General features: G+C 45.5%; 6 protein-coding genes across 15 annotated transcripts; 2 read left to right on the top strand and 4 right to left on the bottom strand.

Annotated features, from left to right (window-relative positions):
• The first annotated feature begins 19,437 nt into the window (after positions 1 to 19,437).
• CLDN14 (claudin 14) lies at positions 19,438 to 20,348 on the top strand. Its single transcript, XM_004264549.3, has one exon. The coding sequence runs from the start codon at positions 19,552 to 19,554 to the stop codon at positions 20,260 to 20,262; it is 711 nt and encodes a 236-aa protein (XP_004264597.1). The 5' UTR covers positions 19,438 to 19,551; the 3' UTR covers positions 20,263 to 20,348.
• Positions 20,349 to 63,237: 42,889 nt separating this feature from the next.
• On the bottom strand, positions 63,238 to 88,597 carry CHAF1B (chromatin assembly factor 1 subunit B). Of its 2 annotated transcripts, none has more exons than XM_049710617.1 (14): positions 88,470 to 88,597; positions 87,605 to 87,799; positions 87,046 to 87,181; positions 85,235 to 85,352; positions 84,525 to 84,628; positions 80,970 to 81,066; positions 79,194 to 79,278; positions 77,673 to 77,766; positions 73,292 to 73,361; positions 73,105 to 73,196; positions 69,270 to 69,417; positions 67,826 to 68,257; positions 65,873 to 65,967; positions 63,238 to 65,303 (listed from the first exon to the last, which is right to left on the bottom strand). In XM_049710617.1, exons 2-14 carry the CDS (start codon positions 87,728 to 87,730, stop codon positions 65,212 to 65,214), a joined length of 1,689 nt encoding a protein of 562 aa, XP_049566574.1. In that variant the 5' UTR covers positions 87,731 to 87,799; positions 88,470 to 88,597; the 3' UTR covers positions 63,238 to 65,211. The 2 variants fall into 2 exon arrangements, with proteins under 2 accessions (XP_049566574.1, XP_049566575.1); XM_049710618.1 differs by having other exon boundaries at positions 87,046 to 87,178.
• A 9,640-nt stretch (positions 88,598 to 98,237) lies between these two features.
• Positions 98,238 to 140,040, bottom strand: MORC3 (MORC family CW-type zinc finger 3). Of its 3 annotated transcripts, XM_049710609.1 has the most exons (18): positions 139,960 to 140,040; positions 131,238 to 131,310; positions 129,387 to 129,519; positions 128,008 to 128,221; positions 127,319 to 127,467; positions 125,509 to 125,656; positions 123,169 to 123,297; positions 122,635 to 122,757; positions 119,102 to 119,199; positions 112,662 to 112,766; positions 111,916 to 112,038; positions 111,735 to 111,809; positions 110,760 to 110,805; positions 108,398 to 108,564; positions 104,213 to 105,101; positions 102,500 to 102,654; positions 101,009 to 101,060; positions 98,238 to 99,731 (listed from the first exon to the last, which is right to left on the bottom strand). In XM_049710609.1, exons 1-18 carry the CDS (start codon positions 139,996 to 139,998, stop codon positions 99,705 to 99,707), a joined length of 2,745 nt encoding a protein of 914 aa, XP_049566566.1. In that variant the 5' UTR covers positions 139,999 to 140,040; the 3' UTR covers positions 98,238 to 99,704. The 3 variants fall into 3 exon arrangements, with proteins under 3 accessions (XP_049566566.1, XP_049566564.1, XP_049566565.1); XM_049710607.1 differs by lacking the exon at positions 101,009 to 101,060 and having other exon boundaries at positions 139,960 to 140,034; XM_049710608.1 differs by lacking the exons at positions 101,009 to 101,060; positions 139,960 to 140,040 and adding an exon at positions 137,042 to 137,257.
• Positions 140,041 to 154,652: 14,612 nt separating this feature from the next.
• Positions 154,653 to 265,031, bottom strand: DOP1B (DOP1 leucine zipper like protein B). 7 transcript variants are annotated; one of them, XM_033418258.2, is made up of 37 exons: positions 264,891 to 265,031; positions 258,625 to 258,782; positions 231,814 to 231,995; positions 231,263 to 231,433; positions 225,385 to 225,574; positions 223,534 to 223,632; positions 223,061 to 223,184; positions 221,019 to 221,128; positions 220,281 to 220,395; positions 217,497 to 217,617; positions 214,472 to 214,591; positions 212,083 to 212,185; positions 211,160 to 211,351; positions 207,989 to 208,673; positions 205,475 to 205,746; positions 199,971 to 200,123; positions 198,853 to 198,953; positions 197,964 to 198,154; positions 193,358 to 194,957; positions 192,758 to 192,869; positions 191,955 to 192,143; positions 188,919 to 189,041; positions 186,530 to 186,664; positions 182,311 to 182,366; positions 179,799 to 179,903; positions 179,640 to 179,706; positions 176,706 to 176,850; positions 171,379 to 171,464; positions 171,035 to 171,144; positions 170,765 to 170,911; positions 169,677 to 169,738; positions 169,044 to 169,172; positions 158,782 to 158,918; positions 157,705 to 157,760; positions 157,319 to 157,480; positions 155,654 to 155,783; positions 154,653 to 155,151 (listed from the first exon to the last, which is right to left on the bottom strand). In XM_033418258.2, exons 2-37 carry the CDS (start codon positions 258,760 to 258,762, stop codon positions 154,900 to 154,902), a joined length of 6,870 nt encoding a protein of 2,289 aa, XP_033274149.2. In that variant the 5' UTR covers positions 258,763 to 258,782; positions 264,891 to 265,031; the 3' UTR covers positions 154,653 to 154,899. The 7 variants fall into 7 exon arrangements, 6 of the variants coding, with proteins under 6 accessions (XP_033274149.2, XP_004264594.2, XP_049566553.1 ...); XM_004264546.4 differs by having other exon boundaries at positions 171,379 to 171,461; XM_049710596.1 differs by lacking the exon at positions 264,891 to 265,031 and adding an exon at positions 264,174 to 264,334.
• LOC117199280 (uncharacterized) lies at positions 262,255 to 267,087 on the top strand. The gene is made up of 3 exons (XM_049709866.1): positions 262,255 to 262,283; positions 264,428 to 265,850; positions 265,977 to 267,087. The coding sequence occupies exons 1-2, from the start codon at positions 262,255 to 262,257 to the stop codon at positions 265,128 to 265,130; spliced, it is 732 nt and encodes a 243-aa protein (XP_049565823.1). The 3' UTR covers positions 265,131 to 265,850; positions 265,977 to 267,087.
• Positions 267,088 to 270,106: 3,019 nt separating this feature from the next.
• LOC101289932 (carbonyl reductase [NADPH] 3) lies at positions 270,107 to 277,505 on the bottom strand. Its single transcript, XM_004264545.3, has 3 exons — positions 277,054 to 277,505; positions 275,107 to 275,214; positions 270,107 to 270,593 (listed from the first exon to the last, which is right to left on the bottom strand). Exons 1-3 carry the CDS (start codon positions 277,340 to 277,342, stop codon positions 270,157 to 270,159), a joined length of 834 nt encoding a protein of 277 aa, XP_004264593.1. The 5' UTR covers positions 277,343 to 277,505; the 3' UTR covers positions 270,107 to 270,156.
• Positions 277,506 to 281,459: the final 3,954 nt, after the last annotated feature.

The raw sequence follows: 281,459 nt of genomic DNA, 5'->3' as shown, positions 1-281,459 counted from the left end.
AAAATTATTATTAAGAAAAAAAATTTTAAGTAAAAAACAAAAAACGGACAGACAGAACCCTAGGACAAATGGTGAAAGCAAAGCTATACAGACAAAATCTCACACAGAAGCATATACACATACACACTCACAAAAAGAGGAAAAGGGGAAAAAATAATATATGTTGCTCTCAAAGTCCACCTCCTCAATTTGGGATAATTCGTTTTCTATTCAGGTATTCCACAGATGCAGGGTACATGAAGTTGATTGTGGAGCTTTAATCCGCTGCTCCTGAGGCTGCTGGGAGAGATTCCCCTTTCTCTTCTTTGTTCGCACAGCTCCCGGGGCTCAGCTTTGGATGCGGCCCTGCCTCTGCGTGTAGGTCGCTGGAGGGCGTCTGTTCTTCGCTCAGACAGGACGGGGTTAAAGGAGCAGCTGCTTCGGGGGCTCTGGCGCACTCAGGCCGGGGGCAGGGAGGGGCACGGAGTGCGGGCCTAGCCTGCGGCGGCAGAGGCCGGAGTGATGTTGCACCAGCCTGAGGCGCGCCGTGCGTTCTCCCGGGGAAGTTGTCCCTGGATCCCGGGAATCTGGCAGTGGCGGGCTGCACAGGCTCCCCGGAAGGGGGTGTGGATAGTGACCTGTGCTTGCACACAGGCTTCTTGGTGGCGGCGGCAGCAGCCTTAGCGTCTCATGCCCGTCTCTGGGGTCCGCGCTTTTAGCCGCGGCTCGCGCCCGTCTCTGGAGCTCCTTTAAGCAGCGCTCTTAATCCGCTCTCCTCGCGCACCAGGAAACAAAGAGGTAAGAAAAAGTCTCTTGCCTCTTCGGCAGGTCCAGACTTTTCCCGGACTCCCTCCCGGCTAGCCGTGGCGCACTAGCCCCCTTCAGGCTCTGTTCACGCTGCCAACCCCAGTCCTCTCCCTGCGCTCCGACCGAAGCCCAAGGCTCAGCTCCCAGCCCCGCCCGTCCCGGCGGGTGAGCAGACAAGCCTCTCGGGCTGGTGAGTGCCAGTCGGGACCGATCCTCCGTGCGGGAATCTTCCCGCTTTGCCCTCCGCACCCCTGTTGCTGTGCTCTCCTCCGCGGCTCCGTAGCTCCCCCCCCTCCGACACCCGCAGTCTCCGCACGTGAAGGGGCTCCTAGTGTGTGGGAACCTTTCCTCCTTCACGGCTCCCTCCCACTGGTGCAGTTCCCATCCCTATTCTTTTGTCTCTGTTTATTCTTTTTTCTTTTGCCCTACCCAGGTACGTGGGGACTTTCTTGCCTTTTGGGAGGTCTGAGGTCTTCTGCCAGCGACCAGTAGGTGTTCTGTAGTTGTTCCACGTGTAGATGTATTTCTGATGTATCTGTGGGAGGAAGGTGATAACCGCGTCTTACTCTTCCGCCATCTTCCTCAACTCCTGGAAAATTTCTTTTCGAATATTTTTGATCCATGGTGGATTGAATCTGCGGATACAGAACCCACAGATAGCGAGGGTCGACTCTGTAGTGTTATGGGCGCAGATGCTGAGGTCACTCTGCCTGCGTTCAAATCCGACCCCCACCACTTAGTATGACCTTGAGCAGGTTACTCAACCCCTCAGAGCCTCCATGTCCCCGTCCATAAAATTGGTGGGCAGGTGTTAATAGTAGTACCTAAAGCAAAGCGCTGTTTTTAGGATAAAATTAGTAAACATACGTGATGTGCTTAAAACGAAAACTAGCCCACAATGAGTTCAGTACAATTGTTATCATTGCTATTTTTAATACCAGGAATTCTCTGAAAGTCGGACCTCTGCAAAGTTAACGTGAAGGCACACAGAAAGGATTCCATGGAAGTCTTGTGTGTCTGACAGGTTATGCTGTCGATAAATTGAACAAGGTCAAGTTTTACAGTGGCCTCCATCCCATCAAGATAGCTGAATCTGCTCACTCAGACTCAAGTTGCTGGTGTGTGTCTCAAATCAAAGGGGACCCAAAATACTAACCGAAAATTATAACATTCCTTTTACTAACTCATTATTCTACAAACTTCAACCGACTTCCTAATGTGTGTCAGACCCTAGCCTGGCTCTACGAGGAATGAAAAAAATGAATCAAGCTTCAAAGGCCAGTTGAGATAGAATAAGGAGGATCTATTCATGGATCATCTATCCATCCATCATCCATCTGTCCATCCATCTATCCATCATCCATCCATCCGTCCATCCATTTAATTTGAAATATCTACTGGCTTCCATTGTATCCATAAGGACAGAGGTTGCCCTAACTCAGTGAAATGACTGGGGGTGTTAGGAAAATGCTCGCCACCCTCCTTCCCCAAATCCTTCTTTACACCCTGATTGGTGCTTGAAATTTCACTGTTAAATCTTTATCCCTTAGACTCAAAAATACCTCCTGGGAGGGACAAAATGGTAAACCATTATTAGTCATTTATACCTTAGAGTTAAAAAAGATCTAAGGGCGGACTTTGATGGCAGGTGGGAGGAGCAAGGATGAGGGTCCTGGGTGGGAGGGGAGGGCTGGAGCGCCAAGCCTAGCCTCCCTGCCTCCACTAGTGCGGTGACTCCATGTGCCTGAAGAGGCAGGGGCAGTGTCTGTCTTCTCACCAAGCACCCTGTTGCTCACAAGTGCTGGAGTTCAAGCAATATTCAATGAATGAATATTTCCCTGGCGATGCAGTGGTTAAGACTCCACGCTCCCAATGCAGGGGGCGGGGGTTCGATCCCTGGTCAGGGAACTAGATCCCACATGCTGCAACTAAGAGCCCACATGCCGCAACTAAAGATCCTGCATGCCGCAACCGAAAGATCCCACGTGCTGCAACTAAGACCTGGGGCAGCCAAATAAATTAATTAAATATCTTTTTAAAAAATAAAAAATTCTAAAAAATGAATCGATACCTTTATACTTCAGTTGAGTCACTGAGAAGCCGTGTGACTTTGCCCTCTGGCCCAGGAAGGGCTCTTTTGTCCATGAGGAGGCCACAGGCCAGGGCCACCGGCCTGGGAGCTTTCACACTTCAGCCCAGAATAGGAATGAATTGTTCCAGAGAAAATCAAGCTTTAACAAAAGGGTACAACACATAACATCATGTCCACTTCATTGTTAAATGCAGTATTCCTAAAAATATCATGATATTTTACCAGAATTGGGGGTTTACATTTACTCTCTCTACAAGACTGACCAAGAATACACAATCAATATCAAGAAATCAAAGGCAGGGCTTCCCTGGTGGCGCAGTGGTTGAGAGTCCGCCTGCCGATGCAGGGGACACGGGTTCATGCCCCGGTCCGGGAAGATCCCACATGCCGCGGAGCGGCTGGGCCCGTGAGCCATGGCCGCTGAGCCTGCGTGTCCGGAGCCTGTGCTCCGCAACGGGAGAGGCCACAGCAGTGAGAGGCCTGTGTACTGCAAAAAAAAAAAAAAAAAGAAATCAAAGGCAGTTGTGAATTAAATGTATGACTTGTAGCCAAACCATCCCAAAAGCAAAATTATAAAAATAATTTCAAAAACTCCCAGCGTAAAATTATAGGTAATGTGGGTGCATTTTAATATATAAGATGTCGTGGGAAACCTCTAAATAGAAGAGGATCAGGGCCTATGAAGGACCCTGAACTAAAGATGATCTTGTTTAAGACAGTTATTTCCAGAGAAGAGACTAGATAAATAAAACTATGTGGATCTGGGTTGTCAACCCTCAGTGATATTTAACAGACACTTCTGAACCCCTGCTCCAAACGCCCAGCCACAAAATGCTCCCATCTCTGTCATCCCAAGCCCGTTGCCAGGGACACAGGGACAGGCTCGGGTCCACACGCAGGGCCATTCGCCCACACCTGAGTTCCTTCACTGTGTCTTTTTCTAAGCACCAACCAGAGCCACACAGATTGAGGAGCCGCGGAAGGAGCCCAGGAGCCGAGCTGCTGCCCTTAGAGCACCCGTGATGGAGTTGACGAGGAAGGGACAGATGTGTGGGACAAGTTAGTTGTGGTTCTCAGCCACTCTGGATCCCAGCCCGGTCCGCAGCACACTGGAAGTAGCTGGAGGCATCCCAGCACGGCCCAGTTCCCTCGGCCAGCCTTGTGCGCAGTCCTAGCTTTCAGAATAACACTCCCAGCCCCACTGGGTTCTCAAGTCATATCTGAACGTCCCCCCAAAGCCACCTTCTTCATGATGTCTCTCATCTCAAAGTAATAGCAACCCATGCCTTTTGCTACCCACCCAGCTCACACTCCCCACGACAGACATCACCCAACCACCCATATCTGCAATTGTAGCCAAAAAACAAAACAAAAAAGAGTTGCACATTGATCAAAACTCACTGGCACGCGCCCAGAGCCCCCAGCAGCCTGCAGGGTGAGAAATTCTGTGTTGCTCAATAGCACAAAAGTCCAAAGCGGCGTGGAGACAACGGCCGGGTGACGGGCTCAGAGCAGGCTGGGTGGGAACAGGAGGGGCTCCGTGTGGGTCACCAGCAGGGATTGGGCGGCCTGCTGGGGGCTCATGAACAAGGAAGTGGAGAAACGAGGATGCAGAGAGTGGGCCAGCGGGCCGGGCTGGACCGCAGATGGCCTTCAACCCCCGGCTGGGCAGTCCAGGCTTCGTCCTGCCGGTGCAGGAGAGTCACCAGAGAGTGTTTCAGGGAGGAGATGACGATGCTCACATGTACCAGGCATTTTTCCAAAGTGCAGAGATGACATTTCTGGTTGGTCCTGAATGTCTGCCTGGCCCAGCAGTCTCATCCTGTGCATGGGGCAGCTGGATGGTTAACTCATCCAACCAAATGACACGTGTGCCCACGCAGGCCCTTCCCAAAGGACCCAGTAATTGTCTGGTCACTAGCCTCTCAAGTGCCCTGGCCTTGATGCTTCCAGTCGGTGGAAGAGGGAAGACTGGAGGGTGGCAGCATCCCTGGGGAGTCTGTGGGTCACGCTGCCCAGCGCCCAGCCAGTTCCCAGAGCAGCCAGGGACCTGGTGAGGCAGCCGGGTCGCCAGGACCTCTGCATGTGGGTGTGAGACGAGGCGACAAGTCGGGAGGGTTTGGGGTTGGTGGCAGTCATTTGTCTGGGGGTCTGCGTGTGGGCGGGGTTTCTCCAGGTGGGTGGCATCACCCCCTGCAGAAGGGCACCTGGGCCTTGGGGGCCCTGGGGAACCCAGCACCAGGTATGGGGACAGCCAGCCTCCTAATGAGCCAGGAGGGACAGAGTCCAGTTCCTGAGCGTTTGGGCAGAACTCTTTCATCGCTGGCGGGACCTTGGGCTGGGAGGACTGGATCTGTGGGTGTCGGGAGACGGTCAGCTTGGGGCGCTTGCTGTCACTGCCCCTCTGTGCACTGTGAGGGTCCAGAGCCTCCAGACACGGGAGCCGTATCCTCCCCCCAGCCCTCCCCCTCCCCCCAACGCACACAGACACTGGAGAAGGGGAGGGAAAGTGCTAGCTCTCTCTTAATGAGGGTAAAAAATGGTACAGAAGAGGGGAAATCCCATGCAATCTGATCCGTGAGTCGATCCTTCAACTACCTTGAATCCCACACCCCCAGTGGCTGCCGCGGGCTTCCCAGAATGCACGGGAGGGCTTTTGACTGAATGTTCCCACCGAGAGATTTCATTCCTGCCGCTTTCAAGGCCAAAAATCTCTTTGATTTTTTTTTTGATGTGGACCATTTTTTTTAAAGTCTTTATTGAATTTGTTACAATACTGCTTCTGTTTTATGTTTTCTGGTTTTTTGGCCGCGAGGCATGTGGGACCTCAGCTCCCCGACCAGGGATCAAACCCGCACTCCCTGCATTGGAAGGTGAAGTCTCAACCACTGGACCGTCAGGGAAGTCCCAAGGCAAAAATCTCTTAATCACTAAGTTTAAAGTCTTGGGAAACCAGATCACAACCCTGTCATCGAGTTCTCCCAGCATCTCAGCTGCTGGTCTCCTGCTGGCTTGGCTTCAGTGGAGTCGGAACAGATTTATCTCTAATAATGATAAAACTTCAATAGCACACACCTTGCCTTACTGGGTGTCCTTCCTTATGGGCTTACGGGTTTATACATATATTATCTTAGCATCTTCTGAACAGCTCTGGGAAGCAGCTGTTACGATGTAGATGGTCAAGTGAGTCACATACGGCTGAGCTGTTTGCCCAAAACTCAGTCTGAGCGGAAGCCAGCCTCCATTCTTATCTGCTTTGCAAGTCTCTAAAGCTTACTGCGCTTGACTTATCCATCTATATAATAGGACACATGCTTCTTAAGCATCTGCAGAGAAATCTGTAAAAAGGAAGAGACAGTGTCTTCTTCAGTGCCGTGAAAATATTACTATATTTCCTGCTTTCCAGTTAGTCTTTTTTTAAAGGTCAACAAAATCGAATATATCAAATTTTTTGGTTTTCAAAAAACATGTTCTTGCTTATATCAGAGGATATCTCGCATGACGCAGAACAAGAAGTCTGAAAGCCTACTTACAAGGCTTCTCCTGACGTCTTTTATAAAATTTCGGACAGTCAATCTTGCCAGTTCAAGATTGGCACTTTTAAGTTCCAAGTGTCCAAGTTCTTGGCACTTTTAAACTCCAGCATTCCTCCCTCCAGCTGATGTTTCTGATCCTTACTCCGGGCAAGTCCTTACACTGTCTGCAGGACAAGCGGCCGCCAGAGTCATAGGCCTTTTGCTGGGAGGCCAACAGCAGCCAGCCGTGCACAGGAATTTTCCACGGGGGGCTATTTGCTGGGAGGGCGCCCCGAGCCTGCCCTAAGAGACCCTTCCCCCGTGGGGTGAAGGCAAGAAGGGAGCAGATGGGACTCCCATACCTCATCCTCTTCTCTCCCTGGGGCTGGGGTCCCCTGCCAGGGTGCAGGGAGGCTATGAGCAGAGTCCCTGGGGTGAAGACCCAAGCCACCCAGAGGCAGCGGTTCACCCCGGACTTGGATGTACACACACACACACACACACACACACACACACACACACACACACACACACACACCCCTACAGCTTCCCCGGAGCAAGAGAGAAATGGAAGCTGAGATTGAGAACCCCGGGTCTGTTTCTGTTGGCTGCCTCTCTTGGGCACAGGAGACCAGCAATAGCTTTGTTTTCCAAAGGCTGCTCCTTGCCAGATATTTACAGAGGCATCTGGGCTACACTTAAATGAAGAAAAAACAAACATATGAAACCATATTTTTCTTTCTGCAGAACACTGCAGAAGTGTCTCTTATTCCTTTCAACGTTCAAATTAGATGTACTCTTTGGTTTAAGGGAGGAAAGTCTCAGCGTCCAGGCTGCATGGGCCTGCCACCTGTGCGGCCGCGTGGGACCTGGGCTGGGGAGGGCTCCTGCCTGGTTCGATGCTCTGCAGTCACCATCTTGAAATTCTTAATAATTTTTGAACAAGGGGCCCCATGTTTCCATCTTGCACTGTTTCATCTTCAAGGCTCTCATGAGGGCTTCTGCAAGCTGAACTCTCAGACCTGACCCAATTCATTCTAAACTTCTTAAACGTTTTCAAAACACATGCAACAAAGTAGCACTGGCCTCCCTCCAGGACTGACCCCTACCGTGTTCTTGCCACTGCAAGCATCACTCTTTGGAACCAGCGAGAGTTTTGTTTTCAAGGGCCAGCCAGGAAAATATAAATGTCCCATGGGGTAACTTCTTGGCCGATATTAACACATGAGGTGGGCCGAATGCCCAAGACAGACTGAAAGAGGACCCAGCTGGTAAGAACAGGTTTGGGTGGAGGGTGAAGTGCTGGGGGACAGGAGCCAGATGGCAGAGGGGTGAACAGGGAATCTGCCTCTTTCTAGATGCTTGGCTGTCGAAGAAGAAGTATGGGGGTAGATGGAGGTGCGGGGTCAAGGATGGGTGTGGGACTCGAGCACAGGTACGACTTGTGGATGGAGAGGAGGTTCTGACGCAGAGGTGGTGTGAGGGCAAAGGCTTGTGAGTAGATGAGCCTGACTGTCCCCATCTTGGGAGACCCCAGAGAAGGCCCAAAGTCAGCCGGCAGAGACAGCAAGCAGAGCAGACGTTGGTACTGTGACTCGTGGCTAAACAATTTCAAACTGGTTTTTTTTGCGGGGTGGGTGGATTTTGGTAAATTTAACTTTGTATTTCTTTTTTTTTTTTTTTGGTCCATTCACAATGTTGTGTTAGTTTCAGGCGTGCAGCGAAGAGATTCAGTTATACATATATATGTATGTATTCTTTTTCAAATTCTTTTCCTATTTAGATGATTACAGAGTATTGAGAAGAGTTCCCTGTGCAGCAGAAACTCTTTTAAAGCTCCTGATAGGACCTTTACAAGTCACGTCAATTAAAGACAGCGGTTCTCAGACCTGGCTGTACCTCCAAGTCACCCGGGGGTGTGAGCGGGGCTCCGGAGTCCCCATGTGCAGCCCCACCCCAATCAGTGAATCGTGCTCTCTGGGGTGGCTGGGGCATCGGGGTCTTTTTAAAGCTCTCCAAGGGATGCTGACGCATTAGGAGAGGGGACAGCTGCTGAACTCAGGTTCCTTGGCTGGAATACGCAGAGCTGGGGGACCAGGAGGGTGAAACCAGAGCAGAGCTGCCTCCCACCTGGCTGAGGTCCAGACACCCCTCACACACGCCAGGAAGCTCCCTTCCTGCAGAGACCTGCCCCACGATTCACTTGTCGAGTTATCTGGGGTCACGCATACCAGCACGCAGTGTGTACGCTTCCCGGCTAGGTTCTGGTATAATTCCTCTCCCCTGTGTCTCAGAGTCTATCCTCAAAAGTGCAAAGCTACCATCTTGCATTTCTCTCCCGCTCTACAGAGAAGAACAGGGTGTTGGGGGACAAGGAAAGAGGGTGGCTTATGAAAAAAACAATGCTGAAGACTGAATTCTGGGAACAATACGTGTATCACACGGCAGTCCTGGGGGTGAAAGACATAAAGGGCAGAACTGAGAGCTCGGCCGAGATTGACTTGACCGTGATGGACAGGGTACTTAGCAGACATTCAACTTGTGTGCCGCTCCTCTTTCTGGCCCTGCTTCTCTTTCTCTCACCTTCACGGGCGGAAAATAAGTCAGTGATCAGAGAGATGTAACCTCTCAAACAATAGTGAAACCATCAGATCACAAACTGCTCTAAGGAATTCATGGTGGTCCCATACCCACGGTGGTCCTTTTCTTCCACCCTCCCTGGTGGTCCCATCCTTTCCCACAGTCTTACTCTACTGCTCACCGTTGCCCACCAAGGTCACAGTGACACGTGTCCCAGTCTCCGGCCACCATCTCCTGTCCTTGCAGCTCATTCCTTCCCGTCCTCCCTTCCCTCCTCCCCAGCATCACCCACCATTACACTCACTTCTCTGTGTACACACCAATCTCCCTTCCACTCTCCCTTCACCATTTCTTCTAGAAAAATCCCCACTGAGTTGAGTCCAGCCCTTTGCCCACTCTGGGGCCATGTGGTCCCGCTGACTGTGCTGGAGAAGGCTGTCCAGCAGCTTGTAGTCACTGAAGCCTCATGACCACTGGCTTCACACGGGCATCTCCTGCTGACCTTGTCTTATAAGGTCCACTGAGCTCCCGTTCTCCGAGGCGACCACAGCATCCCTTGTCTCTCCGCTCAAACCTTCAACACCTTATCCCCCATCTTCCTTCTCAACACATCAGACTGCTTCCTCTTTCCCTGAGAAAATTGGGACAATCTGAGAACATCGCCGACTGCTCCCTGCCACGTCCCCCAGGCTCCCCGCGTTGGCCTCCTTCCTGCTCCGGTCTGAACTGGCCTCTCCAGGTGTGTGCACAGGCCCCTCCTATGCTCTGTTCAAGGACATCTCCTCAACATCGTCAGTGTTTCCCTTCCTACCAGATCATTTCCAAAGGCAGGCAAACGTGCTTCGGGTTCTCTCATCTTCAAATCAGCAACAGAACAAAACAAAGGTCCTCTCTTGACCAGACATCCCGTAGGTAGAGCTGCTTAACTATTTTGGTTTTGTTCTTTTGTTGTTGAGGTTGCTGTTCTTTACTGGGCTGTTGTTCGTTTTGCCTTGGATCCTTTGGCAATCTAGTGAAGCCTATGTTTATCTTCTCCAAACAATGCTTTTATTTATTTATTTTAGTATTTATTTATTTATTTGGCTGCATCGGGTCTTAGTTGCGGCACGCGGGATCTTCGTTGTGGCGTGCAGGCTTCTCTCTAGTTGTGGCTCGCAGGCTCTAGAGTTCCCCGGGCTCAGTAGTTGTGGCGCACGGGCTCTAGAGCGCCCAGGGTCAGTAGTTGTGGCGCACGGGCTAAGTGGCCCCACGGCATGTGGGATCTTAGTTCCCTGACCAGGGATCGAACCCGCGTCCCCTGCATTGGAAGGTGGATTCTTTACCACTGGACCACCAGGCAAGTCCCTGAACAGTACTTTTAAATGTATAAAATAATACGCAGGGTTATAAAGGAAGCCAATTATATTGAAATACAGTTACCGAAGTATTTTTAAATCATTTTGTTCATAGTAACTTATGTGCATCTCTATCAATGCATTACATTACCAGACCTAGCAGGGCTCTTATAACTACCATAGTTTTGAAATAGCAACAATGGTAAATGATCTTTCCAGGTATCTGCAACACCTGTAAAGCAATGCAAACTCTGAGTGATTCCTATCAGTGATCAGCTCACAGGCACCGTTAAGATCGCTGTAGGTGGCTGCCTTTATTCATAACACAAGGACAGGCTTTTCAGGGAGAAGTTGATGAAATAAATCATGCAACTTTTTTTTCTATCCAAGTTGACAGGTACCCTGAATTCTATGGGCCCTGGACCCCAGATTAAGAACCCCCACCCTACAAACTGCTGCATCATCTCCTGGTTCCCCTTGATGGTCCAAGTCTTTGAAGGAATTCTCTGGGCTCATTATGTCCTGTGCCCCTATCCCGACCCTCTGTTGAAGCCACTCCCATCATGCGGCTGAAACTGTGCTGGTCAAGGTCTCCAATGCCCTTCATGTTGCTAAACATCATTTCCATGCTCAGATGACGTGATTTATCTGATGATTTGACACTCCCTCCAACTTGGATCTCTGTCATCGCTCACCGATCTCCCTCTGGGCTGTCTCCTCCCTCCCGGCCACTCCCTGGGCCCATGGCTGGTTCCTCCTCAGCACCCCCACCTCTGATGTTGGACGGTTCCTGCAATCAGTCGTCAGGCACCTGTTCCTCTACAGAGGAGTCTACACTCACTCCCTAGGGGCTCTTACCCAGTCTCACAGCTTTCAATCCTGTCTCTTTCCCTTTTTTGTTGTTTTGTTTTGCGGGATCTTAGTTCCCCAACCAGGGATTGAACCCGGGCCACGGCAGTGAAAGCACCAAGTCCTAACCACTGGACTGCCAGGGAATTCCCTCGATCCTATCTCTATGTTGTTGAGTCCCAAGTGGACTTCTCCACTTCTGTGCCCTCCCCAAACTCTGCACTTATACATTCAACCACAGTATACCCCTCCCCACCCCAGGTGGGGATAGCCATCTCAACCCAGCATGTCTAAAACAAGACTCCTCTTGTCTGCCCTCACCCTCCAAACCCAGATCCTCCCACTTCCCACTGTCTTCACCCTCAATAAATGGCAACTCCATTCTTCCAGTTGCCCAAGACCTTGGAGCCATGATGGACCCCTGCCTCTCACACCCCACAGCTAAGCCATCAGCAAACCCTACCTGTCTCACTTCCAAATGTATCTAGAAACCAACCTCTTCTCAGCATCTACCTTTGTCACTGCCAGCATCTCTTACCTGGGTGATCACAGGACTCTCCTATTAGGATCCCTGGTTCAGCCCAGGTGTGACCTTGGACAAATTACTTAACCTCTCTAAGCCTCAGTTCCTCCGTCTGTAAACAAGGACAACGACATGCACATCGTAGATTTGTTGAAGGATTAAATAAGTTAGTGCCAGTGGAAGCACTTAGCACAGGTCTGGCATATCACAAACACTCAGAACATTTAGCTGTGATTGTTTTTATTCTTATCATTAATAACTCACAGCTTCTGTGCACCTGGGCTTGAAAGGCTAAATTTACAGAGAATGAGCATTAAACATCATTTTTTAGCTGTATTTTATTTAGCATTTGTAAATCTCAGTCTTATGTTTTCATTTGACACCATATTTTTAGTCACTGCTATATAATCCCAGTTCAGTGCTCAAATAAATCATTTTCACAGGCTTACGAAATCCATCAAATAGTTATCTTATTCATGGGGGTTTCCAGCCCAGCTGAGACAATGTCCTGTTACTTCATTTCTGTTTTGATGTAAGTCCTAAAGGGAGGTCCCACTGAGCTCTACTGGATTTCCAAGGGAAAGCCTGGGCAACCATCTGCATTGCCTTATCCAAACCTGCCGGCACCCCAAATTTGGGTTTTTATGGTCTGTGAAACCAAAACATGTTGATTTAAGAAAACCAGACATCCAGCCTGAAAAGGTCTGCCATGTCTCTGGATGCAGCCCAGCCAATTACATACAAAGTGGAGAACTGAGCCCCTCAAACCCTTTGGGGGATCCGTGGATTCATACACTTTTCCAGTCTGGAGAAGCTGAGTCATCTGATCGCCGTATGGGTTACTTACTGTAGTTGGCACTCGCTCTTGAGTTTTTACAGCTACAGAAGGCCTTCCAAATTCCTCTTTCCCTGTGTTCTCTCCCTCTCCCTGGATTCTATCCTCCACACCTTCAGACATGCAGCTGACCAATGCCTTGCTGTTTTCTGTGGCAGATGTGAAGCCATCAGACCATGCCTGCTCTGGAAGGGAACCCACTTCTCATGTTCAGACATGAGTGTTTTCTTCTGTACTCCCCTAGGCCACCCTTCAGTGATCCCCTGCATTGGTTTACTAGGGCTGCCATAGCAAAGCACCGCAAACTAGGTGGCTCAGAACAATAGAAATGTATTCTCTCACAGGTCTAGGGGCCAGAGGTCCAAAATCAAGGGGTCATCAGGATTGGTTCCTTCTGCGGACCGTGAGGAACCATCTGTTCCAGGCTTCTCTCCTCGCTTCTGGTGGCTGCTGGCCCTCCTTGGCACTCCTCGATCTCCGCCTCCATCTTCATATGGTGTCTTCCCTATGTCTTTGCCTTCACATAGCCGTCTTCTCATAAACACACCAGTCTTATCGGTTTAGCAATATACCCTACTCCAGTATGCCCTCATCTTAACTAAAATTACTTCTGCAGTGACCCTATTTCCAAATAATAAGGTCACTTGCTGAGGCATTAGGGGTTATGATCTCAACATACATTTTTGGAGAGACACGATTCAACCCGTTGCATCCCTTATATAAAGACTTCCTAGAGAACACTTTAACTATTAGTCATCTAATCATCATTTAACACTTTTGAAAAAAACCTTACAACCTATGGGGTGTTTTTTGCTTTTCTAATATTCTTCTTGCACAGATTTTTAGTCACCTGTCCCCTGAAAAATGAAAACAACATAGCAAAGCAAATCTACGCAACTATCTTGTCAGAAAAAACACGTATGCAAAGGCACCAGGGTTTTTTATTCAATGAAATTCAATCATTTCATTTTAACATGTTGATCTACTGCATTTTTAATGGATTCGAATGAAATTCTGGTGAGTTGAAATTAGAGAGATAATGCCTCCTGGGAAATGGTTTAGAATTTTTATGGTCGTGGTAACTTAAGCTTGTAGTTTTCACTGTTCAATCTCGTTGAGTTGAAAATGGCCTCTGCAAGCAGTTAACCACATACCACGATTTTCATACAGTATTAACACAAGCTTTTCCCCAAACCAGCTCTTGTGATGAAAAATAGATTTTTCTTTACTCATCCAAAATAGAGGGGAAGTTTTAACCTATAAATTGTCATTTCTATATGATTTGTACAAGATATCTCACATTGGTTTTCCTGAATAATATTAGCAAGCCCTAACTATCATGGCAGTAATAAGTTAATTATATAGTCATTCTGTCTCTGCCTCATGGAAAGACTGCGGTTCTTCCACACCGTGTGTAGATGGCATAGAAGTCCTCATAAATTTAAAATACAGATGCCTGCCAGTCTGAAAAACAACCCAAGGAAAGTTACAGAAAGCTTGGAATAATAAGGAAGGAAACTTCATTTTTAGAGCCAAAAGACTCACAGTCCAGCCCATCCTAAATGAATATGAAATGGTTTTTCCAAGGTATGACTTGATCACTTTGTCATAATTCTTATATATTTGTATAAGAAGATGTACTAAAATAGCACCTCTGGAGTCTACCTAAGCTTCTAGGAAAGAAATCCACTCACTTTGTACACTATGAAGAAAACAAGCACTGAACGTGTCATTTAGGAATTACTGACTGGAGTTATTTTATACTGATAGAGCAGAAAGGTCCTTTTTCCTTTTCTCCTGTTGGGTAGTGTTGCTAATGTAGCTCATTTAGATGAATCCAAATCTCCCTTGAGTTCATCCTTAGTTCCCAAGGTCTAGCATTTACGAAATATCTGAACTACTGATATAATGAGGAGACAAGGAGGACATGACAGGTTTTGGTGAAATTTTTTATTTTATATTGGAGTAGAGTTGATTAATAATATTGTGTTAGTTTCAGGGGTACAGCAAACTGATTCCGTTATACATATACATGTATCTATTCTTTTTCAAATTCTTTTCCCATTTAGATTATTACAGAGGGTTGAGCAGAGTTCCCAGTGCTATACAGTAGACCCTCGTTGGTCATCTTTTTTAAATATAGCAGTGTATACATGTCAATCCCAAACTCCTAATCTATCCCTCTCAGCATTACAACTTTTTGAACCAGACATTTTCTTCAATTGTTGAACATCAAAGTTGAGGCAACTCTGCATTCTTTCAAAGTCCAATGACCATCTTCCTTAAAAGGCAGCTCTTGGGCTTCGCTGGTGGCGCAGTGGTTGGGAGTCCGCCTGCCGATGCAGGGGACACGGGTTCATGCCCCGGTCCGGGAGGATCCCACATGCCGCGGAGCGGCTGGGCCCGTGAGCCGTGGCCGCTGAGCCTGCGCGTCCGGAACCTGTGCTCCGCAACGGGAGGGGCCACAACAGTGAGAGGCCCGCGTACCGCAAAAAAAAAAAAAAAAAAAGGCAGCTCTTCATTTCTCCGATAAAGCTCTAGGAAACAAAGTCCCAGCTGTCTCCACAGTGGATCCAACACGTGTCAGGAGGCCGTGGGGCAGCCATACATGGGATGGCCCATTCCCAACCGGCTCTAAATCCACTCCAACTGCAGGCTGGTCAGAAGCTGAAATGAGGTTCGAGAGGCCAAATCATCCAACTGTTCCGCCCAGGTGGTTGTGGGTATAGAACCTTCCACACACCTGGCTGGGGCCCTGTCTCTCAAGGTACAACCTGCTCCCGCCCCGGGGCTGACATTCCCTTCAGCAGTGTGTGTGGAAAAGACAAAGGACACACGTGTCCATAGCAGAGCTCTTCATCGTAGGGGCCGAGGGACACGAGGCAGTAGAGAAGCAGGAGCAGGGGCCGGGCAAACAACCCATCTGTCCCCCATCCCAGTGAGGCTCTCCCCACCGGCCACTGCTGTTGAAATGATGCCTAATTCAGAGGCAAAGCTCCAAAGTTGACACAGCTGGGGTCCAGGCAGGCTGGAAGAAAATCCACCATGTGCTCTGGGTTCCTGTCTCGTTTTCTTTGTTTTGTTTTGTTTGTTTTGAATTCCTTCCTTTAAAAAAATGTAGCTCATGGACAACAGAGGAAGGAGACAACATAAAAGTTTATATGGAAAAAAAAAAACCCTCGCCTTTCAGATCTGGTCCTCATAAAACCAGATCCAGTGTGAGGGGGCCACAGCGGCCCTGGTGCTTTTCACAGCTGCCTTCACAGATTTTCACATTAGTTTACAGCCCTGGGGTTCGCTGAGACGCTACCGGGGGCACATCCGAGCATCTTGCTGGCCGTCCTACTTGTGCTCATTCAACCCTCCTCAAAATCAAAATTATCTTTTTTTTTTAATCAACCCTATCTCATCATTGCTCCATTAAACTTGCAACAGACTTCCATCCTCTAAGGCCACTTGCCAAAGTGATTTGACTTTAAGCTGTCCTTTGGCAAAGTCGGGGGTGGACGTCTCCAGTCAAATAAGCTTAGGAGACGCCACATGCGAGACTTTTCTGGGAGGTTCCCAATTATGTTTGCATATTACCAGCGATGAGAACTCCTACAGTTACCCGATTTTCTCCCACCTAGCTGGAATTTCTGTCTTCCACGAGACTTCCTGCCAGCATGGCGTCCTGAGAAGCAGTCACTGGGAAGGACTGCCCTAAATCCTGCTCACAGATGTGACGGCCACATACTGCCCACCCAGGAGCGTGCTTCGGGGGCTCTGTGAACCCAAACGCAAGGCCCAATGTCCATTCCTGCAATGCATCATCTTGTTACATGCAGCCCCACCCACCCAGCCTGTCGAGGTCTTTTTTTGGACCCTGATTCTTAGAACCATATTTGTCTTGGACGCACATCTCTCTAGCAGATGTTTCCACGAGCACACGCACGTCTGCAGGAAAATGGCAGCCCGCGGACGACGCCAACTGCAGGCCAGCTGGACCCTCCAAGCGCTGCCCCTGCTGGAGGCCATGCTTGGGCAAGTTCCTTCCGAGGCATCAGCGATGAGTTTTATGTGGTTTCCAAGGAGATTCGTTCGCTTGAGGTTGTTTTTCCATCGAATGGCCCCAAAGTGCAAAGTGGTTGCTGGGAAGTTGAATTATGACCTAACACCAGTAGCAGCTGCTGGTAACTAGGGGGACAGGGGTGGGGGGCTGGGGTCTGGGAGTTGGGGGCTCATTAACACTCACTTCTTAAATTAGCAAATCCTTCAAGCACAAGTTTAAATATAGCAACCTAATGGTTTCTAAAATTAGCAGTCGTTGCTCTCCATAAATATTTAGACAACCAATAAACTTCTGGTCCACTTCCCTAGACTAATGGGGTCAGCAGGCTTAGCTTTTATGCCACATTCTTTAGGCTCAGTGGGCTTAATGATTGACCTTGACAAGCAAGAGCTGTGAGGGGGCCTCAGAAGGCCCTGGCCAGGGACAGACAGCGGGCCGCCAGGCTGGAGGTGGCCTTCAGGCGTTACTGAAAGGATCTCAGAGGCCACCTGGAGAAATCCTCAGCTCCAGGCTCCCTGGAGGAACCGACCGTCCTGGTTTGCCTGGGACTGTCCCAATTTCAGCACTGAAAGTCCCTCACTCAGGCCACCTGAACCACTGTAAAAGGACATCTTCGGGGGGGAGAGTCAACTTCCCCAGGATACACCGAGGACACCACCCCTAGGCCCTCACGCTAACTTCAGTCCTACTGTGTTCGGAAAGGAAGGATTAAACCGGGGAAAATACTAGCCAGGCCAGAAAAAAAGAAACTTCACCCCTGCACCCAGTTTCCCCACGTGGAAAACAGGGGAGGTAACAGCTGCTGCTTCACTGGGTAGCTGTGGGGAATAAACTGGGAGGCACGTGTGAGCGCTCAGCCTAGGGCCGAACATCATTCAGGCCCAGTAAACTGGCGCTTTCGGTGTCAGCTCTGCTCGGGTGCCCAGTGCATCCAGGAGGTGGGCGGCGGCAGCTCTGGTGCCGCACATCAGAGCAGCCCGCTCTGTGGGCCCTGCCGCCTGCCCGGCGGTGACCACAGGACAGTTGCCCCTCCCTGGGCAGCAGGGACTGTGGGGTCTCCCCGCGCTACCCCGCCCCGCAAGCCCAGCACCTGCACTGACTGCTTGCTGAATGGAGGGAAGAAGGCTTCCTAAGGAAAGACAGCTTCGCGAGACGCACGTGGCCGATCCGCTGGAGGTGTGAGCGAAGAACACAGGTTCCTGAGCAAACGGTCATTCTTAGCGTCAGCAACACCCCCGAGCTCGTCCCCACCCCAGACCCCTGATGTCCTGTCCAGCACCACGCTGTCTCACCGGTATCTCATCTGTCTGTTAAGCCGGACAGATCTAAAGATGGTCTCCAGTGCCTCCAGTGGAAGCATCACCCGTTACTCACCAAATCCCTCAAAGTGATTTAGTGGGAGATTTCTTTACAGCGGACCCAGGATTAAAGCCAAGAGGGCCTGGGGCACCCCAAAAACCGCTCGCAGGAGAATCTGCATTGGGCGACGCCCTCCCGGCCCACTGTGGCTACCTGCAGCCCTTCCTGTGCTTAACTGCAGAGAAGGAAGGAAGAAGCGGGTTTTGCCTTGCGAACGCTCACCAGTTTAGGTCGCTGAAGTGACTTGGCACCAGCAAAGAAGCTTCCCTTTTCCTCCCTTCAGAATCAGAAGACACTCTGGGGCCATGAAGTCCAGCTCCCTTGTTTTTTTTTTTTTGGCAGTACACTGGCCTCTCACTGCTGCGGCCTCTCCCATTGCGGAGCACAGGCTCCGGACGCGCAGGCTCAGCGGCCATGGCTCACGGGCCCAGCCGCTCCGCGGCATGTGGGATCTTCCCGGACCGGGGCATGAACCCATGTCCCCTGCATCGGCAGGCGGACTCTCAACCACTGCGCCACCAGGGAAGCCCCCAGCTCCCTTGTTTTGAAGACAGAGAGGCCCCGAGTCACGCAGAGGGTGGGATTCTCTTCTTCTGCCCCTTACTCTGCTCCCAGCAGCAGAGAGGAGCTAGTGGTGTCCACTCAGGCAGTTCTGGTCTCCCCCCTTTTTCCCTTCCTTCCTCTCCCCCTTCCATCCTCCTTTCCTCCCTCCCCCACTCCCCGACTCTCTCCTTTCTCCCTCCCAATATTTCCTGAGTATCCCCGATACACCTGGCACTACACACCACATACGTGCTGGGTCCTTTTCCCCAAGAAGTGTTTGAGATTTTGCCATGGTTACAATGTTCAGTAGCAGCCTGTCTTGTAATAAGCCCACCCCTCTTCAGAGTGGTGTGAGAGGAGGTACCTGGCCCGCAGGGGAGGGTCACTGGTTCGTGGTCCTGGCTGCAGCACCTAAGGAGTTGATGACCTTGGTCATTCCTCTCCCCTGGCGTCAGTGGATAATCTCTAAGGTCACATCTGGGATTCTGGAAGGCAGCGTCTGACCCGCCTATGGTGCCAAACCCCTCCTATGAGCACATAGGGAAGTCTCCCACTTTCAGAAAATGTTTCATCCTGACAGGCAGTCTAAGCTATCTTCTAAGTCATAAGCAGCACACGCCTTAACACTTGCCAGTCCATTTGTTGATTTAACAACCTTAGTGATTACTGATCAAACAGAATGAAGTGAGACTCAAATGCAGCAGAGTCTGAGGGTAGACACAAGACAAAACTTCCCACGTGGGGTTGGTAAGTACTGGGAGAAGTGGGGTCTCTGGAGTGTCCTTCCCTGGGGTCCTGGGAAAGCACAGCCCAGCCAGATGTCGGCTGTCACCCCTTCTAGCTCTGGCCTTCCAGGGGAAGCGTCTTAGGCGAGCCGCTCGTTCGTTCACCCAATCAGGTCTCAGAAACTATTTTTAAAAACATGTTAATCGTGGTACCAACTGCCTATGGAAATCGCCGTTTCGGTGGCAGAAATAAATGCATCGAGATAATCGTTAACCCGTTTCCTCTCCCCCCGCCCCGCCTCCCGGCTTCATTAGGACTCCTGCGGGCGCCTGAGCGAGCGGCAACCGCCAGCAAGGTCATGGCCAGCGCAGCCGTGCAGCTCATGGGCTTCCTGCTCAGCTTCCTGGGCATGGTGGGCACACTCATCACCACCATCCTGCCGCACTGGCGCCGGACGGCGCACGTGGGCACCAACATCCTGACGGCCGTGTCCTACCTGAAGGGGCTGTGGATGGAGTGCGTGTGGCACAGCACGGGCATCTACCAGTGCCAGATCTACCGCTCGCTGCTGGCGCTGCCCCGCGACCTGCAGGCGTCCCGCGCGCTCATGGTCATCTCCTGCCTGCTGTCGGGCGTGGCCTGCGCCTGCGCCGTGGTCGGCATGAAGTGCACGCGCTGCGCCAAGGGCACCCCCGCCAAGACCACGTTCGCCGTGCTGGGCGGCGTGTTCTTCATCCTGGCCGGCCTGCTCTGCATGGTGGCTGTCTCCTGGACCACCAACGACGTGGTGCAGAACTTCTACAACCCGCTGCTGCCCAGCGGCATGAAGTTCGAGATCGGGCAGGCCCTGTACCTCGGCTTCATCTCCTCGTCCCTGTCGCTCATCGGCGGCACGCTGCTCTGCCTGGCCTGCCAGGACGAGGCGCCCTCCAGGCCCTACCAGGCTCAGCCCCGGGCCGGCACGGCCACCGCGCCCTCCTACCGGCCCCCCGACGCCTACAAGGACAATCGGGCCCCCTCGGCCACCTCGGCCTCGCACAACGGGTACAGGCTGAACGACTATGTGTGAGTCCCCACGGCCTGTCCCTCCCCAGGCCCCCAAGAGGCGCCGGGACCCAGGCTGCCGACCGCTTCAAGGTCCGGGCACCGAGTTTACTTCTGGGCTGCTTTGGTGTCCAAAGGAATAATGTGAACCTGAGGAAATGGGCTTAGGATGCAGGGAAGGCGGGGAAAGAAGTTGAGGAGAAAAGCTCTACATACCAAAGACTAAAAAAAAAAAAATCCTTCCTGTTTTTGTATTTATTATATGTATTTCTGTGGTGATTTAATGACGGCTGAATAAAAAGCGACTTGGGAGTTTGGTCAGTGGGGTTTGTTTGCAAGCCAGGAATAAACCTTTTGGATGAGGTTGTCTCTGAAACTGACCATATCCGTGTCTGTTTCCAGACCCTTCTTCTTGTCTGCTAAGATGCTGGTAACCATAGTCAGCACACCTCCGGGCTCCGCCCACACAGGACAGGAAAATCAGAGGAGGGCTGGGCCGACGTTCATCCAGAAGATGCTGGAGCAATGTCACCAAAAACTGTCGCCCTATCCTGGCTGCATCTCAGAGGCGAGGCAGGGAGTACAGGGCTTCCTTGAAAAGAGGATAATTGCCACATGCTGCAGAAGAAGGACAATGTCATTTTCTACCGGTGAGCAGTCGGCCCCCACTAGCAAGGCAGCAAAAGTCAGAAGGAAAAAAAAGGCAAAGTGAAACACGCCTGTTCGCTTGGCTCTCCAGGCATTGACAAGAGGCCCCGTTAGGAAGGCTGCTCACCCCAAGCACAGAATGTCACTGGCTTCTTTTCTGGGAATAGAAGTATGACGGCAGCTGACATCAGAGCAGGTACAAGGGCTGCTCACTGCTCCTTTAGCTGGAAAGAACTGCTGCGAGGGCCAGGTGAGGCCTGACCTCTTTAAGGACACGGATGTTGCTTTCGGGGCTGTGATCTAAATCACACACACACACACACACACACACACACACACACACACACACACACACACGCTGCTCCCCCGTTAGCCCAGGGACTCTGCTCCTGCCTCTGCCCCAGCCTCAGGCTGTGAACACGGAAGGAAATAACCCTGCCGTGTGGAAGGGCTGAGTCTGAGGTCTGTTACCTGAAGCCCCACCATTCTCAAGGGGTCTTAGAATAGGGCCACCAAGGGCTCCATCTGTCACTGTCTGCAGGGAAGCGAGCCACAGAGGGTTAGCCACACGTGGCTGGGCTTACTGGCGTGGCGTGGCCCGGTGAGACTCTGGCCCCGGGATCAGGGAGATGGAAGGGGAGGCTCCCGGGCAAGGATTAGGAGGTCAGACGGGCCTCAGCCCTGCAACTCTGGATCCAGCAAGGCTGGAAGTTGCTTGATCTCCCCTGACTTCATGTCCTCCTGACTGGGTCCTCCGGGACACCGAGATGGTGACAAGAAGCCCAGCTGCCACGTGCTTGCCACGTAGGCAGAGGCTCTCACCAGTAATGTGCGTACACCCCACGATCCTCTTCTGATTCCTTTAAGCCTCACCAGTTACACCTAATAAACTGCACCATTGATGAGATCTAGCAACAGGAGAATCTTCTAGCAACATTGAAAAGTCAGGGTTTAAGGAACAATCCTACACATACATATTTCTTTTCTATTTTGTTCTGACCTCTAGACCCCAAGCAACAGGGGCCGCTTCTGTTTGGAAGGAGGGGGTACCACACGTTTTAGCCTCTGTCTAGCCCCGCAGAAGCTAAGAGGGCTGGGATATGCCATCCTATTTAGGTCAGGGATTTAGATCAGAAAGGTCATCATTTATTTATGATGAGACAAGCAATTTTAACCTACTCTTTAAATTATAAAAACAAATCTGAACCTATAAAGAAGAGAAACAAAATCTTCTTAAAACGAAATGATATTCTGTCAGTCCTTACTTGATGGTCACAATCTAGATGTGTTTAGTGAAGTTATCCTAGTTAATAGACCGATTACAAATTTAAAGATAAAATAGCTTTTTAAAATTCGAAGTAGAGTTGATTTACAATACTTTATTAGTTTCAGGTGTCTAGCAAAGTGATTCAGTTATATTTTTTTCAGATTATTTTCCATTATGGGTTATTATAAGATATTGAACATAGTTCCCTGTGCTATACAGTAAATCCTTGTTGCTTATCTGTTTTTTGTATTGTAGTTTGTATCTGTTAACCCCAAACTCCTAATTTGTCTCCCCCTTCCCTTTGATAACCATAAGTTTGTTTTCTGTGTCTGTGAGTCTGTTTTGTATATAGATTTGTTTGTATTATTTTTTTAGATTCCACATATAAGTGACATTGTATAATATTTGTCTTTGTCTGACTTACTTCACTTAGTATGATAATCTCCGTGTTGCTGCAAATGGCAATATTTCTTTCTAAAATAGCTCTTATCGAACTCTTTCTCTGAATTCTGTCACTACTAAAGTAAAGTATGTTCCTGTCTCCTACTCAGGTGAAAGACTAATAATAATAGTGATTACAATTTATTAAGCACTTACTATGTTCCAGGAATACCTTTTACTTACTATTTGGTCCAAAGAGATACATCAGAACCCAATGAGATAAATACTCATTTTAACCCCATTTTACAAAGGAGGAAATCAAAGTGCATAGAGATTAAATTATTTGCCCAGGGTCACAGAGCCAGTGAGCAAAAGACCCAGGATTTGAACCCAGACAGGTAAGCAGGGAGGAAATACATTCACCCAAGTAGAAGCATGACCTATAAGCTAATTAATTTCATGTCCAGACTATTTCCAAATAATTAAGTGAATTGTTTCATGACCATATTTAGTTCTTTCTAGAACCATCACTCCACAAAGCTTCTGTTAACTGGGTTCTGGCTGGATTAGAGGAAATGTGATATCAGACCCATAGGTCCAAGTTTGAATCCCCATAGAAAGCAGGAAGTGACACACAGGAAGTGACACACGGATGGCTCTGACCTACAGCTGGCCCACCAACTGTAGGAAGTAGATTCCAAATAAGACCTTCATTCCCTCCTTCAAGATACAGGGTGTAAGAACGCTGTTCCCAGTTTCCTCTGGCTCTTTTGCTCTCATTCACCCCTAAGACAAGAGCTCAGGTCCTGTGATCCCCTTCTTCATCACATTACAATCACCAGGGCCATCAGGTAGATGCCTGCCTCTGCCCATCTCTTTGGGACTAGGCAGTCATAACCAAGGCTGCTTTGAACAAAGTATGGTCTCCTTTCGAGGACAACATGTAACCCCAAATTTCAAAATAAAAAGGAAACATGAGTAAGATTCTGATGTTTTCCAGGAAACTGTTGTCATGAATGTAATTTACAATATGACCCTCAGGGGATAAAGAATGCTGTATGTCTTTGCTTCCCTAAATCAAATTTGGCTCTGATCCAGAGGTCTAAAGCCAGCCACATTTCCTTGTTCCCTCCCAGCATTTAGGAGGGCTCAGGGCCCCAGCGCGAATGGAGGCCCTGGACTTGGGGAAGGGGTGAGGCCCAGCCTTTAGGCCTTGGGGTCGCTCTGGTTACCTGCTGACTGCCAGGTGCTGGTTCCTTCACAGCCTGGGGCCCCTGATGCTGCTCCCAGGCCACAGCCCATCCACCCTCACAGTCACCCATGTCACGCCCCAGCCCCTCCCAGGCCGTGTGTGCGAATGGGCACTGGAATCTTCTACCCTGAGGAACCCTTAGTCCCAGGCTCAGTCTCTGGGAAGCCACTTCCTGAAACGGATCTACGCCTCTCCTATACTCAAAGCACCAGAACGTCCCCCTTCTTGGACAAGACACCCTAATTGCTTTCCTGGGTTAAGTCTTTTGCTCTGAAATCCCCCAGAGAATCCTACTTTCGTAGCAGTCACTGTTGCCCTAAGTGGAAATAATTTGAAAACTACGGCACATTCACCATTTGTATAATAGTCCATTACTTGATAGTTATAAACCAAAGATGGGGCCAGGATCTGCACCCTCAATGCCCGGCCCCAAAGCCCCACAGCATTGCCACATGCCTCCCTGCGTCTCCCTGCCGTGGACCCTCTGTGCTCGTTTGCTTCCAGGTAGAGGGAACAGCGTAGATGGTGACAGTCGGGCATGAGACGGAGATCTGGACTAAGAGGCAGCCGTGGAGGTGGGAAGAGGTTGGGACATGCCTGAAGGTAGAGTTGATCAAATTGACCGATGGCTTGGTTGTGGGGTGTGAAAAGAAAGAGGCTTAAATATTGATGCCAAGATTTGGGACTGGATCAACTGGAAGAATGGGTTCACCGTCTTCTGAAAGAAGGAGATTCTGGAAAGAAAGTGTCCTGGTAAGGTAGATTTGTTTGTTTTCCATGTGTTTCGTCTGAGCCGCCTCAAGTGGAGATGGCGATCGGGGCCCTTAGATGTGTGAAGCTGGAGTTGAGGGACAGATTAATGTGGGAGCCTCAGCCCAGGACACAGTTGGCCATGCAGCTCGAAAGGGTCTCGGGGGACATGAACACAGATAAGCCAAGGGCTGCTGAGGGTTTCACATTCGAGGCTGGGAGGACGGGGGCGTCCAGCAAGGCAACCAGAAGAGGAACACCCCGTGAGCAAGGAGGACCAAACTGGGAGGTTCTGGAAGCCGAGGAGAAGGGAGCGGTGTTCAGTCACCTCTTTCTACCTTCACAGTAACTTAGGCAGTGTAAGCAGCTGCATTGAACAGATGAGGAAATGGGGCTTCGGAAAGAAAGGCACTGGCTGAGGACTGCTCCGTGGAAGGAGTAGACTGCTGGGCAGGGAAACTTACACACATTAGAAAATTCTATTTCCAGTCTGTAAGGCCGCAATAACCCTTACAGAAAAACATGCATGTTCCCGCTCTTTCTGCATAAATATTAAGACAACCCTAGTTACAGATTTCTCCTTGGATAATAGAACAGGGTCTTCTCGCGGAGGTTAATCCTATGCACCCCTAGAGAGGTGTGGTGATTATGGACTCACCTCAGATTAATACTTTTCATATAAAGGGAAAAAGGTAAATATGGAAGATTTCAAGAGGAAACCATTATATTGAAATGTGTTATCGAAATATTTCAAAACGATGGCATAGTAATATTTGTACTCCTTTACTAATGCACAAAATGACATTATCCAGCAGGGGAAGTCTAATAAATACTACAATTTCAAAGCAATAATAAGCATAAAGGATATTTTAAGAAATTTGCAACAATTGTAATTTGATGTGAAAATATCTGTAATTTTCAAAGTTACAAGGGTTGAAATACCAAAAAAAAAGTAAAGCGATTTGCTCAGGTGACTTGAAGACACTTAAAGCCCCCTGAGGATGAGAAGACATTCATGCGACCAGAAGTTCAATTTTCCTTCTGCATGTAAGCGAGAGTTCATTAAAATAATCCCTAATTGCTCCCCGGGGACCCAGAGGGTGTTAAGTGTGCACATCTGGGGTGGGGACTGCAGGACAGCAGAGTGAAACTGAGCCCCATTCCTGAAGACAGCAGAAGCCTGGGTCCTCCATTAATTCTCAGAACACCCCTTCCTCTATGTGGCCAACGAACACAGTGATAAACCTGGAACTTCTGTCATTTGCGCAGGGAGCGCCATCTCAGTGCCCTGAGGGGATGAATTGCGCCTCTCCTGTCAAAACCCAGAATGCAACCGAGTAAATTTGAAAGATCTAATCGGTTTTATTAGGCGATTCATGAGTTAGGCAGCATCCCAGCTAGCAACTAGAAGCACGCTCAGAGGGATTGTACATAATGGAAGGCTTTTATAGGAAGAAGGATGGAGTGAGGGAGCTATTAGCAAGAGAAAAGAAAGGATTCTTTTTAAGTCAGTATATCTTTGGGGGGGGGCGATGACAAGGGTTTGTGGGTTTTTTATTTTTATTGGAGTATAGTTGCTTTACAATGTTGTGTTAGTTTCTACCGTACAGCAAAGTGAATCAGCTATACATATACATATATCCCCTCTGTTTTTGGATTTCCTTCCCATTTAGGTCACCACAGAGCATTGGATGACAAGGGTTTGATCACACAGATTGCCTCTTCGTCCTCTGGGGAGGGTTGGAGGGGAATGAAGAGGACCCACGTGATGGTGCTGACCAGCTTTGGTGTCATGGGCTTTTTTAGCACAAGTGATGCTATCTGGGGCCTGTGGCTTTCCTTTTAACACCCCAAAGGCACTGTTCCCATCAGTGATAAACCGATCGGGGAGCTCCTCCCGGTGGCCGGAGAAACACCAGGCACCTGATACCCAAGTCGTGGGTTTCAGGCCAGGGACCACTGGCTGCGGTCTGCTTGGTCCTCTCACAGGAGGGATGGAGAGGCAGCTTGCTAAACCAAAGTAGGCCGACAGCAAAGGCAAACCCATCCCTCGTTTCTTATTCAGGAAACGTCCATTTCAGACAAATGAGATTCGAGCTGTCAATGCTCTGAAGCTGAACAGTCAGTGTGGGGAGAGGGGGCAGCAAGATGAGGATGTCCCGGTGGCAGGGGCTGGAGTGGGGGACAAGTGAGGGAAACAGGTTTAACTAAGACTTCGAGGATTAAAAGGAAAAGCCACCTCGCTTCTGCTATAGTACCCTCACTCCCACCCAAGAGACACAGGAGTGTGTGTGTGTGTGTGTGTGTGTGTGTGTGTGTGTGTGTGTGTGGTGTGTCTGAGTCTGTGAGAGAGAGAGAGAGAGAGAGAGATTGAAATCTGAGGTCCTGTAATATTTGAAGCCTTTTCTTGAATCAAAAAGCACAAAGCCATTTTCTGGGCAAGTACCCAAAGAAAAACACAGAAATTTCATTCTAGTAAATTATTTTAAAGTACCACCAACTGGCTTTCACAGGTGTGTGTGGCGGGGGAAAGGCATTAGCAAACAGCCCATTTCCTGCCTGAGAAAGGCCAGTGGAGGTCACCCCGTCAATCAGGGAGGACCCAGCCCCTGGGGGCGGATCACCTGGGATGATGATTGCACCTCTTGCTGTGCCAGCTTTGCCCCAGGAAAGCTCAGCACAACATACTCCTTAATTCTTTTCTCCTGAGGGACTTTCTATTCAAAAGCTCGCCACCCTCCCATCCCTGCTGAGTGAATGATTGACAGGCTCGTGCTTTCCATCCCACCAGGGCTCCTGCAGCTTGGGGGAGGTCTGAGGTTGTTTTAGTCAGCCCAGGCATTTTTCCAAAATAAAGCATTTGCATAGGTTTCCTATCCAGCATAATAAACAGCAAGAAGCCAGGAAGTCACTGGAGAGTTTTGGTCTAGTGGCTTCACCAGGTGTCTGGAGAAGCTGGCACCTGCCTTGGGGAAGAGCTCATTGTGACCTTGCTGAACATGGGCAGCGGGGTCCCGGGACAGTGAAGAGGTTGTGGGAAGGGAGAGACCCAGTGAGGCACTTGGGAGTCCTTGAGCCCCGCCCTCTGCCCAGACAACCCTCTCAGCAGGAGGGATGGTCTCTTTTCCATCCATAGCTCCATAGATTTTTCTGCTATGAAATCCATCATTCACCTTTGTGGGCATTATGAATTGCTCTCTAATACCCAAGCGTAAGAATAATACCTGCCTTTGCTTTTTTAAAAAATCAAATCTGGTTCTGTTTCAACCACCATGAGATACCGCTACCTGTGAACACCTAAAAGTTAAAGGATTGACGATATCAAGTGTGACGGTGGTGGTGGACACAGCTGAGAATACAGGTGGAGAGTCTACAGTTAAGAAGAAGGGCCCCAGGGGTTTGAGCGCAGGGCCCGACGGTCCGGAAAGCTGGAACTGAGGGTGGGGAACACGTCGGATTCAGAGCTCAGCAGGAAGTGGGACCGGTGCTTGCCAGATGCCGTCGGGAAGATAGGTACTGGTTTTGGCTTAGGACTTGTTTTCTCACCTTCTTTAAAAGAAGAATGTGGCCATTAGCCTTTGGTTCTGGAATGGGGTTGGGAAAGGCCTGCTCCAACTGTCAGCATGATTTTCAGGCTATATATATATATATATATATATATATATATATATATGTATATATATATATATATGCTTTTTTTTTTGGTCAGTTGAACACATTTTAATACGTTTAAGTGGCATTTTAACCTCTTTTATTTTTAATTTATTTTTTTATACAGCAGGTTCTTATTAGGCATCCATTTTAAACACCTCAGTGTATACATGTCAATCCCAATCTCCCAATTCATCCCACCACCACCACCCCCTGCTGCTGCAGGTTCCATATTTTCTACATGGAAAATATGTCAAAGAGCAGCAGCAGTGACTTAACATCTGAGAACATCCCAGTGGGAGGGAAAGAGAAATCACGTTTATTCCTCAGGAATACTGAAGCGCCCTGGAGTAAGCTGACACTCTTTTGGAACAATGTTATCAGTAATGCTTTAAACTCCAGCACACTGTTTATGTATTTGAAACCAAGTCTGTTTCTTGTTTTGTATTTTCTCTCTGGAAATTGCAAGGAGGTGGTCTTAAAAGAAACAAATTAAACAAAAATAGGCCAAAAAAAAAAAAAAAAGAAAAAATGATGGACCTGACCTAGGGCAGACCCTAGGGATATTCAACATGAAGGCCGACAAAGAGCAGAAGACGAGGAAGAGGAGAGTGGAGGTGAAAATGCAAGGGGGTTACTTGTTTATTGACTCCCCCCAGCCCTACCACACACATACAGAAGGTTCTCCTCAAGCAACTGAACAAACTGTCTGGGGAGAGAATGATTACCTGGGAAGAGGCAGGTCGTGTAGGTGTCAGCTTCTACTTCAGGCATTTGAGAAGTCCTTGGGATAAAACCAGCTTCCTACGCCGTCCGTCTGGGTAAAGGGAAGCTTTCCTCTCGATAAACCCTGCTTATGTAAGTAGCACTTCCTGCCAGTTTCTGTATTGCCTTACACTTCAGAGAAGCACCAGACATTTGAGGAAAGCCTGCAGCATGAAAGAGAGAGAAAAGATAAGGAGAAAAAACTGACACCCGAGGAAACTGATAGTTCAGGGAAGAGAAGAGAAGGTTTTAAAATCTGTATTCTCTATTCTCAGAGAACTCAGGATCTTATTTCATCCATCACAACAGAATGCCCTGAGAAAGATGAGAAAATGGAAAAGGCTCTCAAGTTAAAATTCTTCTAATATTACATTTTTACATTTAAATAGAGGGATTGGAACATATCATAGAGAAAATGTTCCAGAGTGCAGCAAAGATTAAAATACAAATAAAAGGGCACCATGAACTAGAAAACATCGTATAAAATGTATGAAAGACACAAAACATCATTGTAGGAGGTCAAACATCTGACAAATAGGAGTTCCTGAAAACAGTAAAGAAAATGGATGAGTGGGAAACAATGATGAAAAAAATTTCCTGGAACTGAGGGAGACATGCATTTCCAAATTTGAAAGGGCTTAACAAGTGTCCCACAGAATGAATAAATGAAAATGTACACTATTAAATGAGATACATCCCCATGAAATTTCAGAACATCAAAGTAAAAGAAGCAAAGACCTTAAAAAAAAATTCCCAGAGAGAAAACACAATCCAGATCATATAGAAAGGATAACTGGCTCCTTCTCATCCAAAGCAGCCCTATATCCTTGTTAGTCTCTGTCTCAGCACACTGCAAACTCCTCTCATAGGCCTCCTCAGAATGTGTGACCGTTTTCTTAATTTGCACATGCATTTTTTCTTGACTCCTCTGTTAGATTCCAGGTCCTTCAGGACAGAGATTTTTGCCCATCTCATTCACTGTCATGTGTGTGAGACCTGGCACAGCCCTAGGCTGAAAATATGTCTGTGTTTTAATTGGAGGGGAGCAGGGAAGGCAGGAGGCATGAGTCTCTCCCTGGAAAGTCAGCAAACCAGCATTGATTCATACTACCATGTAAATGACTGCTACCTCAGCAACTTCAAGTACCTGAGTGTGGAGGGAACAGGGCACCAAGAGTTACTTGGGTCCTACACCACTTGGTAGCCTACCCAACTGAAGAACATTCTTGGGAGAGGCCTCAGCCCAGAAGCTGTCTTTGGAGCTTGAGTTAAATTCAGTCTCTTGTCTGCCCTTCCATGTTGGCCAGGCTACATTGGCATAGCAATCCTCCTCTTTTATGTGCTTTTTCCATTCCAGCCATCTACTTTTTCCACTCCTGAAATACGACACTGCAAAGCCAAAGCGGTGCATGAGAGCTCAGGTCTTACAGGATTAAGAAACTCTACCAGCAAACACCTTAGAGTCCATGGGCTCTATGAGAGCATTTCAAGTAGGTGAGACTGGATAACTGAGAAAGTGTGAAATGATGGATGGGAATCTTACAGGAAGCCACAGAAAATTGTAACCAACACATTTTGAAGAGAAGAGAATCCTTCTAATTAAAATGTAATAATGACCCAGCAATTTCACTCCTAGGTATATACCCCAAAATAACTGAAAATAGATACTCAAAAAAAAAAAAAGAAAACAGATAAACAAATCTTTGTACATGAATGTTCATAGCAGCATTACTCACAGTGGCCAAAATGTGGAAACAATCCAAATGTCCATTAACAGATGAATAGATAAACAAAATATGGTATGTTTGTACAGTGGAGTATTACTCAGACACAAAAAGGAATAAGGTAGGAATACATGCTTCAATGTGGTTGAACCTCAAAGAAAACATGCTAAGTAAAAGAAGCCAGACACAAAAGGTCACATATTGTATGATTGCATTTAAATGAAATTGCATGATGTCTTCAAGATTCATCCACATTGGGCATGTATCAGCACTTCATTCCTTTTTATGGCCAAATAATATTCCATTGTATAGATAGACCACATGTGCTGTGTGTGTCCCCTGCTGGACCAGCCCACTCAGATTGGAGGTTCCCAGGGATTGTGGGGGAGAAGAACAGGGAGTCACTGCTTAGAATGTTCTACCATCGCAGATCAGCATCAAGGCTTAAAGAAAAGGCTCTCAACTAAAACAGCATCAAGCTTTTTCACAGCTCTGGACTTCTTTATCTGCTGTTCCTTCTACCTGGAACGCTCTCTCCCTAAATCTTCAAATGGCTTATTCCTTTCCTTCATTCATGCTCCTTCTCAAATGTCAGCTCCTCAAAGATGCCCTCCTTTCCTCACTAGGAAGATCTGGAAGCTGCAGACAAGTGGCAACTGTTGGATAAAATAAGTGCTAATAGAAGAAAAATCTTACAAACCAGCCTACGAGGCATCACTCCAACTCAACTTCTCAGACCAATGCAGAAGAGCAAACTGAAATCCAAGGGTAACCCCACATGCACAGAGCAAGAGAAGACATCGACCCAGCTTCCAGTAGAGTCAACAAGTTCAGAGAGAAACCACAGGGCCAGAGTTTCCAGAATGCAGCTGTGCATAACCTTGGTCCTCCTTCCAAATCCTCAAGCAGCTGAAGATCTAAACAGAGAATAGAAATTATTAGCATCTCACATTCCAAAATAAATGCTAAAGGGAAAGTTCAAATAGCGCTCAGGAACACAGGAAAGAGAAATTCCACCAATATTATTTCTGAACAATCAAGATAATAAGCATCTCCAAAAATTTAGTCATGCCTCTTTGCAATCTATCCCTCTCTCCACCCTCATCCCCAAGTAACTACTCCATGGTTCCCTTTATAGAAAATTCTAGGCCGATCTTAATGTTCTCACCACACACACAAAAAAATACAATTATGTGATATGACCGAGGTGTTAGCTAGAGCGATGGTGGTAATCATATTGCAATATATAAATGTATCAAATCAAATCAACATGTATACCTTAAACTTATACAGTGTTGTATGTTATACATATACACTGTATATGTAGTTATATGGTATACATATACATTGTATATTGTTATACATATACAATGTTATATGAAAATACAAACAGGGATAATTATACTTTGTCACTCCTTATCATCAAGCCTTCATGTCCTTTTCTTGCTTTATTGCAATGTGTGTAACCTCCAGAACAATGTTGAATAGAATTGTTGAAAGTGAGAATCTTTGCTTTATTCCCAATCTCAGAGAAATCAGCTTTCACCATTTGATATGATGTTAGCTTCAGTCAAGTATATTTTAGAGAAGACTATATGAATGATATAATTCATGAATTCTTGACCATTTGATAACATATTTCTGTTGCCTTGTCATAACAATGATAACTTGACTGGGTATGGAAAATTGGGTCATACACAACCCCTCAAACAAAACACTCATTAGACAGTGCTCCAGTTTCTTCTTTCATTTAAAATTGCTAAGGAGAAATCTGAAGTTAGACTAATTTTCTTTTAGTATATAACTTTATTTTCCCCATATTTCCTTTAACCTTGCCCTTTCAATAATTTCACTCAGACTTTACAGTTCTTTATTATTTTTGTCCCAAATAATGAAGGACACTATTGATGTTCAAATGTATGTTTTCCTTCATTTCAGGAAATTCTGGGTTTTATTATACCTTTTAGTTTTTTATCTACTCATTTTGTTCTACTATATTTTTTAGGTCTACAAAATTAACTGTATATTGGATATTTGGGTTGTCAGTCCTCCGTATTGAGCATTGCTTTTTTTCAGATGGAAAGGGCTGTCATCTTGATCACACACAGTGTGTGTGTGTACATAGACTGATCTTGTATACTTTATATATGTGCAGTTTGGTGTACTTCAATTATACCTCAATAAAATTGCAAAAAAATTTACTTGAAAATGTAATCTGAGAGTTAAAATAAAAATAAATAACTCAGAAGTGGGGAAGTCATAGGATGAAATATCAGCTTTGAGTCTTGAATCTATTAAACATAAATTACATCTAAATAAGACAGACATTCTAATTACAAGAATTCTAATTCCTGGAAAAGAGGAAATTAATTATTTTTAATTGACAATGGTATAAAGTAGGACAATAACTCCAGAGCAAGCAAATAAAATTGGGGAAGAAGAGAATAGCTGGTCCAAAAGCGCTAATCTTCTCATCTTTCATATGAGAAAATAAAGAGGGATGATTGTGTTACTGAAATTGATATATTGTGAAAAATAGGCTTAAGTCTACTTTATAACTTTAAAGTTATTTAAAGTTCTAAAGGTAAATACTGGAACCCAAACAGACTATATGCCTTCTAAATTCAAAGGAGAAAAAAATGTTAACATAGCAAATGTTTAGAAACAGAAAAAGTAGAAAGGAAATATTAAAAATACACTCACATATGTTTTCAGTTAAATGTAATCATTTATAATATAAACAGATAACCTTACTAAAAGGTGAGAATTCTCATATTGGATTTGAAAAAATCCAGACTTCCCTGGTAGCACAGTCGTTAAGAATCTGCCTACCAATGCAGGGGACACGGGTTTGAGCCCTGGTCCTGGAAGATTCCACATGCCGCGGAGCAACTAAGCCTGTGTGGCAAAACTACTGAGCCTGTGCTCTAGAACCTGCGAGCCACAACTACTGAGCCCGCAAGCCACCACTACTGAGCCCACGTGCCACAACTACTGGAGCCCACATGCCACAACTCCTGAAGCCCACATGCCTAGAGCTCGTGCTCTGCAACAAGAGAAGCCACCGCAATGAGAAGCCCGCGCACCACCACAAAGAGTAGCCCCCGCTCGCCTCAACTAGAGAAAGCCCGCGCGCAGCAACAAAGACCCAATGCAGCCAAAAATAAATAAATAAATATTTTTAAAATCTAAGTATATGCCCATGTATTAAAACAAAATGACTTAGAGAAGCTGAAAATAAAATTACAAACAAAATGATAGGTAAATCGTGAGTAAAATGATGACAAAAAGAAAGCAAGGGAAGGTGTATAATATTAAAACCAAAGAAATTTGAATTCAAGGAAAACTCACTAAGTTATACATAAGGGTCACTTCATCATGATGAATTTTATAATCCACAATGAAAAGATCTTTCTCATGAACAGGAAAAAACTGGCAGAAACACATTAATGGCAAGATATTTTAACTCACTATCATCAAGTAAGACCAAACAAAATAAAACAAAAAAAAGCAAAAAGCCCCCAAAAAACCAAACAACAAAAACCAGATATAAATGGTCTGAATAATAGGATGAACAAGGTTGATCTTATACATGTATGTCTAATTCTTCATCCTGAAACAAAAGAGAAAATATAGCACACTGTCTTTTCAAAAACAATAGCAAACTTATACAATTTTACAATATATTAGCTCACAAAGAAAACCTCAATAATTTCCAAGAAGTGAAATAGGAACCACATTCTAAAGCTATAATAAAACTAAAAATAATAAAGTTGAAGTAAAAAAAATATTAATACCCAAGCTATCGGAAATGTTAAAAAAAAAAGTCTGTTTTTCCTTGTTTCAAAAAGGAAATCAAACTAGAACTGCAGACTATCTAGGAAATTACAATAATGAGGATATTATATATCAAACCCCAGGGGATAGGGTCAAAGTTGAAGGCAAAGTAATAATCATGTCCTTAAACACTTCATGCAAAAATGAATCGAGCATTTGGGTGGGGGAGGGACGAGAAAAATTAATACAAAACTTAATGAAAACATAAGGGGAAAGAAACAGAAGAGTTGATAATGAATTCAAGATTTAGGGTTTTTGAAAAGCAAAGTAAAAAGACCACAAACTAGCTTGATCACTTTTTAGAAAAAAGACAGGGATGGGAGAGCACAAATGCATAAAATCGGGATCAAGTATGGGAAGCAATTATAAAACAATACTTTTAGCAACTCTTGCCAGTTGATGGTCTTCTGGGAAAGTACATCTTACTGAAATTGGACTGAAGAAAAGATGGGAAGGCTAACTCAGTAATTTGGGTAAAAATTGTAAAAGCGGTCAGTGAACTGTTCCCCCACAAAAGCCTCATGCTCAGATGGTTTGATGAAAATTCTTTCAAACTTTGAAATAACAGGCAGTTTTGAGGCTATTTAAACTCTTCAAAGGCATGAATGGATGGTGGTACCTTCCACTAAAGTAAATTGTGTGTGTGGAGGATAAAGAGAGGTAGAGTTTCTGTTGAAACTCACCAGCGTGTTTGAATTTGGAAATGCTTTCTCAGCTATAGGTTCTGATCTCAGAAGACCCATGTGAGCCAGAGACAGAGCTGGGGAGATGTGAGCATACAAGCCGTAGGTGACGCCTTAGGTAGGTGATCTACTAGCTCACCATTGAGAAATGCACAGAGGAAAAAGGGAAAGGAAACATCAACACAGAAGGGTGGGTGGAAGAAAAATAGCCCAAGAAAGAAATGAAGGAGGAGTAGCCAGAGAAATTTAGGTACATGTCAGTGAAAGACAGACCCAGGGAAAGTGACCAACCGTCAAATGCTGATGTGGGCCATTCAGTAGAGAGGTCAGGGCGATGGTGAGAACGCAGCCAGTGAACCAAAAATAGGAAGTATTCATTTCACAAATAGTTACTGAACATCTACTAGAGACTAGGCACAGAGGAAAAAGAAAAGGATGTAAATGTTATGCCCCTTAACATTAATAAACAGGAACAATTCAAATTATTCATTACTTTAAAAAAACTATTCAAGGCCATGGAGAAAGAGAGAAAGCCTCCAGACTCTCTCAGGTGCTAATTATTCACCTACCATTTCTCAGGTCTAAAGCTACCCTTCTGTGGTCGGCTAGATAGAGGGCAGCCAAAAATAAAATAAATAAATTTATTTTAAAAAAAAAGAACAAATAAATAGATAGATGATAGGTAGGTAGATAGATAGGGATAGATTGAAAACTTTCATATAACAAGCAATAACCATTGTATGAAGATCAGGCAGGATCTAGTTAAGAATACGCAAACTACACCAGTTATTATAAGAGAGTAGTTAATATAAGGAATTAGTTTAACAGGTATTAGAGAATGGAAAAAGTGAAAAGGGAACTGTGGTAAGCAAAAGAAAGTCCCCCCAAAGACCTCCACTTCGTAATACCCAGAACCTGTAAAGGTGGAGGGTTACAAGGCAAGGGGGAACTGGGGTTGCAGGTGGAGTTAAGGTTGTTAATCAGCTGACCCAAAGTAGGGAGAGTAGCCTGGATATCCAGGTGGGCCCAATGAATTCACCAGGGTCTTTATAAGTGGGCGGGGAGGGGGAAGGGGAGGGCGCAGAAGAGACGCCACCAGAGAGGTGAAAGCGTGAGACAGACTTAGCTCAGTGTTGCTGCTGGCTTTGAAGATGGACAAGGGGCCGTGAGCCCAGGAAGGCAGGCAGCCCCTGGAAGCTGGAAAAGGCAAGGAAATGGATTCTCCTCCCCTAGAGCCTCCGGGAGGAGCCAGCTCTGCCTACACCTCGGTTTCAGCCCAGGGAGAGCAGCATTGGACTCCTAACCTCCAGAGCTGTAAGATAATAACTTTGTTTTAAGCCACTATGTTTGTGATGATTTGTTATATAGCAGCCACAGGAAATCAATATGGGGACACTGAATGCATACGGAGAAAGTAATTTCAGGAAGCAGCTGTCTCCTGTAGGGCTGGGAAGCACGGGAAGAGCTGAGAGGTTTGGAAGCTCAGAGGACAGGTCTGCATAGCTGGGGCCCAGAACTTTGGGGTCTGAGCTGTTACTCTGGGACCTCTAAGGGGAGGGGCCTGGACCAGGGAGTACAGACTGGCACCAACCACCCTGTGAGGGTGAGGGCCCTGCTAGGTGATGCCAACAGGACATGAAGCAAAGGATGGTGCAAGTCCGCCCCCCTCTAGCCTGGCAGTCTCCTCTGCGCTGCTGGTCACAGAACCCAGTGCACAGTCAGCTTTCAAAGGAGAAACGTAAGAGGGGGCATCCTTGCCTCGTTCCTAATCATAGACGAAAAGCTTTCCATTTTTCTCCATTGAGTAAATGTTCCTTGTGGGTTTGTTGTATATGGCCTTTATTATGTTAATGTACATTCCTTCTATACCCAATCTGTTGAGGGTTTTTATAGGAAATGGTGTTGTATTTTATCAAATGCTTTTTCTGCATCTACTGAGATGATCGTGAGATTTTTATCTTTCATTTTATTAATGTGATGCATTACGCCTGTTGATTTGCATATGTTGCATCTCAGGGATGAATTCCATTGGGTCATGGTGTATAATCCTTTCTATGATGTTCTTGAGTTCGGTTTGCTAATATTTTGTTGATAATTTTGGCCTCTATATTCATCAGGGATATTGGTCTATAGTTGTTTTTCCTTGTGATGTCCTTATCTGGCTTTGGTGTCAGGGTAATGCCGGCCTCGTGGAATGAGTTTGGAGGTATTCCCTCCTCCTCACTTTTATGGAAGAGTTTGAGAAGAATCGGCGTTAATTCTCGTTTGACGTTTGGTAGAATGTGCCCGTGAAGCCGTCTGGTCCTGAGGTTCTCTGTGTTGGGAGATTTTTGATTTCTGGTTTAAGCTCTCTGCTCTTTTGGTCTCAGCACTCTTATTTGATACAGTGTTAGAAGTCCTAGCTAGATCAATTAGGCAAGACAAAGAAAACAAAATGACATCCAAATCGGGAAGGAAGAAGTAAAACTGTTATTTGCAGATGGTATGATTCTGTATATAGAAATCCCAAGACTCAGTGAAAAAAACTGTTGGAACAATGTAGAGAACAAACGTATGGACACCAAGGGGGGAAAGTGCGGGAGCGGGGGTGGTGTGATGAATTGGAAGACTGGGATTGACATGTATACACTAATATGTATAAAATAGATAACTAATAAGAACCTGCTGTATAAAAAAATTAATTAAATTAAAATTTAAAAAACTGTTGGAACTAATCGATGATCTCAGTAAAGTTGCAGGATACAAAATCAACATGTGGAAATCAGTTTGAGGTGGATTTTTCCATTACTGGCAACAGAAACACACCCTAACTGTTACATAAAACTGCAATTATTAAAACAGTAACTGTCTCCACAGTAGACAAATTCATGGATAGATTTATAGGACAAAAGAGAATAGAGAAAGAGATTCATCGACATATGGAAATGTATTAAATGATAAAGTGACTTCAGGGACTTCCCTGGCAGTCCAGTGGTTAAGACTCCGTGCTTCCAATACGGGGGGTGCAGGTTCGATCCCAGGTCAGGGAGTTAAGATCCCACATACCCCAAGGCACGGCCAAAAAAGAAAAAGTGACTTCAGATTAATTGGGGAAAAGTAAATTACTCAGGAAAAGGTGTTGAAGTGGCTGGCCAGCTATTTGGAAAATGAAGCTTGACTTTCAACCTCACTTCTGTCACCGAAATAAAATAAGTCTCAAAGAGCTCAAGGATTCACTCTTAAAGAAACTATAAACCCTAGAAGGAAAGGAGTGAATATTTTTATAGTCTTGGGGTGACAAACGCCTTTCTAAGCAGAAAGGAAAACCAAGAAATTTAACTATATACAATGTAGAATTTAAAGTTACCGGAAACAACACTTAAAAAATCAAAACAAACTAGAAAAAGCTGTGATACATATGTAAAGGAGCTCTGATAAATTGATAAGAAAAAACTGAAAAGAAGAATGGGGAAAAGATAGGCATACAAATGGCCAATTAAAAGAAAAAAAAGAAATGAATGGAGATTCCAAATGAAAACAAGATATTTTTCAACTACCAGCTTACCAAAGATTTCACTTTATGTTAAACTGACACATACACTGTTGGTGGGAGTGTAAATCAGTATAATCATTGAGTAGACATTTGACAATACAGATTACACCTTGACACATGCATATCTTTTGACTCAGTGGCTTCTAGGCCTTATCCAAAAGGAATACTTTCACATGGTAGCAAAAATAGTTGCACAAGATATACCTTGTAGCATTGTCTTCATTAGCAAAAAAGAAAAGAAGGGGGCTTCCCTGGTGGCGCAGTGGTTGAGAGTCCGCCTACCGATGCAGGGGACAAGGGTTCGTGCCCCGGTCCGGGAAGATCCCACATGCCGCGGAGCGGCCGGGCGCGTGAGCCATGGCCGCTGAGCCTGCGCATCCGGAGCCTGTGTTCCACAATGGGAGAGGCCACAGCAGTGAGAGGCCCGCGTATTGCAAAAAAGAAAGAAAAGAAAAGGAAAAAAGTGAAAAAACGACTCGGGGGTGCATGATTGGGGGAATGATTAAGGAAATAGGCTAAGTCCACTAGGCACGTAATAAAACCTCTTCCCAGGGTTGCAAATGGCCTCTACTTTGCCAAAACCACTGGTCATCTTACCTCTCGGCAGCTGTGTGACTCGCGGACCACCCCCTCCTCCTGGAAGCCTCTTCCTCAGGCCCGAGGACACGTGGTCACATGGTCCTCCTCCCACTCACCGCTTTCCCTCCTGCAGTGTCTCTGCGCTTCTTCCCTCCCAGACCTAGATCTCTGTCCTTGACCTTTTTTCTCTTCCTTGACTGGTGAGATCATTCAGTCCATGATTTTAAAATTTCATTCATATGCTGCTCTTTCTTAAACCTGTATCTCTCCAGAGCACCGGGTATGACTATTCCACACGTCCTCCATTTCTCTACTCACAAGTCCCCTAGCATCTCCAGCAACATGGCTGAAAGAGAAACCAATGTTTCCTCCCAAACCCCAAGGTCCCCCTATCTCAGCCCCTGGTATCGTTGGCCTCTCAGTCCGAGAACCTAGTGTCATTCTTGTTTCCATCTTTGCACAACAATTAAGCAGTAAGACACTGGGAAAATGCTACTAGCTGTGGACCTGTTATCCATTCTACCGTTTTTTCTTACTAACAGAACTCCAGTTTTCTTTGGGGGTAGCAATGTACTCAGATAAACACATTTATATTTCCTAGCCTCCCTTACATCTAGATTTGGGCCAATTAAATATAAGCGGAGTTGCTAAGGCCTCCAGGAAGTCATTTTAGCAGCTTTTTGTCAATGCCTGGAACACAGATGTGACACTGGAGCTATGCAGCCGCTTTATGACCACAAGGCAGCATACATGAAGTACTTGACTTTTATGTTTAAATCCTTGTGGCCTACACTCCAGGTCTGGCTTCTCTCGCCACCTAAATTGGAAATTAGGGAATTCCCTGGCAGTCCAGTGGTTAGGACGCCGCCCTCCCACTACAGGGGGCCTAGGTTCAATCCCTGGTCAGAAAACAAACAAACAAGCAAACAAAAAATTGGAAATTAGCTGCAAACAGACTTATCAGTGTCCCCAAGCCTCAGCAAACCGTAGGATCTTCTCCTGTTCCCTTAATCTTCCTGAATGTTTTTCTGCTGCAGAGTGGTTTTTTTTTAAGGAACAAAAGAAAATTCATAAATCTGAGAGCTGTCTGACCATCTAACAGTTGACACCATCTCTGATCCCCAGGTTGGAAAACAGGGATCCAATAACAGACATATACAGGAGAAATCGCCACGGTAACTGGTTATGTAGCTCATAAACATGCACAGCCAGGCACCTGGGGAGACGGCTGTCGCTGGGTTTCAGAATGTCATTGCAAATGGGGCCCACTTGGAAAAACACTTTTTCCACTGAGCATTAGCACCACCGAGAGGGGGCTCAATCCCTTGGACTTGTTACAAAGGAACAAAAAAACCGACCTTTCAACTAGGCATTTTATTGACTTTTAAAACATACAGGTCACTGCCTTTTGGTTTTTTGCATTTCCACAGTAATTTCCTCTCTCTACCCCACTTCTTAATCTCTAAAGGTACATTTTTTTCCTAAATGGACTAAATAAATAAGTGTGAAAGGGTTGAATTCATAGCAGGATGTGGGGGACATGTTGGCCGCGGGGCAGGAAATGTACTTACCAGAGAATCGATAAAGCAATCTCTCTTTTGAGGGTATGCTTTTGAATTTGGGAAACAGCCTGAGTTTGTCTGGCAAGAGGAATAACACTCAGCAGCCCCAGCCCTCTGCAGGATGCTTCGATGCAGACGCAAGTCTCAGCAGGACAGCCTAGAAGGTGCTAGTGATATGCTGAGAGCCTGGGGAGAGGTAGAGCCCCCGTTACGACTGCTGATTACTGGGACTCGTTGCGCCCTTCCACCACCTGGCTAATTCTTGGAAACTTCTCTCTCCTGAACTCGGACTTCCGTTGGATCGGGACCCTTCCAGGAGGGGCTATCTAGGGATAAGCCAGTGCAAATTAAAACCCCAGATGCCATCAATTGACTTATTCAGCAGTCGTCCTCCTTGTGTTTAAGGCACAAAGAAAATAACCCTCTTTGCTCCCAGCGGGCAGGGCATGTAGGCAGGTGCTGTCTCTAGTCTGGGTGTCATGTAAAGGAAAGGGAAGCCCCGCAGGTAGCAGAATCGTGTCCCCCCTGAGGCGGGCTCGCACCCCACCGAGCTTCCGGCTGGATGCTGGTAACAGTAGCTCCTGGCTCAGTTGAGATGCCGGGGCTCGGGTTTCCTCCTCTGTAACTGAGGGCGCCGACTGAGCAATTCTGCAGTCCCTGCCAACTCTCTTCGTTCTATGGCTGCAAACACTTCTTATTTCATCCTGGGGGTCAAGGAGAAGAGTAAGAGTGGTGGGGTGCAGGGAGCACCAAGGGCCCATTAAGGTGCTCTGCGTCTCTCTCTGTGGGTGGGAGATTGTCCAGCACAGAATCACCGGGTCCAGACAGACAGATCCGCAGGCTGACCTTTGGAATAACCAAACCTGCAGCTGGGCCTCAGGCTGCCTTCGTCCCTAAGTCGGTGAGGTCTGGAGGGAAACCTCAGACGTCTCCTCATTTTTTTGAATGCAGGTAACCTTCCTCTTAGGATGCCTTGAATGGGAACTGACCTAAGCAAACTACTGCTCCCGCTGGAGTAGTTTGTTCAGAGCCAATAGGGGCCACATGACCCAAGCACCAGGAACGGGAACCTGGGTAGGTTGGCAGTGAGGGAATGGGTGATGCAAGGTGAGAGGTAGATGGATAGGTTGGGGAGAGGGGATGGTTATACGGCAGGTAGATGGTGCGCAGATGGATGGACGGATTGGTGGGAATGGTGGCTGGGTCATGGTAGGCGGGTAGGCGGGCGGATGAGTGAGTGGCTACAATACAGAGGCCATTTTCGGGACTTCCCCGGTGGTCCAGTGGTTAAGAATCCGTCTTCCAATGCAGGGGACGCGGGTTCAATCCCTGGTCCAGGAACTAAGATCCCACATGCCATGGGACAACTAAGTCCGAGCGCCGCAACTACTGAGCACGCAAGCTCCAAGTAGAGAGAAGCCCGTGGGTCACAAGGAAGAGCCTGCGTGGTGCAACTAAGACTCTATGCAGGGGCTTCCCTGGTGGCGCAGTGGTTGAGAGTCCCCCTGCCGATGCAGGGGACGCGGGTTCGTGCCCCGGTACAGGAAGATCCCACATGTCGCGGAGCGCCTGGGCCCATGGGCCATGGCCGCTGAGCCTGCGCGCCCGGAGCCTGTGCTCCTCAACGGGAGAGGCCACAACAGTGAGAGGCCCGCGTACCGCAAAAAAAAAAAAAAAAAAAAGAGACCATTTTCGTAATAGCTTTTAGATAGAAATGATCAGTGTTTACAATGATTCCAGAAAATCTTCTGGCTAAAGAGCAGGTTGAGAGACAAGTGTTCCTCGTTGGTTTAATGCTTTCCAGCTTGTGAGTTCACTTTTCACAGAACCTGGCTCTTTCAGCCAAGTTTTTATTATTTCTCAGCTGTCTTTTATAGAGTCACACCACAATGCCTTTCTTATCTTAATGGATCATTCATTCATTCAACAGCTATTTATTCATTGTCTAGCTTTTGTCGGGCACCATACAACACGTTGTTTCTATTTTTTTTCCAAATAAAAGGGAAATGCTGACATTCTAGAGTAAGCAGACAAAAAGCATACAAGAAATGAATTTATAATCATACACTGTGATCAATGCTGTGAAGAAAATGAGCGTGAAGTCGTGAGAGAATGATAGGTAGGTCTCAGCCAGAAAGAGGTCCGCAGGGGCCTCCCCAGGAGAAGAGGTTGAAGCCAAGACCTGAGGGCCAGCAAAGAGCCAGGTGGGAAGAGAGCAGGGAAGGGGCCTCCAGGCACAGGACAGGGTGTGAGCAAAGGCCCCGCGCAGGGAAAGAGCTGGGTGTTCAGGGGCAGAGGCGAAGTGTGATGACCAGGCTGACCTCACATCCTGGTACGCTGGGACCATCCCAGGTCACACCTGTTATCCCAGTGTATCTGCCCAAAGTGCCCTGGTTTGGGCAATCTATTTCACGGTCACCCTGATGATAAGGAAGAAGGAAACGATAAGAAACAAGTCAGAGAGGAGTGTGGGAGCCAAGCGCACAGGCTGTGCAAGGAATTCTGTCTATTCTATGCACACTGAGAAGCCACTGGATGCCGCTTCTGTAACCTTCCCCACATACACTTAACAAAGGCAGCTGGGAAGTTTGAGACCAGGAATTTCCATCCGTTCATAAATCAAAATATATTTATTGAGCATATCAGACACTGTGCTATGCACTGGAGATTTAAAAATGAAAAAGAGGGACTTCCCTGGTGGTCTAGTGGTTAAGACTTCAAGCTCCCAATGCAGAGGGCACAGGTTCAATCCCTGGTCAGGGAACTAGATCCCGCATGCCGCAACTAAATATCCCGCATGCTGCAACTAAGACCCGGCGCAGCCAAATAAATAAATATATTTTTTTAATTTTAAAAAAATAAAAATGAAAAAGAGAAGGGAGTTTCTTGGTGAGCTAGTGGAGAGGATTCCAGGCTTTCACTGCCATGGCATAGGTTCAATCCCTGGTTGGGGAACTGAGATCCCACAAGCCGCATGGCACGGCCAAATAAAAAATTAAATAAATAAATGAGAGGATATACAAACGGCCGATAAGCACGTGAAAAGGTGCTCAGCGTCATTAGGCCTTAGTGAAATGTAAATCAAGATAACAATGAGGGCTTCCCTGGTGGCGCAGTGGTTGAGAGTCCGCCTGCCGATGCAGGGGACACGGGTTCGTGCCCCGGTCCGGGAGGATCCCACATGCCGCGGAGCAGCTGAGCCCGTGAGCCATGGCCGCTGAGCCTGCGCGTCTGGAGCCTGTGCTCCGCAACGGGAGAGGCCACAACAGTGAGAGGCCCGCGTACCGCAAAAAAAAAGATAACAATGAAAATTACCACATGTATTCGTTTCTTAGGGCTGCCATAACAAAGTACCACAAACTGGGTAGGTTAGACAACAGAAATGTATTGTCTCCTGGTTCTGGAGGCTGGAATTCCAACATCATGGTGTGGGCAGGGTTGGTCTTGTCTGAGGGCTGTGAGGGAGCATGTGCTCCAGGCCTCTCTCCTGGGCTTCTCTATGGTCATCTTCTCCCTGTGTCTTCACCTTGTCTCCCCTCTGTGCATGTCCATCCCTGTGTCCAGATTGGATAAAGTCCCACATTAATGGCCTCATTTTAACTTGATTATCTCCATAAAGATCCTATTTCTAAATAAAATTACATTCTGAGGTACTGGGGGTTAGGACTTCAGCGTATCTTTTTGGGGGGACATAATTCAATCCATTATGTCATATGACCCAACAATTCCACTACTAGGTATATACCCACAAAGAATTAATAACAGACTGAAATATAGATACTTGTACACAGTGTTCATAGCAACATTATTCACAATAGCCAAAAAGTGGAAACAATTCAAGTGTTCATAAACAAATGGGTGGATAAACCCAATGTGGTATATCCATACAGTGGAATATTATTTGGTCATAAGAAGGATTTAAGTTCTAATACATGCTGCAACATGGATGAACCCAAAAAATATTATGCTAAGTGAAATAAGCCAGTCACAAAAAGAACAGATAGTGTACAGTTCCACTTACATGAAATATATAGAATAGGCAAATTCATATAGACAGAGTAGAATAGAGGTTACCAGGGGCTGTGTGGTGAGTGGATAGGGAGTTGGTGTTTAATGGGTATGGAGTTTTTGTTTGGAGTGATGAAAAAGATCTGGAGATAGATGGTGGTGCTGGTAACAACATAATGAATGTAATTAATGTCACTGTGTTGTACACTTTAAAATGGCTAAAATGGGGCTTCCCTGGTGGCACAGTGGTTAAGAATCTGCTTGCCAGTGCAGGGGACACGGGTTCAAGCCCTGGTCTGGGAAGATCCCACATGCTGCGGAGCAGCTAAGCCCATGCGCCACAACTGCTGAGCCTGCGCTCTAGAGCCCATGAGCCATAACTACTGAAGCCCGCGTGCCTAGAGCCTGTGCTCCGCAACAAGAGAAGCCACCGCAATGAGAAGCCCACGCACCGCAACGAAGAGTAGCCCCTGCTTGCCACAACTAGAGAAAGCCTGCACGAAGAAACAAAGACCCAGTGCAGTGAAAAATAAATAAATAAATAAATAAAACTGAGCCAAAAAAAAAGGATAAAATGGCTAATTTTATATTTTGTGTATGTTACCACAACTTTAAAAAAGAAGATCTAGTTCCTGCTTTCCATGAGCTCACAGATGGGTGGTGGGGTGGGAGTGGTAAACAGATGGAGCTGGAGGGAGAACTGCTTTCCCTCCTGAAATGCCCCTTGGGAGTGGGCTTGGTGACAGCATCCACCCTAGACAAGGGCTGGAAGGGGTGGCTTCCAGGCACCCTGAGACTCCGCTGGTGGTGACAGGTAAGAATCCCAGGCCAGGCAAGGGCTAGAGCCAGCTCCAAGAGAGACCAAGATGATTTCCTATCAATGGTTTTCAAATCTAAAAGCAAAACACTGTTGGGGACTTTCCTGGTGGCACAGTGGTTAAGAATCCGCCTGCCAATGCAGGGGACATGTGTTCAAGCCCAGGTCCGGGAAGATCCCACATGCCGCAGAACAACTAAGCCCGTGCGCCACAACTACTGAGCCCACGTGCCACAACTACTGAAGCCTGCGCACCTAGAGCCCGTGCTCTGCAGCAAAAGAAGCCACTGCAATGGGAAGCCCGCACACCGCCATGAAGAGTAGCCTCCGCTCGCTGCAACTAGAGAAAGCCCGCATGCAGCAACAAAGACACAAAGCAGCCAAAAATATTTAAATAAATAAACTTATTTTTTAAAAATAAAATAAAAGCAAAACACTGTTGATGAAAAAAAATAATTGATCTAAGAAAGAAATGGAAAATTTTATTTGAACCAACCTGAGGATTATAACCTGGGAGACAGCCTTTCAGAAAGCTCTGAGGACTATTCTGCCTGTCATAGGTTAAAGCACAGTTACATAAGTTTTTAAGACAAAGGGTTATACATCAAACAGCATATTATCAACAGTTTACACAATCCAGATCTACACATACAAAGTAAGTAGTGGGTCATGGGTCATTGTGGCCCCTTAAAGATTAAGAAGGAAGGTTATTTCTTAAGGAATTGTGACCCTTTATGAGATTAAGAAGGAGTGTTATCTCCGAAGGAGGTCTGGTTAATGCAGCATAACATCAATACATGCTAAAGGGGAGGGAGGAGGCCCAAATGGGCAGAGTAAATTTTTATGTTTAAATTTTCTTGTCTTGACATAAAATATGATTTTTATTTCATCAGTTTTCTCCTTTAGATCATTAATCTTTCAGTAGAAAGCACTAGGTGATCAAATATTTGGTCCCTCGATATGCTAGAATGATTGCTTACCTGCCCTAGGTCCATCTTGTCCCTTGATGTTGGTTCTTAATAACCTGGTTCTTTCTTTCCTTTTAGGGGGTTGTACTAATAAAATGTCTGGCAAGGGCTAACAGTCAATTCCAAGTTGTCCAATAGGACTTCTGCCAATTTTACCTTGCCTGTGCACTGTGCATGTTCATTAATTATATAGAGAACTATAGATGTGATCAAAATTGTCAACAGGAGTAACAAAGTAATTAGTAAAGTTTTCTTTTTTATTGAAGTATAGTTCATTTACAGTATTGTGTTTCAGGTGTACAGCAGAGTGATTCAGTTATATATATATATTTTTTCAGATTATTTTCCATTATAGTTTATTATAAGATATTGAATATATTTCCCTGTGTTATACAGTAAATCCTTGATGCTTATCTGTTTTATGTATAGTAGTTGGTATCTGTTAATCCCACACTCCTAATTTATCCCTCCCCTGCTCCCTCTCCCCTTTGGTAACCGTAAGTTTGTCTTCTATGTTTGTGAGTCTGTTTCTGTTTCGTATATAGATTCATTTGTATTGTTTTTTAGGTTCTACATTTAAGTAATATAATATTTGTCTTTCTCTGTCTGACTTACTCAATTAGTATGCTATTCTCTAGGTCCATCCATGTTGCTGCAAATGGCAGTATTTCATTCTTTTTTATGGTTGAGTAATATTCCATTGTATATAGATACCACATCTTCTTAAGCCAATCATCTGTTGATGGGCACTTGGGTTATGTCCTGGCTATTGTAAATAGTGCTGCTATGAACATTGGGGTGTATGTGTCTTCTTGAATTAGAATTTTCACTTTTTCCAGATATATACCCAGGAGTGGAACTGCTGCATCATATGATAGCTCTATTATTAGTTTTTAAGGAACCTCCATACTGTTCTCCTTAGTGGCTGCACCAGTTTAAATACATCCTCACCAATAGCATACAAGCGTTCCCTTTTCTTCACATCCTCTTTTGTTTGTAGACATTTTTATGATAGCCATTCTGACCAGTGTGAAGTAGTACCTCATTGTGGTTTCAATTTGCATTTCTCTAATAATTAGCAATGCTGAGCACATTTTCATGTGCCTGTTGGCCATCTGTATGTCTTCTTTGGAAAAACGCCTATTTAGGTCTTCTGCCCATTTTTTGATTGGGTTGTTTGGGGTTTTTTAGATATTGAGTTGTATGAGCTGTTTGTGTATTTTGGATACTAACCCCTTGTTGGTTGCATCAAAACTAGAATTTAACCCTGGTGGTCCAGTGGTTAAGAATCCACGTTCCAGTGCAGGGGATGCAGTTTCAATCCCTGGTCCGGGAACTAAGACCACACACGATGCAGGGCAACTAAGCCTGCACTGCACAAATACTGAGCATGCGACCCCCACTAGAGAGCCCACGTGCTGCAGACTACAGAGCCCACACGTTCTGCAGCCCACGCGCCACAACTAGAGAGAAGCCTGTGCACTGCAACGAACATCCAGTGTGCCGCAACTAAGACCCGTCACAGCCAAATAAATAAATAAATAGAATTTAAGATTTTGGATATTAATCCCTTGTCAGTCACATCAAAACTAGAATTTAATATCCACTGAAACATACTCTTTTTTCTCTCTAAAATTACCCTAATTTCTACCAAATGTAGCCAAATTAAGACTAATTTGTTTGCCAAGTAAGTCTGGTTAATGACCACATAGACCCTTTTAAATTGTCTGTGCTGGAACTTTTCATAAGGAATCTCAGATTGAATCTTTCCAAGGCCAGGAAAGCCACGCCAAGGACTTGTCACAGAGTCCACCTGCGATATCCAAGGATATGGATGAATTCCTCTCTTTTCAAGGTTCCCATAATACCTTGAGATTCTTGTATCTTAGGAGGTGGCCTTTCTTATTTACCTGATAAGACTGCTGGGAACCTAAGAGTTTCCAATTTCAGGAGGGATCAGGTAAAGAGAAAAGATAAATGTTCCAGTTTCACTTACAAAGATATAATTTATCAAATTGCCGTTAAGTCATAATTAGCTTGAGGGGAAAGATTTCCTTATATCTGGAAAACACAGATTAAAAACCAGTCATATTTCAGACAAATAACCAAAGAATTATAACCATATTAATCAGTTCACTCAGTCTTATGTGACTAATTTTTTTTCCATTGAAGTATAGTTGATTTACTGTATTGTGTTAGTTTCAGATGCACAGCAAAGTGATTCAGTTATATATATTTTTTCAGATTATTTTCCCTTATAGGTTATTACAAGATATTGAATATAATTCCCTGTGCTATACTATGGGACTAATTCTTTATCTTAATCCTCTACTAACAGTTTCATGAAGCCATCAGTATTTCCAGTAGAATTCTTTAGTTTCTTACCCAGTTCAGCAGTATGATCTGAAAATTATCAGAAACTCGTACTTGTCAAAAAGTCCTTTCTATGAATCTTTTTGAAGATGAAGCCTTTTTTTTTGCAAAAGCATCAGGTGAAACAGTAATTATCTACCTGATTATAACGCAATTGACAAAGAAACCTGGTTATTGCTCTGACAAATATTTAAGATCATTGCTAGCATTATGACTGATAACGTTTTACAAGGACATTTTCAACTTTTAGGAATTTCATATAATTTCTAGAACGTTCATATTAATGGCACTTACCCATACAATATATCCTAAGGTTTATCACCACTCCTTTGACAATGCTCCCCGTGTAATTTAACATACCAAATAAGCCCAATTAGTTTAATATTCTTCTCTCTCAGATGCTTCAGGGGCCCTCTCTGAACATTTAGGACGATTAATGAATATGTTTGGTGCCACTAAGACATTTTCTGTTTGGAAGAACAAACAAGTAAATGTTTTCTAGAAACCATAAATAGTATTTATAAGTTTTTAGTTTCTCTGTAAAAGGAAGCCTATGTTCAGTAACTAATGTTCCAGTATCTTATTTGAAAATGATCTGAATATTCAATGAATTCCCGTTATTTAATTTAGAAAAACTCTAAAGTTTCGAGTTACCAAAATCTGGAGAGACTATTTTGGATAGACATTCCCCAAATATAATTATTTCTAAAGAGTTTACCTATAGGCTCTTATCTCATTTACCTCTATTTTATTTACCTAAAATTTTCATCATACCAAGTTATTTTTCTTGCTGACAAATTTTGAAACAGGAATAATAAGATCTTATTTGATTTCTAGTAAACCTAGTTACAGTAAAAGTAATATACTTAATGTTGATGACTCTAAAGACACATCTATATTAATTAAACCAACAAACTTGTTTTCTTTCATTAAAATTAATCCTAGATCATGTGATTCTGAAATTCATTTGGGTTAATTTCTTTTATATTCTGAGTATTTATATAAGCGCTTAACTTCCTTTAAGCCAATTAAACAGAGCTCTTTTACAAATTAATTTTGGCAATACTATACATCTACAACACACATGCATAGATACATACAAACATACAGACAGACACAGAGACCCCATAGTTCCCAGTCCAAAATTTCAGCCATGATTCAGGTACAGTAATACAAAACCCATCAGTTACAAGAGGCTGGATTCAAACTGGGTTTCTGGCAGATGGAACAAATCAAGGTCACCTGCTTAGATGGCTAAATCCTTTTTACTAATATTAATAGAGAAGACACTTAAGATCTGTATTTGTCCTTGACAAGTTCCAAATAACCTATCCCACTTTTGTTTTTTCTTTCCCTAAGAGTTTACCTTCCTGAAATTTGCATTTAAAAAGATGGCCTAGATGAGAGTACATTTGCATCTCAAAGGCATAGGAGGAAAAATTCAAGTTCTTAAGGCCAGAATTTTTTTTCAATACTTAAAATCCTCTTAAGATAAATAGGGGAGGGACTTTCCTGGTGGTCCGGAGGTTAAGAATCTGCCATCCAATGCAGGGAACAAGGGTTCGACCCCTGGTTGGGGAACTAAGATCCCACATGCCGTGGGGCAACTAAACCCATGTGCTCTAGAGCCCAAGTGCCACAACTAGAGAGCCCGCAAGCTGCAACTAAAAGACCCCACACGCCACAACAAAGATCCTGTGCGCTGCAACTAAGACCCAATGCAGCCAAATAAATAAATATATATATTTTTAAAAAGATAAATAGGGGAGGGCTTGGGAGTGGTAAAAGAATAGGAGGGCCTTTGGTCCTGGAGCCACACCTCTGGTCCTGTAAAGATTAGATTTGTAAAACAAGGATAGCTGTTCTCAATTCCTCAAAGAGTAGGGTGGCCACCTCAATGATATCAAAAGACTGGCATATCTATTCACCTATGTTGAAATGTTTTACTTTCTCTCGTTTACTTTAAGCGAGAAGGAAAAATAAAAAAAATTCCTATCAGGCTCTGGATGTCAGCTTTAGTCACTTTGCTCAAACCAGTGTCCTCCTTGGGAATGTAAGCAGATAGGGTGGGGGTCCCTGGAGAAAGAGAACCAGGCATGGGTTTCTTTACAGGAAAGCCTAAGCTATTTTGTGATCTAAGCCTGGCCACAATGCTTGTCCTTGAACAGGTCTCAGTAACTAATGATCTTAAGGAAACAAAAGGAATGCAGAAACAAATGACGGCTATCAGGCTGTGAATGAAAAAATGTTGCTGCCACATCAGTAAACAAAGCATGTTGCAGCCATCAAGCCATCACATTACAGCCACCCCCCCACCATGGCGAGCCCTGAGGGGACTCAGCATAGAACCAGGATGCCTGCCATCAAGCCATCAGTCACTGCAGCCACCCCCAAAGGCGTACCCTGAGGAGACTCAGAATGGGGAAGAACAGAATACTGGCCCTGGGTAGCTGAGGTGCAGATCAAAGGAATGATTTCAGTGAGCCCAGACTCTCGCCTCTTTCCAAACATAGAAAAGCACTAAATTCCTTAACTTGAGATGTCTGGTCTTCTTTAATTAACAGTAACCTTTTGATGTTCCCACTACCTGGTCTTTGCTGCAGAAACTACTATAGATCCTGGCTCCTCCCTGACCTCTTTGGACCAGTTCCTCAGAGCTATCTGAGAGGCTGCATCCCAGGCTTGAAGTCCTCAGGACATCCGTGGAATAAAACATACTTCTCAACTTTTAGGTCGTCCATTTTTTTTTTTTCAGTTGACAGGCAAGAGAAATAACAATTCCAAAAACAACATGTCAGTTGTAGAGACTCCCAGTTCTGTTTCAATGGTAAAGATAAGCCTGAAACTCAACCACCAGATCAACTGGAAGCTAAGGGAGGAGGACGTTGACTTTTTCTGACCCTCATGACTTCAATCGAATAAAGCTTGGACACTGTCACGGCCCAAGCCCCTTCATGAATATGCATGTACCCTTAACTTAAAACTTCCCCAATTTTGCTGTTCGGACAGATACTGCTTCGGGAAAGAGCCCTGGTCTTCTCCTTACATGCTGCAAGTAATATCAAATCCTTCCTTCTCACATCCTCGGCTTGATTGTGTATTTTGGCCCAGCACCCACCAAGAGGCAAACCCAGTTTTCGGGTAACAGTAACCCATTTACAAAAGTTTTTGAGGACCGTCCCTGGGGTTAAGAAACTGTGGCCCTCGGTTCCATCTTTGATCTGAAGAGGCTCACCTACATCTTCAGGTGGTCCCATTTCTAAAGGTAACTAGTTAAATAGTCTCTTCAGAGTGGAAAGGCAATTCAGACAGGCTTACTAGAATGTGCACTTGAATAAAGGAGGATAGAGGGGAGAAGTAATTAAAGTTTAAGTACCTTTTGTAACATTAACCTTGCATCAGCTTTCTACAGGTCTTTCAATGAGGCTGTTTTGGAATTTTGGAAACTTTTGGGGCTGTAACTGAGCAGGGCCATGTGGGGCTCCTGTGCACAAAGCCTTTCTGTGTCCCCCGTTTCTTTGATTATAGGAAACAGCCTTCATTCAGCCTCCATGACCTTCCCTGAGTTCCAACAGGCAGCTTCAAGCAGTTGTTAATTAGGGAAGGGAGGGGATGCCGGACAAGAGAGAAACAAATAGTCAAGAGAAACAATAGTGCAGCCTTGGGGCAGGGTCCTGGTTCCCCATCAAGGGATACCCACAACAATATCTTTGAGCTGTTTTGCAGATAACCGCCCCCACCAGGTGGAAGAAGTTAATGGTTAACGATGGTACGCTGCCCGCAAGCACTAGACCCCAGACCAGCTGGAACCAGAAGGTTGGTGGTGGGGCTCCCACTGACCTCACCACCAACCAATCAGAAGAATGTCCACAAGCTGATCACGCCCTCTTTGAACCATTAGTATAAAATTTCTCACCACCCTCTCCAAGTTGGGACACAGTTTTGAGGGCATCAGCCCGCTGTGGCCCCCTTTGCCTGGCAAAGCAATAAAGCTATTCTTTTCTACCTCACCAAACCTCTGTCTCCGAGACTGAATTCAGTGCCAGGGTACAGAGGCTAGATTTGGCTCCAGGGCTTCTGCATACCAATTAACATAGGTACAATGTTTCAAGATGAGAGGCTTCTAATATTTTAACAATTTTAGAATTCTTTCCAATTCAAAGAATCCTAGAAGCTCGCCCTATAAATAGTCTCTCCTGCTAATCTAATTTTAGAAATTTACCACTCTAGTTTCCAGTTGACTCTGCAGGCGCGGATCCAGGAGATGGACATCCCCATCTTGGCCATTTCAGGGCAGAATTTTCTTTCATTCCCAACTAATTACTTGCGACATACATAAACCCAGCTGGTATCCCCATAGGTGGCGGTCTGTCCACAAACTGTTTGGACTTTGAGGCACAATTTCCCATTATCAATTTCGTAGCCTAATTCAGATATGAGATATGATCTGAACAACTTTCTGAGGACAGCGTGGTGGATGTGGGCTGCTTCTGAGTCCAGCTCCCTAAGTAGTTACTTTCGGGTCAGTTTGACTCTCTCTTTTTTTGGCTAAGCCAAATGACTTGCAGGATCTTAGTTCCCCAGCCAGGGATTGAACCCGCACCCTTGACAGTGAAAGCACGTAGTCCTAACCACTGGACTGCCAGGGAATTCCCCAGTGTGACTCTCTTATGTGACTTGGTTTCTTCCTCCAATGGTCTAAAGCTTCTGTGGTCTTTATGTTAGATGTCCCTGGAAGAGCAGTATTTACCTAATGGTTGTAGTGGTGTTTGTCTGTAGGACCCCTATACATCACGAGGATTGGTCCTCAGACACTTCCACTAGGTTCTCAACCACCTGAGAACACCTTGTGCCCAGAAGGAGCAGATGTCTCTTATTCTTCAGAGCTGAATTAATTCAGTTTCTCATTTTATTAGCAAAAGTTTTGTTCAGACCATATGTCAACTTTTTTTTTTTTTCAATTTAAGCCAAATTTAACAAAAACCCAGCCACCTATGTTTCCCTGGGCCTCCTACCCAAATCCCCCTAGGTCCCAGTCAAGGAAATACACTGCTACCCCTCAAGACTCCAAGTCTTAAGTAAACGGAGCTGGAATAAAATTTGGGGGATCATCACTTAAAATGCAGATATCAGGAGAACTCACTAGAACACCTGAGGAGTACCGAGAAGCCAGTGGGGCCCATGCTGGTACCAAGTGCCAACTCGGGGTAGACTCCAGGTGTCCTCTGGTGGGTGTCTCTAATATCCTGCCTATGCCATGCAGATGTCAATGAAAAAAATTAATCAGTATTCAATCTAAGAAAGAAATGGAAAATTTTATTTATGTCAATGAAAAAAATTAATCAGTATTCAATCTAAGAAAGAAATGGAAAATTTTATTCATGTCAACCTGAGGTCTATAATCTGGGAGACAGTCTTTCAGAAAGTACCAAGGACTGTTCCACCCATTAGAGGTCAAAGCACAGTTGTATTAAGTTTTTGAGACAAAGGTTTCTACAACAAACGATGTATTATTGACAGTTTACACAATCCACATCTACCCGTACAAAGCAAGTAGTGGGTCATCATGACCCCATAGGAGATTAAGAAGGAAGGTTATCTCCTAAGGAGATCTGGTTCATGCAGCATAATACACACTAAAGACGGAGAGGCCCAAATGGGCAGAGAACATTTTTATGTTTAAATTTTCTTGTCTTGCCATAAAATATGAATTTTGTTTCACCAACACTGATGCTCAGTGAGCACCTACTACACAGAAAGCCCTGCACTGTCTCATGTCCTCCTTATGGAACCGAGGAGATAAGAGCTGTCTGCAACCCCATCTTTCCTGAGGGAAACCGAGGTGCAGTGAGGCCACGTAACTCGTCCATGGCCACCGTTGTTCCGTGGTGGGGCTGGGACTCGGGGCCAGTTCTCTGGGCCCAGGGCCGCCCCTTTCTGCCAAGGAGAGCCCAGCAGATCCATCCTAGCAGGTGGGAAGGGGTCTCTGGCCAGGCCAGGCAGGGGGTCGCGAGCTCCATCTCTCCCTTGTGATCCCACCGAGTGTGTTCACAGTCACAGAGCACTCTGGGCTCTGCAGAGCTCACCCCAGGACCTCCAGCACATTCTGCCAGCGCTAAGGTCTGAAGTGGGCACGGCCAGGGACAGAAAGGAGACCCCGCGTAGAATGACCAGGCCCAACTCCTCCAGCATCGCAGAGCTGAGCCCTGAATGGTTCGTGCCCAGGGAAACCGACTTCCCTCCCAAAGGCGCCTGGGGCGCATCTCCACTGAGGCCCTACTTTGAATTCTCTCGTTTAGTTAAGTGCAGTATGACACCTCCACGTTGCATTGGAAAAGAGAGCTCCGGTTGCACAATTCCCCACGCTGCTGAGCAGACAGGCACAAGAAACCAACCAGAAAATGAAGGTAAAGGCCACACAGTGCCCAAGACCACGAGAGCGCAGAGCTGGTGTCCGCCCGCCCCGCTGAGCTCGCCGCCAGCCTCCCCCCGACGCCCAGGCCTCTGGATGGCCAGATCCTGTTTCTTCCATCTGCTTCATCAGCCAGGAAACAGGAGCCCCCGATTAAGCCGAAGCTCTGGACTTAGAAGTAAAAATAGCCAGTGACTCACGGCTGGCGCTGAGATCAGACAGACCCGGTTTTGTCACTCGGGCCAGGCTGCTCCACGAAGCTGTCATTTCTTCCACGGCTGCCGCAGTTTCCACCACCCAGGGCAGGGCAGTGGTTTGGCAACCCGCATGATGGAGGTCCTGCTCTTTCTGAAATGCGTTTAGCCTGGAAAAGAGAGCCCCGAACAAGAAGGTGGTGTTCCGTGAAATACTGGAAAGAGGGTGCGGGCTACTCTGTGTGGACATGACCAGAGCCAAGTTTGAGTCCATAGATGGGAGATCTGTCTACCTAGGCTGAGCGGAAATGGAACAGGCATCCTCACAAGGTTGAGGGCTGAGCTCCCCGTCCCTGGAAGGGTCCAAGCTGAGGCTGAGGGAGATGAAGCAGCAATGCACCGTATCCCCAGCTGGGAGGAGGGGGAATTACATGAGCAGAACTGTCAGTGGTGGTCAGGGGCCTGGCCCCGGGGCTCTGGAAGCCAGTTTGGCATCTCATACAGCCCAGTGTGGGCACCTACCATCCCGGGCTTCGGTCCCTCCTTTTCCTGTAAGAAGGGAAATTGGACAGACACGAGGGATCTCACCAGGCTGGCTGCTTCCGGCTCTGAAACTCAAATCTCTAAGGCCCTCCCGAGAGTGCAGTCTTAGAATTTCACGTCATCAGTAAATAACTACAGTGATGAGAGCCCAAGTCACTGCCGTTGTCATCTTGATCTCCAAATTGCTCCTCAAGTGTGGCCCCCTGACCGCACACCAACCTTCTGGCGCAGGCCCATCACCCCTGCCTGGACCATTGCCATAGCCCCCTGACTGGGATTCCCTGCAGAACCCATTTTCTGCACGGTGTGCAGAGGGCCCTTTCTAAAACACAGGGGAGAGCAGGTCCCTGCAAGGGGTTCTCCTTTGCACTTTAAGTATATTCAGGCTCCTCTCCACAGCCCCTGCCCTGTGTCTAACCTCATCACACACCATCTACTGGCTAGTTTGCAAAGCTCCAGCCACACGGGTGTCTGTCTGTCCGTCCATTCCTGAAATAGGCCATGTCTTCCCACCTAGGGGTCTTTCTGGCTGTTTCCTCTGCCCACGCCTCCTCCTATTTCAAATCTTGGCTTAAATATCATCCCTCATGTCAGACTATATGAACACACTTTGAAAAACAGGTCCTCTCTCCCCGACCCCTACCCCTGCCCCTGCCCTTCCCCACTGTAAAGCCCTGTAGTACGTGCTGCCGTAGAGGAGGGGTCACGCTCAGTGGTAAAGGTGTCAGAGATCTGGAAAGGAGAAGTAACGGCTGATGTGTTTTTTGGTTTGTTTGTTTTTAATTTATTTTATTTATTGATTTTTGGCTGCATTGGGTCTTTGTTGCTGCGTGAGGGCTTTCTCTAGTTGTGGCGAGCGGGGACTACTCTTTGTTGCCGTGTGTGGGCTTCTCATTGCGGTGGCTCCTCTTATTGCAGAGCATGGACTCTAGGCACGTGGGCTTCAGTAGTTGTGGCTCGTGGGCTCAGTAGGTGTGGCTCACGGGCTCTAGAGCACAGTCTCAGTAGTTGTGGCGCACAGGCTTAGTTGTTCCGTGGCACGTGGGATCTTCCTGGACCAGGGCTCAAACCCATGTCCTCTGCATTGGCAGGCAGATTCTTAACCACTGTGCCACCAGGGAAGCTCGGCTGATGTGTTTTGAGGCTCAATGGGGGGCACCCTGCACCGTGCGGTCCACCCACGGTTTCTCATTAAATACGTATTTTAAGTCCATGAGGCAGGGGCTCTCTGTGATCTCATGTTACAGGTGAGAAAGAGACAGGCAAGGCTCAGCAAGGCTAAGCAACAAACCCTTGGCCACACAGCAAGTGGTAGAGCCAGGGTTCAAGCCCAGGCAGGCTGGCTGGCTGGCCCCAGAGCCTGTGACCTTCAAGCCCTGCAGTTGCCGAGAACCTGTGTTCTGCTGGGTTCAGCTACGCACACATACTATTGGTTCAGCTACCACAGGTTAACTCACTGGTGCTTCTGGTTGTACCTTCTCATACGAACCACTTCCATGCTTTTTCCAAAGTTCCTGTATTGTTCTTTTAGAATTTCTCAGAGTATCGTGTATTCTCATTTTGTAGATTAGGATATTTGCGTGACGAGAGGGCATTCTATACTAAACGTCTTAGAGACCAAATTAACCATCAATTAGGGATCTGGACCCACTGCTGTTCAGAGTCCAGTCTGCTGGTCAGCTCACCAGGCCATGGGCATTCTCAGTTCCCAGGGTTGGCTCGAATTGGTGGTTGTGATGCTTAATTTTTTAATGTGAATTAATTTATTTTTTATTGAAGTGTAGTTGATTTCCAATGTTGTGTTAGCTTCAGGTGTACAGCAAAGTGATTCAGTTATACATATACATACTCTTTTCCATTATAGGTTGTTACAAGATATTAAATACAGTTCCCTGTGCTATACAGTAGGTCCTTGTTGTTTATGTTATAGTTAATTTTAAGTGTCCATTTAGAGAGTGTTTTCTGGGTGAGGTTAACATTTAAATCTGTGGACTTTGAGTAAACAGATGGGATGAGGCCCACCCGGTTTAGGGAGAGCAATCAGTGGAAGGCCTGAATGGAACAGAAAGTCCAGCCTCATCAAACAAGAGGGAGCTCTCCTGGGTTTCCACGTGGCAGCCTTTGGACTGGAACTGCGGCACTGGCTTTCCTGGATCTCCAGGCTGCAGGCCCACACTGCAGATTTTGGACTTGCCGGCCTCCATATCGTGTGAGCCAATTTCTTGTAATAAATCTCTCTCCCTCTCCCTGTCATTTGTGTATTATATATGTATATAAATACACATATATGTGTATATTTACACACATATATATGTGTGTGTACATTTATATACATATATAAATATATGTGTATATTTATATATACGCACACATACTATTGGTTCTGTTTCTCTGGAGAACCCTAATATAGTGGTTAAATATCTCCCCAGAAATCACTAAATTTCTCCCCTGAGAAAATGGAACTCTCAGCTTAAGAGGAAGATACATGTCTCACTCAGTCCTTTCAACGACCTTATGAGGCACTGAAATGCTGGATTCCTATTTCACAGATGGGAAGATTGAGGCCCAGGGAGGTGACATAAAACGTGCCAGGTCACACAGCAGCTTAGCAGTTGAGACAGAATTAAAACCCCACGCTTTCTAGCTCCAAAGTCCATACCCTTCCCACTGTCCTGGTCACGTATCCCACACCCCCTTCACACCATCCCACACACTCCAGCAGCCACATTTGTGGGGAGAACTCCACAATCACTTGGCCTCCTGGCCTAAGTTCCCCGGCCTCCATCAAGGACAACTCCCTCGCCAGTCTTCCACGCACGAGCGTGTGGAATGAGCGCTAAAATAGTTATGTGCTGGCTTGAAATCTAAAGCTAGAAGGGCCTTGACTGGCCTAAGCAGAAGTCCCCCTCCTGCTCTGCTCCTGAGGATAAGGTCCAGAGACAAACACTCCTCCGACCCCAGCATGGTGCCTGCTTTCCCTGAGTCTCGCGGGCCAGGCCCCTCTCAGCTCTCAGGGAATGTGACAAATCAGACTTCACCTTGGTTTTCGCACTTAACATCTTTCCACAGCAGTGCACGTGGTCCAGCTAACAGCTGCATTACATGCCACCATATAGCTATACTGTAACTTTTTTTTTTTTTGGCGGTACGCGGGCCTCTCACTGTTGTGGCCTCTCCCGCTTCGGAGCACAGGCTCTGGATGCGCAGGCTCAGTGGCCACGGCTCACGGGCCCAGCCGCTCCGCGGCATGTGGGATCCTCCCGGACCGGGGCACGAACCCGCGTCCCCCGCATCGGCAGGCGGACTCTCAACCACTGCGCCACCAGGGAAGACCAGCTATACTGTAATTTAATTAATCTCCTTTTGGTAGACACTTGGATGATTTTCAGCCCTGTTTTCCATTTCAAAATAGTGCAACAAACCTTTGTGCATATATCTTTGTGTAGTTGTGAGGCACGGCGGATGTTACATTTGTTGCTAACGTAGAGGAATGTCATTAAGACTGTATTTTTTTGGTTCAAAAATTTAAAAACCTTTTTGAGGTTACTGTCTTCCAACGCATTATACCTTTGACTACACTGAATATAAATACCTTCTAAATCTAGCTTATATGTGTGTGAAACACTCCCGGAGTGTTCTGCCAGCATATGACTTGGATTTATAGAACTCTTTGGAACAAAATAGCGTTTAATTATCTAGAAAGTAATAAACATGAAAGATGTATCGTAATATATAATACACTACTTCCATAACAACGGGATTAAAAATCCTTTTTTTAAAAATGCATGAAATTAGTTAATAAATGTGACAGTGGAGCGAAGGCCTTGCAATATCGCCCTCTAGTGGCTCGTTGGAGTACTCGTTCCATCAGGAATCGAAATTCATCACTTCCGCAACCACATTCAGGAGGCGGGAGGCCACTGTGCGGCGCTGGCTTTGGGGGAGGCTCCAGTAACACAGTGTCTCCTCATTCCTGTAACTGCTGGGTTAGCAGCAGTGACACTGGACCTGGGGGGCAAAGTTTTCTTCAATATCCACCCTCTTCCTGAGTAGCTGAATATGGAGGTTCTTTAGGAAACCAATGAGCTCAAAGAACTTTAACTGCCCGTCACTGGTGTATCTTCAGATTTCACAACTCCTACGAGTTCTCAGTGCTGACTGCCCGTTGAATCTCTCGGGTTTTTACAATGCACATGCCCGGCTGGGTGTCTCCCTCACCTTTAGAAGCTGATTCCGGGGTCACGAGCCTAGACTTGAGTTGGTTTTATTTTGTCTGTAAAGCCCTGCTGGCGATGTGGAGCAGGGCCAGGCTGGGAAGCACGGGTGCTTCCAGCTCCGTGTACTTGGTGGGCAGCAGGACATGGGGACAGAAGAGGGAAGGAGGGCCTGGAGGGCCAACACCCAGCACTGCACTCCTCCCAAGCAGGCGCTTCTCAGACCTGCCAAGGGCGCCGACCAAAGGCAGAGAGACCTGGAGTTATTACAAAGACTTGCTATTACACTTGAAATGCCTTTCCAGGTAACCTTCTATGACGGAAGGCGACACAAGTCATTTGGGGTGTTAAGAAAAGAGGCTGGAGTGTGGACCCCGGACAATCATCACTAAGCATTTGTTATTAAAACAGCTTTTTTTTTTTTTTTTTTTGGCCGCGCCATGCAGCACGTGCGGGATCTTAGTTTCCCAACCTGGGATCGAACCCGTGGCCCCTGCTAAGGAAGCGCGGACTCTTAACCACTGGACCGCCAGAGAAGTCACGCAAACAGCTTCTTAACTGAGGCCATACTTGTTACAGTGTCTCTCAGAGCCTAAACCAGAGGGAAAGTATAGGACTTGTGTAAGGGATCCAGGCCAGTGAGTTCTTTTCTCTGCATGCTGACAGTTTGTGCTGACGAGGGCAGGACTCGGGCACAAACTGAAGAAAACAGCCACCGCCTCTCGCGATTTAGCTGTTAAAACCACAGTAGATCTTGCTTAAAAGCAGGAAGTGGGGGCTTCCCTGGTGGCGCAGTGGTTTAGAGTCCGCCTGCCGATGCAGGGGATGCAGGTTCGTGCCCCGGTCCGGGAGGATCCCTCATGCCACGGAGCGGCTGGGCCCGTGAGCCATGGCTGCTGAGCCTGTGCGTCCGGAGCCTGTGCTCCGCAACGGGAGAGGCCACAACAGTGAGAGGCGCGCGTACCGCAAAAAAAAAAAAAAAAAAAAAAAAGAAAGCAGGAAGTGGAAGGAAACAGCTGGGTGATGTATGGCTCGGCCTTTGATCTGGGATGCGAGCTGCACCAGATTCACAACTCAGAACGACTTCACTCCTGCTGGAATATGACAGGGCGCCTTCCCGACCTCAATGATAATCACAGCAACGGTCAACCTCAGCCTGGTCTGGACCACCCAACCAGCACCCCCGGAGACGCGCACAGGCAGGTGTCGGGCCGACTCCCAGCGGTGCGCGTGAGGGGACAGGGAGGCCGAGTAGCTGCTGGGGCTCCATACCAGCAGGGGCTGCAGGCTGTCCTCGCCCCCATCACCCAGGGAACCCCCAGACCCCCAACCCAACCCCAAGAATGCATCAGAGACGAGTAGAGGACTCCTTGCCTCTGGGAAATCCTAGGACACCTGACCTGCTTCCTTCCTTCCTCGTCCTCTCTCTTGTTGTTTCCGCCTTCCCGAGAGGTCCTCCCACTTTAAGTTGTCAGCCACTCTCCACCCAGCTCTCCTAACACCCCTCACCTTTCTTTTTTCCATAGTCATCTTCTAATATATATTTACTAGCTTTATTGTTCGTCTCCCCCAGTCAGAATGTGAGCTGCAGGAGGGCAGAGCTTCGTCTGTTTTGTGCCCTGATGTATCCGCCGGTACCTAGAAGGTATCAGATAAGCATTTCTTGAATGAACAGATGAACAAACAAATGAACACGTGGACGTGTGGATTACTTCCGCAGTCCTCTCCCGCTACCATCTGCTGAATGATGCTCCCGTTCGTGTCTGGCCGCCAGGGTCTGAAGCCAGTGTCCAAGGCCACTTTGGCCAAGCCTGACATAGACATGGACCCCTCAGGGGAGGTGGGGCTGAGTGGCAGCAGAGGCTCCGAGCCAAGGCAGCCCTACCGCCAGGCAGATCCAGTGGGGACAGTGCCCTCCAGTGGCCACAGGAGTTCGTGTGAGCACAGGTGCCTCTTGCCTCCCTAAGCAAGGATCTGGTTTACCCTCCAGCCCTTTAATTCTGTTTCTCATTTCCGCCCCCCTGCCTTTTCTCTGACCCCTCTCCCCTGCCAAAGGAGGCAGTTTTCAGAGCTGTGAAGAAACTTCCTCAGATGAAGCAATTTGTCCCTCAGAGACAGAGAGAGAGAGACACACACACACACACACACACACACACAACCGGGTGAGAGGGAGCTGAGACCGAAATACAGCAAAATAGAAATACAGCAAAATAGCCTGAAAGGGAAGATGCAGGAGTACTGGGAGATCCCACCCCGTCTCCTCAAGGACTCACGACCTACTTAAAGGGACACCGGCAATATTTTGGTAAGAAGGGTCAACACCGGCAATATTTTGGTAAGAAGGGTCAACAGCACTGTTAAAATGCAGAAGTGAGTGCTCTCGGCAAGGACGACAGACGGGGCTGCAGGGGACAAAAACGGGCCCAAGGACTGGCTGCGACTCACCCTCCTGCTGGTCCTTCTGCCTCTCTCCACCGGGGGGCCCTTGCCCTGGTGGACAGCCTGCTTGGGGACGCCCCTCTGCCCACGGCTGCAGCCTGGCCCGTGACGAGCCTTCACGTCTGCCGCCGGCGGCCCTGCCAGCTCTCCTCTCGCCAGTGCGCAGGCCAGGGCAGGGCGGCCCTCCCTAGCTGCCGGACCCCAACAAGTTCTCCCCGAGCCCTCCCGCGTCTCCTCACCTGGCAGCAGGATTCAGACACGAGCCCCACCCAACTACAGATGCAGGATGGCCCTGAGCGGGCATACTGCCCATCCGGCGGGGCGGGCGAGGCTCCTGTCGCAGAAGGCTTCCCTCCCCCAGTCACTACCCAGATGGAAGCAGGTGGCCTTAGACGAGGACCGGGAGGTGACACCGCCTGGGCTTTTATTGCCGAGTCTGTAATTTACAGTCGAGGAGACAGCTGACAAACAGGCAATGGTGCCTATCAACGTGCACTTCCGCTGAAGGGGCGCCGGCCCCCTCCCACCCATTCCCGTCGCCCCTCCACTGGGGGTGGCCAGGGAGCCAGCCTGTTCACAGGGACAAGGGACCCATGACGACTCCTGTTTGCACGGGGATCAACCCCTACAAAACACACCGTGCTCCAGCCGCAGGCAATGTAAAAAGACCTTTTTCCTCTGAAGAGCTGACAGCATCTCACATATTATCCTTTCAGTTTGGCAGCCCGGGTAGAGAGGCTTTGCTGTCAATTGGTGATGAACCAGAGAAGTAGCCTGAAAAAGCTTCTGGTGCAAGTGCATTTATCACCAGCAGACGCCATCGCTGGGGAAAGCTTTCCTCTCATGATTTCCCAATCCTGGCTGTGCCTCAAATCACCAGAGGAGCCTTAAAGAATCCCGATGTTCAGACTGGGCCCCAGACCAAGGAGGGCAGGACCTGGGTGTTGATGTCCGGCAGGTCTTTGGGGGACTTCAAGGTTGAGAACCACTGGTCAAAACAGCTGCTACTTGACATTTTTAAATGTCTTCATGTTGAACGTGACCCACACCTGCACTATTACAACTCTGCGTGGATTCACCTCCCAGCTCTCCACGTGGTAAGTCATCCCACTTGCCACTTTCCCGTGTAGAGAGAGGCAGACTCTTTTTCTGGTTAACTGGGTTGTGGATTAGCAACAAGCTGACGCTCCTTTCCAGCTCTCTTCTTTGCTGCTGACCTGAGCTGACAAGAGTGTGTTCTTCCATCGTCAGCGGCTCCCTGCCAGAGCCTGGACCTGCGGGTCCCAAACTTGCCCTCTGATTTGGTTCAGACAGGGAAGGGGTCCTGGGTGTAGCCTCACCTGCGGGACTCACCGTGTTCATCGTGCCAGAGGAACAGCATCGAGGGCCATGAAATCATCTGTAAACTCCTCAACGTGAAGCAGCCGCACCAGCTTCTAGGGCTCCACCCATCACCACCTGTTGGTCACATCACCAGAGTCTCCTGCGCTAAGAGGAGACTCCAAACGCGGGAGGCCTCCTGCAGCGACAGCACGTCACACGTCTCAGCCCATGAGTCCGGTCTGCTCCCAAGAGGGAAAGGACCATGCCAGCATCCCAGGGACCGAGAGCAGAGGCACAGACTGCTAAGGAAAGGTACTTTTTTTGCTTTGAAAAATCAGTCTAAGAAGTTAACCTATTTGGATACCAAACTGTATCTAAAGTAAAATCTCAACTCTCCCCCACTCCCCAAAATAAAATAACATTAATAAAAACAGAAATTTTAAGGAAATATGCCGAAACAGTAACAAGGGTTCCCTCTGGTGGTGAGATGGGTGATTTCCACCTCCAACGCGTTTTTTCTACTTCACTCTTTACTAACTTTCTAGAATGTGCATTACCACCTTTAAAATCAGAAAGCAAACATAACAAACTTCCAAAAGTTAATCAACTATTTAGAAGCTAAAGTGATCTAATAATCAAACACTCTAAAATTCAACAGAATAAACCTTCTCGAACCACCTTCCCTAATTCTAGCTGTGGAAGGAGTCCACCCATAAAGTGTCTGTACTTTCACACAAGTATTCCAAGGGGGGGATTTACTGATTTTCACACTAGGTAACATTGAACTGTTCCAGTCTCAGAAACTCATCAAAAAGAGAATTTAGTCTATTAAAATGTTCACATATCTGAGGTAAAAATGTGTGCTAAATACAACAGCCAACATATTTCTGGAGAAAATCGGTCAACGTGTATCTTCTGTTACAGAAATCCATTTTCTAGTGTCCGTCAGGCTCCGTCTGATTCCACTGGTCTCAGGTGTGTTTGGTCTCGCCCCTCTCTGGGCACACGGGGGTCCCCAGACCTAGCAGCCTTCAGGCACATGACAGGTCTCATCAGGGGTCCAGACCTTGGGGACCTTCTCTGTGCTCACTGAGTCTCGGCCGCTTAAGCTCCGGGGGACTGACCTGAAGGTCTCCAGGCATCTCTAAGATGTAAGCACAGGGTGGACAAGTGAGTGAAGACGTCTTTAAGTTAAGAGCTGACGTTTACAAACTGAATTTCATGCGCAGACAAGGAACCGAACTGCCTGGCCAGGTCCTCTATGGATCTAAGGAGAAGGTCTACCCCAGTGGTTCTCAACCCAGGGCGACTGTGCCTCTCGAGGGACAGTGGGCAGTGTCTGATGACATTTTAGAGCGTCACAAGTCGGGGCAGGGGATGGGTGCCAGCACCCAGGGGCACTGCTAATCATCCTGCACCCACAGCGCAGCCCCAGAGCGAGGAATGACCTGCCCAGATGCCAACACTGCCGAGGCTGAGAACCAGCCCGGCTCTACCCATCTCCCAAATCCACCGTCTGCCCAGCAGGGAGCGCCTTGGCGGGAGGGTGGGCTCCCGGATGAGAATACACACGCAATCAGTGGGTTTAAACGACAGGTCTGGTGAGATGCATCCTTGCTTTCTCAGAACTGACTTCAAGTTCGGTGGTGCTCATTTCCAAAAGAGATGGTATTCTATCTTTAATTATACTAAACCAGTAAGAGTATCACTTACCTGATTGAATTTCTTCTGTGGAAGGGCTGGAAATTATGCTGGTTGGTATAGAATTCAGTGGAGTATCTGTCTTTAAGGGTATTAAGTTTATTCTCCTTGATTAAAAAAAGAAGTAAAAGGCCATTAGTATCATCGGAATGGTTTGCATACAATACCAAATGTCAAAGGAAACATGTAAAACTTTCAGCTCATATCATGCAAGGCATTGAATATAATGTCAATATGCCCCCTTACTTAGTAACTAAGGATCATGTATTAAGTTAAACCATCACATAAATAAGAGTCAGCTTAAACCTTAACCAGTCATCTAAGTTTCAAAACCCGTATTTTCTGAACTACCAATGACATGCTAAACACTCTGCTAGATGTTTCCTACATAAGCCTATCAGACAAGGCTTCCAGTATGGAAAGCTCCAAAATATAGATGGTTCTTTTTTAAAATCCACAGTCTTAATTCTCAACAACTATTTTTTTTTTAAATTATAACTGCAAGAAGCTCGCAAGAAATTAAGAGGGGAAAAACTTTAATACCGAAAATGTTTCAAAGAACACTTTCCCACTCCCTTCCCCCACTTAAAAATAAATTTTAAAAACATTGCTAGGGACTTCCATGGTAGCACAGTGGTTAAGAATCCGCCTGCCAATGCAGTCGACACAGGTTCAATCCCTGGTCCAGGAAGATCCCACATGCCGCGGAGCAACTAAGCCCGTGCTCCACAACTACTGAGCCTGCAATCTAGAGCCCACGAGCCACAGCTACTGAGCCCTAGTGCCTAGAGCCTGTGCTCCGCAACAAGAGAAGCCACCGCAATGAGAAGCCCGCGCACCGCAACGAAGAGCTGCCCCCGCTCGCTGCAACTAGAGAAAGGCCGCATGCAGCAACAAAGACCCAATGCAGCCAAAAATAAATAAATAAATTTTCAAAAAAACATTGCTAGTCTGTAGGAAGAGATACAGAAAGAGCCCAGCATTACACCTAAACCACATTATGGATCCGCCAATGAAGTCGCGTGAACGTGGCAGAGCGTGTGGGAGGCGTGCAGTGCTCCCCTCATCCCCCCCCGCCCCCCACCCCGGCCCCTTCCCCAGGCCGCCTCCCAGTGTTGGGCGGTGGGCCGGGGAGAAGGCTGTGTGCAGGATCACAGGTGTCCAGGGAAGGAAGCCTGGAGGCCAGCTGCTGCCTGACGACAGGGGCCATGCTGGGCAGTTCTGTCCGCTCTGCAGTGCCAGCCGTGAGCTCGGGCACATTCACCAGCCAGACGGGCATGAACAGGGGAGAAAACAACAGCAGCGCCACCTGGAGGCTATTCAGACCCGAGGTGCCGCTCACCATGAGCCAGTCTGCTGGACACGCCAAAACCCCGTGGAGGAGGTGCTCCTTTGACTTCCTACCTATTGTAAGTGCCTGTTACCGTATGGGCAGGAGAACACGGGTAAAGAACGGGGACACGCTTCCTGCCCTGGGGGGCCTGTACTCTAACTAGGGAAACAGAAGCATAAATCAAACACCTGCTATCGAATGCGACGTGTTGTGACACAGAAAAGGGCTGAAGGGACATCCAAATGGGTCTTCTGGGAGGACTCTAGTGTCACCCAGCAGAGCAGGTGTCCAGGGCGTCCCCAGAGGGTGGAGGCACAGAGGCCTCCAAAGGCAGAGCGTGCCCTGGGGACCTGACGTTCAGAGCACGCGGGGCGAAGGAGAGTGGGGGTCACCGTGCTGGATGGCAGGCTGCCACAGAGCCGGTGACGGGCCGGGCGAAGAGCCGGGACCTCACCCGACGGGGAGGGAATGGAGCCAACAGAGGTCTGTAAGCAAGGAAGCGGCACTCTCAGGTGTGACGTTAGGAAACATCTCTCTGGCAGCTGTGTGGGATTTCACCTATGCGAGGGGCTTTCGGCTTATCCTGTCTTTTGACAAGGCAAGGCAGCTTCTGTTCCCAGCACAGCGCTCACCGGGGTGTTGACTTGCTCCAGGCCTGCAGCGTGTTCAGAGTGACCCTCCGGGATGCGTGGGCTTTCACATTCTGACTGCCGGGCTGCAGGGTCTTCTCCTCTGAGGGCCCTGCCAGGAAGCCTCTGGCACCGGGAGCGGTCACAGGGGTGTCCTTGGCCGCCGTGGGGGCCGGAGACTGTTTCGCCTGAGGGGGCGTTGCAGAGGGGCTGCTGGGGTCCCGGACTCTGCTGCTGGGGGTTCCCTCTCCCAGCCTGGGTCCTGGCGAAGACCCTGGGTGTGTCTGACTCTTGGTTTTCTTCGCTGTGTCGGGAGTTCTCACACACACAACTGGCTTCTCTTTCAAGCGAATTCCGAGCTCATCCTTCTCGAACGTCACGAAGGAACAGTAACCATCCGTGGAAGAGATGGCCAGGAAGGCCCCGTCGCTGGACCTGCGTTCCCGAAACAGAATAGAAAGCGAAAAACTTTACCGAAGTCTACAGGCCACTCTTAGCACCTCATCACTGGTGAGGAAATGGAAGTTCAAGCAAACTCACAAGCTTTGTCTGAAGGCAAAGCCGTCAAGGGAAAAACACGGCTGAGAAAGGATCTGTGCAGGCTCCTCCCTCACGCCCTTTCCCTCCCAACCCACCCCTGCTTCGTCATCAAATTCACCGGAATAAAGGTGAGATGACCTATTTTTTTTTTCTTTTTTTTTTCCCTCCAAGATAAAAAGAAGATGAGGGCTTCCCTGGTGGCACAGTGGTTGACAGTCCGCCTGCCGATGCAGGGGACACGGGTTCGTGCCCCGGTCCGGGAGGATCCCACATGCCGCGGAGCGGCTGGGCCCGTGAGCCATGGCCGCTGAGCCTGCGTGTCCGGAGCCTGTGCTCCGCGGCGGGAGAGGCCACAACAGTGAAAGGCCCGCGTACCGCAAAAAAAATTTTTTAATAAATAAATAAATAAAAAGAAGATGAAAAGAAGATAAAGAGTGATAAAGAGCAAGAACTAGATGGTAGGTGGCCAGGCCCAGCCTGGGCCCGAGCACACAGTGGAGACAGAACTGGGAGCCCAGGGGTGCTGAGAACCCCAGGCAGAAAGGCGAGGGCAAAGTGACCCCTCAGGACGGGCACAGTTCTGGGGCCCCTCCTTGTCTGCGCAGCAGGGGCCCGTGTGTGTGGGCTTCCTCCCGGAGGGCGAGTCCCCACAACACCAGGGACCCCGGGCCTCCCCTTGGTTTATGAGAAATAGATGAACCACATCACAGTCTGCACGGCATCAACACCCACCGCAGTCACAACAGGAAGCAGTACTTTAGCAGGTTAGAAACAGCTTTCCTTTTTACGTTGATTCCTTTAAAAAAACTGGTAAATAAGGGCCAAAAAAGCCAACTGTAGGATGAAATGCTCCCTGACCTGAGGGGCAACTCCAGGGGAATGTACGCTGTCTCCCCCATCCACTCACCAGGAAATATCACTCAGGGTGTGGTAATGTATGTTAGACACGTAACCAAACGGGAACAGCTGCTGGGTGTCGTACAAAAGCACAGAGTCTTCAGAAGCCACAGCAAACACCAAGCGGTAGGGCAGGCTCACCAGCTCCACACCTGGCTCTGGTGATGGGCGAAATCAGGAACAGGAAGTCAAACAAGCAAAAGCAAAGTTCCCAAAGAAAACAAATTTTCCCCAAAAGCCCTCTCCCCAGGGACGTAAGTGATGTAACTTTACTAAATGCTTTACGGAAGAATTCAGTTTTTGTATTATTTTATATAGGAATATAAGAATTAAGGAGACCCATGCAAGAACCAATGAGGACACTGTGTTATGATTCAACACTCATGGGCACCTGCGGTTCAAAAAGAAGAGAAGAGGGCTTCCCTGGTGGCGCAGTGGTTGAGAGTCCACCTGCCGGTGCAGGGGACACGGGTTCATGCCCCGGTCCGGGAAGATCCCACATGCTGCAGAGCGGCTGGGCCCGTGAGCCATGGCCGCTGAGCCTGCGCATCCGGAGCCTGTGCTCCGCAACGGGAGAGGCCACAGCAGTAAGAGGCCCACGTAGTGCAAAAAAATAAAATTAAATTAAATTAAAAAAAAAAGAAGAGAAGAAAAAGTTGTGTGAATGAGGCAAGTCACCCTGAGGGGTCACCGCCTGCTAAGGAAACATCAGGGTCACGTAGAAGCATCTCATGAAGTGATGTTTTAATGCTGTCAAGTTAATCGTAGTCATTCACATAAAGGATCAGAAACTTAAAAACAGCTTCTGCGTCCGGCCGTGGAGTAAGAGACCTGACTGACCCTTCACCTGAAACAATTAAAATACCAGGCAAAATACTGAAACGGGTTTTTTTTTAAGACACTGTCCATTAGGCCATGAAGAACAGCAATCCCTCAGAGACAGGAAGCGAGAGAGGTGAGCCCTACGACCACCTCCGTTTACTGCCTGGAGTTTCCAGGCCCAGCAGAGGTGGAGGGAACGCAGGCGGTGCCTGGCAGATGCCCTGAGCTGGGAGGCCAGGAGGCCCAGGCGACTGGAGCGTGCGGGTGGAGGGGCAGAGCCAGAGCCCCAGGGGCCTCGAGCCTTCAGCTGAGTGCTGACCAGTGCCGCACGCGGGAAAACTAGCCAGGGCCGGAGCGAGGGCCACGGGAAAGAGAGAGCCGTCCCTAAGGAAACCGTAAGCAAAATGAAAAGACTATCTACATGGCAGAAAATATTTGTAAATGATGTGACCAACAAGGGCTTAATTTCCAAAATATATAAACAGCTCATAACAACTCAACAACAACAATAAACAACCAACCCTATCCAAAAGTGGGCAGAAGACCTAACAGACATTTCTCCGGAGAAGACATACAAATGGCCAACAGGCACATGAAAAGATGCTCAACATCGCTAATTATTAGAGAAATGCAAATCAACACTACAATGAGGTACCACCTCACACCAGTCAGAATGGCCATCATCAAAATATCTACAAACAATAAATGCTGGAGAGGGTGTGGAGAAAAGAGAACCCTCCTACACTGTTGGTGGGAATGTAAGTTGGTAGAGCCACTACGGAAAACAGTATGGAGGTTCCTCAAAAAACTAAAAATAGAACTACCATATGATCCAGCAATCCCACTCCTGGGCATATATCTGGACAAAACTATAATTCAAAAAGATGCATGCACCCCTATGTTCATAGCAGCACTATTCACAATAGCCAAGACATGGAAACAATCTACATGTCCACTGACAGATGAATGGATAAAGAAGATGTGCCCCCCCCCACACACACAATGGAATACTACTCAACCATAAAAAAGAACAAAATAATGCCATTTGCAGCAACATGGATGCAACTAGAGATTATCACACTAAGTGAAGTCAGAAAGAGAAAGACAAATACCATATGATATCACTTATATGTGGAATCTAAAATACGACACAAATGAACCTATCAGTGAAACAGATACAGAATCACGGACATAGAGAACAGACTGGTGGTTCCCAATGGGGAGGGGGTCGGGGAGGGATGGAGTGGGAGACTGGAGTTAGCAGATGTAAGCCTTTTTATATAGAATGGATAAACAACAAGGTCCTACGTATAGCACAGAGAACTATGTTCAATATCCTATGATAAACCATACAGAAAAGAATATTAAAAAAGAATGTATATATGTATAACTGAATCACTTTGCTGTACAGCAGTAATTAACATGACACTGTAAATCAACTATACTTCAATAAAATTAGTTAATTAATTTTTTTAAATAAAAGAGCCACCCCTGAAGCTCACACAAGGCTAGAAACAGCACATGTTCCCACCAGCCAGAGTGGAAAACCGCCCACTTCATGGGCATCAATTAGAGCATCCAGGCGGCTCTGCCTCCGTAGTGAAGAGATTAGCCCTAGACTAAATGCCCCTGTGATCCCACCTGACAAAGCCTAACAGCAAGACCCCTAAGACGCAAAGTGTTTCCAACAAACCTCACTGCATCCCAGAATAAAGCTCAAGGATATTTATAAGGATGAAAATATATCCGGCATCCACTAAGGTAAAATCCACAATGTCTAATAAAAAATTATCAGATGGACTTCCCTGGTGGCACAGTGCTTAGGAATCCGCCTGCCAATGCAGGGGACACGGGTTCGATCCCTGTTCCGGGAAGATTCCACATGCCGTGGAGCAACTAAGCCCGTGCGCCACAGCTACTGAGCCTGCACTCTAGAGCCCACGAGCCACAACTACTGAAGCCCATGCGCCTAGACCCCGTGCCCCGCAAAAAGAGAAGCCACCGCAATGAGAAGCCCGCGAACAGCAACGAAGAGTAGCCCCCACTCGATGCAACTAGAGAAAGCCCGCGCGCAGCAACGAAGACCCAATGCAGCCAAAAATAAATAAATTAATTAATTTTTAAAAAATTATCAGGCATTCCAAGAAGCAGAAAAATATGACCCATAACGAGGAAGAAAAAATCCATCAAAACCAATCCTTTGTACACAAAGCCATTAAAAGAGTTATTGTAACAAGTGTATTCCACGTGTTCAAGAGGCAAGAGGGAAGGTGTAAAGCAGAGGTACGTGAGGAAGACCCAAGCTGAACTCTAGAAGTTCTAGACTACACCGTCACAGAGAGAAAATACACTGGCTGGCACCAGGGGCAGGTGACACGGAAGAGCAGTTAACTCAAAACAAGCTGTAGAAACTATCCACAGAGAGGAAAGAAACACGTAACAGAGCATCAGTAAGCCATGGGTAACTTCAAACCGTCTAATACGTGTGTAGCTGGAGCCCCTGAAGAAGAGGAGAGAGGGGGGATGACAGAAAAAGTATCTGAAGAAATAACTGGCCAAGTTCTCCAAATTTGATGAAAACTATAAACTCGTAAATCTAAGAAGTTCAATGAACCCCAAGCACAAGAAACATAAAGAAAACGGCAGCAGGCACACCGTAATCAGATTGCTGAAAGCCAACTGATAAAGAGAAAAATCTTAAAAGCAGCCGGAGGTGGAAAAACAGTGAAACAAAAATCCAATTCATATAATTTTTCCATAATTTTCACTGCATAGGAAATCAATAATAAATGACATTCAACCTCCTTCAGTAGAGAAACAAAGCTAGTATTTTTAGCCCTTTAAAGTTGCTTGCAGCAAAGAAAGTGTACTCTAGACAACGCAAAATCTGACACGTATTTTGATAACATCAGTCTTTGCTCTCAAGACTGACCAAACTGAACCAACCCACATACTCACCTCTCCCCACCCACCCTGGTGACCTGCCTCAGAGAACGTGACACACCCCTGTGGCTCTAAGGTACCTGCTTCCACCACTGGCCTCAGCTCAAAGTAGACGGGGCAGCAGCGGACAGCGAGCGTCGCCTTCCCAGGACACGGAAGATGGGCGATAGGCCTGCAAGATGAATCGCGGTTTTGCAAAAAAGCACCGTCACTCAACAAAAGCAAAAAGAAAGGGTAAACATTTCAAATATTTCTTCAATTGCATACCTTTTAAGATTTTTCCTGGAGAAAACATAAGTTGTATTTGTTACGTTTTCACCCGATTCCACACATCCAGCTGGGGAAGCAGTAGAGGAAGGCAAGGCCATGTGTTATTAAACTGTTCATCAGCAAAGACACATAAGCATCAGTTCTGGTTTGTAAAAGATTCTCCCCGGAACATTATTACCTGGACAATGTTTCTGTGACTGAGGACAAATGCAAACACCCTGTCCCTGCCTGGGCTCAGCCCTTTACTCCAGTTCTACCCACCTGTCACCTCCCCAAGGGGCTCAGCTGCCCCAGAGCCCCTTCCAGGCCTGGGTGGGAAGAACATAAAGCAGGGAGCCCTGACCACAGCAGACCTTTGCCTGCGAATCCAGCCAATTCCTGCTACTGAAGTGCTATGATCAGACCCCCGGCTCTCTGTCCCCTGGATTGACCTCAGTTGCCACCCAAAACCTGAGACTCAGGCCTTTTCCCATCAGCCTGATGGAGCCCAAAGGCTGCCAGGAGAGCAGCCCTCTGCTGACATCTCCAGCCCCTGCAGAAGCTGCCTTTGCCCTGGGGAGCAGCCCACATCTGAGAGCCCTTCTACACTCACCTCAGGCTGTACTCAAAACCAGGTCAGATCCTGTTGGAGAATGACCGTCACACACAGTTGGTCTTGGGAACATCTCCCTGTTTTACGTTAACATTTCCTGACACACACACACACACACACACACACACACACATATGTAATCTTCCATGTGACCATTTCATACCTGCTGGGGGGGGGGGGCAGCAGACACAGCCAGTAGTCTTTCTACTCTCTTCCCATCTCACCCCATCCTTCCATCCCCAAGTAATCCATTTTTACAAACCATCAGGTCATTCTGTATTTCCCCCATGCTCACATAATTGTTCCAACCAGTTATAACTCAATCGCTTGTATATTCATATGGTGGGTTTTTTAAATCTATTTTACAAAATGGGGTATTATTTATACTTTTGCTCATTTTGCTTTTCTCAGTCAATTACTCATGACAGTTAACCTGCGTGACACTAATGCATCCTTTCTTCAGTAGCTACCTACTATGCACTGGTCTGAAAATACCGTAATTTATTCACCCGTTCTCTGTTAACGAGTATTGTTTTGTTTTTGTTTTTTTACAACTAAGAGCCATGCTTGGACTTCCCTGGTGGCGCAGTGGTTAGGAATCTGCCTGCCAATGCAGTGGACACGGGTTTGAGCCCTGGTCCAGGAAGATCCCACATGCTGCGGAGCAACTAAGCCCATGCACCACAACTACGGAGCCTGCACTCTAGAGCCCGCAAGCCACGGCTGCTGAGCCCACGCGCCACAACTACTGAAGCCTGCGCACCTAGAGCCCGTGCTCCGCAACAGGAGAGGCCACTGCAATGAGAGGCCCGCGCACCACAGCGAAGAGTAGCCCCTGCTCGCCACAGCTACAGAAAGCCTGTGCGCAGCAACGAAGACCCAACACAGCCAAAAATAAATAAATAAAATAAAAAAGAGAAAAGTGTCATTAAAAAAAAAAAAGCTATGCTTGCAATAAACATCCTTGGAGATACACTCTTATGTACTGTTTTCATTTCTTAAGGAAGTGAATGTCAGACAAGGGGCGGATTGGCTGAAGAGTACATGCATTAAATGGTTACCAGACTGCCTTCCCAAAAGGCCCTAACAATCCACACTCTCTCCAGCAACAGCCATACACATGCCCATCAGCGACAGATATTTTCACGTTTTTCCAGCCTGAAATGAATAAAGGGATACCTACTGATGTCACATTAACTTGCGTTGCCTTGACTGTCGGGTTTCCGAACACCTCCCCGTGTGTGCCAGTTTTGCACCAGATTTGCTCTTCTATGAGCCGCCTTGTTGTACCTTTCTCTCGTTTTTCTCTTTTGGGTTTTTCTCCTTTTGTCTTTTTGTTCTTCTTGCCAATTTGGAAGAGCCATTGTATATGATGTCTGTCAGCGCTCTCTTTTCTGTACCATAACCATTATTTTCCAGTCCCATCATACGACTACTGATTTTGCTTACTGCGTCTTTTGCCATACAAAAGTTCTACATTCAAATACAGCAAAGTAGGTCTATCATTTAAGAGCTGCTGGGTTTCCACCCTTAGTTTGGTCTTCCCCAGTCCTAGAATGTCCTCCTAGATTTTCTTGCAAGAGTTTTACATTTTTACCATTTTTAAGTATTGAATTCACCTGCAGTTTATTTTACTTATTTATTTTTAAAATATATTTATTTTATTTATTTATTTTTGGCTGCACTGGGTCTTTGTTCCTGCGCGTGGGCTTTCTCTAGTTGTGGTGAGCGGGGGCTACTCTTCACTGTGGTGCGCGGGCTTCTTATTGCAGTGGCTTCTCTTGTTGTGGAGCACGGGCTCTAGGTGTGTGGGCTTCAGTAGCTGTGGCACGCGGGCTCAGTAGTTGTGGCTCGCAGGCTCTAGAGTGCAGGCTCAGTAGTTGTGGTGCACAGGCTTAGTTGGTCCACGGCATGTGGGATCTTCCCGGACCAGGGCTCAAACCCGTGTCCCCTGCATTGGCAGGTGGATTCTTAACCACTGTGCCACCAAGGAAGCCCACCTTATCCATCTGATAAGCTAAGAGTCCAATTTAATTTTTTTCCAGACAGCTGGACACTCCAGAACCATTCACTCAATAATCCATTCTTCCCACTGAAATACCACTCAGGTCACCTATTAAATTCCCTTTTATCCCAGAATCTATTTCTGGATTCTCTGTTCTGATCCACTAAGCTGTATGTTTATTCCTATACCAATACCATACTGATTTGATAACAATAGCACTACAGAATCTCTGACATTTAGACAGGAAAATGCCTGCTCAAGTATTATTCTTATCTTTCATACTTTTTTACTATTCCTTGCATTTACTCTCCTAAACAAATCCGAGATGTCATCCAATTAAAAAACCAAAAAACCGAAACAAACCAACAACAAAAAAAACCTTAAATGGGATCCTAATTGGAAATCAATTATCATGTTAATTTTTAGAACACGAAATCTCTCTATTTGTTCAGAACTTGTTTTATAACCATCAATAAGACCTTCTAGTCTTCTTCATAAAGGCTCTATGCCTTATTAAATTTTTTCCTATGCATTTCCATGTCTTCTGCGTTTTGCACTGTTACGAATGGAACAATTATCCTTTTCACATTTCTAAGTACTTATTCTACTGTAGCAGATACAGATTTTATGTATTTTATAATATCTATCCACCTTATCAAATTCTTTTTTTTATTCTGAGAGTATTTTTTAAATCTCTTGGATTTTCTAGAAACACAAACCTATCACAAAGTTTTATTTCTTCCAATCTCTGTAATTTCATTTCCTGCATTTATTAACACCACCAAGAATAATAATGGTGGCAGCAGATAACCCATCTGGTACCCGAGTTTAAATGAAAATATTTTTGGAGCTGCCATTTAGGAAAGGACCTGCTACTGAGCTTAGTAAACAACTTTCAATATACTTAAGCAACTACTTATTCTTGGTCCTGGGACCCCCCCCCCCCCGCAAGCCAATGTCATTCCCACGTGTTCCCCAATGTCCTTTTACAGCCTAACCCACACATGTGTGTATGATTCACACACTCTTGGGGTCTCCTCTGCCCAGCCTGGCTGGGACACTTAGTGGCAAACCTGACCTGTGCCCTCCCGTTTGGCCCAGCCCCGGGTCATGTCATCGTATCATACACAGGATGGTATCTGAGCCATGGAGAGCAGGGGACGGTCTCCTCTGAGACCATGTTGGCAACAGCACTGCCCTGGATAATCCTGCTGGACTCAACCTCTCACCCTCCTGCTGAAAATGACCCTGACGTGTCCTTGCTGATTCTGCTGACCTGTCAGACTTGACCACTACACTCCCACAACTTATTCCAACCAGACTTGTCTGTGCCTAGACCCTGTCACAACAGGCTGCTTCATTAAGAATAAAAATGATAAAGGCACTTTATCATTAGTTTTAGAACGATGACCTCCACATACATGTCTAGGGAAGAGGCACTCATTAAAATTTTTTTTAAGTTGAATTTGCCTAAGGGAGTATGTTTATCACTCTAGTCTAGTGGCTCCCAAACTTGTCTGTACATTAAAATCACTAGAAATCTTTTTAAAATTCCAAAACCCAGACCACACACTCCAAACCAATTAAAACACAATCTCTGGGAGTGGGACCCAGGTACCAGCACTTTTTGAAGCTCCCTGGAGGTTTCAATGTGCGGACAAGTTGGGGACCACTGCTTTCATCAGAATTCCCTGAGCTGCAAAGAGCATCACAAAATCAGGAGCACAGACACCACCACCGCTGCTCTCATGCCCTTAAATCAAAAGCTTTGTTAAACACACCTGGTGTGAGGAGCAAAGATCCATCAGGAGTGAAACTAAGTCTACGAAAGAATGATTTCATGCTGTCGTCATGGAACATCCGGTAACTTCTCGCCTGCGGCACACAGAGTCTAAACGTTATTCCAAACCTTCGCATTCACAATAAAGGCTTACCAATTCCTATTTTTTTCTCTACACGTTGTCATTTCTTACTGACATAATAATAAATGAAACTGAAATAAATTACATATCAAATAATCACGCAACTCTGCAAGGGCAATCACTCGTGAACTGATCTCCCATTTTTGTTAAGGAAAGCTGTGTGTGTGTGTGTGTGTGTGTGTGTGTGTGTCTACGTGTCTGTGTGGTTCTATACTTATTATACAAATAACCCTCTGTAAGAGCACACACCACACTGTCAACAGTGGTCTGTCTGGGGAATGAGACCGGGAAAAGGCAGGAAGGTGACTAGGAGCCCTTTGCTTGTTATCTGTGTGTTTATATTTAGAATCTCCAACCGAATGAACCCTTTTTAAAAAGAAAATAGTAATCCTATCATCTTTTCAGACAACATTTCTTGAACACCTGTGTGGAACAGTTTTTGCTACCATGCGCTGACACTTTATGAACACTAAGCATTTAATCCTCAACCAGGCGTGACCCTCCTAACTACCCATGTGACCTCTCAGCGCCGGCCAGCTCACAAAGCCCACTCTGCCTCACGTGCTGTCCCAGGACTGGATTTGCACCTCATCTCTGCTTTGGTTTTTGTTGTTGTTGTTTGTTTTTAACTTTATTGAAGCAGAGTTGATTTACAATGCTGTGCTAACTCCTACTGTACGGCAAAGTGACTCAGTTATACATGTGTATATTCTTCTCCATATTCTTTTCCCGTCTGGCTTATCACAAGACATTGAATACAGTTCCCTGTGCTACACAGTAGGACCTTGTTGTTTATCCGCTTTGTTATAGTAACCAACTTGCTCCCTTTCACCTACTAGGATTAGAGTGCTATCTTCATTTACCAGTTCTTTCAAAAATCAAAATCCTTTCCATTCCTGAGTACCAGCCCGATGGCCAGAGAGTCCCCCTCCACCTGCCAAGAAGGTGTATCGTCGGTGCTGGATCCACCTGCCTTCCTGTTGCCTAGTGCTGTGGTCTTCCTAGTCAGTGGTTCCTGAACCTCACTGCACCTCAGACCGTGAGGGCCCTGCCTGCTTCAAGCCAAGTGAATCACAGCTCTTGGGGTCGGGCCCAGGCACCCATATTTTTACATGCTTCCCAGGTGACTCCATAGTTCAGCCAGGGTTGGAAACACTGTCCTCCACCATCACCTCTCCCCTGGCCCCCAGACGTCCACACCTCCGTACAGGCCAGCCCAGACCACCACACTGAGACTTGGTGGTCTAAGAGGAAGTCATATTGCAGTTCAGGTGTCGGCTCCTGGAAACCAGGGGTTTAGCTACGAGCGATGGAGGAGCTCACAACTTCCTAAGTCCCAACTACAGTACGGCTAAGATGGAATGTCAAAACATTTTGTACCTCTCCTTCAGCCCCTACTCCAGACAGCATCTTTGAGACATTAAAAGCCACACGTTTCTTCAGTGTGCTGTACACCCTCAGGATCCTAAATAAAGAAGAAAAGTCTGATTTATCTCTTCTAGTAAACGAATTATGTTTCACAGAGAAACAATCTATTACCAGAACTGAAGATTGCTTCAACAACTTTTGGCCTGCAAAACCACTGACCAATGACTTTCACACTTAACTGAATGACAGAGGCAAATATTAACAACCAGAAGGATATCACTAACTAAGTGGGGAAATATGTCATAATTTCATTCTCTATTGAATGTTTCAACTTGTCAATGGACATAAACTTGTAAGCCTGGCCTTATTTTTCAGGTCTTGGGCATCTGGCTTAGTGGCCATCTGTATGACTGCAGTGAAGTTTATTTTGTGTGGAACGGTCTCGCCCTCAGGGATTTGCAGGAGTAAGGAAAGCGGCAGCAAGTAAATTGGTTGTTGGTAGTTCATATTATTCCCTGAGCTAATCAAATTGTTTCACTCCTGACTGCCTGAATAAAACACATATACCAGGGGACTTCCCTGGCAGTCCAGTGGTTAGGACTCTGTGCTTCCCACTGCAGGGGGCACAGGTGCAATCCCTGGTCAGGGAACTAAGATCCCACAAGCCACTCGGCATGGCCACACAAAAAAAGAACAAAAAAACCCACGTATACCAGAAAATAAATGACATTTGGAATGTTACAGGAGATTCTATGAAAAATAAACACTTCCTTAGTGCTTTCATTCCAGCACCATTTGAAATTCAGTTTGTTATAGTTAAAAGTAGTTGGATAAATATTATAAAGGAATATTATGACTGGTGAGTGATATGCTTGGCATCCCTGGTTTTTTTTTTTTTTTTTTAATTTTTTGTTCCAGGAACACAATTAAATTATTGTGTTTAGGGCTTCCCTGGTGGTGCAGTGGTTAAGAATCCACCTGCCAATGCAGAGGACACGGGTTCGAGCCCTGGTCCGGGAAGATCCCACATGCCGTGGAGCAACTAAGCCCATGTGCCACAACTACTGAGCCCGCACTCTAGAGCCTGTGAACCACAACTACTGAGCCCACGTGCCACAACTACTGAAGCCCGCGTGCCCAGAGCCCGTGCTCCGCGACATGAGAAGTCACCGCAATGAGAAGCCCGTGCACCGCAACGAAGAGTAGCCCCCACTAGCCGCAGCTAGAGAAAGCCCAAGCGCAATAACGGAGACCCAACGCAGCCAAAAATAAAATTAATTAATTAAAAAAATATATATTGTGTTTAAATGTACCAGTAAACACAGCAACAAGACCTCCTTTCAGAGAAGACAAAATATCTTATTTTCATATTAATTTAAATAGAGTTGTTAAAATCACTATAGCAGTAAACTCTAATAAAAAAAATGAAATAACTATCCAACCCTACCACTAGTTATCTCTTCTTCCTTAAGTCGTATTTATAAAAGACTTTTTCTTTAAAAGTTGCCCAAGAAGTTTAAATTTAATTCAAAGCTATTTCTGCATTCACTCACCCACTCAATAAAGATTTATTAAGTACTAACTTCGTGTAAGGCTCTTGTCCTAATTAGTTGCCAATTTCTTATTATGCTGTAAGAATAGCAGTAAAACAAAACGCTTTATACGAAACCAAGAATGAAAGAATCAAAGCCAGACTGTGGCTTACATTGGTTAAGCTGTAACAAAAATACCTCTGAAGAAAATTTCAAGCAAACAGAGGTGAAAACAACTTGCCAAATACTAACTTACCTGTCACAGCTCAGGGTAGCAACATACTGACCCAAAGGATCCCAGGTTACTCCTTGTACATAACTTTTATGTTCATTAAAAATTGAGATCTTTTGTCCTACGAATAAAGCACACAACACACACATTACCAAAACCCACTAATGCACAAATGGTAAAAACTACAATTTAAGTATTGTTCCTTTATGCCGTTCCATAATTCAGCAGTTGGTAACTTAGACTCTACCAAACTCCACGTCAGGCTCTGGGGACCAAAGATGACTTCACATGGCCCCTCCTCCCAGGGAGCTCACAGCTCATGGTGGGGACAGACCCACCACCAGCATGCGCACTGTGACACGACGCAGAGAAGAGGGCAGCTAACAAAGCCGGGGTGAGGTCGAGAAGGAGTGAGCTCAGAGTTTGGTTCTCCAGGTCAGGCAGGATACATGGGGCCGATGAGGAGAGAAGAAGGTATTCTGAGCAAATCCACGGGGTGAAAGTCAGTTTAGGCCACTGGAGCAGTGACAAGTAGCCGAGACTGCTGGTGTGTGCAAGACCCTCGTGTGCAAGGAAACGGTTCTGGGGGTTCATGGTGTGGCTCAGAGCAACGCTGAGCTGGGAAGTGACCTGCATTATAAAGATGAAACTGAGGGTCGAAGAGAGCACAGAAAAGTGTCACTAGTTAGGAGGTGACAGCAGACCAGGTGAGAGATGAGGGCCTGAACCAGAGCATTGTGACTAGGGATGGGAAAAGGGCTTTGGGGGAAACATTTAGAAGATAAAACCAGCAGCACACAGAGATTACCCGGATAAAAAGAGGAGGGAGTTAGGAAGCCTTGGCCAGTCTTAAAAAAACAAAACCCAGGGAATTCCCTGGCGGTCCAGTGGTTAAGACTCTGCACTTCCACTGCAAGGGGCGGGTTCAATCCCTGGTTGGGGAACTAAAATCCTACATGCCGCATGATGAGGCCAAAAAAAACAAAAAAGCAAAACCCCAAACCTTCTTCTCCGGGGAGCGGTCTACACCCCGTCACTCGCTCTCCCGACCACTCACTCAACCCTCTGCCGTGGGCTCCCTCCCGCTCCTTGCCTGCCCCACCCTAGCCCTGAAGTCGCCAGTGACCTGCCGGTGACTTTACACACTGCACAAATGTCAGGCTAACTTTCCTTCCCCTTCCCCTTCTTGAAGGCCTTTAGGGGAGTCTGCTGAGATTAAGGTGGCCAGGGGTGAAGAAGAAGGCTAAGGAGACCTACGGAGGTTTGGGGGAGCTGCCGGGGAGAACAGGAGTCGGATCGAACCTCACAAGCAAAAGGGGTTGGGACCCCAGGACCCCATCGGAGGCTGGTGAGGACGAATTTATAGCGGCCCAATATGCAGGGTGGCCGGTTTGTGACCAGCTGTGCTCAGCCCGGGACCAGGAAACTGTCGGTATTGTAGCACCAATCCTGGGCTGGGGTTTTCTTGGTACCGTCGGGTGAAAGGAAAGGGTCTATGTACATAAATGATCCCCTTGGGGAGCAAAGTGGAGAGAGAAAATAAGAGGTCAGACGGGCCGGCAGAGCAGGAATCGAGAGGGCTCAGGGGACCTGAGGGCTCTAGCAGGAAGCAGGGGTGCTGAGGGGCCTGAAGGAGGCGTCTTGTCAGGAGAGCAGGACGCCTGGCTACGACGTCACTGTCCCAGCACTTAAGTGACAGGCCTTCAAAGAAGCCCAGCTGCAGAAGAGTGGACTGGCCGACAGGACAAGCGTGGATCAAGCGGGCGTTCTTTCTAAAGGGCCACCTTGAAGATTACGACACAGACTTTGGAGGAACTAAGGTGATGGGCAGAAGGAATCACAGCCATGTGAACTTCCATAAATAAAAACGTACCGACTCTAAACAATTTTGCCCACGTTACACGTTAAGAAAAAAAACGATGGAGGCCTAGGACGTGGTCTTGATTTCCACGCTCCTCAAAACCGCTCCTCCCCCCCACCCCGCTACCTGCTGTGCTGTCCTGGGAGAGTTTGCCACATGCCAGCCAATGACATCTTTTTAAAACATAAGTAGGGGACTTCCCTGGTGGCCCAGTGGGTAAGACTCCGCACTCCCAAGGCAGGGGGCCCGGGTTCGATCCCTGGTCGGGGAACTAGATCCCGCATGCGTGCCGCAACTAAGACCCGGCACAGCCAAAATAAATACGTAAATAAATAAATAAATATTTTTTAAAAAATAAGCGAAATCACATTAGTCTACTGCTTAAAACCCATCAGCAGCACGTGGTCACACTTTGGTTACAAACTGAGACCCAACCCTGTGGCCAGGACCCACCACCCTCCAGCCTCAGGTCCCCCCTCCCTCCTGCTCCAGCCGTCCAGTGATTTCCTGCTCCTGGGACACAAGCAGCAGCTCCGGCCGCCGGGCCTCTGCACATGCCATTCCCATGAAATAATGCACACGGCTTGCTCCCCGGATTCATTCCAGTCTCTGTTCAAACTCCACAAGCTCAGAGAAGCCTTCCCAGATCACCCTATCACTCCCGGACCCCTTCAGAGCGCTATCACTTCCTGGCATCATACGTTTGTGTATTCGTCTGACACCCCACTAGGACGTAGCCATTGTATTCACGCATCCTCCAGCACCTGCAACAGTGCCCAGCCTGCTGGCAGTGTTCAAGATCGTTACAACTGGCTTCAGGGGGTGCTGATGGAGTGTCAACGGACACTGAAATTACCCAACACACGGCCAGATTTGGGAAAAAGAAGACAGTGACACTGGTCCTCCCCATTGCCGAGTGTCTGGGATTGATAAGAAAGAGCATGACGGAAATGAGGCAAGAGAGAGGACGCTTCAGCTGGACCGCACAGAACGAAGAACAGAGGCCTCTACAGCGTGGATGAAAACTGGGCTGATGCAGTGCTGACACCACAGGGGATGCCAATGCCGCTGCCTGACTCCTGATCTGGGCACTTGGGTTGCAGGAGAATCAGCAGATAAAGAAGAAGAGAAGAGGTTTGGGAGAAGACATCAAGCTTGAGTATAGGACTGCAGGGGGTAAAAGTGGTCAGGCGTCAGCCACCACTGGCTTTTGGCATTTCACTGCTATTTTCATCCAACGGTAACTTCTTACATGTTTATTGTCCCCTCAACCAGTGAACAGGTTCTTTCAAAGCAGTGAGGTGTCCTTGGCTTGCCTTGATGTCCCGAAATGGAAACCTGATCCCACCGACCCCAACATCGAGCATGCAATGCCTCACTGATTATGACTTGCTAACTTCCCGAGACCCTAAGTTCCAGGACGGCAGGGATCAGCCGTGTGCCGCCCCGCCGGCCCCGTCATGTCTGCACCCCCAGGCGTGTGCGATCTACCTTGCTTTGGCACCAGCAACTCATGACACCACTGCTAAGCCTCATACATTCTGACTGGGCCCTTAAAAATGCAGTGGATCCATGGCATATGGGGCTAATCCCTAACCTGTCCTGTCAAACACCTATTCCAGTTCACTAAAAAAACTCTTCTGAAGCCTTTAAAGGTTCGGCTTTTTAGACACTTAGAATAGTCCTTCCCCCGATAATAACAAAAGCATATCAGCTACCTTTACTGACATCCCATATGATGGCCGTGTTATCCACAGAGGCAGAAGCCATTAAATTCCCATCGGTTGCCCAGCAAATATCATACACATCTTCTAAGTGGCCCCTAGAATCCAAAGAGGAGAAAAAGCAATTCTTGTCTCAAGGAGAGAAAAAATTGTCAAAAATTTAAAAGCACACTCAGGGACCATACATTACAGTGGGACTTTAGGAATTTCCACTAGAGCTATATTAGCTATAGCTATAAACTACTACCTTCAAGGATATTTGTATCTTTAACATTGATTCAAGTTTACTAAGGAAAATTTTATAAGACAAACTAAGAAAATCCATTTAAATCATATTTTTATCTTTTAAACTATGCCCGTATTACTGTCTTGCATAAGTAAAAGTTTTAAGTGAGATATAAAAGTCAAAATGCGGGCTTCCCTGGTGGCGCAGTGGTTGGGAGTCCGCCTGCCGATGCAGGGGACGTGGGTTCGTGCCCTGGTCCGGGAAGATCCCACATGCCGCGGAGCGGCTGGGCCTATGAGCCATGGCCGCTGAGCCTGCGTGTCCGGAGCCTGTGCTCCGCAACGGGAGAGGCCGCAACAGTGAGAGGCCCGCGTACCGCAAAAAAATAAAAAATAAAAAAAAGAAAGTCAGAATGCACATCAGCTTAATGCATCCAGGTCGTAAGGATAAATCCCTCCCAGGCCCCTCCCGAGGTTACCTCAGGGTTTTTACGACAGTCCAGTTCTCCTTGTTCAGCTGAGCCTCATCATCATCCTGAAAAGCGATCTGTTCTGGTTCCTTGTTATCATTCACCTTCCACAGAAGAATGACAGCATCTGTGGAGCGAGTCAGTTAAAGATAAGCCAAGCTTTACAAAGCATGGCTCCTTCACTTCTGGATTTTTAGGGTATTAACTAATATCTATGTTGTTCAATAGACACTATGGCCACAAGGATTTACTTCTAAGAATTGGGGGCAGGAAAAGCAAATTTGCCTTCCGAACAAAAACTCCAAAATCAAACTCATACCAGATCAGAGCTATACAAGGTCTCCTTAAACAGAAGTGTCCCCAGGCCAGCAAAACACTACTGCAAAGCGACTGACTACATTAACAAATCCACAGGCATAACCTGTAAGTGGCTGAATAAGGAAACAACAGAGGCACCAACGCAAGGGTTGGCAAATCATTCCTAGCTGTGTAACCTACGGCCAGTCACTTCCCATCTTGATGCCTCGGTCTCCTCACCCGTAAAATGAGAAGGATAACAGTGCCTAGCTCATCAGCTATCGTGAGCATCAAATGAGGCAAATGCATAAAGCACTTACCCCACGATGCCCGGCACATGGTAAGCCCATGCATGTGTCAGCTGTTAACACCATGGACGTGTCAGGTACCTTAGCGTGATGTCACCAATTGTCTGAGTCCTCTAGCTCCCCACGTTCTGACGCCACGCTCACCACATAACCTTCTGACCAAGACGTGGCTTCCCTTCGAGGAATGCCCGAAGGAGGAGAGTGAAGGAGCCGGTGGTGTGGACACACACGTTCTCTCTCTAAATTAACTGGAATCCGGGGAGCTTGGCTGAGATGAGACTGGCCCTGACGGACCGGCACTCTCCACGTGCTGACTGACTGACGACAGGTTTCCGGGCCCTCGAGGCCAAAGGACCTGGGCTGCCCTGTGCGGCCTCACAGAGGACGGCCCGCCAGCCTCCCCACTGCCCCCTGTGCTGCTGCCACTCCCCACCTCCCCCCTCGACGGAAACACTGGACATCAGGGCACTGAATTCAACCAGGCTTCTTTCCCTCCTTCTTCAAACAACATCTGAGATTTCTTCTTTCTTTTTATTCTGGCTTCTAGACTATCTTAGTTTTAGAGCATGATAAAAAGATTTACTACTTCTGTATCATTTTATGCCATTTAAGCGCAAGCAGAAAGGGAATTTCCTGGCGGTCCAGTGGTTAAGACTCCGCGCTTCCACTGCAGGGAGCACGGGTTCAATCCCTGGTTGGGGAGCTAAGATCCTGCATGCCGCGTGGCACAGGCAAAAAATAAATAAATTTAAAAAAAATAAGCACAAGGAGGAAATATGAATCAATCTACTCCCACCAAAGAAACATAATTTAGAGGGTTGTTTAGACTATACTCCCTAAGCCAATTAATTCATTAATTACAGAGAGACATGGAACTGACTGTGATCACTTACAGATGCTAAACTGACAGCCAAACAAGGCCAGGCCAGTTGCCTTGGGACTTAGAATGGTAAGCACCTACCTACTTGTCTCCAATCAGCCCAGTGAGAGCAAGTGGGAAAGCGGCCGTTTTCAAACAGGTCTTCTCGGTTTAAGCTTTGCATCCTCCACCCCTTCACACTCCCCACAACATTATTTTACTAAACTATCTAAATGACAGATTGAGAGGGTCAAGCGACCTCTAAAATAACAAAGTATGTCTAGCTCAAATCTCACTCTTCAATATGAGACACATGGGTATCTGGTTTCTGAAGAATCTTGAAGTACAATACTCACCATCCCCTCCTGATGCTAAAACTTCCCCACTTGGAGAAAAACGCACGACATTGACAGCTTTGGTATGACGAACAAGATTGGACAAAAATTCAACAATGGCCTTTCCATCTGGTCCTTTTTCTACCTTCCAGATCTGCTGATACGAACACATTCATTCAGAGAAACGTATAGTGAGCACGCACCATACTGTACCGACGAAAACATCACTACGCTGATTTTCAGAAAGAAAATTTAGTCTTTCTTTTGAAATGTAAGAGGAAGGAACTCCTATCTGAAACATAAACCTACAGTCCCATTGCCTCCCACCTCTTTCTTGTGCAAACTGTTTCCCAGGAGGAAACTGGCTCAGGGTTCTACAGCAATGGGCATCCGGTGACATCACCCCAGGAAGAAAGGTGCTCTCCTTTGCTTTCGTTGTTGACTCAAGGCCCTGAGAATTTAGCCCTCTGGGCTACATAACTAAGTAGTGTGTGTCTGTTGACACTCATTATAAATAGAAGAGTGGAGAATGCTGCTTCAATAGTGCTTCCCTGGGCCTTTCTGCCTCGGCCCCATTTACCCTGACAGCGGTGTCCACCCCCGCGGAGGCCAGCCTGTGTATCCTCCCGGCGGCTCCGTGCTGGAAGTCCAGGCTGTACACTGGCTCCTTGTTATGCCAGGCGATCTCACAAGTGATGACTTTCATCCTCCTGAGTCTTCAAGGGGCAGAATACCGTTCCTCGGGGACCGTTCTTTCTCCAAAGACAGAGGAAAGCTGAAAATCGTCGGTAATGAGGTGAATATTATAGCAGGATCGATGTACTGAGCGCTTAGTAGGAGCCAGGAACTCTGCTAACCGTTAAAAACGCACGCTGCGTTGGGAGAGGATGTTACTGTTGACGTCCGACGTTAACACCTAGCAAGTTTCACCTAAAATGGTTCGCTGAGTCGTGGCTGTTCAGTTTATTCTCCTGCTACCTCCGGAAAAGCAAAATGGGACACCCGGGCAGAGGAAATCACCGGGTCGGGCCTGGCTGGGCGCCCGCGCCCGCTTAGTGGAGGCTGCCGGGCGAGCCCGGAGAGCTGGGGGCGGGCCGCCTGGGGGAGTGGGCCGCGTGGGAGGGGGTTACCCGGGGAAAGGGGCCGGGACCGCGGGGGAGGGGGCTCTCTGGGGGGAGGAGGCTGCCCAGGGGAGGGGCCTGTCCGGGGACCGGACCGAGGTCGGAGGCGAGAAGGCAGCTCCCTTCCCGCTGGGCCCGGGAAGCCGGGACCGGACCTGCCTGGGAGGAGGCCGCTCGGGGCCGGGGCGGGGATCGGCCGCGCGGACGCGCGCTTTTCAGGAGCTATCCCGGGTCCTCGCGGCCGGCCCTCAGCGATAGCCTCTCGCCCCCCAGGTCCAGCCGGGAAACCTCGGGGACGCGGAAGCCAGCGCGGGGAAGCCTTACCTATAGGGACGTGGTCAGTCCCCGCGGCCGCCAGCTCCCGCCGCCGCGCGCGCGCCGCTTCCCGCGCGCTGCAGGCCCCGCCTCCGCATGGGCGGGACTCCCGAGACTCTCCGCCTCCGCGTGGGCGGGACTCCCTGGAGGCCCCGCCCCGCCGCAGAGGCTGGTCCAGCGCCGCGAGTCCTGCGAATCTGGGCTGGATCCCGCGGGTTTATTAATTCCCTGCGGACAGATGCACAGGTGGAAGAAATGGGGAGTCCATCGAGTCATTCGTTCAATCACTTATTCCCTTGTTAATTCATTCTTTTAGGAAACATTTACTGAGCATCTGCTATATGCGGAACCCTGTGCCAGCCCTGGATACACAGTGGAGAGCCAAGCTGACTCAGACTTACCCTCAAGAGAATTTACAGTCCGGTAAAAGGAAAAGAAGAGCCGTCCTGTAGGACAGGTGGGGAGGCTGTAACTCTTGAGACCCGCCCAAGACTACCAAGTCTTTCACTGGTGCAGCGAATATTTGACAGCTGTAACCTGTATCAGGCCCCCGTTTTGGTCACTGGTGTTTCAAACACAAATAAACCACAGAAATGGTCTTCGGGCTTCCTGTCATGTACACAAATAATTATAATTAAAGTGAAAAGGAGTGTGAAAGGAACAATGTGCTCTTACAGTTCTGAGTAGGAGGTTATTTTGAATTTGAAGGCTCAAAGGAAGTTTGAAGAGAAGGAGGCATTTAAAGTGGGCTTCAAGTGATAGAGTTTCGGATGAGCAGCTCTGGGAAATGAGAATTGAAGGTAAAGAAACTCACCGTTGACAACAGAGGCACAAAGGAGGAGCAACGGGACCTGGCAATGAATGGGAAAGGATGGATGGGTCAATGACCCAGAAGCCTTTGGACATGAATAAGCAGGTCATATGCACATAAGTTTCAAAGGCAGTTTCAATTCTCCTTCTAAATTAACTGGAATCCTGGTTGCATACATTACTCTGGGAGCTTCCCTGAGATGAGATTGGCCCGGATAAATGGACAATCTCCTTGTGCTAACAGCAGGTTTCTGGGCCTTCAAGGCCAAGGGGCTTTGTAAAATGAGTGCTACCCTGTGCAACCTTGCAGAAGACAGCTTGCCAGCCTCCCCTAGGTGACTCTCCCACTCTTCACATTTCCCCTCCTCTCTCTCTCTGGATATCTTGGCCCTGAATTCAACCAGATCTCTTTCTCCTTTTGCAAACAAAAACTGAGATTTTGGTTTTTTTATGTATTTTTAATATATATATTGGCTCTAGATCATTTTGGAGAATTCAAAACTATGTGATTGTTCAGTACCTGGATTGCTTACAGTATACCTCAACTAGCAGATGTGGTTACAGACACTTTTTAAGAACAGAATTTAACATTTTAAAGTGAGGTTGTAAATCAGAAGGCAGAAATAGATGCAGCAGGCCTTTTGAAATGGGATAATTTTCCAAATGTGACATTTTATCTGTGAGTTTCCCAGAAGGCCAGGAAAAAAATTCCTTGTGATGCATAGCCTTAATTGATCAAAGGAACATACAGGTTCATCTGAGGAGCCAATTCTTCCTGGCTTTTTAAAACAATTTTCTTTTGGCATTTTTAGGGAAAAGAACTGACATGGATTCTTATATAAATGCTGGTTGATGCTTGTAGCCGGTTTCATGAAAGGTATAGAAATTGTATACAGATGGATGTCTCATGTTGACAAAAATGACAGGAGGCTCCTTAAGCCTGTTTCCTACAGAAAGCTAGGATAATGTAATCCAGATATGTAGTTTTTAGATGTTCTCTCTTGAGTCATGGCTAGGATTTCGAGAACTTGGACTGGGAATGACTAATATGTACTGTAGATAATCCGATTGTTTGAAAAGCGCACATAAGAGAAAAAAAAACAAAAAGGAAAATCCCACTCCTATGTATGTACCGAAAAGAAATAAAAGTAAAAGCAAGGATGCAATTAGATATTTATACAGCAGTGTTCATAGCAGCATTAATAGCAAAAAGTGGAACCAACCTAAATGTCCATGGACGGATGAATGGATAAATGAAATATGGTACATACATACAATGGAATATCATTCAGCCTTAAAAAGGAATGAAACTGATACATGCAACAAGATGAATGAACCTTAAAAATGTTATGCAAAGTGAAATAAGCCAGACACAAAAGAACAAATATGGGGACTTCCCTGGTGGCGCAGTGGTTAAGAATCCGCCTGCCAATGCAGGGGACATGGGTTCGAGCCCTGGTCTGGAAAGATCCCACATGCCGCGGAGGAACTAGTCCCGTGCGCCACAACTACTAACCCTGCGCTCTAGAGCCTGCGAGCAACAACTACTGAAGCCCGCGTGCCTAGAGCCTATGCTCCACAACAAAAGAAGCCACCACAGTGAGTAGTCCCCGCTCGCTGCAACTAGAGAAAGCCCACGCGCAGCAACAAAGAACCAACACAGCCAAAAATACATAGATTAAAAATAAAAAGAACAAATATGTTATGATTCCACTTCTATGAGGTACCTAGAATAAGGAAATTCATAGAGACAGAACGTAGAGGCCACCGGGAGGCAGGTGGGAATGAGGAGTTATTGTTTAGTGGATACAGAGCTTATTTGAGATGATGAAAAAGTTCTGGAAATGGATAGTGGTGATAGTTGCCCAACAATGTGAATGTACTTAATGCCACTGAATCATACACTTAAAAATGGTAAAATGATAAATTTTATGTAATGTATATATTTCCACAATAAAAAAATTAATGAGTTAATATTTACAACACACACACACACAAATATTACCGGAGGGATAAGTTAATGAGGATACAGATAAGACAAGATTGACCGTGAGTTGGAAATTGTTGAAGCAGAGTGATGGGTACACATGAGCTCATTGTAATAGTTCCTCTATTTTTTAAAAAAAAATTTATTGGAGTATAGTTGGTTTACAATGTTATGTTAGTTTCAGGTGTACAGCAAAGTAAATCAGTTATAGATATATCCACTTTTTTAGATTTTTCTCCCATATAGGCCATTACAGAATATTGAATAGAGTTCCCTGTGCTATACAGTAGGTCCTTATTAGTTGTTGTTTTTTAATTAATTTATTTATTATTTTTGGCGGTGTTGGGTCTTCGTTTCTGAGCGAGGGCTTTCTCTAGTTGTGGCAAGCGGGGGCCACTCTTCATCGCGGTGCACAGGCCTCTCATTATTGCGGCCTCTCTTGTTGCGGAGCACAGGCTCCAGATGCGCAGGCTCAGTAGTTGTGGCTCATGGGCCTAGTTGCTCCATGGCATGTGGGATCTTCCCAGACCAGGGCTTGAACCCATGTCCCCTGCATTGGCAGGCAGATTCTCAACCACTGTGCCACCAGGGAAGCCCAGTTATCTATTTTATATATAGTAGTGTGTATATGTCACTCCCAATCTCCCAATTTATCCCTCCCGCCCACCACTTTACCCCCGGTAACCATGTTTGTTTTCTGCATTTGTATCTCTATTTCTGTTTTGTACAGAAGTTCATTTGTACCCTTTTGTAGATTCCACATATAAGCAATATCATATATGTCTCTCTCTGACTTACTTCACTCAGTATGACAATCTCTAGGTCCATCCATGTTGCTGCAAATGGCATTAATTCGTTCTTTTTTATGGCTGAGTAATATTCCACAGTATATATGTACCACATCTTCTTTATCCATTCCTCTGTCGATGGACATTTAGGTTGCTTCCATGTCCTGGCTATTGTTAATAGTGCTGCAATGAACAGTTTCTCTACTTTTGTATGCAATTGAAAATTCTCGTTATAGAGGGAATTCCCTGGCTGTCCAGTGGTTAGGACTCCAAGCTTCCACTGCTGGGGGTCCAGGTTCAACCCCCGGTCGGTAAACTAAGATCCCGCAAGCCACCTGGCATGGCCAAAAAATTTTTTAAAAAAAGAAATTTTTAAAAAAATCCCCGGGGGCTTCCCTGGTGGCGCAGTGGTTGAGAGTCCGCCTGCCAATGCAGGGGACAAGGGTTCATGCCCCGGTCTGGGAACGTCCCGCGTGCCACGGAGCGGCTGGGCCCGTGAGCCATGGCCACTGGGTCTGCGCGTCTGGAGCCTGTGCTCTGCAACGGGAGAGGCCGCAGCAGTGAGAGGCTCGCGTACCTCAAAAAAAAAAAAAAAAAATTCCCTTTACAGAGCTTAAAATATCTGATACTGAAAAAAATCAATTTAAGGACACAGTAAATTAGTGGGAAATGAGAAACTACTGGTTAAAGTGATGATGGTGAATATGGTGTATAATACTATTATCATATACTTTATATAACATAATTATATGTAAGTATTATAATGTGTAATGATTTTTATTATTGTCCTAGACCCCTGTAATTCTCTGCCCAGGAAAAGAGGTAACAGGTATAGTTAGTTATGTCAGACTGCGTCACTTCTCTGGCTGTCAGCTGGTTAGAAACTCACACTGTAAAGTCACACAGCAAGTTGGGAAGAGCGCTTTCCAGCATCTAGAAAGCGTCATGCAGACAGCATGAACACCACAGTTTGAGATACTCCACCAAGGGAATCGCAAAGACATGGGACAACTGCCTATCCAGAAAAAAAAAAATGAAAAGCCCACATCAAATTACTTCCAGTCAGCCCTGCTTCAGATCACGGTACAAACTTTCAAAACACAGGCCACACGGTTCAAAACACAGGCCAGTTTTCAACAGCATTTAACATGAATGAGGAAGACTGATGACTCATGTACTTTGTGAATATAAAGCACCGTTACACTTTGCTATGAAGATACAGCTGAATTCTGGGTAATATTTACATAATTGAAGATACTCATAACCTAAATATTAGCCAGGCTGGGGTAAAAAGTTCTTTGGAGTCTATTCTATATATCATTACCATAATGAGTCCTGACTGCTTTGCAAGAAATTAATACTGAACCTTGAGGTTAAACTTGTTTTACATGTTTGAAATAGGTAATTGTATTTACTCAGCCCATTCTCATTAGAATGCCTGTGTAGGAAATTTACTTGTGATTCACACTCCAGTTTTGTAATGGTTAATTCATTCTCTATGACCACACTCACCTAAAAACTTCACCTGCATTTGAATGGCTTGAATTTACCAAGACTTGTCTTCAAGGGTCTTGACTTTCTCCCTAGAGGCCAGTATATGTAAATTAACTTCATGACCACAAAATTAATGCTAAAAAAGCAATGCATATATATTTTCCTCTATGCCAAGTGGATGGATATTAATGGCATTCTTTTTGTGAGCTGTGACCAATGTCCCAAGGACAAATACAGGGACTTCCCTGGTGGCGCACTGGTTAGGAATCCGCCTGCCAATGCAGGGGACACGGGTTTGAGCCCTGGTCTGGGAAGATCCCACATGCCGCGGAGCAACTAAGCCCGTGCGCCACAACTACTGAGCCTGTGTTCTAGAGCCCGCAAGCCTCAACTACTGAGCCCGTGAGCCACAACTACTGAAGCCTGCACGCCTAGAGACCATGCTCTGCAACTGGAGAAGCCACCGCAATGAGAAACCCATGCACGGCAACCAAGAGTAGCCCCTGCTCACCACGACTAGAGAAAGACCGCGTGCAGCAACGAAGACCCAATGCAGCCAAAAATAAATAAAGAAAAATAAAAATGCAGATGAAGTGCATAACCTAGAAATATCTAAAAATTTAAGAAAAAGTTGGGGGGAGGGTTAAATTAGGTGATTGGCATCAATATATACACACTGCTATATATAAAATGGATAACCAACAAGGACCTACTGTATAGCACAGGGAGCTATAGTTGTATTTTGTAATAACCTATAAGTGAAAAGAATCTGAAAAAAATATATATATATAAAAAACTGAATCACTGTGCTGTACACCTGAAACATGACATTGTAAATCATTTATACTTCAAAATAAATATATAATAAAATGCACGATTTCATGTAATAAACAAACATAAGAAAAATTTAGGTATATCATGAATGCACAGAATATATGTAGATACTAGTCTATCCTTACATAGGTATAAGGGGGGTGATATTTAATATAAAATTAATGTAAGTTTCCTGTTCTATAACTTTGCTTTCAAAGAATTACATTACCACACAGTATGCTTCTCTCGTAACTGGAGAAACTGCATATCATCACAGGTAAGAGGTTTTTTAAAATATGTAACGTTTCCAATACTGTATTAAGAATATAACTGTAGGGACTTCCCTGGTGGTCCAGTGGTAAAGAATCCGCCTTGCAATGCAGGGGACATGGGTTCGATCCCTGGTCAGGGAACTAAGATCCCACATGCCACGGGGCAACTAAGCCTGCATGCCACAACTACTGAGCTCACGCGCCTCAACTACAGCCTGCATGCTGCAAACTACAGAGCCCATGCGCCACAACTACAGAAGAGAAAACCCACACACCACAGCTAGAGAGAAGCCCGCATGCTGCAACGAAAGATCCCACAGGCCTCAATGAAGATCCCACATGCTGCAACTAAGACCCAACGCAGCCAAAAATAAATTAAATAATAATCTATGAAAAAAAAAACTATTGAAAAAAGAATATAACTGTAATACTGTATGCCATAAAAATTTTATAACGAGCTTCCCTGGTGGCACAGTGTTTAAGAATCCGCCTGCCAACGCAGGGGACACGAGTTTGAGCCCTGGTCTGGGAAGATCCCACATGTCATGGAGCAACTAAGCCCACATGCACAACTACTGAGCCTGTGCACTAGAGCCCGCGAGCCACAACTTCTGAAGACCGCACGCCTAGAGCTGGTGCTCCGCAACAAGAGAAGCCACTTCAGAGAAGCCTGCACACCGCAACGAAGAGTAGCCCCTGCTCGCCGCAACTAGAGAAAGCCTGCGTGCAGCAACGAAGAACCAACACAGCCAAAAAAAAAAATTTATAACGGGCTTCCCTGGTGGCACAGTGGTTAATAATCCGCCTGCCAATGCAGGGAGCATGCGTTTGAGTCCTGGTCCGGGAAGAACCCACATGCCGCAGAGCAACTAAGCCCGTGCGCCACAACTACTGAGCCTGCACTCTAGAGTCTGTGAGCCACAACTACTGAGCCCGTGTGCCACAGCTACTGAAACCCACGTGCCTAGAGCCTGTGCTCCGCAACAAGAGAAGCCACCGCAATGAGAAGCCTGCACAGCACAACCAAGATTAACTCCTTCTCGCCACAACCAGGGAAAGCCCACACGCAGCAAAGAAGACCCAATGCAGCCAAAAATAAATAAATTTTTAAAAATTTTATAACGATTAGTATATAGGCTAGGCAACCGTGAAGCAATTGTATTGATTACACCAGGCTACCAAAAAGCAATCATATTCCTTGCTGCTTCTTACCAGTGCATGAATCATTATACCTGTAAATAAATGAATTTTTCACATCACCTTTTCATTTTCAATGGGTACACGTAACATCTAGTGTTGTCTATCATTTAAGATAATACAGATGTACATACTGAGATGGTCCATCTTGTAAACAGATGACGAATTTGGCAGTACAGTACTGTATTTTCCTTATGATTCTCTAACAATTTTTCTCTAGCTTACTTCATTCTAGGAATACAGTAAATGATACCTGTAACACAGACAAAACATGTTAATTGACTGTTCATTGTTGTAAGGCTTCCAGTCAACAGTTATTAGCAACTTTGGGGGAGTCAAAAGTTATACGTGGATTTTGACTAAATGGGGGTCAGAGCCCACAAGCCCCAAGTTGTTCAAGGGGCAGCCTCATATAAAAAGACATGAATCCAGTGGGTCTCTCACTCCATTCCAATGAGTCTATGTGACACTGTGCAAAGTAAGACTGAACCAACTTCTGAAAGCTAAGAGTTGTCTGGGTAGTGTTTGTGGCCACATTAATAAGCATTTAGCTTCTTTAAAGCAATAAACCAAAGAACCCAACAGAAAAGAATAGGCAGAGAATATGACAGGGTACTCAGAAAAAGGAATTAAAATGGCCAATAAAACATATGAAAACATGTTCAACCTGAGACAAAGAAATGCAGGCTGCCACTTTCCCACCTATCAGCAAGTTTGATGGAGATAGGAAAAAACACACTCTCACATCTATTTTTCATAGGAGTATAAATACTCGCAACCATTTTTGGATGGCGACATTTATTAAGATTAACACGGCATACACTTTGACCTACCACTATTCACTACAAGGTATTTACATTCTGGATATACTTTAAAAAGTATGTGTGCTGTGTATTTTCACAGCAGCAGCTTTTGTAGTAATATCAAAAGACGAGAAATAAATGAGGGCTGGGAGCATATTCATGTCATAAAATGCTACTAAAGCTGTTCAAAAAGTAATATGGAAATGTTACCAATTATATGGTGTGATACCTGTGTAGATTTGATACAAATATATAATCAAATACAAAGATATAAAATTTAATATAAACTGAATGCATATATATGTATGAATGTGTGTATGTAGGCAGCTAATACTTTCTGGAAGGACATAAGAAAACATTTTTCATTTTATATCATTCTGTTGTATTTACATTTCTAACTTGGGCATCAACTCTGCTTCCCTCTCCCTGTCCTTGCTTACCCCAGTGAGAAAGTGGTCATGCAGATCCTGAGTTTGTTTCAGGAACCACTTGAGTTCAACACTTACAAACATTCATCACTGGAGGGTATAGATCAACAGCTCTCAGCTCTGAAGGTGCACTGGGAGGCCTTAAAGAAAAGAAGCCTGACAGTTTGGTCCAACCCCCAAAACTCTTAATTAGTACAGGGTGCATCCTCACACTGGGATTCCTAAGAACCGCCCAAGTGATTCTAAAATGCAGTCAGTGAGTGGTAAGAACCATCAGTACATGTCACTTTAATTATCCCTCCATGACAAATAACGACCTAATGGGCTGTATGACAGCAGGAATCAAGTGTCTGAGACCATGGGCAGAGTCACCAGCACCTCCTGCCCACATTAGGAATTTGAGGCCCAAATAAAGGCCACATCCATATGCCATGCCTCTCCTGCTGTGTGAAAATTAGCTTTCACTGATTTTGTGGTCTTAGCTGAGGTCCTGTTTGTAGGGACTGTGGACTATTCTGGTTTACGTCCTCACACTGCTTTTAAGTTTTAAATAATTAGTTTAAGCCACACTATCCTCCCCCACACTAGCCTTTGAACAAATTTAACTTGACAAAAAAAGACAGGTATCGCTACCTCAACAGATGACATGAAAGCCCATGTACATTCTTCTGTTAAATTTGCTAGCCACAAAGTCGTATCTTGGCAATGTTTGTTAAAGAGTGAATATTAGCTAAGTAATTCCAAAGAATCGATTTAGCAAGCAAGTTTCTCTAAATCTATGATTAACTTTGCCATTAAGCCAGTTAACAGCCATATAAAATATGTATTTTTGCAAGAATATAGCTGACCAAAAGGCAGGGAAAAAGCAAATTCCAGAAATAAGTGCTACATAAATACTCACAGACTTAGACATGCTATACACAGCTGCTACCATTTAGGCAAGGTTTCTTTAGATGACTTACACAGTCTCTTTTTGAGTGGAAAATGCACGCACACACTCTCAAGGTGAGCCCAGTCTTAGAGCCTTAATGGAAGTAAATATAACTTCTAAATTTTTAGAAATTATATCTTCTAAATGTAACTTCTAATAAATACAGTAAAATGAGCTCAACTTGAGGGTCTTAACAGACACAATCTTACTTTTCAAAATATAACCTGAATACAGAACTCCTTAAAAGTAGTATCTGAAGTGTGAGCCATCATATATATTTTTATTTTATTACAAGATATTTTAAAATTTGAGCAGATACAACTGTGACAGAAAACCAGCTTCATACCAAAAATACACTTTCAATTACTTTATCAAGCAAATAAAAATTTATTTGCTTTTTCTAGAAGTTAATGTACAGTAAAAATTTAATATTGTACATGACAAACATGTAATTAAGCATACAAAAGGAACATGTATTCAATGTTCAGAAACAAAAGTAAAAATAAATAGCAATGATAAAACTTTGAAAAAAATAATGCACATTTTAGTTGTGGAAAATATGATTCTTAATTATATATACAGTTATACTTAATAGAAAGCCATCTCTTTATAATTGCACAAAACACGGGACCAGTAAAGCATAATTTTTATGGCATGTAATACTATAATCCTAGGTTGTTTGTTGCTTAACTCCAGGATATAAAACACTTAGGTTTGTAATATAATAAAAGGTATGCAGTACTGTTGGAGAAAGATTGTCTTCCTCAACTCATATTAACCTGTAGTACTCCTACAAAAGGCTGTACAGGAAATTTCACAAAAAGAAATAGTAAACAATCACTGTGCCCACTCCATGCGGACTAAGCAGCCAAAAATGGGCTTCCAAGTAAATGTGGTGGGGCATTTAATATTTTTATATTTTTATACTAAAAATCATTATTTTTTTCTGTAAAAACACTTTGTGTTTAATAACCATGATCGGCAATCTCAGCACACACAAAAAAATCCTGGCAAAATGGATGGAGTTTCTGCTTACTTTATTTTCATGAATAAAATATTTCAGGAGATAAGAATTTATAGAAAAGAAACATTAATGCTCAATTACTTACAACTTATCGGGAGTGTTATTCCATTTTTAAAAACCCTGTTTTAAACTTCTCTGTAAGAAAATCAAAGGTAACATTTCCATTTGTATTATGGCACAGCCCTCAAGTCAGAGAAAAATACACTTTGGGGAACCAGAAAAGACTGCACAAAGGTTAGGGGAATCCTGAAAACCTCTTGGTGAAAAACACTTGAGTCCTCTAGGGTAATAAAAAAATATGTGTGACTTAATTATAAATATTTACATTTCAAAGCAGAATCATGAGTTAGCTATGTAGCTGCTCAATACCAATGATTCACAGGCATTTCAAAAGGTGTGATAGTGTGTCCACAATATTTGTGTCCACACTTGAATGCATAGAATACAGAAAAGATTATGGTTCTTCAGTCTGTTCCGTATCATATCTATAACAAAGTTGCTTAAATTTTGAAAGCTATACAACCAGAAAGACGGAGCAAATATTTTTTAGTATCTCACATAAAATACACTTTAAGTACTACTGATTTCACTCATTTGCTCGACAACTTGTCCTAAGATCTCATCAACTACATCGACATCATAATTCACTTGCTGAAGATCGAGATCAGGTACAATCATGGCCAGGAGCTGTCCTACGTTAACTCGAAGAGATCGAAGTTTGAGGCTGCAAATACAAACATTACACCTATTAGACGAACATTATAACAATACAGTTTAATATTCAGGTAGGCCTTATAATTTAAGGGAAACATTAAAATGGAATCTCTGTAGAATGATATACAAACTAAATGAAAAGCAAAACTTCCTCAAGAGAACTAGATTTAACAATTCATTTAACTTAATAATTCATAATTTAATAACTAAGTATAATATTTATCTGTTGGTATGTAGAGTATTTCAAAACACTAGCAGCTCTGTTTGGTTCCAACTATTACAATTTTAATTCGAGACTGGGGAAAAGATGAACTGGTAAAATACATAAATTACAAGATGTTATTTACAATTGAAAATCTTGTTATCACCTGGAAAACAATAATGATACACTAGTGAGAACACTGGTCTAAGAATAAGAATGTGTCACTTTGAAGTTCAGCTTCCTTTTGAGCAAAGTGAATTGAATTGTTCCCTAAAACATGTTCTATGAGATATCCATAGTAGTATAAAAGGAAAAAGAAATGGTCCTGTGGTCAAATAAGCTTATACAACTTTGGGTTAAATAATGGTAAAAAGACTTTTTAAAATGCAGGATTTCTGGGACTTCCCTGGTGGTGCAGTGGACAGGACTCTGCACTCCCAATGCAGGGCACCTGGGTTCAAACCCTGGTCAGGGAACTAGATCCCACATGCATGCCGCAACTGGGAGTTCGCATGCCACTACTAAGGAGCCGGTGAGCTGCAACTGAGGAGCCCTGCAGCAGCAACTAAGGAGCCCACCTGCTGCAACAAAGACCCGGTGCAACCAAATAAATAAATATTTTTAAAAAAAAAGCCTTTAAAAAAATAAAATGCAGGATTTCTCTGAACCTATCACATGCTAAAGTTCACTAACTATCCGTTTTACTATGCATTTATTATAAACACTGAGAAACCCTGGATTAAATGATCATTATCATTCCTTCCGTTTTCTATACTGTATCTATCTGAATATCCACATTCTAGACTTCAAACTTCTACAACTACACAGCAAGCAGCCTTTGCAGCAAAGATTGAGACGCCTAGGTCAAGAGAATATTACAGTTGTTTTTGTTCTGCCCCCTCCCAAAATATAAGAAGTCTACATTTAGTTTAGATACTGATCTTTCTAGGGTGGAAATCTCTGAAGGAGCGAGCTGCTCATCCTTGGGTTGACAACGCATAAAAATGTGATTTTAAATATGTTTTTTGTGAGCTTATGTTAAGATTCCATTGGACCTTTGATAAAATTTTACATCATGCCCATACCAGCTGTTTTTTGTCCAAGCTTTCCCACTCATCTTCAATCAGAGGCCCATTTCTATACAAAAAATAGAAAAAGACCAGTATGACCCTACAACCATCTTTGACCTATCCTATCCTTTAAGTCTTTTGACTGTCCTGGCTAATTCCTCCTCTCTACAGGACACATCACAAATCCCTATTTTAGTACACAGAACAGGACTGAGAGAAACATTGTGAGCTCCATATGCAATTTTAAATATTCAAATAGCCACATTAAAAAGTAAGATGAAATAAATTTTAGTTACATATAAAATATTATTTCATCATATAACCAAAATATTGAGGCATTTTATTTATTTATTTTTTCATACCAGGGCATCAAAATCCAGCATGTATTTTATACTTAAAGCACATCTCAATTCAGACTAGCTAGATTTCAAGTGTCAGTGGCCAAATGTGCCTATACTGTCTTGGAAAGCACAGGTCTAAAAGATCATCAGTTACTCAAAGTTTAGTGTGCAAGTGAGTCATCTGGGAGATTGTTTAAAAGTTTCCAATTTAATCAACTGCACTGTGGTCCAAGGATCTGCATTTTTACAAGCACCACAGAGGCTTGTGGTTCCCATTTTCAGAAACACCAGCTGGGGTTTTTTTTTCTGACCCCTTGCCCCCCCATGCTTATATGTACTGATCTATTCATTCTATTTCCATGAATAGATTTAACGAAATCCTTTAAAACCTTAAGCTAAAAAATTAAGTCATAATATAATTAATGTCAAGTAAGGATGGTAAATTATTTCTCAACAATAGTACATTTTAGGTATCAAGTTTTATCATACTAGCAAGAAGAGTTGCACTATTTTTAATGACTATTTTTGTGGGTTTTTTTCTCTCTTGAATGGTTATCAACAGACCACCAATACTGTCAGAACCCCAAGCCCATTTAATATCTTCCTGAGAGAGGGTAATCATTCATTTACTGTTTTCTTATTTTCACAGAACTTCTTCCTAATTAATCACCTGTAATTAGGAATCACCTGTAATGGCAATTTTTAGTAATTTTGTGATTTCCTAAAAGTTAAAATTGGGGAAGGCATGTAGTAAAATGAGGTAGCAAACCATAAAGAAATGGTGCCAAGTACAGAAATTAAAGAAATCAAGGTCAAAAAGTAAGTTTCATGAAATAGACCCTTGTCTTCTAGTCATTGCCTAATTCAGCCCATCCTTCAATATCTGGCTCAATTTTCACTTTTTCCCAAAAAACATTCCAAACCACTCTGACCAATCAGAGCTTAATTCCTTTGAAATTCCTATTTCATTTAAGTTCACAAAATTGTTAGTTCCTTGAAGGGAAGAATGATGACATGCACTTCTTTTGTATCTCTGTCCATCAGAACGTTGGGATCACAGCAGCCAATAACTTCTTTTGCAAGAACAATGTTTGATGTGCACTAGCAAATAAGTATCATGCTAACCAGAACTGCAGCCCTAGCCAAATGCCTCATTTCATATTACCTTTCCCCATCAGTATAATTTACAGACTCCTCGATGTTACTTGACGTTGACACATCTCCAATTTGCCGACTTGTAGATTTTAATTGTTCGATTTCAGTTTTCAGTTCTTCACACTGCAAACGGATTTGTGATTTTTCCATTTCCAATAATTCAACCTGACAAAAAATTAATTAATTTTATAACTGTACAATTTAAAAATACTAATGTCAAAGTGCAAATTTAAGCTAAGAAATGTACAAAATCCTGCTTGATGAAAATTATTACCATAAAAAAATTAGGGCACCTCCCCGCTCCAAAAAGAAAACCAAAAAAACACACACAAAACACAATAGCTTTCTATAAATAAAGCTTCATTTGCTTAGTTTCAGCTCTGTATCTTTTTACATTAGAAGAATACAAAATGTTAATTAAAGCATGACTAAAAACAAATGGGGGCTTCCCTGGTGGCGCAGTGGTTGAGAGTCCGCCTGCCGATGCAGGGGATGCGGGTTCGTGCCCCGGTCCGGGAGGATCCCACGTGCCGCGGAGCGGCTGGGCCCGTGAGCCAGGGCCGCTGAGCCTGCGCGTCCAGAGCCTGTGCTCCGCAATGGGAGAGGCCACGACAGTGAGAAGCCCGCGTACCACCAAAAAAAACCCCAAAAACAAAAAAACAAATGAGACCTAAAAACTGAAAAACCAAGATAAAAATGCCCAAATGATGCTGAGGTCATAGTGACTTTCACTTCTTGCACACTCACCAGCAGTAAGTTACAACAGAAAGCTTGTATTTTTCATGTATTTTGTCATCTAGCTCCTGAGCCAACACATCAAGCGGAATGTCTGAATAAGCATTTATGTCGGCAGTATTTCCAGAAGAAGGGGCAATTCGGTACCATACTGTCGTTTCCAAATTCCTTTTAGCAGAGAAACTCTCCTTTCAAACACCATGTAAATATAATACGTAAAATATTTTTCAAAGGAGCTACCCAAATTTGAACTAGGGGCTCCTCCTTCCTCAGTCAAAGAACCCCCAAATAAAGACTACATTTCCAAGGCATCCACTGGCCAGGTGACTAAGTTCTGACAGATGGCATATAAGCAGCTTTCAGAAACTGCACTCCTTCTCTTTCCTGTTGCCTGGAATGTAGATATACGTTGGCTGGACCTGAAGAGCCATCTCCGACCACAAGCGCAGTGGTCCGAGTGCTTTGCTTTGAGAAGCAAAGCAACGATGTAGAAGGAGCCTGTGTCTCTGATGACTGTGCAGCTGCTACTGTTATGTGGGGTTTTATGTCACCTTCAAAGGAACCTAATCATAAGTAATACAGGGTACCTCTATAAAATAAGGTATTGTCATCTACCCTGTGTGGTTATTTGCAGGCTTATTAATAACGGACTAGAACTCCTGGCATGTTAGTAACTGAGCGTCCCAGTGGGAATGAACAGGACGATCCCTCACTGCACAGCAGTGTCCTTGCGCACTACAGGACATTTACCAGACCCGGTTCCCACCCATTCGATTCCAACAATGCCCATCCCTTCAAGACATTTAAGAACCGAAACTGCCCTACACATTTCCATATGCCCCCAGAAGGACCACTCCCAGTTGAGAACCAGTGGAGTCGGTAAATGGAAATATGATTAAATGATTTATGCCCACCTAGCAACTGGCAGTTAAGCTTTAGATGCCCCTGGACTCCCACGACTCTCACTGTGCTGAATGATGCAACTCACCTCACTTTTATACTGGTCCCTCTCGATACTGCATTTGTCCAGCTGTCTAAATACATCGTCAAGCTGCACAACCATCTCGTCCACTTCACTTTTACTCTCGCTATTGGAACACTGATTGCATTCAGCCTTTACATGTTGCAAAGCACTACACTGTTTTTTCAGCCTTTCTATTTCTTCCAAAGCTTGCCGATACTGAGACACCATATGGTCTGGACTTTCAGATTTACCATTAATACTTTCAAGTAAACATACAGCATCAGTTTCAGTAGACTGATGGCAAGTTTCCTTCTTCACGTATTTGTCATTCATTTCCAGTATCCTCTGCTGTAACACTTTGATTTGGTCAGTAAATACGTGGCACTGTCTTTTATAATTTTCTTTTTCTTGGGTGACAAGAAGCAGCTCATTTCTTAGTTCATTTAATTGGCAACCAGCATCACCAGCAGATTTATCAAAGATTTCCTGGGTTTCACGTATCTTTCCTTCAGTTTCCACACAGGATGGCAGTATGGCTGTGTCATTTCTTACATCTATCTCATCTTCAATAGTTTCTTCCTTTTTAACGACTAAACTTGGTACTTCAGTCTGGGTGGCTGCAGTGGTTCCCTGATTGCACCTGGATGATGAGGTGCCTGTTGAACTAGTCTGGCCACACGGTTCATTATCACCCACAGGCTCCACCTGAACACCGCTCTGCTCCATGTGACTCTGTTGCAATTTCACTTCAATATCATCGTCTACTGCAGGCTTGGGAGTACTGTTTTCTTCTAAGATGATGACATCTTCATCATCATCATCATCTTTATAAGAATTTTCAAATGCTGGATTACTCAATCTCCGATTCTTTGCATTCAAAATTGAGGAACGAGTAGAGAGTCTCCGTTTCAGGCTGGAAAAAATTTCATATATGAAATATAAGATTATAAAATGTAGATATGGAAAAAATAGACGACCTTAAAGTAATCTATCTTGAAATTCTAAGAAATGGCCATGTTCATTTAAAAAAAAATGATATATTACACAGTACTGCCCAATGATTTAATGAAGTAGAGATTATTTTCTCCTTTTACAGAGAAGGAAACAACTATTGAGACCTCTTTTTAAAAGTAGCACATCCTGGGCTTCCCTGGTGGCGCAGTGGTTGAGAGTCCGCCTGCGGATGCAGGGGACACGGGTTTGTGCCCCGGTCCGGGAAGATCCCACATGCTGGGGAGCCGCTGGGCCCGTGAGCCATGGCCGCTGAGCCTGCGCGTCCGGAGCCTGCGCTCCACAACGGGAGAGGCCACAGCAGTGAGAGGCCCGCGTACCGCAAAAGAAAAAAAAAAAAAGCAGCACATCCTTATACTGCCAAATATCTCTTCATTTGATGCCTTCTGGCATTTCAATGTAACATGTCCAAACAGAATGCCACCACCCACCCCAGGGCTGCTCTCTGAATTCCAGAGCTCAGTGAATGACACTGCCATTCCCGTTTGCCCATCAGAATTTTTATAAATGTTCAGTGATCAAAGGTGAACCACAAAGTAAACCAGCATGCCCTATCCTTTCATGGAAAACAATTTCCCCTGCATTAAAAATTGCCTCATTTTCTTCATCTGCTTAGTTTTCTGTGAATTTATCACCAATTGATTACTTTTTGCCCCACTTAGAGGGATATCTGTACTGATTCGCTATTTGGGCCTTATGTGTTAAGACCTCATTTCTCAAGAAGGATTTTCCCCTTTCTTAGGCTTACTCTCTCATATGGAGAGGACATAATCTCCAATAAAATCTTGAGAAAGGGTACATATGACATAAAGAAATGTGAAATTTTGCATGGTGAAAATATCTTTATTCACCTCTCAAGTTCACTGCTGGCTTGAAAAATATAGACTTCCAGGTTGGGAATTACTTTCTCAAAACTTTAAAAGCATCAATCCATTGTTATCTACCATTCATTGTTCCTGCCATTCTGATTCCTGATCTTTTGAATATAGTCTGTGTTTTTCCTCTCTGAGATATTTCTTACCTTTTCCAGCCACTATGCTGTGTATTTAGTGGCAATTAAGTCTTTCTTATATTATTTCTCTCCCTTTGTTCTCTGATTTCCCACTCTGAAATGTCCTTACTCAGATGTTGGCCCCTCCAGTACGTCGTCTCTTCTTTTTTCTACCTTCCAACCATTTATCTTTTCGTTCTAGGAGATTTATCTGTTAAACATCTACCCACCTCTCAATAAATTTCACATGGTTTCTTCTACTCCCTTTGTTTCAGTTTTGTACATCTGGGGATCCTTGGCTATATTTCTATTTCAGACTAGAAGCAGTGAGGTCTGGGAAAGTGAAGGATGCTCAGGCTGTCATCATCTTCTACAGCTTTTCTCTTGGGAGCCCAGTGAGGCAAGGAAGGGAGGGGGATTTCTTCCACTCAGCATTCAAACTTTCCCTTACTTCTGCTTCCAAAACAGTGGCTCACCCACATCTTCAGCAGTAGAAACTGCTCCAGAAAGTAAACTCCCTGCCTTCTGACAGAGGAGGAGAAGCAGCACTGTTGGACTTCGCAGGCTGGGAAGAGGTCCAGGGAACTACTCTTCCTTAAACTTTCATACAAGCTTCCTGTTCTCACCCCTATTTTCCACCTTCAGAAGTTCCCAATGCTTCCAAGTTCTGAGACTGTCTAGGGATCAACGGAGTTAAGCATTTAATTGGAAACTGTCCTATTATTTTTCTTACCAGGCCAATTCCTATTTGTCTCTCTCAAGACTTAGTTTAGGTACACCTTTCCACAGACTTTGGCTCTATGAATTTAAGAATAAATACAGGCTTTAAAAATTAATGAAGGGGACTTCCCTGGTGGTCCAGTGGTAAAGAATCCTCCTTACAATACAGGGGACGCAGGTTCGATCCCTGGTCAGGGAACTAAGATACCACATGCCGAGGGGCAACTAAACCCGTACACCAAAACTACTGAGCCCCCGTGCCTCAACTAGAGAGCCTGCGTGTTGCAAACTATAGAGCCCATGTGCTCTGGAGCACACACCACAACAAAGAGAGAAAACTCACAGGCCGCAACTAGAGAGAAGCCCAGGCACTGCAGCAAAGAGCCCATGTGCCGCAACTAAGACCCGACACAGCCAAAAATAAAATAAATATATATTTTTTAAATTTAATGAAAAGTTTTACTCTATTCTCTTCTTCCATTTTGATGGCAGTCATATCCGAAATTAAATTCCATTATCACGTCTGTAACATTACAAATTTTACTTTTTCTTACTTTGTAACCATCTTTATGAAGAAAAGCCAATATTATGGAGACTAGTTAAAAAAAATTCACACATGTTCTCAGTTAAGGAGCAATTCAGCCACAAACTAAGACCTCAAAATGTAGGCTATAAACAGCAAACTATTTCAAAACATGCCCTCCCTGATGTATATATGCATTAAGACAATTTCTAATCTTTTCTGAATTTTCAAAAATCCTTTTAAGAATTTAATGAAGGCTACAAAACCTCTCGGAACGTCTGGCCTCACTATTTCAGAGAATCTTGTTTCAATGTTTCTCTTTCGATAACAAATATCAGATGGAGTCAGTCTAATGTACTAGTTCACTGGCGTCACACGCCTTTTCCCCTGTGTCCATTCTATCCCCTTCGAATGGGCCACCGTGTAGAGCACTTACTGCTTTCAGAATTTCAGGGACCAACCTAAGTACCAGCTCATCATACAGCCTTCCCGACCACTCCAGTCAAAAGAGCTGACTGTCCAATTCATGTATCACTCACACCTTTCTTCCTCTTCCTTCTCCATCCACTCATCCGAAGTGCACAGCATGTCATGGGCTATGCTAAGAACGTATGGGTCACATTTGACATTACAGCGTTGTACTGTTAATTGCTTCAGGTTTTTCTTTACTCAGATACTGATAATCTTAAAAGCAGGAATTTTCATACTATACAGAATTTCAAAGAGGTGACAATTTGATCAATCTCCACAATAAAAACAATTAATGTTCTTTTAATTGATTTAAACAGGTAACGTAAATGGAGTGGGGGTAAGTTCAGACAATGAAAGCAAAGTAACTTGTCCTTAAGACTTTTCACATGCATGTCAACTACACTTTCTTAGAAGCGTATTACTGCATTGAAGTGTCAAGTAAAGCTGTTTAATATTTATTCCCCAAATGGAAAAACACATTTTAGCCACTGACCTGTTATTCTCAGGTTCAGACTGGGGTGAACCTCGATGATTATTTATAAGTCTCGTTGCATAAGTATTTGCCGCTTCTGAAAGATGTGCTCTTGGAACATTTTCCTTAACGGGAGGAAAGCTTTGACTTGACACAGGAGTTGTTGGAAACAAGAGTTCAGCAGGAATCTGTTGAAGGAAAAAAAACTGATCTTAAAGAAATTTTTAAAGTGTGTCATGTTCCAAACACAAGATATTCTTTCCCCTTTCCGCCATCCCAGGACGCACTGAGAACTATCCTAACCACATAAACTCCTTGTGCTACACCAGACCAGAGAGTGACCAACAATAGGCCAAAGAGCCAAACCCAGCCTGCAGGTGAGCTAGGAACGGTTTTACATGTTTAAATACATGAACAAAACAACAAAACAAAGAAAGAATATGCCACAGAGACTGTATATGGTCCACAAAGCCTAAAATATTTACTATCTGGCCTTTTACTGAAAGATTTGCTGACCTCGGACTATACAGAACGTATAGACATATAATAAAAACTTATTTTTCTAAGAGAAAGAAATTGAGGATAAAGTCACAAAGACACTGCCTTTAAAAACCAAAGTAAGCCCACTATTCTTTTTCTCCCAGTTCTGTTCTCGCCCTCAAACCCTCAGCCTTTACACAAGAAAACAATTCAATGTAATGATAAGCACACATACACAACTGCAACAGACCACAACTTCTGATACAAGAAGTACAACTACCTATTTATACACTCAGAAAAAGCTCAACACCATTAAGCATTAAAAATGTAGGGGGTATGGAAGGACTTCCCTGTGGCTCAGTGGTTAAGACTCCACGCTCCTGATGCAGGGCACCTGGGTTCAGGGAACCAGATCCCACATGCATGCTGCAACTAAGACTTTGCCACAACTAAGGAGCCGGCAAGGCGCAACTAAGGAGCACGCCTGCTGCAACTAAGACCTGGCCCAACCAAATAAATAAAATAAAATATATATATTAAAAAAAAGATAGGGGTATGGATTAAGAGATAAAAACTACTATGTATAAAATAGATATGGGCTTCCCTGGTGGCGCAGTGGTTAAGAATCCGCCTGCCAATGCAGGGGACATGGGTTCAAGCCCTGGCCAGGGAAGATCCCACATGCCGCGGAGCAACTAAGCCCGTGCACTACAACTACTGAGCCTGAGCGCTATAGCCCTCGAGCCACAACTACTGAGCCCATGTGCTGCAACTACTGAAGCCCGCGCACCTAGAGGCCATGCTCCGCAACAGAAGAAGCCACTGCAATGAGAAGGCGACACACCACAACGAAGAGTAGCCCCCGCTCACTGCAACTAGAGAAAGCCCGCGCACAGCAACGAAAACCCAACACAGCCATAAATAAATAAATAAATGCATAAATAAATAAATAAATAAATGCAACAAGGCCATATTGTACAGCAAGGAAATTATAGCCATTATTTTGTAATAACTTTTATTGGAGTATTATCTGTAAGAATCTGAATCACTATGTTGTACACCTGAAACTAATATAATATTGTAAATCAACCGTACACTATGGTTGAAGGGTCAACACTACAGCTTTGGTCCACGTTAGTACTACCATGTGGCTGCCTGGGTCTTCCTATGAACTTTTCCTTGACTGTCTACCTAACAATAAGATTCTTTTTTTTTTTTTTTTTTTTTTTTAATGTGGTACGCGGGCCTCTCACTGTTGTGGCATCTTCCGCTGCGGAGCACAGGTTCCAGACGCGCAGGCTCAGCGGCCACGGCCCACGGGCCCAGCCGCTCCGCAGCATGTGGGATCCTCCCAGACCGGGGCACGAACCCATGTCCCCTGCATCAGCAGGCGGAGTCTCAACCACTGCGCCACCAGGAAAGCCCAACAATGAGATTCTTAAAAGAATATCTGTCTTTCCTCAGAAAATGCCCAACTGTATAATAAAATTGAGAAGTTTGAGTGAAGCTGTGGGTTAGAAGTCAGTATTGGGAAAGAGGGTAAGAAGGGGTACAGGAAGAGAAGAGAAATGTGAACTGAATGAACGAGACTGCTTCCATTTGTTATGTAACTCCTAAGCTTAAAATTGAGTATTAGGGCTTCCCTGGTGGCGCAGTGGTTGGGAGTCCGCCTGCCGATGCCGGGGGTGTGGGTTCGTGCCCTGGTCCGGGAGGGTCCTGCGTGCCGCAGAGCGGCTGGGCCCGTGGGCCGTGGCCGCTGGGCCTGCGCGTCTGGAGCCTGTGCTCCGCGGCAGGGGAGGCCGCGGTGGTGAGAGGCCCGCATACCGAAAAAAGAAAAAAATTGAGTATTAAATTAATCACAACACAATACAAGACACAGCTATAAAATGGAAGGCCTAATTACCCGAGGGATTGCTTCCGGTTGTCTGATCCTGAATTTTTCCTTGTCTCTTAAAAAAAAAAAAAAAAGAGGAGAGAGAAAAGAAAAATGTATTTAAATTTACTTCATTATGATTTTTCAATTCTGTTTTCGAATGCCATACTTGCCATTTTACTACTAAGTCAATAAGATAGGTACACTGAACTTTGCTTCAATTTCGTTATAATCAGTGGTAAGGCCTCAGGCAGGGAAGTACTTTCCACCTCTTATCTCAGCAACACCCTAATGTCTTCCACTCCTGCTACTGGATTTATCTTTAAGAACAGTGTACTATAAATCAAAACCACCCAGAAGATCTTCATCAACTCAGCCTTCCGTGTGCAGTACATAAGCCTAACGTTCCCCGTGGTTCACTATCGTTCCCCAGCTTCTCTCTCCCACCTCTATTTTCCATTATCCCCCATTCACATATTTACTGTAGTTAAGCTGAACAAACCACTGCTTCCTACCCAACAAATCCTACCTTTCCTTCAAGGCCTATTACAAAAATGTCCTTCATGGATTTTCCTGATACATTTCCCCATCCCCAGCCAGAAGTAATTTCTCCTTATGGGGTTCCTCACAGGACTGGATCATGCCTTTTACGGGAGTCGTCAACTTCAAATTGATAATACACACATCTCACTTTCCCCGTTAGACCATGAGCTCATAAAGGGCAGTATTCACTTTTGATTCACTGGTGTATAGTCCAAAAGAACAAAACTATACTGTATATTCAAAGTATCCTGTAGATAGGACAGCAATAAACAGCAGGTACTCACAGTATAAACTTTAAAAGCACTTGATGTTATGCACTCCACATCATATCTTTGTTTTTGGAGTCATAATCTTTTTTGGCTATACTGCTTTATCTTGGAGAAATATCAACTAATGCTACAGACACACCACTGTTGATGATCTGGGTATTATTTTCCCACCATACATTAATATAACACTCACTTCTTTTTGTAGGTTTTTTCATAAGTGGGATGCACCAAATCTTCATCTTCAGGCTCTTCTGGAACATCACAATTTCTAGTCAGAAAAATCACATGGGAATAACACGTCACCAGCGCCTATTCATACACCTTGAACAGTACTTTCTGCCTTTCCAAAAAGGCTACTACCAACTATATGGTACCTGAACTGTGGGTCAGGGTTATTGGAGCAATACCATTTTTCTGGAAGTTGATCTATCCCATCTGGTAATTTTCGCCACTTTAGACAGGAATCACATTGAACCCATGTCTGATCAGGACGTTTCCTGTAACAAAATAGCAACTAAATATTAGCATGGAAATATGGATCTAAGTACTTCACTAGACTTTCCACATCATTTCTACCACAAAATGCCCCTATTATTTAATTCTGTCCCTGAAAATTCCGGAACGTTTGACAGTGAGTTAAGATTTTAAAAACAACAATTTTGGCTACCACTGAAGGTTAAAAGTGACAGACCAATTTAAACAAAGTGACTTAGTCTTGTTTAATAGCATACTATTACATTTTTTCTATAATAAAAACTAAAAAACTTAGAAAATACTACAAATGCCTTGCCCTGAAATTTATGTTAAGTTAGCATCTGCAGTGTCAAATCTAATATACTTATTAGCACAATAAACCATTCAAAGTACAGAAAATAGGCAAGTTCTATTACTGTAATTCAAGCAATTTTTATAACTGTATTACATTTTACCCTCTATTATAGCACCTCTCTGAATAACTTAAATGTATATATTCTTTTAGTTTATAAAAGGCTTTCGAGTTGTGGGATTTATTTCTTACTATGGATTAGATTAAAAAGTTTATGAACACTGTAGAATCACCATGCCCTCCAATATCACATCTTGATATTATAGTCACTTATTATTTTTTAAATGTACTTACTGTATATCTTCAACCAGCAAAGTCAGAGGATATTCTGCATTTTTCTTCACTTTCATTTCATTCCAGTAATCATTGAGCTTATCTCCTAGTGCTGTTATTGTAAGCCTTAAAAAAAAGTAAATTATAAAATCAATTCAAGAAAAAAAAGATAAAGATTAAATCTTTGACAAACAGAGAAAGAATAAACAACCTGGTACTGATCATGTGAACACGGAGGGAGGGGCCTCCAAAAGGCACAGTTAAGAAAACTTAAAGTAATGGCAATTTTCTCTAAGGATGTAGATGAGTTCATAGAACAGAGCCAGGACCATCTAGGAATAAGATGGACAATACTAACACTTTAGGTCCTCTGTTGAGGAAGTGTGTTGCAGACCAGCTACTGGGAAAACCACAGGCTTTCTGAACTTCACCCCAACCAACAAACTTACAAGCTTCAATGCAAACCAGAATGCAGCTGTTTGCTTTATAAAAGTATGCAACCATTACCAGCAAGTATAATTCAAAATAGCTTCTGTCCCACAATTAAGACTTTCACTTTTCCCACAATAAGGTGTCAGTAAAAAAGCAAATCAACAGGACTTACTGAGATAAACATGACTGTGGTCACAACTGAATAATCATTTGTTAAGGAGTTAAGTACCTACTGTGCCAGGAACTGTCTGCACACACAAGATACAGTCAGTGTAACATCTTAAATTTAAAACAGTCAATGTGATCCCTATCAAATTACCCATGATGTTTTTCACAGAACTAGAACAAATAATCCTAAAATTTATATGGAACCACAAAAGACCCAGAATTGCCAAAGCAATCCTGAAAAAAAAAAAGAAAAAAGCTGGAGGCATAACCCTTCTGGACTTCAGAAACTACTACAAGGCTAGAGCAATCAAAACAGTGTGCTACTGGCACAAAAACAGACATATAGATCAATGGAACAGAACAGAAAGCCCAGAAATAAACTCACACACCTATAGTCAATTAATCTTTGACAAAGGAGGCAAGAATATACAATGGAGAAAAGACAGTCTCTTCAGCAAGTGGTGTTGGGAAAGCTGGACAGTTGCGTGTAAATCAATCAAGTTAGAACATTCCCTCACACCACACACAAAAATAAACTCAAAATGGCTTAAAGACTTAAATATAAGACATGACACCATGAGACACCTAGAAGAGAACACAAGCAAAACACTGACATAAATCGTAGCAATGTTTTCTTAGGTCAGTCTCTCAAGGCAAGGGAAAAAAAAAAAGCAAAAATAAACAAATGGGATCTAATCAAACTCACAAGCTTTTGCACAGCAAAGAAAACAAAAAGACAACCTATGGAATGTGAGAAAATATTTGCAAAGGATACAACTGCCAAGGGTTTAATTTCCAAAATATACAAACAGCTCATACAACTCCATAACAAAAAAACAACCCAATCAAAACTTGGGCAGAAGATCTAAATATACATTTTCCCAAAGAAGACATACAGATGGCCAACAGGTACATGAAAAGATACTCATCATCACTAATTATCAGAGAAATGCAAATCAAAATAACAATGAGGCATGACCTCACGCCGGTCAGAATGGCCATCATCAAAAAGTCTACAAATAATAAATGCTGGAGAGGGTGTGGAGAAGAGCAAACCCTCCTACACTGCTTCTGGGAATGTAAATTGGTGGAAGCACCATGAAAAACAGTATGGAGGTTCCTTAAAAAACTAAAAATAAGAGTTACCATATGATCCAGCAACACCACTCCGGCGCTTACATCTGGAGAAACCTATAATTCATAAAGATAGGGCTTCCCTGGTGGCGCAGTGGTTAAGAATCCACCTGCCAATGCTGGGGACACGGGTTTGAGCCCTGGTCCGGGAAGATCCCACACGCCATGGAGCAACTAAGCCCATGCACCACAACTACTGAGCCCACATGCCACAACTATTGAAGCCTGCGCGCCTAGAGCCCACGCTCGGCAACAAGAGAAGCCACCACAATGAGAAGCCCGCACACCGCAAAGAGTAGCCTCCGCTCGCCGCAACTAGAGAAAGCCCGCGCAGCAGCAACGAAGACCCAACGCAGCCAAAGATAAATAAATAAAATAAATTAAAAAACAAAAAGATACATGCACCTGGGGCTTCCCTGGCAGCCCAGTGGTTAAGACTCCGTGTTCCCAATGTAGGGTGCATGGGTTCAACCCCTGGTCAGGGAACAAAGATCCCACATGCCACATGGCACGGCAAGGGGTGAGGGGGGGGAAAACGACACATGCACCCCACATGTGCAGCAGTATTTACAACAGCCAAGACATGGAAGCAACCTAAATGTTCATCAACAGAGTAATGGATAAAGAAGATGTGGTGTATACATCAATATATACAATGGAATATTACTCAGCCATAAAAGAATGAAATAGTCCCATCAGCAGCAACATGGATGGATTTAGAGATTATGATACTAAGTGAAGTAAGTCAGACAAAGACAAATATTATATATCAACTTATATGTGGAACCTAAAAAATAGTACAAACTTATTACAAAACAGAAACAGACTCAGACTTTGAAAACAAACTTAAGGTTACCAAAGGGGAAGGGGGGTGGGGAGGCATAAATTGAGAGTACGGGATTAACAGATGCATACTACTATATATAAAATGAACAACAAGGATTTACTGTATAGCACAGGGAACTATTTCAATATCTTATAATAAACTAAGATGGAAAAGAATAAAAAAAGAATTATAGACGTACATATATACATATAACCAAATCACTTTGCTGTACACTTGAAACTAACATAATATTGTAAATCAAGTATACTTCAATGGAGTAAATAAAGCTTTTAAAAATTAAGACTCGGGCTTCCCTGGTAACGCAGTGGTTAAGAATCCACCTGCCAATGCAGGGAACACGGGTTCGAGCCCTGGGCAGGGAAGATCTCACATGCTGCGGAGCAACTAAGCCCGTGCGCCACAACTACTGAAGCCCGCGAGCCTAGAGCCCGTGCTCCGCAACAAGAGAAGCCACCACAATGAAAAGCCTGCGCACCGCAAAGAAGAGTAGCCTCCGCTCGCCGCATCTAGAAAACGCCCACACGCAGCAACAAAGACCCAACGCAGCCAAAAAATAAATTAATTAAAAAATAAATAAAAATCAAGATTTGAAATTCTGTACTGACAGGTTAATATTAGACATATCTATCCATTCATTATCTCTATTTTTCCCCACCAGGAAGCCCCACTATAACAACACATAAACATCCGAATAAGAATGTATCATCTCCCCTCCCAAACATGGTTCACCTTTCATATCACTTTTTCAGTTCTTCCTCATCTCCTTTTCTTATCACCTCTATTCCTCAATCCATGAGACTGCACCCATTTCTGTTGAAAATACACCTATAGGAGTGGAACTGCGGGGTCACAGGGGTGGGCACTGATGTCCACCTTTACTCAATACAGTCTAATAACTTTCAAAAATGATCAACAATTCTCACACCCAACAGCACATACAGGAGTTCCAACTGCCCTACATCTTACCAACATTTGCTATATCTTATTCATTTTAGATAATTTTTCCATTTTGATCTAATGTATCAATACTTTTGCATCTTGTTTTAAAAAAACCACCTAAATTACAGGTTATGAAACTATTCTTGTTTTCATTTTGTTTTTGCCTTTCTCATTTAGGCTTAAAATCCATCTGCAATTGATTTTTTTGCTTCATATAAGAGGGAGAAGTTAACGTTCATTTTGTTCATACAAAATGCTGAACCATCATTTTTAGAAAGATGATCATTTTCCTACTACACCTTCGTCATAAATCAGCTGACCATATGTATAAAAAGCAGGGATTTGTTTCTGGCTTCTCTATTCTATTTCACTAGACTATTTTTTCATTAATACCACACTTCCACTACAGCTTTTTAAGTACTGATATTTAGTAGTATGAGTCCTCTTGATTTGTTGTTCTTTGTCTTAACTATCTTTGGTCTTCTGACTTTCCACATAAAGTTTAAATTAAGCCTATTAACATACACACACACCTGCTGGGATTTTTTTTTAACCTGGAATTGTATTTAATTACTTTGGAGAAAAAAACAACATTTTATAATATTCAGCCTACCAACTCCTGAACCTGGTATACCTATTTATTCAGATTTGAAATTTCACTCCACAATGTTTTATAGTTTTTAGTGTGTTGAGGTCTTTGCATATTTTATTTACTCCAAAGCACTTGCTTTTTTGATGTTATTATGTATAAAAATTTTTGAATCGCATGGCTGGTTTTCTTTTTCTGGCTGGTAAACAAACTTCTGAATACTTCTTATCGAGCAACCTTAGACTCTGTATTACACTGCAGATTATTTGGGACTTTCTATATACTTGATATTGTCACCTACAGAAAATTATTTATTCCTTTCCAACGCTTATTCTTTCATTTCTTTCTTTTTTGCCTTATTTGTTCTGGTTATTTCCTCAAGAACAATGGTGAATAGCTGATAACCTTATCTTACTCCCACTCTTAAGCGGAAAGCTGTCAATAATTCACCATTAGGAACTGCTGTTTTTTGCTAAATAGTCGGTATTGCTAATATGCCCTTTCTATTAATGGTTTTGTAAGAGTTCCCTTTTTTCCTACATCACAAATTGATACTGTAGTTTCTCAAGCGCTTTTTCTGTACCTATGAAAATAACCATGAGATTTTTCTTTAACATGATGAATTACATTGAATTTTGAATAGTAAAAACCACCCATGCCATCTTGGAATACAATCCACTTGGTTTTAATGTATTATTCTTTTTACAAGTTACTAAATGGTATTTGCTGTTTAATTAAGATTTTTATATCTTAAATCACGAGAGACTGACATAAATTTCCTTTCTTGTAATGCATTCGTGAGTTCACTACTAGTTATGTGGTCTTTTAAAACCTTTAATGATTGTGTAAGCTGGCGCTGCCACTTCCTTAAATGTTTGAAAGTATGTGGGAAATTTTTAATTTGATTCAGTTTGAAAGGAAGGTGTCCATATCATCTAAAATGGTCTAAAATTGTTCATGCTGCCCCTCTGTGTTTTTCTGTCTGTAGATCTGTAGTAATGTCCTCCTTTTCATTTCTGATATTGATGATTATTGTTTTCTCTTTTTCCTTAGTCTTGCCAGATGCTTATAGACTTTGTTAATCTTACCAAAAAACAAACTTTGGGCTTTTGATTGTGTCAATTATCAACTTATTGTCTTCCCGTTCCAAACAGGGTTTTTTTGGGTTCAGTTTTGTGATAATGGAGCTTGATCCTGTAAACATTCATCCTTTGCCAGCCTGAGGAATGTTACACCGGGTTAACGGGGCAATGAACCTACCAGGTGAGAGCAGCAAGACACATGGCCTTCAGGTCTGGTGCTTCATTGTTATTTGGCTGGAGCCCATGGCCTCCCAAAGGAGCTCCAGCTGTGCTTTCAGGCCACACTCTTCCCTCCAGCAGCAGGAACCAGTTCCAGCATATACTCACACCCTTGGGCACAGACAGGTCTCCTCTACAGAACAGCTCCAGCCCAAGCCCACCCACATCCCCTGGCAACAGCAGGCCATGTCTACAGACCCAGACTGGCCAGGCCTTCTGGCAAGCTTCTTGCCATGGCAGGTGGCCTGTTGCTGTGTTTGTTATGACCTCTACAAAGAGATCTGAATCTCTGACATCAGGGACCCAGGATCCTCTCTTAGTTCCTTTATTGTCTACTCTTTTTCAACCTAGAGGTAACTGCTGCTCTTTTGTATCAGCTAGTTCTGGACATCTACTGTCCTCTTTCACCTCTCTGAGTGATCACCTTCTACTATTCTGGTTAACAACTCCCTATATTTTCCCCGTTCAAATAACAGGGGTAGCTTCTGTCTCAGGACTATACTCTGAATATTTATTGATTTTCTCTATTGTGTGTTTCCTAATTTGCTGATTTTGCTCTTTAACATTTCCCTCCTTCCACTTTGTTTTTATATGAAGTTTGCATTCTTCTTCATAATATACGCTCATTAGGACAACTGTTTGTGCTTCCTAAATTTACAAGTAAAATTGATGGTCATATTTATTTTATGGCTTCTGATCACTCTTAAAAGATACGAGCATTTCTGTCTCAAGTACATAGGACTAAGTTATCTTAAAGTTCCCATCCAAGATCAGAGTTTCTGGATTTTATATTACACAAAAAATGTTACCAAGAAAGCAGGAACTTCCTCTATTTAGTACAAATCTCAAAAATTCTTCATCAGTAAAGACAGAGGAGAATATATTTCTATTTGTGACGGAGTAGAATACTATCCCCAGGGATGAGAAAATGATTACACGTGTTTTCTATGCAAGCTTCCCACAAAACAGAAAGAAATCCAGCTTAGAAAAAGTTATGAAAGTATTTCCAAAATGAATAGTAAGAAGTCAGTCATTTAAATAGGTAACATACCTGTATTCGTTAGTATAATCGAAATCTTGTTTATTATGAGTCGGCTTTAGGAAATAACAGTCTATAATCCCCACTACTCCAACACCCATGTTGTTTGCCTGAAAAATAAAACTGGCATTTTAAACATGAAACATGATGCTTCAAACAATTATCCCTTCACCAAGATTTAAGATCTGCATGAAACATTTTCCTATATTTTATCTGATGCTCATGACATTTAGATTGAAAAACAGTGTCTGGCAGGTAATTTACCTTTCTGGGAGCTAACTCCTAAATATGTAACAGCAGCTTTCCTCCAAAACCACTTCCACTGTTAGCAAGTATTCATGTCGACAAGTATTATCATTCCCGATTTTATACTAGGGAAAAAAGATCCCCTCTACTGGGATGCCATTTCTTAGCTACTAAAAACCACAAGTAACTCCTTCCAGTATCCATAGTGCCTAGCAAAGGCTTTGGCACATAATATTCCGTAAGTTCGTTAGATAAAAATTAAAGACATTTATCCAAAGTTACACATTCAGTTGTTTATTGTGATGAAGTAAAAACTTCAATTCAACTGACCTAGGTTATTTTTTAAACCGGCTAGCTAAAACACTGAACTCAAAGTATCTGAGTCATTTTCTGATTATCTACATGTGATTAACACATGTATTTTGTTCACGACTATAGCTGAGTCTAAGTATAAAGAGAAAAAGTGGAATACTGACTTCTGAGAATTTTCATAGATGCAACTATAGACAAAACCATGAAAACCTAATCATAATGCTACTTCACTAAAAACCATCAGTGGTTCCTCATTTCATACAACTTGTAAACCACAGAACCCTTCAATCTTAGTTCTTTTTTACCTCCTTTCTGGCCTCATCTTCCTCTCTCCCATTCCCCACTTACCACCCGGTCCAGGCATAACAACTCCCCTAATGATGCCATCCTCTCAGAAGCCTCTTTCTTTTCCTTCGCAGACATTCCTTTCTCTCTCTAGAAAGCTCTTGCCAGACTTCCCCAAACAGTAAATCAACTCAGTCTCATCTCAATCACCACTTTCTACAAGAAGCCCTTTCTGCTGCTCCAAGGATGTACCACATTCCCCTCATCAGAAAGAGCTCTGGGGGCATGTGCTGTACCTTTTCATCTTTTTATGCTGAGCATCTAGCGTGGAAAATCATACCAAGTATTTAATAAATGTTTACTGAATCCAAATACTACGACCAGTCCATCTTCTGGTAAAGAAAAACATTAAAAGTTGGCTGTAGGGCTTCTCTAGTGGCACAGTGGTTAGGAATCCACCTGCCAATGCAGGGGACATGGGTTCGATCCCTGGTCTGGGAAGATCCCACATGCTGTGGAGCAACTAAGCCCGTGTGCCACAACTACGGAGCCTGCGCGCCTAGAGCCCGTGTTCTGCAACAAGAGAAGCCACCACAATGGGAAGCTCGTGTGCATCAACGAAGACCCAATGCAACCAAAAATAAAATACATTTATTTAAAAAAAAAAAAAAGTTGGCTGTAAAAGCATATTTTTTACAAGGTTAAACTTAACCAGAAATTATATATAATGCAAATTTAACTGGGTTGGAAAAATGGATTATGTACCTTAAGTCAAAACACTTGAGAAATAAGGCCTATTACCAAAAATACATTTCCAATTACCAGTGAAATTCAGAACTTTATAATTATAGAGTATTTCTGGCAAAAATTCCTATTCCACGGCTTCCCTGGTGGCGCAGTGGTTGAGAGTCCGCCTGCCGATGCAGGGGACACGGGTTCGTGCCCCGGTCCGGGAAGATCCCACATGCCGCGGAGCAGGTGGGCCCGTGAGCCATGGCCGCTGAGCCTGCGCATCCAGAGCTTGTGCTCCGCAACGGGAGAGGCCACAACAGTGAGAGGCCCGCGTACCGCAAAAAAAAAAAAAAAAAAAAAAAATTACTATTCCAATTATAAATAAAAATTAGCATTTTAAATAAAAGTTATTGATACCTTGTATCATGGTTGTCATATTTCTGGATTTATATTTCTAATTGAAATCAGTGGTTACAAAGAAGAGCCCAACAAAGTTCATTTACTTTTTTTTTTTTTTTTTTTGCGGTACGCGGACCTCTCACCGCTGTGGCCTCTCCTGTTGCGGAGCACAGGCTCCGGACGCACAGGCCCAGCGGCCATGGCTCACAGGCCCAACCGCTCTGCGGCATGTGGGACCCTCCCGGACCGGGGCGCGAACCTGTGTCCCCTGCATCGGCAGGCGGACTCTCAACCACTGCGCCACCAAGGAAGCCCTCATTTACTTTTTCAAAAATTGAAATATAGTTGATTTACAATACTATATTAGTTTCAGGTGTATGACACAGTGATTCAATATTTTATATACTCCATTTAAAATTATAAGATATTCACTATATTCCCTGTGCTGTACAATATATCCTTGTGGCTTATTTATTTTATACATAGTAGTTTGTACCTCTTAATCCCCTACCCCTATCTCCCCCTGCCACCCTGCCCCCACTGGAAACCACTAGTTTGTTCTCCGTGTCTGTGAGTCTGTTTCTGTTTTGTTACATTCACTCACTTGTTTTATTTTTTTGATTCCACATATAAGCGGTAACATACAGTACTTGTCTTTTCCTGACATATTATACTTCATTAAGCATACTATGCTCCAGGTCCATCCATGTTGTTGCAAACAATTTAGAATGAAATAAAATGAATAGAAAATGAACATCATAGAATTGGAAAACAAAATATGCCTGGACTTAAAACCTTAACAAAGCTGAATTTCAGAATTTATCACAAATTCTTAACACCCACCCACACACAACAAAAAAATTTTCTGTGAAAACAGGTAAAGGATAAACAGATCGACATAGTGGGCAATGTTCACCATCCTAAATTGAATTCTACAACAATGGAAGTGGCTTAGGAGGAAAACTCTGATATATTCAGGAACTAACTCCAGAAAAGTAAATCACCTATCAGATACTATTTTTTAGGCTATTGAGTCAACAACTAATTAAAACCAATCAATTTTATTCTAGTATGAAAAAAATCAAGGATCCTTTTCCAAGTGTAGAGAAAATATCTGCACCTGTGCCTGAGGTCTAAGGCGGGTTACTTATTAGCCCCAATTCCCTCATCTGTAAAAGAGATAAAATGTTCTGTCCTCAAATTAATATAAAAGCGTTCTAAGGTCAAGTGCCATACCAGTTATTAAAAACATTGACATTTAAAAGTCATTAGGCAAAAAGTACATTGTTACACATTTGACCCGATAACGTTATCCTAACTTTTTTTTTGCAGTACGCGGGCCTCTCACTGTTGTGGCCTCTCCCGTTGCAGAGCACAGGCTCTGGACGCGCAGGCTCAGCGGCCATGTCTCACGGGCCCAGCGGCTCCACAGCATGTGGGATCCTCCTGGACCGGGGCACAAACCTGTGTTCCCTGCATCGGCAGGCGGACTCTCAACCACTGCGCCACCAGGGATGCCCTGTTATCCTAACTTTTATAAAAGATACAGACATTTTCAGATATAAACTTACCCTTAACTGACATCCAACTTTTTCATAAGCTTTGATGAGTCTATTTCTGTGATACATCATTATCCCATAATGATCTTTATTTCTGCAGTTGAATCCAAAAGTAATTCTCACAGTTTTATTAGTCTTAAATGTTAAGGAAAATTCTGAACACACCACCTCATTCCCTTCAAACCACCCTTCCTCTTTTTTTTTTTTTTTGCAGTACGCGAGCCTCTCACTGTTGCGGCCTCTCCCGTTGCGGAGCACAGGCTCCGGATGCGCAGACTCAGCGGCCATGGCTCACGGGCCTAGCCGCTCCGCGGCATGTGGGATATTCCCGGACCGGGGCACGAAGCCGCGTCCCCTGCATCGGCAGGCGGACTCTCAACCACTGCGCCACCAGGGAAGCCCTCATTATTGAATCCAAAGGTGCAAAAAAGGGCAAAAGTTGGAGAGGATTGACTCTATCAAGATAAAAGGAGAAAGGGGGAAGGGAAGTACACTTGACTGATACGTATCTATATACAGCATCATAACAAGCAAAATAAAGGATACTAAAAATTTGGGTCGATAAATATCACGTTCAATGTAGGCAAGACTCTTCGAAACTAGCTGTGTCTTCACTTTCTGCCCACGCAAGATGATCTGCATTCGTGGCTTTAGATATAATATACTGCAGTAAGCCTGCAAAGACACACAATTATCTGTCCTTTCCACATAATTATCTATGGATTTGTTCAACATTACTTATGCATGTATTTAAAAAGGAAGCTACCGCCTTGCTTTGATAAAAGACATATTAACTCTTCAATAAAATACTATAGACTATAAAGGTGTATTAGTTAATATCTAAATACTTTTTATTAAAAACAAGCTCAATATACTGTAGCCAGTAAAAATGACTTACAGAAAACAATCTACTGACCTACATAGATGTTGATATGTTAAGTGAAAAAAAGTTAAGAAACAGCATGTATAGTATGGTCTCATTTTAATTTTAAAAATATGTTTATGTGTACAAAAAGGACTATTTTCTGACTCTCCTGTCAAAACTATATATTGCTGTTATAATTTTTAAAGCATCAATAAATTTTATTTCGGCAAAAATAAGCAAAATCTAATATAAACAAAAGGGACTATTATAAGCTTGAAAAGGAAAAAAATCATAAATAATGCACCAACATTTCAGCACAGTAGACAAACAGCACTTCTTCCATATGGAGCTGTAAAAATCAGCAGTCATCTAAATGTGTTTTCCAGTCTTTTTTTTTTCTTTCTTTTTTTTTTTTGGCCGCACTGAGGCTTGCGGGATCTTAGTTCCCTGACCAGGGACTGAACGTGGGCCATGAAAGTGGAAGTGCCTAGTCCTAAGCACTGGACCGCCAGGGAATTCCCTAAACGTGTTTTCAATTCTTAATACATGGAAGTTTAGATACCTTAGAATTGTGACCAAACTTTGCATCCTAAAACATGTTAAAATATGATCTCCTGTGCCTGTCTCCAAGCTATCAGAAATCTCTGAGGGAAATGAACTGAACAACTTAAGGAGGATATATGAAAAGTTCAACACAAAACTAAAACTTGAACATTTCTCTTGTTTTTTTTCCTGACTCCTGATTTCAAAATTAGTGATGTTTTGCTCATTTATAAAATTCATTAATGATATTTTAAAACATTTTTTTCATGGTACACTAACATTATACCATCTGCTCTGGCGACCTCTGTATATTCTTGAGTTAAGATTTTCTTAACAACTAGGACATACTTCACTAACACACTGGAGTATATCAAGGAATAGTAATAGCTGCCATTGCAATTGCCAGAATCTCAGAAAAAATTACATAGTATACTTGTAAACGTCAAATGAATCCTTAGCTTGGGGTTATGAAATAATTTTAGCACAAAAAAAGGGAGAAGGGGAATTCCCTGGTGGTCCAGTGGTTAGGACCACTCTCCCTGGTCGGGGAAGTAAGATCCCACATGCCACAGTGCAGCCAAGAAAAACAAAAAGAAGGAAAAAAAAGGGAATAGTATTATATGTCTTATCATAGTGACTAAGAAACTTAATATTCTTTGTTTTAATTAATTTATTTATTTTGGCTGCGTTGGGTCTTTGTTGCTGCGTGGGCTTTCTTCGGTTGCAGCAAGCGGGGGCTACTCTTTGTCGTGGTGGCTTCTCTTGTTGCGGAGCATGGGCTCTAGGCGTGCGGGCTCAGTAATTGTGGCTCGTGGGATCTAGAGCGTAGGCTCAGTAGTTGTGGCGCATAGGCTTAGTTGCTCCACGGTATGTGGGATCTTCCCGGACCAGGGCTCGAACCCGTGTCCCCTGCATTGGCGGGCGGATTCTTAACCACTGCACCACCAGGGAAGCCCGAAACTTAATATTCTTATTATATCAACACTGTTATATTGAGATATGAATTCCTTCAATCTTAAAAACATTCTCATCTCTAAGGTCAAATCTCAAAGGTATTTATCACAAAATTATACTAACGTGCATTATGTATAGGCTATACATAATTTATTGCTTTAGGGTATCTGTGTGTGTGCGTGTTCTAGAGAATATTTTAAATTTTAAAAGACACACTCTGAATCTGGCGTTTTGATTGAATCAATCAATATGGCCATCACAGGACAAACTGATTCTAGTATTCCCAATTCAAATAATTAACCACACAGTGAAAGAACTTTTACAAGCACTGTTAGATCTGATGACTTCGCAATTAAAAAACTTTTCTAGGCAAATAAAACAAGCAGTGCACACAAGACAAATTTAATAAGTTGGTTCATGTCTGAGATACTTAGCGATTTCTGGCAGCATTTATAATACAAGTGGTTAACAATTTCCATTATTTGATGATTTTCTCACTCCCACAAAGAGAGCTAAATACATACCCTCAGAGAATAGTCACTCTCAGGGGCAATTTGGTCCATCCTTTCTTGCTTCTTGTACCCTTTCTTCCCTGCTGTCTCATCTAAATCTTCTGGAATTCTAATGTCATATTTATCCTTATCAAAATCAAACTCTGTTGCACTTTTGTAGCTGCAAAAATAATTTTTTATAAGAGCTAAATTTTAACTTCACCATAAGATAAGCAAGCAAAAAACTTTCAGTTAGCAAAACAAAACACGAACATGTGGTGGCAGTTAAGGTCAGAGGAGTTGGAGGGAGGGAGAGAGGGAGAAAAGAAACCCAGAAGGTACAGGAAAGAACTGTATTCATTCACACACTGCCATTGGGAATGTCAAATGATAGAGCCACATTCTGATAGTTTCTTAAAAAACTAAACATGCAACTACCATATGATCCAGCAATTACACTCCTGGGCATTTAGCCCACAAAATGATGACCATATTCCCACAAAAGTCTCTATGCACACATTTTATAGCAGGGGTCTCCAACCCCTGGGCCTGTTAGGAACCCGGCCGCACAGCAGGAGATGTAAAGCTTCACCTGCTGCTCCCCATCACTGCATTACTGCCTGAACCCCACCCCCCCAACCCTGTGGAAAAACTGTCTTCCATGAAACCGGACCCTGATGACAAAAAGGTTGGGAACCCCTGTTTTATAGCTCTATTTGTAATAAATGAAACTTGTAAACAACCAGATTGGTAAACACACTGTGGTCCATCCATACAATGCAATTACCACTCAGCAAGTAAGAGGAAGCAAACGGACACACAAGAACCTGGATGAATCTTCAGAAAATTATGCTGAATGAAAAAAGCTAATCCCAAAAGGTTTCACACGGTATGATTCCAGTTACAGAATATTCTTGAAATGACAAAGTTACAGAAATGGAGAACATGTTAGAGGTTGCCAGGGATTAAGGAAGAAGTGGGTGTGGATATAAAAGGGATCCTTGAGTTGATGAAATTGTCCTGTACCTTGACTGTATCAATGTCAGTATCAACAGTACTATTGTACTGTAGTGTTCCAAGAAGTTATCATTGGGGGAAACTGGGTAAAGAGTACATGAGATTTCTTACAACTACATATGAATCTACAATGAGCTCAAAATTAAAAGTTAAAGAAAAAATGGTGGGGGGGATGGGAGGGGCAGGGAAGAAAGTAAGAAAAAGAAAATAAAAGAAAAACGGAATACAGGTGGTCAGAAAAGCACAAGAATTAAAGGATTTTAGGATTATCACTATGTGTGCTTTATTCCTATGGTTCAACAGATCTTAGGTCTCTCAATATCACACATTTACCCTAAATTTTAGAACTTTATTTGCAAAGGATTTTATCCTCACAAAGATTTAGCAACACAGAAGTCTCATTTGTATTATTTTTCTCAACAGATGCTGAATTGTGCTTAGCTTTATGTAATTAACCAAACAGACAAAGATTTCTCTAACTTACTCAAGTTGGGACTTGTTGGCTGGGCTTTATCTTTTCGTTTCATTTCTCTTTTTTTTTTGAGGAGAGGGATGGTATAACCAAGAGCGAAAATAGAGTGCTATGGAGACAGAATGGCAGGGCTAGGAAATTTATTTTTAGTAATATGAAATTATCTCAAATTGAAGCCAAAGTAGCCTCAATAAAATACCCTTGGAAAAGGTAAATCATTAACTATGCCATAAAATGAGGACCTTCCAATATATTTGCACTCTTGTGTGACAAAGCATGAACGTAATGAAATTATTCCCACACATGCGCTTTACTTCCCAAATGGTTAACAACTAGCTGAGGTCTACCGTTTACCTTCTGAGATTCCAAATGATGATCCTTGTCCCCTTCTTACCGATGACAGCATCAAGCTCTGCCAGTAATTTCTGTTCCGTAGAAAACAGAGAATGTTCCAGAATTGCAGCAAGACTCGCTTTCGATTCTGTTAAATTAATTATCTGTCGTATATCCTAAGTTAAAGACTTAGACCAATGGCGTATTTTTCACAATTACAATATGGAAACCAACTCAAACTAACTGAAAAACCATTTCCTAAATTATTTTCTAAGTTTTAAAATGATAGTGTGATTTCAAATGAACACCAAGAAGGATGAAGTATGAAGAAGTTTATTATTATTCCTACTTTAATTATTTCCAATATTTGAATGTTTATACAGAAGACATTTTCCTAAGGATACCTTGCTTTTTCATTTTTTGGTGAAAATATCAAGCCAGATCATAAGCTTATCAGACCACAAAAAGACTGAAATAAAGAAGCTTAACATAAAATGCAATCGCCTTATGCTAAGGATTTCCATGGCACAATTCCAATAGAGAAAACAAAGGGACAAACATTTAGCCCAGATGTAGAGTAGAGGCAGTGGATAGGAACAAGAGCTAGAATGGAAGGTATGATTAAAAAACAAGAATCTGGAGGAGGGCAGAAGGATGGAATGGTTCAGATTATTTCTTCATAGTTTCAATTTCAAAACCAAAAGGATATGGTCTTTGTTGAATGCCACTATTGGGACAACAACATGTTCTGCTTTTATGACTTCCAAGTAGGTCTGAGACAAGAAGCCCACGCTCATGCTTTCTCCATTTTTGGTAAAAACCATTGCATCTTTACCCAAACGCATAGAACCTGACTTGAAGCCATTCCCATACAATCCAACTGGGACGTGACCATTCATGGTGACTTTGTCACTGAAGCCAAAGCTAAAAAGAAAAAAAAATTTAATAAGTATGTATAATCTTCATTTATGTTAATTCAAAAACTGTAATACCAAGTAAAGTGCCTAAGTTTGAATGTTAGCCTCATCCTTTCTTGCTGTACAATCTTGGGCAAATTACTTTTAATCTATATCGATGTGTTTCCCTATCTCTGAAAAGAAGGAAACCAAATCCACATTATAGGGATGTAAAGATTACACATACTAAAACAGGAGCTCATTGCCTGGCACATCCCAGCTAAATGGCTGAATTATAATTTAGGCTCCAGGGACCTTGAGATTTCACCCCATGAAATCTCTTCCTCTAAGTGTGAAGGGTTCTCTTGTTCTCAGCAAGCCTGCCGTACTGTGATTATCGATCGGGTGAACCTGACTTTATTATCAGTGTAAGGAGTATTTGAGAGACAGCAGAAAGGCCTCTGCGGCAAATCCTCCCTCTACCTCATACCTGTACTATGTATCTTAGCTTCTATTTCAGGCACAGTTGGCTTCATCCTGACATCCTATTCTGTGACCCTAGAGCCCAAGCCCTTACAACTACGCTACTTCCTCATCCTGTGTCACTTTAAAATTACCAGTCCCCATTCCCCAAAGTGGTAAGTTTTATAGGAAATAGTAGCTAAAACTATTTCCACTAAAGCACAAACAACTGATGTCAATGTGCTACAACTCTAAAGGAATGGTGGAATTTTAGATAAGTCAGAAATGGGGAGCGGGTGATGAGAATGGCAGGGACTGCCATTAATAATCTAACAGTAGGGCTTCCCTGGTGGCGCAGTGGTTGCGAGTCCGCCTGCCGATGCAGGGGACATGGGTTCATGCCCGGTCTGGGAAGATCCCACATGCCGTGGAGCGGCTGGGCCCGTGAGCCATGGCCGCTGAGCCTGCGCGTCCAGAGCCTGTGCTCCACAACGGGAGAGGCCACAACAGTGAGAGGCCTGCGTACCGCAAAAGATAAATAAATAAATAAAAATAAAAGTAATAATAATCTAATAGTAGTAGAAAATGACAGAAGACTTAGGAGAATAGAGCACACTGTGGGTATAGCATTTCATGTTTAAAAAACAAAAACTACAGGGTCTAAGTATGACACATGAAACACCTGAACTAGGTAAAAGCAATGATTTTAAGGAGTGTGACACTTTACATACCTCAGCATTTTATGTAATTTGTCTGAAGTCATACCATTCCCATTATCAGTGAATGTCAGGCATATATGGTCATTTATCACTGTTTTGTCAATCCATATCTGTTTAGCATTCACATCAGGATCGTAAGCATTATCTGAGAAACGAAAGTTTTGCGAAATTTTGATTCTGCATTTTGAAGAAGAGCAATTAGTTCAGAACAACACTTTGACAAGCAACAGAATAATATATTTTAAGGAAAATTTAAAAGCTGAAATGTTTTAGAACTCCTAAGATTTGACAACATGAAACTAAACTGTACCATGCTATATATCGTTCATTGACTATTACAGAATTAACTCTATCTAAAGCCCTCCATTTGTTATATAGAGAGCAGAGACTGGTACCCACTACACTGAAAAAGTGTAAAGCCAGAAGAATCGCTGCACTGAAGAGATGATCAAGACAGGAAGGTCTTCTTCTGCCCAAAGAACTAGCCTAGCTATCAAAAGGGAAACTGAGAGCTGAGTGTCAACAGCAATGCAAGTTAACATGGAAGGTCCACAACAGTTACTGAATAAATGAGAAAGCAGTATGCTAACCTATACACACAGATGAAGGTTCACTTCTACCCAGTTCTTCAAATTGTAGCCCTTTTCAATCTGACAGAAGTTTCTGGTGGCTGGTACATTTTTCTAATCTCTGTACACCTCACCGTTTAACACCCTTGCCTAGCATACTTGTTTCTCTCAGAACAGGTAAGTATGAGGAATATATCAAAGAAAAACGAAAAAATTTTCAACAGTAGCAGTAATAAAATCAACTTGTGAACTATCTAAGATCTATCAGAATATCCCTGACTAAAAATACTTTTGAGGTATATTTTCAAGTCTTCATTATAATATAAATAATGGTTCTCAAACTATCCTTCTGTAAGTCCTCAATTAAAATCAAATAATCTTTTTCATCAACCACCTTAGCTTCATAAAAAAACTTAAAAATCCGATACACCACAAAGAGCACCATGACTTTCAGTTGCCCAAACCCAAAGCTAGAGAAGCACTATGATGAACAACCCCAGGCTAAGTAGCTCCTCCCGTTGCCATGAAAAAGAATGACCGTGAATAGCTGCAACGTTATCTCATTTGCACTTCAAAGTCTACATCTGAACAGCACATGTTAGCTGAAAGACTCTGGAAAACCTAACTTCACCAAAGAAAAGAAGGGTTCTCAAATTTTCTTTCTTTTCTTTTCCTTGCACATCCAACATAGGACCCTTTCTTGATAATGAATCTAAAGAATTCCCAAGAATTCATGTGCACTAATTTTACCAAGAAAAAAATCATGACCCATAATGCAAATCTGAACACAACCTTGCCTCTTTCCTCATGTTCATTAAAACACTTTTACATATAATCTTATACCTTGATCATTCTATCTACTGGAAAAACCAAGAATTTATTATCACAAATCTAACATAATATAATCCTCCTAGTTACTAACACCAGAAAAATTAATCCACTGTTATAAATATTTTCAGACTATTAAAAAAAAACATAATTCTCACTTTTTGGCAATAGACGTATTTCTTTTATAATGGACTAAAAATATTTTCAACATAAATGCTTTAGGACTTTGCAAATTAAAATACTTTGATAGTAATATAGGGAAATACTCTGAGTAGGGAAGGCTGAGCACTGATTAACTTGACATCAGTTTGAATAGTTGTTATGCTAGGTAACCTTTACCAATGTTATCGCTGAGATACACTTTGGTTTTTTTTAAAAGCACATCTGCATACTATTTTTCAATAAAAAGCTTTTTAGAACTTCAACTGCAAGCAACAGATTATATACGAAACACGAATTTACTTACCTATTAATTCAGCAACCGCACTAAATGGCCAAGTGTGACTAGTAGAATTTGTATGTAAAAACTTCGGGCAAAGCTGAAATAAACCAATGATTCACGTAAATTAATTAAGGTCTTACTTTTGAGAACAGACGCCAAAATAATTTTCAGTCCCAGTATTAAGAGAGACCAAGCAAGAATGACTTAGCTGCTTGTGTCAGGATATACCTGGAAGACATAACCCGGAAAATGAGATTCCTGGAAGATATGGCTGTAAATCAACTAAACAGTTTCTCATCAAGCTGTGCTGCAAAACCCTTGCCTCCTGTGTCCACCAATCCAGAGCCATATCATTAAGTGCCCAATCCCAAAGCTATCCACCCTACAAGACCTACCTCAAAATTACCATGAGATAAAACTAAGACTTTGTCAAAGGGGTGTTTTCTCCTTCAGTGCATTACGCTTAAGAAACTTAGCTTTGTTTATTAATCAACAGGCTTTTCTCATGGTCTCTCCAAGTTCATTATATCAACAGTTGAACTTGCAGCCCTGGAACAGTATACATCTATAAAGCCTTCAAACAATGTCAAATAACAGTTCAAATGCAACAAACCTTCTTGACCTCCAGAGATTTTATGTCTGATTCATGGTAATACAGTATGGAAGAGTATGTTAATCAACCTCATGCTATAGGGAACTCTCTAAATTCCTGAGTAGTGCAGATATCAAATGCCTAAAAATGTACAAATGGTTTAAAAAGGCTGAGGCTTGGAAATTTCAATATGCAGAGTATTTCCATAAAATGAGGACTTTTTTGTGTTCATTTTGAACAGATTATCTCATATTTAAGGGGGAAAAAAGAGGCACTTAAAGTGTTTCATGTGAAGAGCCCTAGAAATATGATTAGATTATAAATCCAACCAGCTGCATTTACAGTGTTCAGCTGCTGCCACAAGGTGTCAGAAAGAGGTCTACTTTTCCTCTGTCCACCCTCGATTTTAGACAATCCCTAAGCATTTGTTTACTATCAGGTTAAAGTACACATGTGAAAAATAGTATTCTGTAGAAGAGTGGTCTTCGAACTGGAGCATATGTAATTCAGACCTTCTATGGCATATTTTCTATAGCATACATCCACGTAATAATGGTGTATAAGGAATTCCCCAACTTTCTAAAACAAGGGTTTTTATAAAGAAAATCAATTTCCAGGCCTTCATCTTCTACAAGAAACCTTTTGTCAAATTAGTATACCTGAGTCCTGTCCCAGGCCCTCCCCTTGCACAATCATCAGTCCTCCATTTATAAAAGAATACATAGTGTACTCCTCACCCATTCTAAATCTTACTATGGGGCATGGCTTTGGGGTGTAAAGCCTCTGGCTACCAAAGCAGAAAACGATTAAATCAACACCAGAAACCCTTAAAATAGTTTCTGTCTTTGCTCTCAATTTTATGAATTTGTTAGGTTTGAAGTCTGGAGTTAGAAATTGGGTATTTTGGTCCATGTTGTAATACTTTGATTTTAGATGTACGGCAGACTGTGGGCAGACTGTCAACTTACATTTAATAACTTCATCCTATATACCAACTCCAAACTGACATGGCACACATTGTTCTTGAGTAAGAGTCCCGGGGGAACAAAGCAAAGAAGGCATCAGTAAGAAAAGATGAATGCTAAACAGTGGCTTTTTGGGTATTTAAACAAAAGCATTATTTTCAACTACTCTTAATTCTCATCTCTCGAACATGTCATCAGCTGGAAAGAAAAACACCCTTCAACAGCCAACACACACACACACACACACACACACACACGACATGGACTGTGGAGTATCTTTAACTAGATGTGTGATCCTGGGTAAGCAACTTAACCCTCTGTGCCTCAAGTTTTATCATCTGTGAAAATGAGGATGATAATAATATCAGGTTACCAAGACATTAAGAGAATTAAAAAACTTAATATTTATAAATGCTTAGAAGAACACCTGGGACATAATAAGCATTATAAGTGTATGTTTTTTAAAAAAGGTAAGTATACCCTTAAAGGCACAAATGAGCTCATATATAAATAAAGAAAATCCTCAAGGGCCTCAAGTAAAGAAGGAATTAAAAACTAAAATAAAATTTGAAAATGTGGATTAGAGTGGGGTGCTTAAATGGAATACAAAGGTTTCAATTTTAATGGTGACTCAGGGATAGGAGACATGGCAGAAGAGAAGCACGCACTTGAAGTTACTGCCCCCTCTTACTTCCTCAGTAAAAAAGGGGGTGGGGGGAATATGCCCAATGGGAAGCTTTCTGTTTTGCTCTGGACTCTAGGTTAAAATCAAACAAAAAAAGTGTAACATGAAATTCTGTAAAGAGGCATGCCTTCACTTCGGTTAAGCATTTCAATTTATATAACCTGCAGAACCACTGTGGAGACACAGCCTCAACCAGACTGCGTAGGATTCTCCCAGAGACATTATTTGGGGAATATTTGAGTACACAATCTAAAATAACATTTAAGGAAACAATCCACCAGGAGAAAATATTAGCAGACAAGACACAGTAGTATTAGGCATCGCCCCCCAACACTAGGTAAAAGAAATAACAGCCTATAAAACAGGAATCTCTTGAAATAACTAGACATTTAAAAAGTAATCCTCGGGCTTCCCTGGTGGCGCAGTGGTTGAGAGTCCACCTGCCGATGCAGGGGACACGGGTTTGTGCCTCGGTCCGGGAAGATCCCACATGCCGAAGAGCGGCTGGGCCCATGAGCCATGGCCGCCGGGCCTGTGCTCCACAACGGGAGAGGCCACAACAGTGAGAGGCCCACGTACCGCAAAAAAAAAAAGTAATCCTCCCCTCCAAAAAACACACAAAAATGAGATACAACGAAGACCACACATATTTTAAAGAATCAATAGAGGGACTTTCCTGGTGGCGCAGTGGTTAAGAATCCGCCTGCCAATGCAGGGGACACAGGTTCAAGCCCTGGTCCAGGAAGATCCCACATGCCGCGGAGCAACTAAGCCCGTGCGCCACAACTACTGAGCCCGCATGCCACAACTACTGAAGCCCACATGCCTAGAGCCCATACTCTGCAACAAGAGACGTCACCACAATGAGAAGCCCATGCACAGCAACGAAGAGTGGCCCCTGCTCACCACAACTAGAGAAAGCCCGCACGCAGCAACAAAGACCCAACGCAGCCAAAAATAAATAAATAAAAAATATATATTAAAAAAAAGAATCAATAGAACTTTTAGAGTCAACAAATAGTCACAAATTTAAAAAATCATTTAAATATAAGATGGAAGCCTGAACACATGGACAGTGTTTACCTCTGCTCCCTCCTGAAGCCGCTCTATAATGAAGGAAAAAAAGGGGCAGAAACCCAGAAGAACAAAAAGAATCAAAGAAGTGATTACTAATAGCAGACAAAATAGTCAGTAGTTTGGAAACTGGAAAGCACAGACTAGTGACAACTGATTTAATAGCCTGGAAAAAGCTAAATCCGAAGCCTGTAGGAGATGAGAAAACCAACCAGAAGCAGGTCAGGAACCTTGGCAACCCCAGAAAGTCTTAGAAATTAGACTTTGTACCTTTGAAGTAAAAGATACTAGAAGTTGTATGAAAACAAGATAGGTTGAAAGTCTTTAAAAGAAGAAAGATTCCCCAGATCCTTCTTTTAACCTGAGCAGCCCTTCAACTACCCTCAGCAAACCACGTAAGGCTGGAGGTCTGTTCTCTGGAGAAACTGACAGCGGCAGGCTCACAGACAATCAAAAGCAGGTGGGTTAAAAGCAGGTCAGCAAATAGACCAGAAATAAACCCTCTCATATATGGTCAAATGATTTTCCACAAGGGTATAAAGACCATTTAATGAGGAAAGGACAGTTTTTTCAACAAATAGTGCTGGGAAAACTGGATATCCATAAAAAGAGTGAAGTTGTGGCCTTACCCTATACCATAAACAAAAACTAACTCAAAATGGATCAAAGAGCTGAAACCATAAAACTCTTAGAAGAAAACACAGAGGAAACCTTTTACGACATTGGACTCGGCAATGACTTCTGAAATCACCAAAATTTAAAACTTCTGTACATCAAAGCAGCAGTCCCCAACCTTTTTGGCACCAGGGACTGGTTTCCTGGAAGACAATTTTTCCACAGACTGGGAAGCGGGGGGTGGGGATGGAGAAATGGTTCAGGCGGTAATGCAAGCGATGGGGAGCCGCAGATGAAGCAGATGAAGCTTTACTCGCTCGCCAGCCTCTCACCTCCAGCTGTGTGGCCTGGCTCCTAGCAGGCCATGGACCACTGCATCCAAGGACACAATATACAGAGTGAAAAGGCAACCTACAGGATGGGGGGGAAAATCTGCAAATCAAGTATCTGATGAAGGGTTAATATGTAGAATTTACAAAGAACTCCTACAACTCAACAACAAGAAGACTACAAACAGATTAAACAATGGGCAAAGGACTCAGATATTTCTCCAAAGATGCTCAACATCTCTAATCATTAGGGAAATGAAAATCAAAACTACAACGAGATACCGCCTCACACTCAAAGGGTTGGGTATTGTTAAAAATCAAAACAAAAAATACAACAACAAAAGCAGAAAGTAAGTGTTGGGGAGGCCATGGAGGAACTGGAACTCATGCGCACCCTTCGAGGGAATATAAGATGGTGCAGCCACTGTAGAAAATACAGAGGGGGCTCAAGAAATTAAATAGACATTTGCCATAGGATCCAGCAATTCTAATTCTGGGTATATACTGAAAAGGACTGAAAGCAGGGTCCTTTTTTTTCCTCCTTAATTGAAGTATAGTTGATTTACAATGCTGTGATAGTTTCAGGTGTACACCCAAGTGATTCCATTATACATACATACATATATACACACACAAAGATATGTGTGTGCATGTGTGTGTATACATACATAGATATATATATAGGTATGTACACACATACTTTTTCCAGACTCTTTTCCAGTATAGGTTATTACAAGATATTGAATATAGTTCCCTGTGCTATACAGTAGGTCCTTACTGTTTTTTATTTTGTATAAAATTTATCTATTTTGTATACAGTAGTGAAAGCAGGGTCTTCAAGAGACATCTGCACACCCATGTTCACAGTAGCATTATTCATAATAACCAAAAGTGGAAGCAACACAAATGTCCATCGATGAATGAACAAAATGTAGTATATTCATAGAGTGAAATATTATTCAGCTTTAAAAAGGAAAGAAAATTTGATACATGCTACAACATGCATGAACCTTGAGGACATTATGCTAAGAGGAACAAGCCAATCACAAAAAGACAAATAATGTATGATTCCACTTACATAATGTACCTAGAGTAGTCAAATTCACAGAAGGTAAAACGGCCAGGAGCTGGTGGAAGGGGGAACGGAGGGTTATTCTTTAATGGGTACAGAGTTTTAGTTTTGCAAGATGAAGAGTTCTGGAGATGGTTGTACAACAATGTGAATGTACTTAACGTACTGAGCTGCACACTTAGAAATAGTTAAGATGGTAAATTTTATGTTATGTGTATTTTACCATAATAGTAAACAAATGAAAACCAAATTTGCAAACTGAACAATGGGATACTCCTATCTCCTTTTCCCTGCTTCAGAAGAGCTAGCAGCCAGGATTATATAAGCCATGCAGGAGACTAGATGTAGAATTCCTCTCTGGAAAAAGGAATGATTTCTAAAATTTCTATCTGGTTCTTTTACAATTGTGCCAGGCCATTCTGGATAGCTTTTTTTTATCCCTCACTTGAAAAAAAATTATTTTACAAGTTTTAAAAGTTATTTTAAACATACTTACTTTATGGTCTAACACTTCCATTCTTTATGGTCAACAGATACTGACAGAGAGTGCTCCAACAACACTGCTGGCTCCTTCTACCTGATCACCCAACACTGAAGCCCACCAAAGGACTAGCTCTACTCGGGTATGAACATCCATTTTTTTAGTGTCTCACTTGGAGATATAAGTAGAAGGCTGACCATCTCCAGACATTTGAGAATGTGTAAAATTAGAATAAAAAACATACAGTAAAAAGAATGTAAAGAAACTAGAGGCAATGCAGTGAGCAAAAGAAAACTTCAAAAATACTATGATTAATATACCCAGAGATAAAAACAAATATTTTGTTGAGAAAGATTTTTAAAAGATATTCAGAGAATAAGACAGTGTTTATAATAATTAAATATATGGTAAGAGAAAGGTAGGAGATGAAACGGAGGAAATCTCCCAGAAAGAAAAAGCAATGGGAAGGAAAACAGGAGACAAAAGAAAACAGAAAAATAAAGGGAAAACTGTCACCAAATAAATGAGAAAAATTTCCATATATTAAGGACTTGAGTTTCCAGCCTAAGTACCAGTACATAGGACTCTATTAAACAATAAAGCATGCCTTTAAAATTCTAAAAAGAAATAATTTCTAATCTAGAATTACAAACCCAGCCAAATTATATGTAAAGAGCAAGGGTAGCAAAAACATATTTCCAAGAAAAGACATAAATTTTCTTCCCATGTACTCTGTTCTCAAGAAGCTACACCTGTTTTTGGAAAAATGGATAGGCTTCACTGCTAACAGTAAAAAAAAAAAAAAAAGCCGCAAATATTTACTGAGTATTTATGGCGTGAACAGGACTTTTGTAAGACTTTTACAGGCACTGGCTCATTTAAACTAACTTTCCAGTGGGTAAGATTATTATTCCCACTCTTCAGGTCACATATACAGTTATCAGTCAGGATTTGAACCCAGGCATGTGAGCTCCAGAACCAATGCTCTCAGTCACAAAATGGTATTAGCATTTGAGAGCTATACCAAAGGAATAAGCAAGCCTTTATTCCAACAAAACTTCATTTAGGGAAAATGAAATGTCTATTTCACATAATTTTCATGTTACGAAATATTATTCTTTTATCTTTTTCCCCCCAACCATTTAAGGATCGTGTGCCATACAAAAACAGGTGGCAGGCTGGATTTGGCCCATAAACTGCAGTTTGCCAACTCCTATCCTAAAGCAAAAGACAAGTGTAAATACACTCCAGAAGCTGCAGATGGGAGATTTCTGTCAATGAGGTTCCAAACGGCCCATTATTACCCACAAAAGAAAGATTTAGCACATGGACAGCTGCTACACCCAGAGAGCCAGCTAACAACAATGCCAGTCTCTCAAGACTGTTTGACCCTTATCTTTGCTCCCGGTCTTCTCAATCTTGAAGAGACAGAGATAGCAACTTGGGAGGAGCTGGGGAATGGGGAAAAGAATCAAAGTGCAGAAATAGCAAGAAAAAAAAAAAAAAACCCAGTTCACTCCTTTTTTCTCACCACAGTTTTCTGGGCCAGAATTTGGCCCAATATGAGGGGAAAGAGCAGGGCTTTAAAATGAATAAGAGCTTTAAAAGTAGTTAAAGTCTGACTTAAGTGTACCTGAGGCTAATTGGAAAGCATCAGAATCTGTCCAGATTCACCCAGGTGAATTAGCAAATAATGTTTAAAGCCAGTGGTAAGAAAGAGTAAAGTTCCTCTCTGTCTTCCATCTACTAAATACTATCTCATTCAATAAACCAGTTAGGTAACCAAAGAGCCTTTATTCCTAATATGTAAAGAACACTCACAAATCAATAAAAATACCCCTCAAAGAAAAAGAAAATAGAAAAATGGGCAAAGGAGATGAAGTTGTTTTGTTTTTTTTTTAAATCCCAAACCAAAAAGGGTGAAATGTGACAAACTTTCAACTTCACAGTCAAGTAAACGTAAAGTAAACAGATACCATTTCACACTCATCAGGAAAAACGTTAAAGTCTAATGATACAGATGTTGGCAGGAATCTGGCTAAATGAATGCAAGTCAATGGGCAAAATACCATTTTTAACGCAATGGTATTACCATTCGAATAATGAGATTGCTGCAGCAATTCTTTGGCCAGCACCAACACCCTTCAGAGAAGAGGTACATTTTTGTATAACAACGCCAACTTTTTAAGGAGAATCATGTAGGGAGGCCACGCCCACACCTTAGGCTGTGAAATTTTAATTCATATTGTGTGACCGCTCCCTCCGAAAAAGACTCACAGATACAAAAAACATGCTCAAGGATCCCCAAGAACCCGAGACGCTCCGGAACAGACACGACCCGGAGACTAGAGGGGAAACGGGAGAGCTCGGTGGTGACCTAGTAGCGATTTGGGCCCGAGGGCTTAACTGGAGGGAAGCGGCAGGAATTTAAATGAATCAGGAAGACTAGTTCCAGCTCGCAGCACCCCGTCCCAGCGCCAGGAGGTCAAGGCCGCTGGGCATTTCTGGCAGCAGACCACCTCTCCCTCCCCCTCCGGGACACTCCGCAGGCCCGCAGGCCGGGATGGGTCAGAGGCCCCGCGGTCCGAGGGGCGGGCCGACTGGCCGCCGAGGCCTCGCCCTCGGACGACAGCTGCGGAGCAGCCAAGAGGGAGGCAGGAGGAGGGGCCGCGGCCCCGACCCGCCCCGAAGCCGCGGAGGCAAAACAGAAACGCAGCCCGGCGCGCGCCGCCCGGCCCTGCCCTGCCCTGCCCGCCGCCGAGCAGCTCCGCCGTCGGTAGCGAGATGGCCGCCGCCGCCTTCCCCGGCCCGCCGCGGCCCCAGCCGCCGCGCCGGGCCGACGAGTCGCCACCGCCCACTGCCGGCCCCCCCTCGCTTGCCCGCCTGCCCGCCCTCCTGGGACACGGCCCGCTCCACCCCTCGCGGCTGCTCACCGCGCTGAGGCGGATCCCGCTGGGTGGCTGCGCCGCCATCTTGAGCAAGTTACAAAGCCAGGACCGGCCTCGGCCGCAATCCGACTGGCAGGCGGCGGGCGACAAATGTAGAGCCCGCGAGGTCCCTCCCACTTCCTGGGCGGAGCGCGCGGGTGACCCCGCCCACTCACTTCCGCCTCCTGGCGCTGTGCAATTGGGAGTGTAGGGAAGGTAAACCGCACTGGGGGTTAAGGGAGCAGGGACAGCGGGAGAGATAGGAGGCAAGCTCCGGGGCCCTGCAGAGTAGGGCGCATGCGTGAGGCACCCGTAGGCTCGAATGGGTGACTGCGGTAACTGAACCTAGAGGCTTTGTCAAACAGTAATCAGCATGGAAGCCGCAAAGAGCTTTATTTGGGATCTTGGGAATTGCAACTGGGGATAGGTGCCAGCAAAATAGGAAGAGTGGGAAAGAGAAAGAGTCAGAGGCTTATAAAGGCAAAAACCACAAGGTTGTTAAAGTTGTCTTGCAGGAATTATGATTGACTTTGATGTAAAAAGGAAATATTTGTCCTTAAGGGATAGACTGTCACTAGTTATTTAGGGTAAGGGCTGGATAAGTATCTTGAATTTCTGGAACATCGTGCTGGATACCTTTGTTAGACGATAGATAGGTGGTCAAAAGGTCAGATTCTATCTGGGCTGAGACATGCATAAGTCACTTCCTCAGTGGCCTCTGGCTCCATTTTAGAGAGATCTCTTAGCAACACCTACTCCTTTTTGATTTTCCTTTTGCAGCTGGAGGGCCCCAAGTTTGAAGCCGGGTGCCATGGGTGTTGGTGACCCAAAAATGTGCACTTGAGGTGCTTGACCAGGCTGGACATGAATTACACTGAAGAACGCCATCACATGCCCACCAGTGTCAACGTGATTTGAAACCTTATTAATGAAATGAAGACTGTACTTTTGGGATGTACCTTGAAAATTATCATCCTGATAAAAAGAGTCCTTTCTCATATTGCAACTTATTGAGTCCTTTTGCTCGTGCACATTTATTCAGTATCGACTTTGAGCTGGGCCTTGGGCTAAGTTAGTAGTATATAGAAATGAATAAGTTGGGACTTCCCTCGTGGTCCAGTGGTTAAGACTGCAGGGGGCATGGATTACATCCCTGGTCAGGGAACTAAGATTCCGCATGCCATGAGGCGTGGCAAAAAAAAGAAAGAAAGGAAGGAAGGAAGGGAGAAAGAAAGAAATGAATAAGTCAAGGGCTGTCAGATACTGTGGTTAAAGAAAGAGTTAAAAGTTTTTTAAAAATATTCACTGCGTTTTTATAATTGTAAAAGAAATACATTTTCTTTGTAAAACTTCAAATAATACAGAAATATAAAACATAAAATTTACCCCAATACCTTTACCAGAACATATAAACAATTTGGCGTACATTACTTCAGATTTACTATATGCTAAATATTGGGTTGGCCAAAGAGTTCCTTTGGTTTTTTCTGTAAGATGGCTCTAGTAGCACTTAGTTGTCCTTAACTTCATTTGAAACAATTTTGTTAGATTGCATAGTGATAGCTGTCATATCAGCGTGCACTTAAAAAAAAAACATTGGGCTTCCCTGGTGGCACAGTGGTTGGGAGTCTGCCTGCCAATGCAGGGGACGCGGGTTCGTGCCCCGGTGCGGGAAGATCCTACATGCCGCGGAGCGGCTGGGCCCGTGAGCCATGGCTGCTGGGCCTGCGCGTCCAGAGCCTGTGCTCCGCGACGGGAGAGGCCGCGGCAGCGAGAGGGCCGTGTACCACCAAAAAAAAAAAAAAAAAAAAAAAAAAAATCAAAATTGGTGAATTTTTGTGTAGCCATTTTAATATTGAAGATGAAAAAAAAGCAACATTTTTGGCATATTATGCTTTATTATTTCAAAAAAGGTAAAAACGCAACTGAAATACCAAAAAAGATTTGTGTAGTGTATGGAGAAGGTGCTGTGACCGATTGAACATGTCAAAAGTTGTTTGCGAAGTTTCATGCTGGAGATTTCTCACTGGACCGTGCTGCTTGGTCGGGTAGACCAGTTGAAATTGATAGCGATCAAATCGAGACATTCACTGAGAACAATCAGCGTTATACCACACGGGAGATAGCCAACATACTCAAAATACCCAAATCAAGCGCTGAAAATCATTTGCACTAGCTTGGTTATGTTAATCACTTTGATGTTTGGGTTCCACATAAGTTAAGCAAAAAAAACCTTGACCGTATTTCCGTATTTCTGCATGCAATTCTCTACTGAAATGTAACAAAGATGTTCTGTTTTTACGACAAATTGTGACGGGTGATGAAAAGTGGTTATTGTACAATAGTGTGGAACAGAAGAGATCGTGGGGCAAGTGAAATGAACCACCACCAACCACACCAAAGGCCGGTCTCCATCCAAAGAAGATGATATTGTGTATACGGTGGGATTGGAAGGGAGTCCTCTATTATGAGCTCATTCCAGAAAACCAAACGATTAATTCCAACACGTACTATTACCAGTTAGACCAACTGAAAGCAGCACTTAACGAAAAGTCTGGAATTAGTTAACAGAAAATGCATAGTGGACTTCCCTGGTGGTACAGTGGTTAAGAATCTGCCTGCCAATGCCAGGGACATGGGTTCAAGCCCCGGTCCGGGAAGATCCCACATGCCACAGAGCAACTAAGCCCGTGTGCCACAACTACTGAGCCCACGTGCCACAACTACTGAAGCCCACGTTCCTAGGGCCCATGCTCCGCAACAAGAGAAGCCACTACAATGAGAAGCCCGTGCACCGCAACGAAGAGTGGCCCCCACTCACCGCAACTAGAGAAAGCCTGCGCACAGCAGTGAAGACCCAACACAGCCAAAAAAAAAAAAAAAATCCATTATCAAAAAAAAAGAAAACGCATAGTCTTCCATCAGGATAACGCAAGGCCACATGTTTCTTTGATGACCAGGCAAAAACTCTTACCGCTTGGCTGGGAAGTTCTGATTCATCCGCCATATTCACCAGACATTGCGCCTTTGGATTTCCATTTATTTCGGTCTTTACAAAATTCTCTTAATGGAAAAAATTTCCACTCCCTGAAAGACTGTAAAAGGCATCTGGAACAGTTCTTTGCTCAAAAAGATAAAAATCTTTGGGAAGATGGAATTACGAAGTTGCCTGAAAAATGGCAGGAGGTAGTGGAACAAAACAGTGAATACACTGTTCAATAAAGTTCTTGGTGAAAGTGAAAAATATGTCTTTTATTTTAAAAACCAAAGGAACTTTTTGGCCAACCCAATACTATTTACAATATGGAAGTCTAGTTCCTCTGCAACTTGCATTTTTGTTTTATCTAATTATTTCAATTTAAGGTTTTTAGGTTCTCAAATATTTTTGAATAAATGAATGAGGAAATGTTAAAAAAAAAAAAAAAAGCCTGTGTTCTGTTGCCACCCTTGCTACTGACCGCTGGGTTCTCAACTGGAAAAAAAAAAAAAAAAAAAGCACAACCTAAAGGTTGAGAATTATGTTTTATTCGGTGGACATACCGAGGACTTAAGCCAAGGAGACAGCCTCTCATTAGCTCTGAGGGACTGTTCTGAAGATGTAAGGGGGGAGCCAGGATATATAGGGGTTTTTGCAAAAAACCCAGGTAGTCGGAGCATCAAAAGATTACTGTTAATTAAAGAAAACCAGACATCTCCAGTTAGTGAATTTAGTGCTTTTTTAGCTATGGGGAGAGGCAAGAGTCTGGGCTTATTGAAATCACCACTTCGATGTACACTTAACTCTCTAGTGCCAGTATCCTATTATTCTCCATCCTGAATCCCCTCAGTGTGTACAGTGGGTGATGGCTTGATGGCCACAACATCCTTTCTTTACTGATATGGCAGATGACATTCTTTGTCCACAGGGTAAACGACATGTGGAACACCTAAGTAAGAGTGCTAGTTGATACCATTTGCAATCCTCTGGACTGGGTAATTTCTCAGTTTCCTCCAGCTTTCAGATTGTATTATTATGTGAGAAGCTCTTTCATCAACTGTTTGTTGAGAGAGAACCTACTTTGTGTCTATCAAAGTGAGGGCTCCAAGAATGCAGTGAGGAGCACAATAGAGGGTTCCACTCTTGTGGAATCTACAGTCTCTTGGCTGTTTATTCAATAAGTTGTAGCCCATCAGTGAGTTGTGAAATCAATTTGGTGAGTCTCAACTAGCACTTGGCAAAAAAAAAAAAAATTTTAATTTAATAGTATAGTGTAGTGTCTGTCTGGGCCTAAATCCAACGTATTCACTTGTTAACTATGTGATGTTCAGCAAGGTTGATTTTGAAATGAGATTAGCCTGGAATATCCGGGTGGGCCCTAGATGCGATCACAAATGTCTTTGTAAGACCGAGGCAGAGGGAGATTTGGTCACAGGAGGCTACTTGGCCACTGAAGCATCTCTCCAGAGACTTGAAGATGCTATGTGGATGGTTTTGAAAGTGGAGAAAGGCCATGAGCAAAGGATGCAGGGAATGCAGCTCCAGGAGCTGGAAAAGGCAAGGAAACTCCCTTCTAGGGCCCCCAGAATTTACAGGAAGCACGAGCCCCTGCAGACACCTTGGTTTCAGTTCATTTTGGACATCTGGCCTCCAAACTCGAAGAGAATACATTTCTGCTGGGTTTTTTTTTTTTTTTTTTTTTTTTTTTTTTGGCTGCTTTGGGTCTTCATTGCTGCGCACGCGCTTTCTCTAGTTGCAGTGAGCGGGGACTACTCTTCATTGTGGTGCGCGGGTTTCTCATTGCAGTGGCTTCTCTTGTGGAGCATGGGCTCTAGGTACGTGGGCTTCGATAGTTGTGGCACGCGGGCTCAGTAGTTGTGGCTCACGGGCTCTAGAGTGCAGGCTCAGTAGTTGTGATGCATGGGCTTAGTTGTTCCGCAGCATGTGGGATCTTCCTGGACCAGGGCTCGAACCCGTGTCCCCTGCATTGGCAGGCGGATTCTTAACCACTACGCCACCAGGGAAGCCCCCTTCTGCAGTTTTTAAGACACTAAATTGTGGTAATTTGTTAGAACAGCAACAGGAATAGACAGTAGTCTATTCATGTACAAGCAAACACTTACCTGTACATACAAATTCTTGCCTCCCCACTCCTAATCTTTTTTTAACACAATTGAGCATACTGTGGAGTTCTACATTCTCAAGGCTTACTCATATAGAAGAAATGTGAGGCAAACATGTACAGGCTAAACTTAAACTGGGTTGGTATAAAAGGGGCTTTTTCAGGAAAGTAAATGCTCTGTTGCTTGTGTTAGAGAAACTCAAGCTGACTTGGAAATCTTTATCTTTAAAAATGTCAAAGCTGAGTTTGATGTGACTTTTTTATGGTAAAAACTACCTTCTTTGGGGAGTGCTGTTTACTAAATGTTTGTCTCCCCCCAAAATTCATATGTTGACATCCTAACCACCAATATCATGGTATTTGGAGGTGGGGCCTTTGGGAGGGTGATTAGGTCAAGAGGGTGGATCCCTCATGAATTCGATTATAGTCCTTATAAAAGAGACCTTACAGAGATCCCTCAATCCTTCTGTTAGGACACAGCAGGTAGAACCAGGAAGGTGCTTTTTTTTTTTTTTTTTTGGCCGCACTGTGCAGCTTGTGGGATCTTTTTTCCCTGACCAGGGATTGAACCCAGGCCCTCAGCAGACAGAGGGCGGAGTCCTAACCACTGGACCGCCAGGGAATTCCCAAGGTGCTTTGACTTTATACTTCCCTATTATAGAACTGTGAGAAATAAAAGTTTGTTGTTTAAGCCACCCAATCTATGGTATTTTTATTTTAGCACCCCAAACTAAGACAAGAAAAGAGAAATTTTAAAATTCCATACAAGAGTTAGAATATCTGAAGAAAATAAAATCTCTAACCGATTGATCTAAATCAAAAACAACGTGAAAGGGTTTCCCTGGTGGCGCAGTGGTTAAGAATCTGCCTGCCAATGCAGGGGACACGGGTTCGAGCCCTGGTCCAGGAAGATCCCACATGCTGCGGAGCAACTAAGCCACAACTACTGAGCCTGCGCTCTAGAGCCCGCGAGCCACAACTACTGAAGCCTGCCCGCCTAGAGCCCGGGATCCGCAACAAGAGAAGCCACCGCGATGAGAAGCCCGCGCACCACAAGGAAGAGTAGTCCCCGCTCAGCCCAACTAGAGAAAGCTCGCGCGCAGCAACAAAGACCCAGTGCAGCCAAAACTAAATAAATAAAAATAAATTAAAAAAAAAAATTACGTGAAAACTGGTTGCTTTCACAAACCTACACAGTTACACATCTCGACTTTGACATGGACTATATCTCAGAGAGCCTTCCGTAGTTGTACATGAAAATCTTCATCACATTGTTTTACAGCTTCATAACATTTCATTACATTGATGTATTGCGATTCATGTAGTCAGTCTCTTACTGGTGGACACTGAGGTTGTCTCCAAACTTTTTGCTATTATCAATATTTACAATGAATAACTTGTACATAAGTCATTTTGCACATATGCATATATATCTGATACACTCCTGGAAGTAGAATTGTGAGGTCAAAAATACATCCATTTTTACTTTTGATAGAAATTGCCCCATTTTCTCCACAGAGCTTGTACCAATGTATACTCTGTAGCAATGGAAGTGGGAAGGCTGTTTTCCCCCTTTCACTGATATTCCTGAAATGGTCAGTGACTAATATCTCAGAGCAATTTTTTTTTCTCATATTGTAAGTTTGGGTGTCTTTTTACATTTGTAAAAGCCAATTGTGTGTGTGTGTGTGTGTGTGTGTGTGTGTATTGTGTGTGTCAGTGTGTGTATGTGTGTACTCCCTGTTTATATCTTTTGCCCAATTTTCTATTGTTTCTTTTGATAGTTCTTTCAGTACTGAAGAAATTAGCCCTTTGTAATATGTCTGAAATATTTTTCTGTTTGCCATTTGTCTTTTACTTTGCTTATGATGATTTTTGTTGTGCAGAATTTTTTTTTTTTTTTTTTTTTTGTGGTATGCGGGTCTCTCACTGTTGTGGCCTCTCCCGTTGCGGAGCACAGGCTCTGGATGCACAGGCTCAGTGGCCATGGCTCACGGGCCCAGCCGCTCCGCGGCATGTGGGATCCTCCCGGACCGGGGCACGAACCCGCGTCCCCAGCATCGGCAGGCGGACTCGCAACCACTGTGTCACCAGGGAAGCACCTGTTGTGCAGAATTTTTAAAAGAAAATTTATATAGTCAAAATTATAGAACTTTCTCTTAGACTTGTGGAATTTATGTTCATCTAAGAAATTTCATCTCCATTGTTGGCTTATATAAATATATTTTCCTCAATTTTTCCAGCATTTTCATGGTTTCTTCATGGTTTCAATCTTTGATTTGTTTGGAATTTATTTTGGTGAAAGATGGGAGATATGAATCCAACTTATTTTCCCCCTGTTGGGTACCCAGTTATCCCAACACCATTTATTGAATAAGACATCTTTCTTTCCCCCTATGGGTTTGAAGTACCACCTTTATTATATGCTGAACTTTTCTATGTGTTTGGCTCCATTGATAGACTTTCATTTTGTTCTATTGACCTCTTGTCCATTCCTGCACTGGTACCAATTATTTTAGCTTTATAATATAAAGATCTGAGGTTAGTTCTCTTCATTACTCTTTAACTTAGAATTTACGCTGTAAGTTAAAATTTACAACTTTATGATGTTGAATTTTCCTCTTCAAGACCTAGTAAACCTTCCCTTTAGCTCCAAGTCTTCTTTTCTGCTTTGGTAGTGTTGTCTTCAAGGAGGTCTTATACATTTTTTTTTCCTATTTTATTATTGTTGTTGTTATTGGCAGTGAGATTTCATCTATCTCATAACTGGTCATAAATAGATAGATAGGTAGATATTGATGTCAAAAAAACTATACTGGGCTTCCCTGGTGGCGCAGTGGTTGAGAGTCCGCCTGCCGATGCAGGGGACGCGGGGTCGTGCCCCGGTTCGGGAAGATCCCACATACCGCGGAGCGGCTGGGCCTGTGAGCCATGGCCGCTGAGCCTGCGCGTCCGGAGCCTGTGCTCCGCAGCGGGAGAGGCCACAACAGTGAGAGACCCGCGTACCGCAAAAAAAAACAAAAACAAAAAAATATATACTGATGTGTACATATTAACTTCTGATTGAATTTTCTTGCCTTTAGGCCAATCATAATCTTCATTTGGCCACGAGCTCCACCCCCTGCCCCCAATCATATTAAACAACTTGTCTTTTTTTAAAAAATAAATTTATTTATTTATTTATTTTGGGCTGCATTGGGTCTTCGTTGCTGCACGTGGTGGGCTTTCTTTAGTTGCGGTGAGCGGGGGCTACTTTTCATTGCGGTGTGCAGGCTTCTCATTGCAGTGGCTTTTCTTGTTGTGGAGCACGGGCTTAGGTGCGCAGGCTTCAGTAGTTGTGGTGTACGGGGCTCAGTAGCTGTGGCTTGCAGGCTCTAGAGCGCAGGCTCAGTAGTTGTGGTGCACGGGCTTAGTTGCTTCGCAGGATGTGGAATCTTCCCGGACCAGGGCTCGAACCCGTATCCCCTGCATTGGCAGGTGGATGCTTAACCACTGCGCCACCAGGCAAGTCCCCAAACAGCTTGTGTTTTTCCTGAGGGAATTTAGATTGATAGGCTGGCTTAGATTCAGAAACAAACAAAATAATTGGAAGGAAAACATGGGACAATATACAATCAAGTGCTTATTAGTTACTGTAGTATCTTTAGTACAACACAGAGCTCTCTGAGCAGTATGGTTAGTGCACAGAGTCAAGTGTGCCCTCTCCATACGGTACGGAAGTGTTTGGTTATCAAAGGGTCCAGTAAGAATTAAGGACAAGCCAGGTGAAGACAGAATGGGTGGTTCTCATAGATGCTTCAGATGGGTTGGGCTATGTAATCAGGCAGTGCTGGGAACAGCAGGACAGAGTGGGGAAAGCACGCCAAGCAGAACACCTCACGTGTCCCAAGTGGTCATCAGGGAAACCACATGAGTCTCAGGGAGGGGATTCTTAGAGTGACGGAGAGGCCAAGATTGGGGGAAAACCCACTGTTCCCTGAGCCCACACTGCCTAGTCCTACAAATCCATTCATTCAAACTTTGTTTTACTCCCCTTTCTTCTTCCTTCCAGCACCACCTTGGGCAGATAAATCAACATTTATGTTTTTCATTTAGCTATTTGCTGGCTGCTCATCGATGTCAGACTCCGAAGGAACTGAAGATACAGGCTCTGTCTTTTCCACAAAAGGGCGCTTACCTTGGACCAGTGATGGGCTACTACGTTATTCAGTGCTTTCATAGGGCCACACTGGGAAAGTGCCTCGCTGTGAGGTGTAGAAAGAAGCAAGGCCAGGGAGTTTGGATCTCAAAGACGGGCTCCCATATATTTGTTAAATAAACCAACAAATGACTTGAGTAGGACTTCGCCACGTGAAAGAGGAGAAAATAGTATCAAGTGGATGAAACAACATATGTAAGAAATTCAGGAGAGGGACTTCCCTGGTGGCGCAGTAATTAAGAATCTGCCTGCCAATGCAGGGAACACGGGTTTGGGCTCTGGTCCAGGAAGATCCCACATGCCGCGGAGCAACTAAGCCCGTGCGCCACAACTAAGCCCATGTGCCACAACTACCGAGCCTTCCCTCTAGAGCCCGTGAGCCACAACTCCTGAGCCCGTGTGCCACAGCTACTGGAGCCCGCGTGCCTAGAGGTCGTGCTCTGCAACGAGAAGCCACTGCAATGAGAAGCCCCCGCACTGCCACAAAGAGTAGCCCCTGCTCGCCGCAACTAGAGAAAGCCTGCACGCAGCAACGAAGACCCAAAGCAGCCAAAAATAAATAAATAAATAAATAGATTTATATTTAAAAAAAAAGAAAAAGAAATGCAGGAGATGAGAAACCCCGAGTGGTTGGAGGAGACAGGAGAGGTAGCTGAGGCCTTCAGGAGGATAGAAAATCCCATCAGGCCCCAAGAGTCATAATTACAATTTTAATTTAGGGTAAAATGTTAAGCAACTTCTTTTTCTTTTTTTTTTTCTTTTTTGGTACGTGGGCCTCTCACTGTTGTGGGCTCTCCTGTTGCGGAGCACAGGCTCCGGACGCGCAGTCTCAGCGGCCATGGCTCACGGGCCCAGCCGCTCCGCGGCATGTGGGATCTTCCCAGACCGGGGCACGAATCTGCGTCCCCTGCATCAGCAGGCAGACTCTCAACCACTGCGCCACCAGGGAAGCCCAAGCAACTTCTTTTTCTAAAGCTGAAACATTGAAGGGCGAGTTTCTCCTTAGTATTCTACCTCCCATCTGCTTCTGGTTGACTCTGGGGGGAAAACTCAGGATGGCACAGACACTTGTTCACCAGATAAGGGGGAGCCCTGGCTGTCTCCCCTACTCTCACTTTAAATTCACAGTATTTTTGGGGTTTAAAACTTTATTGTGGTATTATATACAAAACATGAAATTTATCATTTTAACCCTTGAGTGTACAATTCAGTGACACTAATTACATTCCCATTGTTGTGCAACCGTCACCACCATCCACCTCCAGAACTTTCTCCTCATCCCAAACTGAAATTCTGTACCCATTAAACACTAACTCCTCAGTTCTTTCTCCCCCAGCCCCTGGCCACCACCATTCTATTTCCTGTTTCTATGAATTTGATTATTCAGGCACCTCATGTAAGTGGAATCATATTTGTCCTTTTGTGACTGATTTATTTCGCTTAGCATCATGTCCTCAAGGTTTATCCATGTTGTAGCACGTGTCCGAATTTCATTCCTTTTTAAGGCTCAGTAATGTTCCACCATATGTCTACACCACATACGTTTATCCATTCATCCATTGATGTACATTCAGGTTATTTCCACCTCTTGGCTATTGTGGATAATGCTGCCACATACATGAGTGTGCAAATATCTCTTTGTGACCCTGCTTTCCGTTTTTAGCAGAATTGCTGGATCATAGGGTAATTATATTTTAAACTCTTTGAGGAACAGCCATACTCTTCCTAGATCCAATTTTTTTTTTTTTTTTTTGCGGTACGCGGGCCTCTCACTGTTGTGGCCTCTCCCATTGCGGAGCACAGGCTCCGGACGCGCAGGCTCAGCGGCCATGGCTCACGGGCCCAGCCGCTCCGCGGCATCTGGGATCTTCCTGGACCGGGGCACGAACCCATGTCCCCTGCATCGGCAGGCGGACTCTCAACCACTGCGCCACCAGGGAAGCCCCCTAGATCCAATTTTAAAGTCCATTTCTGCCTTGGCTTAAAGGTAGGCTTATTGATTTAGATGCAGGACCACTTGGAAAGAGCTACCTGTATAGGATGAGAAGTAAGCAGACAAGCCTCTCCGCCTTGCGGGTTTCCTCATTTCCATCCAAGCCATCATCTCTGTGAACTCGTGGCTCTGCAAACTAGTGTTTCTCCAAGAGTGGTCCAGAAAGCACTAGCATCAAAGATAACTTATTACACAGGCAGATTCCCGAATGTCACCCCACTTACTGAGTCAGACTTTCTGGGGCGGAGGCTAAGCCTTCTGCAAGTTAGCAAGCTCTCTGGATGATTCTGTGCACACACCAGAGAGAGGACCCCTGTTAAGCAAAGTTGCTTTTCTGGATTCTAACCACAACTGAGATTTCTAACTGCCGGGTCCTCATAACCATCCTGAAAAAAGGTTGAAGGGGGTCTCTTCACTCAACTTCAGAGACAGCACAAAGTCCGATTGCAGATGATGGAATTCAGCTTATGGAATGATGACTATACAACTTAACAAAACATGTAAGCATGGTAAGATACTACGTAGTGATTCTCACAATGTCCAGTTGCCCCTTAGTGTAGAATGGGTGGACTCTTCTTTGATGGTGTTACTTTTCCATGTTCATGGGTTTGTGTGTCCTACTAAACTGCAAATGATACCTGGCAGAAGGCATTGTCTTACCTCAATTTAATTGCAAAGGCCAGATTCTGTCTGGTCTCCCAGGTTGTTGTTCAAAGCTTTTAATTACAGTCTTCATCAACCATCTCAATGAATCCAGCTACTTCTACTTCTAATTTAACTGGGCATAACACAAATGCTGGAAAATAAGGCTTGTTCTGCTTTAAAACACCTCACCACCCCTTGAGAGGCAGGAGCCACCTGCTCTGTGCCGAGGCTCTGGGAGGAGCTGTTTCAGCAGGAAGCCCGCTGGGCGGGGTGTCCTCAGAAGCTGTCTCCCACCCGGCACCACGTGGCAGCAGCCCTTGCAGGGTTTTCCTGTTTAAACTTCTCAGCCCTGGCTTGAGAACATAGTGCTCTAGAGCAAGACAGACCTAGGCTTCGGTTCCTGGCTCTGCAGACTTTGGAGAACTGAGGAACAGTCCCTACCTCTCACGGGGGTTAGGAAATCACCCATGTGACGCGCTCAGCACAACGCCTGGCCCCTGGGAAGCACTCCAGGGGTGACGACCATTCATACCCGCTCCTAAGGGCTACGTCCCCACCACACCCTCCTGTAGCTCCGTGCGTTCCAAAGTCTGCTTTGTTAGAGCACGGGACCCACCACACTGCTTGCCCCCAGAGAAGTGGCACTTTGGTCCTTGGGTTGGACACATGGCTTAACTTCTTCTGAGAGGAAATGAGTCACAGCGGTCGTCTTGCAAGTAGGAAGGCAAAAAAGAACTGTTGATTTTGCTTTTCCTCACACTTAAAAAAAAAAATCTCCATTTTCTCTTTTAAAACTAAGACAACATTGTCAATCAACTATACTCCAATATAAAACAAAAAGTTAAAAGAGAAAAAAGACATAAAAGACCCCCCAAAAAAAGTCAAGTGAAAAAAAACAACTATAGAAACCACAGCGGGAGCACAGAGAGGGTTAGTTGCTATAACCCTGAGGGGTAGTTATAGTCGATATTTCTATTGTATAGATGAGAAAACTGAGGAACAAAGTATATGTCCAGCCTAGCATGTGGGTAAAGCTGAATAACAAACGCAAATTGAATTCAGAGCCTATGCCCTCACCCACTGTGGTGTGTACACGGACAAAAGACTTAGATATACATCACATTTATAAGACTTCTTTCCTAGTGTTCTATGATAAACAGAGATGTACTATTAAATCTCTTTTAAGATTTCTATTAATAAATAAGGATTAAATTTTATATGGTATTGACCGAGACCATTAAGCTGTTCTAGATACTGGAGAGGAAAAAAAGAAAAAACAAAATTTGTAAATCTAGGTACAGATACAAGAACGACCTTTCATGGCATAATAGCTACTGATGATATAAATAAGCTATTAGTTCTGTTGTCAATTTTGATACGTGATCATATGTACCCACCTTGATGTTAACTATTAATCAGCATATGGTTATCTCCTCACAACCTGAATTATAGGGAAATCATCATATAAGTTACACTGAATTCACAATTCTACACTTCAATATTTAATATTTTAGTGACCAAACTTGCAAATGATTTTAAAGATACCCCCCCAACACACACAAAAACAACATAGTTTCCATGTAATTATTTATTTTTTTTATTATTTTTTTTTGGCTGTGCCACACGGCATGCGGGATCTTAGTTCCCCAACCAGGGATCAAACCCGCGCTCCCTGCAATGGAAGCAAGGAGTCTTAACCGCTGGACCGCCAGGGAAGTCCCTCCATGTAATTTTTAACACGTATTTGTATGAATACCCATATATGGTGGTGCTTTTTGATTCTTACTTTTAGCCCTTATTCAGGGAACCAAGTGGTTCTGTGCTCCCCATATCCTATCTTGGGGCTAGTGACACAAATTGGTCTGCAGTGTTCACAAACTAATACGTAGTAGAATGTTAGGAGAAACTTAACCAATAATGTTGGTCAAGTTCCCAAACACCCTTGTCTATAGAAAGGATGGATCTGAGAGCACACATTAGGAAGGACAGTTTGCATCGTCTGGCCCGGAAAATGAGGTCATGGAACGACGCCCTGGTGGCTGAAAAGGGGACATGAGCTAGGCAGGTCTGGCAGGCAAGCCCCGCGCACTGGCGCAGAGTGAGGGTGCTCACCTCAGAGGATGGGCACCAAGAGGGAGTCTAAATAAGGAAGTTGGCATGAGACAAAGAGCCTCGAAAAGAGTGGGATGACACGCTGCCAGCCTGGAGGAGTCTGTGCCTAGGAAGGGATTATTTTCATCAACAGCAATGTCTGCAGAGAGGTAAAGAGATCCCAGAAATGACAGAGTAATAAGGAAGAGTCCAAAGAGTGAGTTTCCCTGACAATAGTTTCAGGCATTAGAGGCTCCATGACCACGCTGACTGCTTTATGTTAAATGGAAAGTGCTGGCCAGGCACACCGTGGTGCCATAACTAAGGTTACAGCTGTCAGACCTTTGAAAACTATGTATTTCTTACCCAGCAGAAGAGTGTGAACATGTGATTTTAACGGGCATGAGTTAAATACAATGAGATATCTGCAAGCTCACACCTCTGAATAGTCGATGGTAACGGGCAATTAGTATTTTCAGAAAATAATATATTTTCATTTTAAAATGTGGTACCAAAATAAATGTTTAAAGGGACATATGTGAGAAAGGTTAAAATAATAGTCAACAAGATTTTTAGAGAGGTGTACTGACACAGACCCATACATCTGCAACAAAGAAAACAACTCTCCAATCTCTTCATCCTTTACTTTATATCACAAATGTTGTGCCACCACTAGATGATATATTAATTTTATTTCTTTACATAAATTGAGGAAGAAACATAAAATCAGATCCAAAAATATTACATGGCGTTCAGGGAGGTGTATTTTGGTGCCCACCAGAAAAATGATCTGAAATTTACTTTCAAAACTGAGACACACTTGTTTAAAAGCACTATCCTGGCTCCTTTTTTGTTTTGAATATATCCTGTTTTTTCTCGAAGTCTCAGTAAATGGATTAAACAAGTTCTGGCTTACAAGGTTAACATTCCAGATGTTCCAAAAAATCATATTCAACACATTCTTCCAGTTGCTTCAAGACCCTTGAGCTATCTGCGACGGGCGACTCCACAAGTAGAGGCCCCCGGGTGTCAGTAGGCAGTTTACTTTGGGTTTTAAAGGCACAATTCAGAGTCTTGAAGAATGGCATCAATTGCCTAATGGTGGAAAGAGAATGCTGGCGCAGAAGAGGGAACTCGCTCTTCATGGCGATCTCATCGGAGCTGCTGATATCCTGCAAAAAACCCACAACGACGTGGCTTTGCTAAGGGTTAGAGATGCACGCGAGGCACGTGCAGGCGGTGAAAGCTAAGAGATGGGTCCTTTATGAAATTCACTGTCAGCGCTGATGGTAGCAGCATCAACTCAAATCCTAGGTCTTCAGCTGCCATCTTCCACCAGGATTTCACCCTGAGCCCACCCTGCTGGGGCCACTGTCACCTCTCCGGCAGGCTCTTCCTCTGAGTCACAGAAGAACTCTGTGGGCAAGACTACTTCTACAGGACTGTGTCACCCAGGAGGCTTTACCCCTTAGCAACTGGGATGAGAAAGTGACATATACATGCTAAAACAAAGATGAAATTTATAACCATCTCCAAGTCTGAACATTCAGTTAGGAGGCATTCTGAAAACTGTTCAAAATCATTAAAATCAAATAGCACATGAAGTACTTCACTCACTGCCTAGCCTTTCTCCCCTCTGCCACAAATATAACTGTTAAAAAGGAAAACATTTACCCCATATTTTAATTTTAGAAGTTCGAGAATCCTGACAGTGTGGGGTTTGCATTCTTGGTGATTCTCCTCTAGATCCGACGGGAAGGCAGGGCCCTCTGTGTCTACTTCTGGAACAAATGCCCACCTGTAACTGGAGGAAAGACATCGGAGGTCAGGCATGCTGGCTTGGAGCCCACCTAAAGAGTTAGAAACAGTTTTACTGAGATGTAAGTCACATTCACCGGTTTAACGTGTACAAATCAATAGCTTTTGGTATATTCACAGAACTGTACGTCCACCACCATAATCAATTTTAGGATATTTTCATAACCCCAAACAGAATCCCTGTTCCCATTAGCCCTCACCCCTCAATCCACTACACCCCTTTGATCTAGGCAACCACTCATCTATTTTCTGTCTGTACAGATTTTTTTATACTGGACATTTCATATAAATGGAATCACATAATACATGGTCGTTTGTGCCTGGTTTCTTTCACTTAATATCGTCAAGGTTCATCCGTGCTGTGGCATGTGTCGGTACTTCATTTCTTTGTATTGTAGAATATTTAATTGTACGGATACACCACATGTTATTTATCCACTTGTCAACTGATGGACATTTCTCTACCTTTTGCCTATTATGATTAATGCTGCTGTGCATACTCATGTCATTGGAACTCACTTAAAAAAAAAAAACAACTTTCTTTTTTAGAGCAGTTTTAGGTTCACCCAAAATTGAGCAGAGAGTACAGAGGTTTCCCACTTGCCCTGGGGCCTGCTCTGCCGTGCACAGCCTCCCTGACTACCAACACACCCACCAGAGGGGTACATTTGTTACAATCGATGCACTGACACTGACTCAACATCATCACCCAAAGTCCAGAGTTCACCTTAGGGTTCGCTCTTGGTGCTGTAACTTCTATAGGCTCGGACAAGTGTGCAATGACATGTATCATACGAAGCAGTTTCACTGCCCTAAAAATCCTCTGTGCTCTGCCTCGCCCTCCCCTCCCGCCTGGCACACACTCAGCTGTTTACTGTCACCACAGTCTTGCTTTTTATAGATCATCATATAGTCGGAATCAGACAGCATGTAGCCATTTCAGATTGGCTTCCTTCACTTAGTGTTTCTAAGCACAAACATTTCTACATGATTTCACTCTGTAGGGGAAATAGGACAGAGAGAAGTGGCATCTGGGGCCAGGCATGAAATTAGACAAATGAGCAGCTGTGTTAAGCCCACAGGAAATGTGAGCCCACAAGGGCAGAGCCAATCGGAGACGGCAAGTTCCATTTATTTAATTAAAAACAAAGAGACAAAAAAATTATACAAACCCAGTGAGGATCACCAGTGGGTGACTCTGTTTTATAAGAACCCAATAGCAAAAGCCACCTAAACACACACACACACACACACACACACACACACACACACACACACACACACACACACACACACACACACACACACACACACCCGTACATACACACTACTGTGAGCCAAATTCCCCAAAACACAGATGTTGCAAGTAATGTGAAACTTGGTATTCTGAGCAGGCTCCTCGGCCACTAGCAACCCATGCTGTGGTGTCTTATATACTGTACAGGAAAGAACAAGTGAAAGTGCTCAAGAGGAAAGAAAGTCATCTGCTTCAAAGAAGACACGTGGTCTTCTCTGACTTACATCTGAAATAGCGGCATCTTGTCAGGTGGAAAAGAAAGTGCTGTGTCCAAGAATTTGCAAGCTGATAAGTATAGGATAAGTTCACTCTGGGGTATCTCCCCCATCGAGGGCTCATTTCCATCAGAGACTGAAACTTTTATTCTGTTGATTTTGTTGCTGTTTCTGTAAATTTGCAAAGAAACTCTTGTTATAAATTCATTCACATCTGCCGTGGTCCTTTTGCCTATGCAATGTCCATAAGAAGGTTTTCCTTTTAAGAAATGGTCAGAATAGCTGGTCCCTTCACAACTACTTCAGGGAAACAGTATTTAGTGTTAGATAGCCCTGCGTCTTAAGGTGATGTCCATTAACCTTCATATATGTGTGCAGACTGCTGTACTACTCACCTCAATGATTCATCATCCTCTTTCAGATCTTCTTCAAGCTGTATGAATGTCTGAATCTTTAAAAAAAATGTGAATTCAAGTTACTATTTGAGAGAGAGTAAACCTAGCTTAATGTTTAAAATTTATATGTCCATAAAAAATAGCAAATAAAGCAAAAGAAACAATCAAAAAAATGAAAAGACAACCTATGAAATGGAAAAAAATATCTGCAAACCAAATATCTGATAGGGTAATATCCAAAATATATAAAGAACTCATACAACTCAGTAACAAAAAAAAGCAAATAATCCAGGCAGCATTATTTGCAGTAGCCAAGACATGGAAACAACCTAAATGTCCATCAACAGATAAATAGATGAAGAAATTGTTTTATATATACACAATGGAATATTATTCAGCCACGAAAAGGAGGAATCCTACCATTTCCAGCAACATGGAAGGACCTTGGGGGCATTATACTAAGTGAAATAAGAAGAGAAAGGCAAATACTGTATGATCTCCCTTATAAGTGGAATCTAAAAAAATAATACAAGGAACTTCCCTGGTGGTCCAGTGGTTAAGACTCCGTGCTTCCAATGCAGGGGCCATGGGTTCAATCCCTTGTCATGGACGTTAACTAAACTTACTGTGATAATCATTTCATGATATACTTCAGTCAAATCAAGTTGTACACCTTAAACTCACACACTGCTATAGGACACATATCTCAATAAAACTGGAGGAAAAAAAACAGTTTAAAAAATAGCAAATAGGGAGTTCCCTGGTGGTCCAGTGGTTAGGACTCAGCACTTTCACTGCCATGTCCTGGTCATGGAACTAAGATCCCGAAAGCCACATGGCATGGCCAAAAAAAAAGCAAATAATATCATACTGTACAGATTAATTGGAATAACTGACGTTGAGAGAGCAACTAGGATTATAGGATAAAATATCTCTATTTAAGCAAGAGCTGACTATGCACTACCAACTTGATTGAAAATTTTGCAGATAAAATTAGATATATATGAAATATTATTCCTGAAAAAGCATTTCTAAAAGCTCCAATTTTGCTTTCAAGAGTAAAATATTTGCACTTACCAATTCAGAGACCATTATTGGCCACAGTGAAGTCAAATGTTGAGCAGATATTCTTAGCAGCAAAACTCTGAAAAAAAGAAACATCTGAGCAGCAGCTATGGATGTCTGTCCAACTCTGAGATTGTCTGTCAGGCGTTCTAAGGAAAGAAGATTTTAGAGATGTCACACAAATAGGCAGTTTGGAGTTTCTCACTAGACAAAGAGGAATAATAAAATTGCAATTGCGTTGACATTTGACGAGAACCTCATACAGGAGATGGGTGTTGGGAGAATGGTTCTGTGCCCCGTGTTTGCCCCCAGCGCTGTTCTTTGCGAGGCACAGCAGTTTGTGGCTTTTGCTAAAGAAGTGAATCAAGTTCCTCTTATTCCCCTGCTGCAGCTGAGTAGAAAGGCAACAACTTCTGGCTCAAGCCAGAAATCCAGTGTGTGATCAATAAACATGTAATTATTCTTCTAAGAATATGAAACATGAGACACAGACACTGAAGAGTCTTTGGTGAGTGAGGGAACTATGAGATCATATAGATTGGTTGGCAGATGACACTATATTTTGGGGGTGAGGAGTGGCAAGTGAAGTGCGTGAATAAAATAGAATTATTCAGTAAAGTTTAGATTTGAGGACCATGACAAAAACTTTTAATTCCTGCAGGAAAAAGAAAAAAAGGTAAACTCTCTAGTCCCTAACAGTCTTCCCCACTTCTCCACTGAAATAACTGTTTGCAGAATGTGATTTTTTCCCATAATTTGAGGTTTCTTAGGACGATGACAAATTGCCACAGGAAATAGCTGAACTATGGTCATGCCGCTTAAGATTCGCTGTAGTAAATTAGTAATAAACTTCTCTTTACTTGAGGTAGCTTAAATGAGTTTTGTTTTGTTTTTGCGATACGTGGATGTCTCACTGCTGTGGCCTCTCCTGTTGCGGAGCACAGGCTCTGGACGCGCAGGCTCAGCAGCCATGGCTCACGGGCTCAGCCGCTCTGAGGCATGTGGGATCTTCCCGGACCGGGGCACAAACTCGTGTCCCCTGCATTGGCAGGCGGACTCTCAACCACTGCACCACCAGGGAAGCCCTTAAGTGGGTTTTTACTTCTTGCCTTTAAAAATACTCTGACCAAATGAAGGATCGTGCATAGATCAGACACTTGACAAACAGGTTGGCATTTTTAAAGAGTGGTTTGTGCTTTTGGTTCTGGACAAGATGGAGTAAGTATAATACATCCTATTTATCTAACTGCAAACAAATAAACAAACAAAAACCTTGAACAAAAATACATAAACCAACTATCAGAAAAGAGGTGAAGGAAACATGGCAGGACTGGGTAGGAACCTTGGGACTTAAGGAATGACCTGGAAGTGGGTTCCATGTGGTTTTTAAATTTTTTATTTTATTGCAGCTTAGGCAATTGAAAAGAATGTAACCTGGAATGCCAAAAGTCTCAACTTGAATGAGAAAAGATACCCAAAAGACACCAATGCAGAGATAATACAGAGGTTGGAATTATTGGAAAAGGATTTTAAAGCCGCTATCTAAAAATACTCTAATAACCAATTATGGACGCTTGAAACAAATAAGAAATAGAAAGCGTCAGCAAAAAAATACAAGATACAAAGAAAAGTCAAATAGAAATTTTAGAACTAAAAAATAGAATCACCAAGATAGAAAAACTTACTGTTGAGCTCAGTAGCAGAATGGAGATGACAGAGGAAGAGGGGAATTCAGGACACAATCAATAGAAATTATGTGAGCTGAACAAAGGAGAGAGAAAATATCAGAAAAAAAAAATGAACAGTCTCATAGACCAGTGGGACAACAAAAGAGCTAACATTTGTGCACTGGAATCACAGAAAAAGAGAAAAAAGAGTATAGGTTGGAAAAATATTTTAAAAATAATGACTGAAAACTTTCCAAATGTGGTGAAAGACATATATCTACAAATAAAACAAGCTGAGTGAACTCTAAAAGGGATAAAACCAAAGAAATCATGTTCAGTCACATAATCAAACTTCTGAAAACTAAAGACAAAGAAAAAAATCTTGATAGCAATCAGAGGGAAATTATACATTACCTAAAAGGGAGAATAATTCGAATAATAGCAGATTTCTCCTTAGAAACCATAGAGTCAGAAAGAAGTTGCCATTTTCAAGTGCTGAAAGAAAAGAACTTCAACCCAGAATTTTTCTATTTCCAATGAAAACATCCTTCCAGAATAAAGGTGAAAGAAAAAAAACAACAACCAAACCAAACCAAGATGAATGAAGGTGAAAAAAAAAAGGCTCAATGAAGGAGAACAGTGCCAACAGATTTGCACTAAAAGAATGGCTAAATGATGTTCTTCAGACAGAAAGGAAATGATAATGGTAGGAAACATGGAACAACAGGAATGACTAAAGAGCAATAGAAAGGGTAAATAAATGAGTATAAATAATATCCTTTCCTCTTGAGTATTTATGTTGGACAGTGAAAGCAAAAAGTGTATCTCTATCTCCTTTGGTTCTAGTATGTAAATATAGTATTTCAGACAACTATATCATATGGGAGAAGAGAAAAGCAAATGGTGGTAAAATATTGATATTAGTAGACCACAGTAAGTATGTATATTCTATGTTCACTGTAATCCCTAGAGCAACCACTGCAAAAAGCTATATAAAGAGATATACCCCCAAACCACTTTAAATAAATCAAAATGGAATGCCAAAAAAATGTTCAAGTAACCTCAGGAAAATAGGAAAAGGGAAACAAAATGAATGAAAAGGAACAAACAGAAAATAAATAAAATGGCATAATATATCCTGACATGACATGTCAATTAAAAGAGATTGGCTGAATGGATAAAAGGAATGACCCAGTTGTATGCTATCTTACACAAAACTCACTTCAAATATAACAATATGGCTTCCCTGGTGGCGCAGTGGTTACGAATCCACCTGCCAATGCAGGGGACACGGGTTCGAGCCCTGGTCCATGAAGATCCCACATGCTGCGGAGCAACTAAGCCCGTGTGCCACAACTACTGAGCCTGCGCTCTAGAGCCCACGAACCACAACTACTGAGCCCGCGTGCCACAACTACTGAAGTCCGCACACCTAGAGCCCGTGCTCTGCAACAAGAGAAGCCACCACAATGAGAAGCCCGCGCACCACAACAAAGAGTAGTCCCCGCTCGCCGCAACTAGAGAAAGCTCGCGCAGCAACAAAGACCCAACACAACCAAAAATAAATGAAATAAATAAATTTTAAAAAAAGATAAAACTACTTAAAAATATATAACAATATAAGTAGGTTAAAGGTAAAAGGATGGAAAAAGATACAATATGCAAACATTTTAAGAAAGCTGGAGTGGCGCTATTAATATAGGACAGAATAGACTTCAGAGCAAAGGAAAGTACCAGGGTCAAAGAGGGACATTACACAGTGGTAAGGTCAGTTCAACAAGAAGATATAACATTCCTAAATGTCTGTGCACCAAACAACAGAGGTGTAAAATACTTGAAGAAAGAACTGCCGGAACTCAAAGAAGAATAAGTACTGACAACTGTAGCTGAACTTCAACATCCCTATCCCATGACTGATAGAACTCCTAGGAAAACAGTCAGTAAGGATATAGAAGAACTGAGCAATACCTCAGCCAACAGGATCTAATAAACACTTGTAGGACACTCCACTCAACACCAGCAGAATACATCTCATTACGTGCTCGTGGAACATTCACCAAGACTGCTTTACGACCCATGATATAACCGAACTTCAACAAATTTAAATCCTAAAAAGAATGTTCTCTGACCATAATGGAATCAAACTGGAAACTAATAACAGAAAGATAACCAGAAACACTTGGAAATTAACAAACTTCTAAATTAGATATGGGGTGAAGAAGTATCAAAGGAAATAAAAAATATAAAGAAATGAATGAAAATTACAATATACCCGATTTTGTGGGATGGAGTTAAAGTATTGCTGAGAGGGAAATTTATAGCACTAAATGCTTACATTATAAAAGAAGAAAACACTCAAATCTATAATCCAAGCCTCTAACTCACGAGACCAGAAAAAGAACAAAATAAAACCAAAGCAAGGACAAAGAAGGGCATAATAAAAAGCAGAAATAAATGAAACTGGAAACAAAACAAACAAAAATAATGTAGAAAAATCAAATTAAAATGTGGTTATTCGAAAAGAACAAGAAAAGTGATAAACCTCTAGAAAGACTGACCAAAAAAGAGAGAAAGCAAATTACCAATATCAGGAATGAAAGAAGGGGTATCTCTAAAGACATCAAAAGGATAACGAGGGACTTCCCTGGTGGCTGAGTGGTTAAGACTCCACATTCCCAATGCAGGGGGCCCGGGTTTGATCCCTGGACAGGGAACTAGATACCACATACATGATGCAACTAAGAGCTCACAAGACACAACTAAGAAGCCCATGTGCCGCAACTAAGGAGTCGGCGAGCTGCAACTAAAAGGAGACCACCTGCCGCAACTAAGACCCAGTGCAACCAAATAAATAAATAAATATTAAAAAATAAAAATGTTAAAAAAAAGGATAATGACATTTGAATTACTGTTTAAATGGGAATGCAAAATGGTACGTCCACTCTGGAAAACAGTTCGGCCGTTTCTTATAAAGTTAAACACACGTTTACCATAGAATCCAGTAAACAAACCCTTGTGCATTTATCCCAGCTTGCAGGATCTTAGTTCCCTGACCAGGGACTGAACCTGGGCCCTCTGCAGTGAAAGCACAGAGTCCTAACCACTGGATCGCCAGAGGCTTTCTTTCTTTCTTTTTTTTTTTAATTTATTTATTTCATTTATCTTATTTTTGGCTGCACTGGGTCTTTGTTGCGGTGTGTGGGCTTCTCATTGTGGTGGCTTCTCTTGTTGTGGAGCACAGGCTCTAGGCACGCGGGCTTAGTAGTTGTGGCTCACGGGCTCTAGAGCGCAGGCTCAGTAGTTGTGGCACACGGGCTTAGTTGCTCCATGGCATGTGGGATCTTCCTGGACCAGGGCTCGAACCCGTGTCCCCTGCATTGGCGGGCGGATTCTTAACCACTGCGCTACCAGGGAAGCCCCTAGGCTTTATTCCTAATAACCAAAAACTAGAACAACCCAGATGTCCGTCAGGTAAATGGATAAATGAACTGAGGTACACCCATAAAATGGAGTGTTAGTACTCATTAAAAAAGATCAAACTCTTTATACACCCATGAACATACCCCACTCGCCTTTGGATGGATCTCAAAAGCACTGTACTAAACGAAAAAAGCTAATCTCAAAAGGTGACATTTACATAATACGTATGATGTATGATTCCATTTATATAACATTAAAGTGATGGAGAACAGATCAGCGGTTTCCAGGGGTTAGCGCTGGGTGGAGGGTGTGACTATACAAAGCAGTGAGTGACGTGAGGGTGTCGCTTTGTAGCGAGGGAAGAGTTCTAAATCCTGGCTGTGGTGTTGGCTACAAGAATTTGTATGTGGGAACTAGACGCACAGACACACACACAAAGAATGCATTGTAGAAACTGGTGAAATCTGAAAAAATCTCAAGTTGAGTTATGGTAATATTCCCACATCGATTTCCTGGTTTTGATGAGGGACTATGCTTATGTGAGATGTTATCATGGGGGAAGCTGGACGAACAGTACACAGGAACACCAGGTACTATTTGTGTAACTTCTTGTGAGTCTTAATCTACTTCGAGATAAAAAGTATTAAAAAAAAAGTGGTTTGTACACACGGGGCATATTTCATATTGACGCTCCAAATAAAAGCTAAATTCGTGAGATGATTCTTCAGCCAAGATGATCTATTTTAGAATCTCTAATATTCCTTTCTTAGCTGAGTGATAAACCTTACAAGCTGAAGGAGTCCTGGGTGAGCAGAGCCAGAGAAAGCCCTGAGCCAGAATGTCTGCACCACTGTCAAGGTCGCAGAACCTCGTTTAGGCTGGCCACATAACCTTGCTGAGCCCATTCCCCATCTGTGAAACTCACCTGCCTCAAAGGGTACCTGCTAAAGAACACAGCCTACTGTTGGGAGCCAGAGGGCTCAGACTTCAGTCCAGGGTGTGCCAGTTAGTGGCAATGCAACTTTACGCAGGTGTTAATCTCTCTGAGCACCAGTATCCTGATGTGAAAATGGAGCTAATAAAGGACAATGAAGAAAACTTAAAAGATGGGAAGGACTTCAATGGACCTGGAATGAGCCACACTCATCAGCTTAGAGGGAACAGTGTTCCCTCTAGACCTTTCTGATCCCCTCATCAGGGGCCTTTGTAGCCTGTCCTCCTTTCATCCTAAACAAGCAGCATTTTATCGTCCCTCCTGTTTAAAAAATAATTGCTTTGAGCCGATTTACTTCTTTTGAGATCAATGCAAAATTTATGTCACTACGAGCCAAGATGTGAGAAGCTGCTCAGTTCTGCACCGAGTGCATCGATCGACCTCTTCCAGTGCTACCTGATGGTGATCAGTTGGGGGTGAGGACCCCAGAGGAGAGATGCCAGACCTTCCCCATTCCTGCCTCTTTTGATTTGGTCTCAACTATTCACCAGGGTGTGCAACTCAGGAGCTTCTGGATGCCTCTGCTCCCTTGACTGGGGCGTCATTGCTCCATGGGGCCAGTCAATGTCCCGAGACTGTCAGAGAACGTTCTGAATCCCATCACCCCAGGACCTTAGGGAAGCTGGGGACGATGACAATACAGAGGCAAGGGCTTTGCAAACTGTCAGTTAGTAAAAAACGGAAGGGGGTAAACATGTTTACTTCTTCCTCTTATTTTTTTAAAACAAGGACTCAAACAGGTATTTTTATTTTATTTTATTTTTTATTTTTTGGCTGCATTGTGTGGAATGAGGGATCTTAGCTCCCCAGCCAAGGACAGAACCCGTGCCACCTGCAGTGTAAGTGCGAAGCCCTAACCACTGGACCGCCAGGGAAATCCACTCTACTTTTTCAAACATGTGGTATTTTTTTTTTTTTTTGACGGTACACGGGCCTCTCACTGTTGTGGCCTCTCCCGTTGTGGAGCACAAGCTCCGGACGTGCAGGCTCGGCGGCCATGGCTCACGGGCCCAGCCGCTCTGCGGCATGTGGGATCCTCCTGGACCGGGGCACGAACCCGTGTCCCCTGCATCGGCAGGCGGACTCTCAACCACTGCGCCACCAGGGAAGCCCCATGTAGTATTTTTTTAAAAAAAAAAAACAGCACTTGAGCTATCCAAAGTGGAGGGTATTTATTTGGAGAAATTCCTCTTTCCCCAAGGGCCCCCAGACTATCTCCTATTTAAAGTCAGCATTATGCTGACTTTCATATATGTTGTATGTATATAATATTATGTTGCCTCTACTTCTCTCTCCCTCTCTGAGCCATTTCTCAGAATTGGATGTTTACACCCTGCCATAGTCAGATTCTCCATACCACTGATTGAAAAAGGCCATTGTCTGTTCTCTTCTTGTTCTACACATCTAATACTGTCTCTTTAGCTCTCTGGGCCTCACCCCAGGTTTTAGGAGAGTGTGTGATGGGACATGGGGGAGAGAAGGCGCAGGTGTTTCTCCCAAAGTGAGAAGGCATGGGGCTTCCCCGGTGGCACAGTGGTTGAGAATCTGCCTGCCGATGCAGGGGACGTGGGTTCGTGCCCCGGTCCGGGAAGATCCCACATGCCGCGGAGCGGCTGGGCCCGTGAGCCATGGCCGCTGAGCCTGCACGTCCGGAGCCTGTGCTCCGCAACGGGAGAGGCCACAACAGTGAGAGGCCCGCATACCGCAAAAAAAAAAAAAAAAAAGTGAGAAGGCATGGCAAGGCTTGTACAATGCACTGCCTACCATGCTCGCCTGCTGAGAAAGTGAACTTCACGCTGCGCTTCTGGACCACTGTCTGATGGCCAGGGGCATAAAGCACCACCACAGATGCCGCCTGTGAACTAGAGGAAATGTGGTTCCCGTTGTTCTTTCTCCCCTTTAAATCCTGTAAGTATGCAACGAAGTTCAGCTTTGACTCTGCACTGAGCAAAGTCTCTGGAGGGCTGCCACCACCTTTAACGGCATTCCTGGCCACCCTCTGATCCAAGCAGCCTCCTGCTAGTGATTCAAGTAAGGATTTGTCAATATCTGAATATTCACTTTCATACATTTTAAGTATTCAAGACGTTAGGTCATGAACATCTCCTTACCTGCTTTACAGGCTGAAATTATGTCAGTAGAAGTATAATGGTATTTTCACTGTTGCAAATATAAAATACTGTCATAATTAATACCCGTGAAAGCTGTTAATGTTTTGTCCTAAAATAATTAAGACCTTTCAAGTGGTTAATCAAGTAGGGACGCGGGCTGAGAATTAATAAAAATATTTAGGAAAAACACATGCTTTGTGAGCCGACAGATATTTATAAGAGCATTTTTTAAGAGGGTACAGTAAGAGATTTATATCATAATTCTATGTGGAAACAACCTGAATGTTCAACTGGTGAACTGGAACAAACCACAGAATGGAATACTATAGATAAATAGCAATAAAAAGAAATAAGCTACTGATAAATACAACAGAATGAATGACTCTCAAATACAAGAGGCCAGTCTCAAAGGCTACATACTGTCCAATCACATTCACATTTATAGGACATTCCAGAAAAGATGAAACTATATGAACAGAAAGAAGATTCAGTGGTTGATAGGGTCAGGGGGTAAGGGCAGGAGATGCCTTCTGAGGGGCACGAGTGAACTTTCTGGGGTGATGGAAATGTTCTGAATCTTGACTGCCGTGGTGGTTACGTGACTACATGTGTTTATCAAAATTCATAGAACTGTATAGCCAGAACTGTATGTAAATTATACTTTAATAAGTCTGAGCACCCCAAAAGGATTTACACCGTAATTCTAATATTTGTAAAATTGTTTGTTATACTAGCCTTCATGATATTTAATACAATTCTTGAGAGCTTGTTTATTTTATTGTATTCCATTTAGGCTACGTGTCTTAAGGAAAACACATTCCTGTTTGAGAGTTCTTTTGTATCTTGGAGGAGGATGAATTAAAACAGAATGCTCACTTCGCCAACTCAACATTTTATGAGGAGGGGGAAAAACCTTTAAAACCATGTATAATATCCACAATCATTCACTTTTGAAGCAGACGAAGAATACCGCGAGTATGAAGAAGAGAAAAGACTGCTACAGAAAAATCAGGTACTTCTCCAAAATCTTGCTCTGTCACTGGCCTCACTTAGTATCTGCACTGCAGGAGGGATCCAGCAGGAGACAGTGCTGAAGAAGCACAGCCAGACTTTAAAAAACAACCTAATAAAAACTAATAGCATTATAGGACTTCCTGGTGGCGCAGTGGTTACGAATCCACCTGCCAATGCAGGGGACACAGGTTCAAGCCCTGGTCTGGGAGGATCCCACATGCCATGGAGCAACTAAGCCCGTGTGCGACAACTACTGAGCCTGCACTCTAGACCCCGCGAGCCACAACTATTGAAGCCCCCATGCCTAGAGCCCGTGCTCTGCAACAAGAGAAGCCACCGCAATGAGAAGCCCGTGCACCACAACGAAGAGTAGCCCCTGCTCGCCGCAACTAGTGAAAAGCTTGTGCACAGCAACAAAGACCCAACACAGCCCAAAATAAATAAATATCTTAAAAAATTTAAAAAACTAATAGCATTATAATAATTGATTTTTGTCTTGCCTTTTCAAAAAAAATAAATTTATTTATTTCTATGTTATTTTCAGCTGTGTTGGGTCTTCGTTGCTGTGCACGGGCTTTCTCTAGTTGTGGCGAGCGGGGGCTACTCTTCATTGCGGTGTGCGGCCTTCTCATTGCGGTGGCTTCTCTTGTTGTGGAGCACGGGCTCTAGGCACGCGGGCTTCAGTAGCTGTGGCACGTGGGCTCAGTAGTTGTGGCTCACAGGCTCCAGAACGCAGGCTCAATAGTTGTAGCGCACGGGCTTAGTTGCTCCGCGGCATGTGGGATCTTCCTGGACCAGGGCTCGAACCTGTGGCCCCTACATTGGCAGGTGGATTCTTAACCACTGCACCAGCAGGAACGTCCCATAATAACTGATTTTTAAAATAAAGTTTCAGATTTACCGATATATTTCCAAAGTTCTTCTACAATCACCTCTGCTGAGTACTCATTTAACGTCTGACCATTCCACCAACACCTGCCCTGGGCCCCTCTGGTTTCCAGCCATGTCGGCCACTCTGGGCCTGTCTCTTTTGGCGGGGGTGGGCTGGGGGAGGGCAGGACTTCTTACCTTGGATCAGAGGAAGGTAAAGGTGGTACTGATCAAGTTCTCCACTTAAGACAGCAAAAGCCTGGCGCTTTAGCAGCATGGCTTTCTGCTCAAAACTTGAGAACAGTTTTAAAGAACTGCTCTGCATGGCTGGAATAAATAGAGCAAATAAGTTCCATTTAGTGAGAACACTACAATGAGAGGTAAGTGATGAGAACTTCCTACTATTCCTATCTTCCCTGGTGAAAGATCATGATCTTGATTAAGGGCATGCAGTTGTTACTCAAGTATTTACATTTATAAAAGTTCTTATTTCTTTCATGATACTGAGTGATGGGGTATTTGAAGAGGATATGAGGTACAGGAAAGCACTCCTAACCAATTGTGGTCAACTTATCATTACTTTCAAAAGTATTTTCTCCGCTATAAAACTGCAAAAAAGGTAGTTGAAGGCGTTCGTGTCAATAGACTGGAAATGGGAAGGCTCATTGACGTAGTCCCGACATATTCTGCACATCACATTACACTCTGTGGCCGAAATGGCACTAAAAAAGGTTTGAGCTGGGCTCTGAAATACGTGGTAAAAGCTGGTTATGACCAAAAGGAATCGGTCCTTTAAAGTGTGACTTATGTGCACATAACAGAAGAACTTACTCATTAAATCTTTAAACATTGTTTTCTCATGAGTCAGAAGATGGTCAATAATGGATTTCCAACTGGATATTAAAAAAAGCAAAATTAATTAAATATGCAAAGGGTGACAGTCTGATTAAAAGCATCAAGAAAAGAACATGTCCCTTTAAGATCTATTAAAAACTGCTTTCTGAAAAGTTAGTGAAAGGGATGAATAGTTTTTATATAAGGAAACGTTAAGTGAAAGCTTTTCATTTATAACCTTAACATAGGGAATGAATAACATGGGGAATAATGAATAATTCCCAGCTCACAATAAAAGAAAACACAAATTGTCAAGGTACCTTGGCTTTCACAAGGGTTGCCCTTAAATGTGTTCACACAGATGATGTCCATACACTTGTGTTAATGGAAAGAATGGGGGTTGTGAAGACAAACACCACTTGTTCTCAACGGGTTCCCCACAGTGCAACAGGATTACAGCCATGGCCGCTGGTGGTGGCTGGGCAAACCCTCAGCCCACATAAAGAAGCTGACCAGTCTCCACCGTCTCCCCCTGCCATTAATGAAGACCTGTTCAGTCAAGCCAGGGGCAGAGTTACGGGTGGTTCTGTTGACCTCCAAGAAAAAGGCACAGCTAGTTCATCCTGTGCCTGGGATTCCATGGATCTCCGCTGCCCGCGCAGAGCCTGGCCAGCCTCAAGGTCTCAGTGAGGAATCGGGGAGTGTGAGCCAAGAAGTGGGATAAGGACACCTTAGTGTCACCATGGAGTCCCGTCATCTTAATGCTGGTCAAGCATTTTGTGATTACAAGATAAAGCAGTACTAGACCAAGTACCACTGGAACCCCATGCAATGCTCTTTAGGAAAAATGTGCTCTCTTACTTGAAATTCTTCTCCTGATTAAAAAAAGCCACCTTTGTAGTTTTGAGAAGACTTAATTCTGTTCCCAGAAATACACAGTTAACCCGTGAGTGGTGTCCTATGATTTGGGTTGATGCTAGCTGTGCTTCCATTTCAGGAATGAGAATTAATTACAGAAACCCAAACACTTTTCCACTTGAAGATTCAGGGCACGTTTTTTTTTTTATCAGGACAGCATTTCTTACTGCACACAAGAAGTGTCCATCTGGAAGAAGGCCGGGTCCAAGAATAATTCCAGGACTTCTTTTTTCCAGGCTCGTTTCGTGTAGGCATAACCGCTTAGAGAGCTCAGCAGCTGGGCGCCAGCCCGGAAGCTGGGGGCATTGTAGGCACTGAAAGGGGTGGGAAGGGGAAAGGGCCAAGGTCAGAGATGGTGCAAGGAACCCCGCTGGACACATTTCCCATAAGCTACCTTTCCACACGTGGGTGGGGTACAATGGAGAAGGTGGCGTTACCTGTGATTGCGTAAGTAAGGAAAAACATAGTAAAGCAAACGTGAGATCAACGGCACCGCTCTCTCCTTCTCATCACTTCGATAAACCATGTCCAGGAGGGATGCCAGAACCTAGAAGAACAGGACCACCAGAAAACAGAAATCTCCTAAAGCAGGCGGCAATACAAAATTCAGTCCTCGGGGTATACACAGCCTAACAAGAAAACTCCACGGGGCAGCTTGAGGCCAATTCTGGCTTATGAACTCACCCGGGACGGTGCAGCCCGTGCACCCTGGCCCCTGAGAACGAACGCCCTCACAAAGCCTCACTTCTGTGGGGGGATGACAAGCCAGATGCATATGTACCTCTGCCAGGAGGGAGAGGGCTTGCACGCTGTACACCGAAGGGGCAGACGCAGGCACCATTGCTGACGCGGGGGCAGCAGCATCTGCTGAAAGAGGCATGTGTGTTTTAATCAGGACAATAGGTCACCATTTATGCCCCCAAAGCATCAGATGAACTTGAGTCATGAGCTCCCGCCTTTCACACTGACTCTGTACGTACGTACATGTTACATATTCTTCTCTGCTAACGTGTTCAACTTCAGCAACTAAGAATCTGGGTATTTTGATCAAATAAATCAGCACCAACTCATGTCTTCCTCCCTGCTTCTATTCTCATCACCATGTTTGGAGCTTCAACATCCCCCTGGATGACCCCTCTAACATCCTGGCCTCCGAGCCCCTTAGTCTTTTCTTTTCCAGCAAGCTTTTATTTTGTTCCAGCTCAGCCAGCCACTGTCACCATCATACCCTTGACCTCATGAATTTCCAAAGTCTCCATTTGCAGCACCCTACAGTGACCACATCTTACCTTTCCTGCTCACTTACTCCTGGAATGCTGCTCTGACAATTTCCTGAAACCTTGCACAAGCCTCCAACCCCCTGAGTTCACGTCCTTCACTACCTGTCAATCCCCCCAGGTCTTCACTTCTCTATCTCCCCACCCACACCCGTGGTCTATCGTCCACCTTGCAAACATCCTTCACTTTTTTGCTTCTCTCTCCCTCTGAAGCACTCACCTAGAAAAATGCAAAGCTGGCTAAACCCAATGATTGCCTATGCAGTTCTATGCAGCTAAATGCTCTGGAGAAAACCAGACTACTCTGAAACAGATCTCACTTTACTTCATGACTGTGCAACTCAAAAATGACCTGATGCTACTAGATAACCCTCCCCCACGTCCCTCAGCGCTGTGCTGGCTTTCCCAGTCTCCAACATAGTTCTTTCACCTCCTCCCTCCATAACCATCGATACCTGTCCCTCCTCAGCTGGTAACCTCATCTCATGTTTCATTTAGAAAATTAATGTAAACAAACAGAAACGCCCTCAGTTTGGCCCCTATGTGTTATTAACCTGGAACATTTATATCCGTGTTCTCTGCCTTGTCTCCGGTTTTGTTTTGTTTTTTTTTTTGCGGTATGCGGGCCTCTCACTGTTGTGGCCTCTCCCGTTGTGGAGCACAGGCTCCGGACGCGCAGGCTCAGCGGCCATGGCTCACGGGCCCAGCCGCTCCGCGGCATGTGGGATCTTCCCGGACCGGGGCACGAACCCGTGTCCCCTGCATCGGCAGGCGGACTCTCAACCACTGCACCACCAGGGAAGCCCTGGCAGGCGGATTCTTAACCACTGCGCCACCGAGGAAGTCCCATGACTTTGGTTTTTGGTTTAAACAATTGATTGAGGTGGAAAAGTCTGAAGCAAGAACATTCTGGAGAGGGAGATGGAGCTTGGGTTTGCATGTGTTACATTTGAGATGTCTGGGAAGGAATCAGAAAAGGTCAGCAGCGTAGGAGGAAAAACCAAGAGAACATGGAGTCGTGGAAACTATGAGAAGAGAGTGTTTCCTGTGCTCTGCAACGGGAGAGGCCACAACAGTGAGAGGCCCACGTACCGTAAAAAAAAAAAAAAAAAAAAAAAAAAAAGAATCCACCTGCCAACGCAGGGCTCGAGCCCTGGTCCGGGAAGATCCCACGTGCCATGGAGCAACTAAGCCCGTGCGCCACAACTACTGAGCCTGCGCCCTAGAGCCCGCGAACCACAACTGCTGAGCCCGCGAGCCACAACTACTGAAGCCCGTGCACCCAGAACCCGTGCTCCACAACAGGAGAAGCCACCGCAATGAGAAGCCCGCGCACCGCAACGAAGAGTAGCCCCCACTCGCCTGCAACTAGAGAAAGCCCATGTTCAGCAATGAAGACCCAACGTGGCCAAAAATAAATAAAACAAAAAACCAAACAACAAAAACCCCAAAGTCATCCTTGTTTGCCTTTTTTTTCTTTAAACTACCATTTCCAATCCATCGGCAAGTTCTGTTGATGCTGCACTCACACCAGTCCACCTTTCTCTAGAGCCCATGCCTCTAAGCCAACATCTTCTCCTGCCCAAAGCACCATGAGATGCTTTTAACTGAACTCCCAGTTTCTGTTCTCGGTTGCTGCAGCCCACATCGCTCCCGGCAGCCAAACTGATGTTTTCTGAAAACTCAATAAGAGCCTGTCACTGCTCCAAACAGTTTAATGGTTTCCCACAGCAAGTGGGCTGATGGCCAAGCTCTTAAGTGTGCTCTGCATCAAGCCGGACAACCTTCCACCCCGCTCTCGCCCTGACCTTGCATGACCACACATTAGGCTCCAGCCAAGCTGATCTTCAGGTTTCCTGGGCCTGGCCCACTCCCACCTCAAGGACTCGCCATCCCCTCTGGGCAGCGCCTTCCCGGATCTTTGCATGGCTGCCCCCTTACGTTGTATTTCTCAGCACAACTGACACTTCCTTGGGGACATGTTCTGCAACATCTGAAGTGGCCCCCAGCCCCACTCCCATTAAAAAAAAAAAACACTTTCATTTTGGATTTCCAGAAGAGTTGAAAGATACCTTTGTTAATTTACTTTGGACCATCACCTTCCGCATCCCCCCCGCCCCACGAGAGCAGAGGCCCTGCTCATTTTGTTTCCTGCTGCATTACCAGCATCTAGAACACAGTGCATGGCACACGCCAGACGCAAACATACAGGAAGGACCCTGCACGTGCACTGCACACAGAAGAACTCTAAGTGGAGAAAAACATCATTTGAAGCCTCATTCTGTTTCATGATTTAGACGGCCAGTATGCATACTTAGTTTGTTCAAGACTGAAACAAAGCATAGTGTATGATCCAAAGAGTCTTTCGGTACTCTATAATTTGCTAATTAAGTCTTACTGAGAAGCCCCCAAATCACCTCCAGCTTTGGAATTCTATGCTTTCTTTCTTTATTTTATTTATTTATTGCTTTCTTTTTTAAAATAAAAATCAGGTAATCATTTTACTACAGTACTGTCTTGAGGTTAAATTTAATTACTGCACAAAAGCCAGGCTCAGCTGCACTGGTGGTGGAGAAGCAGTTTAATCCCTATATCAGTACCTACATCGGGAATAACTGAGGGCAGATGAGGCAAGGAGTTGCACGAGCTCTCTTTCCCTAGAACCACAACTATAATCATAACCGCAGCCTGAGAAAGCATAATTGTTGGTTTACATTAGTAAATGACAGCATACTAGTTATAGGATCTTCATTACAGAGTAAAGTATAATTATTTTCTTATGTAAACCACAAAACTAGCTGTCAAACAAATATGGCAGAAGTAATGGAGGGGGTACTACGGCCTGTCTGTCTAACACCATCCTTCCTCCTCCTGCAAGAGAAGCCTCTCTTGGGTGGGAGCCCGTTTCTCGGAGCTCCAGCGCACCAGCCTTTCCTCTCCTCCTCTGGGTCAGCCACAGGCCCAGAACAGCCAACCGGAATCTTTGCGTGAGACTTGATGAACTTCATCTGAACACCTAGCTCCCGCTCTGACTAAAACCAGATGTAGACGCTTGGGCTTTTCCTGTACGTGAGCCAGAAAGTTTTGTGCTGTGTTTCTACACGCCTGAAATGGGTTTCGTTTACTTGCAAGAGAAAAGAGCCCAGACTTCTTGACACACCTTCCTTTGTATATTAAAAACCACAAATTCAGCTTTGCTTCTGCTGATATAACTACCGCTAACAATAATGACAGAGGTCATAAAATATGACAGAACTAGCAGCTTTTGAACACTGACCTTGTGGTGGGCACTGCGCTATGTAGTTACGACTGAGAACTTAGATGTAATTATTTTGCTCGTGTTAATAAAACTGAGACCAGGGCTTCCCTGGTGGCGCAGTGGTTGAGAGTCCGCCTGCCGATGCAGGGGACACGGGTTCATGCCCCGGTCCGGGAAGATCCCACATGCCACGGAGCGACTGGGCCCGTGAGCCATGGCCGCCGGGCCTGCGCGTCCGGAGCCTGTGCTCCGCAACGGGAGAGGCCACAACAGTGAGAGGCCCACATACCAGAAAAAAAAACAAAAAACAAAAAAAAACCTGAGACCAAACTGATTTTCTTGTCCAGTGTTGAGCGACACTGGGACTGGGCATACTTTCCTGTCTGTGTTAAATAATACTGAGAGCTTGCAAAAATAATTACTTGCTCTAAGATATGCCTAATTCTGAAAGAAAAACTCAACCAACTAAAGTGGCTCACTTATCAAAACGAGCAGCATCTCGTCAACATCCACTTCTGGACCCTCGCCTAGTGCTGCGCCCACCAATGCCAAGGTATCTTATTACTGACTCTGCCCCCGTCCCCACCTGGAAAGATCTGCCACAAACAACACAGCCAAGGCCCTACAACCTTATAAATAGCCTCCCCAAACCTCCCCTAGAGCTGAGACACCCCTATGACCCAGCCAAGTTTCTCCCTCACTGCAGCAGGTCTAGTAACCTGAGATGTGCTTGATGATACATTCGTCCGGCGGTCTTTAGGGCACCGGCAATTGACAGTCTACCCTGTTGCATTTAATTCACTCCTCAGGAGTATCTGGCTGATCAGCGGTCCTCCGAGTAAACAGATGAGTCTCCTTTGAGAGTCTCCAGACCATTTTCCTAGGAAGCTGTAACTGACTATAAGGCTGGGCTGTGCCTACTCTGTGTGGCCTCCATGATAGAATCTTCACCACTCAGGCAATGACCAAACACGAGGGTCATCGAGAGGCAGGGGTGTGTTGGCCAGAAATGAAATACAACATCAACTGCCTGACGACAGTGAGCTGGTTTACTAAGTTTTCTTTCCACGGCTCCACAAAAAGAAAAACATACATTCTCCTATTCTTTATCCCACACAGATTTCCATCACTGAGTCTGTGCAAATTATCTTGGGAAGTTACTTTCTTGGACCCCCATCTCGGCTCAGTGAGGGCTTAACACGGTAGCGTGGGCCACTCGGGACCCTTCCAATGGAATCCTATTGTTCAGTATACATACAACGTATGTTGTAAGAAGTAAAGCCAGTTTACTTTTAAGGCAAAACTAGCCCCACTAGCTGGCATTGGGCATTACTTTTTTTTTTTTTTTTTTGTGGTACGCGGGCCTCTCACTGTTGCCTCTCCCGTTGCGGAGCACAGGCTCCGGACGCGCAGGCTCAGCGGCCATGGCTCACGGGCCCAGCTGCTCCGCGGCATGTGGGATCTTCCCGGACCGGGGCACGAACCCGTGTCCCCTGCATCGGCAGGCGGACTCTCAACCACTGCGCCACCAGGGAAGCCCTGGGCATTACTTTTTGACCCTTCTACACCTACCGTGCAAATCTTCCTCATCATCAGATTCTTCTAGAGAGATCTGAGGCTGAGCCTTCACTTCCAGGTTTCTGCTCAGCCAGCTGGTTTGCTCCAAGGAAGAGCCAGCAATGTTCCCGACAGCTTCTAGAATTTTTTGAGTGACTTCCTGAGAGTAGTCAGGAGAAAGAGGAAAGGAAGTTAGTTAAGGAAAAGAATCCTAAAATAGCACCATCTGATATAAATATAATGCAAGCCGCAGCTGTGAACCATGCAGGTAATACCAAGTTTTCTAGGAGCTACATTAAAAGAAGAAACAAGTTCATAATGTTTAACACAATATATCCAACAGAGTATCAACATATAATCAATATAAAATTGTTAGCGAGGTTACGCATTCTTTGTTATGAAGTCTTTGAAATCTGCTGTGTGTTTAGTTACAGCACATTCACTTCAGACAAGCCACATTTCAAGGGCTCAACAGACACTCGTGGCTCAGGCTACTCTCTGACCAACTTGGGTAAAACAGAGACATAGGAAGTCACAGCGGCACGACACGTTTGGCAGATTAGATTTCCAGTTTCTTCAGGACCATGGATTCTTGCTAGAAATGCATCTTTGAATAATACAAGAAACAAAACTGCATAAATTAAATTGACTCGAGGGTGAAGTGAGGAGTCATCTGTATCAGGAGTTCCATGAGGAATGGATTTGGTCAAGTAGCTGGGACGGAGGTAGAAACACTGAGTGGGTATCATCGAGCGTTGCCAGCTAAGAGGGGCTGTACGTCCCTGACGTCTGAGGACTGAACAGTCCTGACTTCCACTACGAGCCCAGCAGCTGTGTTCGGGCATGAAGCAAGAGAACGTCTGCCTGCCGGTGGCAAGGGGGGTGCACCCGTGCGAACTGTCCGCGGTGCGCCTGGGCAGAGGTGTGGGGTGGATGACGGCGGTAAGGAAGGTCAAGAATAGACGGATGGACCTGGGGATGATCACACTGAGTGAAGTAAGTCAGAGAAAGACAAATACCATTTGCTATCACTTCTATGTGGAATCTAAAATATGACACAAATGAACTTAACTACGAAATAGAAACAGACTCACAGACGTAGAGAACAGACTTGTGGTTGCCAAGGTGGGTGGGGTGGGGGAGGGATGGAGTGGGAGTTTGGGATTAGCAGATGCAAAGTAGTATATATACAGGATGGATAAACAACAAGGACCTGCTGTAGAGCACAGGGAGCTGTATTCAACATCCTGTAATGGAAAATGGAAAATGGAAAAGAATATGAAAAAGGATAATGGAAACCATAATGGAAAAGAATATGGAAAAGGATATATATATGTATCCATAATGGAAAAGAATATGAAAAAGGATATATATATGTGTGTATAACTGAGTCACTCTGCTGTACAGCAGAAATTAACACTATAAATCAACTCTACTTCAAGAAAATAAATTCTTAAAAGCAGATCAAGAAAAGGGGTTGAGGACTTAGAAGAGCTCCCATTTCAAGCGCAGTGAATGGATGGGAAAGAAGTTGGGGTGCCTGGAAACAGCAGGAAGGAGTCAGTGTCAGGGAGGCTGGGACATCCTGGGGTGGAAGCAGAGGCCCACCTGGCCCTCTGACGAACAGGAGCAGAGCGAGCCGCACCAGCTGCGGTAGTGCCTGTGGCTACCGTCCGGCCGATGGACTGGAAACGGAGGGGCCGCGGCAGGCAACAGCCCATGGGAGGGGGAGGGCTTCCAGGTGAGTGCAGGAGGTGCCACCCAAGGGCTGGGCTGCAGCACTTGCCCTTGGGTGATGCTTTCTTCTCTACCGGTTGAGTCAAAGGAGTCACTGTGCTTTACGCAGAACTCTAGTGCCTCAGAATCAGGAACTGGACAGATATTTCACAAACACCAGGGATCACAGCGATTAGCAGTAATATCACCAAAGCCATAAACTACACAACCCAGTTTAAAGGCTTTGACTCAAAAAGCTCCTCACTCAAGGATTATAATGGTTGCAAAATAGTGACTTTTCTAACTCCTTCATTACTTCTATGTATTATTATATTTATTTATTTATTTTTTTGCGTTATGCGGGCCTCTCACTGTTGTGGCCTCTCCCGTTGCGGAGCACAGGCTCCGGACGTGCAGGCTCAGCGGCCATGGCTCACGGGCCCAGCCGCTCCGCGGCATGTGGGATCCTCCCGGACCGGGGCACGAACCCGTGTCCCCAGCATCGGCGGGCGGACTCTCAACCACTGCGCCACCAGGGAAGCCCCATCTATGTATTATTGATAGTTGGCATTCTACTCAAAGGAGAAGATTTTCCTTCTCCTATGGGTGAGTTTTACTTTGTTTTTCAGTGTTTCTGAAATTTCCTGTGGGTCTATATTGCTTTAAAAAGACGGGGGAAGGGCTTCCCTGGTGGCGCAGTGGTTGAGAGTCCGCCTGCCGATGCAGGGGACGCGGGTTCGTGCCCCGGTCCGGGAGGATCCCACCTGCCGCGGAGCGGCTGGGCCCGTGAGCCATGGCCGCTGAGCCTGCGCGTCCGGAGCCTGTGCTCCGCAACGGGAGAGGCCACGACAGTGAGAAGCCCGCGTACCGCAAAAAACAACAACAACAACAACAAAAAAGACGGGGGAAGGTTCTAAGGAAAGGAATCTGCGCATAAAGATGGACTTATTGTCCCGATCATGCTGCAGAGTAAGTCCGCATACATCTGTGGACAGTGGGAAGCGAGAGGGTGCCTTGTAAACTGCACGGTCGACTGCTCAAGTCTAACACGAGAACCTTCATCAGGAGATTGTACAGAGTCCTCTAAAGACAGTAACGGAGGGAATCAGACGCGGGAACAAATGCAAGTCTAAGATCTGCTTCTGCCCAATGTTTACTCTCTCCAGTGAGAGCCTCTAAAGGTGGGCGATACTCCTGGGACAGTAACAGCCTGCCAGACTTGCACATACAGACCTGCAGATCTTTTTGATCCTTCTTGCTCTCCAGGTTGGGAGTTCTTGTTACAAAGTCGTTCAGCATGCTGTTGAGAGACAAGACCGAGAACGCTGCAGAAAAAAAAAAAAACATGTTCCCAAAGAAAAATACGGTGACGGGAGTGCAGGGACACGGTACCTGAGAAGCAGGAAATAACCAGGGGGAGCGAGATTCAACTGCACGGACTCCTTTAACACACCCAACAGCGAAGGGAAGTTTGCTTGCAAGGCTGTTGCTGGGAGCCTATTTAAAAAAAAGAAAGAAAGAAAAAATATCCAACCCTGAACAGGTCAAAACAAAATGTTACTTATAAGCACATTTTAGATCCGGGTGGTTGGAAAGCACAGGAAGATGGCATATCCGCCTGACCTGTTTGCTCTTTTTTAAATTACAATACACACAAGCTAAATTTTGGTATTCTGCCAAGAACTTGGAGTTTGGAGACCTGCAACCCTGCTGACAGGTCAGATGCCCCTGGTTTCCTCGTCTATAACGTGAAAGCCTGGAACTAGAGGACTGTCTGATCTCTGGGCCTGTCTGGCTCTACCATTCAGCCTCTCTGACGTCGCTGGAAACAGAGTCAACCATCAGAAGGTCACAGAGGGCAAGGTCAGGCCTCAGGAAAACAAGGACTCGGATTATGGCTACGGAGCGAGGCTGCACAGCACAAAAGGCAGAGCTTGGCCGCAGCCAGAGGGCCCCAGGTTCAAGTCCTCGTCCCTGACTTACTGCCTCCTAACTGACCTGGGCAGGGCCTCCTCTATAAAAGGAGGCCGCAGCTCCTGCAGCTGCTGGGAAGGCTCAGATATCACTTAGGCCCCTGCAACAGGCGCTTGCTAGTGATATAATTCACATTAGTTACCACGAGAAGGGACCAGCTCATCTTTACCTCCTGCAGGAAAGAAGTACAGGGATGCTTGTGGTGCAGGATGAACAGCTGGTCTGAGCTCAACCCTAGACCCAGGGACTCCTGGGACTATGACCCTTCTTGCCACCTCAGGGTACAGTGAGCCGGAATAACCACGGAACATGAACCTGTTAACCAGGGAGCTTGCAGCTGGTGGTCAGATGTACTTATTGCGAACCCCCTGAGATACATGAGAATACTGAGGCTTCCTTGAGACGGGGCTACACTCCCTTCACCCTCCTTACTGCAGCCGAGAACACCCCACACGATGGAGGGGTCCGGGAGCCGCACCTGGGACCTGCCATAAGATCTGCACGAGGCCCAGCAAAGCGTCCTTTCTACCCGTGGAGAAACACCTGGGGGACTCCTACAGCTGAGACCCCTGCATGCGGACATTCAGCACAGTAAACCCACGCAGAAGCCATCCAGCAGAAAACACGGCAAAGCATTGAGGACAGCACCAAAAATAATCCCTTCTCCTTTTTCTAAAAGAGGTCCTTAAAATCCCCCCTCCTTTTATGGTATCAATTTAACGCAAACTGGTTCTTCTAAAGTTTACCAGGCCTCACATAAAGCTTTGCTGACGTAAGTATTTAAGCTACAGCACCCAGACTTTAAAATGTCAGATTTGATCTCTGCAGAAAGAAAAAGTAAAAGCATCAGGGTATTCCCATGCCTCGAGAGGAAATAAGGACACCATTCAGATACTTTCTGAACTCAGCCTCTCCAGTAATCAAGAAACACAATGGGGGGGGGTGGCTGGGAGGGATAAACGAGGAGTTTGGGATCAAAATGTACACACTATTATATATTAAATAGATAAACAGGGACTTCCCTGGTGGTCCAGTGGTAAAGAATCTGTCTTACAATGCAGGGAACGTGGGTTCGATCCCTGGTTAGGGAACTAAGATCGCACATGCTGCAGGGCAACTAAGCCCGAGCGCCGCAACTACTGAGCTTGCACGTCTCAACTAGAGAGCCTGTGTGCCGCAAACTACAGAGCCCATGCGCTCTGGAACCCTCGCACCACAACTACAGAGCCCACGTGCCCTGGAGCCTGCGAACCACAACTAGAGAGAGAAAACCTGCATGCCACAACTAGAGAAAGCCCGCACGCCGCAACGAAAGATGCCACGTGCCGCAACTAAGACCCGACACAGCCAAAAATAAATTAAATAAATAAATAAATAATAAGGGACTTCCCTGGTGGCACAGTGGTTAAGAATCCTCCTGTCAATGCACGGGACACGGGTTCGAGCCCTGGTCTGGGAAGATCCCACATGCCGCGGAGCAACTAAGCCCGTGTGCCACAACTACTGAGCCTGCGAGCCACAACTACTGAAGCCCGCGCACCGCAATGAAGAGTAGCCCCCGCTCGCCGCAACTAGAGAAAGCCTGCGTGCAGCAACGAAGACCCAATGCAGCCAAAATTAATTAATTAATTTAAAAATAAATAAATTTTAAAAAAATAAACAATAGCACTGGGAATTATATTCAATATTTTATAATAACCTATAGTGGAAAAGTATCTGAAAAAGAATATATATATATATTCCTATATATATATATATATATATATATATATATATATAGGAATCATTTTGCTGTACACCTGAAACTAACAACATTGTAAATCAATGATACTTCAGTTAAAAGAAAAAATGGAAATACAATCAGAGGAATTATTTATAATCATTGCAACAGCATCTATAATTGAGAAACATCTTTGAGGGGCTGCATTACCTTTGGATGAAAGCATAGCAAAACTGCAACACAGGGACATCCACGAGGGGCGATTTCTGAAAATTAAAGCAAAGCTAATTACTCCAAGTTGGTAGGAAATAAGGCTAAAAAAGAATTCAAATACAGAAATGAAACAGATTCTATATCCTAACAAAGCAAATGTTTGCAGCTAGAGTCTTTCAAATATAATAATAGAAAGTATCCCCCAAGTGAAACAAAAACAAATGTATCCTATGAGGTCCCAAATCATTAGTGCCCCTCTCATCAGACTCCCAGAGTCATTCCCTTTATGTTTACCTACTTCCCATTCCAGGCTTTTAACAAGTATTTAGGGAAGATTTGGCATTATAACTGAACCTCCCCCAAGACACAAAGTTGGTGGCCAAAGTTGGCCCTCGGGAGCTACAGTTGAGAGACAATGCCAAATTTGAATTCTTAGCTCCAGGAATTCCCTCAAACAGCCCAGACAACTTCCCTAAATCCCAAATGGCTGGAACTACTTAGAAATAGGTTTCAAGACACACATTTTTTCCCTTCTTGCTTGTAAAAGGCTATTTGTCGAAGTTACAGAAGTCGAGCCAATTAACTAAACTAACCACAAAATGTAATTTTGTTATTCAAAACGCCAAAAACCACTCAGCCAGACGACATCTAGGTTTTTTTATTTTTTAAGCCCAGGAGTTGCAGGTGTCTGCAGAAACTCCAGTAACATGAAGGAACAAAACCTGAAAGCGCCTGCTCTGTGTGTAAAGCTGCTGCAGGGCCAGCTCCCCCGTGGCTGCAGCTGTGACCCCATCCGTGGGGACCGACCCGCAGCGCGGAAGAGCAATCTCCCGCCAGCTAGACTTGCTCAGAGATATAAATGCCAATCCACCCAGGACCTGATGCTGCTGCTGCCTGCCTCCACCACCCTGCTCCCTCTCTTCAGGGTCCATTACTTTAACATTTACATTCAAGAGTAAAAGGCAACAAGACTACCAGGCATTTGGGAGACTGGGGGCAGACGTCCGACAGATGCCATGAAGTTGCCCGTGCCCATTTTACATCTGACTGTTTAAGCGCCTGGCCAGTTCCATAATCTGGCCTCACAGTGTAAATCTGTAGGCTGCCTTATCTTCTTTCCCCAACGAGAATACAGGCTGACCGTAGGCAGGAACAGTGTCAACTATTTAGGACTCCCCACTACGATGCAGACTTGATTTTCAATAAACACGTGGAATGAAGGAAGAGGACCAGAGCCCCGAGTGTAACTGACTGGTTAGAAGCCCCGAGTGGCCTTCCCAGTGTGGACATTTCTGCAGAGGGTGCCCCTGTGCCACGTGCCTTTCAGAGGAAGAGCTTCAAGTGGGGAGTTCTCCTCCAAGGCAGGCACAGCCAAAACTGCTAAAGGTATTCTTGGTCAGCTTTTCCACTCTGGGGTGAGAACGGCTGAACACATCTCTGATTCCAAGGTTTAGCTTTTGTTCACCACCCTTAGTGTTATGACCTTAATATCTAAAAAGAAGATTTCTTTTAATTGTTGTAAAATTTTTTTATTTGGGTAGAATATACTTGACAAAATCTACCATTTTAAACATTTTTAAGTGTACAGGGCATCCAGTATATTCACATTGTTGGGCAACTATGACCACCATTCATGTGCAGAACTTTATCTTCCCGAACTGAAACTCTGTCCCCATTAACTCCCATTCCCTCCTCCCCCGCAGTCCCTAGTGACCATCATTCTTCTTTCTGTCTCTGTGGAGTTGACTACTCTGGGTCCCCCAGATAAGTGGAATCATATAATACTGTCCTTCTGGACAGTAGACTGTCCAGTATAGACAGTATACAATAATACTGTCTATTATTCCCCTTAGCATAATGCTGTCAAGGTTCATCCACGGTACAGCATGTGTCAGAATTCCATTCCTTTTTAAGGCTGAATGATAGACAGTCCATTGCATGTACAGACCTCATTTTGTTTATCCATTCATCCATGGACACTTGGGCTGTTTCTACCTTTTGGCTATTGCGATTCATGCTGTTATGAACCCTGGCGTACAAATATCTGTTGGATTACAACTATTTTTTAGCAAAATCACTTGGTCCACTCCCTTAATTTTCACTTAGGGAATTATTCTTAAATTGTTCCTAACTGTATAATTTTAAATTACCTAAGAGAAGGCAATTATTTCAAAGTTGGAACAAATCCCTGCTTTCTATCAAATTAATTAAGAACAAAACAGCTCCAACACTTTCAACGAAGAGGTCTGCTTTGGTAAAACCAAAAATCTCTCAGGCAGGAAACTGTTAAACCACACGGTCTGTTCTGTTGCAAAGTCACTGTGCATAAATGAAAAGGTGCCCCCCCTCGAAACTGGGCAGAAAAACTGTAAGAGCTTTGTGGTTCAATCACGTCACCCTTCAAAGGCCACTGCCTTCCCTGCAGCCAGATGAAATCTCTTCTTTCTCAGCACGTCCAGGATGAGTCAAGTCCTCTGACGTGTATTTTGTACCTTTGTAAAAATTATGCAGACTTCTAACTCGCCCGTTGACAAAGATGCTCTCCTTGACCTAGTCAGGCTCCTCTGAACCCTCTTCTTTTTCTTCTCCTTTTTTTTGAATTGTAAATCATATAGTTTTTCTTCCTCCTATAATATTTTTGCTTTCCAACAGTAAAAGAAATGGTACAAGAATCTGGCCCTTGGTCACAAGCCATTTTGGGGAATTCCTCAATATTCTCACTCCAATTTTTTAACAGTCAATGAATGAAGTAATCAATGACAGGGTTAATCATTAGATTCCAGACCTTCTAAAATATCTCCCATTACTCAACAGTCCCTTTCTCTTTCTCTCCCTCCCTCTCCCCGCTCTCTCCTGCCCTCCTGAAAACATTTTACTGAAAATGCAAGAAAAAACTGAGAATTATGTTTCTGAGGAGAGCCCGAATCCTGAGATGCTTATGTCAGACTGTAGGGTCTGTGTTTACAATTTCCTAGCCTTTTTTTTAAAAAATTTATTTATTATTTATTTTTGGCTGCATGGGGTCTTCATTGCATGCAGGCTCTCTCTAGTTGCAGCGAGCGGGGGCTACTCTTTGTTGCCCTGAGTGGGCTTCTCATTGCTGTGGCTTCTCATGTTGCAGAGCACAGGCTCTAGGCACGCGGGCTTCAGTAGTTGTGGCACGTGGGCTCAGTAGTTGTGGCGCACGGGCTTAGTTGCTCCACAGCATGTGAGCTCTTCCCGGACCAGGGCTCGAACCCATGTCCCCTGCATTGGCAGGCGGATTCTTGACCACTGTGCCAACAGGGATGTCCCAACGGGTTCCCAGCAGCTCAAGGCCACGTCCCTACAGGGATGACCTCAACCCCCTTAAGATGCCTGCCTAAGAAAGAAAGCTCAAGGCTTCTGAAGGAATCTGCTGTGTGTTTAGCCAACTCCTGATAGGTTCCTGACCTCCCTTTCTTTGAGCATTTATTAAGAAAAGCTTACAGTTATAAATCCTTGCTCTGTCCCTTGTGAGATGTATGTGTGTCTCCTACAACCCAGGGATGTCTTTCTCAAGGACCTGGCAGCCATCCCTCTGAAATACCATCATCAAGAAAGACAGGGCCCCTGTTTCCCAGTCTCCAAGGGAGCACAGGAACCTACCTTGCACTTTACAGTCAGCAAACCCCGATGGCCTAATTACATCCACCAACCCCCTTCTTGCTTGTTTGTAACTTTCCACTCCCCTGACTTTGCTGAAGCCCCTGCTTGTTCACCCTCCCTGCTCTTCATTCTCTGCTTAAACTACCCACTCACCTCTGCACAAACTGGAACAGAGCACAACTCCTTCTCCTGCTACAGTAGTTACTAAATAAAATCAGTCTTTTCCACCTTTGACTAGTGTCTGGCTTTGTTTAACTCTGACGCCTTTTCAGCTGCAAGTTCCTTGAGGCAAGTGACATTTCTTCTTTCTAACAGAGTTATTCGATTTGAACCACTACCGGGCAGAGCACCCTGCAGTGGGATGGAAGGATGGAAGTCCGTCCTTCACCTCAAGTGGCTTGCACCCCAAAACAGGAGCCCATGAAGCACATTTCATGGAGCTCCGCAGAGCCCGGTAAGAACACCTTCGTTTTGCAGCCCCCGAATTCCGAGTTGCTGCCGTAACCTCTGTTTCCCTCCCCAACACAGTTTATAAGACGTGGAGTTAGAGAGAGTGCTGCGTTCCTCTGAGGGTCCCCAGGCTCCTGACCTCGTCCCCTAGGACCTGCGGCGGCCTCTTCACCACTTCCTTCACCAGGTGCAGCACCGTGTCGGTCTGCAGGGTGCTCAGCGCACAGATCAGGTCCACGAGGGTCAGCTGGGACGCGCTGGCCGCCGGGACGATCTGCCGAGGAAAAAATCATTCCTTTAAGGCTCACAGAGAGAAAACAAGAATGAGAATGAGGCACAGAAAGTACTCTATGATACTTGCCCCTGGAAAAAGAGGTTTGTTTTAATCTTCTAAAGAAATACTTAAATGAAAACTGGGTAATGGACTCTAGTGGTGGGAACGAAGAGTGAGGTTAGCATTTAATCACAGTAACCTAATCAGTATCTGATACAAATAAGGAATAAAACGTGTAGCTGATGATGGGCAGTCTCTCTGGTATGTTCAATGAGAAAGCATTGTAGAAACAGATACGTTTAATTGGGAGGAAACAGGCTGATATCGAGACAGCCCCCAAAGTATGAGGACAGCAAGAAAAACAGGTAAATCAGGTTCATGCGAGCTGCCTGTGGCAGGCAAGTCCCGGTGAGGGAGGCATGTTGTGATGACAGAAGTCTGTGTAGGGTGGTGACATGCACTTGCAAGTATCAGGTTTCTCGCCCGGAAGCCCCAGCAAGTGCTAAGGTGGGTGGCCTGGGCCACCAGCCTCTCACACCTCCTCAGGGAACAGGGGCCTACGCTGGGCCCTGAGATAGTGTCCAGGGGGTGGGGCAGACCCTCTGAGGGAGGTACCAGGTAGGAACCTGCATGGTCGACAGAGGGGACCAAGGAAGAAGTACGTGCTGGTATTGCAGAAGCACGTGAACCAAGCTCCTGGAGGACCTCGTGATGGACCAGTCAGTGGAGAAGGAATGGACAAAATGCACACTGAAGTCTGGGCACAGGAATGCGATGATTTAAATTTTCTTGACCATCATGAACAAGCATTACTTTAATAAATTAAAAAAGCCGAGTGTAAATTATGGACGTGTCAGTGTAGGTTCAGCAACTGTGACAAGTGTAACCCCCTGATGGGGGCTGCTGGGGGAAGCAGGGCATGCACGTGCGGGGACAGGGGAATATGGGAACTCCCTGTACCTTCCTCTCATTTTGTTGTGAACCTAAAACTGCCTTAAAAAGAGAAAGTCTTTAAAAAGATTAGTTAAAAAAAAATAAAAAAAGCTATCACGGGCTTCCCTGGTGGCGCAGTGGTTGAGAGTCCGCCTGCCAATGCAGGGGACCTGGGTTCGTGCCCCGGTCCGGGAAGATCCCACATGCCACGGAGCGGCTGGGCCCGTGAGCCATGGCCGCAAAGGGAGAGGCCACAACAGTGAGAGGCCCGCGTACCGCAAAAGAAAAAAAAAAAAAAAAAAAAGCTATCAGGTGGTGTTACAACCAGGGAAGGGCCCACAGGGGTCCTCATAGGTAGGATGGTGAACTGTTTCTTAAGCTGGGTGGCAGGTTCATGGCGGTGTTCTTCTTTAAAACGTACATTCTTGTAAGCACACTATTAGACAGTAGATTAAAAAGGTTAAATAGAAGTACAATCTACTCATTACAGAAAGATGTGAAAAGAGAGGTTGGGGGTGGCCTCCACTCCCTACCCACCCGACACCCCGGCTAGTTGTAACTGGCACAGCTAGAGTACATGATGCATTTAAAACGGTGGAACTGGGCTTCCCTGGTGGCACAGTGGTTAAGAATCTGCCTGCCAATGAGGGGGACACGGGTTCGAGCCCTGGTCTGGGAAGATCCCACATGCCGCGGAGCAACTGAGCCCATGTGCCACAACTACTGAGTCTGAGCTCTAGAGCCCGTGAACCACAACTCTTGAGCCCACGTGCCACAACTACTGAAGCCCGCGTGCCTAGAGCCTGTGCTCTGCAACATGAGAAGCCACAGCAATGAGAAGCCCACGCAGGGCAACAAAGAGTAGCCCCTGCTCGCCGCAACTAGAGAAAGCCCGCGTGCAGCAACGAAGACCCAAAGCAGCCAAAAATAAAGAAAGAAAAGATTATAAAAAATAAAAGAATAAAAAATAAATAAAACAGTGGAACCACTGCCCCAGTCTCCCGTGTTGGCCTCTGGCGTCACTTTTTTTTTTTTTTTTTTTTTTTTTTTGTGATACGCGGGCCTCTCACTGTTGTGGCCTCTCCTGTTGCGGAGCACAGGCTCCGGACGCGCAGGCTCAGCGGCCATGGCTGACAGGCCCAGCCGCTCCGCGGCATGTGGGATCTTCCCGGACCAGGACACGAACCCGTGTTCCCTGCATCGGCAGGCGGACCCTCAACCATTGCGCCACCAGGGAAGCCCTGGCGTCACTTTTGATCACACATGACCCTCTGGTATTTTGTCAGAGTAAGTTAGTTCCTGCTTTCATTTCTGGCTTTACCTTTGTCTTACTGTGGCGTTTCACTTTCTTCCTGCCCCACACCGCTGCAACAGCTGCTGTCAGCTGAACTCCAAGATGGGCTGTCAAGGGGTTTAAGAAGTCTAAAATTTTTTGTCGTATGATCTAAAAAATAGAAAAACGAAGAGTTAGAGCAGAGTAGAATCAGGGCTACGGTGGACTGTGCACTTCACCACCAGCACCTGTAAACCCTGGGAGCCAGGGCGGGTCTTTGTCTCAGCATCCCGGGCACCAGGCCGCGGGAGGAGGAACTGGACGAGAGGCACGGCGGGCAGCCCAGGCGGACGGACAGATGGCTAGCGGAGCCGAGCAGGAAGAGACCCTTGGGAGGTGATGAATACCACCTCCAAGCAGCTGTGAGCAGGGCAGGGCTCGAAGGCAGCCACCCAAGGCTTTGCAGATACAGTGAGGAAGGGGGCGGGGGGGGGGTACCCAGCAGTGGAGTCGGCACTGTTCCCATCCGGAAAGCCCCTAGCCTCACGTGTCTCAACCAGCCCTGGAAGGGCTAATATGCATCAGGAAGGATGTTTTTCAATTTCCAGAAATATGTACCATTTAACTAACTTTGTTATGTAACCAACTAAAAATAAACTCACAGCACGGCCCCGGACGTCACTCATCACCCTCCCTCCGGCTGCGCCTGGATTTTTCTCCATTCCTGAAACCTCCATGTTCCTTCCTCTATAAATCCTGTGGGTCTCACAGCCGCTAACACCTCCCTACCCAGGCAAATCCTCTCTTCCTGGGTCTCAGCTCAGCCCCTCTGCCTCAGGAAGGCCTCCTCGACCCCCTGACCAGGGGTCACAGCCTGTAAGAGTGCCCCGCATTCTTTGTAGCACTTCTCATCATTATTTTTAAATTGATGGTTAACGTCTGTATCCGCCAGGCAGACAAGGACTTAATCGCTCTATCTTATCCACTATTGGATAAGCAGGACCTGGTACACAGCAGCAGACATGCAAATGTTTGTGGAATGAATGAATTTACCTTGGGCTTCCTCTGTCCCCACTGCCTTAGTTTAGCATCTCCTTAGATACAATTGGCCATGGGATGGAGACGTCCTCTCCCTCCCGCTGCGGTTTCTGCTCCAGAGAAACCACGGGGGCCCCAGCTCAAGGCCTTGGGTCCTTCAGGGACGGCTTAAGTTAAGTGCTCAATAAATGTTAGCCATCACCAAAATGAATCCTTCCATCAGCCCAGGAGGTAGGCTACTAATAACAGACTCATTTCACAGAGGAGGAAACCGAGGCTCAGGCTGCGTGCCTGAGGATTTTCTGAACCTTTCTAGAGCTTAATTTTTAGGCTTAAATTAAGCAGTTTCCTGTGGCAGCTTGAAATACAGCAGATTTCCCTTGGAGGGTATCTCTGGAACTGCCAGAACATTTTGGAGGCCACCTGTGCAACTGCCTGACTCACTATAGAAAGATCAGAAAACAGAAGTCAGAGGCGGGCTCCATTCCCTACTCACCCTCATCCCGGCATCACTGCTTATCAGATGCACGATTGAGGGCAAAGCACTCACTCTCTCTACACCCCAGTGTCCTCATCTGTAATCTGGGAATAATAATAGCACCCACCTTGCAGGTGAGGACTAAATGGGCCAATAAATGAAGAGTGCTTGGAGGATGCCTGGCTTCGTGTTTCCAACTGAGGAAACTACAGCACAGACAGGTTAATGAACTTGCCCAGGGTCCCACAAAGCACCTGAGCAGGGAGCTGAGTCCAGGTGATCTGGCTCCCTGTGTCCTGATCTGTTCTGCTCAGCCTGGGCCGCCAGATGCCAGCGTAAGCTCCGAGGCCGCACCTGGCACCAGGGGTGCTCAGCTAAATGAGACACAGCCAGATAATTCTGAGCCACCAGACACAGCAATCAGAGACTGAGCTGGGACGCTACCAAGAGAGAGTGAACTGTAACCGAGCAGGATCCTATGGGGGCCTTCCTGGGACAGAACCCTCCCCACCATGTCCTCTGCCGGCCTCTTGTTTGTAGAAAAGCTTTAGTTTCCCAGGCCTCCCCTGAGTCACAAAAGCCTGGCTCAGGAATTAATGATTGCAAGGATGTGAACACATGATGACAAACGTAGCACTGGGGTGAGGAGAAGTGATAACAATTTAAATGGTAAATCGGCCATATGGCAGTCACAGAATCTTTAGTTCCTCCCTGAAGTACATAGATAAGTGTCTGAGGCATATTCCTGAGTTGTTTTACAGATACTAAAACCCCCACCAAATGGAAGAAGCTAACTGCATGATGACCATAAACAGGTAGCCCCCAGACCCGCTGGAGCCTGAGGATTAATGATGTTAACTCCTGTGACACGGCCCTGTTATCTCCTCATCAACCAATCAGAGAACTGTACATGAGCTGTTCACCCACCCTGCAACTCCCCTCCCTCACCTTACCCTTAAAAACTCTTCCCTGAAACCCATCGGGGGAGTTCAGGTTTTTTTGAGCATCAGCTCCCACACTTCCTGTCTGGCGCCTTAAAATAAACCCCCCACTTTCCTTTAACACGACCTGGTGTCAGTAGATTGCCTTTACTGCGTGCAGGCGAGTGGACCCAAGTTTGGTTCGGTAACAGAACTAGAAATGCTCTGGGTTGTGAGCTTCTGGTTTAATAAAAAACTCAAAGACACCTCAACACTTGTTCAAGGCACCACTGAAAGCAGAATGCAAGAGCTAAGCTGTCTTAGTAGAGATGCTTAACAGAAACAGGTTGAGGACTTTAGGTACCCTACCTGGAACCCTCAGAGACTTTATGTTTGGCTTAAAAAAAAAAAAAGGGGCCAAGGGGAAAAAATAAACTGAAAACTACTCACAAAGCTTTTCTTTCCATGAATAGGAAACTTATTCTAATAAACAAACTGGAGATTTCTACTTCCAACTTACTTCTAATGTGGGTTTCTCTGAGCACGTTATGTTTGATTATTTATGTATATAACCCTGTACATTTTTATTTTTTGGTGGGACAATACAAGACAGAGGAAATCATAAACACACAAAGGAAGCTCTCTTACTTTGGTGGTTTTAAAGTAAACGGAAGAAGATCCCTTCGTGGCTCCAAGGAGATCCATGGGTCTCTTTTGAGTCTCCTCCTTTCTGAGAACATTCCAGAGAAGGGCCATGGTATTAACAATTCGAGGAAGCTCTTCCAGAATAGCATTCTTGGCATTTTTCAAATTGGTAGAGTCACTCACAGCAGCGGTCTAAAAAAAACGAAAACGAACACGTGAGACTCGCTGCGTCTGCGGTGGCACCATCTCCCTTTCCACGAGGACAGGGTGCTGGTGGGATAAAGTCTGGGCTGTAGCACCCTCCAGAGCAAGTCCCACGTGTGGTCTGGAAGTAAAACGCCTCCCTGAGCATTTAAACCCATGATTTTCTTTCAAAGAGGGAGACCTGTGCATCTGAGGCTCCTCATTACAAACTCTTCCAACCACTCAACCGAAGCACTAGCTGCCTTCTACAATCTGCTCCCAGATAGGGTAGAGCAACCAACAGCTAAAACGTCTTCAAACTCCATAAGGCCAAGTAACAAGTACCAGGAAAAAAGATGACACTCTATCCCATACTGGTGGAGGGCTGAAGTCGCCCACAGAGAGCGCCAGCAAGAACAAAACCACGTTTGCATTACTTACATACATACATTTGCACGTATATGTGCATACACTTCATTATTTGCATGTGTGTTCATTTGCATTAACGTTTGCGTATAGGTTTGTATGACATACATACATTTCTTCTTTGAAACAGACGTAACCCCAATGAAAACAAAACAATATATGAAAACTGTCTCGAACTCAGGAAAGAAATGATTTACCTTTTTGTTTTGGTTGGGTTGTTCCAAAAGACAAAAATGACTAATGGTTGTTAGACCTTCCAAAAGAGTGAGTGGATAATCCGGAGAAATGTTTTCCCTCTTGGAGGTCATGCTTTGGTGAAGAAACGAGAAACTGGTTTTGAGAATCTTTAAGAATGAGGCCATAAAGGTTTTTAATCGTACATATAAACACGGAAACCAGAGATATCACGATCTTAAAAAACTGGGGCTCTCATAATGAAATACTGTTACAAAAAGGACAGGCATCATTTGTGCTGTTTTTACATTGATACAGTCGTTTTGGAAAAATGTTTCCAGGTGTTTTAGAATGTCTGTGAAGATCCTCATTTTTCTTTCTGTTTTGCAACACTAATGAAGAGAGACTGACTTGTCCTGTAACACTCATCTAGCCTGGGGAGTCATGTGGAATTGAAACTAAAGGAGCTGAACATTTAGTTCCTGGTCACCCCTTTTGACAATGCTAACTAGGCTTTTGATTAGGTTGAAATTATCCTCCAGTTGGCTTCTAGGGGAAATCAGCCGTCTGTGACTAAAGCTGTCATTAAAGAAACAGTTAACACATCAAAGGGTTCACCGTACCTGATAGAGAGCTTCACCGATTCGCTTTCATACTGCTTGACCAGCTCGTCCAAGTTTTTGCAAATCTGGACGAGGAAGGGGGCCACCGTCCAGCCCAGGGACCTTCCGAAGTACGGCAAGGAGTGCGTGACCAGGCTGACCCAGGCCGGGTGCATGCCATAGCCGTAGGCCGGCTGCAGGCCCCTCACCACGGCGGACACCAGCAGCCCCTGCGAGGTGAGCCGGTGGGGCTGCACATACTGCAGGGAGCTGATGGCCTCCTGGAAGCTCAGGGTCTGCCGCCACTCCCGGGACAGGTCCGCCTGGTGTTCCGCCTCCTCGTGCACCGGCCCCAGGTGGTGCTCCAGGACGATGAGTGCCTGCAGCAGCTTCAGCAGCTCAATCTGCAGGGGGTGCTCGCTCCAGATCTGGTCCTGGCCCAGGTTGATGAGATTCTCCTCGAACAGGCTGTCCTCCCGCTGGGCGTGGCCCCGCGCCGCCACGGCCAGTCCATAGCGCTTGTGGCTTGTATACATGGACGCAGACAGCGAGAGCAGTACGAACTCCTGGACCCTGCACCTCTGCAGCAGGCTGTGGATGAACTCCACGTTCTTCCCTTCGGCTGACTTGGCCACCGAGACCAGCTGCGTCATCATTCTGATCAAAACTGCGACGCTCTTGACCTGCACGTCCCGGTTGCCGAGGACGTCTCGGTGGGAAACCTTCAGGTGACAAGGGTAGTAGCTGCGCAGGAAGCTCAGGCACAGGTAGGTGAGGAGCTCGATCAGCAGCGAGTGAGGGCACACGTTGGGAGACTGGGTCTGGAGCTTTCCGTAGAAGCTCTGGCCAACGAGGGCCTCCTGGTGGCGAGCCAGGAGGTTGGAGACGAGGTTGAGGTGCGCGGTGGAGCTGGTGTCCATGCTGGTCCGGGACATGGCCTCGATGAACTCTTTGGGGTTGGTTTTGAGCACGGCTTCTAGCACGGAGAAGGCGTATATCACTCGCCGGGAGTCATAGGGCTGCGGGTAGAGCAGGATGTGCTTAAACAGGGCCTCGATCGCCTCCTGCCTCTCCCGCTGCTGCTTCAGCTGCCGGGCCACGCTCAGGGCCTGCAGCTCCGCGTCGGCCTCCTCGTCGCTGGACAGCGACTCCGAAGCCTGGGTCTTGTCCGAGTCCACGCGCACCAGGCTCCACTTGACAGTGGACTTGAGGCTGGCTGCCGGCTCTGGGGAGCCCTGGGCTGCCGCGGGGAGGGGCGTGCGGCAGAGCTCGCCGCCGCTCAGCTCCTGGGGCTCGTGGGACGGGGAGGAGAAGGGGGACGTGTGCTCGCTCTCCGTGGGGCTCGTGTCCGCGGACTCGGTGCGCTCGCTGTCGTCCGCGGTGTCGCAGGCCGCCCCGTCCAGCAGGTCCGCGCAGCAGGCAAGGTCTTCCTCGCTGGGCTCGCGGCCTGGCGGGCATACCTCGGGCTCCTTCTCCACCTCGGCCCAGATGGCCTCGCGGTCCACGGTTGGGAACTGGCTCAGGGGCGCTCTCTCTTCGCCACCACCCTCCTGAAGCTCGGGTGCGCCCCACGCCTCTTTGAATGAGGTTCGCTTCCTGTTAAACCAATGACGCCAGTCTTCTGAAAATTACAGAACAACAGACGACTTCAGAACAGGAGGGTCAGTTATGACAAGTCGCTTCTAGAGTGATCTTTGTCTTAAAGCCAGGCAGAAAGATCAATATTAGTAAAATTCTCCTGTGGGAGGAGGGACAAGATAAATTCTTTGCGACAACGTGGATGGACCTGGAGGGTATCATGCTTAGTGAAATGTCGGACAGAAAATCACAAATACTGTATGTTACCGCTTATACGTGGAGTCTAAAAATTAAAACAAGTGAATGAATGTAACAAAGCAGAAACAGACTCACAGTCACAGAGAACAAACTAGTGGTTACCAGTGGGGGCAGGGTGGCAGGGGGAGACACGGGTAGGGGATTACGAGGTACAAACTCCTGTGTATACAAGAAATAAGCTACCAGGATATACTGTGCAGCACAGGGCATATACCCAATATGTTATAATAACTATAAATGGAGTATAACCTTTAAAAACTGTGAACCACTATCTTGTGCACATGAAACTTACATCGTATTGTAAATCAGCTATACCTCAACCAAAAACATAAAGTGTAAAAACCACAAAATAAAATATAATTCCCCCATGAAACAACAACACTAGAGTCTAGATTACATTACAGATGGAAGGCAGACAAGCAAAGTGAACAGGCCTTTTATAATGTTCAAGAAATTGGATCATTTAGTTACATTGTCATAGGAAATATAAATATCCCGAGTTTAGGGGAAGGGTGATTTAAAAAAAAAAATGCCTATCATTTTCTCCCGGGAGTTTCCTTTCAAAAAAGGTATCCTACAGAAATGTCAGCAGAAGGTCTTCAAAGCTAAGAGGGTATCACTGAAACGTCTTGAATAAAAACAAACTGGAAAGCAAACAAGACATCCACAGTAAGAGGACTGAAAACACTCATGCCACAGGCATGCAGAGGGCTACTGTTTGGTTTTTTTTTTTTTTTTTTTTTGCGGTACGCGGGCCTCTCACTGTTGTGGCCTCTCCCGTTGCGGAGCACAGGCTCCGGACGCGCAGGCTCAGTGGCCATGGCTCACACGCGCAGCCGCTCCGCGGCATGTGGGATCTTCCCAGACCGGGGCACGAACCCGTGTCCCCTGCATCGGCAGGCGGACTCTCAACCACTGCGCCACCAGGGAAGCCCTGTTTGGGTTTTTTAAAGATACTTCTACACGTACGATATGGAGCAATGTGTGGAGTATATTAAGTATTGAAGAAAAAAGACTAAGCTGCAGAATCTAGCTGTACAGAATAAGCCCAGTTAGGGGAGAGTGCCTATAATATGCAGCTATGAAAAAGTCTGGAATGACAGCTACTGAACCATTAACAGTGAGGCACTCTATCAGCCGGCATCACGAGGGACTTTCACTTGTGCTTTTGCTTCCCGACTGAAGATTCCAGTTCTTAAAATAAGCACGCTAGTACCTCTGAGATCAGAAAATACACAACACTTTAAAGTGCTCAGGTCTCTTTAAAAAAAGGAGTGAAAAGACAGATGTCTTTGGTACTGCCAAACATTTGTAATAGGCAGCTTCCAGCAAATCTATTCCATGAACACTAAGCCAGGTTAGGAAAGGAGGAGGAATAAGATTTTAGAAATAGAGGAGCTGCCTGGTGTGCACAACAGTATTTAAAAAGTAGATTTCTACAGGCTCACAGAGGTAGCATGCAGGGTAAGCAGAACCCTTCTAGTTGTTTCCAGGGAGAGAACGTGGCAGAGAAAACGCATTGTCTCTTACTAGGCAGGTAGCATTAAACGTCAATTAGAGGGGGCAGCAGGGAGTGCCACGAGACTTTTAAAACCCAATGAGCCGTGGAGTGAAAACTTTCTCGTTAAAGCAAAGGAATGCTTAAAATCTAGCTTCTCTTAATGAAGAGCAAACTTTTAAGAAGGTGCTTAGTTTATACTTCTTTGCATTTTACTTTCTTATAATTGTGGAGTAATAAAATGCCTCTTCTTTGAGGAGGCACCTAAAGGAAAACCAGAAGTTACAGTTTTAGGCAAGGAACCTTGTAAGGAAAGGAAACCACCTTAGGAATCTTTGCTTATTTAGGTGTTAGGCTGCTTTTCTCTGTAAGATAAGACTGGGACAAACACTGAATATTTACAACCCCGTGGTCTAAACAAACTAATCAAAGCTTGTAAAACCCATCATTTAGAAAACTGCAGGAAGTCATAAAATACACCTATTGTGGGAAGCAATGTTAGATCATAAACGGCTCTAGGTATTAGTCACTGAAATTTAATGAACTCATCGGTTTTATTTTAGCCTTTCTTTTCTTCTTCTTACCCATACTCTTTTAAATTTATGTTAAAGATGCCTCTGAAAGTTCTCAGAACCCAAAGGTCTATTTCTTCTGCATTTCTGATTATATGTTAACAGCTGGAAAGAGCCTTGGAGAGCAGACAGAAAAGAAACCACTTACCTTGTTCTTGACAGTTCTGGAGCAGAAGTAATTTTTATAAAGTACACCTGAGTAGGTTACATGCAAATTTCAACATTCTTGATCATTCATACCTGGAGGCAACCTCAACTCTCCCATCCCAGGTCTGAGAAGTGCTAGCCTAGCTAACCCAAACTGGACTTCACACCAGACCTCAGACTTCTTTCCTAAGTGAAGGGTTGGCCTTGGAGACCTTTGGATGGATGGTCTGTTTTTCTCTCCTCCTACCTTAGATGCACTTGAATTGCTTTCTCTAGCAAAAGAACCAAGAACCAGCTATATTTATTGGAACATGAGTTACTAACATTTTCCTTTTTAATATAAAAAAATCATGTTTTTCAGTGAACACAACAAACCCACCACCTAGCATTTCTAAGTGCTGGTTCATCTGATTCTTAAATTTTAAAAGTCCCCACAAAGTACCTTCATACCTTCTGAATGTGGCAAAACCACCAGGGAGGTCTAAGTGCCTTGCTGCTGCACCAGGCAGCTGGGGTCCACCCCTTCCTGCCCCAGGGACAGAGAGCTGGCCTGGCCTGCGCGCGGCGTGCTCACCCGTTGAGCTCTGCTGCTTGAGGCAGTGAATGGAGGCCCTCTGGGTTTTGGGCTCAAGCAGGAGTAGCAGCACGGGCTCCAGGATGCGGGCCACGTCGCCGAGGGAGAGCGCCCGCACCAGCCAGCCCTGGGCGGTGGCCCCAATGGCGCCGTCTGTGCAAGCCAGGCTGTCGAGCACGACGAACAGGGACCTGTGGGGGGATGCGAACCGTCAGGGCGGCTGGGACGCCCTCGGGGAGCTTCACCTGGCCTGGGCTTCCCGACCCAGGCAGACGAGGACCAGGGACGTTAACCCTGCTCTCAGCTAGAGTCTCTGGTGGCGGGGGTGGGGTGAGGAGCTTTTAAAATCCCGATGCCCAGGCCTCACCCCACATGGAGGGGGGAGGAGGTACCAGAATCAGCTGGCATCTCTCTAAGGCTGTGTGTCTGACCCCCGCATCTAGAGCTCCGGAAATAAGGTGGGGGATTTTCAAAAACCAATGTAGAAGAGAATGCGCCTACGATACAGTTCACGTCTTCAGCATGTGGTTGAGGACATCGCAGGCGCACACCCAGCGTGGCTGCCACCCGAGTCAAGATCTAGCCCATCTTCATCCCCCTACCAAGCCCCTGGGGGGCACATTCTACCAGCTCCTCAGGAGAGTCTGAGGCTCGTGGGGCTTTCTCCTCCCTCCAAGGCCAAATTAAGCAAACTCCTCCCAGGTATTCACACCCGTCTGGCCGGAATTCACTTAGGGGATCACAGGAATCGTTCGCTCTGCATCAAGAACATGGGGTCAGGTTTTCCACTGCACACATCTCTCTCTCCCCAGCCTGACACACTGACCCGGCACCTCTGCAAAGTGCCCCCTTGCTTTTAAGGGTAAGTTATAAAAAAGTCCCCCCTCACCTGTCAAAGGAGCGATTGTGAGATGTCACTCGACTGCCTTGGATCTCTCTCGTCAGGTGCCAGATGACGGAAAATCGAAACAGAGCTTCCAGTCTCGTTCCCTTGAATAGGAAAGAAACGGGAGTGAGAAACCTGATTTCTTAGCAGAACACTGTTCTCCGTGGCAGCAAACCCCATTTAAATAACAAACAAGAGCTCCGCAGAAAGGCAGCAACCCAGGCAGAGACGCTGGAGTCGCATCAGTGCCTGGTGTCCGATGGCGCCTGGAGCAGGGAGGACCCGGGTCCTTGCCTTCCTCGCTCCCACTAACACAGGTGTGCTTTCCGGGGAGTGCGTATTCCAGACTCAGCGTCAGCCCGAGTCTGGGGTCACACCTAGGCCTGTGGCTGAAGGAAAACACAGAGCACAGCCTTCTCATGGCCTTTGGCAGTGCCAGGCTGAATGGCTTAGAGAACAGGACACGACAGCAAAGCAGAGCCAGGGTTTCCAAGGCGACACATGCTCTATGGCTGCCTACTTCACTGAGAACTCTAGAAGTCCTGCAGGCATCATGGGAGCCGGGGCAGATTTCCCTGGTGAGCCTTAATATGACACAGGGGATAGCTCGTGCTTCTGGAGGCCTTCCAGTCCTGAAATTATTAATGTATTAAAATGTTACTAATGTGGACTTCCCTGGTGGCACAGTGGTTAAGAATCTGCCTGCCAGTGCAGGGGACAGGGGTTCGAGTCCTGGTCTGGGAAGATCCCACATGCCGCAGAGCAGCTAAGCGCATGCACCACAGCTACTGAGCCTGTGTTCTGGAGCCTGCGAGCCACAACTACTGAGCCTGCATGCCTAGAGCCCGTGCTCTGCAACAAGAGAAGCCACCGCGGTGAGAGGCCCATGTACCAGGGCGAGGAGTGGCCCCTGCTCGCCGCAACTAGGGAAAGACTGCACGCAGCAGTGAAGACCCAACACAGGCAAAAAAAAAAAAAATGTTACTAGTGCCACAGGCCTGCCCGTTCATCAGGATGTCCACTGACCCCCAGAAAGACTCCGGCCGGATATAGGTGAGTCTGTCTGGGCTCACGGTGTCAGGACCGATGTCAGAGGGAGGTTGTCGGCTGCAAAGACTCACCTTGTCAGGGTCCAGGAGGGCACGACAGATGATGTCCTCGCAGATGTTGGCTGTCGGGGCCAGGCAGTGCAGGCGGTAGAACAACTCTACACACGTGACGTGATGCTCCTGGGTCTCCTTGTTCAGCTGATTCCAAAGCACATGAGCCACCCTCTGGACGGAGGGGGAGACAGTGTGAACTGCTCCCGCCCATTTCCTCCTTGTGGCAGCCCAGTCCCGGCCCCCAGGTACTGGCTTCTGCCTACATTTGCTATGGGAGAATCCTCAATACACAGAGAACCACCACCACCAAGCAGAACAACGCAAAGCAAACCCAAACCAAGTTACAGACCCCTCAGGAGTCATCCGGGCAAGGGCAACGTTACAGGTTAAACTTGGATGTCTGAGACTAGCTCAGAACACTGCAGCTCTTGCCCAGACCTTCACTTGCAGGGGGGAATCATCTGGAAGCAAGAACCTATCAGCTGAGGCATCCTTTCAACAAGCATACACCAAGGCTCCCTCCATGCCAGCACTGGGGTTCCAGAGACGCACCCTCTAGGAAGTTTGGTGGATTTGCGGTGGTCGCTATCCTGAGATAGACACCGTAGGACCTAACCACCTAGGGTTGGCTCAAACTGGCGTTCAGCTTTCATTCCCCAAACTTGTTTGTTCCCAATTCTGTGCACAACGCTGTGGCAGATGCCCTGGCTCACCTTCAGGGCACAAATTGTATCCCAAATAGAGTCCTTCATCTCCCCAGCCCTGAACTCAGCGCTTTAAACATATGAGGTCTGCAAGCGGCTGCAGCCCCTCCCCAAGCCCCAGGGAGCGCGGCGGGTGCCTGACCCAACCACAGTGAGACTCAAAAGGAGGGCTGGTGGCCATTTCCGGGAGCGGAATTTCTGAAGGCATTCTTCCAGGTCGTGGAAAAAGATGATGTCTCACAGATTATAACTTTTTATAATGTACATCTTACATCAGAGACCTTCTTTTGGCTCATTTATTTCTCTTGAACAAAACTGTCTTCTCTGCACAGATCAAATTAACCACTGACTGGTTTGAGCCACTAACCATTATTTATTTTTTTATCTAAGGGACCATGATTTCCAATTAACAAGTTACATGTAAACTTCTGATACAAAACTTTTGACTAAGAGTCCCCTTGCTTGCAGTTCCTACGGCAAATTTATGAGTAAGATGCTCCACCTGGAAGGTTTAAAGTTTTTTCTGGAGGGTTTCTGAGACTTGATACTGATCACAAAAACACCTGCTCCTTCATCTGTCTTAGCCTTCTCAATCCCTATGTTCTGGACGTTTTATTAGTGGCCGGCAATCTGCCTTACAACCTAGAAAGGGCAGGGTATTCTTGGGATATCTGACCTTATCCTCATTTGCACTGTGTGCAGAAGGAAAGTTGGCAGGTGAGCCATTCCATGGGAATGAGAAAAAGGCTAGAGGATGTGGAACCAGCCCAACACCTGGAATCCAAGAACCAGGGGCACATCCTGACTACTTGTGCAGGTTGCATTACCACTTCTAATTCCAGCATCTCAATGTGGGTAGGTACCAGCCACACCCAGCTCTTGACAACCTGATAATATATAACCGTATGCTCCGGTGCTTGGCAAGTAGTAGATACTCAGGTATGTACCAAATCTGAGTCAAAATAAAAATCCAGGCTTTGGAAAGAACTCATAAAAGTATACTTCACACCAAACAAGAGGAAAGTATGGGGTGCTACCATTTTTACTCTATTAATAGCTTTCCAAGGAGCCATGGACTCAATTCTTTCTTCTCTTTTCTTCTCTGTGCCTGCGAGGTAATTATGTCAAGCTTTGTGCTGTACGCAGGACCAGGGAAGATCTGCCCAGTCACTGTGCTTACAGTTGGCACTGTTCCTGGTTCCAAGTTCTACAGATTCAAGATCTTTACTGTGACTCAAGTTTGGTAAGAAGGAGACAAGGAGAATGAGGGGCAGAAGCTGAAGAGCAATTAAATCCAGGATCTGCCAGGACCCAACATCGTAAATGGGGCTCGACTGCACAGACTGTGGACCCTCTACCAGCAAAACCACCATCATAAGGTCGGATCTTAGCAAACGGCACCGCGAAACAGAGGAAAGCTTCAAGTGAGCTTTATTAGGGAGCGCTCCCGGGCGAGGTTCACGGGTCCGAGAGAAAGGGGCCAGAGAAGTCGCACCTGGGCGAGGGTTGGGCAAGACTTTATAGGGGAAGAAGGGAAAGGGGTGTGGTGAATCTGGGAGGGCGCAGGGTATTCCTTATTTGGTGGTCTTTTCGGGTATCCTGGGGGACCGTTAGTCCCGCCCCTCGAAAGGCGGCAAGGCTGGGCTGGGTTCAAAGTCCCCAGGTCAGTTCCTGGAACTGGGTGGTCCGGAATGTCTCCAGGGCAGTTTCTGGAACTGGGTGGTGCGGAGAATTTCGGTCTGATGCAACCTTTGAATCTGATTGTGTTCCCCTGCCTCGGGCCAGTTGGCCTTACAACCATAACCAGTGAAAATTATAAAAAAAAAATTAAACAGCCAGCCATTTAGAGCTGCTGGAAATTATCCGACGGAAATTATCAAGAGATGAAGAAACACTCAAGAAAGTCTACGAAAATTCCAGTACAAGTAGCAATAGTCTATGCCACTTGAACCATGACCCCTATCCACCTCTCAATCAAGCTTGGCTTGGCAGGGTGTGGCCAAGAAGATGGGCACCCCCTTCTTCCAGCTCCCAGTCTAAGGCTTCTGCATCTCCCTGGGAGGAACAGGCCATCGGCATTTTACTCCTCTGCCCCAGCTCTTCCATGGAGGCTCTATCCAGGCACAGCAGGCTAAGAATACTGGAGTCCAGATCATTCTTGCTTCAGTTTGCTTGTAAGGGAAAAGTTACAGCTAGGAGAGGAAAAGAGGCACACTCAGAAGACCAGAGGCTAGCACCCTTACCCAGCACCCTGTAGGGATATCGCACCAAGAAAAACAGACAACAGAGCCATTCCATGGGAATGAGAAAAAGGCTAGAGGATGTGGAACCAGCCCAACACTTGGAATCCAAGAACCAGGGGCACATCCTGGCTACTTGTGCAGGTTGCATTACCACTTCTAATTCCAGCATCTCAATGTGGGCAGGTACCAGCCACACCCAGCTCTTGACAACCTGATAATATATAACCGTATGCTCCGGTGCTTGGCAAGTAGTAGATACTCAGGTATGTACCAAATCTGAGTCAAAATAAAAATCCAGGCTTTGGAAAGAACTCATAAAAGTATACTTCACACCAAACAAGAGGCTCTTCCTGTGCAATAGTATTCAGAGAATTTGCCCAGCGGGAGAGGCAAGCCATAAAACAGAGACTTGCATAGCTCTCTATAAGGGAAATGAGTCTATTTGGAACAGAGCACAGGTATATGTTCAAGTCTAGGAGTGCTTTCAAAAACAACAGAGATTTGGGCGGTAAGCAATTAAGAGGAGGCTGGTAGCTCCACGACAGCAACAAGCTAAACCACAGGGCTGCTCATTTACCAGAAATAACCAGGGAAACAGAGAGCTAGGAAAAATCCTCCTGTGTCAAAACAAATCTCAAAGACTGGCCTCAAAAAACTACCTGAGAGAGGGGTGTAAATTTCATTGGATCAGACTGTGGAGTAATTTATGCCCCAAGGCATTGTTGAAAACAATAGAGCAATCAGCCAGTGATTAGTGGAGCTTAACATCTGGGTGTGATACCAACAGAGCTTAACAGAGACCAGACAGTCAATGAGAATAGAAAGCAGACGGTCAAGGAGAATCTTGCTAAGATCACTATCATCTCAGACTGGCTGCACATTCCTAAGGCTGAACTCTCCAAGGAGCGCCAAAGGCCTCACACTGCAGGGGAAACAGACATCACTACCACAGTCAAGTCACTAACAAACAAAAGAGACAACAAGTCACTGGTGGGGTGGGAGGGAGGTGCCAGAGTACAACTTTACAACAATATATTACCTAAAATGTCCAGTCTTCAATAAAGACTATAAGACATGCAAAGATACAAGGAAACGTGTCCCATACGTTTGGAAGAGGAATAGAGCTATTCAAGAGGGATGTTTCTATATCTCACTGGAATTTAGTATGAATGTGAAGTTAATTCTGATAAGATGTATATGGTAAACCTTAGAGTAACCACTAAAAAAAAATAACTCCCAAAATATATTGAAAAAGTCATCAAGGAAATTAAAATATTACACTGGAAAATATTCACTTAATGAAAAAGAAAGTAGTAAAAGGGAGATAGGTGGAAAAAAGATATGACATATAGAAAACAAGGAACATAATAAAAACCATTGAAATTGTGCTTTAAATGAATGAATTATACGTAAATGATGCTTTTTTTTTTTTTTTTTTTTAAAAAGGAAACAAAGCTGAGATGTGGCCTCAATTACATGACTTGCTTGATAGAGCTCATCTCCAATAGGTGAAAAGCCAGCCCATTTCGAAAGCCTTTCAGAGGACGGGCTGTCAAGACCTGAAAGGACAGTTTAATTCCAGTACCTCATCCCCACATACAACATCTAAAATGTCTCTTCCTTAGCATCTCCGAATTTGCAGGGCATCTGCTGTCCTGACCACCTGCAGGGGAAATGTGTTCCATCTACAGGCCCCAGTGAGTGGGCTGGTCCCTGTCTATACCACACGACCATTTCCCCCTGGCCTGCGTCACTGCTGTGGTCGACTGGACAGAAGAAGGCACCTGACCCAAGGGTGCCCTGCTGACTGCCTATTTAATAGCCTTGACCAGTTAGTTCAGAATTGTTAGAAAGTGATACAACTGTCGTTAGCTATGAGAATCAAGCCTGAGGGTCCTGAGGCAGACTGAAGGTCAAGTGGCAACCAAGTTAGGTCCTGGTTGGCAGAGAGATGTGCAGAGCAAGCAGCCTCGGGACCTGACAGCTTCCCAGGTGAGACCCCGCGAGACCCAGCTGCATTCCACTCCCGCCCTTGGACTTCCATGGGCTCCCCTATCTTTATAATAAACCTCACTTTTATTTTCATGAGCTAGCTGGAGTATCTTTCAGCTTCTTGCAATTAAATGAGCCCTATACTACCTTATTTTCTTACTCTGTCCCCCCAAAAGATGGACACCACCTGCTCACCATCTTCAGCAACAATCATTCTTACACTTGACACGAACTAAGTTTTCCTTGAGGCTAAATAACCTCAAAGCCTCTAACCTCACAAATTAGGACAGAGTCTCTTTTTCTGTATATTTAGATAACTTAGGAATCCTGCCAGACGGAGTCTGGTCAGCCTAAAACTGAACGCAAATATTACTGAACACTTGCTGCGGGGACAGAAACTGTGCCAGGAGCCTGGGTTAGAGAGATGGGCAAGGCAGGCAAGGTCTCCAGCCACCCTCACCGGCTGCCACCCAAGGCACCATATTCTTTGTCACCACCACTACAACTTGTGGGACAACTTCAAATAAAGAGTCTGGGAAAAGGGTCCCAGGGTCTCAGCTACCCTCCTCTGGATGGGAAATACCTGATAGAAGTCTGTTTTCTCTGCGATGACTTTCAATATTCCTGGAGCAATGGGAGGAACTGTCACCATCTGCAGCTTGCTGAAAAATGGGCTGTGTCCGGAGCTTTTATAGCGTTTCACTTTGTCTTCAATGACAAGTGCTAGGGACAGGGAGTGGTTTATCACTTCGAGCAGGGTGGAGATGGCCACATCCCGGAGGTAGCAGTCAGTCACACAGCAGCAAATGGTCATCAGGGATTTCAGCCAAGACGGAAAACTGGAATCGCCAGCTCCTGGAAGGAAGCCAACCAGAGAGGACAGAGAGAGACAGACAAAACCTCATGAAACTCGCTCACCAGCCTGAGAGCCAGTCTCTAAGGCGTTTAGATCCGGGAAGTCACCTGGACAGCAGCGTGATAACCTTCTGGTGGTGACAGGATACGCTGTGCCCATTCAGGGCCAGAGGACAAATGAGACCAAGTCTGGTTTCATGCGCTTGTCAGATTATTCAAATTCTGCAAAGGTCGGTCTCAGGGTTTTGAAATGATTCAAAATGTTTGTTTTCATGTCATTAAAAATTTTTTTAAATATAGTAAAATTTGAGTTAAAAAACTTTTTTTTTTTGAAATTTACAGAGTCAAAATCACATTTTTTTGGTGCAGAGTTCAAAATGTGTTTTCAAAGCCCTCTTGGTGGTAGGGCACGTGCCATTAGCTTTAAAAGAGGCCGAAAATATACTGAAGCTATCAATTCTAAGTGCATTTCTTCCAAGTATACTGTCATTTGCAGTTCATGAGCCAGAGACAAATTGCATGGGGCGTTTAAGGAAATGACAAGCGGAGAAATCTTCACCCTCTGCTCCCACCAACTTAATCACTCTTTCTTCTTTTCCACTTTTTCCTCCATCCCTTTTTCCTTTCAAGTGTTCACTGCCTGCAATGGACCCAGCTGTGTCTGCCCAACATTCCCACGTTGAAGCCCTCACTCCCAATGTGATGGTATTTGGAGGCAGGGCTTAGGGGAGGTGATTAGGTCTAGATGAGGTCCTGAGTGTGCGGCCTTCAGGATGGGACTGGTGCCCTTCTAAGAAGAGACAACAGAGAGAGCCCCCTACCGCTGCCCCCCAGCCAGGACGTGAACATACGGTGAGAAGGTGGCAGTCTATAACCAAGGGGAGAGCTCTCACCAGAAACTGACTATGCTGGCACCCTGATCTCAAACTTCTAGACCCAGAGCTGTGAGAAAATAAATTGCTTTTGTTTAAGCCCCCCAGCCTACGGCAGTTTGTTACGGCAGCCCAAGCTAAGACACTGCCTGTTATGGGTTGAACTGTGTCCTTGTAAAAATTCTTATGTTGAAGTCCTAACCCCTTAGAATGGGACCCTATTGGGAAATAGGTCATGCAGATGTCATTAATTAAAATGAGGTCATGGGGAGTTCCCTGGTGGTCCAGTGGTTAGGACTTGGAGCTTTCACTGCTGTGGGCCCAGGTTCGATCCCTGGCCAGGGAAGAGACAAGATCCCGCAGCTGCGTGGCCAAATAAATAAATATTGGATAAACTAAAATGAGCAGAGTGGGCCCCAAACCCAATATAACGGGTGCCTTATAGAAGGGAAATTTGAACACAGACATATACACAGGAAGAACACCATGGAAAGATCAGAGTTGGGCTGCCACAAGCCCAGGAACTACCAGAGGCTAAAGGAGGCTTGAACACATCCTTCCCCAGCACCTTCCGAGGGAGCGTGGCCTTGCCAACACGTGGACCTCAGACTCTGGCCTCCAGACCCATGAGACAATCCATTTCTATTGTTTAAGCCACTTAGTTTGTGATACTTTGTTATGGCAGCCCTAGCAAACTAGTATGTAAAGCTTTAAGAGCAGGTCTCACGAAAGAGTCTAGTCACTGACTACCATAGCACCTTTAATGTGCCAGACTTTGTTTTTCTTTTTTCTGTGGCGACGCCCCGTAGCATGTGGGATCTTGGTTCCCCAACCAGGGATGGAACCCGTGCCCCCTGCAGCGGGAGCGCGGAGTCTTAACCACTGGACTGCCGGGGAAGTCCCAGTCCCAGACCTTTTGACGGGCTTTGCTAGACACCCCTAGTTTAAAAATACAGACCCCGGGGCTTCCCTGGTGGCGCAGTGGTTGAGAGTCCGCCTGCCGATGCAGGGGACATGGGTTCGTGCCCCAGTCCGGGAAGATCCCACGTGCCACAGAGCGGCTGGGCCCGTGAGCCATGGCCGCTAAGCCTGCACGTCCGGAGCCTGTGCTCCGCAACGGGAGAGGCCACAGCAGTGAGAGGCCCGCGTACCGCAAAAAAAAAAAAAAAAAAAAAAATACAGACCCCGCCTCATCAATTTCCCATCTGGTGAGACAAATCCAAACCACACAGGCTAACTACAAAACCAGGAAGGAAACAAACGTGGCACACAGTTCCTTCTCGGCCGCTGTGATTTTAGCTCGTCTCTAAACCTCCACTGCCCGAGTCCCAAGGCTCCTCCACGGGACTCTAGCCGGGCCGCCCTCTTACCCGGCAGCTGGAAGAGCGCGTCGCAGAGCCGCTCGGTCTCCTCCTGGGACAGGTACACAGGGAAGGTGGCGCAGTCCAGCAGCAGGTGGCAGGCCGCGGCGAAGGCCTCCCTGCAGCCCTCCCTCGGACTCCCCGGGTCAAGGACCACCTGGTCCACGGCCCACTCCTCCTCCCCCTTGCAGCCAGGGCTGCTGGGCAGGGGCGAGGGCGTCTCCAAGTTCTTTGTCTTGAATGGAGACCCTCGCACCGTGAACAGGTCCGAGAGCATCTGCCTGAACTGGGGCCCGCCGAGGGGCTTGGCCTCCCACGAGCTCTTCCTCCCCGAGTCGCTGCCTGCCGTGCCCCGCACCCCACCCTCCTCCCTCGGGCCTGTGGGCTCTGCCAACTTGGTTTCTTCTCCGGATGCCGTCAGCTGTGCTCCAAAAATGTTCTTGTGGGCAAAGTTGGCAATTAGCTCCTGGAGGCAAAGAAACGTCCTCTGCATGCTGCCGCCCTTCTTCCAGACGTCGTCTTTGTCCGGAGAAACCCTGGGAACCCTCAGGTGCTCAGAGAGCTCTGGCGACGAAGCACTGAGGCCGATGCCACTGTCTTCAGATTTAAGTGGAGGAAATGGAGCGTCTTCATCACCAGGAAGCACTGCGTTTGTGCCTAAAATTACTTCACCGTTTTCACCTTTGACTGGACTCTGCAAAAAATGGAAGTTTGTACCGTGTATCTCGAAAGACCAAGGGATTCAAACATCAACTGAATCAGGCTACGAACGCGTCCTCCCTGCTTTTCAAAATCACAGTTCTCTGCCCCGAGAGGATCCGTGTGTACACGTGTATAATGCAATGGAGAGGGCACACAGGGGGCAGGAGAAAGGCGGCCGGCCCAGCGAGGCGGCTGACCAAGCCCTGTGCTCTTTGGGTGTGCTGGCTTTGAGCCCACTTTATTTATTTAGGCCCTTCAGGGTCCAACAGGGTTATTTAAAAACAGCTTCTGCCAGATGTAAAAATATGAATGAGGAAACTGGGCTGAGTGTAAAATAAAGGCACAAAGGAATGAAACAAGGGGAGACAGCTAGAACAAAGTGTTTACCCCCGTACATGTTTCACACACACACATATATATGCGGATATATATTCTGTGGCTTTTCCAAAAGGATGACACTTCAACCTTTAATGAATCAACCTCTCATACTGTTACTCAGCTCATACGGCATTAAACTGAAAACTTTTCAGCATTTGACCCACTGTGCTCTTTGGGGAAGACTGAGACAGTATCACGCAATTTTAGAAACACAGTGTTATTTATATTTGTACACTACACATGCTTAAACTTTATATCTTACAACCTTTTTAGGATATTTTTTTCCAACAGCTGTAACAGCTAGGAAAAAAGAAGAAAAAAAAAAAGACTAACTTAGAGAATGAAGCAACAGTCTGTAATTAATTTGCAAACTGAGATGCAAGCCCCATGGGGCAGGCATCTGCCCCCAGCACTAACCAACACACACAGCTGTCTTTCAGGAATGCTTCGCTTTTTTAGTCTGTTTGCACACCTGTCTGCCATTGCACCGAATGGATTTCAAGGGCAGAATTTTCAAATCCCTAAACAAAGTAGAAAATAAAAATAATTCAAAGACCATGGGCCGGGGCTTCCCTGGTGGCGCAGTGGTTGAGAGTCTGCCTGCCAATGCAGGGGATGCAGGTTCGTGCCCCGGTCCGGGAGGATCCCTCATGCCGCGGAGCGGCTGGGCCCGTAAGCCATGGCCGCTGAGCCTGCGCGTCCGGAGCCTGTGCTCTGCAGTGGGAGAGGCCACAGCAGTGAGAGGCCCACATACCGCAAGAAAAAAAAAAAAAAAAAAGACCATGGGCCTCTTACTGCTTGTGGAACCATAACTCTTACAGTCTTTTTGGAGGACAATTTGGTAGCATCTTTCTAAGGTAAGAAATGGGTTTGACTGCAACCCATTTCTATAAACTGATCCCTCAGAAACACTTGCAGCCCTGAGAACAGGTTGTGCGAAGATGCTGACTGCAGCACTGTAACAGTGAAAAACTAGAAATAACCAAAATAACCACGATAGGGGAAGAGGTGAAGAAATTTAAAGCCATACCATAGACTCTCATTCAGAAATGAGAAAAGAGTAAGATACCTCTGTGAACACAGATATGGAAAGATGTCCTCCAAATAGTGTTTGGATGAAAACCAAAGTGGATCAGAGAATAATGTATGTTATGGGTTGAACTGCGTTCCCTAAAAAGATGTTGAACTCCTAACCTCCAGCATCTGTGAACGCGACCTTATTTGGAAATAGGGTTCTTGCAGATGATCAAGTAAGTGAGGTCATCAGGGTGGGTCCTAATCCAATATGACTAGTGTCCTTATAAAAAGGTGAAATTTGGACACACACATATACGCACAGGGAAGATGCCGTGTGAAGAGGAAGGCTGCAATTGGGGAGGTGCGTCCATAAGCCCAGGAACACCAAAGATCACTAGTGAAACACCAGAAGACAGGCAAGATGCATGGAATGGAGTCTCCCTCACAGCCGCACAAGGAACCACCCTGCTCACACCTTCATCTCGGACATCTGGCCTCCAGAACTGTGAGACAATAACTTTGTTATTTTGTCACCCAGTGTGGCACTTTGTTACGGCAGCCCCAGGGACTACTCTCTCACTTATATTAAAAAAAAACACAGGGCTTCCCTGGTGGCGCAGTGGTTGAGAGTCCGCCTGCTGATGCAGGGGACATGGGTTCGTGGCCCAGTCCGGGAAGATCCCACATGCTGCGGAGCGGCTGGGCCCGTGAGCCATGGCCGCTGAGCCTGCGCATCTGGAGCCTGTGCTCCGCAACGGGAGAGGCCACAACAGTGAGAGGCCCGAGTACCACAAAAAAAACCAAAAATACAAAATTACATGTATACAAACATACACACAGAAAGGTCTGGACGGTGAGCTGTGTCTAACCATTAGCTTACTGATGGGCTTCAGCAGGAAGTAGCAGGGCAGAGGGTGAAACGACCGGGGGTTGCTCCTACACTAAAAGTTTTTATGAAGTGTGTGAGGATTTTAGGTGCGTGTTTTAGATATTACTGATATATCTTCTAGTCTTTATCCCTACGCGGGAAGGTACAAGGTTCCTTCAGCCCAGAGTACCACTTCAGCTCCTCCCAGCACGTACCAAGCTTCCACTTGCAGGCTCCGTGTCCAGGTAGGAAGGCGGCATCTGGACCTTGCTGAGCACTTTGAAACATGTCTTCAAGGTGTGCGTGAGTTCAGGTAAGCTTAGCGCCTCCATTTCCTTGGCCAGAGACTGCACCAGGCAGCCAAGCACCTGAGGGAGGTACTGGGTTTGCACCTCAGAGTAAAGTTCCTGTGAAACAGAGACACGGGTTTAATGTGTAACCAGTAGAAAATTCAAATTTTTTTTACAGCATAAGTTTGTTTCACATTAATTCCCAAATCAGAAAACAAAATAATATTTCTTTTTGATCTAAATAAATCAGTGGACGTTCTTCCTCTCCTTTCAGGTGGCTTTCCTCTTTCTAGCAGAAAATAGTCGCCACATTTATTTCTATATTAAAGAAATCAATTTCTTTTGAGAAAATTAGCCAAGGCTGTGACTTTAACTAAGAAATGCATTTACTCTCTGGGACTTCCCTGGCAAGCCAGTGGTTAAGACTCTGTGCTTCCACCGCAGGGGGCACAGGTTCCATCCCTGGTCAGGGAACGAAGATCCCACGTGCCGCGCAACGCGGCCAAATAAATAAATAAAAATTTTAAAAAAGGACATACGTTAACTCTCACTCTTAAATAACTGTTGTTATTTAGGATGGATGACACTCAGCTCATCATCTGGTTTCCATAACTTCAGCTCAGCCCACTTACAACTGGCTCAAAAGTTATAAGCCCTTATATTAAAAGGACCTAAAAGAGACAACATCCAGCTACATCTTCCATGCTGAAACACACATTAACACAGTGCTATGTATTTAGGTAAAACTACTTCTTCAGTAAGTTTAGGTTCATAAAAAGGCCAACAACACTAATCAGAATGTAAGTAACAGCCAGCACTGGGCCATCTCCTTAGAGCAAAGGACCTACCAGGGGGATCACGTCCAGGAGGAACACAAGGAGGGTGCAGAGCTCCGAGACTGTCGGGGGGGCGCCGACGCGTCTCCCGGCAGCGTGACTCTGCTTTGCGGGTCTGCGTGAGTCGCAGGAAAGAAAAACAACTCTCTTATAATAATTTCAAGCGTTTCCTATGATTTCCAATAAAGTCGCTTTATTCTATTTCAACCATAATGAAAGACAGCTTCTGCAGTTCTAATAATGAAGCTTTGGTGCCAAAAACTATCTAACATAGACAAGTGTCAATAAGTCTTGAATCTGCTTGTCTCCAAAACGGTTCACTCTGACTTGAACTTCATCAGACCAGGTGAGGGTGGTCCATGCCCACGTGGGATTCCCTACCCAGCAGATCTGGAGCTACCAACAGCAACAATTCCAGGCCCCCAGCCCCAAACCAAAGGCATGGTCCCGGGGAAAGGGCCTGGTGACAGAATGCAGGACAGCTGTTCAATTTGCTGTCAGAGCAACCAGAGACAGCTCCCTGCATGTCACCAGGAGCTCATCCCCACGAGCTGCTTAGAATTTCTCAGCTCCCACAGAGAAGTGTAACTCCACTGGGCTTATCTTATTCTCAAGCTCAACACTTCCTTTTCAAGAAGTAGGCAACTGGATACGTAAGTTACAAAGTCAACATACTAGTTCCCAAAACAGTAATTTTGGATTCGTCTAGCTATCACAGTACGATTCAACCTGAGTTAATTTTCTTCATTGTAAATTATCGCTTAGTTATCTTGGCATTTATCTTGGTAAGGGACTCAAGAACTGTAACCACTACATCTGGGAGATTCTGCTGCTGGGTGCCTGCTCTGAAGAGAGCCATGCATCTGTGTGTAAAGAGACAGGACCAACACGGTCACCAGAGTACTATTTGCAACAATGAAAAGACTGAAACTGGTTTATTCACACACTGGACTACTATACCTAAGATGAATGAACTACGTGTATATAAATTTCCAAAGGGCTGTGGACCATACCCCACCCCCCAAAACAACACATTGCAAGAAGTTATATACAACTTGATAGTATTTATATAAAATTTGAACAGACAAAACAGACTATATCATTTCTGGGTACACATGTTATAAAAACACAGGTATCACAGGACAGACATGAATTTCAGAACAGTGATGAAAGCTGGGATGAAAGGAGGGAAAAGTGCTGGGAAGGTGGGGAGTTAGCTCTATCTGGGTAGCAACATTTTATTCCTTTAATAAAAAAGATGTGAAAAACAATGATCAAGTGTGGTCTATAATTTCAGCAATGGGTGCATGAGTGTCTGACGTCATTTCCCATCCTTTCTTACATTGGAATGTTTCATAGTTAATTTTTTTTTTTTTTTAAAGAAAGCACTCCTCGTAACTCTGAAATGGAACTAAGCTGACCAAAATACACTCTAGCCTCAGTATAACATGGCCTTGCTGTCCGCCGTGGATCCGATTACAATTAATTTACTCATCACAGGTTTGAACACCTGCTGGGGCCTGGCACCAGACGAGGCAAAGGGCATGGCAGGAGCAGCTGGGACGTCGGGCACGCCTGGTTCTAATCTCAGCTGCTGCCGATCTGCTGTGCAATGTCACACAAGGTACTTCACATCTCTGAGCTCCTCTTTCTTATATGATGGATGGCCCTGCTTCTCCTGGGGGTGTCCAGGGGATGGCCCGCGGCAAACGTTAATAAGTTATGCTTTGATTACAGTTGCAGGTACTGAAGACACTGTGAGAACACAGAGCAGTCCAAAGGACGTGACAAGAATGAAGTTTCACAGCATGACTCACAGGACAAAATGGGGTTTGAGAGATTACATCAGTCCTCCTTCACAGCAAAAATCACACGGGAAAGGACTCCACAGGGAAGTTTGCTGTCCTGAGCACGCCACCGCCAGCAATTTGGAGGTGGTGCAAGTCACCAGATTGAAAGTGACGGGAAAGCTGATTATAGGAGCTTAGAACATGAATGCTTTCATCTGAACAGTTACACACCAATTTCAATAAGAATTTAAGATGACTGATGATTTCAAAAACACTCTTTCCAGTCCCAGGACCACAAAACTAAGCTTCCTGAATAGATTAGGGCTCCAAGGGCACCATGCAAAGAAAGCCGATTAGATGAACCCAACCAGAAAATGCACAGGCGAGTTTCTGAAGTTCGACTTCAATGAGGAAGCTTCAGTATCATGTGAACCTTCTCAATGGCACTGTTTTTAGTTCTATTATGATTTTAAGTGAATTCTATCGTGTACTCAGCAGAGACGACCCAGCATTAGCGAGTTAAGTATAATCTGACCACAACAAGCAGCTACGAAACCATGACACCCTCAATTCCTTCCCACATGTTCACAAGCCGTGAACTGGAGGCTTACCTAAAACAGTCCTCAAAGCACCTTGTCATGTAATCCCAGAGGAAGTCTGTGCTTAGGGATGTGATGAGCAAATTCACTGTTTTAACAATCTCAGAGGCATTTCTGTTTTCTTTTATTGTACTGTAAAGGAAGAGGGATATTTATAAATATATCTATGAAAAAACCTGTATTACGGGAATGCCATGTCTGAAAAACGAATTCATTGTACCATTTACAACTTATTTCTAGAGAGACTGACAAACTCGGTTATAGATAAAAAGTATTACTGTTCTTATATAGGGAAGAGAATGCATCGTGCCATCCTAAACAGTATTTATACTGATCCATTCCCTCAGAAGTAAGCTTAAGAGCTATTGTAGGACTTCCCTGGTGGCGCAGTGGTTAAGAATCCGCCTGCCAATGCAGGGACACAGGTTCGAGCCCTGGTCCGGGAAGATCCCACATGTCGCGGAGCAACTAAGCCCGTGCACCACAACTACTGAGCCTGCGCTCTAGAGCCTGCAAGCCACAACTACTGAGCCCGTGCGCCACAACTACTAAGCCTGCACTCTAGAGCCCACAAGCCACAACTACTGAAGCCCGTGCGCCTAGAGCCCGTGCTCCACAACAAGAGAAGCCACCGCAATGAGAAGCCCATGCACTGCAACGCAAGAGTAGCCCTTGCTCGTGGCAACTAGAGAAAGCCCTCACGCACCAACGAAGACCCAACAGAGCCAAAAACAAATAAATAAATACGTAAATAAATTAAAGAAAAAAGAGCTATTGTAAAAAAGAATGTTATATGGAAAACCAGTTTTAGTCCAACCATAGGTAATTACATACACTATTGGTGGAATAACATAGTACAGCCATTTAGGAGGGAAATTTGGCTAACATTTAAATGCACATCTTCTATGACTCAGGAAATTTATTCTAGGGATTTATCCTACAGAAATCCTTGTAGAGGTACACAAAAATGTAGGCAAAGGGGGACTTCCTTGGTGGTCCAGTGTTAAGACACTGCACTTCCAATGCAGGGGGCATGGGTTCACTCCCTGGTCGGGGAACAAAGATCCCTCATGCTGCACAGCTCGGCCAGGAAAAAAAAAAAAAAAAAGATGTAGGCATAAGGATATCATGACAATGTCATTTTGAGGCAGGAGATAGATGGGCTCCAGGCTAGGCATTTACAACTGGCCTCCTGTTTACATTTGTTGGGGCAGGAAAAAGGTGGGCTTCAGGCTGGACACTTACAACTAGCCTCCTGTTTGCATTTCCTGAGACAGGAGATAGATGGGCTCCAGGTTAGGCATTTACATCCAGCCTCCTGTTTGCACTTCGAAAGAGAAATAACAGCAGAAACAGAGTAAACAGCCAGGCTTTGTCTCCTGAGGACACTTTACGATAACAATCATGGCAGGAACAGAGAGGGGCTAAACCCTGTCTGAGTAAAAGACGGAGAGGTCACATATTTCCCATCCTTGGGGCAAGGGAGACATGGCGTGTGCGCAGAAAGGCTCCTTGGGGGTCAGAAAGGAGGGGCCGCCACCCCACAATAGGTGATGCCAAGGCCCCCGCCATGGGCCTCTGGGCTGGAATCCGTCCTGGAAAAAAGCCGCACACACATATCGGGGAGGGTCCTAGGGCAGGTCAGGTGTGGAAAAAGAAACTTAAATAAACGGTTTCTCTGTGTGCTCTCCCACTTGTCGTGCTGTGCCTCTAACAATAAACTTTGCACCTGCTTTTACAGTTTTTGCCTCCTTGAAACAGTCTTGCTTTCAAACAGAGGCAAGAGCCAGGGAAAATTTGAGTCTAGTCTCTTGCCCTTGCTGGTCTAGTGGCTAGGATTCCTGGTTTTCATCCAGGCTGCCCAGGTTCGATTCCTGAGCAGGGAACTAAGATCTTGCTTCAAGCCACCACTTACTGCTGCTGCCTCTCTGAGATCAATTTTAAAATATTGAAAAAGTGGAAACCGCCCAAAAGTCAATCAATAAGAGATTGGTCAATCAGTCAGGATTTCTTAAATAAGTGTAACTCCTTACTGAGGACTTAAAGGCAACCACTATCCTCCGCAGGAGAAGAGTGTAGAGCTATTCACAACTTGCATTAAAAAAAAACAAACAGGCAACTAAACAGGTACTGTAACTCCACCTTAAAAATAAATGATAGGCAGCTGTGTACTTATGCACTGAAAATCTGAAAAGAAATACAAATGTTGTATGTTTGTCTCTGAAGGGCAGTGGGATTATGGGTAATATCTTTTCCCTTGACGCCTTCAAATATTGGTATACTCTACCATGAACATGTATTACTTTCATATCAGGAAAACAATAAACTACTCTCATTCTGCTAGAAAAAAGCAAACACTAAAGACTCTTGGTACACTTACAATTAATAAACCAGAAAAATCTTCCAATCGATTTAAATTTTTAATACACCCAATGCCGAGTCAGGGAGAAGGAAATTATATTAAGAGTAAAGTAAAAAGGAAGAGGTTGTACTACCTTAGAAAGTACAAAGACAGAACAAAACACAGGGCTGATGGCTAACTACACACTTTAAGTTATCGCCACGTCTGCTGTCTCCCAAACCCCACTCACCCTGCCTCCAGGGCCCTAGAGCGCCTTCATGCCCCTGGGGTGCCCTCGCCTTGCTCCCTGCTACCCCCTTTCTGACTGGTCTCCTGAAGACCCACACCCACTCGCCCCACTTCCTGACCTGACCTCCCGCCGGCCCTCCCCCCGTCACTCACCACTTGTAAACCAGACCCAGTTGCCTTTGTTGAGCAACTTTTCACACCTGATCAGTAAATACGGTTTGTACTTCCCAGTGTGGGGCAGAGACAAGATCAAACTCCTTTTAATCATCACAATATTCAATAGGGAAGAGTCGATTCATATCGATTAAGAGCACAGGTTATTTTAAGGCGTGGCCTGACCCCCTGCATCCCCACTTTCTTGAGCACTTCACAATTTATGGTAAACAGAGAAAAAAAATCATGGCATTAGGAAGGGAGGAAGAGTGACGTTGGAAACCCCACCAGTACCTTATCAGTGAATTTCCACTCTGAGTGTAGCTCAGTTTAAGATCAGAGCCGAGAGCAGCTCTGCAGTAAGAATAAAAGGCCCGGATGACTTCGAGAAACAAATTCTCAACAACTTGAGGCCCTGCAATTGAAAAGGAAATGTCCAGATAAATAAATTAATAATCAAAACGTTTTCTTAAAAATCCACTGTAAACCAGTGACAAACGTATAAAGCGTATTGAGAGTAACTCTATCTAACACATAGATAATTTATATAGTCTTAAATGTATGGAAACTTTAGTTGCGACAATGACACCTTTAGCTGGAGGAATAACATCTGTGAAAACAGCCAACATTTTTGTAGCGCTTACTGTGTGCTGGCCACTGTTCTAAGCATTCTATAACTATTAACTTACTTAATCCTCACAATAGCCACAGAACCAGGTATGCAATCAGGTAGGCTGTCCTGATTACAAGGGGACAAGAGGACTGAGGCCCAGACGCTGAATAACTTGCCCCAGGAAGATTCTAGAAGGAGGCAGGGAGTGGGCTAACTGTTTTAAGTGTGCAGAGACTGCCTGGCCAGAAACCATCACTCCACAGAAGCACCAACAGAGTAGGGCAACTTCCTATTCTGAATTCTTTAACTGATGAGCTAGAACGACACAAAAGAAATAACACCAGCCCAGAAAAGCCTCAGATGGCACAAAAGAGCTGGACCCTGCCCGATAGGCAGTTGGAAGGCGGCTGGACATTTCTGCTCCACAAACATCAACCAGCAGGCCTGAAGGGAGGGCGTGACTTCCCACTCATGTATTCAGAGGAATGAACACAGAATGATTCAGAGAAAACAAAAGCTCTGTCAAACAAGGAATCAGCAAATAATCTAAACTCTTACGCTTCCAAAGACAAAAGGTCTCTTTTCCACGATAAACTCCAGGTGTATTTTATCTATAGCATAACACCGCCAAATGCTTTTTACTAGTGAAGGAAAGCTTGTGGTCAGGATTCCAGGGGAAGAAATGAGGACGTGGCTAAAGCCTGGTGGCCAAAGCACAGATAAGACTGACCTATGACCCTCCTATGCCTTCTAGTCTACATTATCAATCCACTCCTTTGCCCTTCAAGTGTGTCTTTCCTTGGAAAACTAAATTATCAGGTAGGACGAATTTGCTGGGATGGGGCAGAAGCCTGCCACTCACCCCCCCCACCCCCACCCCCCCACCCCACCCTCCAGAAAATATGACCTGGAGCCCAAGCTAGCTCAGTGCTTTACTTGGCTCACGTCAAGGCCTTGACGTAAAACACCCATCTCCAAGGGTGGAGCTTGGAGGCACAAAAGCTTCTTCGTGCTTTGACTTTGGTCAAGAGCAGCCAGGGCTGCACCTGTCCTGGTACCCAAGTTCACTGGTGTTACATGAGTAGCATCTCGGGATGGGCCGTCCGAGGGCCATTAAGGAAGCGTCAGAGTCCTGACAAAGAGGGCTCAGGCTCTGGAGTCAAACAGACTTCAGAGTCTGAGTCCCAGTTCCTGGGTGGCCCGTGGCAAATGACTTCGCCTTGCTCAACCTTAGTCTCTCCCTCTGTAGAATGTGTACAGTAAGAAAATCTACCCCAGGGTTGTTGGAGGTACAGAAGTATGCAAGGAGATGCGTATTAACGATGCACAAAATAACTGCTCAAAAAAATGTCACCGTTATTATTAACAACAGTGAAAACACACCAGGACCTCAGTCTCCCTTCCGTCTCCCTCGACCAAAGCCCTTGTTTCCCTTTGTACACCTAGAGCCTAGCACCTTCCCTGCTGCACAGATGCCCCACGCCCGTCTCTGAATGCATAAACAAAGGGTCCCCATCCTGAGGGCAGAGGGAGGAGGAACTGAGAGAACAGAACACCCTCAGCTCTCGTTCTCTGCAGACGGCGCCCGGACAGTGGGCACGTCCTGAGCACTCAGATGATGCCATCAGGGATGAATCCCACGGACAAGGGGATTTCCTTCCCTGTTACCGTGTTCCAGGGATGAGATGTTGAGAACTTAACAGTGAATGGATACTGGGGCAGTTACTTTATTATTTTTTTTTTTTGCGGTACGCGGGCCTCTCACTGTTGTGGCCTCTCCCGTTGCAGAGCACAGGCTCCGGACGCGCAGGCTCAGCAGCCTTGGCTCACGGGCCCAGCCGCTCCGCAGCATGTGGGATCCTCCCGGACCAGGGCACGAACCCATGTCCCCTGCATCAGCAGGCAGACTCTCAACCACTGCGCCACCAGGGAAGCCCCAGTTTCTTTTTTTTAAAGGAAGGGAGAGAAGGTCACTTTCCTCAATGGGTGCCCAGAGGACCACGGTATATAAGGGGCGACCCTTTTGGAACTAGAGTCTAGTTCAAACCCCTTCATTTGACAGGAAAACAGTGAGGCCCAAACAGCAGAAGGGGCTTGCCCAGGGTCACAAGGCAAGAAGGTGGAGGAACGTCCCCTATTTGCTTCAGAATACAATCAAGGCTCAGTTGAAGAAATGATTTGATTGAAGAAACGTTCTCACAAGGTCAGTACTGTATGTGCCCTGCAGGCATGCGCGCAGACGAGCACAACAGCTCAAAGGTATTATAATTTCTTCACAAAAACTTTCAAGTCACTGTGCAAAACTTTTAAGTGGTGCCCAGATGATGAAAACTGAAACACACAGCATGACTAAACTACTTCAAGATTCTGAACTTCCAAAGATTAAACTGTATTCTAAATAACACGTTGATTGTATCTCACTGGAGTTTTAATGGTGTATGATGGTAAAGCTCATCTAATGTTACCTATTTCTGGCTTGTCAAGCAGACTGGTAAGGATGCGGAAAGGCTTCAGGTACATGTGGTGGCGTTCCTCTACGTCAGCATCAGGGAACTTCTGGTGCAGTATCTCAGCCAGACCCTGTTTTTTTTTTTTAAAGCCACATATTAGGGTATTATATACAGTATGACTTTATTGGTTGTTCTAGTTGTTAAATGCTCTGGGATAGAAGTAAAAGCAGTCATGCAGCACGAGGTGACGACAGTCGGCCCTCCATATCGTGGGTTCTGCAGATTGAAAATATTCGGGAAAAAAAATTCCAGAAAGTTCCCAAAAGCAAAACTTGAATTTGTCGTGCACTGGCAACTACTTATATAGCATTTACACTGTATTCTACAACTATTTACAAAGCATTTACATCGTAAGTAATCTAGAGATGGTATCATAAGTAATCTAGAGACGGGTTAAGGTATGAGGATGAGTATAGGTTACATGCAAATACTAGGCAAATACTAGGCCAAGTTATAAATATGAGGGACTTGAGCATCTGTTGATTTTAGTATCCATGGGGGTGGGGTGGGGTAGGGGGGAGCAGGAATTAATCTCCTGCAGATTCCAAGGGACAACCATATACGAGATTTTCCCAACCGTGTACCAAGGAACAGCCCCCCTGTCTACTTCTGAGGTCCCACAAGGAACTCCACTGAAGAACCATGGTCAGGAATGCCCTAATTGGGATCTACTTTCCAGAAATGCTCCTTTACCTCAACTAAAAGATCCTTGGAATATTTCTCAAAAAAATACGAGGACTGGTCTTCATAAGAATTTGAGATTTCCGATTCCGGCACAATGGTATTTCCTTTAATATCTGAGCCTGTAAAAGAACAAGCACCATGAGCTGTAAAGAAATCTATACATTTAAAGTACACCTTATTGTGCAAAGGTCTCATGCTCTGACATTTTTGTTTGTTTGGGGTTTTTTTGTTTTTGTTTTTTTTGTTTTTTTTTTTGCGGTATGCGGGCCTCTCACTGTTGTGGCCTCTCCCGCTGCGGAGCACAGGCTCCAGACGCGCAGGCTCAGCAGCCATGGCTCACGGGCCCAGCCGCTCCGCGGCATGTGGGATCTTCCTGGACCGGGCCACGAACCTGTGTCCCCCGCATCGGCAAGCGGACTCCCAACCACTGCGCCACCAGGGAAGCCCCTATGGGTTTTGTGTTGTTTTGCTGGGGTTTTTTTGCTCTGACATTATTAAAAATACAATTCCTCCAACAGAAAACCAAAATCAGATCCAGCAAAACCGAGACCTATTTTCTTCTGACAGTGGTGGGCCAGGGATCAGACAGGCAGAACTCCATCTCAACGGGCATCAATTTAGTTTACCCCAAGAATTCATCCTGAGTGTCTTTGACAAGTATGGTTGCAAGGATCTAATAGAATGAGTATCATTTTTAAAAACCAGTATTTATTTGTATGGCACTACGTAAAAATCAAGGTATTCTCAACTACATGCCCTCATTCTGAGCCTTGGTTAAGTCTCTAAGGTCCTCAGGGCAAGGAACAGCATCTTTCTAAGCAGAGAGTCTGGACTCCTGGGGTCGTGGCTAAGCAAGTCGGAGCCGGTCCTGTCTACATACAGTGCGCCGAGCCCCACTGGAAGGCAGCCATGCATTTAACAAAATCATCCTTTTAACAAAAATGCTCAAAGAGCCTGTGAATATCCTTCTGGAAACCCTTCATAAGCGTCTGTGCTATGACTTCTGGAAGTTTTACAACTAGGGGAAGAAAGGTTAAGAGGACTTTCTGACATTGGTATGGGAAGATCTATGAGGGTTGGAAAAAAAAAAAAAGCTGAGAAGCAGAGGATTTTTAGGGCAAAAAAATACTCTGTGTGACACTGTAACGGTAGACGCATGTCATCATACCTTTGTCTAAAACCACAGAATGCACAGCACCAAGTGTGAACCCCTGTGTAAACAGCCGACTGTGGGTGACGATAAGGTATCAGTGTAGGTTCCCCGACTGTAATAAACGTGCCACTCCAGTGGGTGATGCCGGTGGTAGGGTAGGCCGTGCTTGGCGGGGAGGAGGGAGGAGGTGGGAACTCTGGACCTTCCTCTTAGTTTTGCTGTGACCCTAAAACTGTACTAAAAAAATAAAGTCTTTCTAAAAAAAAAAACTATGGAGATTTTTCACAATCGCTCTGTAAACCACCTTCTCTTAGGTACACGGACTTGGGAATTTTAGGCCCTGTGATTTCCTGGACTTGTCCCCCTGAAGCCTTCCATCCAACCAACAGTCAACGGCTCTTTTCCTACAGGTCTGCAGTCTGTTCACAAGAACACATGCTCACAGAAACATGAACCAGGGTTCTCGTGCTCTTCCAAAGTCATCCAAATATCTCCCGAAATGTGTCAATGCCACAAACGTTCCCATCCAGACAAAACTTTCTTTTACATATATTCCATGTTTCTGGGTTTTCTCACACACAGTCTTATCCCATGAAACTCCTCCCTGAATAAGGCTTAGCCATCATTTTGTTGTCTTTCAAGTTTCTTAAAATGGAATTCGGTTAACATTTAAAAAATCCCATTACTTCTGTTTTTTTATGTAACAGCTGCAAGATAACCAAAGCTGCGGGGCAGGCAGCAGAACTCAGCTGACCAGTGCCAATTCAGTCACTGCGTTATCTTTCCACACTTTGTGATTCAGAAATGGATCAACAAGATTGCGACTTTATTCCAAAAATCAGCACTCAAAGGTGTCACCTTAACTCTGACTTTTCAACTCCCACGTATTACTCAGTACCTAGTAACCACGCATAAAGCCTTCTGTTCAGAGACATATCTCTTCTCAGGAGGGTCTGGGTGGCGGCCGAGAGGATGTGCACCATGTCGGATCTGAGCAGGGGGATGGCTCTCTCGTTGGAATCCTATGAGGAGGAAAGAGAAAACTATACTGCAAGGAGATGACATAGTAAATCGCCGGCTTTCCGACATGTGACCCCTCCTTACCAGTCTACAAAAGCTTTATCTTAAAGAGGCGGTTCTCAAAAGGGGTTGGTTTTTCACACGCTGCCCAGGGAAAGAGGCTATTCAATTTTCGCTATGGAAACACCACCCTCACAGAAATGACCGAGGACCCTGAATGGCTGAAAGCGAAGAGTGGTCACTGAGTGGCTGCCCTCCGCTCCAGACGAGACGGCTCGGACCTCTCCCGTCTACCCCACGGCCTCAGGAAAGACCAGCGACTCCCCTCGAAGAACACAAACGGCTTTTTACCAGACAGGTATAAAATGGGAAGAAGAACAGGACAATCTCCAGGTTATTTCTTTGCACCAGCATGTTTGAGTCCAGCAGGGATGCACATAAGGACTTTACCTACAAAAGACAGAAAGCCACGAACATTTCATGCCCGAGACACTGGACATCGTTTGCAGGCTACTCTTTATAGTCATAAAAATGAAAAAAACTTTTCCTGGGAATCTTGAAACCACCGTGTTATACCGTGTGGAACAGAATAATAAGATCTAAATATGGGAAACTTGGTTCTAGCTCCAGACGCTAGGGGGCGATGTGTGACATCGGGAAGACCTTCAGCTGCAGCCCTCACTGTTCCATCTCAGAGACGGAGGGGTCTGGACCAGATGGTCAGATTCTAAGACCTCAAATTCTATAATCCCAGAAACAAATACATTTAGGTTCCAACAGGAACTTTCAGCTACACTAAAACTCCAAAAACAGTCAGTCAAATGGACTCCAAACCAATTAAGCAGACATTTTGGGTGTCTTTTCTGAGCATAGATAGATGTAATACAGCTGCATAACAGATAAGAGCCATAAGACAAGTGGTAACAAAAAGCTATGAGAACCGGGAAGAAGAGAGGGAGAGATCTTTCAACTGGGGAGAACAGTGAAGCTTTGGAGGTGAGCTGAGTTTTTTGTAATACAGGCAGGAGATTCGCTGAGACGGGGGAGAGGAGGGACAGGCCGTGAGCGCAGGACGAGGGGCTGGCTGGAGCAAAGACAGCATCACAGACGTGCCAGGCCAGGCCAAGCAGCCAGCTCCGGGAGTGTAATGGGCCTGAAGTGGAGAGTGAGGCATCTGGTGAGCTGGGAGCGGACTGTTAGAATACTCTTGAGGATGGATTTTATCTCCAGGAAACAGGTATTTTGCAAGCACAGTACAGATCTGAGCAAAGCTATGTTTTAGCAAAGTGAATCTCTTAGCAACCAAAAAAGGACTGGACGGGGAGAAACCGGTTAGAAAATTACATGATGGTCCAGGAATGAGACCTAAGAAGCTGAGGCAGGGCAGCGAAAACGGAGAAAGAAACAAAGTGGTACTGACAGGGCAGGGAAGAAGGGAACGTGACTACTGAGGGTCTCCTCCGCCCTAAGCAGAGGTCCTTTTCATCACTCTTTTCGTCAGAGAGCCCCGTGAGGAAGCTCTATTATTCCCACTTTGCAAAGAGGAACGGACTCAGAGGGGTAAGTAATCGGTGCAACTTTGTTAATGACGGATTCAGTTTCTGAACATTTTAACTTCAAAGCCTTGGGTCCACCACTAGGTGGCGACAGACTGCAGGCCATTAAACAAATGCTAAGTTTGGGGAAAAGAAAGATCTGGGAAGTTCCCATTCTTCAAGGTCATGAGAAGGCAGGTCGCTGCCTGGGAAGAGGGGCCTGGGCACGGACAACCTAGGTGTGAGAGCAGCCAGAGGAGAGGAGGGCGGCAGGGATGACGGCAGGAGCTGGAGCGAGCCTACTGTGCGAGGCAGTGAGCGGTGTGACAGGGGCAGGGGAAGAAAACGAGGCTGTGGCTCAACAGCGGACCCCAGCCAGGCTCCGCGGAGCGCCGTCGACAGCCACCCGTAACGTGGAAGCTGCGGGGCCTCCCGGAGGGCCCTCCTCGCGTGAATACACAAACGTGACGCAGGTGTTAGAAGCCTACGCCGCCTTCGCAGCTTACGCAGGGATGCTGCCTCCTCGCCTGCCCAACCTCAGAGCGCCTCTGCTTCCCGCTGCCCCTCCCCTCCCCTCCCCGCTCCCCCGCCCCGTGACCCTGGTGACACATGTGCTGGGGAGTCAGCCCGCCACGCCACGCCACGCCACCGGGAGCACGGCACCCACCGTGAGCTGGTAGTCGGTCCCCAGCATGTACTTCTGCTCTGTGCCGGGCGAGCCCCGGCTGATGTGGCCCACCACAAAGAGCGAGGCGGGCAGGCGGATGGACGGGTTCGCCAGGACGCTCCCCCAGAGGGCAGCGTAGAAGACTTCCCTGCCCACCACCAGGGACAGCCTCAGGAGCAGCGCGTCCGTCCTGTGGGCGGGAGATCATAGAATTAGGGCGCATCCCGCGGGCTCTCACGGGCGCGGCTCTCTCTCCCTGGCCGGGAAGCACCATCTTCCTCCTCATTTTGAGATGCTGCCATCTCTCGCCCTTCTGTGTTTGTCCACCTGCTGGCTGTCACTGAAACTGAATTTGCTAGAACACACATGTCACCGAGGGGTGCGGCTTCTTGGCCAGGAGGCAGCATCTGACCGGTTGTGTCACCCTGTGGCAGAGATCCGTCTCCGCCTCCGGCCTTGCTGCGGATGCCGTGGCGTTTACATGGTGCTTACAGGTTCCACTGCCCAAAGTGGATGAGCAGATCAGTCACTCTGTAAAAGTAGGAGGAGTCATTTAAAAAAAAAACAAAGGCTGGCCTTCCCTGGTGGCGCAGTGGTTGAGAGTCCGCCTGCCGATGCAGGGGATGCGGGTTCGTGCCCCGGTCCGGGAAGATCCCACATGCCGCGGAGCGGCTGGGCCCGTGAGCCATGGCCGCTGGGCCTGCGCGTCCGGAGCCTGTGCTCCGCAACGGGAGAGGCCACAACAGTGAGAGGCCCGCGTAACGCAAAACAAACAAACAAACAAACAAAAAAAAAACAAAGGCTTATGTGACTGATTGAAGACCTAATGATAAAGACACCCCCGACCTGAGCACAGCCAAAAGTGTGCCCAGTGACACCAGATTTTAGAAACACTGGGGACAACATTCCCCTGGGCCTCCTGCTTCACGGCACATTCCAGAAGGTCTGGAGCCGACTTCCCATCACTCTGCCCACAGCACCTCCATACACCGGCTCCCACTCCAGGAAGCCCTCCTGCGGACGACCGACATTTATTCGCCTCTTTATCTTTATCCAGGTCTCCCGTGACACGACGTCAGCGATTTCACGGCCGTCCTCACAGAAGCAGCAGCATCAGTGGGTGCGGGCTTGTTTTTCCACTGACACTGACCGAGGCCTGGCCCTTCTCCGCTCGGGGTGCACCTGCAGCTGACGGGGCACCTTCCCGCCGACTGCGAACACAAAGCTTGCAGGCCGGGTGATAGCATCTATCGATACGACAGCGGAGGCAAACTCCCACAAAGGGATTTCACTTGCACAGAAGTGAAACCTCTGTGCATTTCAGCTCTCAGCTATGACAGGGAAAAGGGATGCAAATGTTGTGAAAATACCTGAGAGTCTTTGAGCAAAAACTCAGCACAGGAAAACAGCTGATGCTGAGGCCACACAGCCACCATCACCACTAAGTCTGCTCTGCTGGCTGACACCCCCCAATGCCCAGATGAGCGTCTGACACACACCTGAAAAAACTGTCAGATGAAGGCCATTCTTTCCCTTTTACTATATGCCAAACTGTTTTCAGCTTACTTTTTAATAACCACTTCTGTGTATATTAAAACATTTCATACAAAAAATGCCTACTACCTTTTGATATAAAAAATAAATTTTGTTCTCCCTAAACCTAGTCTCCTTAAGCCTTCTTTTTGACTCATAAAATATTTGTAGCAAAAGATACAGAGAAAAAAACAAAATGAAGAAGCACAAGTAACACCCAAATGTTTAGAAGAAGGACACAGAATGGTTTAGTGGCTAAAGGTACTGATGGGTCTTCTATCAAGGCTGAGCAAACAAATAGAGCTTATCTTTGCCCAGGTCTGAAAACAACCAAATAAAGGCCCTAATTTGGGGCAGAAGTGCCATTCAGCAGCTGCGGTTACAGTAAGTCGGGCAGATGGGTCACTGTGTCCTCTGGACAGACAGCATGGTCCTGAGCTAGGGAGAGATTCCCACAGCAACAGAGTAATTTAGGAAGCCCCCGGAGTGCTCCTCTCTCCAGAATCCCAGAAGACCACCGCTTAGCTAAAACCCAACGCAAACACGACAATGCCCCACGCACTGCTATCACATCCCCTTTGACTAGGACAGCATATCCCCAAAGTACGTTCCACGGAACACTGGCCACTTGGGCTGTTCCACAGTAGAGAGGTTCCACTGTCCGGGAGCCTGGGGAACGCCACTTATGCTATCCTTTCTTCAATATTTACAGAACTCTGGCTAGTTTTCTTTATTAAAGAAACACAGCTTTATATATAAATATAAAGATTCCCATTTTATTCTAAAAATTAATGGATATTAAAAATTGAAATGATGCTACAGGTCCGAAAATGGCAATGGTGACAGGACTTTGCTATGGAGAGCAAAGTAAAGAGCAAGATAACTGGGGTTAAAAACTAAGTAACTTGCTACTAAATAAGAATTACTCATAGCACCTCAGCTGTGAAGTTCCAAAGTAAGTGTGCAGTTTAGTGTCCAGAATGGTCATTTTTCTATTTAAAACCAACAATCAACAAAACAAAACACACACACCAACCCCCAATCCCTACTCCTCCCGTCCTTCCTCAGCCACCCTGGCTGCTGCTTTCGTGCCCCCTGCAAACACGAGCCCGTTCTAACGACACCGACACGCTCTCCTCTACTCAACTGATAGCAGGTGAGGGACACAGGCCGTGCGCCGTGAGCCCCAGGCGCTGCACGACTCTGACCTTGCGGTCACTTGCCGAATGGACCCTCGTGGAAAGCTGAGCTGTCCCAAGACCGAACAGCGCGGGGTGTGACCATCTGAACAAGCAGGGCAGTGACAACAGCGCTCTGCACCACCACAGTCGGATATATGTCAAAGAAGGGGGGGAAGCTCTAGACCCAGCAGAGCTCATCATCATGGTGCCTGGAGTCAGCCAAAAGAAAGGTCAATAAATATTTTTCAATTACTATCTAAATCGGGCTTTCTCAACCTCTACCCTGTGGCCCCCTGGGGCTGGACGCTCCTGTGCTGTGGAGGCAATCGTGTGCACTGTGGGAAGTTCACCTGCACCCCTTGCCTCCACCCGCTAGATGCCGGTAGCACCCTCCCCGCCCCAGGTGTAACAACCAGAAGTGTCCCCAGATATTGCCAAGTGTCCCCTGGGGGACAGAAACCACCCCGGGCTGAGAGCCACTGATTTAAAGGCACATCTCTGGAGAGCCGGGTTTTGCCTGCTTTCCAACCATTGGAAACCTCCACCTCTCCTCCGTCTTCTCAGAACAGGAGTGGAGTATTCTCCCGCCCCCAATACCACTAATCCTGTTTTCTCCGTACAGCAAAACACAGCAAACTGTGTGGCTACTTCTTGGGCACTTTAAGAAAGGAATTCTGGCCAGGAGTGATCTGCAGACATCAAAGGGTTATTAGAAAGCCAGGGGGAATAACGAGTCCTAACACTGGCCAAAATTTCCATTCCCTTATGGTTCACTGACAAGAACAGATCAGGAACTGTCCCCGCCTCCACAAGACCCCTGAGTCACCCGTCCTCATCAGCCCCAAACTCACTCACTCACCCCTTAGCCTTTTCCACCACCTTGGACATCGCGACCCCCCACACCCAGACCCCCCCCCCTTCCTGTCTCTGCAGAGTATTTGCTGGGGTCGAGGGTGTCTGACTCAATTCCTATGCACGTTGGGGAAGAGTCGTTGCTGAACTCTCTCAAACTGACACGGATACGTGCGGTCACCCGACTACCGTGCTCTGAGACCGCACAACCCTAGACCAGCCTCCACCTCGGAAGGCCAGTCACTCCTACCTCTGAGGGCTGCAGTCTCCGGGCTTGGCTTTCTGTCACACCTGCCTCTACTCAGTGGTTCACGCAGCTTCACTGAGCTCTTGGTTCAACGTCAAGAGATCACAATGTTGGGAGAAAACACCCGTGTTAAGCAACTTTAGCGACTGTTCAAATGAACATTTGTTTATCAACTAGGAGAACACATGACAACACCCCAACTACTGACATGCTCCTGGTGTGATTCACTCTTACAGATTAAAAAAACTGCAATATGCTTTGGGAGCTGATGTGTTCATCTTCAGATGATGGGAAAAAAGCATTTATATACACACATCTGTTAGGAAAACATGACTGGATCAGAACTCTAGAAAGAGCCTGAGACTAAGAGTCAAGAAACAGAGTCTGGTAAAGGTCCTCTTGTTGACCCCATATGACCCTGACTGTTCCCTTACGCACACACCTACCCAGCCCCTCAGGGCATGGTGCGAGGTTTAAAACAGCAATGAGACAGGCCCTGCCTCCCAGGGAAGTGGATGCTAGTGACTCAGTGCACCGCCGAGGTGGATTCCCCAAGGTTTAAAACAGCAATGAGACAGGCCCTGCCTCCCAGGGAAGTGGATGCTAGTGACTCAGTGCACCGCCGAGGTGGATTCCCCAAGGTTTAAAACAGCAATGAGACAGGCCCTGCCTCCTAGGGAAGTGGATGCTAGTGACTCAGTGCACCGCCGAGGTGGATTCCCCCCTGGGAAGTGGATGGCCACCACCTGCCCTGTGTGAAAGCTCCCAACGGTCAAATGCACATCCAATCCCAGCACAGATGCTTGTGACTTTAATGCACCCTTGGTCACCAGCGACTGTCCCACAAACCATTCTGATTATTTGGATTGACTGTGAGATTCCACTCCACACCCCCTGCACCCTCCGGTCACTGCCGACACCAAATAGGCCAGGGTGGCACGGCCGGGGCCTCTGGCATGGGGAAAATTTGAGCAGTTTCTTGTGTAGTCAAATGGAAACTCTTGCAAGCACACAGGTTTCTAAACCTCCCAGTCAGGCTGTACGGGGGCTCTGAAAATGGGTCCTATGAACAGAAGTTAATCACTGCAGCAATCACTCAGAATAGTTAATACGCTGGAAGTGAGTTCTCACATCATGATTCTCCAGAAAAAACAGGACACTCTGTATACTCAGTCTGAATGGATACAGCCTCTCTCCTCTCTCCTGTCCCTAAGCAATGACCAAAACAAACAAACACCACTGCATGAACTCTTATGCGTATGAGTTGGACAAATTTCTCCAAGGTGCTTCTGAAACCTGTCAGAAGCTATTCTGCTTAGCCTCACCCCTCTTTGAGCTTATCCATCAATGAAACGTGGCCTTGCTGTTTCATTTGGAAGCTGCCTCGTATAACAGGAGGGAGGAGGACTTCAGAATGTGACGTATGGGGAGTGGAAGCCCATCTCTGCTGCCCACTGACTGCGACTCCAGGAAACTTTCTTACCTTCCGACCCTCACCTGGAAGTGAGGTAATTCCCAGGCACACACGGTATTTCGTCAGGCGGAGACCACCACAGAAATGTAAACATCAACCCGCCCTGCTTCATGGGTCTCTGCGCTTCTGTCCCCGTTTCCTTTTTTTAAATTTTTATTTATTTATTTATTTTTGGCTGCGTCGGGTCTTCGTTGCTGCGTGTAGGCTTTTCTCTAGTTGCGGCGAGTGGGGGCTCCTCTTCGTTGCGGTGCGCGGGCTTCTCATTGCGGTGGCTTCTCTTGTTGCGGAGCACGGCTCTAGGCGCGCAGGCTTCAGTAGTTGTGGCACGTGGGCTCAGTAGTTGTGGCTCGCGGGCTCTAGAGCGCAGGCTCAGTAGCTGTGGCGCGTGGGCTTAGCTGCTCCGCGGCATGTGGGATCTTCCCAGACCAGGGTTCGAACCCATGTCCCCTGCATTGGCAGGCGGATTCTTAACCACTGCACCACCAGGGAAGTCCCACTGTCCCTGTTTCTTATACAGCAGTGAAATAAAATACAAACCGCATGGGCGGCCCACCTGGATGGGCACAGCCGCCAGCTCTGGATGAGACCCACCTGTCGTAGATCTCCGAGCCCTCTTCCAGGCCGGGCAGCAGGCCGATGATGAAGGCCTGGAGGCTTGGCAGGAGCAGCTTCTGCAGCGGGAGAAAGTACTTCTCGTACAGGCCAAGCAGCACGGGCCTCACCGACATGGCTGCATGTGCCAGAAGAGGGAACAACCCACAGCTTCGGGACAGAAAACGGGAGAGGAGGGAAAATGAGACACCTGCTCAGAAGCTCCAAGCGACTGGCCAGCCCAAGGGGGTTTTCAAAGGCAGCCAGCCAGCCAGCTACACTGGTGATGGAGGTGCTCGCTTGTCAGGAGACGGTCACAATGAACTGCTGGCCCAGAGCAGGCGGTAGGCAGTATGCACGTTACACTCCGACTTAGAGAAAAGTCAGGGAGGACATACTCCAGAAGGTGAGCCCTGGTGACCTCTGTGATGGCTTTGTGGTGAACTGACACACCCCTCTGTATTTTTTTGTTTATCGTTTTCTCATCTTGTGAACTGAAATATGGATTACTTGGGTAATAAAAAGGTAAAACGGTGGGGATGCTATCGTACCTGTATAGGAACAAATCCTTGGCCAGCCATTTGGTCCCCACAATTTTAAAGATAATTTCATAGGTTTCTAGGGCTTTTAAGTGCACACCGCTGGGCAAAGCAGGATGCAGGCACTGAGCTAATCTCTTGCTGATGATGAGCCGTCTTGGCAGCAACGAATACCTCAGGTTACTCTGGAGAGCCTGGAAAACAAGAGGAAAAGCACATAAGGACGAAAGCAGTGACACTGACTGTGGAGAGGACATCTGCCGAGGCCAGGAAGACACCCGCAGGCCCCGGTGTGGCTGTAAGAGGTGGGACGTGACAGGACAGGAGGACAGAGGGACTGCGCGGGAGGGCTTGGGGAGGGGGGCCACGAGCCAGCATCAGGGACACGGGGCCGGGAAGCCCCCAGCAGTGAAGGGAAACCCTGCATCCCTTCAAAGGGACTCTGTCCCTGTCAGGCCAGTTTCTGATGGAACCATGTGCTTCTGTCTGGGGAAGCCTCTAGTCTACACACGAGACTAAGCAGAACACAGACCTCCCGTCCCCAAGAAAACCCTCGTTTGTGTGCCACGGAAGCCCTGGATTTCCCCATCATTATCCCAGCCTGGCTGCACAGCCAGGTGGCCCTGAGTGTCTGGGACACACCTATAGGCCATGACTCCTGCGTCCTCACCATTCAGTTCCCCAGGAGGGAGTCAGATCCCTGTTGGCATGGAATGACAGTCCCCCCGAGCTGGGCCTCCTCCAGCAGGACACAGGCCTGGCCTGAGCTAGAGCATCCCTGGGCATTGGCCGCATCTGAGAAACACGGTCGGCGGATTTCTTGCTAACAGGGCACCTCCCTGTCGGGAGTAGGTCAACGCCGTTCTTCACGGCATCGCGCGACCACACGCAGAGCACTGGGTGGGTCCTCACGACTCAATCTTCTATACCAAGTGTCTGTCATTGCAGTGAAACAATCCATACAAATATTTACTGAAAGCCGACAGGGTAAAGTCCACGCTTCTTAAAAAGCTGCTCAAAGGCCTCCACGGTGCGACTCCTGCCCGATTCACCTGCTCCATGTATTAAGGCTTCAGCTTCAAGCTTCCTAAGAGCACAGGTCCACCTGTGGCTCCTGCCCGCCTCGTGCAGGCTCTGCCTGAACGTTTTCCTCATGGGAGACTCAGCTGTGCACCCAACTCGCCGAGGCAGAACGGTCCCCAACTCTAGGCGGGGAACACGTTTATTGGTGCTCCACCCGGTTCCAAGTGCACATGTCACCGACTCGCGTGCTGTGCTAATGACCATCAGCTTCAGGGCTGAGCTCGGTGGTGAGCTACTTGGGTCCTCTGCTGTTCACGGCCCTCTGCACCTGCCTCCTACAAGGCAGGCATCCCGCAAGACCGTCACAGGACGTGTGTCAGAACCGCTGCCCCCGGACCATGTGGTCTTAGGGCCATGACAGCTTTCTTCCTAGGAGTGAAGAAAATGATCCCCCTCTAAAACATACACTGCTCTCTGTAACTTCTCAGGGACCCAGGCTAGGAGGGGTTTCAGCTCACGGAGGGGTCTCCGTGATCTTAGAGGCCGGGAGAGAAAACCCACTGGGCTTTGAGTTGACTTCTAAAGCCGGTGCCAGAAGGGACACATCATTCCACTCATCTCACTGGCCAGAGTAAGTCACGGTGCCACGCCTATGTTTAAAGGGGCAGAGAAATGGGATCCTGCATAATGAGGTTATGTAGGAGATAAAAGGAAAAGAAGCAAAATAATATTTTCCATCAGAAGCATGTGGTCTAATTGAACTCTCAAATTCAATAAAACTACAACTAAAAAACCAGCTATACCTAGAGGTCGTCAAGAAATACCTTATACTATTATTTGTAAGAGTCTGATAGCTTAAAACAAAGGGCAAGCCAACAAAATAATTTTTTTAATGTGCTCGTGTCAAAAAGAAAAATTGAGGAGGCGACCTGGAAACACATGCGGGTAAGAACTGAGGTGTCGAGGAAGAGAGGAAACGACTGTGGGAAATGCACAGGAAAGGGTGCGTTTTATTATGGACATTTTCAAACATACAGAAAAGCAGGTAGAACAGCAAAGTACCCATCACCCAGTTTCAACAAGTATCAGCTGGCCAGTCCTGACGACACAGCTTTTAGGAAACCATGTCTGTGGCTCACTGGCTTAGCGATACTGCAGCTGTGGGCTTTCTCCATGACCTCAGAGGAGAACTAAGCTCTGTCCTCACCTGTTATGTTTGTCAGGCAGAGCTCTTGCTTTTTGTTTTTTTTTTTTACGGTACGCGGGCCTCTCACTGTTGTGGCCTCTCCCGTTGCAGAGCACAGGCTCCGGACGCGCAGGCTCAGTGACCATGGCTCACGGGCCCAGCCGCTCCGCTGCATGTGGGATCTTCCTGCACCGGGGCACGAACCCGTGTCCCCTGCATCGGCAGGCGGACTCTCAACCACTGCGCCACCAGGGAAGCCCCGAGCTCTTGCTTTTTAAGTCACCGTCTCACTTTCGCTCAGCATAGTCTAAGGACATTTGCTAACTGAGGCGCAAAGGATGGGCTGCAGCTCCTAAGGTGGTCATGTGGGATCCAAAAGTGTTTGGCTCACTGGGGCTGTACAGCAGCAGGATCCCATTTCTCTGCCCTTTTGAATGTAGGCGTGGCACCGTGACTTACTCTGGCCAGTGAGATGAGTGGAATGATGTGTCACTCCTGGCACAGGCTTCAGAAGCCAACTCAAAGCCCAGTGGGTTTTCTTTCCTGGCCGCTAAGATCATGGAGACACAGGTTGAACTGGAGCCCCTCCCAGCTTGGGTCCCTGAGAAATTAAGAGAGCAGAAACCACCCGCTGACCCACTGAGGCAGAACTCAACAATACTGTAAAAATCACTGAGCTTGGGGACTGTTTGTTACCATGGCATAACCTTTCCTATTCTGATGAATACACTTCTTCCCATATAAATGGAATTACAAGGAACCACAACCATTCATTACAAATGAACAAGGCGGGTTGCTATTTCTTTCTCATTTAAATGTGTTACCCCATTTAATTTAATTAGAATAAGAAACATAACCAAAATCTGAGGGCATGACCAGGACATGTGGAATGGATTGTTCATTGTATGCTGTCCATGTTAATCCAAGCAGCACAGCATATCTGAGTCCGGGAGTCAGTGCCTCTTGAGGGAAAGGTACACTGAAGATGAAGGAAGCTGTCTGATTTGAAAATGCAGAGAAGAACAAAGGATATAAATCAGATAATACTTAGAAAAATGAGAAGATGCTCATCCTTCCTGCTTTAAAAGATGCAAATTAAAACTACTACGAGGGACTTCCCTGGTGGCGCAGTAGTTAAGAATCCACCTGCCAATGCAGGGGACACGGGTTCGAGCCCTGGTCTAGGAAGATCCCACATGCTGCAGAGCAACTAAGCCCGTGTGCCATAACTACTGAGCCCGCGTGCCACAACTACTGAAGCCCGTGCGGCTAGAGCCCGTGCTCTGCAACAAGAGAAGCCACCGCAGTGAGAAGCCCACGCACCGCAATGAAGAGTAGCCCCCGCTCGCCACAACTAGAGAAAGCCCACACACAGCAACGAAGATCCAATGCAGCCAAAAATAAATAAAATTAAAATTTTAAAACAAAACCAAAAAACTACTATGAAATGCCATACTTTTCACCCATCAGATTGGTAAGTTAGATCAAAGCACACAGGTTCAGGAGTAGAGCAGAGACACCCAGAGATCATGAACTGGTTTCATCCAACCTACAGTCAGGATTTGGCCAGACAGGATTTGCAAGGCTGCTCCTTGGAGCAGCTATGACACTGATTCCCCTCTGTACCATTCTCATCACGAATAATGGGGCTAAAATGGTGCCTGGGTCATAGCGATTTTGTTAACACCCTTCCCACAGAGCCTGGCACTTAATATGTGCTTCAACACGAAGGTTAAACAAACAAACAAGACTGAGGCTATTATAATGCCTGGTTTAAGCTTGTGAGCTTGGGGGTCAGAGCCTGGAATTCCAGTTCCATCATCTATTGGGTAAATCCCTTAACCTTTCTGGGCTCCGGTTTCACAGGGATAATGGTGCCTAACGAAGTTTCAAGCATCATGAGATACCACACTTAAGGAAATTAGCTCAGGGCCTGCCACAAAGCAAGCAATCAACAAGCATCTCCTCTTATTATAATGACAAGCTGACTGTTAAGTACCAGATTTAAAGATGGAGACAAAATGCATTGCATTTTAAAAGAACTGACAGAAATCCAATCATTTACAAATAATATCCTTTATTGTCACAAAAGCGGACAAGGACACTAGTTAGATGTGTTAACAAGAAAGTTTGAGGAATACATTGTATCAGAAAAGAAAAACTCAAACTGTTGTATATTTGGAGATGAAATCAACTGCGGACCCAACAGATGATGAGAATTCCAAGAGACACTGAAGACAAGGAGAAAAATCTGCATATAATAAGAGGTGGAGTTGGAGAACCTGAAATTTCTTTTTAAGGCAACAAAGGAAAAGGTAAATAGTCATTAATATTTAAGATTAAAAAGGAAAGAAAATATTATTTTAAAAGGATATTTAATGAAAAAAACTCTAAAGAAATGTTTTGCGAGTGGTAAGACCGGAGGGACTTCCCTGGGGCGATCCACTGGTTAAAGCTTCGCCTTCCAGTGCAGGGGGTGTGGGTTCCATCCCTGGTTGGGGAGCTAAGATCCCACATGCCTCGTGGCCAAAAAACCAAAAAAAAAACCAAAAAAAAAAAAAAAAGAACCACACCACCAAAACACAGAACAGAAGGAATGCTGTAACAATTTCAATACTTTACAAATGGTCCACATCAAAAAAAATCTTAAAAAAAAAAAAAAATGTGGTAAGACTGGAGATCAGAATTGCCAGGTGAAAAGGTTCTCCATGTAGTAGATTGGAAGCACTTTTGGAAACAAAGGCTTCCCCTAGACAGGGTGCCACCTCCCCCAGTGTGACTTAATTTACACAGGAAGTGGGTGTGGGTCCCACTCAAAGACACCTTCTACCTGAGTAGTACTAAGTAGCATCTCAAATTCTACCTACGTGAGACTTTTCCTCTGTCTCACTGAGGACTAAAGCACGGCCATGGGGGAAACAGCTCCATGTTTTTAGGGCAAACTTAAAAGAGAATGAGATCGTTAGCTATAATGATTCATTCCCCATCTGGCTGCTACATAGTCAAAGCTCCGTGTGCTGGTTCAGCCCGGTGGCTTTCTTCAGGCAGACACCCTCGATTCAGAAGCTCTTCTACCTGTGGGCTGTCAACGCCAGCACCCAAGCCGTCAGGCCTGGGCACGAGTGAAGTGCCCAGCGCCGCCAGCCCACCTTAGGCTCCCAAAGACACTCCTCAATAGGAACCTGGAGGGGTTCTGCTCCTCCCTGGGAGGTGGGATCAAGCCTGATGCCCTCAGCTGTCACTGCTTTTGAAAAAGAAGACATTCTACTGAGAGCAGCCCTGTCCTAGGACGTTTCAAAACTGAGTGCCGTGCACTGCTGGTGGGAATGTCAAATGGCGCAACCGCAGTGCTCCTCAAAATGTTAAACATTTGCTTTGTTTACCAAATTACCATTTGATCCAGCAATCCCACTTCTGGGCACACACCCAAAAGAACTGAAAGCAGGGGCTCAAACAGATATTTGCACACCCATGTTCACTGCAGCATTATTCACAATAGGCAAATAGTGGAAACCACCCAAGTGCCCATCATGGATGAATGGATAAACAAAATGTGGTCTATATGCACAAAGGAATATTATTCAGCCTTAAAAAGGAAGGAAATTCTGACACGTGCTACAACCTGGATGAACCTTTAAAGCACTGTGCTAAGCGAAATAAGCCAGACACAAAAAGACAGATACTGTATGATTCCACTTACACGAGGTCCCTAGAGTAGTCAATCCATAGAGACGGAAAGCAGTGTGACCAGGGGCTGGGGGAGGAGGAAATGGGGAGTGAGTTTCTAGCTCGGGAAGATGCAAAAGTTCTGGAGATGAATGGTGGTGATGGCTGCACAACAATGAAACACGCTGCATGCCACTGAACCGTACACTCAAAAATAGTTAAAACAGTTGAACATATGTTGCATATATTTTACCACCAAAAAAGAATAAAAAAATGAACGCTGTGTTCCCCCAACTGCTCTTGCCGGACTGGCTTTGAGCTGCAAGGAACATGAATTCCCGAGTGACGTCCACACCTTGGACTAAACTGAAAACTGTTTCCCGACCAGAGAACAAAGGGCCTCCTTTTAACAATCCTGAAGGGACACAGGGACTGGGTCCAGCCTGTCCTGAGTGAGAGTTTTTAACCCTGAATTGGCAAAATAGCCCCCTTGAACTGAGTCGCACCCTTTAGGGGTTGAAAATGCCTGATTCACTCCTCATGCCCCTCTCCCAGCTGTTCAAGAGCTGCCATGACTGGACCCGGTTCAGGTCAGGGAAGGCCACCCTGACTCTGCCTTCCTGTCTCCAGCCTCCATCTGGGCATTTCGCTTTGGCAAGAGCCTTCTCCAGCGAGAAAAGCTCAGGGAATATTTCCAGGTTGTGTTTTTCAGGAAAACAGAAACCCAAAGTGACTGGCCAGTAAGCTTAATATTACGTATATATACACATATATATACATATATATACCTATATATATATTTTGTTTGTTTGTTTGAACTCTGAATGAAAAGGATGTATACTTAAAAAAAAGTGAGAGAGAAAAAGGTTCTTCTACAACTGTAGAATAGATATCTCAGGGAAACAGATGAATTGGCAAGGAAGCCATGCTTTCAAAATTACTTTTTTATGTGCTAACCAGAAAGGAAAAATATAATTAGACAGGAAATTAAACTTCCTTATTTATTTCACCCAGGCACTATACTATTTTAAAAGTATTCCTTAAGATATAATTACAATATTTTTAACCTCATTGTGTTCATAGGCTTAGCAGACTGACCTTAGGACAAAGTAATAAAATACAAAATGTAAGCTTAAAAAAAAAGAGTTTGAACCACATCTGAGCTCTGCGAATAGAGACCAGGAAGTGTCTCACTTCACTCCACCCAAGGCACTGTCTACGTTTCACTTTGTTTTACTCTGACATCATACAGTCTGACAGTCTGACATTCTCCAGGACTCGGCATGATTTAGAACGGTTCTATGTAAAACCATGATTAAAAATTCCAAAAGGGTAGCCCGAGGACTCAAAAAGTAACTTAATACACTTAAAAATGGTTAAGATGATAAGTTTTATGTTATATGTATTTTATCACAATTTTAAAAACTTTAGGGTAATTTAACAATATGGGTGAGGGGAGTTAAATTATATTTTAAAATGCTCTAGCCTTTAAAATGAATTTTTAAATGTTTCCTTTAAAAGTGCCCAGAAGAGAACACATACACACTACTATATATAAAACAGATAACTAATAAAGACCTACTTATAGCACAGGGAACTCTACTCAGTACTCTGTAATGACCTATATGGGAATAGAATATAAAAAAGAGTGGATATATGTATAACTGATTCACTTTGCTGTACAGCAGAAACGAACACAACATTGTAAATCAACTATAATCCAATAAAAATTAAATAAATAGATAGATAGATAGATAAAAGTTCCCAGAAGAGACAGCCCAGACCTGCTCTCCCAGTGATAGCACTGACCTCAGAATGCCTCATGCTTGTCTATAAAGGATGTAAGGAAGCCAATTTAAAAGCATGGCTCTCATCAAGCAAATGGTAAAGTACTGGCATGTCTTCCTTCTGGAAGTCAGTCATCTTTATAAGGATGTTCATTTCATGCCACAAAAAGGAAGCTGAACAGTGAATAGGACTGGCCAGTTGGCACAAGCTTGAACACTCATTTAATACTTGCCAGAGGACCGCAACAGCAATTCTGCTCTTCCGACAGAACAAAAACAGAAGAGACACTGAGCAATAACAAACTGGCCAGGACTTCCCATATTAAAGTAGGCCACACCAGGGAACATCGGGCCTTCCCGGAAATGGCAGTGACCGAGCCACCGCAGCAGCTTGGGGGGGCGAGGGAGGGAAGGAGACAGGTGGGGAGACTGGCACCTCGTCAAGGCCCCTGAGAGCCGATTCAGGGAGCTGGGATCCACAGGTAGCCAGTGAGGCCAGCTTTGGTTTAACTGGGGGAATGACATCAGTACAACTCCTTTGTAAAGGAAGAGCTTCCTTCTCAAAAAGGTCACCGACCGGAGAATCACTGTGCTGTTTCCTTCTGTTCGACGCTTACAGCAAACCTGCAGGGCCGTGCACCCAATTAGTCAACTCTCATCCGCGTCCCACAGTCCCAGCCTGCTCTGAAGCTGCCTCTGGGCACTGGGGCCTCTGGCTCACTCAACCGCCTGCATCAGAGACCCATTAGAACACATTTTTTTCTTTTAATTTTCTAAAAATTATTTCTTTTGCATCAGTTTTACCTTATTGTTGTAGCTTATATTAACTTGCACTTTCTGAACAAATACCATGCTGCTTGCGTAGGAGGACGACTGAAGGCTGAGCATCTACACACCCGGAGACCTTACAAAACGTGGCTGAGAGGTGAGGGCAGCAGCCCCCAGGCCAGGCCTCGGCCGCGGGGCACAGGGTGGCAGTAACTAACCGTCTGCGGGAAGAACCACCTGATCGAGCCCTGGGCCTGGGCCTCGGCTTGGAAGTTTCAGAAACTCATTTTTATCAGTTTACCTGGAGGGCTCTGCTGCAGAGGGAATGCTTTGCTGGCCTAACTCCTGAGAAAGATCAGGAAGGCAACGGCAGGGGCAACAGGATGAAGAGCACAGGCTCGGGACTGGCAGACCTGGGTCAGAGCCGGGCTCGGGCCCTTACCAGCCGTCCAGCCTGTCACAAGCTGCTGCCCGCGCCGACGCCCCAGCTTCTCACGAAGAAAACTCGCCACTACCTACTCACAGGCTGGTCCTGCAGGTCAGACTCCAAAGGGAGCAGAGGCGTCCAGGGTATTCACTCCACTTCCACCCCACAGGGCATCAGGATCACACACACGTACCCACATGTACACACACATGCGCACGCACGTGGGACATAGCACCGGGGGCCATCCCAGGCTCCTGGCTAACACGACTCAGGAATCTAACGCTAGGTCAGAAAACCACGTCTTTAAACATCACAACAAACGCTTCGTTACCTCACAGAAGGCAGGCTACAACACACGTGCTCAAACATGGCTCTTCTCCCCCTTCTGAATTTATTACATTTAGATTGTAAAAGTCACTCGCTCTCACCATTGACACCTACGTTCCCTGTCTCCCACGTAGGAACTTCAGGGGCTACTGTGATGCTTCCCAGCGCTTTCTGTTTCCAGACTTTATTCTTTGCTGAATGCAGTGCCGGTCCTCGGCCCTCCCTCATGTCCACGTGCCACCCCCCAGCCCCATGGGCTTTGCAGGGGCGCTGGCTGGGCTGAAACACTGTACGCAGAAGAGTCTGAGCTTCATTCGGTGTCTTTATCAGTAAAAGGAGTCACAGGGCACTGATTTTGGAGGACTCTAGGTGTGAAAAATAACGGGAACGCTGCCTCTCCTCTCCAAACCCCAGCAGCTGTAAAATTGCCAGGGACACTCAGAACCGAGAGGCAGACGTGTGGCTGGCATAAAGCAGGTGCTGGAAGAACACGATCTCCTCAGAAATATGAGGAAGTTCCGTACTTAGGATGAAACCTGTGCAGATGGGGAGACAGGAAATCATCGGCAGCTACTCCAGAAAGGCCTGATTCCAGCGAGAACCACAGGAATGCCAACGGCAAGGGCACAGATCAGCACAGGACATGCTGCACGTTTAAGGGCACACACACCCCTCTACTGTCAAGAAACAAGTGTGCCTGCATCAGCTCGCAGAGGAAACAGGCTCCCCGTGGGTTAAGGATGGTCCAAGGCTGCAGATCAGTTAGGAAGCTTTTGGATGTAAAGAATAGGATATCTGACTATACAAGTCTCAGTGGAGAAATCTGCCACCTCACAACCGAAAGTCCAAAGCAGTGGTTCTCAAACTGGGGTAATTTTTCCCCCAAGGGACATTGGACAACGTCTGGAGACATTTCTGGCTGTCACAGTAGGGGAGATGGGGTGCTCCTGGCATCTGGGGGACAGAGACCAAGACGCTGATAAACACCCTACAATGCACAGGACAGCACCCCAGCCCCATCGGAGAAGGTCAACGGTGCCGAGGCTGAGAAACCCCGGTCTAGGGGAGCCTACTTCTGCGTTTGGTTCATGCAAGGGCTCAACGACATCCTAAAAGAACCCAAACCTTTTCATGCTTATATGCTCCCAACAGTGAATTGACTTATCTTCAGTCTTTTCCTGCCATAACCTCAGATATCTGTCACATATCAGGCATTAAATTCTCACATGGCTACAGAGAGCAGTAAAAAAGAAAAAAAGTTTGTTCCTTTTTTTGTCTCTCTGTATTAGAGGAAATCCTTTCCAGAAGCCGGCCGGCCACATCTCATGGCCAGACAAGGTCATGTGCCTGTGTCTATAGGAAAACAGAATGACTAGGATTAAGTCCTCAAACAATAATGTTCACCAGTGGGGCTGGAAGATGGGGGCTACCACCCTGTAGCACTTTACCACCTGACCCCTACACATACCTGGGTTCTTTTGACAAGAAGGAAGAGGGGGGTGAGTGGGTGGCAACCAGCACGTCTGCCCCAAACTGAGAAGTGGTCAGTCTGACCATGAACCCTGGTGCTCTGCCCCCAAGCTCGGTGTTCCTTCCTTCACCCCACAACATCTGAATCAGCACACCTTCCAACAAATTTACTTCCAAGACATATCTCAGGCACTGGGAGAATCTGGCTTAAGCCAGATAATAATCACCAAAAGCACGTGAGTAAAATGTAAGACAGAACTGTGCTGCTTGGGAAAAACACAATGAATACCTTACAAACTGATGAGGTCGTGAAATGACATATATTTCTTGTCATATAAAGATAAGAAGTTATTAAGGTTAGTAAATAAGGAACAAGCTTATCCCTGATGAGACAAGCAATACGATGGATCTGCAGGGCTGAGGCACTCCCATTAAGATTAGTGCACGCCAGGTAGGAGCAGGGATGGGGACCGCCCACCTAAATCAAGTCCCCTCCTGTGCTAAAGGGTACAGCTGGGCCAGGGCTGCTGGACCAGCCGATATTTTTCTCCCTTGAAGATATGAGTGGAAGTAACATGTGCCATTAAGGTCTAAGCATGCACCTACATGCTCTTCCTCCTTCCTGTGGGACAGAGCGGCAGTGAATAGAGCAACTCTGGAAGGCATGTGTTAAAGATGGCAGAGTCCCTAGCTTGAGTCTCTGGAATGACCATATGGAAGAGAGCTGCCCAATCTGGACCAGCATGCAGAACTGATCCATGAGTGAGAAACTTCAGTCTTATGGTGGCACTGAATTTTTGGACTTCTTTGGTACAGCAGCTAACATTAGTGTTACTGATACACTGATAGTATCGTTATTATTTAACCTTATTCCCGAAAATGCTAACAAAACACTGGGAAAAAACACAAACTCAGGGCTGGTTGATGATATGTACACCTGTCTAACCAAAGAACTCAACACAATTAGCTGGAAAAACTTAGAAATAAATTCACTAGGTTGGCTGGTTTCCAAATTCTATAAATTGATGGTTTCCTGCGTGGCAACAACCAGTTAAAACATATAGTGGAAAATAACCTCACTGATAACAGCAGAAATACATGTATAAATTCTAATATATTTAAGACACAAGAAGGACTTACATAAGAAGAGCAATTCAATGCTTAGGAACCTAAGTGAATGCTTTTTTTTTTTTTTTTTGCAGTATGCGGGCCTCTCACTGTTGTGGCCTCTCCCATTGCGGAGCACAGGCTCCGGACGCGCAGGCTCAGCGGCCATGGCTCACAGGCCCAGCCGCCCCGCGGCATGTGGGATCTTCCCGGACCGGGGCACGAACCCACGTCCCCTGCGTCAGCAGGCAGACTCTCAACCACTGCGCCACCAGGGAAGCCCCATAAGAGTTTTAAAAAACTTTGCAAATGATTCTGAAGTTCATCTGGAAGAAGACTGCCTGGGAATGGTAGAAAAATTCTGGAATAGAAGAGTGGTTAGGCTGGGGTGGAGAGCACGTTCCTGCCAGATAAAGACGTAAACACAGCAGCTGAAAGGCATGGCTCTGGCACCGTGCAGACAATTTAATTAGTGGAGCAAAATAAAGTCCACACAAAATAAAGCTGTGTGTCCAGAGATTTAACTCTACATTCACTGACATAGCAGCTCCACCACGGGAGACATACCTTACAAAAATAGCCACAGGCAGAAAGATGCTCATTAGAGCCTCCTTTAGAGTTATGAAAACTGTAAGTAAACTAGGCCAACAACAAAGGGCTTCTAGATCTTGTCCACTCCTATACAATCCCCTTTCACTCCTTTCTTCTTTTACATAAACACATACACACACACGCACACACACAAACACACACACACAACACCGCTATACATGAACGGTTTGACCTGTCTTTTTTTGCCCCCTTACTTTACTGTGGGCATCTTTCATGTTAGTAACTACAGTTGGATGCTGTTGTGTCATGTTTTATCCTACTGCCACTCCCCTACTGAGGGTGGTCATTTCCCATTTTTTTTGCTATTACATACAAAGAAACAGTGCAGATTTTCAGAGCTCTCTTTGTGCTGCATTTCCATAGGACTAAAACAAATTTACAGGGCTTCCCTGACGGTGCAGTGGTTAAGAATCCACCTGCCAATGCAGGGGACACAGGTTCGAGCCCTGGTCCGGAAAGATCCCACCTGCCATGGAGCAATGAAGCCTGTGTGCCACAACTACTGAGCCTGCGCTCTATGGCCCGTGAGCCACAACTACTGAGCCCACGTACCACAACTACTGAAGCCCGCGTGCCTAGAACCCATGCTCCACAACAAGAGAAGCCACTGCAATGAGAAGCCCGTGCACCGCAATGAAGAGTAGCCCCCGCTCACTGCAACTAGAAAGCCCATGCGCAGCAACAAAGACCCAATGCAGCCAAAAAATAATTTAAAAAACAAAACAAAACAAAAATTTACAATGATCATGAACTTTCTTTTTTTAATATTTATTTATTTCGGCTGGGCCAGATCTTCATTGCAGCATACAGAATCTTTAGTTGCGGCATGCAGGATCTCTTAGTTGTGGCATGCATATGGGATCTAGTTCTCCAACCAGGGATTGAACCCACGTGCTCTTGGATTGGAAGAATTAATACTGTGAAAATGGCCATACTACCCAAAGCAATCTACAGATTGAATGTGATCCCTATCAAGTTACCCAGGACATTTCTCACAGAACTAGAACAAATAATCCTAAAATTCATATGGAACCACAAAGACCCTGAATTGCCAGAGCAATCCTGAGAAAAAAAGAACAAAGCTAGAGGAATCACCCTCCCAGACTTCAGACTATACTACAAAGCTACAGTAATCAAAGCAGCATAGTACTGGCACAAAAACAGACACACAGATCAATGGAACAGAATAAAGGGCCAAGAAATAGACCCACACACCTATGGTCAATTAATCTATGACAAAGAAGGCAAGACTATACAATGGAGAAAAGACAGTCTCTTCAATAAGTGTTGCTGGGAAAACTGCACAGCCACATGTAAAACAATGAGATTAGAATATTACCTCACACTATATACAAAAATAAACTCAAAATGGATTAAAGACCAAAATGGATTAAATGTAAAGACCTGAAACTGTAAAACGCTTAGAAGAGAACATAGGCAGAACACTCTGCCATAAATCATACCAATATTTTTCTGGATCTGCCTCTTAAGGCAAAAGAAATAAAAGCAAAAATAAACAAGTGGGACGTAATTAAACTTAAAAGCTTTTGTACAGCAAAGGAAACCATCAACAAAACAAAAAGACAACCTACAGAATGGGAGAAAATGTTTGGAAATGATATCACTGACAAGAGGTTAATATCCAAAATATACAAAGAGCTCAGACAACTCAATATCAAAAAAAAAAAAAAAGAAAGAAAGAAAAACAAACCCACAAAAAACCCAATCAAAAAAACAGGCAGAAGACCTCAACAGACATTTTTCCAAAGAAAACATACAGATGGCTAACAGGCACATGAAAAGATGCTCAACATGGCTAATTATTAGAGAAATTCAAATCAAAACCACAATGAGGTATCACCTCATACCTGTTAGAGTGGCTATCATCAAAAAGTCTACAAATAAATGCTAGCTAGGATGTGGAGAAAAGGGAACCCTCATACATTGTTGGTGGGAATGTAAGTTGGTGCAGCCACTATGGAAAACAGTGTGGAGGTCCCTAAACTAAAACTAAAAACAGAGTTACCATATGATCCAGCAATTCTATTCCTGAGTATATAGCTGGATAAAATGAAAACACTAATTTGAAAAGATACATGTACCCCAATGTTCACAGCAGCACTGTCTACAATAGCCAAGACATGGAAGCAACCTAAATGCCCATCAACAGATGAATGGATACAGAAGATGTGGTGTGGATACAGAAGATATACACACAGTGATATATACACATATATACACACAATGGAATATTACTCAACTGAAAAAAAGAATGAATTTCTGCCATTTTCAGCAATGTGGATGGACCTACAGAATATTATTCTTAGTGAGATAAGTCAGAGAGAGAGAAAGACAAGTGTTGTGATATCACTTATATGTGGAATCTAAACAAAATACAAATGAATGTATACCTAAAACAGAAACAGACTCACAGATATAGAAAACAAACTAGTGGTTACCAAAGGGAAGAAGAAAGGGGTGAGGGGCAAATTAGGGGTATGGGATTAAGAGATACAAACTATTATGTATAAAATAGATAAGCAACAATGATATATTGTACAGTTCAGGGAACTAAAGCCATTATCCTGTAATAACTTTTAATGGAGTATAATCTGTAAAAATACTGAATCACTATGCTGTACAACTGAAACTAATAAAATATTGGAAATCAACTATACTTTAATTTAAAAAAAAGACTGCCCATACCAAGTGTTGGCAAGAATACGGAAGAACTGCAGTCCTCGTAACTGCTGGTGTAAAATGACACTTCGGAAAACAATTTGGCAGGTTTTTTTTTTTTTTTGCAGTACATGGGCCTCTCACTGCTGTGGCCTCTCCCATTGCGGAGCACAGGCTCCGGACACGCAGGCTCAGCAGCCATGGCTCACGGGCCCAGCCGCTCCACGGCATGTGGGATCTTCCCGGACCGGGGCACGAACCCGTGTCCCCTGCATCAGCAGGCGGGCTCTCAACCACTGCGCCACCAGGGAAGCCCAATTTGGCAGTTTTTTAAAGTTAAATATATACCTACTGGAAGCAACTCGATGTCCATTAACAGGCAAATGGATAAATAAATGGTGTACACCCATAAAACCCTACTCAGTAGTAAAAAGGCAAAAACTATCAATACATAGGACTTGGATGACTCTCAGAATAGCTTGGCTGAGCGAAAAGAAAGCAGACCAGGAAAAAAAAAAAGAGTATATACCGTATGAGTCTGTTTATATAAAATTTTAGAAAATGCAAACTAGTCGATGGTGATAGAAGGCAGATCAGCAGTTGCCTGGGGATGGGGGAGAGAGGGGAGGGAGGGAGGAGGGACCACAAAAGGTCAGGAAGAAACTTCTGGGGGTGACGGATACATGCTCATTATCTTATATGGTGATGGTTTCATAGGGATATCCACACATCAGAACTCACATTATACACTTTATATACGTGTAGTTTATTGTACAACAAAATTGTAAAAAAAAAAAAAGGGAAAAAAGAGAAGACCATTTAAAAAGATAACTAAATGGGAATGCCTGCTCAGATGCAAGCTTGTATATTGGTGTTCATGTTCAATCAGTCGTCCTTTTTGAAAAATAGCCCAGCTTAAACTTATTTCCTTCTGTATTAGTTTGCCGTAACAAAATACCACAGGTTAGGGGGTTTAAACAACAGAAATGTTTTTCTCACCATTCTGGAGACTGGAAGTCCCAGATCAAGGTACCGACTGACTCAGTTCTCCTCCTGGTTTGTAGATGGTGCCTTCTCGCTGTGTCCTCATGTGGAGGGGAGAGCTCGCTCTTCTAAGGCCACAGTCCTACTGGATTAGGGCCTCACGCTTATGACTTCATTTAACCTTACCTCCTGAAAACCTATCTCCAGATACGGTCACACTAGGGGGTGCTCTGATGTATGCATTGGTGGCTGAGGCGGGGATTGGGGGGGACGACACAGTTCAGTCCTGACATGATATTTCTGGTTCCTTAGCTTTTTTGATAGTGTTTATAACACGCAAGGAAACCACAGCCCTTTTCCTTATCCATAAACTCACTTCTGCTAGATGAGTCTTTTTTTTTTTTTCAGATGAGCTTTTGTCATAAGATTACTGGAAGACTAATTCACCTGTCCAAATCTGGACTATTTCCATCCCTCCAGCAGACCTGAAAGGAAGACCAGCAAAAAAAAAAAGAAGAAAAACATCCTTGGCTCAGATACAAAATAAATAGACTATCCTAGCTATCAATTATTGGCAGCCTATCAGACTCCCTTCAGCAAAAAGAAATGCACTTTTCCAGAAGGACCATGTCAGACTTATGGTGTCTGAGTGGCTCACGGTGAGGCCATTCTCTCAACACTGAACAGCAAAGCGCCTGCCAGTTCTCAGCTCCTTCTGGAGAACCTGGGGTAGGGGAAGAAGCAAGGATGCCGCCTAGGGCATCACCCACAAAAAGAAGGATGATAGAACAGTGGCACAGGATGGGGCAGCCTTCACGCATTAGGCACGGGAGTTCTATTAGCTGCATCTCTCAAGTCCCAGTGCCAAGAAGATCAGAACACTGCCAGAAACAAGTGGGCGCTGCGCTCACCACTCTCCGGCAGAGGTGCGGGATCTACTTTATTTACAGGTGGAAGGAGTCAGTAATTGCCAACAACATCCTTTAAGTTTGGTCTCTTCTCAGAAGGCCCATGACTTTCCAATATGACCCTGACACCCCATTTACCTGACACCTTCTACTCTCAAGGTCACCACCCCAGACAGCAGCAATAGGCTGCTGGAAAATGACTAAAATAAATGCCCTAAACTGAGACACCATTTCTCTACCAAATGGGGGCCCAAAAGTGAGTCGACAAGATGGAAGCAGGCATCACGTGGGCTGAGAGGGGCTCATGGCCTGACTCCAGCTCACTTGCTAAGCAGAGTCTGGTCCAGCAGGGATCACGGGCAGCAATTCTGACTGTGTCTCAGTGGGAGGAGGACTGCAAGGGTCCTCACAGGGAGACAGATGGGGAAGCCCAACCTGGAGGGCTGGACTCCCCTAAAAGACACCCCGCAAGGACCCCCACAAAGAAGCTGGTGCAGAGCTGCTGAGGTGCAGTCACGTGGGGCACAAGTCATCAGGGTCATGGTCTAAATGTCTGTGTCCCCCCGTGTGATGGTCTTAGGAGGTGGGCCTTTGGGAGGTGATTAGGTCATGAGGGTGGAGCCCTCGAGAGTGGGATCTCTGCCCCTTCCACCACGTGAGGACACAACCGAAGACAGCCAATGTGAACGAGGAAGAGGGCTCTTACTAGACACTGAATCTGCCTACACCTTGACCTTGGCTTCAGCCTCCAGAACAGTGAGAAACAAATGTCTGTTGTCGATAAGCCCCCCAGGCTGTGGTATTGTCACAGCAGCCCCAGTGGACTGAGGCAGTCCGGGAGGCTGCCCTGAGGGACTCGGAAGTTCCGGGCACATCCTGTATTACTACACACACAAGAGCTGAAGTTCTCCACAGTGCTCCAGGGCAGTAAAAAAAGATTAAATAAATAACGCTCTACTCTTCCATGAGGCACGTGATGAAAAGCCACCTGGGCTTCCACCAGAAATGAACTTTTTTAAACAGTTGATATGTGGAGGGACAAATTGCAGTTCATTATCATACCCTGTTATGGGCTGAACTGTGTCCCCAAGATTCGTATGTTGAAACCCTGATCCCCGGTACCTCAGAATGTGGATGTATTTGGAGACAGGGTCCTTGAAGAGGTGACCAAGGTAAAATGAGGTCATATAGGTGGTGTCCAATATGACTGACTGGTGGCCTTCTAAGAAGAGGAGATTAGGACACAGACACACAAGGAGAAGAGGACACAGCGACAGGCAGCCGTCGGCAAGCCAAGGAGAGAGGCCTCAGGAGAAACCAAATCTGCCGACACCTTGATCTTGGACGTCCGGCCCCCAGACCTTCGAGGAAATCAAGTTCTGTCCTTGCAGCCACCCAGTCTGTGGTATTTTGTTATGACAGCCCTAGCAAACTAACAAAGACCCCAAACCAAAGAGGCTTTATCTGAACTAATGCTATTTAACAGAGAAGCAGTTATCAGGGCTCGGGTAAACGTCAGGATCCAGGTAAGACTCATCAAGTGTTTAGGTAGACGAGGTCTTGGAGCTGATCTGTAAAGAGCCAGAACAGTTCACCTGGTCTCCGAGCTCCGGCCACCTTGTTCCCATCATGCCACAACAAGGAAGCTCCGCTTTAAAAAGCAGGTGCTTGGCGTTCAGCGTTAAGACTTTAGAAGATGAAACACTTAACAATACCCAAGACCTATTTCCCTTGCTACTCATGCGTGTCACCTGCTATCTGGCCATTTTGTGAAATAGTGGGATACTGAATAAAAAGCAGCAAAAAATCCCCCCCAAAAAACGTGGTTCATTCAGAACCATTATGATTTTTTTTAAAAGAAGCTTCAGTGCTAAGGTTTTTTAAATGTACAGAGTTTAAATAAACTATCCTTCATTTCCATAATCCAAGTTCTACCCCAGGCTTGGTACTACAGTGGTTGGGTTCATAGGGTTCAAATGCCCTTGATTAAAATTTATCTAAAAATGATCCATGAAAGGTGACAGCTTGAAGTCTCAGATAAACAACGAAGCAAAAATTACCCTGTTCAGGTTGATACACATAAAACTATAAAAGATAAACTTTTCCATAATACAGAAAGATTCTAAACATGATACTGAAAGTTTAGCAAGTTTTAGAAATAATACAATTAGAACCTGTCTATCGTCCGACAAACCAAAACCTCTTGGGGCTCAGTTTTCTCTTGTCAAGTTGAGCCAGATACACTTCTGCTGTTGAGTATACGGTTTGTGTTTTATAACTTGCAATCGTCCACCTTAATTAGAACACAACTGCACCTAACTTTGCACACCACGATATTGTTTCTGCTTGCGTTTTTTACTAATTCGTCACTAATTCACTCACTGAATTTGGGTGTCCACACAAGAGTCCAAGAAGTCTAAGCATCACAAAAGCCTTAAGAAAATTTTTTATTCACATCAACTCCTGTCAGGTACCCTTGAATGCAGAAGTCGCGAGTCTCCCAGAAGCAAGTGATCGCTAAGCTGATCAAGGCTCGCTCTCTCCAGCACCTTCCCAAACCCTCCACGTCCAGTAACTCTGATCCAGGTGCTGAGGCTGCCCACTCCCACCCCCAGGCTCCCGTGATCAGGCTCATTCCCCATGCATCAGCCGGAGGGATTCCTCTACGGAGAAAGGCAGCGATGGGTCACCTTACTCAAAGCCTTCCTGGAAGCTCAGTGGCGTCCCTCCATCGCAGGACAAAGCCCGGTGACCTGCCCTGGCTACCTCTCCTCCCTCAACCCCTATCACCTCTCCTCTCCAGCCACGCCCGCCCCCTGCTGGACCTTGGACTCAGGCCCGTGCCCCAGATGGCCTCCCCACCAGCTAGCTCGACGCATCCGGGCCTCTGCTCAAATCTCCAATGTCACATTATCAGAGAGCCGTCTCTGCCTGAACTAGCATCCCATCCTCCTTCCTCGCTACCAGCTCTCCTCGTTAACTTCTCTTAGCATTCAGCCCCCAGCGGCACGTATTTATTCGCTGTCTGTCTGCTACCGGCAAAGCCTTAGGTTCCATGAGAGCAGGAACCGTGTATTCAGTGCTGGGTCCCAAGCACCTAAGTGTTCAGTATACAGTGGTTCTACCACTGTATCAGTTTGCTAGGGTTTCTGTAACAAAGCACCACCCGCAGGGAGGCCTACGACGACAGAAATGGAGGCCAGGAGTCTGAGACCAAGCTGTCGGCAGGGCCGGCTCCTTCTGAGGCTGTGAGGGACAATCTGCTCCAGGCTGCTCTTCTATCCTCCGGCAGTTGGCTGGCAATCTTGGCATTCCCTGGCTTTTAACTGCATCCCCCGGATCTCTGCCTTCATTCTCTCATGGCGTCTTCCCTCTCTGCATGTCTGTGTCTGGGTCCAAATTTCCCCCTTTCATAAGGACACAGTCATCCTGGATAATGACCTCGTCTTAACTGGACTGGCTCTGTAAAGATCAGATCTCCAAATAAGGCCACACTCTGAGATACTGGGGGTTACGACAGGTCTATTTTGGAGGACACAATTCAACCCCTAACAACCACTGAGCAGCCATATGACAGGGGGCTTCACCAGTAAAATGGGGCTAATAATCGGATCTGCCTCGTTTGGCTAATGAAGAAAGCAAAGAGGTGCATCCCTGACCCCTTATGTGAGCCACAGATACTGACATGAAAATAGCTGGGGGCCCTGCTCCAGAGCACGGTGTTGGAGGCCGGCAGACAGGGTCTGGGTCCTCCCTCTGCTATTTGCCAGCTATGATCTTGCACAAGTTGCTTAGTCTGGGTCCAATCTCAAGACATGCTGTAAGTCTATACAAGGATGCACACCAGGTCCTCAGCACAGTGCGCTCTCTACGGATGTCAGCTGTCATCGGCAAGGCTGGGGGAGGGACAGATGACGGTGTCGCCCTCATCCCACCGACATCTTGCAAATTCATCAAGGGGGCCACTCACCCTCATTACCTAATCATTGCAGCAGAGGACAGGAAGCTGGAGCAAAGAGGACACAGGAGTGGGGTTACATGGAACTGGCTGACAACAAAAAGTTGTCTTTTTAAAACTCTTATCCAATACAACTCGTATCCCACAGCCCATGGACATCCCACAGCCCATGGACATCACACTGGAACATCTTCCAGACGCTCAAACTAACATCTTTGGGCTTCCCTGGTGGCGCAGTGGTTGGGAGTCCGCCTGCCGATGCAGGGGACGCGGGTTCGTGCCCCGGTCCGGGGGATCCTACGTGCTGCGGAGCGGCTGGGCCCGTGAGCCATGGCCACTGAGCCTGCGCTTCCAGAGCCTGTGCTCCGCAACAGGAGAGACCGTGGCAGTGTGAGGCCCGTGTACCGCAAAAAAAAAAAAAACCTAACACCTTCCAACGGGAGCCCCTGGTCTCCCTGCCCAGCCTCCTTATCACATCCTTTCAGCTTCTCAAGCCAAAAACCTTGCAGAAACCTGCAAGTCATGCTGGACTCCTCTTTTCCCCTTATATCCCACATCCGCTCCGTGAACAAAGCCTGTTAGCAACACCTTCAAAGTACATTCAGAATCCAAACACATCCCTGCTGGCCCACCTACGTTACAGCAACAGCTCCTAAATGGTCTCCCTGCTTCTGCCCGGCCCCACCCAGTAGAGCAGCTGGAAATGGTTCTAGCACCTAAAAGGGAAGCCAGGTTGTGGCACTCTGCCGGGCAGCCGCCCCCAGCTCAGGGGCCACTGTCAGACTCCAGCTTTAAAGGACCGACACGATCAGACGTCCTCCCCACCCCTTTCCTCTGCAGCCTCGTTTCCTACACTCTCCCCATCCCTCGCCTGCTCTGTGGCAACCTCCCTGGCCTCAGACACACCAGAGCCTCTGGGCTTGGTCAAACGGCATCGTCTCAGCAACCCTCACCCTCCTTTCCCTTCTTCACGGTTCCCACAGCACTCATCACCACCTAACAACACGTCTATTTTATCATCCAGCTTCCCCCATTCCCACCAGAATGAGGGCACGGTCTTGTCAATTTTGCTCTCTGCTGCACCCTGGCACCTACTGGCACATTTTAGGCACTCAGATGGCCACCGAAAGAATGAATGGCTAATGCTTTCAAAGCTCCTTAAAGAAAGATTCAACTGTACTCAATAACCTGGGTTGGGTTAAAATGATTAAACATTTCTGAAAGTTTTTCAGGTACACTGAAACAAAGCCTGTTTCACAGAATACCTCAATGCTCAAGAACTGCACTTTCCAAGTTTATAATTTTACCTACCTCAAAATATACATGTTCCTAAATAAATGGAAAGACATTCTGTGTTCATGGATTAGAAGACAATACTGTTAATACGGCAATACTCCCCAAAGTGATCTACAGAATCAATGCAATCCCTATCAAAATCCCACTTGGCTTTTTTGCAGAAATTGACAAGCTGATCCTAAAATTCATATGGAATTTCAAGGAATCCAGAACAATTCTGAAAAAGAACAACAAAGTTGAAGGACACTTACTTCCCCACTTCAAAACTTACTACAAAGCTACAATAATCAAAATGTGTGGTACTGGCATAAGGATAAACATATAAATCAATGGAAAAAAATGAAAGTCCAGAATTAAATCCATCTCTCTATAGTTAATTGGGATTCCAAGACCCTTCAAAAGAACAGTCTCTTCAACAGATGGCTTTGCACACGCAAAACAACTGGATTTCCACACACAAAAGAATGAAGTTGGAGTCCCACCTCACGCCATGTACAAAATCAACTCAGCCAGAACAGCCATCATCAAAAAGTCTACAAACAATAAATGCTGGACAGGGTGTGGAGCAAAGGGAACCCTCTTGCGCTGTTGGTGGGAATGTAAATTGATACAGCCGCTATGGAGAACAGTATGGAGGTTCCTTAAAAAACTAAAAATATGACCCATATGACCCAGCAATCCCACTCTTGGGCATATATCCAGAGAAAAGCATAATTCGAAAAGACACATGCAAAAAAAGGGGGTGGGGGACTTCCCTGGAGGTCTAGTGGTTAAGACTGTTCTCTCCAATGCAGGGGGCACGGGTTTGATCCCTGGTTGGGGAACTAAGATCCTGCATGTCACACAGCGTGGCCAGAAAAAAAAAAAAAAGAAAAGATACATGCACTGAAATGTTCACTGAAGCACTAGCTACAATAGCCAAGACAATGGAAGCAACCTAAATGTCCACTGACAAAGGAACGGATAAAGAAAATGTGGTACATATATACAATGGAATATCAGCTGTAAAAAAAGAATGAAATAATACCATTTTCAGCAACATGGATGGACCTAGAGATTATCATACTAATGAAGTCAGACAGAGAAAGACAAATATCATATGATATCACTTATATGTGGAATCTTAAAAAAAAAAATGATACAAACGAACTTAATTACACACAGAAACAGACTCAGACTTCAAAAACAAACTGATGGTTACCAAAGGGGAAAGGTGGGGGGAGGGATAAATCAGGAGTTTGGGATTAACATATACACACTACTATATATAAACAGATAATCAACAAGGACGTACTGTATAGCACAGGGAACTCTACTCAATAATCTGAAATAATCTATATGGGAAAAGAATCTAAAAAAGAGTGGATATATGTATATGTATAACTGAATCACTTTGCTATGCACCTGAAACTAATGCAACATTGTAAATCAACTATACTCTAATATAAAATAAAAAATTAAATTTAAAGAAAATGTTTCCAGAACATCAGAATGCATGCACATGCCCCAAACCCACCCCCCTTCCATCCCAGAGATATCTAATATCCCTGGTTATATACAATAATATGGTCATTGTGTTTATCATGTATTTTTTAGAAGTTTTGGCACATATGTTGTTTGTATTTCCCAATGGTAGATTGTTTAATTTTACATGTTTGAATTGCATGTGTGCTATGAGTTAATTTTATCCTTACTACATACTTGATATTCATCTATGAAAAACAAAAAACAAAAACAAAACACAAATTAAAATGAATCAAAGACCTAAATGTAAGAATTAAAACTATAAAACTCTTAGAAGAAAACACAGGTAAATCTCCATGATCTTGGATTTGGCAATGGTTTCTTAGATATTCACCAAAAGTACAAGCAACAGAAGAAAAAACGGAAAAATTGGACTTCATCAAAAATTTAAAAATTTTGTGCATCAAAAGATACTATCGGGCTTCCCTGGTGGCGCAGTGGCTGAGAGTCCGCCTGCCGATGCAGGGGACACGGGTTCGTGCCCCGGTCTGGGAAGATCCCACATGCCGCGGAGCGGCTGGGCCCGTGAGCCATGGCCGCTGAGCCTGCGCATCCGGAGCCTGTGCTCCTCAACGGGAGAGGCCACAACAGTGAGAGGCCCGCGTACCGCCAAAAAAAAAAAGAAAAGACACTATCAAAAAAGTGAAAAGACTGCCTAAACAACGGGAAAAAAAAAATCTGCAAATCATATATCCAGTAAAGGACCAGTACACAGAATGTATTGATATAAGGAACTCTTACAAATCACAACAAAAAGACAAATAGCATAGTTAAAAAATGGACATAACACTTGAATAGTAATTTCTCCAAGGAAGATATACAAATGGCCAATAAGCAAATGAAATGATACTCAAAATTTTAGTCATTAGGGAAATGCAAGTCAAAACCACAAAATACCACTTCATACCCACTAGGACAGCTATCATCAAAAAAAACCCTGAGGGCTTCCCTGGTGGCATAGTGGTTGAGAGTCCGCCTGCCGATGCAGGGGACACGGGTTCGTGCGCCGGTCCGGGAAGATCCCACATGCCGTGAAGCGGCTGGGCCCGTGAGCCATGGCCGCTGAGCCTGTGCATCTGGAGCCTGTGCTCCGCAACAGGAAAGGCCACAGCAGTGAGAGGCCCGCGTACCACACAAAAAGAACAAAAAACCTGAAAATAAGTGTTACTGAGATTGAGAAGAAATTGGAGCCTTCATACATTGCTGGTGGGCATGTAAAATGGGGCAGTCACTGAGGAAAACAGTTTGGTGGTTCCTCAATAAGTTTAATATAGAATGACCACATGACTGAGTAATTCTACTCCTAGGTATAGACCCGGAAGAAATGAAAATAGTGTTCAAACAAAAACTTGTATATGAATATCCATACAGTACTAGTCACACAAGCCAACAGGTAGAAACCCAACTGATGAATGGATAAACAAAATGTGGTCTGTCATACAATGGAACATGATTCAGCCATAAAAAGCAATGAAGTACACACTACAACATGCATGAACCTTGGAAACGTGCTAAGTGAAAGAAGCCCAACACAAAATATCACATCATTGTACCAGTCCTTTTGTATGAAATATTCATAGACACAGGAAGTAGATTAGTGGCTGCCAGGGACAGGGGAAGGGGAGTAACGGAGAGGGTTTCCTTTGGGGTGGTGAAAATGTCCTAGAACTAGATAGTGGTGATGGTCGCACAGCATCATGAATGTACTAAAAGCCATTTAACCGCACACTTTAAAATGGCTGAACGGTAAATTTTATGTTACATGAATTTTAACTCAACAAAAAACATAATGAACACACCCCCCTCTCCCCAAAAGTATGCTGTTTTTAGATTCCAGGAGAGTCAAGTACTAAAACAGAGAAACATCTAGAAGAAGCCAAATCTGTCCAAGTCCCATTCCAGGGCGTCTCGCTTTCCCCTGGAAAGGCAACCCACCTTCGTTTAAGACAGTGAATGCTACCTTCAGCTAGAAAAAGTCCTGAGTCAGAGCTCTACAGCCAAAGCACTCTCAAGCCCTTATTTGCTGTTTTATTACACGTCTCCACCCCAGCCAGCACCAGCCGTGATGTTCACATGTTGTAAATACACTTTGCAGAGACCGTGCAGTTTCCCGGCCACTGCCTGTAATAACTGCCTATCTCCTCTTTGCCATCTGTGGGTGCTGATAGCTGCTTTCAGGAGGTTGGTGCTGGACGGCTGCCCAGGCGCTGCCCGCGTGGTCAGGCTGCTCGCATTCTCACTCCCCCTACCCTGGTCCCTTGAAGAGGTAAACGGACAGATTCTTTCTCTTTAGCGAGGTTTGTTATAGAGTCCCCTGGTGTGTTACCTGGGGAATGGGGACCTCCCAGGCTAGGCTGGACATCTCCCAGCTCCCATATGGCACTCGGGCTCCAAAGTCAGGTATCACAGCCAGGAGCCCTGGCCAGACAGTAACGGAGCCAGGCACAGCCTCTTCGAGCCCAGGTATCTTCTTCCTACAGGTCACAGTGGTCGCCTGAGTGTTTGAGCATCACTATGTCACCCTCCTTCTGGGCAGGATGGAAAAATACAATGGTCCCCATCCACAGAACACGAGGTCAAGACCACATGCGACCAGTTTTGGTTTTCTCAGACGCAACCCCTTTTCCCTCGTCCAAACACATGCACAATTTCTGGGCAGATTTCCGTAATTATTTCATCCTTTATTCTTCTAGGAGTTACCAGTCTGCAGTAAAATGGTGAAAAAAGTAGACTGGAGAAGAAAAAGCCATAAAGACCCTAAGCAGTACACGAAAGACAATTCATCTTTGAATAACTGGATAATTTATAAATTTATCTTGTTCAGACCTAAATATTGTTGAGAAAACAGACTGTTCAGCTGTTCTATCGACTATATCCACACTGCATGTCTATGCTCAGAAAAAAAAGGGCTGAAAGGGGAGGAACGTACACCAATAGGTTAATAGTGGGTAACTCTGGGTGACAGAATTATCGGTGGTTCTTCTTATCTAATGGCTGTAATCAGCATGTAGTGTAATATTAAAAAGACAAGTCCTTGAAATAATAAAAGGACAGCTGTGTCCCTGCCTCCCTGCAATCCAAACACTCCCTGCCCCACATACCTTGTTGAGCTTGCCCAGTGAGGATATGAGATCTGCCCATTCGCTGGAGGACTCAAAATTTCTTAAAGCCTTTTCAATCACAGAAGAGTAATTTCTGTATCTGTAATCATTCAATAGCTCCTGCTCTTCTGGGTCCATTCTCGCAGCAGAGAAGGTATCTAAGAGGGAATCAGTGAATAAACAAATGAGGCAGCTCTTCGAGGATGAAAAGTGTTCCCAGCCCAGAGTCCCAGGGGACACACGGCCACAAACGTTCCTATGCACAAACGTGCTGGGCGATCCAACTCAAATATTTAGCAAGGCTGCTGAGCCAGGCACGATGGCAGATAAAAGATAAACGGTTCCGGCCCTCCTGGACTCCGAGGGAGACAAATGGACAGAGCAGAAAGAAGTAAAACGCTAGAGTTCCACTCAATGGACAAAGTGAATTCTAGAAGCCAAGTCACAAAGTGGCTAACTGCATGTTGTTGCTGACTGGTAATTCTCAATGCAGGCGGTCCCCCCCCAGCATAGGGCATTTACAAGACCTAAGGAAAAGCAGATCTATGGTCTTCATTGAACAGTTGGTTTAGCAATCCAATCCTCTACAACTAGACTCGGAGAGAGGATTGGAAATATTCTACAAGAAAACCAGGAGGAAAAAAAAGGACCTAAGGTGAAGCGTCTGACAGCAGTGGTGTCAGAAACCCACCGCGTGCCTGTTCATTTATTAAGTGCCAATTATCTGCCAGGCCCCCGACAGCTCTATGCCCCTGGGTGAGGAGTCTGCGCGGAGGTGTGTCACACCAGGGCCCAAGCAGTCATCATTTTATTCTGGCCCTTGTATATTCTTTGATGGATTCTTTCTTCTTTTTTTTCCTGTGGATAGATGCATTCATTATATATGAACCACTGCAGCTACTGCAAAGCCTGAGACGTCGACTACCTGAGCCCGATGCCAACAGCAACCATTTCCTTTTCTTCTCATCCCCAATGTGACAAAAGGAAACATGAGACGCTGCAGATTTGCCTTTTTGAAAACATCCACCATTTATACATTATAACATATAGAAATACATGCTTAAGTTTTGTTTTTACTCCTTCATTTAAAAAAAAAAAATCTGAAGGTCAAGCCATCAGTCTATTCAAACAAGTTACAGCTCTGAAAAGCACTCCACAAGGCGTGGAAATGTCAAATCGTTCTCTTGACTTGTCGCCAAGCTCCATACTCCAATGTTTTCTCAAAAGTGATGCCTGAGGGTTTCCACTTGCCTCCCTTCTCTAGTCTTCATCTGTTTAAGATCTATTTAAAGTGTGGCAGGCACCCACACCAAATTCCTTGCCCCCTTTTCCACACTAAGAGAACCCTCATTTTGCTCAGGGCGGCACTATAGTTCCCAGCCTCCCTTACAGCTAGGTGGCCGTATGACAGTGCTGGACAAATAGAACTGCTGGTGGGGGACTCTTCTGGCCTGTTGTCCTCCACCTTTCCCCTTCTTTCTGCCCGAAACAAAGGTTTGATGCTGGAGCTGAAGCCACATTTTGCAACCACAAGGAAAGAGCCATCTTTAAGGCACGACTTCCCTGCGTAAGTGGAAGGACAGAGCAGTTGAGGCCCCAGATGGCTTTAAGAAGGTCCCATACCAACCCTCGACACTCTGCCCCTGGACTTACTGTTTTCTGCACATAAGAGCTAATTTGTTTAAGCCGCCGTTCAATCAAGTTTTCTGTTACTCACAACCAAACACAATCCTGTTTGATTTATGAACCTAAGTAATATCTAACTAGAATGTGGTCTGAAAGGAGAGAGAAATACAGAGCAATGGTGACATGATTAAATCCCCCGAGTTGGAGTTAGTTGGCTAACCGAGCTGCATGTAGCCAGTCAAATAAAAAGCCAGATATCGCAGACGGAAGAAACTGAACTGCAGGGACAACGTGATGTTTAACCCTCAATCTTTCATTTATTGGCCACAGTGAGGTTGTAAGACTCCCATGATATCTTCTACTTCGCTTTCCGATTGCTCTGGGCCCATTGCGGTCTTCTTAAGGCCAACACAACTTTCAAGTTGCCAGCGTCAGTGGACCCTGTTTCCTCATTCACCTCTCAGGAGGACGGTGCAGCAGGCCACTTCCTCCTTCTCCAAACAGCCTCCTGTCTGCCCACACTCCTCTGGCCCACCGTCATCTCTGCTGTACCTTCTCTGCAGGCCCATCCTCCTCTACACGACTGCCAAATGTTGGCATTCCCAGGCACCAAGCTTGGGCCTTCTCTCTCTCTCCACCCTCAATGATCTCTCCATTCCTTTAACTAACAAATACCATCTTCATGCTCATGACCCACAGATTTATAACCTCCCGAACCTCCCCCTCCAAGGCCCAAATTCAGGCAAGTGTTTCCTTGACTTCTCCACCCGGATATGGCATGCGTGTCTCAAGCCAGGTGCATCCCAAACTAGACACTCAAGTGTCCATCAACAAAACGTGGTCTAGCCACACGATGGCACGCTATTCAGCAATGAGAAGGAACAGAGTCCTGAAACATGTGACGGGGTGGATGAACCTGGAAATTACAAGCTTAGGGGAAGAAGCCAGTCATAAAAGGCCACATATTGTATGATTCCATCTATATGAAATGCCCAGAATAGGCCAATCTGTAGAGATGCAAGTAGATTAAACAGTGGTTGCCTAGGGTGGGGAGTACGAACAGGGGAGTATCTGCAAATGGGCACAAGGGTTCTTTTGGGGGGTAATGGAAATGTGCTAAAATTAGATTATGGTGATGTTTGCACACCTCTGTAAATTTACTAAAAATCACTGAACAGTATATTTCAATGAATGAATTTTATGGTCTGTAAATTATACCTCAATAACACTGTTTTTGAAAAACCCTCTTTGTTTCTTCTTTTCCAATATAGTTTATTACAGGATATGGAATATAGATCCCGGTGTTATACAGTAGGACCTTATTGTTTATCCATTCTATATATAATAGTTTGCATCTGCTAATCCCAAACTCCCACCCCATCCCTCCCCTACCTCCCCTCCCCCTTGGCAACCACAAGTCTGTTCTCTATGTCTGTGAGTCTGTTTCTGTTTCGTAGATAAGTTCATTTGTGTCATATTTTAGGTTCCACATAGAAGTGATATCATATAGTATTTGTCTCTTTCTGACTTACTTCACTTAGTATGATAATCTCTAGGTCCATCTATGTTGCTAAAAATGGCATTATTTCACTCTTTTCTATGGCTGCGTAATATTCCATTGCATGTATATACACCATATCTTCTTTATACATTCATCCGTCAGTGGACATTTAAGTTGCTTCCGTGTTAAAAAACCCTCTACTCTTGATTCTATCTGCTCAACCTGCTCCTTCTCCAGTCTTCTTTTCCTCAGAAAGTGGCCCCGCCATCTATGGGAACTTCAACATCGTCCTGGACTCTTCCTTCTCTTCACCTGTCACACTCAACCCAAGTCCCGTTGGCTCTTCTTCCAAAATACCCGTGGACTCTCCACTGTGCAAGCCACCTTTCTCCTGCAAGCCTGCTGCAGAAGCTTCCTAAGGGTTCTCCTTCACTCTTGCCCCTCTCCAGTGTACTTTCACACAGCACTCCAAGTCCTCTTAAAACATAAAGCATTTCCCCACCATGTTTAAACTCTTCCCATTAAGCCTACAGTAAGTCCACACTCCCCCCACCCCACTCTGTGGCCTACAAGGCTCCACCTGACTCTCCTCAAGGCACTCTGCTTGTCCTAAGACAACTCATTCTACCACAGAGCCTTTGCACATGCTGGGCCTCTCTGCAAAAATATACTGTGCTATGCATAGGCACACCGTAAGATCGCCTGCTCATTCTTGGAAAGGCCTGCCCCTTTTTCTGAAATAATAGCCTTCATACTTTTTGAAAATATCAAGGATGGTAAGGAGAGGTGTAGTTTGTTTTGCCAAGTAAAGAGATAAGACATTAGTACATCCCTACAGTCCATAAGTTTTTTTTTTTTAATTCCAGGAAATGTACAGGTCTGAAATCCCGTGTCTCTGAACCACTGCAATACTCCATGCAGTCTGTTCACTGTATTAGGTGTCTACGCACTGGAGAAAGAAACATGAACAAGGCAGGGTTCTACTCTCGCAGTTCAGAGCCTAATAAAAGAGGAAATACCTAAACATGTAATTTCAATTTAATGCGGCACAGTGATGGAGGGTGGGCTGATGTAACAGAGTGATGCTGGCAAGAAGGGCAGAGGAAGCCCAGCTACCAGCAGAGACGTCCTCAAAGTCCACAGGGGTGAGCGCTTGTTAGCAGGAAGAGAGCCTTGTCAGCGATAACATGTGTTTAGGAGGGGAGGTGGCAGAGGGGTACCACTGCTCACGGTTAGGAAGGCGTCAGCCAGGTAAGAGCAGGTAACTGGAGCAGTTCAATGTTATGGTTGGCTATAAGAAGAAAGTACTGGGCTTCCCTGGTGGCGCAGTGGTTGAGAGTCCGCCTGCCGATGCAGGGGACACGGGTTCGTGCCCCGGTCCGGGAGGATCCCGCGTGCCGCGGAGCGGCTGGGCCCGTGAGCCATGGCCGCTGAGCCTGTGCGTCCGGAGCCTGTGCTCCGCAACGGGAGAGGCCACAACAGTGAGAGGCCCGCGTACCGCAAAAAAAAAAAAAAAAAAAAAAGAAGAAAGTACTATTCAATGTAACTAACAGCACTGGTGAGAAGTTTGGAAATATGCAAGCTCTTTTATTTCAAAATACGGAGCACTTGATACTATGCTAGTAAGCGAGTCTTCTGGGGGGGGGGCTTGGCAAATCCATCATTTCTGCATGTATTTCTCTCACGCAACACACAAGAGTCCTAAGAGATGGGTATTATCAGCCTCCAGATGAAGATACTGGGAATCAGGCACTCCAGAAAATTGCTGGGGTCACATAGCAAGTAACTGGCAGAATTAGGATTCCAGCTCAGGCCAGCCAGGTGCCACAGAGCCTCGACTACATTAAGCTACAGGTAAAATTAATAGCGCAGCCCTTATAGACCTCTTTTGACAATGTTTTTGCAATCTACTCTGGATACCTTTTCTGTGAGAGACTCAATAGCTCAGTAAGACTGATAGAGTTCTACAGCCTCCTAACAATTACACCCAAAGGAGTAGTCGTATAAACAGGCGTATCAGACCAGATGAATCCGCCAGAAAATGGAAAATGTCAGCTGGGGATCTCTCACCTTAACCATTCTTAATTTCTTAGGAAAACAAGTTGGAGTGAAAAATCAACTGTCTAGATCCAAAAGAAGTTAGTATTAAAGATGTTTACACGAAGGACCGTTTCTGAGTTAAATGAAAACATAGGTGAGTGGAAAGTGTCAGAGTCACCCTCCCATGAGCCAGAACACTTATCAGTAGATAATGATCCTCAGTCACGGCACAGAAACACTCATCTGCAAGTGGTTTAATCAAGGAGGGCACGTGATTTTGAATCGGGTCTTTCAGAATGGTAATTAAATTGAGGTGGCAAAAATGTAAGACACATAATGGGAGAAAGCCTTGGGGGCAGAGGAGCGCCTCCACTGCCTTAACCAAAATATGCTGCAAAGATTCTCCCAAGTGTAGGGCAGCTGTCCCAGGTTAGGGAAACACCTGAGGGTAACAGACTCCATAAGCAGCGGCACTGAGTTGGTAAAAGACCATCCAGGAAGGCAGCAGCTGGCAATCCTGCAAGACGGAGGGGCCAGGCGGCTGAGCGCGCACTACGGCTGGGATCCCTTCTCCTGCAGACAGTCGGGAAGACTTGGGGGGTCTTCCCTTAACAGGAAAGCCTTCAACTTATAAAGGTCTCGATCCCTAGCCCTGCTCCCCGACCAGGACCTCGAGCAAACAAAGCCGCGGCTTCGGCATCCGCCGGCCGCGGTGAGGGGCGGCCGGGCCGTGACCCACCTGACCTCTACCTGCCGGACGGGAGGCCACGCCGGGCCCGGCCGCTCTTCCTTCGCTGCGGGGAGCCGGGGGAACCGGGAGGGGACCCCGCTTAGCCTCCCGGGCTGTCCCTTGCGGGGCCGGGGCCGGAGCCCACGCCCACTGGCGGCCTCGCTAGGGCCGCCCCCGCACTGCAGCAGTGAGCGCCGGCGGGCCCCGGCCGCGCTCGGGGGAGCCACCTGCACACCAGGCCCGCCTCCAAGGCACCGCCCGAACCCTGTGCACCCGGAGAGGAAGCACCTGCCGCTCACGGACCCGCAAGAGGAGACGCCCCGGCTCCCTCGGCTTCGCCTGGCGGCCGAAGGCGCCGGCCTGACTTACCGGCGGCGGCGGCCTTTCTCAGCGGGCGCGCCCACGGGAGGCGCGGAGGAGCCAAGCTGGACGCCAAGGGTTAAACGATCGGCAGCTGCGGCGCGGCCGGCAGCCGGAACGGCGGAGGAAGCGCAGCTCCCGAGCCGCAGCGGCCGCGGCTCCAGGACACTGGGCGGGCCGAGGGGACGGACCTTAGACGCTTGGGGGCGGGGACAAGGGCGGGCCCTCGGTGCGTGGGGAGGAGCCTAGAAGGGCTGGGCCGGGAGGCGGGCCCTTGGCATATAGGGGCGCGGCCAAAGGTGGGGCTTCTCTGCGGACGGGGCGAGGCAGGGCGGAGAGCGGGCCCTCGGCGCGTGGGGGGCGTGGCTAAGGGAGAGCGCTTGGTGAGTGGGGCAGAGGCCGGGGAGTGTCCTCGACGCTCGGGGCAGGGCCCGGAAGACGGGCCCTTGGCTTGGGGGGCGGGACCAGGAGGCGGTACCTCGGCTGGCGGGGTGGGTCCCGGGGGCGGGTCCTCAGCGCGCGGGGGCGGGTCCTGAACACGGACTCCAGAGCCCAGGGCTCCCACCTCAAGTCTCCCGCAGCTTCCCGGCGGCGGGCGTCGCTCTCAGCGAGAACAACTAGCTCCTGCCCTCGCCGCGGGTCTGCTTCTGGGGAGACATCGCACAGGTTGGGGGGAGGTTTGGCTCCGCCTCTCATCTGGGCCTTCCCCCGACACACCCAAATGGAAGGGGACGTCGGTCAGTGAATCAGCCGGCCCAAGGAGAGGTTTGGAGTTACAGACAAGGAGAACCGATGGACCCGAGAAAGGTGGGCTCCGTGGCACTTGGCCATCGGGACTACACCCAAACTCTCGGGGAGGAAGCGAAATGAGCCCTTCTGTACACGCTCGGGCCGCTGGAGGTTTGGGGACCCTGGTAAGGTGCGCCGGCCCCACAGGCCGCACTTTTCCGACCCTTGGCATCTGAGAAGGTGAGGTGGATAATTCCTGGAATGAGCTTCTTAATGTGGGCTCTGGCTCAGAAAGGAGACCTCACATCAAGTCTAAAGAGCATTCATGTTTCCAGATAAACTCTAACCCCTTCCTGTCATCCTCAGGAGCCTTCGGACCTGGACAGTCCAGATGCACCCAACCTGGCCTGACAGCTGCAGAGCGAGAAGCACCTGATGACGGGACTCAGGCACATTTCACCTGAGCATCCTGATTGCACCGGCTCAGGCTCCCAGCCAACCAAAACAGTGGCACCTGTTGATTGAGGTTGCGATTTCTATGGAAGCCTCTAACAATTTAACCCCTCACTGTCCCCTGGGAATTTTCAGACCTAGTTTGGGGCTCATAAATGCTAGGCCATCCATGAAAGAGTTTGGGGGGGTGGGAGTGGGGAGTCCATGAACACGTTGAAATTGTGTAGAATATTTTGTGTTATGTATGTTTCTGGAGAAAGAGTATAGAGTTTGTATCAGATTCCCGAGGGGATCTATCACCTCCCCCCAAACATCAAGAATGTTTTAATAGTTTGGGATGCTGGACCTCTCACCAGCCAGGCTTCTGATTCTGATTCCATCTCCACCCAATTGGCATATACCAAGTGTCCCAGATGTAAATCCTCTAATGGTCAATTATAGGAATGGTCTTAAAGTAAAAACAGAAGAAAACTAAAGGATTGAGCATTTGCAAGACAAAGAATTAATTTCATGAAAATTGATTTCCTAATGAAGATGCGATAAGCTCCATTTTTACAAAAACAAAGTTGACAAACAGGTGTTTCTTTCTTTTTAGGTTTCTCAAATCCTAGCCACACTGCACATGGCATTGAACTAACAGAGATAAAAGAACTGCTTATACCCACCATTAAGGAGAGAGAATCAGTTTGTGCCAAAACCACCATGTACAACTTTGTCCTAGTGCATTTATATAAAATAAAACACTTCCCTTATAGTTAGGTCACCTAGGTCTGAAGAATGCCAGGTGTGTGGGAGGTTAATATAAATTAACTTTGACAAATAAGGGTAGTGTAAACCCTTAAAAGAACTCCATTTATAATTAGGATTATATGTAAATGTACAGCACTAAGATTTAAAAGTTTATTCTTACAAGGATCTGTTTACTTGGGTCAAGCTGTCTTGTCACCCTTGATGTACTGAGCTGTGTTCATCTGTTTAAGACATGTAAATAACATAGATTCCTTGCATAATAATACTCAAACTAATTAGGGCACTTCAGATTTAATTTAAATCAGAACTTTACCCCTTTTGAGAGTGAAGAAAGCACTGTAAATCAGAGGAAATGGGTCAGGCTGGCCCACCTATCAGGAAGATTGGCCCAGGGAAACTCATTCTGAGTTTCCGTGTGCAGATACTGGTGACCCTCCAAGCCCGTCTCTTCTCCACCCATCTTTGTAGAAATCTTGCATAGTTCTGAAGTTGATGCTGTTCCCACTTTGTGGTTGACTTGCAGTAACGAGTAAACCTTTGTCAGGATCGTCATGATCACCTGCTTTGATCTCCACCGTATCACTGTTTGGGCTCTTGGGCTGTCACAATCCTGTTACAGTTCAGTAGGTGAGGGCAAAGTCTACAGACCAGGTCTAAAGCTGATGCTGTGTGTGGGTTTCCCACACGGGTGTCAACCTCGAAAAGTATATCACAGAGAAGCTGATGTGGATGGGATCTCGGCACAATTTGGTGCCTAAAAACACGTATGAGATAATCCATTTAAAATATGCCACTTTAGGGAATTCCCTGGCAGTCCAGTAGTTAGGACTCCATACTTTCACTGCAGAGGGTGCAGGTTCGATCCCTGGTTGGGGAACTAAGATCCCACATGCCGTGTGGCACGGCCAAATAAATAAATAATAAAATATGCCACTTTAAGACCGTATTTCATGTATCTACTTTATGGAAAAGTTCACACAGAGGCTGGTCTGGGGATCTAATAATCATATGGCTTACAAATCCCTTAGATTCAATGTATCATCTTCCTTAATTTTTACACCAGGGGAGTTGCCTGTGGTCTTTAGACTCGTCATAGTGAAGCTGGATGTACCAAGTGCTAGGCACCAGGGAAGTTTTCTGTCAGACAGTCCTGGATACAATTCTGACTCTTGGCTCTTAGTTGTGTGATCTTGAATAAGTTAATCAGCCTCTCCAAGCCTTTATTTCCTCACTTGAAAAAAATGACATTAATCCCTACCTCAAAGGACTATTGTGAGAATTATGTAAAACAATGTCAGGGGCTTCCCTGGTGGCACAGTGGTTGAGAGTCTGCCTGCCGATGCAGGGGATGCGGGTTCGTGCCCCGGTCCGGGAGGATCCCATATGCCGCAGAGCGGCTTGGCCTGTGAGCCATGGCCGCTGAGCCTGCGTGTCCGGAGTCTGTGCTCCGCAACGGGAGAGGCCACAACAGTGAGAGGCCCACGTACGGCAAAAAAATAAAAATAAAACAATGTCAGGAAAGTATTAAGCGTGACATATGGACTAGCACGCCATGGGTTCTCACTTCATGATATTTTTGCCTTTACAGCATACTATGAAACGTTTTCATGCACTTCTGTTCGTTAGATTCCTTTTGGTTGCAAGCAACAGTAAGCCACTTCAGACCAGCTTAAGGAAAAGGGAAACTTCTTTAAAGGATACAAGAGTTTCTTAGAGCATCTCTTAGAACCTAGGATCTCAGGGATGGTCTGAAGCTGGGGAATGGATGTCACTGTGAGAAGAGGGGCCATCTCTATTTGGGCCACACTGTAGCTGCTTTTCTTTATCTTTTTTTTTTTTTTGCGGTACGCGGGCCTCTCACTGTTGTGGCCTCTCCCGTTGCAGAGTACAGGCTCCGGACGCGCAGGCTCAGCGGCCATGGCTCACGGGCCCAGCCGCTCCGTGGCATGTGGGATCACCCCGGACCGGGGCACGAACCCGTGTCCCCTGCATCGGCAGGCAGACTCAACCACTGCGACACCAGGGAAGCCCCCTGTTGCATTTTTGTTGTTTGGCTACCCATTCCTTCTGAAGTCTTGACTCCCTTGTAAACTTTCTTTGCAAGTATATTTCTTGTCTTTTGTAAGAATCTTTGGTCGCCAGGTCTTTTTTCTGCAGGGTATAACCAGAACGCAGGAGGCTGCTTGCAAAACCAATCTCATTTGAAAGCAGTGGAGTTGCCTGTTGTCAGAGAGACCGCAAAAGGGGCCCAGGGAGGGGCATCTGAAGAACCACCCTGGGCTGTATCTTACAGGGGAGTAGAATAGGCTAAGGAGAAAATATCTGCATGTGTCAGAGCAAAGAAATGGTCTGGACAAAGTTGCCCAGGCATGAACTAGATGAAGAGTGGCAGGGCAACCTTGCAAATGTTCTGGGAAGAACACAGGATGCAAAACCCAAACGGAAAACCTATTACGGAAGAAACCATAACCCAACAAAATAAGGACATCCCTCCCGAGTCCCTCAAGCCACACAACTTCATAAGTGTAAGAACCAATTTCAATGTACTCAAATGTAGGAAAACAGAATGAGATCTAAAGCAGGGTTGCAGAACTAAGGAAACAGGATAAATCACCATCCTTATAGAGTCGACAACCTGGAAACAGCAAGGGACACCTGGAACGTGGCTGGGACCCGCTCTGCAGCCCTGGGACCTCTCAGGAGGCTAGTGGTTCTCTAAGTGCCATCCCAATACCAGCAGCACCTGGGAACTTGATAGAAATGCCCACTCTTGGGCCCCAATTCCAGGCAATGTTTTAACACACCCTCCAAGTGATTTGGCTGCCCTCTAATATTTGAGAACCACCGGACTATGTGCATCTCCCTCTCAGGCTAGAGCTTGGGCAGAGCAAAATTGCTCAGCTCCATTCCAGAACTAGACACTTTCCTTTTTTTAAAAAAAATTAATTAATTAATTTATTTTGGGCTGTGTTGGGTCTTTGTTGCTGTGTGCGCGCTTTTTCTAGTTGTGGTGAGCAGGGGCTACACTTCGTTGCGGTGCACGGGCTTCTCATTGCGGTGGCTTCTCTTGTTGCAGAGCACGGGCTCTAGGTGTGCGGGCTTCAGTAGTTGTGGCGCAGGGGCTTAGTTGCTCCGCGGCATGTGGGATCTTCCTGGACCAGGGCTCGAACCCATGTCCCCTGCATTGGCAGGCAGATTCTTAACCACTGCGTCACCAGGAAAGTCCCAGAACTAGACACTTTCTCATCGATGCCCCGCAAGGACAGAAACAGAATCGGACTACAACACCAGAATTCATTCATTCCCCAAACATTTATTAAGCCTCAAGTGCCAAAGCAGACATTCACCAGGTTTGGACGACTTTGTCCCGGACTAGCTGCCCGTGAGGCCCGGTGGCATCTGGAGGCAGGAGGGCCAAGTAGACGGGAGTCTCAGCCCCCTCCTCCACGGTCCTGGAGCCGTGAGCTCCCACCATGTCCATCTTCACCCACCCGGGGCAGCATGCGTTCAGCAGAATCCTGTCCGCTTGTCTCTTCTCATCCAGACGCTGGGCCAGGATTCTCGATAAGACCGTGACCCCCAGTTTGGACACCCCATAAGCAGAGTTGGGCCAGCCCTCCCTTTCATGCACCTCATTTTTCGTGTCCTCCACGAACTTTTTCATGAGCTCCACCAGGTCTTCCTCTGTGAGTGTCTTACATCGGAACTTCTCCTGCAGATCTTCGCTGCAATTTTCAAGGGCTTTGGAACCCTGTAAACTACTGACATTCACCACTCTGCCTGAAACAGAATAAGAAAAATATAGAAGCATGTCACAAATAAACAATCGTTGGTTGACTACTGACAAACATGATTGAGTCATGGGGCAGGTGTAATTGCTGATTTAAAAAATGATTCTAGGGCTTCCCTGGTGGCGCAGTGGTTGAGAGTCCGCCTGCCGATGCAGGGGACACGGGTTCGTGCCCCGGTCCGGGAGGATCCCACATGCCGCAGAGCGGCTGGGCCCGTGAGCCATGGCCGCTGAGCCTGCGCGTCCGGAGCCTGTGCTCCGCAACGGGAGAGGCCACAACAGTGAGGCCCGCGTACTGCAAAAAAAAAAAAAAAAAAGATTCTAATAAATAAATAAATAGCCAAGCATTTTAAGCCTTTTAAAAAAATAAAGATTCTAGAAGGCATTAAAAAAAAACCTCCAAAGGTATTCAAAAATGCCTCAAGAATGCACCAGTGGGTTTTAACTTTTTGTCCCTTGTTCTGCCAAAAGGAAGAACACATTTCTGTCAATAACAGGGGCTAAAGGGCAGTGATTCATTAGGTGAGCAGAAGGTAGGTCTGTAGGACACCAGGTAGTTTTATAAAACACACCCTCCTACACACACACACATTTCCAGGTACTTGTGAACTTGCTTTCCGGGGGACAGCGCCCTCACCCTTAGATTATTTCCTAGGGTCCTGGGGCCACCTCTGTACCCCTGAGTGCCAAAATCAGGTTTAAGCAATCCCTTGCCAATGACCCTTGTCTATCCTTAATGATGGATACTTTCACATGTGGAATGGGTTGATTCTCCATCCCAGTTTTGATTTTCATTCCTTTTTTTAGCCCATAGTTAACAAATAATTAAATATAATTAGTGAGTTAATATTCATATTAGCAATGATTCACAGCTACTAATGAGACAGATCTGTCCATAAAATAAAATATGAAGGCCAAAAACTAGAAAATAATTTGAAGCATTGATAGAAATCCCCAAACCAGTGACCGTGTGAATTTACACATTCTGTCCAACATCAAAAAGCACCAAATTTGGGGGGTTATTTTCTCACATATTATACTGAATCCATATTCTTTGCATCCAACAGGATAATTGGATTTTATTTCATTTTCTGAGTCGCATTCACCACAGGTACACATTTGTTGGTGGGGTGTGTACATGCTGGGAGATTCTTGTGGGCCCAGCCCCATACGGAGATGCCCTCACTCTGTCCTTGTACATAAGCATCTCACATAGCCCGCAGGGACCCAAGACTCTTCAGTATATTATTTCCTTCCTTCCTTCTGTCTGTCTCTCTCTGGTAATAACATAGTTCTTTCCCAACTTTTTTTTTTTTTTTTTTTTTTGTGCGGTACGCGGGCCTCTCACTGTTGTGGCCTCTCCCGTTGCGGAGCACAGGCTCCGGACGCGCAGGCTCAGCGGCCATGGCTCAGGGGCCCAGCTGCTCCGCGGCATGTGGGATCTTCCCGGACCGGGCCACGAACCCGTGTCCCCTGCATCGGCAGGTGGACTCCCAACCATTGCACCACCAGGGGTGCCCTTTTTCCCAACTTTTAACTTTGAAAAACTTTGCAACCTACAGAGAAGTTGCAAGAATGGTTTAATAAACACCCATATATATACCCTTCAGCTGAGTTCACCAACTGTCAACATTTTGCCACATTTGCTTTCTATCTTTCTCTTAATTGTAGGCAGATACCATAAACCTTCACCTTAAAACACTGCAGTATACAGAAGGGCATTCTCTTCCATAACCGCAAATGTGATCACATTAATCATCGTACAACACTATTATCTAAACTATAGTCCATATGCAAACGTCCCTAATTGTCTCAATAATCTTCCTTTATAGGTTTTTTGTTTGTTTTCATCCTGGGTCCAATGGATTGCATGGACGCTGGAGGGATAAATGGATTGCATTTAGTTGTCCTATCTCTTTAGTCTATTTACACTAGAGCAGTTGACAGTGATCTTTTTAAAGACTCTAAGCCTTTATTTTATAGTATTTCCCCCAGTTTGGATTGGCATGCTTTTTTTTTTTTTTTATGATTAGATTCACTTCAATATTTTGGCCAGGAATTCTGCTTTGCTGAAGTTATGCTCTTCATTACTTGCTAAGCAGCTTTGTATTCAAACGCTTGGCTGCTACAAGGAATTAAATTCAAACAAGAAAGGAGGAAAGAAAAGAAAAAACAAATTACAGGAGCTACTCTATGCCTTCGATGGAAATAAAAAACTTCCTAAGAGGAAGAGGCGTCCTCTTGGATCTCAAGGCACACCCCTGGGGGAGAGGCCAAGGGGTGACAGTTGCAACAGCTAAATGGGCCCCATCAGCCCTGAAAAGGGCTCAGCCCACACCATCACCACCACTCTTGGCTGAGGTCCAGGTGGCTCCACGGTCCGGAAACAACCCCTACTGCGTTCCGGCAAGAGTGGGCAAGTAGCTCCCCCTAGTGGCTTAACCTATTCACTCAATCTTGAACCAATAAGCAAGCGGGTTAACTTTCTTTAAAGTGATATTATAAAGCCAAATAAAGAGTGGCTTTTAAATCAGCTTTGAATCTGGAGGAAGCGACTCCCTACAAACCAAGGGGCAGTGATGCTCAGCGTTTTGCCCTCCAGAGTGACGTTTACTAAAAAGTCACCACTATCCTCAATGTGTTGCAAACCAAAGATTCCCGCTTTGGGAATTACTGTAACAGAAAACTGGTTAAAGACAGTGATTCACCAGCACTGGATTGGTCCCTGAGCCCCACCCTCCCCAAAGACTTCTTTTACCTTTCAAAATGGTTGGTTCACAATCATTTGGTGCTATAATCCTTCCCTAACTAGAACTAATTATCCTGGTTTGATTGAGGGGTGAAGTTAGGAAACTGGGATACTGTTTCCAGCTGTACTACTACCTGGCTGTATTCACTTCTCTGGGGCTCAGTTTCCTTCTTTATAAAGTGAAGGTGTAGACAGATACCATAAATGTACTTTAAAAATGTAAGTTTTTTTCAATACTTTGCAGCTTTCAAATTCTATGATTCTAAAATCCATAGGAAGATTTCATGATACTTGGTAAAACACACAGCTACAATGGAATACTATACAGCTGTAAAAAAGAATAAGAGCCCCAGATATAGTAAGTGAAGAAAGCAAGGTGGCAAACGTTATACTTAATGTCCTTTCTTTTTTTTGTAAAAAGGGAAGCAAATATATATATATACACATTTATTTTTGCTTAGATTTGCATTTAAAAATTCTATCCCCTTGACCCTGGACACTCACCAACTCCATGCCCCTGGACCCAAGGCTTCTATGAGCCAGTACCTGAAACTCTACCTGTGAGCTTTCTATGATCCCATCCCACTAAGAAACCAGTAACAAGAATCACCTGTGGAGAATGGGGAGGGGCAGACAGGTGGGACTCTCACCATGCATCTTTTTAAATTTAAATATTTTTGCACTGGAGATCATCTTTCTTCAAAATGTTAAATTAAGAAAAGCATGTTTCTTGTAAGAATCACAGAGTTCTTCTTCCTAAGAATCACAGTTGATTTCTTGGGAAAGAAAATCCTCAGGGAAGCAAGGCTTCTCTCCCCACCTCCCAGCACAGTTGTAATTTACACAGCTAGGCTTGTTTGTCGGCAGTGGTCTTCCCCACTGGACTCTGTGCTCCATGGACCGGACTGTCCATGCCCACAATACTCACCACTGTATTCCCAGCACCAGGGTAATGCCTGGATTATGGTAGGTGCTCAATAAATGTTTGTGGGAAAAGTAATAAAAGTTATTCACTGAATACTTGGAAGTGTGGGAAAGATATTTCCTAATAAAGAAAAGTTTCTTTTGGATGCTCTGAACCAGCTTGGCAAAGGTTGGTGCAAGAACAAAGGAATAGAGGGAAATTCATAGTAATGAGAGAACAGACACTTTCCCCAAGCCCCAGGTGAACTGGGTGAGGCCCGGCCACCTTGGGGAACTGAGAAAGACTCACTGAAGTTGCTCAAAGGCAAGAGGCCTTTGGGGACTTGAAACACCTTATCCTTCTAGGATTCACTTCATGACTTGGGACCCAAGAGCATCACCATGTATCATACACATCTTTCTTTTTGGAGGTGGGGGAGAAGATGAACTTTTCATAAATGTTGAGAGAACAACTGGGTAGCCATATGAAAAATGGTACATTTAGATCCATCTCCTTCCTACACAAGGATAAACTTCAAATGAATCAGATATCTAAACATACATGCATCTCTACACGCTTAAGTTCACTCATGCCTGCCTGCATACAAACACACAAGTTCTGGGGGAAAAGGGAATTCATTCTTCCACAGACTTGGAGTGGGGTATACATATCTTTCAATAAAGCTGAAATGTTCGGATGAGGGGCCAGATACCATGAGAAAATCATGCAGTTTTCTATTTTTCCCCCTACAGAGAAATAGCACCCCTGGGTGATTCCTGGGGGACAGCCCCCCGGCCACACCCCCCTTGCCGAGGGGAGGGAACCTAACAGTCCACAAAGCTGGACTTACCATGAGGTTTCACTATCGGCAGTAATTCGCTGCAGACATTTCTCGTGGCAAAAAAGTTTGTCTTCAGTGTCATCTCAGCTTGAATGTCAAACGGTGTCGGATCATCAACTTTCAAAAAAGAGAAGGAAACAAAGTGATGCATTTCCTCCTGAAATTCATAAGACAAAGTGGATCTTATCTCTAATGAAAGACAAAACCAGCTAACTTTAAAAACAATAAATTTATTGATTTTTGGCTGCGTTGGGTCTTCGTTGCTGCGGGAGGGCTTTCTCTAGTTGCAGCGAGCAGGGGCTACTCTTCCGTTCGGTGCGCGGGCTTCTCATTGCGGTGGCTTCTCTTGTTGCGGAGCACGGGCTCGGCGGCGGGGGGGGGGGGGCTCTAGAGCACAGGCTCGGTAGTTGTGGCGCACGGGCTTAGTTGCTCCATGGCACGTGGGATCTTCCCGGACCAGGGCTCGACCCGCATCCCCTGCATTGGCAGGTGGATTCTTAACCACTGCGCCACCAGGGAAGTCCCCCAAACAAACTACCTTTAAAACAATTTTTAAACCACGAGATCCGTGGTTCTCAAACTTGGAGCGTGTGTGGGAAGCACCTGCGGGACCTGTTAGAACACAGCCTTCTGGGCCCCGCCCCCAGAGTTTGGGATCCTGAAGGTCCGGGGTGAGGCTCCACAATTTGCATTTCTAACCAGTTCCCAGGTGACGCCACGGCTCCTGGTCTGCGAGCCACACTCCGAGCAGCAGTGATCAAAGTTCGCAGTCTTGGATGGGCATAGGAGGCACCTGGGGATTCTGTTAAAATGCAGATTATCACGCAGCACGTGTGGTGGCGGGGCTGGGGTTCTGCGATTCCAGCGAGTGTCCAGCGGGGCAGGCGCTGCTGGCCGACAGCCCACACTCTGAGGGGCAAGAGCTTCCAGCTGAAGTCAGTGTTCCTCCGTGTGTCCTCCAGGAAGCCGGGTATTTATCCACCAATTCCCCAGCCGTCGGCTCCGGGGGCTGTCAGTCGCCCCCGCCCCCGCCCGCGCTCCCAGAAAGCCCGCAAACCGAGTTGCAGGTGCAGGGCGCTGCCGAGGGCCCAAGGCCAAGGGGAGGAAGACTTAACGCTTCACAATACTTCGTTTTCCTCCGCTCTGCCTCTTAGATTTCTCTTCCCCACTAGGTTGTAAGTGAGGCTGCCCTGTTTATTTCTACCCGCGGTACATGGCAGATCGATAACTTTCTTACTCGAATAATAAGAGTAAGTCATCTCCTTGATCTCCCCCCTCCCGCGCCCCTCGCCCCGGCCCCAAAGGAAGGTGCTACTTCAGACCACACTTATATATGTTTGATAACAAACATAGCTTCCCTGGGGGTGGGAAACACGCTCGCTTCCTTTTTGCCAGAGCCTATCAAACCTCCCCATTAAAAAGGTCCATCAAAGCTCTCTCAAGTCCACTAGCGCGTGCACGTGCGCACTAATCGTGCTCCCGAGATCCACTTCCTGTCCCGAGCAGATGCCTCCTCGTATCTATGAATGCGCCCTTTCAAGGAAAGAGAAAGCCCAAAGTGAGTTTGGAGACCGTTCGCAGAGAAAATGTTTCTTGCATTAGAAAGCTGATGAGCTTAGCAGGGCGTGGTCCCCTCGCAGGAGACCGATTCTCTTGCAAACCTCAGCAGCTGTCTGTCCTGGGAGGGTCCTGGGCTGAGCCCTTGCGTGCTCGGGCCCGCAGAGGCCGGCAGGCGGGCGGGGCGCACTGTGCCCGGCGCCCGGGCGGGTCTTGAGCTAAACGAACCGCTCCCGCGACTCCGTGGGAAGCGAGAACCAGCCGTGGAAGGCGAGAGCTGAGAGCATCCCGAGGGGCGGGCTCTGCCTTCCATAACTTAAGTGGGCGGGTAGGGGGCGTATGCGGCTCACTGTCTGGCACCCTCGGAGCGCCCGGGGACCTCCCGCCCCCCACACCTACTCTTGAAGGCGATGCCCGCGTTGTTGACCAGCACGTTGAGCCCCCCGTACTCCTTGCGCAGGAAGGCGCGCAGGGCGCGGATGCTCTGCAGGTCGTCGATGTCCAGCTGGTGGAAGCGCGGGCTCAGGCCCTCGGCCTGTAGCTGCTGCACGGCCGCCCGGCCCCGCTCCACGTCCCGCGCCGTGAGCACCACGTCCCCAGGGAACTGCCGGCACAGGTCGCGCGCGATGGCGAAGCCGATGCCCTTGTTGGCCCCGGTGACCAGCGCCACGCGGGTGTAGGACGGCATGGCCAGGTGCCGGGCGCGCGAGGCCGTTGGGTGAAGAGCGAACCGGGCCGTGGGCCACGGGCGACGCGCGCTGCGGAGGCCCGGCCACAGTCAGAGAAGCCAGGAAGAACTGTGTTCTAGAATCCAGCGCTGTGACTTGCAGAGAACAAGGCTCCGGTCCTCGGTCCCTCCCCTCCGAGGAGGGGCCGTCTGTTCCTGAAGGTTTCGTAACGCCCCATTCCCGGGTCCGCCCCCTCCCCGCGATGCGCCCTCTTTTGATCCCGCCTCTTGAGCCAAGCTGTGGTTTGCGGGGTCGAGACGTTGTTCCCCTAAAGCGAAAGCGGACGGTGATGGGTCGATAGGGTCTAGAGATTCCTTGCAGCTGGATTGAAGAAACTACTGTAGGAGAACCCCAAAAGGAGAAAAACAAGTGCTGAGTAATTTTCTTGGGCGTGCGTCCGTCATCCACTGCAAAATGAGGATGTTCGCTTTTTCCTTGACTACAGTGAAATTGTTTCGACATGGTAACTGCTTCTCAGGACATAGATCTCATTCCTTGCCTAAGAGAAACTCAAGAGAGGAATGAGAGAAAAAAAGGTCCCAAGAACAGATTTACAGGTGTGGGCAGGGTACCTAGCTGTGTGGGATCCTAGCTGTGTGCGCCCCCAAGTGGGAGAGAATGTTTATGAAACTCTCATTGTGGGTGAAGCCTCTTACCGGAATGTTTTTATTCATCTTACACAACTCCTACGGGTGCTAAGTGTGTGCATTTTAGGTTTGTCCAAGGAGGATACATATATGCATTTTTTTCTCTAAGTGAAATTTGTGGCCACAAAGTTCAACTGAAAATGAATCTCCAAAGGTGTGTCACGGTGTGGACAAGCAATTAGAACTCTCCCACCCACCTTCTTTAGTGTAATCTGAATGCATTTGATCTGAGTGTGTTTGATTAGTGACTTTTAGATTTATGGAGAGCTAGGATCTCATTATGACTCAGCTCTACCCAAGCACAGGTTGGCTGAGCTGCCTGTGTCTGTCACCTTGACTCCACTTTCTCCATCAAGTCAACAGGTGAGGTCAGGAAGGTGGGCACCTGCTGGGGCTCACCCAGTATTTTCTTTTTTCTCCTAAAGATTATTTGGAACTCTATTTTAAAGATATAAGGCTATTCGGGTATTTTGTTTCTTCTTGAGTGAGCTTAATTCATGTTTTTCAAAAAATTTGTGTATATCACCTAAGTTGTTGACTCTGACATGAAGTCGTTCATTATATGCCCTTATCCATCCTTTTAATATCAAGAGTGACGCCACTTCTCTCATTCCTGATATTGGTATTTTGTGTCTTTCATATCTTTTTCTTGATCTCTCTGGTTAGAACTATTTACTTATTTATTTTCTTAAGGAAGAAGCTTTTGGTTTCATTGATATGTTTCTCTGTTTTTTCTGGTTATATTATATTTCCATTCTAATCTTTATTTCCTCTCTTCTCACTTTGGGTTTTCTAGTTGGTGTGTGTTGTGGGTTTTTTTTTTTTTTTTTTTAACCATGGAAGCTGAGATCATTGATTTAAGATCTTCTTTTCTAATATAGACATTAAGGGCTATTAATTTCCCTTTCTGTACTATGTTAGTGGCATCCCGTAAACACTGATATGTTGTGTTTTCAATTTCAATCAGTTTAAAATACCTTCTAATTTACTTTTTGACATCTTCTTTGACCAAGGGTATTTAGAAGTATATTTTTTAGCTTCCAACTCTTTGGGGATTATCCAGATATCTTGCTGTTATTGATTTCTTAATTCTGTGATAGTCGAGAACATACTTTGTATGACTTGAACTCTTTTAAAAGAGTTTTTAAAGCTGGGAGAGAGAGAGATGAAAGCACGTTTTTATACAATGGTAATCATCTAAACATCAGCGTGTGTAGCTCTACTTGTAGGATGTTGGGTGGCTCTCCTTGAGGGTACTGTTTTCTCTTTGAAGGATGAGTGACTTGAGGTCATTAGCAAGAAGGATTCTTTTAGGAAACTTGAGGGAGGCATAGCCATCTCGCAGAATGGGAAAGTGAATTTATTAGGGAATTAGGCAGCATTGACCAGCAGAGTTGGGGGCCCACATGAGACCTGTGGTCATAAATGTCAAGACAGCACAATCGGCCTCTTTCAGTTTCCCCCCAGCATCGTCCAGTCCCTAGTGCAGCTGGTGGAGGAAGTTGGTGTTTTGCCAGGCTCACACAGCACAGGGAAAGATGTTTGCAAGGAAAGGATTGTAGTGTAGGGCTATGGCCTCTAAGGACAGAAGAAAGGACATGAGAGGGTCGGAAATTCATAATAAGGGAAATACAGTAGGGTTGATGGAACAGAGGTCTCCGAGGGCAGGGCACCCCTGGAGGCGAAGCTTGGAGACTGGAGCCAAGCCGGGTCCTGGGGGTCAGTGTGGGATGCCTTGAGATCCAGTTCTCAGAGGTTGCACGGATGAACCACATGAAGGGGACAGGGAAATCTTGTTGGTGTGAAGGAGGTCAAGGGACTGGGAAGCCAAGACACTGGATGGATCCTGCACGTAGCTACTGACCTCCTCAGAGATGAGGAGGGAAGAAAACACTGACCAACGTGCTGGCCTCAGGGTCTGCACCCTCTGCTGTTACTGTCCTGAAATTCTTGATTTTTTTTTAAACACTTGTCCCGCATCTTCATTTTGCATTGGGCCCCGCAAATTATGCAGCAGGTCGATGAAGGGGTACTTAGGGTGGCTTGGAGAAAGTCTGTTGCTCATAGCAGTCATTCCCCAATTTTTCACATTAGAATGCCCTGGGGATCTTCAAAAAAAAAATGTGCTAATGCCTGGCTCCATCCCCAGACATCGTGATTTAACTGTGCTGGGGTGTTACCCAAGCGTTGGGAGATTTAAAAGCTCTCTGATTCCAATGTGCAGCAAAGGTTGGGGAACATTGGGTTACATAAGAGGAGAGTCAATTGGTTATAAGTGACACAATCTTCAAAAAAGAGCTAGGGGTTTTTGAGAGAAAGGAGGAGAAAAGTTTCAAAAATGGCACAGGTTACAGTCCCCTCCCCCCTCCTAGATGTCCAGCCCTAATCCCCAGAACTGTGGATGTCCCTCTGTATGGCAAAAGGGACTTTGCAAATGTGATTAAATTGAGGATCTTGAGATGGGAAGATATCCCTGGATTATCTTGCTGGGCACAATGTAATCCCAAATCTCCTTATTAGCGGTAAGCAGGAAGGTCAGAGGCAGAAGGAGATATAAGATAAAAGCAGCGAGAGGGAGGGAGGGAAGGAGACTGAGACTGATTTGAAGATGCTCCCATTGCTGGCTTTGAAGATGGAGGAAGGGGCCAGGGACTCAGGGATGCAGGTAACCTCCAGAAACTGGAAAAAGCAAGGAAATGGGTTATCCTCTGGAGGCTTCAGAAAGAACACAGCTCTGTTGATGTCTTGATTTTAGGGCTTCGAACCTCCAGAATTGTAAGTTGATCAATTTGTGTTGTCTTAAACCATTAAATCTGTGGTAATTTGTTACAGCAGCAATCAGAAACTAATACAGTTAACACGGAGGATTCTCCCCTTACCTCCAGGACGGAGTGAAAACACCCCTCACTTGTACCCAGTATGGCATCACACAAAGGATTTGAATTGTGAACAAATCTTAAGAAAATACTGGTTTAGAAAAAACTTTGATACCTTCCTGAGGGTTGAGGAGAAATGAATGAAGGGGAAAAAGCTGCTTGACACCATCTGACTCATGACCTGGTTGGTGGATCTGAGCAGAAGTAGGCCCTTTTGCCATATCCAAATTCCCACCATCTAAATGGTCGTATTCAGAAGTTATGGGTTCTGGTGTTTTTTTTAAACCTTTTTGATCCCCTTCACCATTCCTCCCTTCCCCTCTGGCAACCACCAATCTGTTCTTTTTTTTAGATTCCACATACCAGATCCTACAGTATTTTTCTTTCTCGTTCTGATTTATGTCACTTAGCCTAATGCCCCCAAGTTCATCCATGTTGTCACAAACTCAGTAACAGGATTTCCTTCTTTTTTTGTGGCTGAATGATCTTCCACTGTATGTACACCACATCTTTATCCATTCTTCTATTAATGGACACTTAGGTTGTTTCCATGT

The sequence above is a fragment of the Orcinus orca genome, chromosome 5 (assembly GCF_937001465.1).
Source record: "Orcinus orca chromosome 5, mOrcOrc1.1, whole genome shotgun sequence".
Taxonomy (NCBI): domain Eukaryota; kingdom Metazoa; phylum Chordata; class Mammalia; order Artiodactyla; family Delphinidae; genus Orcinus; species Orcinus orca.
Note: the sequence above shows the minus strand (reverse complement) of the source record. Positions and strands in the feature narration are given on the sequence as shown.

Bases quoted from the DNA above. Each gene is read 5' to 3' on its own strand.
- CLDN14 (XM_004264549.3), top strand. From the start codon at position 19,552: ATGGCCAGCGCAGCCGTGCAGCTCATGGGCTTCCTGCTCAGCTTCCTG.
- CHAF1B (XM_049710617.1), bottom strand. From the start codon at position 87,730: ATGAAAGTCATCACTTGTGAGATCGCCTGGCATAACAAGGAGCCAGTG. The intron at 81,067-84,524 runs GTAGCTGATATG...CTTTATTCGTAG, and splicing joins CATATGGGATGTCAGTAAAG to GACAAAAGATCTCAATTTTT. The intron at 65,304-65,872 runs GTAAGTGATACT...CTTACATCTTAG, and splicing joins CACAGAAGAAATTCAATCAG to AGATGCCTGGAGACCTTCAG.
- MORC3 (XM_049710607.1), bottom strand. From the start codon at position 139,998: ATGGCGGCGCAGCCACCCAGCGGGATCCGCCTCAGCGCG. The intron at 131,311-139,959 runs GTGAGCAGCCGC...GGTTTATTTCAG, and splicing joins GCGGGATCCGCCTCAGCGCG to CTTTGCCCGAAGTTTTTACA. The intron at 99,732-102,499 runs GTAATATGAAAT...TTGTATTTGCAG, and splicing joins AATTATACTGATGGGGAAAG to CCTCAAACTTCGATCTCTTC.
- DOP1B (XM_033418258.2), bottom strand. From the start codon at position 258,762: ATGGACCCAGAAGAGCAGGAGCTATTGAATGATTACAGATACAGAAAT. The intron at 205,747-207,988 runs GTAAGAGGGCGG...GCTTCCTTCCAG, and splicing joins CGCGCTCTTCCAGCTGCCGG to GAGCTGGCGATTCCAGTTTT. The intron at 179,707-179,798 runs GTACCGTGTCCC...GTCTCTCAACAG, and splicing joins GGTTATTTCCTGCTTCTCAG to CATGCTGAACGACTTTGTAA.
- LOC117199280 (XM_049709866.1), top strand. From the start codon at position 262,255: ATGTTTAAACTCTTCCCATTAAGCCTACA. The intron at 262,284-264,427 runs GTAAGTCCACAC...CAACTTATAAAG, and splicing joins CTCTTCCCATTAAGCCTACA to GTCTCGATCCCTAGCCCTGC.
- LOC101289932 (XM_004264545.3), bottom strand. From the start codon at position 277,342: ATGCCGTCCTACACCCGCGTGGCGCTGGTCACCGGGGCCAACAAGGGC. The intron at 275,215-277,053 runs GTAGGTGTGGGG...CTTTTTTGAAAG, and splicing joins CGCGGGCATCGCCTTCAAGA to TTGATGATCCGACACCGTTT. The intron at 270,594-275,106 runs GTAAGTCCAGCT...ATTCTGTTTCAG, and splicing joins GCCGATAGTGAAACCTCATG to GCAGAGTGGTGAATGTCAGT.